The sequence below is a fragment of the Manacus vitellinus genome, unplaced genomic scaffold (genome assembly GCF_001715985.3).
Source record: "Manacus vitellinus isolate BGI_N305 unplaced genomic scaffold, ASM171598v3 scaffold_0_pilon, whole genome shotgun sequence".
Lineage (NCBI taxonomy): Eukaryota > Metazoa > Chordata > Aves > Passeriformes > Pipridae > Manacus > Manacus vitellinus.
In genome coordinates this window covers 19,194,739-19,477,852 of record NW_021938789.1, presented here as the reverse complement: position 1 = coordinate 19,477,852, position 283,114 = coordinate 19,194,739, and the positions used below count along the sequence as shown (strand labels likewise).

Sequence of the window (283,114 nt, the reverse complement as noted above, 5' to 3'; positions counted from 1 at the left end):
GGAAAAATCGCTGGAGGTTTATGAGGCCGCCCTTAAAGCCGCGGGGTCTCTTCCTGCTGGCCTGCTTTTCTGTGCTCCTCGGGGGTGTATGTGAGATCCTTTTGTGTCTGTGTAGTAGCGTTTTCTCTGCAGAGGTGAGTTTGACTTGTCACGGCTCAACTGCCCGTGGAGAGGAAGCAGCACACGGCGTTTCTTTCTTCTTTTAGTGGGACAAACAGATGTGAAACACAAATGTATTTTAATTCATATTTGTGCTTAAAACGAGACTCTCGTTTTGGGTCAGCTACGAGTAGTGTGCACTACAGGTGGTTTGGCACTTAGTTGGCCTTGGGCTTCTGGCAGCTGTGTTGTTTTCTGGCTAATGCCAAGCACATTCAGACCTGGGAAGAGAAGAATAATACATCACAGACTGGCTTAAGAGCCCCAGTCTTTCTGGTGATTACCTGACTCTGTTAAACTCTCGTGGTAAAATGAGTTTCACTTAAATGCAAGAGATGCTTGTATACATCTAGCGAGCAAGCTTCTTTTCTGGATATTCATCTTAGAAGTTGATACCATTGCGCTCAAAATAAAGCTTTCTAAACTTCTGTTTAAAGTTATGTCGAAAAGAAAAAAGGTTTACAATTCACAGGGAAAGATAATATGAGGTCACATTTCAAATATCTAATGCTTTAACTTTTTTTTGCAGATTAATAAACATACTGAAGCATTTTATGGAGCTAGAATGGCAGTGAAAGGAATTTTAATTATTTACTTCCAATTAGGTATTTTAAATAGAGAAACATGGGGCTATTTTGGGCCTTGTTTTTGAAATTTTAGGCCTTCAGTTGGTCATAAGAAACAGGAGTTAATCTCAGCGTTTGAATATTTCCTCTTTTCTAACTTGACTAAAATGTTGAAGTTCAAAATGGCTTATTCATATTTTGGTTTAACTTTTTCCTATAAGTTACTTTAAATTAGTGTGTGAATTTTAATAAATATTTTGACTGGAATCTTTCAGTTGGATTCTGTAGCTTTGCTTTTGATTGTCCAGCTTGAACTAGGACTGCAAGAATGTGTTATGCTTATGCAAGTGATCGGCATGAAAGGTTATTTTTTATCTCCACTGTTATCTAAGAGTTTTGCAACTATTCATAGGGTGCTTATTTTTAAAACTTTGACATTTTCTCCAGGTTTAAGTTTGTTTTATAATACACGTTCCTCACTGCCACAATGAGGCTAGTAATTCTTGAAGATTATGATCAGGCTAGTGAATGGGCAGCAAAATACATCTGTAATCGTATTATCCAGTTCAAGCCAAGTCAAGGAAGATATTTCACGCTTGGTCTACCAACAGGCAAGTTTTATTCAAAGTCTGTGTAAATAAGTAAACCTAGAACAATGTTTGTAGCATTGCTAGTAGATACAGTATTTAAAAGAACATAAGTATTATTTTTGGTAATAGTCCAACATAATTTTTTTAAAATATGGATTTGCTTTGTGTGAAAAGTTTTAATGTTTGAGAAGCTTAGAAATACTAAATGAGAAATAGCAGATTGCTTTTATGTTTAAAAGTATTGTAGCAAAATTTGACTACGAAGAGATTTAAATACACTGAAAATGTTGTGCAGATACATAGAATAGTAGAAAAATTTTATTTAACAGGTAGTACGCCTTTGGGATGCTACAAAAAGCTGATAGAATATCACAAAAATGGAGATCTCTCTTTCAAATATGTAAAGACTTTCAACATGGATGAGTATGTAGGTAAGATGCGCTATTATTTCAGAACAAACTGTACTGTTATTTTTTTCCTCCTTATAAAAACTATTAAATACTTCGTCAAAGAATGAGATCAGTCTAGTATGTTTGTACTCTTATGTTAAATTTCTGTCCATGGGGTCATCTTAAGCATTTTTTTCTATTTATCTACAAAAATGCAAAAATAAACAGTGCAGAAAGGACATTGTAATGTAATATTGTGACTGCATGTCTGTTGAAGACTTAATACTCTTTGTGATAAGACATATGTGAAGTGAATGCAAACCAATTACCTTGTGCATGCCAACACAAGAAAACTTTCTTCTCAATGTTATTTCCAAACTTGCTTTATCTGACTCAGTTAGGTTTGCCTTGCATGCCCTACGTCGGTTACAAATAAACTAGAATTAAGGCTGTTTGGTTAAATCTTGTCTTATGTTAATTTCACTCTAAATGATTTCAGGGCTCCCTAGAAATCATCCAGAGAGTTATCATTCCTATATGTGGAATAACTTCTTTAAGCATATTGACATAGATCCAAATAATGCTCATATCCTTGATGGGAACGCTCCAGACTTACAGGCGGAATGTGATGCATTTGAAAAGAAAATTGAAGAAGCGGGAGGGATTGATCTGTTTGTTGGAGGTATGAGGAAATGCTTTATGGTTAGTTTCTATTCAAGCATGTACACTGATTCTTTAATCATTATTTTCATGACTTGGCTAAACCTAGACTTTTCAGTTATGGTGCAAGAAAGTTCTGTAACTAACAAAAAATCAGTATGAATACCAAAACAGAATGGTTGGTGTCCAAGTTTCTAATGACTTAATTAAATTAAGTTTAGAATGTTTTTTTATTGAAAATGGGGAAAAGAAAGAATGAGTCCTAAAAACTGTTTATTCATTTAAGATGTTTGAGGATATTTGTTGACTCAGGTCTGGAATGATTTACTTTTTTTAACTTTGAAAAGGCATTGGTCCAGATGGCCACATTGCATTCAATGAACCCGGATCAAGTTTGTCTTCAAGAACAAGATTAAAGACTTTAGCAATGGACACCATTTTGGCAAATGCTAAATACTTTGATGGAGACTTATCTAAAGTACCAACTATGGCGCTAACAGTTGGTGTGGGTACAGTGATGGATGCTAGAGAAGTAAGAACTCATTTAGTTCTAGTTGCATGTGTGTTTTCAAGACTAGTTGGTATTGATACTGGGATTGAAAGTAAAGAGACCTTTGTTTTGCAGGTGATGATTCTTATAACAGGTGCACATAAGGCTTTTGCATTGTACAAAGCAATTGAAGAAGGAGTCAATCATATGTGGACAGTTTCTGCTTTCCAGCAACACCCTCGCACTATCTTTGTGTGTGATGAAGATGCTACTTTAGAACTAAGAGTCAAAACTGTGAAGTACTTTAAAGGTGAGCACTGAATCGGAGGTTACATGTGTTCAAAAAATGCAAACTCAACAGATTTAAAATTATATTGATTTAAGTCTGAGCCTTCAACACTTTACAGTATCTAATGTATAATGTTATATGTTCAAAATACTAACTGTTAACTTATTTCTCGTGTATGGAAAATTGCTAGGAGGCATAACTTGTGCTGCTTATATTCCTGACAAATCTACTTGGGAGAAACATTTCCTTTGCTTCTAGTTTGAAACAATAATTTAGTAATCTTCCACGTCAAACAGCAGCAGTGTTCCAGAATACAGCTCATAACTATAATGGAAAGTTTCACTTAAAAAAACCACATTTATTAATCCTGATATATTTTCATACTGCCTTTGCTGTGTGCTGTAACATGCTGTCTAGTAAACTGGAAATGTATGATACAGACTTTGAAGCCACACGAGGACATTTTTCATTCAATGCAATTAGCATAACAATCTATACTGACTTTGAACACATTGCACACTTGTACTGTGCTTTTCATATTTGTAGTAGGTATATTGGGGCAAAATTGAAGTCAGGATATTTGATAGTCATTGAGACTTCCTAATTTGAATTGTTTCATTGAGACTGTAGAAGCTAAGAAAAGTAGTTTTCTCCTGACTGTATTAGCACAGCACATGGAATTGTGTGAAATGATTGTCTTTCTCACTAGCATGGGTACCTGTAGTAATTGAGGTATCAGAGATCAAGATTGTAATTTATTAAATTCTTTTTTAAAGCATTGTATCAGCAGTGCTCATATATGTATTAGACTGCAATTCGGACATTACTGTGATTTTTATTCTGATAACACTTGTGGCCAATTTGTTAATTTTGGATTTTTTCAGTATGCTGTCCTCTGCTGTGTGTTTGCAGGGTAGGGGGGAGGGTTAGTCTTTAGCTGTATCACACTGCTAGATATTGTTGTTTTCAAAGATAAGCTTCTTTAACTGCTTGGATAAATTTTAAACATTATCCTGTATTTCATATAAACAGAGGCTATACTTGGGAAAGATAAACATAATGTAGAATTACTAGGTATGAATGACACTGAACATTGCTTTAAAAACATCAAGGGCTACAATTTATGAATGTGTGCTGTTGTGTCACACTGTATTGAATAACCCCGCAATATACAGCAATAGAATGCTTAAAAAGACTGTTTAGTGTAAACTTGCTTAATTTTACCTACTCTCAAATCAGTGAGACTTTCCCTTTTAAAGATGAAGGAAAGATCAATGTGGGTCAAATTTGGAATTATTTCTGAATCTTGATCTTTAGGTTAGTTTTCTTAAGGAAGCTAGATAGTTCTTAATACTGCTATTTACGGTAGTGATTTACTGGGATTTTTCACTACTTAAAAATTCTCAAGGTAATATATGAAACTGCAATTTTATTTTTTTTTATAATCAAGTACCATGCTGGCTGGTAAATAGAATAACTTACTCCATTTTTTTCTAACTTTCTGAAAACCTATTATAGGCTAAAAGTATGAAGTGTACTTAAATGTTCTTATGGTAAAAGGGAAAATAACTTTCTTGAAGAATGAAACAAAATGAATTTTGAATTTACTAATTTTTCTGCAGATAAGTTAGTTTAGGATAGTTTTTTGCATACTTGTGCATGCTCCTTTTAAAACTGTATGCAGAAATCTGTTTATCCAAAACATACTTGAATATACAGTGGGACGCATACCTTAAAAAAACCCTTTTGTTTCTTACTGATTTTCCTGTAACAATTTTGCTAATAGGATTTAAATATTCTTCATTAAGTATGGCAGAGGCAATACTTAGTAAGCATTTTTCATGCATCTAGGAAGTGAGTAATTATCTCCTTTTCATTTCCTCTTTTTAGAAGAGGAAAACACTGGTAGGAAGCTCAAAACATGTTTCTAGTTTGAGCAGTGTGTGCAGCTGTTACTCTTTCAGTACAAATGACTTTATATCAAATGTATACTTAATTTTTCTCACTGTTAAACTGAAAAATATTATACTTGATCTAATATCTTCATTTTATATTAAATGATGACACAATGATTAGTAATAGATGCTGCATAAAATGCCTTCTGTTGTGGTCACTACAGTAATGACCTTAAAATTGTATAGTTATTGCATGTTGCTGCAGTGACACTAAGGTTGCCACCAGGTGCATCATCTAGCAAAGGTATTTATGTACTACTTGCATATTTATTTCATGGTATTTAAGAAAATGACTCGTAATGTTGCGTATTTTAATTTTAGAAGTTAGTCTTTAGTTTGATGCTAAAATGGACTTTTACTTTGCAGATTGTGAATGTTGATCAGTTACTGCTATTAGTCCTTAAGGTGAAATGAAGTTTAAAAACCTGCCAGTGACCCAGTGTCATACATAGGTAGATATAGGTAACATTTTTACTAAGTAATAACAAAGTAAAGAGGGAAGCATCTTTTTTTGTTAAATGCTCTTCAGGTTTTTCCAGAATTGAAGTAGTTGAGTAGGAAAAAAAATAACACCCCCAGTCATAGCTATGGATGACTTGTATGAGGAAAAAAAAAAAAGCCCAGTTAGAACAGTTTGAATTTCAGTTGAACTACTGAAATTCTGAATCTGCATTAACAGTCTGGATAGTTTTAGTTTGCTTTTGCCTGTCTAGGACCAGACAGTGATACCACAATGCTAGAACATTGCAATTGAAGAATTCAAGCTGCAAAAGTATCACTATGTATATATCTGATTTTTTATGACAAATTATGGTGTGAGGGAATTATGTTGCTGTTATGCAGTTTTTAATACAGAACAAAAGATGTATTCAATGAATTTGGAAGCATTCCAGATCTGCTTTTTGGGTCTGTTAACAGAGAAATGTCTGATCCCTGCTCAGTTTATACTGCAGATATCATTAGTACGTAAGTGATACAGGAATATATATATATATATATGCTGTCTCCCATTTTAAATTGCTTTAAACAGACATTATTGTTCTCTTCAGTGAACTATTTAAAATGTATACTTTGAAGCAAACTCCAAATAAAAATGTGGATAGAAGGACATGTTGAAAAATTATAAGTAACGTAAAGCTGGCATTGTTGCTTTCCCCCCAAGGTTTAATGCATGTGCACAATAAGCTTGTGGACCCACTGTACAGTATGAAAGAAAACTGAAAGAAGAATTGAAGAGGAACTCCATGTGGGTCAACAGCAACCGTTTTAGGTAGCAGATGAGTTCACTGCTATGCAATATGCTGAAAACCGTTTAAAAGGGGGAATCCTACGTACTGTATTTTTTAAAAGGTCCAATATCTGTACATTCACATTCCATCTGTTTGCTGTGTTGTGCATTTTGCTTTAACATTTGGAGCTTTGCTGTTGGGTTGTACATCACTAAATGGAACAGAATAAACCTGTGAGAGACTGCATGTTATGTAGAGAGGGGAAAAGCAGAGCACTTACTCTAGCACAGCAGTGTAATGCATCTGCCTTGTGTTAAAGATGATACTTTATTTCCTGGAATTTGTAATTTTTGGCTTGATTAGTGTAACTACATTTTGCATTTGTGTCTCTAGGCAGAATGGTTTTGGCCTTTGTCAATACTATGGACTTGTAATAGTTGTACAATTTCTACTATGAAACGTTCTGTTTACATGTATCTAATATACACTGAGCTTTTGCACTTGGTTGCCTTAAATTTATCTTAAACAGTTTTTGGGCATCTCAAGACCTGCTGTATAGTTCAGACAAATGAAAATACAAGAACAGTGCCTAAAAATGCACCAAATTTTTGCAAGTTATAACTTACTCCACGGATAAAAATATTAAACTTCTGCCATAGCACTTTTTCCTCTCATGTATTTCAAGTTACTTTAGGATTTTTATATTTTTGGTAATCAAGCTTTATACATAAGGAAAAATCTAAATGTTCTTTTCTGGAGGTACCTGTTCAATTATATAATTGATGTTACTATTAAATACCTGAAAAGATGTTAAGTTACAGGAACATAATGTCTGCAAATTTAATGGTCATTTAAAGCCAACTGTTAATCACTTTCTCATTGTATCATTATAAACATTGAGCTGTTACAAGGAATGTTATTTCCTACTTTGAATATAAGTAAAACTTAAATATAAATCTCTAATTTCAAAATTGTTTCATTTCTAATATAAACTGTCATGCATAAATACTTCAGGGCTTCAGGGAGTGATCAGGCACCAAAGGAGGAAGATGAGAGTTCACTGATTTAGACTTTTTGGGGGGGAGCAGTGGGATCATGTCCTTGTGTAAAATACTCACTGAGAGAAAGTGCAACAAAGCAGAACTTGAGGAATTTAACTCTTCACCTAGATGACAGGCAGGTAGCCTTAATTACAAATCACATTTTCTCCTTAGGACGTGGTAGAGTCTCATCTAGGCTCACCTTTCGCATAAAGGGTGAGACCAGATGGTCTTTTAACATCCCTTCAAACCTGGACTGTTCTGTGGTTCTGTGAAATTACAAAAGCATGGAAGAGTCTGTCTTAAAAGCTTTTGGAGGTGGGCAAGCAGTTGTAAACACAGTATATAGCAGGGTCATTAACTTGCATTTATGATTGCCTTGTGTACACTGTATGTTAAGCACACTGCACTGTAGTTTTCAACTGAGGACTCACTAACAATAGAAATAAAACTTCAACTACACAAAGACATGTTCTAACCAAACCTTCATGCCAAGGGAATTCTTTAAGGCTTGAATTGGTCTTTTGGTGGAGCAGTTACATATCCTGTGGTTTAATATACTAAAACTTATGATTTCTCTGGAGCTGAGTATAGCTAGGCTGTACTAATGGCAAACTTATACACTTCAACAAGTTTAAAATACACAGGATGGTACATTAAAAAAGTTTTGATTTTTTTTCTCCCCCAATATGATTTCCCAGCATCATGATGATTTCCTGACAACAGCAACTTTAGAAGTAGTAAAACAGGAAGCAGCTTGATATTGTTATGGCAACAGCTAAAACTTTACAAGAAAAAAAACAAACCAACACAGCATTGTTTGTCTATACACACCTTTCAATTATTTTTATAACCTTTTCACCATGTGGTTCCTGTTCTTTCATATGTAGACTTGCAATGCAAAAATAAAACATTTTTTAAGTATTAAAAATATGAAAACAGTGAAATACAATGAAAACTGTACAATGAAAATTCAGTCAAGTGAACTTTAATTTCATAATAATCTACAAGTATCTGTACATTTTAAGTACACAGTCCTTTCAGTTCATCTTCTCAGATATACTTAATTTACACCATTAAAAGTCAAGTACATTCCCTCTCACAGTGATAAATCATGTATTAGCTCACTATGTTCCTGTCTGCAAAAAGTTGAGAGAATGATCATGTCACTGATCTCTACTTGTCGGTTTCTCTCTTTAGAACACGTATAAAGGCATCTCTTGGTACTTCCACATTGCCAATTTTTCTCATCAACCTCTTGCCTTCTGCCTGCCTCTTTAAAAGCTTCATTCTTCTTGTAATGTCTCCACCATACTGTGAAAAGGAAAAATATTTTAGTAAGCTTAAAGGTCAAATGCAGCTACAGTACATTTCAGCAACACTAAATTCAAGGACTTAAAAAAAGCCAGGAAGGTTGGTTATATTAAGACAAAAGATTATTTTATACTCCAAATAGTTATGCCTAAAGAACACTCATTAAAAACAAGGGAGCAAGGTAAGCATGTTCATTTGGAACCTTCACCTGAAGGTTGAATTCTGTTACCTAAATATACACGTTCACATAAGCCTGGTTGACACTAGACAATACATCAGATCCATATCCCCTTGGAACAGCATCAGAATGCCAGCTCAGGCACACTGAGGCATCTTGATTAGCACTAGGTGCTTTTATCTAGAAAAATAAACTAAACCCTTGTACAACACTGAACAAACACCATCCCACCACACATGTACATAGCAGAAGATTTCTGTTACAGTTGTGAGAAAGGGACACTTGGTCAATAATTTCCAACATTTGCTTCAGAGAACTAAATATAAGCTAAGAGGTATCACATTTTTCCTATAGCTTTGTTGAGTCTTGTCAATAGCCAACTATTCAATAGCTTTATTACAAAGCACATTTATACTTTATCATCTGAAAAACAATTTAGGAAATGTGAAGTTATACAATGCTTGTGTACACACATACATTTACTCTGTCTTCAACTATTAGAACATGTTCACTCAAGCATGTAACTTTGAAAAAGCCATTACTTTTTCTGATCCCTTCTTACTGCAAGTTGCAGCTAGACGTTGTAAGTGTTGAATTTTAAAATAAAAGCTTAAAAGTATCTGTTAGAATTCCACTGATACTTAGGAGTGCAAGCAGAACATGTCTTTGCTGGGTTTCTACGAAAATATGGGCCTATCATCTTAGCAGGTTTACAAATGTCAGAAACATTTAAAAAAAAAAAAGGAAGAAAAAAAATACCTACACATTTTGCCACAACGTTTTTCCTGTAAGCTTTCAGCCTGTAAAATAAAATAACATATATACCTTTAGCGCATTAGAACATCTATATATGAAGCTAAATACTGAGTTGTCAAAATGCTAATTGTTTTTCTGCTAGTTTTGTAAGATGCATCGGCATCATAACACTGTCATATTTTGTATACAAGAGATGAAGTTTTAAGCAGAAGATGCAATTCACAGTTCTTAATTCTAGAAATACCCCATAGGGTGTATAATGTGTACATAAAAAATTACAATCTTGCCTTTTTATCTAGGACTTCTGCTATAGCTCATAGGAAGTGTTACATCCATGTGTGTATAGATATAAACACAAATTCTTACAGCGCCTTGGCTTAAATTCCTACCTATAATCATTTTACCACAATTTAAATCCTATTTAAACAGCAACAGAAAAATGTGACGAGAAACACAGCATCAAGGAAACTGTTTGTTCTAAAGTGCATGCTGTTTAAGAAAAAGTTGTTGTTCAGCTTGCAACATATTTCCTTTGGAACAGCACAAATCACTTCTTTTTTTGCTGACTCTCCCAGAGATTTAACTATTCCAAAACTAGCTAATTTTTTTCAGTAGGAAGAAACTTTTTCCACTGCCAAAGAGGAAATGCACACAGGTGTTGGACATTATGCTTTATCCACTAAGTGCAATGCTGACCACAAGCAATTGAAAATAAAAAATACATTTTCTTTGTATAATTGTAATTCAAAGTCTTTAATCACAGTCACAGCCCAAATTTGGTTTAGTTTTCTTTTTCTTTTTTTCAAGATGTCTGGTAGCATAGACAAGAAAAATACAACTTTGAACTAAAATCAAAGTACTGTAATGTATAAAACTTGGTGAGACATTAAAAATCTGTACTTTACATAGCTTAAATTATGGAGGGGAAAAAAGGGAACAGATGGTCTTCACTTACGTTTCTCTTGCAATGATTTTCTTGCCAATAGCAGCCTGGATGGCTATTTCAAACAACTGTCTAGGTATAGCCTCTTTTAAACGTTCACACAGGAGTTTACCAGTGGCATATGCCTTATCACTGAAAAAGGAAGTCAAACCAGCGTTTTCAGAAAGAGTGATGCAACATCAAAAATATGTCCATAGACGAAACTGTTTGATAAAAGGATTTCAGTATAAGTTTTCCCCTTTTTAGCTCAAAAGATAAGGTAATCAGATCATAATTTTGCATCTAATGAGTGATCTCTGTATGTCACCTGTTTCATACTAACAGCTGATAAGACTGCATTAACAGCAGGCCTTAAAATATTTATAATAAACATCCTGATTATCCATCACACTGAAGCCATTTTGAATACTGTTACAGCTTCAAATGAAATTTTAAACTAGGTCAAGGAGAATTTTCATTGATTGTAGGCCCAAAAGGTCAAAATATCTACATATTACAGAAATACTTTAAAAGATCTGGCTTTATATAACAACAAAAATAATCATGTACTCCTGTCATGTGCTAATAAAAATTATCCAACTATATTCAGCATCTGCATGTGCTACAGATTCTGGAAAGAGAAAAAAACAAAAAGATCTAAAGAAGCTACTAACATACTTTCATAAGCCATTGGAAAGAAATGGGTCTCTGTTCCCTCTAAAATATCCTTATTTAGCAGACATTTTTTACCAACATACAGCTGAAATCAGTTTTACATATTTTCAGGTAGCAACAATGTGACTCCTTACTACCTGTACAGAGCAAACGATTTAAGCATGAAGTACTTAAGAATGTTCATTAACCATTACACTTTTAGGAGATACAGATATTTATTTTTATAATTAGAACAAATAATTGCTAGCTTAATACTAGCTTATAGTAATCTCTGTAAATGTAATTCAGCATAATGCTTTATATATAGATAGATGCAATTTTTACTAGGTATAGCCTCTTTTAAACGTTCACACAGGAGTTTACCAGTGGCATATGCCTTATCACTGAAAAAGGAAGTCAAACCAGCGTTTTCAGAAAGAGTGATGCAACATCAAAAATATGTCCATAGACGAAACTGTTTGATAAAAGGATTTCAGTATAAGTTTTCCCCTTTTTAGCTCAAAAGATAAGGTAATCAGATCATAATTTTGCATCTAATGAGTGATCTCTGTATGTCACCTGTTTCATACTAACAGCTGATAAGACTGCATTAACAGCAGGCCTTAAAATATTTATAATAAACATCCTGATTATCCATCACACTGAAGCCATTTTGAATACTGTTACAGCTTCAAATGAAATTTTAAACTAGGTCAAGGAGAATTTTCATTGATTGTAGGCCCAAAAGGTCAAAATATCTACATATTACAGAAATACTTTAAAAGATCTGGCTTTATATAACAACAAAAATAATCATGTACTCCTGTCATGTGCTAATAAAAATTATCCAACTATATTCAGCATCTGCATGTGCTACAGATTCTGGAAAGAGAAAAAAACAAAAAGATCTAAAGAAGCTACTAACATACTTTCATAAGCCATTGGAAAGAAATGGGTCTCTGTTCCCTCTAAAATATCCTTATTTAGCAGACATTTTTTACCAACATACAGCTGAAATCAGTTTTACATATTTTCAGGTAGCAACAATGTGACTCCTTACTACCTGTACAGAGCAAACGATTTAAGCATGAAGTACTTAAGAATGTTCATTAACCATTACACTTTTAGGAGATACAGATATTTATTTTTATAATTAGAACAAATAATTGCTAGCTTAATACTAGCTTATAGTAATCTCTGTAAATGTAATTCAGCATAATGCTTTATATATAGATAGATGCAATTTTTACAGTGGGCAGACTAAGAATACCTGCAGCAGGAGCAGAATGAATGCTGACTACAAGTTAAAAAAACAGTCATTAGCAATCTAAAGCTAAAAGAAAGACTATCAGTTTTAGTGAGTGAAACAGTTCAGAGGTGCAAGTTACATTGATCAAGAAATACAAGTTAAATAACTAATTAACTTTTGCAAGGTGAGCTGCTCCACTTTGCATCTTTTCAGAGTAAGAGATGCAGGTAGATTGTTAAACACTGCATATTTATGAAAAACACATTAAGTAGCAATCTTATGCAACAGAGTTATATCACTCCAGCCCCATAACCCATCTGAACAAGGCAAGGGTTTCCTTTTCCTATGTTAACCTTCTGGAGTTACGGAATTCCAAAGATTTCAATATTGCACTTATGTAAAAAAATATGAAAATATGCCAATATTTAGCAACTATAAATTAGTATTTTGAGAATGCAAAAACAAACAACCCACAAAAAGCTGATCTCGGGATTACTGAAAAGGGATTGATCTTGGGATTACTGCAAAGGGATGCTGAAGTTACAGAAGGGAACCTTGTAAAAACTGTCAGAAGAGGCTGGAAATGGGAAAGGCATTATCCTCACCCGTAATTCGTGAGACAGTCGTGGAAATTGAATCATTTTATCAAAAAAAATTTCTGAGGTAATTGCATCCAGTAAATATTTATATTTTCCTGGTACTAAGGCTAGAGACAAGATAACAACAAACTTCTATAGAACAGGAATTATTGGGAGAATAAAACCAACTTTCTTTCAGTATGAAGTACCATAAATTATTCATCTGGCATCTCCTTGACTGGTCTGCACTTAAAATTTTTCCAGCCCCTTAGAAGACTGGCATTATGCATTTTCCTTCACCTCTGTGCCCTACATTTGCCACAAAAAATATGATATCCAGCACTTAAACTGAGAAAGAGAAGTAGAAATTGCTTTTAATTATGGTATGTATTCCCTAATTTTCATATTACAAAATGCCTCTCTTTTTCAGTGGTGATGAAAGTGGTGATGTGGCGAATCCTCGATGCTCATACATATTTGTCATATATAAGAGGAATACCTACACCTGGAATCACTTGGAATCATACATTTGTTTAGGTCAGGAAAGTCCCTTACGATCATCAAGTCCTATTAATAGACAATGTTTTCATTGAAGTTAATAGGAAGTCTTATTTCTTTGGCATAAAGAATCTAGTCAACCTACTTGTGTATGATAGTAGACAGTTCTTCAACTGGATTTCCATTCAGAAGAATATCCATTTTGATTAGGTCTGCTGTTTGGTATCCTGCATCTTCATAATCAAAACTAAAAAAAAGACAGTGCAGAAGTTAGTGATGATATTGTAAAATTATATTCTGTGTTCTTTGTTCCATAAATTTTAAATTATAGACACAATTCTTAATAAAACATTTGAACTTTTTAGTAAAATTGGAGTACAGTTTTTAATAGTCTCTCAGTACATCTCCCCAGTGCAAAACCAGACTAGAAACATACTGCACATAATGTCCCCTCCAATGCAGCAGAAGATGTCATCCTGACTTCCAGGATATCCTTCCAATCTACTAAGCAAGATAAATCAAGCAGAAATCAACATGTTTAATACAGTTTTTTAAAGGGTTTATTCAAACACTTATTTTCTATCAGTTGGAGGCTCCTTCAAGCTCCAGGAAACAGAACCCTTCCATCACAGCTTCTGAACAGTAAATGTCCTGAATAACAAAGGAATCATACACTAATCCTGGACTGCTTTCTTTTCATCCTCTCATTTATATGACCCCTATTATCATTCTGACAACTAAGTTTTCCACTTAATTGCCAAACTCTCCTTTGGTAGGTATGGGTCTTGCTGTCTGTGTGGCAGTTTGCAAAAATTCTTAAAATGCAAGTGTTACAGAGGTAATGTATGCAAGATATAGATAGATCAACAGACAGATCGATCTTGTGTGTAAGTATAAATGTGGAGGATCACCAATACCAATATAATTGGTCAAATCTGAAATATCAGAACAGAAAGGGGAAAAATCTTTTGAGATTATTTCAAAGTTCTTCTGTCGTAGTTGTCTTAATAAATCATAGTCATGTGAACATATTTATATAACAGAAGAATGATAAACAAGCTATATTAAGGAGTCGATTAGGAAATAAAAATAAATAAGATAATGCGACATTGTTTGCAATCACACCTGAATCAAAGGAAAATCAGCATAATTCTGCTAATGAGATAGCTTCTGATAAACAGGTTGGGTTTTATGTAGTTGGGGAGCTACATCTGGAGAGAAATTCAAAATCTTCAACCCCTTGTTTCTTCTACCTTGCCACTCCACTTTTGCTAATGCTTCTACTGCAAATATTACAAACCTGGGCAAAACATGTCTTACTTACATTTAAAAGGCATATTTAAGAAAATACACACTCAAAGCAAATTCAGTCCTTCAATAAAATTCATTTTTATGTTTAGAAAATGAAGAATGTAATTAGGCATACCAGTTCCTACTGTGTAATATATCTTACTAATATCTTGACATACCAGGTTTGTGAGAGCTATTGCACTTCCTGGGGCACAAGGCTGTGTGCCATGCAACATTTTCCCTTCCATTAAACTCACAAAGGCTCTTCACAAACATCTGAGTGTTGTACTGGCCTCTGAATTCATAGAAGTCACACACAACAGAAAATTTTGTCTCAAAATATAGATTATTTACTTTTTTCCCCATAATAAAGCACATATGTAAATTAAGTATTGTTTAAGTATCTCATGTTGTTTTTACTAGCTTTAAATACCCAATTTGGTTATTTTCTCTTTTCCACCAAGAGACAGTTAATACAACAAGTAGTACAGTTTCAGTGATTCCTCTCACAGAAAATGCCCTGTGTCACTTCAGACAAGTAAGCACCACCTAACTCATATAGATGAGCCAGTGCCACGCAGGAGGTGCACTTGAAAAATACACACATGACCAAAGACAATGATTATTAGGTAGTGATGCACTTTTGATGTTTTCCATACTTATTTCCATCCATTTTCACAATGAACCTAATCCACTAAAGGTGAAGAGAGACTAGATTTGCATCACAGATTTTCCACTGTAAAGGAATATTCTTCACTCATGCCCTTCCGTATCTGTTCCTCAGATCTTTTTTCACCACACCCCCTTTGAGGGAGGAAGGGGGAATAGGGGAGGTAGTTACCTTGCATAGCCAGAAGACAGAGACTTAAGAGCATCATAAAAGTCCAACACAATTTCATTCAGAGGAAAGAGGTATTTTAGCATAACCCTGTTTTCATCAATGTACAACATATCCTTCTGGACTGCCCTGCGATCCTAGACAAAGAAAAATTGTTTCAGTTCCCCTTGACAGAAGTTTTCTACAAAAAAATATAAAGCAAATTAAAATTAACAGCTATCCAGCTACAAAAGAGATTTCCTGTATGGTAAGCCCCAAAGTAACCTTCTTATTGGTAGTTCACTGAAGTCCCAGGACAAATGGCAGCATTGTAATAAATGATGTGGTAGTAATTTATCTGGACATATGATTCAAGCCTATCCCCTCTAAATGCTGAACTGCTGAAATCCTTAACAACTTCTGCTTCCTGCTGCCTTTTAAATGTCTAATTATTTGTCCATAAAGTCTCACTGAAATTGGATTTTCACACAAACTGGAGTATTACACAGTTGGGCTTGCAGGCTCATCTTTTTTCTCCCAGGAGGGTGTTCTTAAAAGTTATTTTAGGAATTCTTTTTAATAGATTTTATTCTTCACTGTACAAGTACTGTACTGTTTTGTATTACGTATTCTGCAATGTTAAAAGCTAAGAAAAATATTGTGAAAAAATAATATAAAGACAATATGCATGGTAGTTAAAACATTTTCAATTAAAAATATTCCAAATATACTTGGAGAAATGTGTTTGGCCATCACTATTGTAAATTTACTTCAGTGAAGTACTGAAAAAAATACATGAGTGCACAGTAAAGTGTTGACAGAAGTTGTATTTTCTTCCATATACTTCTAAAAAAACAGTACATCTTATTCCCCTGCTGCAGATTCCATTCTTTCAGGAAACAGAACAAGATATGAGTTAGTCTAGTACAGACCAAGCACTGTATTGTCTGAGCTTCATCACTAATTTTCAATATATGCAATCTGTAGTTCAGAATGTTACAAACAATAGGTTAAAAACAATTTTTTCCTTCAAAAGTAATTAATAACTACTGTCAAAGATACTATTTAAGTACTAATATCTATTATCATACTATCTAGTATCTTCACTTTAAGTATGAGGTAAAGAGCTTAAAAATGCAAAAGACAAAACTAAAACTATATACCAACCTGACACAAAGTAATAATTTTCCCAATATATTCATGAGGTGTTACAATAGTACCAAGAATAGTTGGCTCCAAATACTCTGATACTGAAAGTTTATCAGGAAACTGAGCAGGGTTGATAATAGTAATCTCATCTCTTCCATACTCCTAAAAAGAAACAAGTAAACCAGATAGCATAATTTTACAAGTAGCAAAGGAGACAAATACAGCATTGAAAAAATGCTAAAAAATGTTTCAATTGCTTGAAAACATTTGTGCATTCTGCAACCCAAGTTTAAAACTAGAACAATTTCAGAAGAGATTTCTACATCACATATAGAAATCCCTTATCAGCATATCTTTAAATATTATTATACAGAAATATTACAGCATTTACTTTTTACTTGGGAAATGAGAGAAATACAAAAAGCCTTTCTATCCATCTTTCCACATCCCTCTCTCACCTGTAAAGTGAGGATCTTCCTTCTTACTTCATCCTTATCCTCTAAGTTACTAAGAGCCTGCCAGCCTACAGTAGCATTACAAGTTGTTCCTAAAAACATTCATGTTTTTTGCCTGATAAAGCCTGGAACATTATTTCATCTGCTTTTAATACAGTCCACTCAGTATGTACTTAAAAGAATACAGCAAGACGTGACCTATATTCCCATTTTCAGGGACAAGTGTAAGACATAAAAAGAGTGCTTGAAGTGGATGGAGGAGGAATAGTTAACATCCTTAAAAAAAAATTTAAAAAAGTTGTAAGTTAAATACTGGTGTTTCTAATATTTCCTATGAAATACAGTGCTAGCTTACATTTAAACACAGACTGCAGGTGTTTATTATAGGAGGCTTCTCATCTGCTATTTATATAAATTTGTAATGAATTTAACATACCTTTATCAACTTTGCTGAGGAAAGAACAGCTTTATATGGAACTGTTGGTGCAGTCAAAATAACAGACATATTATACTCTTGTTCCAAACGTTGATTAAAAACCTCCATGTGTAGAAGACCAAGGAAACCCAATCTGGAAAATGAATAACCTGTTGGTAAAAGTATTTGTATATCTCCTAGAATTTCAGTGGATTTTTTCACCCTCCAACATATTTACACTGATAGCGTGACAATATCAAGCATCGCAAACAACCTCCCAAAGGACCAAAATAATCCTAAAGTTGAATACTGTGTGTCTTGGAGAAAAAAAAAAAAAATCAATCACAAAAAATTTCACTCTGTGCAAACAGAGAATGTAAGAAAATTAAATGCTTTTGATCTTTAACTATCATTAATTTGAATCAATGCTCCTAATTTTGAATTCATTTTAATTGTCTTCAATTGACTTAAACCTGCATTCTCAATTTATGAACAGTTCCAAAAATTAAAGCAGTATAAAAGCCTCACCTCCATCCAGCTCCTAAGGCAAGACTACTGTCACGATGAACAGTTACACTGGAGTCATTCAATGTCAGCCTTTCCAACGCACTTTTGAGATTATTATATTCTGTTTGATCTACAGGATACATTCCTGTCAAAATATATTAGATAGAAGCGATGTGATAGAGAGCTTTATCTAGAGTGTACTTAGCTTCCAAATATGCCTCTGACAGTGAACACAGTAATAAAATAAGAAATAGCTTAGTTTGTGTTCCAGTTGTTTTTAAACATGAAAAAAAAATAAAAGGATTCTTTTTCCTCATAAAAATTAATCAAAACATAATAATAAAGTTTTAGATTACCTCAGAATTAACACTTAAAGCATAATGGTAGGATCACTGTACTCATCTAATCCTTCACAGTTGTGGAAGATGCACAATTGAGTATAACCACTGTTTTACAGGGCTGCAGTGTAAACATATAGCTTAAGCATGCATGAAAAAGTGGACAGATTTCACTGAGATGTTTCTTCAAAGGTAAGACTGAATGGAAAATAAAACGTGTCATTTGAAAGTTGCAAATGTTTCTATATTTTTTGAAATAAATAAAAACAGCTGTTTCTATAATTACTGCATAAAATAGGTTCTACTTTATCACTTTTCACATCACTGTATCTTCAGAAAATGTAGATTACTCTACACCAAGAAGCAACACATGTGCCCACAAAAACATTATTTAGAAGATTACACTTTTCTACATTCACTGACTGACTGCCTAATCTCAATGAGACAGTTCAAGTGAGTTTTTACACATTGCTTCACAAGTCTTGATAATGATATACAGAATTTATTTCCTTCTAAAGCCACCTTCTGTAGCATTTGTATTAGTACAATAATTATGGAAACCTGATTATCAATACGAAGAATTCCCCCCAAATTACTTTTTTTTTTATTCTTCTAGGTCTCAATCTTTCTTTTCCAGCTATTAAGAGTTTACTGGAATTAGAAACAATAATCATGGCAAAAAATACACGTTAGTCTTGTACTCATATAAAACCAGTCAGCAACTATTATTAATCCTGTCTGTTAAGTTACAGGGAAAATTACAAAAAGCTACATAAATGACACACTTCTCTGCTGAAATTCTAATCCTCACAACTCTTAATACACACGTATTCTTTTAAAAGCTCTAACAGCTCTCTTGTAATTGGGAAAAAAAAAGTAATTCCACTTTATATTGGTTTACTCCTCACCTGCAAAAACCATTGGCTTCGCTGACTTAAAGCCAGGCAAAGGCTCCACTGGCTGTTTATACAAAAAGAGTGTGTCTCCTATTTGGGCTTCTGTTACTTCTTTCATTCCAGCAATCAGGTAGCCCACCTGTCCTGCATATCTAAATAAAATTGGTGTTATATAGACATGCTTCTTGGCATTAGTAGTATTTCCAATATTTTCCTACTTGATTTAGCCCAGACAGAAATTCAAATAAGTCATCCCACTAAAAGCCCATATCCATAGTCCAGAAGCCAGATTTCAGTTGTTTCACCTCAAAGTTGTGAACTGCCTCAAGCAGTTCTATTTCTGTTACAGCTGAACAGTACATTTATGGTCCTGGATTTTGAATTCTGTATTATTCCCAGTTTAAAAGATGGAGCTAGACCCTTGAGAAGCTCCTTCTAAGACACAGAAGCCAGAACAGTTCCCAGCTGTCAACACAGCAAGTTTCATATACCAAGAGGAAGAAACGAGACAAACACCTTCCATCAGCATATAATGCTAACTGGAGGGGAACCCATGGTAGATACCAAGTAAAATACTGGTTTGGGCTAGGATGGAGGTAACTATCTTCAGAACAGCCCTGTATGATGATGTGTTTGGGATTTGTGACTAAACAGTCTTGATAACATAACAATGTTTTAGCTATTACTGAACAGTGCTTGCACAGCATGAAGGCCTTCTATGTTTCTCACTCTGCCCCTCCCCAAGCAAATGGGGTGGAAAGAGACTAGGAGGTGACAGAGCCAGGACAGCAGACCCAAACTGGTCAAAGAGATAATCCATGACATATAACCTCATGCTTCACAATAAAAAAGAAGCAAATGGGTGATTGGGTGCGTAGTTGCTGGCTGGGCTCAACCCGCCAGACACAGTAATGTAGTCTCACTGAGAATCCCCCAATAGCAATTAACACATATTTGGATGCAAACTGGTAAAACTTCTCCACTAATTCTAAATACCTGGTTTTCTTCCCACTGCTGCCATGAGAAGCCAGTTTCTGGAAGCTGTTGTATTCATGGATTTTAAGTTTTCCACCCTTAACATATGCTGCAGCAATAACTAAGATGAAGCCCCATTCCCTTCCACTCTCAAGCAAGGCAGTTCCTAGAAATAAATTGGACAGCTGAATAAGAATATCAAATGCTAGCCTTAAAAAAGTAGCTGTCCAGATGTTCTATGTACTACAGATGACAGAATGGCTTCCTCCCCCAGCAGTGCCCAAAAAGCAGTCCCCAAAACCTTCTGCCTCAGCATGCCCAAAATGAAAAAGATTGACACTGAGCATTAAATTACAAATAATAATTATAAAAAAACCACCACCAAAGAACAAAAAAACCTAAACATCTCCCAGCTTTTATCACTCAGCGCAAAAATGAAACAGAAAATGAAGCATTTTGTAGCTTACACCAACTTGTGATTTGTTCCACTGTAAGAAGATTTTACTTACAGCTTATGTGTTGGCTGTTCATTTGGAGTCAGAATTCCGACTTCGCTGACTTCGTATCTTTTCTTCGTGTGTGCAGACACAATTTTATTCCCTTTTGCAATCTCCCCACCAAAGAGCGCAACATTAGCTACGACGCCTCGGTAGTGGTCAAAGGTGGAGTCAAACACTAAGGCTTTCAATGGATCAGCAGTATTACACTGGGGTCTGTCACAAAAAACAAACAAACAAACCAAACAAACAACAATAAAAACAATTTAAAAAACCCCAATATATTATGCATTGTGTTTTCATTCAATATGGAGTGAGCAAGCACACCCACCCCCAAAACTTCCACAGAATCACAGTATACCAGGTTGTAAGGGATCTCAACGATCACCTGGTCCAACCCTTCTTGGCAAAAGCATGGTCTAGACAAGATGGCCCAGCACCCTGTCCAGATGAATCTTGAGAATGTCCAATACTGGGGAATCTTCCTCACTTTTCTGGGGAGATTATTCTAATGGTTGATTGTGAAACATTTTCCTCCTGTGTTCAACTGAAATCTCCTCAGGACTAACTTATACCCATTAACCCTCATCTTTTCCATGTTACTCCTAGTAAAAACGGAGTCTCCATCCTCTTTGTAGCTACCATTTAAATACCAGAATATGGCAATAAGGTCTCCCCTAAGCCTTCTTTTCTCAAGCCTGAACAAGCCCAGTTCTCTCAGCCTTTTCTCACAGGGTTGGCTGCCCAGTCCTTTGATCATCTTTGTGGCCCTTCTGTAGACCCTCTCTTACCATTATTACTTAATAGCAGGAAAAAACGAATGAAAAGCAATATGCTGACTGAAACTGAATTGTAATTTAGCAGCTTTATCATCAAGTTCTCACAAGTCTATTTTAAAGGTCGGGTTCAGGATATGAAACTCTAAACACAACAGATTTAAATTACCTTTATCATTTTAACAATGTAATATTCAAAAGTGATAACAGCACATACCTGCAAACACTTCATGGAAGCTATAAAAAGTCACAAAAGTATCACCTTTAGTGGTTCATCTCTCATCTTTCACTTCAGGCTGAATTAATTTTCCTATCCCACTTCTTAAGAATAAAGAATTCTTCTCTGCTGATATTCACACATTCATTTTTTTAAAGGCACCTCAAATCTGAAATGTCACTTTTTCTCATTTGAAATTTGAAATTGACTTAACCAGTTCAAGCATTAGATTACTCTCACATTTCTCTATAAAGTATTTTCTTTAAAGCAGATGCATATTAAGTATAAAACTACTACCAATACCATACAAATGCAAATCACGGTTTCCTAATAAGCCTTACAATGTTAATTAGATATACAATTAAATAGAGACTTACGGTGGGATCTTCTCAATGACCTTTTGAAGAACTTTTTCAACATTTGTTCCTTTTTTAGCAGAAATCTAAAACAAATCCAACAGTTTTGTAAGACACAACTTACACTCATTCAATATCTATTAAATAGTGTCACATTTACTAAGACAGTTTTAGTGGCCATAGATAATACTACCCATAAAAGCAGTCAGAAGGACACTTTAGAATGCTATTACTATGAAACATTTCTTTTCTCATAGATTATACTCTTAAATGTTTTCTCTTGTGAATAGCAATTATTGTTATGATAGAAATGAAAACAATTTATAGACTGACAATGAGAAAGTTTTAAATCTCTGATGCTATTCATCAAAACATACTAGAATTTTTAACTGAAAAGTATTTTCTCCACCCTTTTACAGGAGACAAACTTTAAATAAATTCATCTGTCAGAAAAAGACATGCAGATAGATGGCACCCTTTCCATTTACTACATGTACATGTTCTTTCACTAGCTACAAAGCAGATACTGTTATACCATCAGCCATGTTATAAAACTTAAAGAGATTTTACCCTTATGCATTCATCTGTAGGGATATCAAATAGCTTCTCAATTTGTTTTTCAACTCTTTCAGGGTCTGCATTCTTCAAGTCAATCTGAAAAAAACAAACTGCAAATATATAAGCAATCACTCTTTCACATGATCCAGCACTTTTTTCCAGAAGTACAACAAGAAACTTTTATGTATTTATGAGTAAATACTGTCTGTCTTCAAGAAATGACCAAGATTAATTTTAGAAAGTCTGCCTTCCTTGACTTCAGGAAGGGTCCTCCCTGTAACTAGTTTTTTTTGGCTTGTTTCTTTAGGCAAAACATGCTGTCCAAGAGTTGGTAAAAATCTTTAGTTTACAAAGTAATTTGAAATCATTAAGTGCTATCTACACTGTTTACAGGGCCAAACATTAAGTACAACATACATCTACAAAAAGCAATTAACATAAGCTGAGCAGTAACTAATCTTGTGATTCCAATAATACAGGTCTCAAAACTGTATAAAACATAACTCTTGGATTTCATTTAAAACTGCAACTCACTTTTCAAATATGGAGCTGCTGCTCATTTAGCCTCCTTAGTATCAATGGACTTTTAACTCCATCAATTCCAACAGTAAACCTGACACTGCAAAGTCCACCACTAAGCCATGTATTTAAGTGCTACGTTTTTTAAATACCTACATGTATTTTATGAAATTAAAACTTAGCATCCAAGCAATTACTGTAAAATGTTAAGCAGACAACAAATATAGAAAATTCTTATTACGTTGTAGTAGTATTGTATATATTATAAATATTATAACAGTTTTTTTCATTATATAACTGTATACTTTCATTATATACTATTTCAGGGTACATTTCTTATCAGTCTTCTAGACACTCAAACAACCCAACTATTTAAGAGGAAAGTCTAAAACCTTTGTTACCTTATTTATGACAGGAATTATTGAAAGCTGTGCTTCAAAAGCAAGATAGAAGTTTGCCACCGTCTGAGCCTGAATACCCTAGAAAATAAGCATTATAAAAGTTTAACACGGAAACTTCCCGAGTTTTGGTGAGTGTTTGTGTTTGGCCTATTATACAATTTAGGATTACTTCACTATTCTATCCACTTTTTTATTTCTGAGATGGAAAATAAGTAAAAGGTGATTGATTATACACAATTGCTGAGAAAAAAAAACAACTTTCTTAATTATAATTTTTCATAATCTGAATAGAAGTAGACAAACTAATAATATCGTATGTGCAACCACTTTCACAGAATTATTATAGATAACATAACATACATTATGCACATATTTTTGTGTATGTTATGATCTTGGCTATTCAGAAATAAATAACAGGTATCTCAAAGAACACATTTTTTTGTTCTCAACAAACTATTTACAAATGGACTCTGACAAGGAAAAAGGGATGTTTATCATTGTGATAAGACTCTAATTACTCCACGCATCAGAACATATCTTCAACTTACCTTACAGTTACTTTCATAAAAGAAAACAAATGATAGAGTTTATACCTCATATTTCTTTCATAAGGATAGCAAAACAGCTCTGATTAGAAGAAAAGGATCCCTTCCAGATCCAAGTACCAGACCAGGGAAAACAAAAAGACAGAAATGCTAATGAATGAGAATATAAAGCAATATTATCACAACTGGATCAGAGAGGGCAGAAGTGGGGATGGGGGGAAGAGAAGGAGTTAAAAATATCTACTTGTTGTCTTTCCTTTGTTCAGAACAGATCAAATGGAAGATTACTTATATAGGGATATTCATTATGGATATATGGGCCTAACTTTTTAGGCAATATAAAGAAGCAATAAAGAATGCTTATTAAAAAAATGTAATTAGTAAGTTGAGTTTGTAAGCATTCTGCCTGAAAGACAAATACAGAACACCAAATAATCACATAATATTTAAATGTGACATTAAAAAAAATAAATATAAAAACATCAACACATGTAGGGAACATATTTATTACTGAAGCTTCCTTAAAGAGTCCACTTGCCCATCAAGCTAAGAAGGAGCAAGTGTTCATAATCATTGATAGGTAGGTAGGTAGTTGGGCTTGGATTTTTTCATAAAACGTGGGAAACACTAGCATTCATTTGACCCTTGTACAATACAATCATAAATACACCACAGAGAAAATTCTTGCAAACTATTTCATTGATAATGTGCCCATATTTAAAATCACAATTCCATAATCCTCATATTCTAGTCTGTTCACTGAAGGTACTCAAATGGGTGTTAGTACAACAGCTAGAAGTTCTCCAGACTGCCATTTGCTAAGTTAATACTCTCCAAAAAACAGGATCTGTATTCTTCACTAATCCTGTGCTGTTACTGCTATGTCACAGATCTGTGGTATGTGTCTAGATTTTTTCTCAACTCCCACTGCTCTTCTTCTGCAACATAATACTTCTATGGAGATAAATGAGGGGCAAAAACAGTGGTGAAAAAACAAAAAAAAAAAAAACAAACACGACTAATCTTCTCTCTAGCTTATTTAAGGAAATATTGAAATTCTAAATAAGAAACAAGAACTAAGAACTCTACCTCATTTGCATCCACTACCAGTATGACACCCTGACAGGCAGACAGTGACCGTGATACTTCATAGCTGAAATCAACGTGGCCCTGTGGAGGAAACAAATGTTTACAATTTCAGGTATTTCTAGAGTCTTTTGCAAAGCCTTCTGTACTGTGTTTTCATTTGTATATGTTTTCATATATATGTTCACATTTTGGAAAAAAAAAAAAAGAGGAACTGAATAAACACAAAAAGTCAGAAATCTCCTGCTTTTAAATATAAAGACATTTAGCTTTGTGTGATTTCAACAGTCTTTATATTTAACTTACTGGCGTGTCAATAAGATTTAAGAGGTAGTTTATGCCTTCATGATTGTAGAAGAGAGATGCAGACTGTGCTTTAACTGTAATTCCTCTTTCACGTTCCACTTGCAGTTTATCTAGCACTTGTTTATTACGGTCAGTTTTGGAAATTGTTCCTACAAAAATGAAAGAAAAAAAGAGCTTTATTACCTTATTTACTACATTAGCTCTCAAAATAAACGCCATTAAGCAGAAAACTCAAGACTTGCAGCTGCAAATGAAGCTTTTCCATGTGATTAAGCTAAACTAAGATTTTTAATCTAAAATAAAACTATGCTTCACTCCTTACATTTGCTAAATAAATTTTATGTATTAAGTTATATAAAATACTGTGCTGAATAAGCAGGATACACAAGATCATCCAAGTCTAAATCAGAGATTAGGAAGCAAAAATTCCATTCAGTGCTAAATAATTTTTATATTTAAGTAAACTTAACCTCCCATCACTGAAGAGCAGCTCCATGGCCCACAGCTCCAATCAGCACCAATCTCAAGTGCAAGAACAGCTTTATCATAGAGACTGACAGACCTGAATTCAAACTCCATTCTATCACAAGCATCAGGTAAAAATAGGAGGTAATAACAAAAAAATAACTTTGATCAAAAGCTTCTCTCCCAGGTTTTGTTCACCCCTTAAATGAGAAAAGCAAGACTCTTCCAGAGTATTTCTGAGCAGCTAATTTAAGCTCTGCTCTGAAATTAGTATCCTCTTCAGAGATAGAGCAATTGCTTTACAGCCTACTTTAGAGAACCCTCTAAGGCAGCCTCTGTCTACCTCTTCCAAGGAAAGTCTAGTTTCAGAGTTACTTGTGAAGATCCCTTAGCACTTTTTTCCTCACTTTTCTTTTAAACGGGGCATTTTCCTTATCCTCAACAATAACATAGAAATAAAACCACTGAAGTCCAAGAAGCACTCTGGTGAAGTCAAAATAAATGACTCTGAAGATTAATGTAACACAAATTCACCGACACTCAGAGTGAACAAAAAAGGCAAGTCTGTGTATGAGCTGAGAATCCCTGGAATTTACATTCAGTTACTGGTAGCTTTGTACACACTGAATCTAAATCAACATCGGGCTGCATCACCATATGGTCTAGTAAACACGGCGGTAGTGGATCAAGTGTTGGACTTGATGATCTTGGAGGTCCTTTCCAACCCAGCTGATTCTATGATTTCTAAAACTTACAGTGCAGCATCATACCAGCTGCAATATCAGTGAACTCCAGCAGCACGGAAGGCAGTTAAGAATGGTTTGCTCACAACAGGACACATCATTACTTTCATCTAAGTATAAGTAGCTGAAGTCCCTCACTTTCAATGACATGTTTGAAAACTACTGTCCAGAACCTTTAGGCTGTGACAGTCCACCCCTACCACTGGCAGTAAACATCACAAACTTGCTGTGTACTGATCTAATGGATGACAGGAGTAAAATCTTAAACAAGGAAGTACACTCCTTTTCAGTCTCTTTCCAAAATACGTACTTCCTTGAGTGAATTACACACTTCCTTACGCCTGCAGGTAGGCAGATCTCAATGACAAAGTCCATCATATGTGTAACACTACACAACTGAGAGCCTAAAAGCATAAGTAACCTGGCATTAGAAGAAAGATACTAGAAATTTTAGTAACGATCAAAGATACAGAAACTTAGACATCACCTTCCATATCAAGAAAAGGTAGTATAAAATAAGAACACCTACCTGTAATTTCCAACAATCTGTCTGCTAGTGTACTTTTGCCATGATCCACGTGAGCTATAATACTGAAGTTTCTAATGCTTTCAACCGGATATATTGACATGTCTAATTTTTCCTGAAAAACAGAAATTTCTTTTATTAAATCATGATTACAGTCTCTATGTACAATATGACCTGGCCTTTAAAAAATTTCTTTTCTCTAGAGTAGGCACAGGTTGAATAGAGATACAAAAACTTGTCACCATTGTTTAAAATGCTTCAGTCATGCAAATGAATTTATCACTCTGAATAATCAGAAAGTGTGTGAAAGAACATGTGTACATGTTCTCATGTACACAGGGATCTGATTCCCTCACTTATGCTAGTTAGTCCCCAGGTGCAGTCTTTTTCTAGAGTTGGTGGATTTCATGGGTGGGTGGTCACGACTCTGTGGTCGTGATCTCCCCTTACCAGAATTATCTTTCACCCAGCACACTTGCTGAGTTGGCTTTATCAGCTTCTTCCTTATCTAGAGAGTTCTGCGAATGTCCATGTGGCCCTCAAACTCGCCCCTAGGTCTGAGACCATTGAAGCATGTCAAGCCCTAAACCTCAACAAGGCAATTCTAACAAGCAGTTTATCTGTCCAACACCTGGACATCAGCACGGCGTGCCTGGAAAGGCCGCTGCCACACGCAGGCCCTCCGCAGGACAACTTCGGGCAGGCGAAACCGCGTCCCCGACCCACCTCTCCCTCCTCCCCCCCGTCCCTGCGGACGCACCTTGCCGCGGGAGCTGTACCGCCGCCGGCCCCCGCGGGCAGCCAAGGGCCGCAAGGCAGAGCGGGGCGGCGGCGGGGCAGGGGGCCTCCGCAGGCCGCGCCCACCACGCGCTGTCCTGCGGGCGAGGGCCATCGCGCTCGGGGAACGGGCTCGCCCCCTCACAGCCCCACGGCGGGGACCCGCGCCGCGGCCACGGACAGGGCGGCCTGGGACAGAGTGTGGCCGCGAACAGCGGCGCCGGACAGCGCTGGCCGCAGCGCGTGCCGCTGCCGGGCAGCGCCCCAGCGGGAGCGAAAGCGCGTCGGAGCTCGCAACACCTCCCCCACGCACGTCCGGGACGCGGCGGGACTTCTTTAATGGCATTGCAGAGGGATTCGTTTCATTGCGCGTCTGCCACTTTGGCCGCTTGTGGCTATTCCACATCAATTGCAGGGGTAGCTAAATTGCACATCACACTAGCAGCACACGTTGTTCACGATGTGTAACAAAATGTCCGCACAAAGTTGCATAGTCACAAAAATACTCAAAAAACCATAATTCGAACCAAAAAGCATGACTAAAGGTTGTATTTGCACTCCATATCTACTCCTTAGAGAATCAAGACTTGTATTTGCACTACATGCCCACTAAGCTGGCTGAATAAAGCCAGGATCCAAGGAGCTGTGTTGGAGTAGTTACTGAATGAGCTCATGTGCTGCATCTTCATGCCAGAACTTGTTCTTGTCCTGTTGGCATGGGTTGAACATTTGCAGAGTGAGTGCTGGTCTATCCAGAGAAAGAGCAGTTCCTAATGCAAAGCTATTTGCAGCTGCATGTATTTTAGAGTTCTGAAATAAATGAAGAAAAGCAGGAATGGAACTGCATTTCCAGAATGACTCCTAGTTATATGAACAAAAGTATTGCATGTACTGTTAACTTGAAGTTCAGATTGGTGGTCCATCCTAAGCCAGGATAGAGCACAAAAATTGCGTTCATCTGTCTTTAGCTTCACTTTTTAGCTCGGATAATATATGAAGCGAATATTAAGATTTTTTATCAATTTGCTCTGAGTTCTGTAGAGCTGTAGAACATACTACTATTATGCAAAGATGTACAGTTCAGAAGAATAATAAATATTAAAGTATATATGGGACAGCAAGCAAGTAGAAGAAAGATGAATTTTCAAGTGATCCATTTATATGTCAAAATGCGATGCATGGATGTACACCTTTCCTGAACTTCAAAAGCCAATAGTTTTAATGAAGATAAAGTAAATGTACCTGTCTCTAGCTATATTGACTAACATTGAAGCCAGCCATATAAATGGTAAATTCAAATATTAACAGATTAATGACTAACGAGGCAAAACCAAAATATAAGCATGAATTTCTTGTCTGATTCCCAAGTGTCTTATTACAGCTACACACAAATGCAGTGTTAAATGTCCTACCAATAATTATTTAAGTTGAAGAAAAAATGTGATTGTCATAATTGCAAATCAATCAGTGTTACATGTTATTTCCTGGATTGTGTTCAAGAGAAACAAATATATTCCCTAACTGACACGGTATGATAGCCTGAATTTTAACAGTTGTATGTTTTCCCCTAAAGTGACAAAATTGCAAAACTAAGTATTTACCCGGTCAGGTATCAGAGTCATCTACTAAATTTCCGTAAGTGTGACAATCACACAGGATGAAATAGCTACTGTAATGCTGTAATGCATTGAATAATACAAAAGGTAAAGAAGCATTCTTTGATAGTAAAATATGAGCTGATAAAATGCAACTAAGATTTCTTAGTGCTATATATACACATGTATATATATATGTGCGTGCAGAAGGCCAAGCAGATCTGTAATCAGTGGTATCTATGAAACACAGCGGAGAATGCACCACTTACTGCTCACTCAGCAGTCCACCTCCTTTGGAAGCAATCTTTGTACCATGAGACTATGGAAATGTAGAAATAAAAACAGAACAATATTCCCTGGTAGTAGTGAAGGGGGTAAAAAAACAACAACAACAAAAAGAGAAAGAGTACTTTATTTCAATGGTGAGGGTTTCTGTAGCTGAAGCTGGCTAAATGAAATCACAGATTTCTATTCTCCACAAGTAGTTACTGTGCAAATGAAATAGCCTTGACAAAAGCCTTTCTTGTCACTTCCTTGCCAGCAGGTGCTAAAAGGGAATTACTTCTTTAAAGATAACATTGGCAGAAATTTCTTCTGTCTGTAAAATATGTTCTCCTAAGCCAAATTCAGAGACTTTATATTGCACACTAATTAACTGAATTGAAAGGGCAAAGTTTACCAGAAAAAAACCACTAGACCAACACAAAAGAACTGAACAAAACACAACAAACAAGCAAACAAAACCAAAACCAACAAACAAACAAAAACAAAAACCCAAGGCTAATGAATTTCAGCCTTGGAAGTTCTAAACTAAACAATTACCAGACAGGTCACTAACACTTGTCTTTTAAATACATGTCTGTGTGTCAGAGTGAGGTACCTGGACAGACACTTGAATTAACTAACCTGGTAAACCAGTTTTTTAACCAGATTAGTCACCCAGTTTTCCTTAGGGTATTTATTTCAGTTTGACAGGCCCTTGTTGTTTTGGGAGGACAAAAACTAGCAAATCCTTTTCCTTCCTCTCTTCTTTTGTCATCAAAAAATGTCATGTGCAATGTCCATACTTGTCATTGTATCTGCTCTAGACCTTTGTTAACAAAAGTTATGATGGACAAAGGGACAGCAGTGACTGAATTTAATATTTTGCCTCTTGAGGCAAATTTCCATTTTGGAATCTTTCCTTGACACTGATGTAAAACCACAGGCCTTGAGCTCCAAACTCATTGAAGGTGTTTTACTTTAAAAATATACAAGGCTCCAAAAATTCCCCCACCAAATTTATTAAAAGGGCCTTCAGTTCTTTTAATACCTTGAGAGAGCGTAAAGGAGAAGACACTGCACACGTTTCCCAGAAGTTCAAAAATAACACACTTTTACTTGCAAACTTTAGAAAATAAGGGAGCTTGGCACATGCTAACCCATACAACTTAGCAAAATCCAAACTATCTGGCTGCAAGTTACCCAAAAATTTAAGAAATTAGATTAGAAGGAGAAGAAGTAAAGAAAGAAAGATAAAAAGTGAGAATTCTAGCTACCACACAGAGTCCTGTGAAAATCCAGTTTCCAAATGTCCAGTTGGCAGGGTCCAAACACATGGAGACCACGTTGCTGCTTTTATTTCCTTTGCCCCCCCCGTGGCTACATCACCCTGCTCCCAGGCTCATCTGGGGCTGAGTTAGGGACTCTGTTGTGGTGTGGGGTAGTGCTCCCAGTGTCCAGTCACTGACAACTGCTCCAGAGTGGCCCAAGGAGGCTCTAAGGGGCTGGAGTATGGAATTGTGAAATTTGACCTGTCCCTTCCCCCACACATACATTTGAGTTGGTCCGAGCCAAGAATTAATATAATAATCCAGTGTCCCTGAAAGGAAACATCTGATATTACTGAAGTCTTTTTAATAAAGAGAAAAAATGAATTTTTCCTTTTTCCTATAAATAATACCAAACTGCATGTTTCTAGGCCATAGCCTATACAGGAAACGAAGTATGTAGTGAAATACATAACTTAACAGCATAATTACTATTTTTCTTTATAATGGAAACCTTTTTCAGTTAAGATATTCATCTTTTATATTTTACTTACCAGAAAGACAATATGTAGAACTATATTCTGTTTACTTCCTTGTGCTCCTAATTCCAACATATTTTAATAAGCAGTGATTAAAAATGTTCTTCCCCTTCCTATCCCCTATATTATGTTCGTAATATACAGAGTGAGGTGCTTTGCATGAATTTACCAGTCTAATGGAAAATTACCTATTTTAAGATTTTCTTGAGAAGGCTTAATGAATATTAGATGGGTTCCTATTAGCTTGATTTGTGTTTACAAAATAGTTTGAACATATTTAATAAGTTCATCCCTGGTGTCTCTACAAGATAGGAGATGAACAGTTTGAGATCAGGTCTGCCAAGAAGGATTTGAGGGTGCTGGCAGATGAGAGGCTGGACATGATCTACCAACATGCACTTGCAGCCCAGGAAGCCAGTCATGTCCTGGGCTGCATCAAAAGCAGCGTAGACAGCAGGGAAAAGGAGGTGATCCTGCCCCTCTACTCCACCCTGGTGAGAGTCCACCTGCAGTGCTGCATTCAGCTCTGGGGTCCCCAGCACAGGAAGGATATAGACCTGTTGGAGCAGATCCAGAGAAAGGCCACAAAGATGATCACAGGGTTGGAGTGCTTCTCCGATGAGGAAAGGCTGGGAAAGCTGGGGCTGTTCTGCCTGGAGAAGAGAAGGCTCCAGGGAGACCTCACTGCAGCCTTTCAGTACTTGAAGGGGATCTATAACAAAGATAGGGACTTTTAGCAGGGTAATGGTATTAAACTGAAGGAGGGTCAATTTAGATTAGACATAAAGAAGAGGTTTTTTACAATGAGGATGGTGAAACACTGGAACAAGTTGCCCAGAGAGGTGGTAGATGCCTCATCCTTAGGAACATTCAAGGTCAATTTGGACAGGACTCTGAGCAACTCAAACTAGTTGAACATGCCCCTGCTTATTGCAGGAGGTTTGGAGTAGATGACTTTTAAAAATTCCCTTGCAACTCAAAGTATTCTACAATTCCATTATTTTGATAAACTGGGTCTTGAGAAAGATGCTTTTTATATCTAAAGAAATTGCTTCTTCATAGAAATGCAGCATTTAAAAATGTATCTTCACCCTTGTATCATCCAGTTAGCTTTATAGGGTGTCTCAGTTTAATGAGACAGAAGTGTTTGCTAAGGAGGGCGAGTTATGAGGAAGACCAAGCTTCCCCCTCTAAGGAATTGTGAATCCAATATTAAGAGGCTCCAGTCGAGGAAATGTGAAGAAAGAAGGAAAAAAAAAAAAAAACAACAGCCCTTTATAAAGGATATATGTGTACAGATAGCACAACAAAAGAACAAAAACCAAACAACAATCCTGCACCCAAAGTCCCCCCCAAAACCAGTTCTTTTCGCCTTTCGGCGCAGTTCTAACCAGGGCCGGCAGGGGCGCTGCTGGTCTGCAGTTGCCCTGCGGTGGCCGGCAGGGACGCTGCAGGACGCCAGACCCGCGCGTGGGGGACGGCGCTTCGAGCCGCTGCGCGGGATGGCGTCTGTCGGGTTGGCGGTCCTGTCCGGGATGGCGGTCGTCCGGATGCGTCGTTGTCCGGATGCGTGTCTGTCCGGATGCCGTCTGTCCGGGATGTCGTCTGTCGGGTGGGTCTGTCCGGGATGCCAGTCTGTCTGTCTGTCCAGCCAAGAGGGGCAACCCGGGAGGAAAGGGAAAAAGCTCACAAGATGCTGGCAGTTTCCGTGACAGCAGAGGTGGGGGGCGGCTCCGCAGGGACTCTTACTGGAGAGCGAACCGGAGCTCCCCGGTCCTTGGCAGCTCCGAGGGGGGCACACAGGCCTCGGGCAAAGCAGGACGCGAGGGGTCGGAGGCGAAACTGGGACCTCCCTCAGGGCCCGAAGAAGTGGCAGCCCCGCCGAGGAGAAAAAAACCCTGAACCCGGAGCTTGCTTCTCCACCCTGCACGCTCCCTGAGTCCTGGTAAAAGTGAAGTTAAAAGGTTGCGGTTTCCCCAGGAGAAAAACTCTCCTCCCCCCAAAGTCTTCTGAGCCAATTAGCTTGGGATGTGGGGCTGTCAGCTAGCGCTTTTGTGTGTGTGAATCACTCCAGCCACTCCCTTCCCCTCCCTCGTTCAACACCTTTCTTTCACATTGGTACAGGGAAAAAATTCCCAGCTGGTTTTGTTTGTTTGTTTGTTGTTTTTTTGTTTATTTTTCATTACAACAGGCAAACCTGTGACATAGGGAATCTTCTTAATCTCAGAGGATACTTTGTAAGGAATATATTATAGTGTTGCGAATAGATAAAGTATGAATTTAATGGCGTAAATTGAACTAATCTAAAGTTCAGTCTAGGCATTTCAAAATACTCAAAAAGTATCATATGCATCTGGATAGAAGACCAAAAAAAATCCTTTATGTTTCACCTGTACATATTAAAATTTTTAACATTTTCTGGATTTAATTCTTCTTTGCACTAGAAAACAGTTATTAATAAAAACCAAGGAGTCTTGATTTAGAAGGCTGTCAGTGATGCAGAATCCTCTGTCACATGGGATGCTTAGTCTAACAGCTGCCTAATTTTAAATATTTTAAAAAGTGGAATTATATCTATTCTGCATTACTCTATTATCAATTGCCTGTTGCCAGGACTGAAAAGACCATCAGGAAAGTTTCTCTCCTCCATAAGTTCTTACCTGATCAATAATTCCCTGTTAAACTCTTCTTTGTAAGTTAGATTCTAAGTTCCCTAAGGTTTTGATTGAAGGAATTACGTTTTTTTATTGTTTTCCTTTATTTCCCAGTTAGTTGATTTTCCTATCATATTTGCATCGCTCTCTACTAATAAGTTTTTCATGAGAAAAGGCCAGTAGCATGGCCTTCCCTTTTTCATTATTGACCTACTTATGTGTTCAAGGGTAATTATGTTGCCACAAAATTTCTGAAGCTGATGCTGCCGCCATGTAAGCAGAAACCACTTTCTTTATTCCTAGATGGGTAACTACATTTGGCCCCATCACAAATACCAGGTTTGATTATGCCCAACTTACAATACAATTCAGATTACTTTGCATCAGTAACTTGTCCTTCTTATTATCTAAATAATCCTCAATCTTTGTGTTATTTTAAATTCTGTTAGAAATTACTTTCCCAGAGATGATAAACAGAATTTTTAAAATGTGTACAAGCATTCTGCTAGACTTCCTCTAGAAACATAAGTTCTTGATGATCATTTCCTCTCACTATACCTTAGAGACATAACAAGTACACCAGTGCATTTGATGTGCAATGTAAAAGTTGTTTTGCTGCAATTTTATATTAAAACCAGCATGTTATTTAAGTCATATGCCATATAGAAATCTACATGTTTTATTTTGAGAGTGTTATCTACCACCTTTGTCAACTTACCTTGTTACCTTATTCTAAATAAGAAATCAAATTACTTTGGTGCATTTTTCACAAATCTAGGTTGACTGGCATTAATTATGTTATCCTCCTGTAATTCTTAATTATAGTCCTGTAGCATCCATTCCACTATTTTGAGTATGATTGACATCCAGATGACAGGTCTATAATTGCCGTCTTTAAAAGCTGAAACACGTTTCCTCTCTGTCACTGTTCTGGAACTGACAGTGTTTTAAGAGTTGCTGGAAAACCATGTTAATGGTGCACAGAGCTTGTCAGGCAGCACTATAAAAAGTTTTGTATGCAAATTATCTGGATACAGTTATTTTAAAAGTGAACGTTGGAACATTTTCAGGTATTGCTTTTATAATGTAAAGAATTTAACCCTCGTTATTTTGTGACATACCTATATAAAGATTGCTGGATTGGATTTTGACAGAAGTTAACTGTTCTTTATAAAAAGTACTATGTTTCACCTAAAAAGTGAATCACTAAATGAATAAATATGATTGGAGTTTTTTTCTCCTGAGGAACGGATTTCGTTCCCTGAAAACATTAAAGAATCAGCACTGACCCATCTTTAAATTTGCTAAAGAACTCACCCAGTATCTGTAGTTCCCATCTCCTTATTTAGAGTAATTATTATTACCTTACTCCTTCTTTCATTTCTGGATTTTTTTTCTTATACTTTTTTTTCATTTCTAAGACTAATGGTTTGTTGAACTAGTGTGGCCTCTCTCTTTGTTGACTGCCCTGGTGGCTCTTTGGACACTAACTATTGCCAGTGTTCTAGATTGCAGTTGGAGCTCTGTATCCTAGGCTCGTACTTTTGTCCTTTAAATTTTAAAACAAAGCAACTTGTAAAGAACTATGCCTCTAACTCCTCTTAAAAATAAAAGAGTAGTCTTATTCTCTCAAAACCAAATCAAGTTTATGAAATTGCCATATCAAGGCAGCCCAGCTTTAGCCACTTTCCGAAGAATCCCAGCTGTAGGATGCTACCCTGTATTTATTCACTTCCCCATCCTTTCTAATAAAGGTATAAAAGACTATTTGTTTTCCAAAAAATATTGGTGTTCCAAGGCTCTCCCCTCCTCTCCCAGCAAGCACAGACCTCTCCGATGAAAAGAAGAAAAACAACCAGTAGATCCCGGCTGGAGTCACGAGGCAGTGGCAGCGCAGGGCTCACCAGGATGAAAGAATTAGAAAAACTGCCTCCCAGGCTTTTCCTCCAGAAATGCCCGGATACAGTCCCTGTCTCCGTCCCGGCAAGAGAACTCTGCGGTCTGACCTGTCCTCTGCCCGGGCAGCCAGCTCTCCAAAACCTCCAAAACCTTCCCCTCCTCACTCCAACCTCTGAATGGCCATTAGCATGGAATGCAGTCTGGCCAATTAGCCTTTTGTAAGGCTAATTGGTTCCCTTCTCCCCTCCCCACTCGAACTCTGTTTCTCTTACAGGGAAGCAGGGAAAGAAAAATTCCTCTCTCAGATTTATAACCTATAACATTAAGTTACTGCAGTTAGAAAGAAAGAAAACTAGTTAAAAAGTCTAGCAGGCAGATGAGTAATTTTGGGATTGTTATGGTTTAGGAGGCCTTGAATATGTAAATTGCAAAACAATAAATTGAATACTATTTTCCTTGTATTTTCCACCTTTTATATTATATTGACCAAAATATTGTAGCTTATTTAGTATAGAACCATTTCTGCTCTTTCTCTTTCTTAAATCTGTTCTCTTTCAGTGGATGTTTGCTCCTTCTATAATTCAGCAGTAATTTATCTGGGTTATTTAAAATGAATACTGCAAGAGAAAATCTGTAATTAGGTATCAGTAAACAGATTTAGGAAAGGCAACAGATTGGCTTGTTACTATAGAACATTGATTTTCTGTGCTTGGATAACTAACTTGGAGAACAAAAAAGTGTGCTTTGGTCTGCCACAACTGTTTCTTTTAACCATTTAATAAATATATTTCTTAAACTTTTTAAAAAATAATAACAACCTCTTTTAAGAATGGGACCCCATAAACATGCTATCTTTTTCATACTTCACATATTTTGCTTGCCTTCCAGCAAGGTGGAGAAAGTATATGACTTTTTTAGACTACTTATAATTTGACCTGACTTTTTCCAAATTACTGGCTCTGATTCTGCTTTTTCATAGGGGCATTCAAACAACATAAGTCAGTGTAAACTGACTTTTGGACAAAATTCAGTTCTTTGTAGGAAACCTATTTTACATCTATATCATCACAATTGTTGCCTGGAAATCAAGTGATTCAATGATTAATAGAAAGCAGCAAAAGAGAGAATTGTTTAAGCAAACAAACAAAACAATGCTCTATGTATGAAAAGATAAGTAAAGAATTTTGTTAAAAAATACTGCCTCAGTCAGATGGAGTGGATAATCACTGAAACAGGAGTATCTTTCAGCTACCAGCAGTATGTGAGAATAACCTGTTACTTATAGATGTTTTGAATAGTACAGCATCTGCAACATCAAAGTGATAATTATTTCCATGTTTTTGTTTTATTTCATGTTAAAACTGGAGGGTGGGTGTGTGTGGGGTGGTGCATGTGTCCCAAGTTTGCCTTTAATATAAAATTGTAAGTGCCTCTGTACATGCGGTAATTTTAATTACTTCTGTTTTAGTGAAAATAAACATTGCTGCTAAACTGTATTATGCTGTATGCCATGTCTGTAATGTGCAAGGCCTGGAGATGCATTTTTAGGATGCCAGAGGTCTACTCATTGATCAATCCCTTTTACCTATTCCTGTAGCTCCTTTTCCATGGCACTAAAATAATGAGGTTATGAAGGGTGAGTCTGCAGAGAAGATAGTTCATTTGCACTATTGTTTGTCTTTGAGATATCATGGAAGACAGACAACCTCCTTAGAGAAGGATAGACCTAACAGAGAGAAGGCAGCATAATAATTGTTAATTTTGATAGTTAGAAAACATTAGTGCTACCTATTTCATTTATAATGTCTATAAAATTAAGAAAAAACAGAGGGATTAATGGTGAAAATTATGTCAAGTCAGAAAGTTATTTTTTCACAGGCTACTTGACCTGATAAATATAGGAGAAAGAAATCAAAGGATGCAGTTCACTTTCAACTTCATCAAGGTTTTTGACAATCCCAGCTTCTTATAAGAAGCTTCAGCTGCATTATCAAAAGTAGTGATTCCCAAGCTCAAGTTTGAAAGCAGGTGGGGAGCTTACTCCCCTAGTTTCCCTGAGCTTGTGTATTTATAGTTAAGATCAACAGCCATTCTGTGAAGTGCTCCTAATCCAACTCTACCTTCAAAAGACAGCTTCTGAACAACTCCAGCCTGTTGAGCATTTGGTATCTTTTAATTTTCTCTGAGACATCGGCCTTTTGGCCCTATTTGCATTTGAAGTCTAAGCAAATCCTGTCTAAGCTCCTCGGGGAAATAGGTATTTTCTTTGTTGTCATTGTAAATAAGTCAGTCACTCTCTGCTGCAGCTGCTAGTCCATTGGACTTCCTTCCAAGACACATGTCTGCTATCTGTCCCCATTTCAGGGGTTCCTTGACTGTGTGCTGTAACAACATCATCTTTGTCATATTGTCACATTCCCATTTCTCCCCCGTCTAAGGTCTTTCCTCTTCTGTGGTTGGATCCATTCCATTCTCCTGCTCATCCACTACCTGAGGTTAACCATTTCTTTGCTTTTGGTAGTTACAAAACCAGAGTCGCAATTGCATTAACCAGGAATATTTGTGGGAATGAGATACTGCAGTCATTCTGCTTCCCTTAGTATGGATATCTCAGGGGCTCATGACTCCCATGACAGGCTTAGCAAAGAAACATAACATTTTCTTAAAACTAGTGTTTGATTTGATGCAGCCATCTTAAAAAAGTTTCTGACTAAATGTAAGAACTCCAGAGTATAGGAACCACAAAACTAAGAGATTTAGAAAATAAGTTTTCCAAAATATGAAAAGAAAGTTTTCTAGTTTTAGTTTTCTAGCCAGCCTCTGACTGCATGGCCTGTGCACTTAGCAATGCAGTTGCCCATGCAGATCCCATATCTCCTGGGCTTGGTTACTGCAAATCTGTTTCATCAACAACATCCCACCATCTCAGCTGCCTTCACAACCATATGACATTTCTCAACACTTTAGTGAACTGGGAGCTGCTAGGCTTTTCTCTCAAAAAAGCATTGGTTGCGTCTTGCAGACCAATGCATACTTTGCAATACAATGTACAGCGGTAGCAGAAGCTGGAGATTGATGGGAACACTAGTGTTTCTAAAAGTTGAGAAAATCATAAGGATATATACAACTTAATATGGCTAATTTAATTATTATAAAGAAATAGCCTCACTTCCACGTGCATTTAATAGAACAAAACCTTACAATACTCAATAGACCTGACTCACCTCTATCTTTCCATTGATTAAATGTATAATTTAGGATAACTTACAAGTATAGCTGAAAGCAGTAAGAACATAAGAAACACCTTATTGGGTGAGATGAATGGTTTGCCCAGAAGAGTATTTTTCTTTCAGCAGCAGTAGCAGGAGTGCTACTTACTGGGAGCATACAGACTTGTCCAAGGCTTGCAGTGCATTCCCTTGCCCTCAGTCATGTCTCCCCTTTCCTTTTCCTCTCTCTAACATGAGAAATTCCAGCCTCCACCCCTTTCATAATTTTTCTTGACATTGGTTATATCCTCTTTAACTCCACTGGCTCACCATCTCATCTTAGGGTCTTAGCTTTGGGAGCAGAAAAGACAATTTAGCACTTTATTGTTTGAACATGATTGCAACAAACGTGGGTAGAGCCCTTCCCAAATCTTCGTTTACAAAGCCTAGCCGTGATGATGATGGTAGGAACATGAGGTCCCAATATATGGGACAGTCCTGAGGATGACAAAAGTATTCCTCTGGGCATGTGAACCATGTCTGGAGGAGCAGAATCCACGTTCCTTTTTATTATTCAGTTCCCTTCAGACATAGATCAGGCCAAGGTCATTAATCCCAATTTTAATTGCTTTTCTTCCTCATTAAATTGACTGTGTTAGAAAGCTAGCTCCATCCAGCTGTTGAGAAGGGACAATAAAATCTTTTTGATGGTTATTGCCTAAAAAGAATTGCAAGTATAGGAAACGTTTCTGAGCAGAAGAGAAAGGATTGTTCACACTGGACATATGTATTAAAGGTATTTCAAAAGGATAGCTTTGACGATTTGATTTTGAAAACATAGTATCATGTGAATAATAGTTGTGTCCCTGCTTTTTATTTTCAATTATAATAATATTATTTCAATAATACACAACTTCTGTGCCATTGTGCTTAACTTTTTGGTCTATGTAAGTTTCCTATGGGCTGGCAATATCTGTGTTGTATGATTTGTCTAGCCAGATAAATTAATGTCTCTGTTTGAAAATTACATTATGTATTTCTGGGTACTTCTTCATTCTGTATCAATAAATAAGAACTGCTTAATAGTGCATTACATGACAGGTTTTTTGGTTTTTTTTTTTTTTTTGTCTTTCAGAAAGGAGTTTTAAAAGGAGTAAATTGGTATACAGCAAGCACTCTAGTAAAACATCAGAAAACTTTTACATTTTTTTCCTTTCTTAGTTATCCCAGCAAAATTGTTTTAAATTTTTTTATCTTTACTTAGCCTAATGATAAAACCTTAACAGTGAACAGTGATCATTTTAATAAGCATTTCCAAAAACAATTTGCCTATTAGAATTTTGACTCTGATATTTCTATACCTATAGTTGTAGTATTTACTTTCTTTAATTTATTCTACTGACAGTCTATTCTATGTTGAGAGGAAAAAACCAAAAAACCTTGGCTCATTGTTTCTGGGCTTTTAGCCTGTAAATTTCTTCTTGTTTCTGTATCCATCGCTTATAGTGCCTACTGTGATATAAAGTAGCAACACATAAAACCTAGCTAAGGAAATGCTAATTATGAAGCCTGAAAAGTTTGAAAACATTGGGAGTGAGATCCTTTGATTTGAATTATATTGCTCATTCATTTTCTTTCTTGATCAAATACTTTTTTTTTATAAACTGTATCTTTTTTTTCCTAAAATGATTCTCAGAAAACAGCAAGAATGTTTTTCACTGAATTTTCATAACCTTGAACATAAAAGACATTGAGAATCTCAGCCCAAATACTTAAGACTTTTCAAATTTGTAAGCAACGAGTTCTTTATATAAGGTTTTTAATCACAGCGTGGCCTGTGGCACTAATCCATTGCTTGGATTACAACCGAACGTATACTCTGTGTCACAACAAGCCTGCACCCTGAATGACCTTGGCTGGGATGAATCCTGGATTCACAGATCTGTGTTGCTCCGTTTTGGCATCTAGCGTTCCTTCAGCGTGTGGAATTTGCTTCTAGACAGATGTGGCTCATATATCTTTTTCCCATTCCAGTTAGGCTGGGCCCAGGAAGGCCTCTCCTGCAACACCAGACTTTGCTGTTCAAGGTAATAGACCTTGTGCCTCTGTCCCTTTCCTTCCTGTTAGTAACTGGTGGGATATGTCTGGCATCTGTCTGACATTTGGCAACATCAAGATTTATTCAGCTAAATAGAAATTCATTAGGAGGCCCAGTTTATTTATTAGTAAATGTTTTCTCTGGTGGTTTAGATCTACTTCCAAGATTTGGATTTATTTACTCTTCCCTTTCCTCCCGTTCTGTCAGAGTGAAATAGCAACAACCAACAAAGGCTTTTACTGTATGTTTTTCTCTTAATTTAACATTTCTCTCCCATGAGACCCCCATATATGTAAAATCATACAAGCAAAGCAGCAAATATTTCCAGAGGTCTACTTTATGTTTTACAAGTCACAAACACCACTTTTCTGCTCTTTTTCTGGCTTCAAGCCTGGTTACAATGCTCTGTACTTAGTTACTAAGGGCACAATAAGGAAGCTGAAATTTTGCTTGAGAAGCCCTTGACGGATGCCAAATTCATTTACGTGTTTTTCCAAAAAAAAGTAAAACTCGCTTTCTGGAGTTAACATTCCCTTTAGGCAACTTGTGATCCATAGATTATTGACACAAAGTGCTGTAACTGCTCTTTTGAAAGCTTCATAATTTACAGAGCCTGTATGTGCTTGTTCTAAAGAAATAATTACAGTTTGTTCTTAGGAACTTTTTGACCATCACACAGAATAAAACTATATTTTCTGAAATGTTGCTGCATCTCCTATTCCCAGTTCAATTTCAGAATAATCATTATAATTACACAGGATGCAGTATTGCAGTCTTGTTACTAGAAGAGATCCATGAAAAGTAGATATTATGCAAGACATTTCTTAAATGTTCAATATCTTTATTGTGATTGTTTAAACGATGTTCCATTTTATTTAAACCTTTTCCACAGTCTTATGTAAGGCTTGCCGCAGAACCAACATTTCTATAAATATTAGAAAAAAATTATGTCCTGGGTCTCAGAAGTTTAAAATTTCATTCCCAACTGTATTTTGCCTTAGTTGAGTTTAATAAGACTGCCTAAACTCCCTTTTCAATTTTATAACAGCAATGATACCTACTTCCTGCATAAAAGACTTCACAATCTCTTGAGCAAAAACCCCACAAAACAACAAAAAACCCTATATTTTTTATACATTGACTATTGTTTCATTATTCCCAGAAATTATGTTCTCTTTATTTAATATAAAGATAAGCCAATATGATCAGAGACCTACACTTTAAATAAGTGTACCTCAAGAAACAAGTTTTATCTTCATCCTTAAACATGATTTATTTCAAATTGAGTTCTCCTGAAATGTAAACACATAATGTACTTCATATGCCTCTATATTTATTCAAGAGGAAGATTTGAAAGAAACTGCACTAGAGTGACTCAACAGAAAGAATAAAACAAAATATAATAACAAAAATAGATAAATTAAGATTGGTTTATTTACTCCTGTCTTTTCTATTATATACAAAACTTAATTTCCTAAAGATAGAATACTGCTGCACCATGCTCCTTATCTACCTGTTTTGGCATTTGCCACAACAACTTTTGAATCTGTTGGCTAATTTTGAATATGTTGGACAGAGGTAGAGCTCGTAATGCTGGTTAAGTTTCTACGAATTTCATGAGAACAGGTAACTACTAGGAGGTAAGAAATCTTGTTAGTACCTACATTGAGAAAAAATGAAAACACCACTCATGCTTATTAGGCACCAAAGAATAAACCTGAGAAGAAGTTATATTGAGAGATTCAGACATCAGAAAAACCTTCAACTAAAGTTTTTACGGGGTTTTTTGCTGCTTCCAACAGAAAAAAAATCTGCATGGGGAAGATACATATTATGAGTCAGAAGCTGAAAGGTAGCTAACTCATGACAGACAGGAGAACAAGGACTCCAATCAGAAGTAAAAGCTGAATGGAAGGAAAAGTATAATTGAAGTCATACAAAGCAACATTTTGGTAGCTGTTGGAAGTCGACAAATCCACTACACACAGAATTAAGGATGCTATAGTCTCGTGCAGTGGGTTTCTGCCCTTTTCTTAGATTTGAATATATAATCTTTTGGGTTACTTTCCTCCTTCACAAGCATAAACAATATGAATGGTCATATAAGTCAAAACAGAGTCTCTGTTAAGCAATGACAGTGATTGAATGCATGGGGAAGAGTACGAATGCTTCTCACAAATATTTTTCTAATCATCTACTAAATCTAGTTTATGGACTTCGTGAGCTGCATACTCTTCCTGTGCATTTAGTAATTCTTGTTGGATTTAACTTTAATGGACTTGTTCCAGATCCATATAAATATTTAACATGCATAACTTCCTTTGACATGGAGTTCCACGGGTCTGTCACCCACAAACCTTTGTTTCCTTGTTTTGAACCTAATGCCAACACTTTGCGGCTTTTGTTGTTCTTGCAGGAAAAAGAGTCAACAGTTTATCCCTACCCACCAGTCTATGTCACTCAATTTCATAAACCACTACTTATTGTTGCTTTTCCAGCCTGAAAACAACTCACCTGGTTGTTCTCACATGGAGCCTGTTTGACACACACCTCCCCAGCTCTTCTCTCAGAATGTCACGGTTCTGCTAAACACTTTTGGAGGTAATCAAGCTAGAACTGCTCAGAGTATTCAAGTTGCCAGTGAATCACAGATGTATACAGTGATATAATGGTGTTTTCTGTTTTACTGTCCTTTCTCTTCCTAATAACATTAGCTCAGTTGTTTAAAACTTGGTGCTAATAACTCTGAGGTTGTGGGTTCAATCCCCTGTATGGGCCATTCATTTAAGAGATGGACTTGAGGATCCTTATGCGTCCCTTCCAACTCAGAATATTCTGTGATTCTAGTAGCATCGTGTATTTGACTGCTAATGGGTACTGATAAGTGAATTCATGCAGGAACCCATAACTTCTCACTCGTTTGTTCAAGTCTAACAAACTTGTTCAGCATAAAAATAATAAAACATTAAAAGCTTGGGATTTCACTTTTTTTTCTCTTATCCACCCTCTGAAGACCTGTCAGAGGAAAGAACTGAGGTCTTACATTAGATGTGTCTCAGACCTGTATGGATAAAACTCATTTAGTAGCCACTTTATATAATGTAAATAACTAATTTGGTAAAAAATCCTGTTTCATAGAAGTAGTAAACGATATCTTTACAATTAAATTTTCCTCTCTTCTCTAGGAACGTATTTTAATAATGTCCCACTTATAAAATTATTAATGGGGCCTGTAAATGTAAGTAATTAAGCTTAAGGCTTACTGAATTAATCCTTAATGTGATTGATTTTTACATTTGAAAAAAACTATGGAATAATTGACTAATTATTATAATGGATTTGCCATACTCATCAGTTTCCTTTGAGTAATGTAGGGTTACATAGCTGATTCTATAGCCAGAGTTCTATAGTCTTTTCTCTCTTATCCCATTTAATCTCACTTATTGCTAGGTTTTTTTCAAAAAATGTTCACCAGAAAGTTTAAAAAAATTTAGGTATCATCCTGTTTTATAAAAAGAGCTGAAAATGAAAATGTAAGCTTATGAAAACTGATGATATTTCACTTTTCCCTGCAATTATTTTACTTTTCAGGAAATATAGAAAAAGGTAGGTTACAAAAGCCTGGGAGTTTATTTTAGGGAAAAGTTTTGAACTTCTTGTAGAAATTCTCACATTTTTTCATCAACTCTGTTCATCTTTTTTGTATTCACCAGCTTCAATTCTCATTTTAGTTTTTGAGGATTAAATCTCATCCAAACTCTTTTTCCCCTTAGATTATTAGCGTCCTGTGTACCTGTCAGTCAAAGAAAGTAAGGTTGTATTCACATTCTATTCTAAAGCCTTGAGGTGCAACAATTGCTTTTTTTTTCTTATGTTAATGCGTCTCTGACAGCCTTCTCCAGCGTCGTCTCTTAGTGACGGACTGACCATCAGGTGCCTGTAATGGGACGGAATGTTGGCGTGACAGCCTTGATGCAGTGAAGTGCTGCTCAGCGGCAGCCAAAATAGTGGTGTGCTATTGACACGTTTCTAGCTACGAATACAAAGCACAGCTGTGAGGGCTGCTATGGGGAAGATTAACCCCATCTCAGCCAGATTCAATACAACTATGTAGTTGGTTGTCCTGAATAAAGAAAGCCTATGGAGCATTATGGAATTCATTCCCTCCCTACCTGAACGAAAAATTATTATCTCAATCTAATCACCAGATGTCCTATTACAGGAAACTTGTTAGCACTGTTGGGAAATCTCTTGTGGTCAATTGTTGCAGTCACTGTGTAAATTTTTAAGCTCTTCTGCTCTGAATTTTATTTTACTATCGCCTAATAGCTTCAAGGTCTGCTGTCTGTTTTACCCTAACAGATTCTGGTCAGCCCACCTCATGACTGGGTCTGGTTGTTAGATTTTGCTACAGTGTCTGCTAGATGAGGTTTGCAAAGCCTCTATCCTGTAAGGCATCACTGGAAATCCTCCTCTCTTTTACAATTACATTCAAGACAAACCAGATAGCTCTTATTTAATCAGCAAAAAGGTTGTCCCATTAAGCAGTGGTGGTTATATATCTATTGAAGCAAAATCAAGTAACAGGCCTTGTATAAATATAGGTCATCAGAGGTTACCTTTCCTAACTACAAATTTTGTTAGGAAATAAATTAGTTTGAAATGAGCTGTTTTCCAAAAGCCCATGTTGATTGCATTCGTCAATTCAGTTATTTATTATTTGAGCCCATCATTTGCTAGCATCAGTCTCATGGGGATGGGCCAATAATTACTCAGAGCATCTTATTTAGCCTTTTTAGCATATTTATTAGTTTTGATCTTCCCAGACTTCCCTGTTGTTTTGTAACTCAACAGCATAGAAAGTTTTTAACCAGTCCTTCTAAAACTTTTAGATGCAGAATTTTAAAATGATGATTTTAGCATTTCTAATTATATGCTTCTCTGTTTTTGTCTTATTGATCCCTTTTTCATCTAATAGGAGCATGGCAGTAGTGGTATGATTCTGTCTGCTTTTAATACACCCGGGCAGTTCTTGTTTCTACCAGTCACTTTCCTATCAAGTACTTAAACTTAACTTCTTTTCATTTTTTAATTGTCTGCTTCATCATTTTCAACTAATGTTATTTTCCATTTTTGTATTTTATATGTCTATTTACATATGTATATACACAGGGATATTAATGTAATATATATGTGTAATTCATGTATATGTATCATAAGGTACATAATATATATGGTGCAATTTTAAGTTCTTTGTTCTCTTTTTCTTTTTTTTTTTACTTACAGGTGGCTTTCTTTTCAAACTGTGGTATGTTAAATGGCTATTAAAATATTTTTCAACCATGTTCCACTACTAGTCATTGTATTTTTTTCTATTTAAATTCCTTCTCTGAAGTTTTTTGTCTGATAGTTATTACCAGTTCTTAACGGGCAGCCGCTAAGCATTTATGTATATGTATATACACACACATTCATAAATATATATTTAAATATATATATTTATATATATAAAAAAATTTTTCTAACAGAAAGTAGGAAAAGTAACCAAATCATTTTTATAATTAAAATAAACAGGCATAACCCTAGCAAATTACGATTTTTCCGTTACCCCTCAAAAATTTTAATTACCTTCCTGAGGGACAGAAGTTAGTCCTGTATCCTCCCACTGATTTGGTATAAACAAGATCAAACCATAATATCTAAACTGAGATGATTAGACACTGTAGAGATTAGCAGTTTGCTAAGTGAAACTGAAAATTCACCTTGGTGTGTGTAGCAGCATGAACTGTTATTCTAGAAGTAGCAGGAGATAAGTTTAAGAGCATGAGGGAAACTTAACAATAGCTGTAATAAATACCATAGTTAGAGTACCCTTAATTTGCAGAAACAAATGTATTTTTCTGCTTCTCACCATCCTTTACTTCTGGACTCTTTCTTGGACATACATAATGAGCAAAAACTTGGTAAATGTCATTTTCGCTTATTTAAAAATGCATCTATACTATGATTCTTCCATAGCATTGTAAGTCATGTGCTAACAGGGCATGGTTATTCTGCTAATGAAATGGAATCATTTGGCCTTCAGCATCACAATAGTGAATATGCATCTGAGGCATAGATTAATTACCTCATAATACATATCATTTAATGTCCCATTCCTTAAACAGCCCAAATGCTCATTGGGAAGCTATCCAATAAATAAGTGAAAAAGGCAGCCTTTGTAATGACTAGTTAAGTATCTCATACAAAAGTATGTGTAAATAGGAAAGCCATCTTAGAAGTTTAAATGCTGTTTAAAAATCCATACTATTCTACAAGTTTCCTAATAGCCAGTACTATAGAACAGAGGTTCTGTGCCCTGATCCTGGCATGGTGGGTTCTGCACTGCAACACACTGCTTTCCAAGTAGACAAGAGCTCCTGGAGAAGGACTGGGGTAAGGGAATGTGCCTGGAGAACAGGGCCCTGACATTGGACTAGCAGGTGGACCTGGCCTGGCAGTGCCTTCACCCTCCTTCCCCCTGCCACTGTGATCCCAGGGAGCATTGCACTCTCCCCAGGAGTCACACGGTTGAAAGCTCCCTCTGCCAGACACAAGCAACATCTGTAAGTCTCTATGTGCTGGAAACACACCCTCACATAAACATATTCACCCCACTAATTTAACAGGTAGTATTACACATTGTTAAAACCTTTTAATATCTAACAGCTCAGCTCATGAGGACTCCACCAAGTTCTTCATAAATACCTACTTAAGAGAGAATCTAGATTATTGAGCTGAAATACATGGAAAAGTATTTGTTCTTTTTTTTCTTCTTTCCTTAGAGATTCCTACCCTTTTCTGCTCGTTGTTGTTAGCTCTTGTTAAATGCTGACCCTGATATTGACAGGTTGTGGGGGTTTTTTCCTTCATGTGCATCTGTTCAAAGATCAAATTTAGAGTCTTATAAATAGCACTAAGCTCATCTGTGTTGAAGCAAGAGGATATTTTAGGTCTTCTCCAACATGTAAATTCAACAGACTGGAGTTTTCAACAAATATCTTAAAAAGTAAGTAACCTTAACCCCAAATTCTTTTCAAAAATAAATTTATCTTTCCTGAACTCTGTTATACAGATTATAGCATGCCTGAGTAAGGAATTATTTCATTGCTTATAGTGACAGCAAAGAACGTTAAAAACTTACTAGAATTGAACTGTTGAGGTAGAGCTACAAACTAAAGTTTCTTAAAACATATTCCATGTGAAATCTTCATTGAACAAATGAATAATTGGTGTGCCATTCCAAATAAAGCCACAGTAAATAGCTTGGTACAATTAATTGCTATTAATTCATATTTAAAATGTGAAAATAATTTCTCTTCTAAATTTGGAAAACATGCATAATAGATCAACAGTTAAGAAAATACTGTAAGAATAATTTGTAGTTTGAACTCTAGATAAAAGAAGGAATAGGGTCCCCACAGATTAACCTGATAATGGGAAAAAAATCCAAAACTCTAATGTGCAGCATTTCAAGGTCTCTGATCAAATACTAATCTTTATAATTTTTATCTACAAAGAGATCTGCAAAGATCTTTCCCATAAGCAGTATGTGCTTGATAAATATTGAGATAACTGTGAGAATAACTGTGAGGTCAAAAGCATATTTTGCCAATGGCATTTGGAAAGCTGGAAATGAGAAGAAAAATGAAGAAAATGGGAAATGATAGGAGAGAGAAATATCTCATATGAAAATCTAAGTCAACTGGATGTGGATGTGGTTATCAATCAGGTTGTATAACTTCTCTGTATGTTTTAAGGGTTTAACTACCTGAGTGCTAGCCAATCAGTGAAACGCGTGCACATGTGCGCACGCATGTTGCACAGGCAAATCCCACTTACAGCGCTCCCTAAATCACTGAAGAACTTTAGCTGGGAGGAGAGTGGGCTCAGGGGGATCTCACCAATGAATATAACCACCTGATAAGGGGGAGTGGAAATAACAAAGCCATACTTTTCCAAACCTGATTGGACATTTTGCCAAGTAGCCTGCTCTTGGTGACCCTACTTTGGGCAGGGGCTTGGACCAGGCACTGCCCAGAGGTGCTCTCCAGCCTCAACCCCTCTGGGGCTGCTACTGTCCCTGAGACGATTCACTGCTCTGAGCGTAGGTGTAATGTCTTTGCCACTTGTGGCTCAGCATAAAGGTAACACTGAGGTGAAACAGGGTTGGTCATTAGTCTTGTGGCTTCAAACGTAGACCTGCCAATTTTGAAGCTGTTCTGTGGATTTATAGCCAGACATGTTAATAACATAAGAAGCACCTAGATCAAATATAAGAGTTAATAAAATATCTTTGCAGTTTGAAACAATAATGCCAAAAGGTACACAGTGTGTTACAGAACTAATGTGTTTAATTTTTTATGTTGCTTATATATGATCCAGACAACCAGTCCTGCCTACACACAGGATGCATGAAATAGCCCTGTGTATGCAAAATTCAAATAGTTATAAAAAGTTAGTCAGAATGCAGAAGGGAAAATGGACAAATTGTTCCTTTCTTAGTCTAATCTGTCCGTAGCTACAGAGCTGAACTATGGGTTAGTAGGAAAGAAAGATATGTTTTAATATGTTTTCTTTCCTCAAGAAATCATGCAATCATCAATCCAATTCAATCATCCAGTATGCTGTCCTTTACATGTCTCTGGCCAGTGAAAATGTTTCTCTAGTAGTACTGATGTGCCAGCTACAGTGTCCTTGAACAGAAATCACAAACCCTGTGAACATATTTCTGGTTTTCTATTGTTTTATGAGAGTCATATATAATATTACAAAAATAAATAGCTGTAAATAGTAATTTTTTTTAAAATCTAAAATACTTCTTAAAAACATTAATTTCTAAGCATTCAGATATGGTCACAATTTTTCTTAATTGAAAATAGAAAAATGAACTTGGTTTAAAACAGTACTTTATTTGATATATATATATTCTTTAAAAATTACTTACATTATTTTTGGTAACAGTAACAAGAGAGGATATCTTATATACCACTTTTCAGTTAATATATCATAATTTACAGTAGCATCAGATTAATTCCTCTGTTACAGCTAAAGAAAGTAAAGCATCTTTTTTGTCACTTCCACATTATCATGAGCTTCTACAGAAAGATTATCTTGAGTTTGTGGCTTTAAGGTTTGCTGTTTTAATTTAAGACAATTCAAAGCAAAGATTTGTTGCAAAGGCTACTATTGATATGTACAATCATTTCTCAACCAGAATGTCAAATTTTGAGCAGCTTCACTTCGACTTTTACCAGTCCAATTACACCATAGATGATCAGGAGGAAGGCTGCAACAGCTATGGGTCTAACGAAAACTTCTCTGGAAGCATAAAGTAAGTATAGGTATTGTTGCAGCTTCTGTCTTCAGCATCCGACAGTTCCAGGGCTGGCTTTGGGGCTTGCAGGAGCAGGAAAGGACTTCAAGTGATCATCTAGACTTTCCCAAGAGAAGAATACTTTTTACTGAACTTTTCCTTTTAAAGGATGGTTTTTGTACTACTTTTAGAAGAACAGATGTTACAGGTTTTTTACCTAATGGGAGTAACTGAGTTTCATGTTATTAATGTGAAATGTAGGGCACATATTGCAGGAAGTTCTTTAGGATGCTTCTCAAATTCAAGAAAAAAAAATCAAAATATATGGCTCTTTCATTAGCAGTATGGGCATATCTGAGGAGTGACCCCAGGCTGCTGGGTGGAAAAGTCAGGAGTGCCTGAATTTGTGGGTGCCCTCACAGCTCCTAAATTCCCTTTCCCCTCACCTTCAGCCTGTGGGTGCTTGCACTGTGCATTGCCTGAGCTGGGTGGGTACAGAGTTGGTGTGATGGGCTGAAGAGTGCCGGCAGGCTGGCAAGGAGCTCTGCCTGGTTGCATAGAGAGTTGTAAGGAAAGCAAAGCCATGGTCAGCAGCTCAGCTCTCACTAACCACAGCAGGTATTGTGTCTGGAAAATTTCCGTGTTCCCCAAACTGAAAATATGTGAAAAATAGATGCTACATAGTGAGTAGGTTTAAGATGTTTCTTATTGCACTTATGTGTTTTGCTTGGTTTGCTTTTTGTCCTAGGAGCCAAACAGGAGAGCAACCTCCAGCCGGAGCTTTTGCCCCATCCGACATGCTTCTGTCCTCTAAGAGTTACACAGGTCAGATTTTGCAGCCAACATACAGTCCCAATACTCTCTCTCATCTTGGTTATGCTGATGGATCTGACGAGGAACCTCCTTTGCTAGAAGGTAAAAAAGAAACCCATGGACAACATGCATGATTCCTGGAGGTGCATCTACTTTTCTTTGCTGGCTAGTGGCCATCACTAGAGAAAATGCAGCAGAGCTGCCAAGCCTGACTGTGTGAGCTTCAGCCAACAGCTCCTGGCCCCTAAACCTACATTTTCTTCTTGAATTCACCATGGATTCATTCAGCCTTATGACGTATAGGGCATATACTTTACCACCACTAGATGACAGCATAACAATAAGTTTTGCATTCACATTTCCAAATCTTTTTTCCCACTCTATGTTTATCCTGCATACATATTGGAAAATCTATAATTAATAAATACTGATAATCCTCCTTTTTGCATATCTAGTAATAAATGTAATAGTTTGAAGATGCTAAGTAGCTTGTTTCAGAGGGAAACAAATTGAGAAAGCTGCTTTCAGCTTCAATTAGTTAATCACTTAACTATACAATGTCATTCTTTATGACAATTGAACCATTCTAATGCTAGTGGTTGATTTTGTAGTTTGTAAAAGACTTGTGCAGCATTAAAAAAAAAGAATTGGAGAATTTGTCTGTGATTATTTCAGCATAATGTGAAAGGAGCATATTCAGCCTGCTGCTTTTGCATACTGGGAGGCAAGTGGAGTTTTTACTACTTAAAAGGTGCTACTACTGCCTTAAAGCCAGAAAGATCACTCTGATACAGGTAACTAGATCTCTACCTCTAAGACCTCCAAGCATTTATCTCCCCATGCAGCTCACCCTGTGAAAAAGATGCTGCAATATGACTGCTTGTGATCCCCAAGGCTTCAGAGATGTACCTATCTATGTACACACAGGTCTGACTAAAGACACACATTTTAGTACAGAATAGGTTTATTTATGTAATGTTTTGGCTGAGCTCAAGATGATGGAGAGGTGGAACAAGATAAAGACTTGGCTTTTCAAAAAGAACTAACACATTGTCAGTCTTAATGCTGCCAACTCTGGCACCAAGTCCTGAGCCTAACTTTTCCCTTACTGGAGAATCTCAAGGAAGTTGATTACTCTTGCAAGCTGAAGTGTTTTCCAGAAGTTATAAAACAAATCTTTGCCCCAGTAGAGTTCGTGGCAGAATTCCCATCAACTTTAATGGGAAAGAATTTTGTTCTGTTTTCAAGGGTCTCAGTATTACTTTTTAAATGAAAAAAAAAAAAGTTTTTTATAAGCACTGTACAATATATTATTAACTTGCCTTGAAGGGACAAATGTCATTTTTAAGTGCCTCTGGCAGTTCAGAGTTAAGACACATTTCTTGTCAGATTTACCAGAATTAAAAAATATCTCTCTGTCCTTGGTGTTCTTGAGTATCTTAAATTCTGCAGCTGCTGTTAATTAACTTATTTTTCAACATCTAAGCTGGTGTGGCATTAGATATATGTGTTTTAAATATAGGAAAACCAAATATTAACTCAAAAATGCTGAGGGCATTTTTTGGCTCATTGCCTAAAGTTTGATTTAATAAATTAATATTCCAATTGAGAATCAGAGCTGACTCTCAAACATACTGGGTATACAGCATGTTTCTACTAAGAATATGTCATCCTACAATATTATCTTCATTAAAGCAATTAATTTGTTTGCGGTTTTGTGATATCTAATGCATTTCTGTGAAAGTGTTGTTTTCTTGTGAGCAATTAACAATCCTGAAATTTCTTGTTGCAGAACTTGGGATCAATTTTGAGCATATATGGCAAAAAACATTAACAGTTCTAAATCCAATGAAGCCTGCAGATGGCAGCATTATGAACGAGACAGACCTCACCGGACCTATCATTTTCTGTTTGGCCCTTGGAGCAACATTGCTGATGGTAGGATTGGTTGAAATCTTCAGGGATTTCTTTTCCAACAAGCTAATGCCTAGGTGATAATGCATATGAAGTTGCAGAAGATGTAGTACTGGCATAAAAGGAGTCATGTGCTGCCATTTGTTCTGAGATTATGTGTTAAAAAGTCTCCTTGCTTTGAAAGTACCTGCATTAAGTTTAAATGTAATGCAGAAATAACACAGGTGAAGTGATATATTACTTCCAGTGTTACTTCCAGTGACAAAAAAAGACTATACCATTTTTGGGGTGGGATTTAATATGAACAAAGGACAGATCTGTACCATGTATAACCTGGAGAAGCTCTGAACACCCAAAGCATAGCAGTACGTGCTAGATAAAGACCTAACAAGGAGTTTTTAAAGTAGGTAATAAAAAGACATAGCAGACCAGCCCAGTTTTTCTAACATTCTTGACACTGTTTTGAAATTATCTTCTTTCTATGTTATTTTAGGGAGTGCAGAGATATAAAGAGAGTATCTTTATATAGCAAGAATAATTGGAAAACCTTCTGTTTTATGAATATAGCTCTCCTACAGGAGGGAAGTTTAACAGGGATTGTGCAGTTCTCTGAATTCATCTATTTATCATTGACAACAGGGGGTTTCCAGTGTTGCTGAAGTACAGCTCTGATTGTTGGCAGTAATTCATCAAACAGGGGTAAGGTGGGACCACCCTGGGAAGGGTGCTCTGCAACTGAGGTGAGAGAAATGGGTCTCTAATTCTCCATTTCCTCTATGATAAATAGTGTTGAATCAGAAGATTCTTGAAAATTCTTACTCCATTGTCAGGGCAGTACCTTGAATGTGCAAACCGCAATATAAATGGCAAGTATTATTATTATTATTTATGCCCATATAAAAATATTTTATGAGGGTGGAAGAGGCAGGAGGAAAGGGAATAAAAGGAAAAGAAGACAGGAAGCTAGAGAAGACAGGCTATTTTCCAAAAGGAGAAATAAAGATATGAGAGTAGTAAAAGGAGAAAGTTGAAAAGCTAACAGAAAGAAATTATGGAAAAAATGCTTCCTGTTGATTTTTCTTCCTGAATAGCCAACAATTCTAATGAATACTAGACTACTATTATTGAAGTAAAGTACTTATATTTATTCTGCGGTATTAAGCATTTGAAGTGTCATCAGAAAACTAACTTCAGTGCTCCAGATTTAGGCCAGCAGAACTCCTCTGATACAATCCAATGTTTTTCTGCCATGACTTCACAGCAGTAAGTGTATGGGTTTTCCGTGTGCCATCTTGGAAATTTGGGCTGCTTATTTTATCTCAGATGCATTTGAATACTAAAGTGGCTGTTCAGCTGGGTAAACCATCCTTCTGTATTTAAATAAGTCTCTTCTAATAGCACCAGGAACAGAATTTGGTTGAGACCTTGTTTCTGAAATAATGTATACATTTTATTTAGTTTCAGGTTTTTAACTATGGAAAATTATGCAAAGATATTCTTCAAATGGTAGCAGCTCTTTCAGAGAGAAAGAGAAAAGGGCTGTTAGCCCGGCAGCAGGACTTGATTTTCCTTATGTTAGTATAACAGGGCAGCCCAATTGTAGGAGGAGAAACAATGACAGCACAAAAGTTAGCAGAAGGCTGTCTCAGCTGCTTTGCATTTTACATAGTCATTTGTATGAAATCAGACTTCCCCATCCACTTCAGCTAAGGATAGTAGTACCCACTCCAGGCAGATGCAAACAAGCACACAAAGTCTGACTTTCTCCTAACCTTGTTCCTTCCGCAGGACAAATTTAGCTCTTTCCATTCATCAAAGCCTGTCAGACTAATCAAGCCTGATTCTGGTTTTGCTTACATCCCTGTGAACTGGGAGTATTCCTGTGTGTGTGAGTCAATATATTTACATATGTTAAGAAAGATGGCTAAAATTGGAACCAGCATGTTCAGCTGCGTATCCGCCCTCCGCCCTTGCCCCACCAACCAAACATTTCACCAGGTGGAGATTTCAGGTAGCTGCTGGTGCTAGTGCTCCCTTCATATCTGGCTCAGGAATTTCTTAATCTTAAACTAAGCTGATAAATAGTGCTGTGTAGAATAATTAAATACACTGAAACAAAGTCTAAAATATAGCTTGTAGTTTTGCACCTGTTTGAAACAGCACTTTTCTTAGCTGGTCTATAACAAAGGCTGCCCCAAACTGTTATGGTTGCTAAACTTACTACAAATCATTAATGACCAAAATTCTAATTGATAATAATCTGAGGTAGTATTGCTCTCCCAAAATATCTATAGCTATCATTAATTTTATTTGTAGAAGCAATTTTTCCTGATTATTTTATACCACTAGTATGCAAATGCCGCCAGAGGATTCTGTATCTAAATAGGAAGATTTCTTACCCTGTTAGTTCAGGAATAGATTATTCCTTATGGTGGAGGACAGTGATGGGGAAAAGCCCAACACTCAGAATGTTGCAAGGATACAGGCAGCCTGGCTGTACCTGTCTTAAACATTGAGGACTGGAACCAGATGAGAGCTCAGAAGTGAGACGGTTCAAATTGCAAACAGGATAATGTTGCTGATGTAAAGTCAGGTCGTATTGACTCAGTCTGCGTTGCACGTAAGTGTGCATTGCTGTCCAACCAGAGCTGGTGAGCTGTCACCAGCCTGCAACATTAGGAATTTCAAGTTGTGTCATCACTAGGCTAGGCCCTCTCCACTGCATTGCTTTACGTCTGTCCAGCTCAATCACTGCTGGCATCCAGTGGTCAGTTTCCACATTGTGGTGGGGGAAAACAGTTTTCCCCCTGAAGTTATAAAATGGTAAATCCCTACGGGGTGGAGACCCTTAAGGTTTGAACCAATGAGCACTTTTGCAAAATATAAACATATCACAAGCAGACCGGAAAAGAAAGGTGATGTTGTTGTAGTAGTTGTTGGAGAAGTAGCCATGTTGTAGAGCCATGAGGAGAAGCAGCAACAGCCCCACTGGGGCAGGGACTTGGAACAGTGTTAAACTGGGCCAGGTTCTGTAGCTGAGAGCTGAAGGAGTTTTCTCCACTGTGAGTAGCAGAAGCGGTGGCAAAAACAACACTAGCTGGAGAAAGTGGCAGAGAGCCAAGAGATAAGAAGTGAAGAAGCAGCAAACGAGTATGCAGCCGAACAAGAGACACAGAGTTGTCCAAGAGACGACAGCCAGCAGCAGAGAGAGAACTAAGCTCTACAGATACAGAGTTCTGGGGTAAGAACTGAACCAGAAACCCCCAAACTCCTTGGAGACTTCTAGAAGGGAGGGGTGAAGTGCAGCAGCACTGCAGAGAGGAGCTGAGAAGCTCAGGCGTCCTGGAAGCTGGACCAGGACGGCCAAAGGAATGCAGAGGAGGGCTTTCCCCCCCCACACTGCCTTGAGACAGAGCACAGAAGCTCTGTAGGGGAATTTGATTCCCCTGAAGATAGGGACTGTCACGAAGACCCCTGCGCTTCATGGTATGATGTAGTGAAGTGACCCTTGTCCTGGTGAACACAGCCTATGGTAGAGAAGACCCTCACTTGGAGACAAAGGACCATGAGGGCTTGAATACCCCCCTCCTGTGTACTGGTAGAGATCCAGCTACAACTATTGCATGAAGTGAGATAGGCTGCTGCCCTGAAGACACTGCTGCTCTGAGAGTGGGAAGGATCTTTTCCTTCTTCCCTCCTGGACTTTTATTTGGAGGGGAGAAGAGATTTGATCCATTGTAAATGTTTTTATGTCATGGTAGAGATAGTTAAGATTGTGTGTGTAATGTATTGTAATATTTATTTTGTACAGTCATTGTAATACATAATCCCTTCCCCCCATTTTCAGTCTCGTGTGGTGTCTGGAAAACCCATCTCACACTGCGATGAGATGTGGGAGGGGGTTTGAACTAGGGAATTGGATTTTGGGGCTCTCAAACCATGACACGCATGCATGGATAGAGGAAGAGAGGCCAGAGAAGAAGGGTCCTCAAAGTTGATTTCCCCCAAATTTTATTAAAATGTATGGATAAATAAGGTGATAGGTTTTCTTAATCCTCCTTAATCACCATGGAAGGTATACTAGCAAATATCACAAAACATGAAAAAATGCAATGTTTCCAACTAATCCATCAAAAGAGAATCCAACCATAAGCCACAAACTGAATAGAAAACTGAGACCATCTAATAGTTTTGATTCTCATGTGGTTTATCATATGCAATATATAATATATAGTGGGCAATATATAGATATGTTTGTGTCTGTGCACAAACACACCTGTGTTTTAAATGTGTACAGACATGTTATGTGTCAGAAAGGTGACACATAGCGACCCTTCATTTGAGAAGTTTATTCCATAGTCCTGAGTCAATAGTTGAGTTCCAGGTAAGAGCTTTGTCCTTCACAGGTGCATGCTATCATTAATATACAAAGTTCCAAGACAAAACAAACTTTATTTCTGGTTTATGAATGTTTTTGTGATGTACAGATGTGAAAATGATGGTATTGCATAGCCAGCAATCAATATTTAATTTGTTAAAAGCTTGAAGAGAGAGCAAAAAATATTCAACAGTCTTTTGTGACTGTTTTGTTTTGGGGAGTGAACAATGCACTTATGCCTGGAGGTGATCATTCAAACTGATGGCAGGAGATGAAGGAATTGGTACTGCTGTGGCCACAGTTGCCTGTTTTACTAGCTTTGTGCATAAATTAGAAAACATCAAGCTCTACCAGGCTGGTACCTTTCACAGGCACTACATTCACTCAAAGGAATAAAATCTGGAAGGAAAAAAAAGCACCTGGGATTTTTTTTGTTCGTTAGAACAAGAAAAAGGACACAAGCTGACAGTAACTACTCAGGTTTATGTTGAAATGAACATGTTGTATTGATCTAAGCACAGAAATGCGTCTTTCTCATGGTAGTCAAAGGGAAAAATTGTCACATTCATCCTGAAAAACAGCATATTTTAAGCAAAGTTTTACTAATTTTTTGCCGACCTGTTTAAAGTTGGAGGTTTGTAATAAAATATAAACCATATCAAGTAACCTGAGTCACAATTTACTTAGGACAGTTTTTCACAGCCCCATATACACCTGTTGAAAAGATGTTTCTTGAGACTAAAAAGAAATTATTAAAATGTACTTTCCATAATTTCTTCTCAGTTTGTTCCTTCAGTTTGTAACTTCCCAGTTATACCCTCCCAAGTCTCCCAACCAATTCCTGTCCCGCTCAGAGCCCAAAGAGAGTAAGACTGAGAATCAACCTTGTAATTTTAAGTTAGCAACAAGCACATTCTCTCAATTGTACCTTTAAACTATTTTTATGCAAAAATCACCCAAAAGTATCAGCTGTGGTTTATGACTGAACTAATATAGGTGAAGCGGAGAGAGAGTGTCAACAACAAGAAGTAACAAACCTAAACCTAATTCTGTCTTCTCTCACTACTTTGTGATCACTTGCTCAGTTCTGACAATTAATGCTTACTCATATTTATTCCAGGCAGGAAAAGTTCATTTTGGCTATGTGTATGGCATGAGTGCCATTGGGTGCCTTGTTATGCATGCCCTGCTGAACCTGATGAGTGACTTGGGAGTCTCACATGGCTGTGTTGCAAGTGTCTTGGGCTATTGTCTGCTGCCCATGCTGATTCTGTCGTCTTCTGCAGTTATCTTCTCACTACAGTAAGTACCAGTCTATCACAACAGGAATCCTATGGAAAATAGTAAGTTAGAAGACTGGTGTTGTGCAAAACATTTTATAAATGGTTAGGTAGGGAATTTTGACTTCTGAAACTGTAAAGCAAAACACCATTTTTTGTGTCTGTGTAGATGGAAACAGACAGAAGTGTTTGAGAGGGTTGGTATACATTCATTTTAGTGTGAGTCCTTAATCCACCGCTTCTCACTTGGACTGAGAGTGCTGATAGATTTTTGCAGTAGCCTCAGATGTGCCTTTTGTTTTACAGAGCCAACAGTGACCAAAGTCGGGTATCAATTTTAAAAGTGACTGCTGTACTTTGGGTTTATGTAGCTGGTTCTCCTGTTTCTCTATTTGTTCATAGCATCAGGCCTCTCATCTTTATGTTTCCTTGCGTATACCGACTTCTGTTGGGCAGAATGAAATAATCCTGTAACCCTTAATGATTTGGACAATTAGAACAAGTGTTTAAAATGTAGTAGAGTTGTATATTCTAAGGTATAGTTGTGATGTAATTGCAAACCTGAAAATAACCAAATACTTTGAAATACCACTTGTGCAGTGGTGTATTTACCTGTGCACATATGGAGGATTGTTCAGTTACATGTCTATGGATAGGAAACTTTTTGGCAAGCCTCTCTTTCCTTGTCATTTGGTTAGTCCTTTGAGATACAGACTGTGTTTACCTCCCTTTTCACATACAGTAAAGCACAAGAAAGTTCCAGATCTTGCATGAGCAGCACTTTTACCTGTTTTTAACATGTTATTAATGGTGGTTTCCCTTCTTAGACTTTGTTATTCTCTGACATTTTTAACTATTCAATCTGTAATGTATGGAACTTGGCAGCTGATGAATAAGAAAGTGCCCCTGTTTGTTTTCTTTGGAAAAGCAGTATATATATATATATATATATAAATATAATTTTTTTAAAGGAAATTATGTAGCAGAAGGAAGATTTTTACACAATTCTTGTTGCATGTTTCTGTGGAGCTATGATGGCTTAACATGGCCGTATTCCATGTATTAAAGTGTTTCTGAGCTGTCCTTGATAAGATGGATAGTAGTGACACTGAAGAAGTCATTTATTCTCTGTTCTCCTACACTTCCCATATTTTCTTGATTAACCTGTTTAATAATCCAGCCTAATAAAATGTGCAGACACATAATCGTAAGACAGATGGGGTGAACTCCAAACCAGCTGTTACAATTGTGCAGGGTACTGTTGTCTGTACAAGGAATCCCCCATCACACACTACATATTTGTAAAATGCTGCAAATTTGCAGACATATTTTGAGAAACTATAAATGCTATATTGTGATAGCCTTTAAAAAATTAAACTGTTATTTCTAAAATGGGTTGATAATGTTAAGTACCTATCGACAGGATTCTGCAGTCCTTTCTCATTTGCTATATGAAACTGCTTGAACACAACAAGTACCAAGGTTAACTATTGCAAACATGCTATTAAAATTAAGTGGCAACTTTTAAATCCAACATACACTTCACTATTTTTAATTTAAAAGCTTATTTAAAACGGTAAAGGAAAGACAGTGACACATTCATAGGGTTTTTTTAGTATTTATAAAAACATTATTTCTATTTCAAAATTTAAAGAACTTACCTCAATTTTTTTTTCACAGAAAATATACCTAGGATAATGCACTCATCAATTGCAAACATGTAGCAATAAAATAATTCTCAATTTTCATGATTAGCTATTTCACTGTAACCAAATAAAACAATATATGCAGCATTTTGGGTGCTAAATAGCACCAAAGAGAAAACTTGCATGGAAATATATTTGTTTGTGCCTCATCTAAGTTGTTATCGTGTGTAAGCCCAAGTTGACTAGACCATCTTTCTGGGAGAAACATCAACAGACTTTTTTTCCTGGAAAAAAACCTGAAAATTCTTTACTGTCAAAGGCCCAAACAGAAAGGTCAAGCTATTTCCTTAACTAAACAGTGAAGGAAATGAATGTAAGAATGGAGAAAGAAATTCTTAGACCCAGCCAATGCAAAGGACCCATTTGGTGACAGCATCTGCAGGATGTGAGAGAGAGAGTAGTAGAAAGGGTCTGCTCACATCTGTACCCCCATCTCAATCTCATGCCAGTACAGCCCCAGTCCTCTTGGTCACTGTGAGCGTGACATCTGCTTTTTGCCCTTCTCCCATGCTAGAGGATCTGACCTCATGGACGTACCAGACAAAAGCTCTCTGCCAATAACATGTTAAATTGATGTCTGAATTTTTTAAGTGCACACAGGTATCTCTTGGTTCCAAGATGATTTTATCTCACCTTTCCATCCTGCTCTCTGCCAGTCCTGGAACAAACCATAAGAGGCCATTGGACTTCAGTCCAAGGCAGAGCATCCACAGCTCTAAATTGTGCTGCCTTGTGATAGTCCCCTAAGGAGTCATTATACTAGTTGAAAATGGTCATTGCACAGTATGTTGCTGTTGCATCCCACCCCTCTGCCAGCATGGGTACCTGCTGAAAGAGCCATCCATACTAGCTCTGAATTTCTGACTCTCTGTTTGGGTGAGCAACTTAGCATCTTCTCTTGGAGAAGAGGCCAGAAACTTGCTTCACAAAGCTCGGTGTAATTTCCCTGAATGCCACCGCATAGGTTTAAAGAACACTTAAACTGATGGTATTACATCACACTGTCTTTCATGTTTTATTTTTAACATGTTGAAGTTGCAATGAGGTGCTGAGTCACTGTAAAATCAATTCTTTCCTTCCTCCCTCAAAGTCCCAACAGCTGACAACACCAAGTACCTCACTGGCCTGGAGACTGGACTGCTAAGGAATGAACTATTTTATGTGATATGATTGCATTAAGTAAACTAAGTCAATTGCATAAGGAGAGCTTTACTCATCATGGTTTAGTTGCAATCATAATATTAGTGGAGATGATTTCTGATAAAAGGACCAACGTAAGTATATGCAGTCTGTTTCTCCCTTCTGGTTCTGTTATGGTGATGCTTTGGAAGAGTGGGGCACCAGGAAGGCCTTTAGGAACTAACAGAGGTTCATTTTTTCTCAAAGTTCTTGAAACAGTGAAAGTGTGTAATGCAGCTGATCTCATTGTGTACTTCAGCAGTATATTACGCACATGATCTCATGCATTTTACAGAAGCAGGCTGCAAATAGACTGCAAATAAAGCATATGTGAATCATTATTTATTGGTTAGATTTTGTTCCTACAGGGTTTAATAGTGAGCCCTCTGTAATCTGCAGGAGAATTTCAGTGGGCTTTCAACCACAGTCCCATAATCATAGTACTCCAGACCACTCTGCTCCTGAGAGGTTGCAGAATGTAACTTCAGAAGGGCCCAGCTGTCACCAAGGGGCAGTGTGGAAAATCACACTGCAGAAGGATGCCAGGATGAGCAAAATATTTTTCCTCTGTGGTTCTTTTCCCATTCCTTACTTTATGCTCCATTTGTTCCCTGTTTTAAAAGGCCAGTAGAGCTTTTTCCTGGCAGACAATCACTGCCTTTCTGCCCATTCAGCTGAGATGTGAGTCTTTAAGAACCTCCTCTCAGAGTCCAAGGCACACTTAAAATTTGTGTTATGCATTACAAAAATGCGATCTCCAATCTCTCCAGGTCATCAGGATTCCTGATGGAAGAGTAGGTCTGTAGTGTCATTTTAGAACCAAACAACTTCTACAAGCTGATTTTGGCTGAAATAGGATCTTTGCTAACTTTAATATTACACTTTAGCTGCTGCATCTGCTGGAGTCCCAGAAGATTTATTTCTAAATGCACTGCCCTCTTAGAAGTACTTCTGATGATGCTTTTATCCATGCTGAAGAAATTACTTTTTTGTTTACGATTACAGTTTTAATTTCTTCTTATGCTTGACTTTCATTATGATAGTCAGTCCTTGGTTCTTCCAGTGACTGTTACCTTATCAACAGCAAGCTGATAGACATGAACTTGAGTTCATGTAAGATTTGATGCTACTTTTGATAATATGTGGACTCTGTCATGTTTCTTTTGTGTTTTGTTTTTTTTTCCTCCTAGGGGGATCCCAGGAATTTTGTTAGCTCTGTTTATTATTGGATGGTGCAGTCTGTCAGCCTCCAAAATTTTTACCTCTGCATTGGCTATGGAAGGACAGCAGCTACTGATTGCATACCCGTGTGCTTTACTTTATGGACTTTTTGCACTTCTAACGGTTTTCTGAGATGTATTTTCTGGTAGTCTTATTAAAGTCTGTTCATGGATGTAGGAGGGGAAAGGGGTTACTTATTAGATTCAAGTTATTTTTAGTTTGTCTAGAGTTGCATTAAGTTCCATTAACAAAATTAGATTCTGTGACTTACTGATTTTTTCCTAATGGCTTATAATGAAATAAAAAATCAAGTTAACAGGTAGATGGCCTTAATAATAGTATTTTAACAGTCTTACAGCTTAAGGAAAAAAAATGTATTGAGAAGGAAGTAAAAATGAAAAAATATGAAATAAATTTTAATTAAATGAAAAATTCTGAGTGTTTATAATATAATACATATGCTAGAGAGTAACTGAAATGCAATTATGTAAATATTTAATGGCCATAGTAAATCAAGCAAAAATGTGTATTTATTTGTTTCAAAAAAAGCAGCTTACCATCTTATATAATTATTAATTAATATCCAGAATTTATATGTGTGGGTTTGGGGTTTTTTTATAACAGAAGACTGGGTGGCCATGCTTTGTGATATTGAAGAGTTGCCCAAGAACAAGTTGATACAACAGAGGGAGGAAACTGGGAATGTCATGTTGTTGTTTTGTTGTTTGTTTTTTTTTAAGAGGTGTTGCTGTCCAAAACATCATTGTACTGTTTGTAATGCACAGTAATGTTATATTTTAAAATTGCCACTAAACCACTGCCTGCTGTAACTGCAGAAAAGCACCACGCAAAGTACAGACAACTCCTAAAAAGTCTCTGAAAGGCAGAACTGTATTTGAGCAAGGAAAGTACAAACCTCCATAATTTTATCTGCCCCCCAAAAATCTATTTAGTTTTGCAGAAACCAAACATTTTGATAATGGCAATGAAGCACAGAATGCACAAGAGGAAGTTTCAAAATATAATATTAGAAGTATCAAGCCATCAAGAGGAATTGGAGATTTGTGTGCAGTTACAACAAGAACAAAATCAAGTATGCAGTAGTAGAGAAAATGAAGGTAGATGTAGACAGAGATAGGAAAAACAAATAGTTGAAATAAATGGAAATGTGAAGGCAATAACTGGCAGCAGATTATTTCGTTAGTGTTTAAGGGTGTCTTTCTTCTTGATGTATATTTTTATGATCTTGATTATCCTCCAATTTATAGATTATTTTAAATGCTTTGGTGAATTGCTTTCAAAATATTTCTTTCTCTAGACAGAGGACCAGTGATTCTGAGACAGAGTGTTCTGATACTGCAAGCACTTATGCAGAAGTTTAGTATGGCAAAACTGCTCAAGAATACCTAAAATTAATTGTGTTTCTAATTCTTTTCAGGTCAGAGCTAAATTACATGATCTGTTTGTCCTCAAGCTAGTGATTCTGTTTCTGAATTGAAAGAGCCTCTGGTAAAAAATATTTCCCATTGCTGTCATATTTGGTTTTTTTAAGAACTCTAAAGCAAACCATTCTGGAATTCATTTTATCCAACTCCAATGGAATTAGTTCAGAGTACAAGTCATGAGAAGTAAACAAAAGATAATGTATACTCATCCGATTTCTTAAAAAATCACAACTTATTTATGGAAAAAATGCTGCATTTATCCATTTCTTTGCTGCAAGGCTACAAAAACAGGCACAGAGAGGCAAAGTTGGAGGTATGACCCTTAAGCAAATTGTGGCTATAACTAGGCAGGATCTAGTTGCATGTAAGTGGGAAGTGCGTGAACTTGGAAGATCAGCATTTATGAGCATGACAGATTTGGCCCTGTTGTATCAGGGAGTAAATTTGCCAGTAATGAGGCACAGATAAACATATAAAGTGACTCCAGGGTATGGATATAAAAATCAGATGGTTTGATTTACCATACACTAATGGCATTCTGATGTCTCAATGGGGAAAGATTTGTGTGGTTGCACTTGTTGTAGAGTTCAGAAAAAATGGTTCAGAAATGTTTAGATCCATTTTTGTCCTACATTTCCTATTATCATTCATACTGACTAAAACAAGTATAAAATGGCTCGATTCTGCAGCACTTCATTCTCATCCTGATCTGCATGATATGAATGGCAGGGAAAACAGTGAATTAAGCCACTAATTTGTCTTTTGACTTGTCATAGACAAGACAAATTACTTATGGGGAAAAATGAACACCTTGAAATTTTGCCACAACATTTACAAAGCAAATGGTAGCCTAATTATAGTTTTATGTTTATTCTCTCAGGATTTGTAACTTTTTTCTTTTCTTCACTGAGACATGTCTTCATCATTTTGAATGCTAACTCCTTAACTCTGGTAACTTCCCCTGCTTTACTTTGTTTAGCTGTGCCGATTTCCTTTTACCTGTTCCCAAGGGATTTCCGGTGAGTGGTACATGCTGGTGCTGTGCTCCCAGTATGGTGTCCTGCAGGGGTCTCTATGCTGACTGATAGGGTTTACCTCTCTTAGGTGTCTTTCTTCTACTTCTTTGAAATAAGATTCCTCATTTTTCCTAGCTCTTCTTTCTGAAGGTTAGCACAGCCATGGTGGTGCTTTTGGCCCTGTTATTCCTGTGTGTGCTTCCTGAATCTAAAAATATTATGGTCACTATCACAAACTGGTACTTCATCAAAAATAAATGGTTTAAACAGATCTTAGATCAAAATAATATTTGCTAATAAACTCTTGTTCTGACTCTCTGGACAAACTTTCCCAACACCATCTATCTTTCCTGTATTTTCTCTTGCCTCAGCCATCATATTTAACTTCCCCACATTTCATTCCATGAAAGTTTAAATACAAGCCTGGCAAACTGTTACTTTCAACTTGCCAAAGAGAAGATTATAAAATAGTAGCGAGTCACATACTGATTTTAAATTCATGCTTCCCACCCCAAAGAGTTAAAAAAATCACAAGGTTCCTAATTTGTCTTTGGTTTCTTGTTCTTTGTAGCATGCACATGAAAGTTCAGTTCTGAATGTGCATTCACACACAAACATGGGCACTTACTTAGGTCCTTTCTGTTAATTCAAATGGTGATATCAGTGTTGGACACAGGCAGTATGGCGGAGGTGTAGGAGACAAAGTGTTTGCCTGTCTTCCACTGCACTTCTCGTGTGCCAGGTGTATTTCAGGTGACCCTCAGAAAGAAGCTTGCAGAATTCTGGTGTAAGATAAACATTTTGCTATTCCATTGGAATTAAATACAGGAGGGTATGAAAGTGAACATATTCTGAATGAGAGGAGACCTTAGCATGTAGCTGAGTATGGAAGGACAATAAAATTGCTATATCTGACTAGCAGCTGCTTAGAAAACATCAGGTTACGTCAAGAGACCTGGTCTCCTTGGCAAGTCAAGGGCCATTTCTGTAGTACCAAGGTTCCACTATTTATCAAAAATCATCTTGTCACATCATCTCTAATAGGTTACGATACAGACCTTGAATGGTTTAACTGTCGGTAAGCTGAATTGAGGACTGAAAGCTGCTGACACATCGAATTGGACACATGCTGCATTTCCTGGTGAAAAAGCATTAGCAAAGGGTAATATTTTTCTGCTTTTCTTAGCTTAGAAGACACAGAAGGTTTATATACAAAGCAGTGACCTCATTTCATGACTACGCTGTTTATGTCATTTGCGTATGAGACATGACAGATCTGTGTCTTGACTTAGACCTTTCTTGCCACCATGTTTTTTTCAGCTCCTTGCTAAACAGCCATCTTCACATGTTGGCATTTTCTGTTCACTGAATTATCTTGAGGGAATTTTACAGTACTATTGAATTACTCATCTTTATTTCTATCAATAATAAGTATAAATGATAGAAGAATTCAAGAAATTGTACCTGTTTTAAATTTCCTTTTTACTCCCTTATTGTCAAGAGCATATTTCGTGGTCATCCTGTTTTCATGCCTGGTAGCTAAGGATATACATATATATGATAGACATATGCATATGTGAAAAAAAAAGCATATATATGACAAGTTGCAAGACACTGGAGCTCCAACAAGTTTATGTTATTTTTGAGGGCACAATAACAGCATAATATCAGCAATCTGTTGACTCAGCCTGGGAGATGATGCATATCCTTTCAAATAAATTAGCAATTGCAGCATCTGATAAGCTCTGTGGAGAATCACTGCATGGTGACACGATGCGTTTACTGGTTAATGTATTTTCTGTCAGAAAACAAAAGGCTACTGGATCAGCAAGTAATGGGTTACTGCACCATAATGGCTACAAAAATTAACTGCATAATTAACGTCAACCTGCCTAGATCATTGTAATAAGAAATTGATCTCTACCTGTGATGGCATTACTAATGGATATGTTCCTTTTTAAATTCTGCTCTGTCAAAATTTGCCTTTCACTGATTCCATGTTCAGTTAGTCTCTTGCCTGTTTATTCTAAGCAAACTGCAATGGTGCTATGAGAAGTACCAATTTTGCAGCTGTAGACCATGACTTCTCTGCTTAAACAGTCTCACCTCCTCAATGGTCCTGATGGTGCATTCTTAGAAGAGGTAAAAGCACGCACAGCATCTGTGTTTTAGTTTTTTGCCAAGTGATTTTGAAAGAATAACATCTGTGGCAATGACAATATGTTTGCTGTGATTACCAAACACATTTATTAGACTTATGGTCTCTACATCAGCTTAAAACTGCCCAGTGACCTTGGTGCTGCATCACTGAACTAGATGAATGATGCAATTCACAGAGATCTGCATACAGTTGCATAATAAAGATCTTGGCCAACACGTACCCTCTGCTAAGGTAGCATTTTAATTACTATTGCAAAAACAAAAAATCATTACCATTCTTTTGCCATGACATTAGGTGAAGTGATAATGGGTGAAAAGAGGTCACAAACACCAAACACTCATAGCTGTGAGTATAACAGACCACATGGGAAGCCACTGCTTTGCAGAGAACAGGGGGTAGATTTTCAAAAGCACAAAGGTCAGTCCTATCAAAAGTCACTGAGATCTGAGCTCAATTTTGTACTTTGGTGATTTTCCTGACAGCCTCTTGACAAGCACTCCTAAACAATCAAGTGCAAAAAGCCACCAGACTACCACAGGCAGTCTCCCAGAAGACTGGTGACCCACATATAGTTCTGGGTAGAGACAGCTGTAGCAATCAAGCGTAAGAAGCTCTCTCAATGTGTGGTTGCAAAATGTAATCCCTGGCTAGAACTTTATTCCTTTGGTTTTTTTCCAGTTAGTTTAACCCTCATCCCTGGACATTGAGTGGCCACAGTTTGTCTAGCTCAAGCACTAGCAGCTTGTTATCTGAGCTCTAAATGTATGATATGGAGTTTTACTGGGCTCTGGCTTTGCTCTTCAGCTTAGTAGATTGTTGGTTGCTCTCAATTTTAACCTTTAACACCTCTTCTCACTCTGCTGCTTAGCCAAAATTCTTCTTGCTCCTCATATTTCATTTCTTGGTTTCTGGTTCTAAATTCATGGGTTTAGTAATAATCTTACCATTTAAGAGTCTGAACCCTTGTTGCATTTTTTTGATACTCCACTTGCCTTCTGGAAAATACAGCACACGGAGAAAGAAGGAGTGCTAGTGAACAATGTGAAAATATTTTGGAAATAAAATTCTATCAGCACTTGGCCATCATTAGTCCTTTTGGTCTACACCTGACTGTGCAGTTAGGATTATATGTTATCTCATCAGTAGTTTTGAGAGAGAAACTTCTAATATGTTTTGTGAGTAAAAGGTAGTAGTTTTAATGCAAATACCTTATTGACACCTGAAATATGATCAAGGCCTTAGAGGTGATACCACTGCATATCTCAATGAAAAGACTCCAGAAAGAGAATACCCTAATGTTTAAAGAGGCATAAAGTGAGCACTAGATTTTATCTCTCCATTGTAGAACGATGTGATAGTCATGCATTACTGTTCCATTGCTCTTCTGAATTGCAAACTGAATGGAGGAAGAGCAGTGTTGATGCACTGCAGAATGTGAAACAGTTTAGGCAGTTATTCCTTGTGAAAAGTAGTAATGACACTTGGCTCTTCAGGAGAAGCAGGCGTGACAATGTGATCCACTTTAAAGTGCACTTGTGCATTTTGCTTAGTGAGTCAATTTGTTGAAGGAAGATGATACTAAGTGACACTAATAACCACAAAAAGGATGAGTGCAGCATAAATTTGCTTATATTTCAGACATTGTGCACATGGTGCATAGAGATCTGCAGAGTGTTGCAGAGTAGCAGCACTGCGATATATCTCACCTGCATAATGAGTACTGCTGAATAACTGTTGGAACTGCATAGGAAACCCTTTGACTGAGATATGAGCACACCTAATGCTTCCTGCCTTATAAAGAGGACCACTTGTCAAAAGAGAAAATCACTCTGGAGATGTGAATTTCTGAGGGCAGAGGTGACATGCTTAATGGAGCGCTTTGCAATTTGCTTCACAGCCATCCCTGCCTATATGCTTACATTCTGTGTTTCCAGCACACCAGTCTGATTATTACTTGGGTCCTGCTGCAAAGGAGGAGGCTCAGATCAGTTGCTAAGGTTAGTGGCTAAGAATACCCTGAAGTGCAGCAGGAATCTCCACATAAGTGTCCACTGGACCCACAACCTTTGTTCAGTGAATAATGTAGAGATGTTTTTGCTAAGATAAATCATGTCTCTCTCCCTGCTGCTCTTGGCCAGGAGATGTATGTTCAGCTCCTAAGCTATGACTGTGGCTTACTGAAGAGCTATGGTCCCCATGTGACCACAGTTCTTACAGGTCCTTCGTCTGGTTCCACCAGATGAAATATTGCGTGTGTTACATGATCAAGCAGAATGAAAGGCATTTTCCTATTTCAGACCAATTAAAACTTTCTAACTGTTATAGCAGCTGAATAGTCACAGATTCATGAAAAAATCACTGCAGGAAAGAACACTGGGAGGCCATTTAGTCCATCCCCTGTCTCAAAGAAGGTTTGACATAGTTTTTAACACCATGATATGACAGGGTGACTTTTTCTTTAAAACTAACTTTTCTCGCAGTAGATCTTTCAGACAACTATACTGAAGATCTACATCTTCCTTTAATGGTAGGTGGCATATACTGGACAGTGTATGTTTGTTCTTTCTGTGCATGTGTGTGTGTATATATATATGTGGGTGTGTGTGTGTATGTGTGTGTGTGTATGTACTGGCAGGGATGCTGAAGGTAGGTTCACTAATGATAGACTGCTAGTTATCTGATTTTGAGTCATTAAGTTACAAGGGAGACCATGGTGCAAAACAAACTGCTAGAGGATCTCTACAGCCTAGTTCCAGATTTTACGTCCTTACCACTCATTGCTGGAAACTCAAAGGCCATACCAGGGAAAGAGTCACTCTATACATGCCTGGTTCCTCATGTTTTTTGCTTAAAAATGCAATTCTAACCACTATCAGAAAACGAACACAGAGCTAGGTGGGGCTTTCATCTGACAAAAGACCATAATTCTTATTCTTTTAGTTATTATCGTCACCCTCATCATTGCTATGCAGTGCCTAATGGCTAATCAAGAATGATACCTGGGCAATGTACAAGCAGTGAATAATGTCTCTTTCCCAAAGCAGCTTATGCTGGTGAAATATGACTGCAGTAGCAGCACACAATTGCATTAAAAATATCATTGCATTAAAACACTGCAAAGCTTTCCCTCTGTATAGCCTAACTAGTGCACCACAGAAGGCACTTTACTCTGTTATCACTGCAGTATGGGACTAATGATCTTGTTGGGCTTTGTGTACTTTATTGCATAGTTTGTGTACTTGGGCACTTGAATGTTTTCTAGCTGTGCCAGGGATATTTGCATTCTGATTGCTTAACAAAACAATGTTGCACATTTAAGGAAAGTAGACATGCAAATACAATGCATGGCAACAGTTATAATATCCTTGGTGCCTACAAATCCCTATGCATGTAATGTCCTGCATTCAGATGTGAATGAACCAGACGATGTGAAGCTAAAAGCATCAGTTGGTGCATAAATTATTTACAAGTGTTTACCAAAATTTTTCAAGCAGCTCAAGGAGTTAAGGGGATAAGGTTTTGTCTGTTAAAAAAAGGAATTGTGGTTAATACACTGGATTGAAACTTGGTCCACATGAATTCAGCTCGGGCACTTTGCTGGATTTCCTATCAGACACATTGGGCAATAACTTGGGCTTTGAATCCTAAAGGGGCTTAGTGACATATCCCATATTGCTTTAGATGCAGGCATCTTTCAGCATCTGGCCCTGAGACTTCTCAGTGAAGATAATGATACTTTCACAATTCATAAAGATGCTGTGAGGAGAGCTTAATTCCTTAAAAACTAACAGACACTCAGATGATGGAGCCTAAAGGCAAGTCACAAAATAGTCCTTTCCCAAATTAGTAAGTTTTCTTTTAATTGGGACACAAGATCCCCCCATATGCATGTCTCCAGTCTTTAAACCCAGTGGACTTCATATCAGATGGGATGGCCCTAATGACTAATGATGGACTATGTGAATGACATAATCTAGTGGAGCCAGGCAGGCAGCCTCCAGCCAGCAAGATGCTCTACTGCTTGCCATGTTCTTCTCGTCCTCTGCCTTTTCCCTGCTTTTTCCCTGTCACTGTACACCTCACTTCTTCCCAGTGATCACAACTTCCTAGTGTAGGGAGGGGAAAAAATTAAAGATCTCAGGCAGAGTGTCTGTCTCTCTTCCTTTGATGATCCTCATTAAAACCTTCAGGGAGCAAGCTGAAGAGTGGAAAACATAGATGTCCCAAGGCCTCTATAGGTATGAACAAATGTGACCACTCCCATTCCTTGCTTAGGAGTCTTGGTTTTAAAATATGGGAGGCATAAACTACAGCAGCATTGGGAAATAATTACACAGTTTATTGACATGAGGAATGCATCTTGTGTGAGGCAGCTGAGAGCAGTAGAGGTATTTGTGCCAGATCTAAACCCACTTGTGAGCTAATTCAATGAAGGGCTTCATTTTATAAATAGTCTGTAGTGTTTTAAATAATCAAATATCTGTAACTCTGTTGTTCAGTCTATTTCTGTAGGTAGTAATCAGTCCAATGAGATCCAGAAATGTTTTTGCAGTAAACTCCATTAATATATATATCCTGCAGTCCAGTGTGACAAGACAATGTGCATGGTCAGCAGCAATTCTTTACAATAGTTAATCCATCACATGCTCTTGATATTCTGTTTATTACTATTTATGGTAAGTACTTTGTCCTTGATAGGGTGTATTCCATTTTAACAAATAGATGCACAAGTGATCTTTTTGATGGTATTTGTTCAGAACAGAGACACAAATTCCCATTCCATCTGAATGAACAGAAACAACCTAAGTGTTGGAAATTTGAGGGAAAGTTTGAACTCAACATTCATAAAACTTTTGGAGAACTAGATGATATTTTTCTGTTTTACCTCAGTATGTCCTAGGATGTGCTTAAGTGGACCAGATTTACAAATAAATCACTGGTAAATAGCAAATTTGGTGTAGGCATAGGCACAAGTAGATAAGATGTCCAGAAAGAATCAAATTACAGGAGTAGGCTGTTTCCAATTTCAGGAGTTCAAAGCTAACTTAAGCTGCTATGTCTCAGATTTCAGTTAGCTTGGATCACTGAAAAAGCATTGCATAGCTTTGTGTTAGTTAGAAGTATGGAGAAGAGGAAATTGCACTATTCTTTATACTTTTGAATACAAACACAAAGAACTGGGTCAATGCCTTCATCACAGAAATGCTTGTATTATTTTGCTTATCCCTTTTTGCATGCAGTGCGCGTTTTATAAAGTTGCATTCCATTATTAAGGAATTTGAACTGAAATCAAATAGCAAGGAAAAGGAAAAATAAGATTTTCAGTCTATCCAAATGTTTCATACTAATTAATCTGATCCTAGACAAATATTTCTATATCATCAGGGAAATTAGACTGAATGAACTATTTTCATTATTTTCTTTTAAAGTCAGCTGTTCTTTAGATTAATTTCTAATAAACATTAAACAGAGAAAATAATTTTCTACCTCATTTGGATACTGCTCCAGCCTCCATTCAAGTCAATAGAAATCCTTTCACTAGATTCACTGGTGTTAGGGTAGAGCTGTTATTGTTCACTGTGAAAACTGAGAACATATAAGTTCCTGATAGTGATGGTGGATACCATTTCAACTGTTCATAAACTGTATATCAAGTGGAATATAATAGATATCAGCACATATCCCAATATTATTAAAACTTTTGGAAAAGTGCACAAGGAACAAAGGGAGATTTGTCTCTCTTTTTATCTCTCGCTAATCAGTCTGGTTGGTGGATAGGCTGGGACCAGTCCTTAGGATTTTTCTACTTGTGATGACTTATGATGCTCTTGTAACCCTGTCATGCTGTTCAGACACAATTAGGCATGCACAAAGAGATGCTGTGATCGAAATATGTCTGCTTTCAATGTATAAAGCAGTCACTTCACTGTCTAATGGATGTAAGAGATGTCTAAGGGCTTCAGTGAGCCGCTAGGCTATGCCAAGGAGACACCCAAAGAGCTTTTGCTGGATGGTCTTTCTCAGTCTCCAGTTGCTGTCCTCCAACTCCTTGTGTTTCCCCTTAGAATGTTATGTTTCTATATTTTTCCTTATGATTCTGCTACACACTTCCTCACAGTTCTTTCTCACAACACTGAATTTCCACAACCACCTAAGCCAAAGTTTTGTACCTTGGCTGATTGGATCTAGACATTGCACGATTCAGGTGAACTAGAGTCGAAAATTACTCAATGCATAAGAAATGGAATAATTTTTTTTGCCACTCCCTCTCTTCTTCTGCAGTCCTTTATCTTCCCGCTCTGTCACTACACTGCTCCTATCCACTGTCCATCTTAGATTCACTGATTCCCTTCCCTGTATCTTAATCTCCCCCAAAAAGAAGTTCTTCACAGGGTCCTGCATTATCCTGAGGAGTGATGTGCCAGTAGTAGATCCTGAAGCAAGGAAGCATGGTGGACATCACCCATCTCTTCTCCTTCTCACCTCTGGTGAGTGGCACTGGGAAACCGTTTAGGCACCACAATACCACCTATTGTCAAATGAATGGGTTTTACAGGAGTAGAAACAGTCAGTTCAGGGAGTCCTGGAAGGACAACCATGGGCAGGCTGGGCCCCCAGATACCAGATCATTTGATATTGTTCATTATACACTTATATTTTATTGTGCAATACACATTTACAACAGAACTGTATGGTAGCAATGCCTCCCTCACCGTATGTTCTTACAACTGCATTCTCATTGTATGTAAATCAGTGTATTTGAGTAACCCTGGTCAAGCCATACCATCTATAATGTCTGTCAATCCAGCCTGTAATTTTAAATGGGGAGCATGGGGAGCATTGATCGAGTAGGCTGTCCTCCACGCTGGTGCAGAATGTACAATTTCTATGATTCTGTGATTCTATGATTTCATCCACAAGTTCCTGCAGTAAGGGGAATTACTCTTCCCTCCAAGAATGATACTAAACACCATTCTAGTGCTCAGGATGGGAAACTAGTGCAAAAAAAGATTGGATTTTACTCTGAGTTGCACTACAGCAGACTTGGATCATTGGCAAATATCAGTGGGTGGATTGTAGGAATATCAAGGCCTGAGATGTCTGTCCATATGGCTGGTCAACAGCAGGGTTTAGGTTTAAGGACAGAAAAATGGACAGTTTTCTAATTTCTATTTTTCTCCTTTTTTTTTTTTTTCACAGTTTGAAATAGCTGTGACATGCCTGAGAAAGAAAAGTTTGTGTTAGCAAAATTGCTTTCACATTTTTAATGACTAAACTTGAAAGCCGACTCCTTCTGGTTCAGACAAACATTAATCAGTAGAAACAGGTACTTGTAAATAAATTAACTCATGCCATAGCCTCCTCTACACCTTTCTCGCTTCAGAAGCTGAGAAATCACAATATACCTTAGGGAAAATTGTTTTATTTGGTGCTATAATCTAAAAAGATCCCAGGGAAGAAATAAATACAAATCAGAAGTAAAATAAATGCTTGTCTCTAATGAAAAGAAGGAGACTGCTTGATTGGTTTGTGAATCTTAGCATCTACAAAATTGAGGTCACTATTGTGAAGGGGATCAGTCAGTTTCTAATCTATGTCTTTAGTGCAGCATTACCCATTCATCAGAAATATTTAGGGAAAAGTCCAACAAAGCTCGAGGCTTGGGCAGAATTCATTATTCAGTACCCAACTTTCTCTTCATGAGATGCATATTTAGAGCAGTAGATATATTTATCCAGTGAAGAACTCTACTTGAATCCAAAAGCTTTTCCTTGCTAAAGCTCTGAAAGGTCTCTTGGAGGTGTCTTCTCTTCAGCAAGTCCATACCTATCCCTAAGGGAATCATGAAGTACGCCCTTATTTACTTTTAAAGCTATTTTCGTAAACTATCAATCCAATGTAAAGATTTACAAGCATAGCAGGTAATCTTTGCTTACTGATCCCATAAATCATGCCTGTAAAATCACTATCCCAAGCAATGTTTAATGCACAAACTACATTGCACTAATGCTACATTTTGTCCAAGGAAAAATTAATTATTTAGGCTAATGATTTTTGCTGTCTTGGTGAATTCCAACTTGATTTATTCCCATAGGTTTTATTTCATTCTTCCTACGAAACTGAAGAACACTGCACCATATGCACACCTTCTCTGTACAGCCCACAGACTGCTTGTGGCAGTGTGGACTCAGTGACTGGCCATTAAGCACTGGGCTACCCCTGGATGCATAGTTGCAGGTAGTTCCTCTATGCTAACAGTAAAATATTACATTATATGGTTGGGGGAAGTGGATGCAAGAAAGGAGGGACACTCAGAACACGTTTTCGTTGCAGTGTTCTGTCTGTCTGCAGCAGTACTTTTTATGTACAGCTTTATTGTACAAGAGTCCTTGTTGCCCTTCATCTATGCGCTTACTTTTTGCAGAAAAAATATATAGTTCTGCTAAACTATTTTAACAATTAGCATAGTTACCGATTTTTAGGAAAAAACCCACAAAACTTTTGCACAAGCATTTCCACTGACTTAAGAAGGGAGAATGACAGAATTGCATCACAGAGTCAGAGAAATGTTGTTTGGAAGGAACATCAGAGGGACGCTTGTCCAGCCACCCCATCAGAGCCTTACTATCCCCAGCACTGAGTTATGTCAGCCATGGGTTTGTCTAGCCAAGTCTTGAAAACTTCCTAGTATGTCCACATCATTCATGGGCAACCTGTTACAGTTTCTTCTGATGTCCAACCTGGCTATTGCCTCTTGTGCCATTTGCCACAGCTGAGGAGTTTGTCTCTGCAATTTTGTATCTGCTTCAGAAAGTTGTAGGCTACTATTAGATTGCTCATTAACCTTCTCTTTGTCAGAGTATGATGTCTCAACCTCTCTACATGGCACATGTGCTGTAGGTCTGCAAACACATTTTCTGTTTTCTAATGTCAAGATAAATCTCAACATTTTGTTGAGAAAAATTTTATTGGCAAAACTGCCAATAACTTGACTAAAGTAAATGTCTGAGATGAGACATAAGGGTTTAATATCAAGGCCTGTACAGTACACTGAAATATCTAAGCAGGTCTATTTTATTGAGTCTATCATTCCCACATTTAAGTGAACACTTAAAATTAGATTTTCTGCTTTTCTTATAGGAAGTGGTCATGCAGCACAAAAGATTGTTGGTTGAACAAAAAGCAAGCAAAAAGTATAGCAGGTATAGAAAATGCTCAGATCAACACAAACCCCAAGCCTCTCTCCCAGCAGGACATTATGAGAAGATTTCAGTTTTATCAGCTTGTAGACAGTAACCATGGAAGCCACTGGGAACACTATAGTAATTCTACAACTGTTTAATTCAGTAGACAATAAATGAAGTGTTATTTGGTTCCCTTTACAAGTGGAAGGGGAAAAACTTAAAATGGAGCTTGCTACAAAGTATGCTGTTTCTGTAATTTCACAGCAGGACAATCATAGACCACTTAAAACCACAAAGCTGTAGAAATTCTCAGAGCTTCTAAAGCATGCATCATTCGCTGGGGCCTTATGATACTGAAGGTAGTGTAAAACTGTAAACAGCATGTGCTAAGCTTCTGTATTGTACAGCAAATTCTGTGTTGTATGTTGTCTTCTGTTTCAGAAAACGGCTGTAAGACTTTCAGCTGTTATCAGCAAGGCATAAAATTCCTGCAGATTCCAAGAAATTATGAACCCAACCCAAAAGTTACCTGTACTCAGGACAAGATATTTGGGACCTTTGACATCACAATTGGAACTTTAGTGCATACAAAAACCACACAGGTACTTGAGTTTTGACTATGAAGTTTGCACATTCAGATTTCATATACTCCAAATTTCCATATAACCCTGGTGAGCTATCTGAGTAACTCTAAGCATAAATAGATTACTTGAAACATTAATTCTGATCCAGTAATTATATAAGTATTTTACCTAAAATATACCAGAAGAGATCAGGAGACTTCCACATGATATAATTTCTTATTGTGCTGAGGAAGATGTGGGTCTAATTCGGGTAAGGAACATAACTGAATCTGAGTCTCCTCTGGGTTTCCCCCTCCCATATAAACATTACATGGTTAAGTAAATATGTGGCATCACTACTTCCATGCTAATATGGGTAAGTGACAAGTGGTTTTGGCAGCTAACAACCATACTGAATACTGAATACTGAATTTGGCTTAGCATAAGGGACTGAGTGTTTCTCACTATTTAGAAATGGCTTTTTTAGCTTGCTGGCTATTGTGAGCTTAGATGCTCAACTGAATATGAATTCTGCTAAAAGTTCAACACCACAGCTGTTGGTACATCTCCTTCATTTATTCCCTCACCAGTTTTAGAAAAAACACCTCAAGTATCCCCACTTACCCCAGAAAAACATCAGACACACATATCATCAGATCAATAATAGATTTATTTTCCTTCTCCAAGAGGGATCAACAGAAGACTGCCCAACAGATACCCCTAAACAGCTAGTTAAATGATACACTTCTGCCTACATTCCCTTTTTCTCCCTTTTTAACTTCTCAATTTTTTCCTTTTACCACCCTCATCCACTCCCAAATAAACAGGCTGTTCCTACTTACTTTTTCCTGTTGTCCCTAATTTTGCTCCTTTATACCTCTTCAGTGTTTGTGATATGTTTGCACTGGTAATTTCTAGCTCCATCAGCAATTCCTTTAAGTTAGTGACCCCTTTTTGTTATCAATCAGTTCTCATTTCTGCTACTTCTTATGTTGCTATCTTGTTAATGTAGCCATGTCAGAATTAGATTTCTATGTATGTGTTCCCCCCTTATAGCTCTTTGTAGTATGTTATTATTTCTTGTGTTATTATTTTGCTAGTGTAACTCCATGCCAGGGCTGGCCATCTGTGTGTATACTCTAACAAGTGCTAGGCTGGTGTGTGTGGTGAATCTTGTACATTTTAGATACATTCCTTACTGCAGTAGAAGATTAATCCCTAATACATGAACAGAATTATCATCTCTCACTGTTGGTTAGCACACCAGGAATATTGCCTGATTCATAACAACTTGGAGACATGAGATGTTGCTGCACACATCATCAAGAAGTTTCTGATGGACACAAGAAGTATATATCATCCCAAGATGTTGTGATATATTGAAATTAAGTAAAAGTTATTTTAATTTGATTTTGCACATGAAGGCAGAGTACTAAATCATATACAGAAAATCATAATCAAAGATTCCCTGAATTTGTTTCTAAATCTCTTCCAGATTTGCCCAGATTGACAAAAAAGCTCTTAGATTAATTTGGAGAGTTAAAAAAAAAAAAAAAAAAGATTAACCAAGAGCTGTGTTTGGTTGCAAATAATCAGTTTCTTGTTTCTTTTAAAATATAATTAATAATAATAGAAAAATATTATTAGCAGCTGTCTCTGTCCCCATTGAACTGTCTCTGCTTGGGAAATTAACTGCTGCTGGATTTGGCTCCTCATCATTGTATGTTTGCATTCATTTAAGCCTTAACGCTCTCTCACCCTAAAACATCTTCCCTTAACGCTGGAATGCCCTTCAGAACTCAATCTTGATGCCTACCTCCATGATAGGACTGCACCTAACTTACATGGGTCACTGGTAGAATATATATATATCTATTATAATACGTGGATATTTTCCTGTAGCAGATGACTAGTGTAAATGGCCTGAATTATTCCCTACGAATACAACGAATTCAGCCCAGATGGTGAATTCTTAAGACTCTTGTCTTCAAGGACAGAGAGCTTCTGAACAGATGGTTTTTGAAAGTGGAAATTATTTCATTTTCAAAGGGTTTCTATTATTTGCCAAAGGAAATTATATCAAACATGTCACGTCAACTTTTTACTGTCCTGTCACAAAAGGGTTGCCTGAAACATCTACTCAGTCATTTCAAGCAAACTCTACCAGTGGTAAAACTCTCCTCGAGACCTCTTATACTGCCTTGTGGTTTGAGCTGTCTCTGATCTCCTGTAGAAAAGCAGTAGATAATTAGACAAATTATGTCTTAGAAGTGTTTCTGTAGAACACAATTTAAAGGGTTTAACATCTGATTAGTAGAGTGAGCAAAGGTGTGTTCAACTAGCTGAAACACAGCAGGCATCTGAATATTGTAATTTACTGGTCCACTGTCTTGTATAATTTTGTCATGGAGAAGGTACATCAAATATGTGGTTATGATAGTAGGATACATTCTTTTTTGTACCACAAAAATTTCTGTGCTTCCATTCCTTGTACAATATATCGAGTATGTTAAGATATGTGCTGCTATTTTAAATAATACTGGCTGATGAATCTGCTGGGACTGTTATGTGAAAAATTTATTAGGGTTTATTTGCCTCATAATTTAGCTTCCAAATTGTTCCCTCTGACCCTCGATACATGACTTCAAAGTGACAACTCATATGCTTAAATGTTGGCATACTTTCGTTAAACTGCAGTTTTCTGTGACCACATTATTCAGGATGAGTGTAGGAATCATAAGAATAACATCATGAACAAATAAAGTGAATGAACAGAGAAATGAATAAATGTTCAAATAAATAAAAAATCTACAGTGCCTCTCATTATGTATACATGCCCATTTCATGTGTTCTTGAAGGACAGCTACTTCTATGAATAAAAATTTAAGTACAGACTTAGCCAAAGAGAATAAACCAGTCAGGGGAGCGGGGGGCAAGGGAGAGGGGGAAACTGTGAATACTCTTTTGCTGTATCTGATTGGCTCCAATAGAAAAATCTGCTGATATTTTAATAGATTGATGGATATGATAGATCTCTTGACTGAAAAAAAAGTAAGATGAACTTTCCTCTGAAGATGGACTTGCAACCAAAGATCCTCAATCTTTAGCAGAAAAGGAGCCTAAATGCCCTGATGAACTATATCTGCTTGTTCTGAGGTGAGTTTATGCAGTGGTTTAACCCCAATCAGCTACCACGTAGCACTTGCTCACTTCTCCACCAGTGGGATAGGGGAGAGAATCAAAAGGATAAAAAAGAGAAAACTCATGGGTTGACATAAAAATAATTTAATAGTTAAAGAAAAAGCCACACATGCAAGCAAAGCAAAACAAGGAATTCATTCACCCCTTCCCCTGGGTAGGTTGGTGTTCAGCCATCCCCAAGAAAACAGGGTCCATCACATGTGACAATGACTTGGGAAGACAAATACCATAATTTCAAATATCCCCTTCTTCCTCCCCCAGCTCAATATGCTGAGCATGATGCCATATGGTATGGAGTATCCCTATGGTCAGTAGGGGTCAGCAGTCCTGGCTGTGTCCTCTCCCAACTCCTTGTGCACTCCCAGTCCCTTTGCTGTTAGTATGAGGAGCAGAAAAGGCCTTGATGCTGTACAAGTCCTGCTCAGCAATAACAATAACATCTCTACGTTATCAACCCTGTTTTCATTAAAAATCCAAATCACAGCCCCATACCAGCTACTGTAGAGAAAAGTAACTCTACACGAGTCAAAACCAGAACAGTCTAGCAGATTTACATTTATTCCTCAGGACCTGCATCATCTCGAGAAACTGGGTGACTGAAACCAGCCAACTTGCCTGAAACCTGCTGACCTATAAAAAAAAAATTAATTAAAAAAATACATTATCTTTTAATCTCAGACTTTCAAACTCTGTATGCAGTATTTATTAGAGAAAATGTTAGTTTAAAATTTTATAATTAAAATAGTTATTTAAACCAGCAATTGTTGCTATTATCTATATGACTATAGACCTTAGCTGGACCAGTCTGGACATTACTTTAGTTGCTGAACAGTGATGTTTAATAGGAAAGGGAAGGGATTCCGCTGAGTGTAGAGGGAGAATGGATGTAACATACGCTATTCAAAGTATCTGAAATTGTTATGCAGTGTATTTAAACATTAATTAACTGTATAAATACAGTTCAGTAAATAATGTATGCATAGAAGTAGAGTTTTACTGATTATTAGTTATGAATTGAAGTATCTGCATTTATGGTAGTTTCAATATTATATATTGTATCACATACTAAACCCAGAAAGGAACCGTCTAACCCTGCAACATCAAATTACTTTAATTACAGTAAATAGAACCACAGTTATATATTATGTAATTCTTTCAGGCACTCAAAAGCTCTATCCATCTGTACCTCTACACCATCACTAAAACAGGATATCGAGGGGCATAAGTCATGATGCACTCCTCTGCAATGACCTCTTTTCCATGCTGGTTCTTCCTGCAATGGGAGGGCATGGGATAATGTACTTGATCCTTCTCACTGGGATCCTCTAAATATCAGATTAATTTCCATGGGAATGATTTTACTTCTCATAGCTTTCTATCATGGGATATATACTTCTATAGTATAATAAAATCTTCTTGTACAGCATTGGGTACATAAGAGAAACATATTTTGTTGTCCAGTGCTAATTGGATTAAAACAGGTGTCTGTATGAGATGAGGGCACACATTTACCCTCTTGAAGCTCCACCTGAACCTTGGCACTGATCCTCCTTTGTTCTAGTTTCAGAGGCTGAAGCCATGTTAGCTGTACAGTTCTTTTTACTGTCCATACCCAGCTATGCCAAGGCAAGGCCCTCAAAATGCAGGAGAAATTGTTCACACACAATCTTTGTTCTCCAAAAAAAGTTCCCTGCTTTGTATGCAACCTGAACCATCAGGGATCTCAATGGCACATCAAGATTATCTGACCTGAAGGCTTAATAAACATTTCTCTTCCAGCAAGGAATTTAGATACATGAATGCCTTCTCCCTATTCTGGAAAGCCTATAGGCATCAAATAGTTGAACTGGTTTTCTGTATAAATATCCCCCAACCCTTTGTCAGATGGCACAGTGAAAGGGACAGACAGGAGTTAAAGGCAAGGAAGGTATTGTTCCATGCAGGGGGGAGGAACTAAGGAGTGTTATCTGGTTCATAGTAGAAAATTTATAAAATGATTTTGATTGGTTTGATTATAAATTGTAAAAAGATGTGATTAAATGCTTGGGTCTCTTTGTTTTCTTGACTTAAACAATTTGTTTGCTTGTTTTTAGTAGAAAATATGTGTTAAATAACCACCTATTTCTTTAGAAAAAAAATCCACTTGTCAATACTTCATTATTTTAGGGAAAAGTTGAGGAAAAAATCAAGCATGGTATTTAATAAAAATACAATATTTAATAATATTTTTTACAGAAAAACAAACCCAAACAACGCTGATCACCTCTGCTAATATGTGACACTTGGTGAGAAGATTAAGTTGTGGGTTTTTTTTTTAAATACACATACTGATAATATTTGAGCACAGCTCATTTCATAAAAGCAAACATAGAGATCAATCATTACAATTCAGTCTCTCTCACCAAAACCTATATTTGGAAAATTATAATCCACTGTAGGATAATTTTGCAGACAGTATATAATGTAAGGAATGTCATTATTGTTACAATGACTCTTTATAGAAAAAATGTAAAGACAAGTAATTCTGTCAGTGCTTAGTATGTACCTGCCAGTGGAAATTGATGAAAAGTACATTTAATGTGTATAGTTAGATTGATTTGCCATTTTAAATATTTTGACAGATTTTTTTAATTTTTGCAGTAAGTATATGAACTAAATGACAAGCTGATATAAAAAATAATGCTTAAGGCAGGACCAAATAAACAATTAAAAGCTAGTTCATAGAGAAAATTTGTTTACAAAACATAACTGTTTTTTAATTCAGAATTATTTTGCTGTCTGTTCTTTCCTCCAGCAAAGAGGTATTGGGTATTGAATCTGAGTGTTGAATTCTGCTCTGTTTCGCTGCTTTCACAATTATTTCTTAATGCAAAGCCTATGAAAGTACACACTTATCTTACAGGGGATTAACAAAAGCATAACAAAAGGGAAAAAGCAGCAATCTGTGTAGCCATTTCATTTTGCTGAGCAGAGCAGAATGGAGTTACTCCAAAATCCTATATAATTTTTTATGTGTATCACACGAGTAGTATTAGTCACCATAACTAAAAAGAGGTAATGCTTTGGTATTGTGATGTTGTAACTGTCAGCTTTTACATAACACCCAGTTTGTTGAGCATACTGCTCCAAGTCATGAATTACTGGTGCTAAAAAATTAACAAATTAATTTTTGGACATTAGCAGAGCAGAACACATAGCAAAATGCTTTTTCCCTTCTGTATTTTCTTTTTTTTTTCCCCTACTGAGGAAATGGCATAGGAGGAACCAACCTAATACTTGTACAGAACAGCATCTATTTTTAGTAAAGTGGTTTTCACTAGATATAATTTGGGCATTCAGAATCGAATATGGGAACCATTGCAAATTTAACTCCTCTGGGTTAGGAAATAAAGCCCATGTTGTATGTGATTAAGGTGATTTTCTAACTTTAGGGTATGATCTTGATTTTGGTGGGGTTTTGGAAAGTCACAAACTCTAAGTGACTCCTGTATAAGTAAACAAACAGGATATTCATTTATGTGTGTTATACAGCAAGAACATACATAGACAAACCAAGTGACCTGAATGAATACAGAGTCACATAACTTGTTTCATTAGGATAGACTGGCTCTAAATCTCTATGCATGGAGGAGGTGTCCCAGCAAAGCAAAGATATTTTCATTTGGCATTGCGCTAGTGTTCTATGTGTTCCACATTTGTTTCTCCCATCCCCAAATATAGTACAAAAGATAGTACAAAAGAAGTGATTAATGTTTGTCCATTGTTGGTTTAGCCTATTAACTTATCTGTTTATTTGCCTGTATACATAGATTTTTCATATGAAGCCAGTGAAAGTAGTATCTAAGCAACAGACTGAACATTTCAGCTTTGTCCTGAGGACTCTATTCAGCATTTAGAATGGAGCATAAATGTAGGAAAGTTGTAATGGCTATGAGGAGTTTAACCACTATGTCATCTTACCTGTGTTTGTGCTAAGGAGCTGTAAGCAGTGTGTTATTTAAATGGTTGCTATATCCTGCTTAAGGCAGCACCCTCACTGTTGTCACCACTAAAGAAATTACCCCAGAGATGCTAACCTAAAGAAATGTTAGGAGAAAGATAATACTAGAAGCAAAATAACACAGGGAAAAAAAATCGAAAAATCAATGCTATACTTTGTTATAGTCTCCACATCTGGTTGCAGGCATATGTGGGATTTAGCAGGATTTACTTTTCAGATATTCAAAGCAGGCTAACAAGTTTTGAGAGCTTAGGATGTTATTTGAATTTTTTTATATATTTCAAAGACTGCTGTATTTTTTCATCTGTAGGTCAGTGTGTTTCTTGGAAGGCTTCTCAGAATTTCTGTTCACTCATGCCCATTCCCCACCAAAACCCAAGGCAGTGTGGTCCGCAGTACCATGGCAGATTTGGTTCTCTCACCTAGAAGGTTATGTATGAAAAATAACCACTTCTAGTAAGACATCTATTGTGAGAAAGTTGATTGGAAGGTCAAATTCGAATTTTTACCAATTGTGATAAAAAATACAGGGAAAACTTTTTGTATGATGTCTTGAAAAACACTACCAGCACTGATGTGTGAGATTGAGTTTTCTGTTGTTGAATTAAGTTGCCACTGTTTTTGAAGAGAAGAAAAAACCTGCAGCAATCAAGCAAGCAGCAATAAAAAGTCCCCATTTGTAGATCTCATCTGTTAGAAAAGTCATGCTGATTGTATTGCAATTCTGATCATGCTCCCACAATTTTTGCTACAAAATGTGGGGACATCAGACGTGAAATGTTTTCAGTTTAGAGAAGGACTGGAATATCATATTCAAAACCTGTCCTTAGGCTAAAGCAAAACTGAAATTTTACAATATTAAAGGTGAGGGCATGAACTTGGGGGCTTAAAGCAAGAATTTCTTCTGCGAATAGTGGACTCTTCTGTTGGAAATGAAAGAGTAGTAGTAATACTTGCTTTTCTACTAAATAAATCATTGCATGCCACCAGATAAGATGCCAACATATTATTGCTATGAAAACAAAATGGAAGATTTATGTATGAGAGGACTCTGAAAGACTTAATATGATGTGTCTGTCTGTATTAGCAAGCAACTATAATTGATGTCCCGGGAATTCTCATCTGATAAATCCCAAGTCACTATATGGCTCTGGGTGGTTCTTTGGACTCTGTTTTAGCTTTTAAGAAACAAATTTTTAATTTCTACATATACTGTGAAGTATTTTGTAGTTGTGTGATGACAAAGCAGTACAGATTTACATATAAACTTCACGACGTAATTTTTTCAAAGTTTTCTGAGAGAAAAAGAATTACCAAAATTTTCATGGTCACAATGTCACCCTTGTGCATAGGATTACAAAAAATATATTTCTACAAAGCAGAGAGCACTTAAGGGTAGTTAAGAGAAATAAGACCTGGAAATTTAATCTTGAATATCTTGGCAAAGGTCCATATTTTTGCTGTTCCTAATAATGTCTTTGTATATATTGACAAAGTTGGATTGTAGCTATACTTTCCTGTAATAACTGATACTTTTACAGAAAAGGTTTTATTCAGAATTATTACCCATCTTTGGCTGTTTGTACATTCCCAGATTAAAAATGAAAACTCTGCTTTGGTTTCAGATATCCAAAAGTAAGCAAGCTACTAGTAATTCTTATTTCATTTGAAATACAGATTGCTATTGTTTTTGTCCTGTGCACCCTCTGAGTCCCTGTTATTATTTTCCATCTATTTGAACAGGAAAAAAAAAACACCTAAAAGAGATGTATTAAAACTGATAATCATAGCAGATAGCCAGAGACTGTGGCCATTATTTTATGAATAAATCACTGCACTGATGCATAATGAAGGTTGATGCACCACAGCAAGAAAGTAGTAGTGAGGGGATGCCCCAATAATCTAGAAAAATAGTGTTTAAGATACCTGTCTAAAAACTGAAAAATAAGGTATTCATGGGGGGAAAAAAAAAAGGAAAAAATATGACAAAGAATTTAATTGGTACCAGGCAAGAAAAGAGCAAGGAATGGAAAAAAAAATAGAAAAAAAAGGATGACTAAATTTTTTTATCTTTTTGTCTTTCTTTCTGGCAATTATGTGTTAACATAACATTATTTTAGGATTTAAAAAGAATTATTTTCCTTTTTTTCCTCCAATAACTTCCAGTTAAAATTCTTTTCTTTTTGAATGTTTGCTGTTTTCTCTGCTAATTTTCTGTTTGCTTCCTAATGTCTTATTTATTCTCCTGTGCTGTTGACATATTTCTTTCCTTTTATTCTGTTTCAATATTTTCTCCATTGTGTCTCTTCTCCATTTCTTTCCCCTATTCCAATCTTTTATTTTTTTTTTTTGGCTGTCCTCCATTGAAACTACTGCAGTATTTTTTTTTTTATACTATTATTGCCAGAAAAATACTATCCTTGACAAAGAGAAAAAATAGGCTGCTACTCTGGAAGTAGCTAGAAAACTGGCATAATACCAGTGAAAATAATCTTGGCATGGGACAGACTAGACAACCTAGAAACTTTTCCATATATTGAACTTCAAGGTTTTTCTGGAAGTAGTATTGGGAGAGATTCCAAAATACTAAAATCTCTCATGATGTTTTAATTGTGAAGGGCTTAAGGGACTATGGAGATAGTCTATTCTAAACCACACAATTCACACTGAGTGTTCATTTTGCCTTTCATCTTGTTTTAAATTGAATAACAATAAGATGCTTACTTTAACTATTTCAACTCAACCCTTCACTTCTTCTAACCAGATGAGAAGAGTTTCTGTGCCAGGGGCAGAGGCAGATACTCTTAAGTAGGTTTTCCTCTGGAAAAGAGCAGTGTGAGTCCTGGATCAGCACTATAGTGCAGTGCACAGGCATGAGCCTTCTGGCAGTACATGTAAGGTGGAGGAAAGGCAGAGCTGAAGATTAAGGCAGAGCCCAGAGAATTTAATACCTTGAGGACTGTAGTATGTCCATACATTGTCTTTTCTTTCTTGCTTTCTTGTCAAACTTAGCTGCATTTTCAAAACATTGCCTTTGAGACTGTAGACCTGTGTAGAGGGATCTGAGGCTTTTCTTCTTGCCTTTTTTATGGAACCATGATTTGTTTAGTCTTCAAGAAAAAGTACTTATGTATGTTTGGGTGCAAACATTTACTTATTTCATTTATTGTTTCCAATATTTTGATATACACACTTCTGAAAGACTGCAGAGAATTTAATAGAAAACAAAACATCCTCTCTTATCCAAGGTCATACTGTGTCAATCCCTCAGAAGACATCATTTATTAGTACAGGAGCCAGAAGAATACATGGTAGAAGCCAGCACTGACACTGGTACATTAAACAGTCTTATAGAAGTTCAACAAACCTTCAGAAACAATAATTTGACATCTTAGGTTTTTTTTCTCCTTGGTCAGCTATCCATTCGTTATGTAACTGAAATATAAGACAGTCATTTGATTAAGAACTTTTATTAATAAGTATTCAAGACTAGAAACTGTGGAAAAAAACCCCCACAACCAACGAACAAACTAACAGCACTTGAAAAAGTGAAAGATTCATTCCAGATTTGGAGCTAGTTTGCATTGTCATTTCTAACACACAGGACTGAGCCTTTTATTTTCATATCTTGGTGTAAGTCTTTGCCAGCCTGCTTCTATTTCCCAAATAGCTTCTGCTTCACTACATTTTCATCTGTATAGAAAGGGCATGGACATAAACACTGATAAAAGTGAATGAAATCTTCCCTACCTCCCAGCTAAGGCAGGATACTGGCAGGCTGTATTTTTCTTTTCAGAAAGTATTATGCTAGGGATTTAGTCTTTTATTATGATTTAAGAGGGATTTTCACCAGGAAGCTGGCAGCATCAAGCTTTTTTTGCTAGATGTGGTGGTGCTCTATGATATATAGGTGTGCATGTCTTTTGGCTGCTGTAACAACCTTCCTCAAAACAAAGTACCATTAACTATAACTTCACCTTTTAATCACTGCAGTAGATTAAAATAGATTTCAGTCTTGCTTTTTTTTTGCCTGAATTTTCCTCTGATTAAAATCAAGACGGAAGATTGTCATACATGTGCCTGCATAAGGAGGGGAATGTGAGAGCTATACTTTCCTCCATGGACCAGGGAGATATCATCCAGCTGTGAATACAAAACAGATTTCATGAGGATGTTATTTCCCACGTTAAATAAGCAAGAAACACTTGTATGGTTAGGTTTTGGTGCAATCCTGAATTCTTCTTCCCTATACCATTACTATAGTGGTAATACCTGGTAAAAATTTATCTGAGCCTGTTGAACAATTAACACAGTTATCCCACCATCCATCCACAGCAGAAATCAAGATTCCAAATTAGCACAACTTTAGGACAACAGAGGTATAAGGTGTGGTTAGGGATTTACGCTAGGTAATAACAATTTGTTTTAGAAATCAGTAGAAATAGATGAGTCACTGAAAAAAACCACTTTGCATCTGTAGTTCCATTTTCTACACAAGAAAATTTTTCATACGAGAACATTTCAATGAGGTATAAGTGTATCATGTAATCAGAATTAAGCTGTTCCAAGTGGTGAAAATACTAAGGAAAAAAAGGATTGGCCACTTTGTACGTTGAAATAAATACCATATTGTATTTAGCAAGCATTCCTGCAAACCATAGATACGTCTGTTGTTGAAAAAAGGGCACATGCATGTCCTAGAAAACTACAGTTCAATTACTTAGAACAGATAAATGTTTTTCTATAACTAAATTAATGTCATCATAACTAAGCTCAAATAATTCTCATTAATACCAATAGGAAGCTGATTCCTAGAAAGCAGATAGTAGAACCCTTACACAATTACAAGAAGCAGATTTGCAGTTGATTAATTAATAAAAAAGATTAAATTTGCTTTTATCCTCTGATCCTCTGCAACACACTTGCAAACGCATATACAGTCTGTGCCTTGCGTTCTCATAGGTCGACATTTATTCCTGAGTCCTGAACCCTCTTGTAATGTAATATAGTGGTAGAAACTAGGGAGAAGGGTAAATAATGTTTTCCTCCATTTAATTGTTTCCCTTTCACTTCCAGGCAGTTTATCAGAGCTGCTTGAGTCTGCAGGTGCTTTCCTGCATGTTCTTTGGAGTCATGTTCAGCCTCAAGGAGTCCCATGACAAGCAGTGGAGGCAGCTGTGTGAACACATGTCAGGATGCACTGGGGGTGTCTGAAAGAATAGGAGGCAAAACTGAAGTTAGTACAATGTTTGAGAAAATTATTTTCTTTGTAACTGTAATAAAGGAAAAACATACCGGGGAGCAGACTGCAATGAAGAATTGTATCCTCTAATGCTAGTTGCACAAATTAAAAAAAAAAATACCTGGACTTCGACTCTGATTTGCAATGGAAATGAAACTGTGATTGGAAAGTGACAGTTATAGTGAAGGTTTTAAATTGTCTGAAAGACAGATGCCTGAACTTCTGCTGTTGTCTGCCATGACCTTATGATATAACATGAAGGAAAAGAATGTAAGCTCTTTAGACATACAATTTTAGTGCTGTCCATTTTTCAAAACCATAGTGACTATAAATCCCTATACCAAAAATCAGTGTGGATCAAGCTATGCTTTGGATGTGATTTTAGTTATTAAGGGTATATGAATCTCATTTAAACAGAGCTCTGGTATGCAAACATTGCCTTAGTTTGTCTGAACATGATGTTCTTCTGCAGATGCTCAAAAGCAGAGTGCACAAAAAGCACATTACAGCATGTCATGTGAAAGTTTGACAGTGTGGGCAATGGCACTTGATGAATTCCTACAAGACTTCTGTCTCGTACTGGTGAACTGTCTGACCATTCAAGTTGAAGAACTCAGAACTTATCAAAATGCTTCAAGGGATAAAGAAAGGAGAAAACTCCCCACTCCTTCCGTGAAATTTTGTGCGCCTCACTGTTTGGTGAAATCATGGCTGGGCTTCGCGAACAAAGATTTGAGAAGGGCTCTACCCACGTTTGTTGCAAGTGCGTTGGTGGCTAAAAAGGCCAATACGAGACAGGCACGTCTGGTTGCAAAAGGCACAGCAGAAAGACTCCTTAGGTGGTATATTCTGCAAGGCACGATTCTTTCTGCATTGTCTTTTCTCCTCAAGGGCGATCCTGCGTGTGTTCTCAAAGGGATCAGCAGCATTATAGATGGTGTGTCTCCAGACCTCCCGATTGGAGGCCAGAGTAGACCAGTTATGTTGGTCGATATGGCCAAGGCTGAGATGTTGTTTCAGGGAGTCCTTGTATCTTTTCTTTGGGGCTCCTCTCTTGTGGCAGCCGGTGGCAAGTTCACCATAAAGCAGGAAGCAGGATCTTAGGGAGGTTTGGTGAAATACTAGGCAAAGAAATCCCCAAGAAAGACTATTAAAAAAGTATCTGTGGAGGTTTTTTGCTTCTCAGACTTCTTGCGCATATGTCATGAAACATCAGTTTGTGCTAGGAAAAGAGAAACTTATTATTTTCTTCTGGAACAACTGTCCTTTCTTCGTTCCTCCTGCTAATGCAGGTGCAAAAGGAGGTAGGGAGACAGAGGGAGGATTTGCCCCTCTTACACTAATTTATCCAATTTTTTAAGCAAGAAAAACAGCATTTTCACCTGTTGCTTCTAAAGACCATCTCCTGACACTTCCATAGAAAAGTGTGAGGTCCCTGAAACTTAAAAGAAGCAGAGGAGATAGTCAGGGGGGACAGGGGAGTGAAAGCAAACAAAGGTGCAGAATGAGAAACAGGTAAGGCAGGAACCAGAGAAAATGCAGAAAGGATCTTGTGCATTATTTCATACATCCTCCTGTTGCTTACCATCTTATACCATTCAGTCACCATTTGATTGATGAACTTGATATTTGAACTTGATTGAAAAATTGAAATTTACTTTATCCATATGTTGGGAATGCATGCAGGATCTACTTTTTGGGCAAAATATATTCAGTTCATATTATTATCTTTGAGTGCCATGTTTGGATTTTAATCGGTTTGCCCACCCTCTTTTGTGCAGTACGACAATAATCAAACTTTTCATTTTTAAGTATTTATGGAAAACAGTATCCTAAACTGGAAAAAATTGGGAAAAAAAGATAGGAAGAAATGGACAGAAAAATGAAAGATAAAAAGAAGGGATTTAATCAGCAAACTTGGAAGACAAATTTAATCTAAAATAAAAATTTAATTGCCAGATATTAAGCCCCATGGTAAAATCTTATGATGCACACAAAGCAAAAGAAACCTTTTGCAGACTTCTGGAGTAGGGACCCTCCTATTGGAACTACTGGGCCATGAATGTTGGCAACTCACTAGACACTAATTAAATTCAGATTTTACTTTTTTAAAATCTTTTTCCTGTATTGTCTTAAAATATTTCAAATGCAAGAAATTGTGGTGCAATATCAATATCTAAATACAGTGAAGATAGTTTTGCTTCCTAGTTCATCATAACATGAGTTTTTATAACAAGGAAGATGAACCCATATATAGTATTTTTCTATCTGTTTTTCTAGATCTTCATTTAATGAGATCTGCTAAATAAGTTGGACTTAAAAGGGAAATTTTTCTGTTTATGTGTTAAATTTCCACTTTTTAGAAGAGCCTGGGATTGGCTTGGTATGCTTTTCCTCCTGTTGTGGTTTTGTGTGGATTTTTTTGGTTTGGTTTGGTTTGGTTGTTGTTGTTTGTTTTGTTTTGTTTTGTTAGGGGTGGTTTTGTTTTTTGTTTGTTTGTTTGTTTTTTCCCAAATGGTATTGTAAAAGGAGATCAGGCAAATGGGGCCATTTAGGATTTTGAAGGTAAATACCCCTGGAAGCACAGTACTTTATTTTCATTTAATAGCCCTTTGGATCTGTATATAATATCTACACTGCTTAGTGACACGACGTTCTTCTAAACTGAGAGTATTCCGGACTGTGCCTAAATTAATCCTGACCCTATATTTGTAGTTTTGAAAGCCTGTCTAGTTTGGTTTTGTAGTTAGACTCTTCCAGGTAACAGGAAGCTAGAGCTTTGGCTCCTTAGTTAGCAGCTCTGCACCCAGCTGAGTGTGTTTATTATAAACGAGGACAACTCCTCAAATTTCCATTCTTGGCGGGACTATGCTTGGCTTCAGTCTCTTTTCTGGACATCACTGAAGATAAACATTAAAGGCAGTTTCAATGTTGCCTCATAAAGATTTGCTTGACATAATGTACCATAATGATATATGTTTAATCAGGCTATTTAGTTTTATCAAAGGATCTTTTAAAAAATGAATCATAGCGTGTCATTTGAATATAAATGTAACCTAACTCAGACAGCTCTCTGTATTATGAACCAATGCAGTATAGCAACTGAATATGAAATGAAATATTTGCCTAAAGCATGCAGGTGATAACAAAATTATGGGATATTTTTGACCCATGGAGAAAGCATTTCTCTGCTCATTTGAAGAAAAAAATTACTTCTATTTTGATCTCATTAAAAAAACTGGAAAATGTATTCTATGGCATTATTCACAAAAATGCACAGCACTTTATTGTCACACACCTAATTTGGAATTTTTAAGTGAGATTTAAGGAGTACAAAGGTCCAGTACAGCTTCTTAACATGAGAGGATTTCATTATTAATAGGTATAGATCAAACATAAACCTCTATTAAAAAATGTCATGAAAAAAACAGCATTTAAAATTAGTTTAGGTCTCTAGTGTATATTTTTGTAGAGCTGGAGGTTTTTGTTTCAGGTGATATGTTTATGTGTTCAAAAAATGATTCCTTTCCACTCTCCTTTCTATTTAATTCTCTAACAGGCAATCTTTCCCTCTGCACCTCCTAGCACTTTCACTGCTTTTTTGCATGATTCATTGAGCTTTTTGTCTCACATATTTCATCCAAGTGTAACAAATTCCCTCAAGCCAGCATTGGTCTAGAAAAGGCTGAGGATGGGAAAACAAGCTATTTCATATCAGGGTTAAAGACTTTAGATTATTGTTCTGCATTATAATAACAATGAATTTGTCTACTTAGATTTATTTTTTTTTTAAATCAGAGTTCTAGTTGAGATAAACTCTGATTTGTCAGGCAAAATTGTATCAGGGTAAATGAGAGTTCTGTGGTTGATTTCAGGGAAGCTAGGTTTTCACTCAATTTCTTTGCTTTTTAAGTTTCTAAGATACAAATCTCTGTTCTGTTGACCTAATTTGCTGCATTCTCCTTTTCTGTTTCTACATGGTTATTCTTACAGATCAGTGGAACACAAAGGTGCCTTCTACCAAGATTTCCATTATATTGAAAGCAATCACTTTCTTCCCTAGAAATATGCCTCCCGATGATCAGGTAGTCTCAATCAGCTCTTTAGGGAGTATTATTACCCATCAATATGAAAATGTATTTGGTGCACTGCTGTATTAGGAATACATTTGGTCTAACACATGATTTATTACCTCTCCTCACCATTAAGCTCCTCTGACCAGTGTCTGTTCTGATGTATGTCCTGAGCCCATTATCATCACTGAACTAATAGAGATAACACTAAAAATAACCATAAGAAAACTAAACTGGGAAGCTTTCAAGAAGACAAAAGGTATTTTTTTTCTACCTCTTTTCAAATAGAAATGTTTAAAGGTGTTGACCCTTTGGACATGATTATTAAAACGCAGTGGTATGATCTCCTAGGTAAAACACTCTCAACCACAGATATTATGAATATAAATTTAATACTATCAACACATTTACTTTTAATGAAGTAAAAATGCTTGGATGGCAGCCAGCCTCTCTACCTCATATAAAACTAGCCTCTATGATTATCTGTGTAGTAGAAATCTAATTATATGTTACAACAGAATGCCTAAAAGATGAATAAACTGGCTGAGAACATACTCCTTCCACACATGCAAAATTTGGCCCCACTCATTGCTTGTTTAACATTACTGATGAAGGTGTGTGTTTTCTCCCAGAGATAAGCATGGTCCCATGGGCCAAATTCTCCTCTGTTTTACATGTAGTGCAGACTCTCTGGGTTAAATAGTTAGAATACGCTCCATTGTCATATTGTGCCTTCGCAAAATTCTCTTTTTGTATTATACACCTTAAAAACATCACTTTGGAAAGGTGACAGTGCTCTTGTATGTGCCAGCAAAACCTGTCATCAGCTTGGCAGATGGAAATTAAACCAAGAAAAGCATGTAAGTATTCATGTAGGTCACAATCTGAAAAAATAATCCATAAAATTGTACTGAAGCTTTATTCTGCTTCCTTCGCCAATTCAGCTACTGCAGACAGCAGTAATTTGTTGCACAACACTAAAACACATGAGAACTAAAGTTAGTTTTAGGTTCATGTAGGCAACTGCACATTTTAAACAGCCTTTGAACTACTCTAAATTATGCTACCCTTGAAGAACTGCGTACCACATTCTTGCAAGTACAGATGGGAGCAGTGAAGAATTGTACAATAGATTCTCCCTCATAGAATTGCCACAGTTGATGCTACAGTAACTCGAGTTACCCAAGTGGTGCAAACCTCCCACAGCAAAACTGGAGCCCTCACTTGATAATTTTTCATTATAAAAATCTCTCATATAAAATTAGGCAACTGTAGTGAGGAAGATAAATGTTATATTCAGCTAAGGTGGTGGTTTCAACTTTTTTTGATTAGCATCACCTGTAAGGGGTTATGTCCTACTATGTAATAAACTTCAACCTCATAGAGGTAATTTTGCTTACCTTAGTCACAGAATCACAGAAAATAGAATGGTTGGGGTTGGAAAGGGCTTCTGGAGATCATCTAGTCCAAGCCCCGCACTATAACAGGTTCACTCACAGCAGATTACACAGGCTCGTGTCCAGGTGGGTTTTGAATATCTCCAGAGAAGGAGATTCCACAACCTCTCTATGCAACCTATTTCAGTGTTCTGTCAAAACAAAGTTTTTCCTCATATTCAGATGGAACTCACCCTTTTGGTGACCCCAGGAGCTGACAGAACACAGGCTGTCAATGACAGTTTTAAGATGCATTTGCAACATACACAGAGAATAAATAAATAAAATATTTTTTAAAAAGTAATTTGAAGATTTGAATATTTTATGGGTTTCGGAAATATGATCCCTCAATTTCCAATACCTAGCAGACGGAAGAATGAGTAACACCCGTAATGTTTCATGATTTATAATATAAAGTGCACCTCATAAAACTGGAAGCAATGTTAAAACAACATTTATTAGTCAAAGCCAAAATTAGTTGGCCATATTCTTAATTCTGTGTTAATGCTTCACTAGTGTTGGTATTTATATTACCTTTATTACCTGCTTGAAGCACTTTACTGTGTTTGGTAATTGAAATCTCTGTATTCCCTTGTACCTCAACACATTGGATTTTAATCATTAGTTCCTGAAACATGTTGGTTTGATGTTTAATAGGACATATCTCTGTTTCACTTCAATTTTTTCTTTTAATCTTATCTTTATGCTTGACATCCTCCATGCTTCCTTCTCCATATTTGTGGGATTTGTCATTCTCAGCAGTTTTTGTGCTAAAAGTATTTTGAAACTTATGATGTAGAAAATAGAGGTTATGTTTTATCTCCATATGTATACTACCAGCTTCATTTCTTCCACTTGGGTCTCTCAAATCCATGACTAGGTTAAGAAAAATCTCCCATTACTCCAACAGCTCTCTTGACCTTTCCATATGCCTTTTCATTTACTCAGTCATTTCACACTCGAGCTGTTGTTTCGGGAGAAGGCGAAATACAGCATATTTTTGTAACTAGTTTATTCTCTCAAACCAATTCAAATTCAACCCTGAATGACACTGTAGACTTAAGAATGATCAGGTCACCACTGTTCTTCACTCAAGTAACAAGCAAATCAATGCCTATATGAACACCTGCATGGGAAAACAAGAAGAATGTTCCTCTCTGCATTTTCTCATAGCATGGAGTGGACCAGTTGCAAGGAAAACCCAAACATCTCCTCACAACAATGAATTTGCTGTCTCATTTATGCTGGTATTACAACATTTTTTATCCTTCTCCAAGTTCTCTTCTCCAAAGAAAAAAGGAATGAAGTAGTCTCATTCTTAGGACTGCTGCTCATAAGGAAAGATTCTTATTTCACATTTCTGCTGGCTTCATCTAATCTATATTTGTTATTTTTAATAGCCCACCTAATGTAATCTTCAAACCAGATTTAAGTTATGTCCATAATACTCTACTTTTCTTCATAAGACTATCTACTTTGTTAGAATTCTTTCCATTTTTATATAGGCATTTTAACAGCCTTTTGTTATTGAGCTCAGGTTATGGTATATTAATGTCTACAAATTCCCCATTAATCTGTCATATAGCACATTTCCAGCACAAAAAACTCCAAACCATTGTTAACATATACTCTACCTTTTTGTTTTCATCCTCTCTATATATGTATTAGAGAGGCCGCGTTCAGGTAAGACTTCAGTTTGCTTGAATAGGTTCAGCTGACTATAAGATGTTCTTTTAACATTAGAATATCCAAAAAACTGAGTTACTGATGCACTCAGATAATTTCTAGAAGCCTTTCCTTCCCATTCAATATATTAAGGGTCAGCAGGAATTCAAAGTCTCACAGGAGACAGGGCAGTTGAATCATATAGAATCGTTTAGGTTGGAAGAGATATAAAGATCGTCTAGTTCCAATCCCCCTTCTGTGGGTAAGGATACCTTCCACTAGACCAGGTTGCTCAAAGCCCCATCCAGTCTACCCTTGAAAACTTCCAAGGATGGGGCACCCACAACTTCTCTGGGCAACCTGTTCCAGCACCTCACCATCCTCAGAGAGAAGAATTTCAGTGATAAAAGAAACACTACAGGAAATGTGGGCACCCTCCAGAGGAAAATAAGAGACCTGATTACACAGGGTATGGAGAAGGCTGACAGTACGCAACCACTTTTTCCCCCTCAGTCTTTACCAGCAAGTACTCCAGCCACACTGCCTGAGTCACATAAGGCAAGGGCATGGTCTGGGAGAATGATGAATCACCCACTGCAGAACATAAGGTTTGAAAGCATCTAAGGAAGCTGAAGGTACACAAATCCATGGGATTAAGGGAACTAGCAGAAGTGGTTAAGTCACTATCTGTCATATCTGAGAAGTGATGGCAGCCTGGTGATATCCCCAGTGAGTGGAAAAGGGGAAACATAACCCCATTTTTAAAAAAGGAAGACTCAAGTAACTACAGTACAGTCATGCTCACTTCTCATGTGGCCAGAAATGGCTACCAAGAGTACTTAGATCATGCTTTCCCTAGGGGTAGAAGCAAGGAAAACTGCCCTGGAGTTCCGCAGATCATTGTCTTGCCTTTTGAAAGATGTGGTGCAGCACTTGGTGCTCTATAGTCTTTTGTGCCTCCCCCAAGCTCCACAACCTTTCAAAGCTGTCAGAGAGCAGCCTGATATCAGCTCACTCAACACCCTCAGAGAAATCCCCTCAGGTTCAGTGGACTTCTATGACATAAGATTTCTCAGGAGACCCCTGAGCTGAATGTCCTACAATACTGGAATTTCTCTGCTCCTTGATCCCTGCTTCTGGACTAAAATGCCTGGGAACAGTGTCAGTGAAGACCGACATGAAAGAGACACCAAGTACCTCTGCTTTGCCTGCATTTGCAGTTACTGCATCACTCAATGTGTTTGGCAAGCAGGTATATACTTTCCTTGCCTGATTTACTACTTATGTAGCAGAAGCCCTTTTGCTTTTGATATCCCTTGCTATCCCTGATTTAGCTTTGGTTTTTCAATCACATCACTACACACTTCAGCAATGTTTCTATATCCTCTTTCATAATCTGTCCTAACTCCCACTACCTGTGTACATCAATTTTGTATTGTTCCACCCTATTTAGCCACGCCTGCCTCCTGTTGTTTTTTTTTTCTTTTTTTGAGCATCAACATGGATTTTTCTTGTGTTTTAGGAAAATTATCTTTAAAGGCCTGCTAGACCTTTTGAGCTTCTTTTTCCTGTGGGCGTGGCTCCCACAAGAACTGCCTCCCACCTACCTCTTCTCTGAGCAAGTCACAGCCTTCTGTTGTGAGGTCCAGGGCTACTCACCTTAATCCCCTACAGGATCTTGGGCTCCTCTGTATCAGGATCATTACAGTCATGGCTCCCATTCACTGTCCCAGCCCTGACAGTTCTTAGCCCTGACACCCCCTAGAAACCTCCCCGTTTGCCCAGGGGGGTGGAAGTCCCGCAGGAGAACCAGTGCCAGTGACCAGAAATTCGGCCATGGCAGTTCTGTGTCCACACATGGTGCTCTAGTTCAAATGTAGACACAAGGAATGTGAGAAAAGGCTAGCAGATAAAATAAATTATTTCATTACTTCCTAGAAACATCTAAAACAAACTAAGGTTGCTTTTTTGAGGCTGTTTGGTTCAGGATTTATTTTGTTTTTTGTCCTTTTTACTTTAGCAATAAAATATGATGGGTAATAAACCCCTCTTCTGAAACTGCCCATCTTCCTGTCTCCAGCATAAATGTATTTGTGATCAGTTTAAACCTATTTGACTTTGGGCCAGCATGGCCATTCAGGATTTCATACTGTAGTCATGTATAGTAATTGTACTCCTCTCAGCTTTTATTTTGTGAGATTAAATATGCCAAGCTTCTGTAGTTTTGCCTTCTTTCCTTTTAAGATAGGGATATATCTTATATCTTAAATATATATAATAAGACTGTCTATTTTGATAAAAAACCTTGTAACAGTGAAGAAGTTATGTACAGGTCATTAACAGCATTTTGTGTCCCATACTTAGTCAAAAAGAAAATATATAATTAAATATATGCCTGTAAATAAGTTTGTTCCTTAGCAAAAAAAAAAAATTAATCTGTCATTTGCAACATAGAACAGTTACAAACTACCAACATGGCATTAAGAAAAAATAATATGGTACAGCATTTCAACTAAAATACATTTTTAACTGTGTTGTGTTCATGTGTCTGTTTTTTGTCTATTTTCATGGCTTTTTTTATTGTCTTCTAAAGTGTGGAAGGCAGACATCTCTAAATCCTTTTGGGCGGCCACCACTATGAATTTTACTTCATTATTTTTCCTTTACGGTTTTTGTTAATATTATTTTGATAGTGATAATAATTTGTTTGGCTGCAAAATCAAATGCACATTGTTATTAGTACTACTGAATTTCTCATTGTCATGTGTTAATTTACTGTGTTATTCTTTGGAGCCTTGCCACTTTCATACCTTTTCTTTTAGCTATCGTTAATTTATCATTATAACAACCTCTGCAACTTTCTTTTGTGAATGCAGCCCCTTGCATGACAAAGAAATTATATCTTTGTATTTGCATTTGGTTCTACAATGGAACATCAGGAAGAAAATAAGAAGTACACAAAAAAAGAAGAAAAAAATATATGGAAATTACAAACAAATATTCATATTTCACTATGATATTTTGTCTCATGTAGAATGACATGAGTAGAGAGTAAGCTCTAAGGCATTACAAATTATTATTTTATACTTTATATGAATGTTGTTTTATACTAAAGAAACATCAGTATAACTGACACAGAAGCAAAGACATAGTATAATTTTTGATCCTGCATTGCATGTGAACACCTTCATATTAATCAGTACTCTCATCACAAGCAATGGGGCTCTTCAAAGATTGCAAAAATATTTTTTCTCCAGTGCCAAAATAGCACCTCCTGTTTAGGCACTTCACTCATACTAACTTTTGTGAATGAGGATAGGTTCTTGAATATTCTATTATAGATCTGATCCTAAGTGTTTTGCAGAATCAGAGCCATGCCTGACATTTCTTCTTCCTTTTTCACTTCGTCAACAGAAACTCTGACAAATAATATGGCAGGTTAGAATATTACTAGAATAATGACATTTCTTGGTTTTGTGCATTTAAAAACTTAAGCATAATCTTAAGCTGGAAAAGCATTGTTTATTATATTTTCTTTGAAATTTTTCCCCATAATGAAGAAGGAAAAGATCGTTGTGATCATCTATTCCAATATTAGATTACCTAGAGCAAACAGGGAAAATCTATACTGGTTTTAGAGGAGTCCTAATTTGCACTACTGTAGGGAGCTGCCAAAATAAACACTGCTGCATTAATTTCTATGTGCTAGCCTGTGCATATCCATGCAGACACTAAGTGCCTACTTATCAGAACTCCTGAACACCACAAACACAAGCTGAAGCCAAAGGGAGCTGACTGTGTAGACTCTATCAAAAATACATGAAAATCAAAATCTTTATTGACAAAACAGTTACAGTCAGACTGTAGCTGCTCCAGCACAAGCGTGTACCGCTACACCTGTGTCCTATCAGTACCTGAGGTTTCTGTAGTTCATTCAACTTAGGTTCATAAAGAAGTAGTAGCAAGAGAATATGAGATTCAGTGTTCTGATGATAGAAAAAGGTGCGTAATTGCATAAAAAGTGTTGCTGTAGCAAATGAACATATTATATGCTTCAATATTCAGGAACCTGGTATTAATGAAATATAGCCTAGCTTTACTATAAGGAAATCACATGATAGCAGATATATATGTTTGTTCCATCAAGCTGCTCGTTTTAGCAGACTCTGGGAAATTGTTGCTTTAGAGTGAGAAAGAAATGAGCAGCTGAGCAGAACATCAATAAGCAGTACTTCTATGGAAATGACTTCACATTGATCAACATTTAAAAGATGTTTTTTAGAAAAGATAAATGAATGAAGAAGGAAAAAATAGTACATTCAAATGCTAACTACAGCCTACACTGAGAAAAGTGAGAAAAATGTCATTGTCATACTTGGGATACACTTGCATAACTGTTCAGGCTATTAGGCCTAATTAACAGCAAGCTAACAGACTCTTGCTATGGGGGTGTTTATAGGCAGAATATGTTAAATGTAGAGTTTGATACATCAGAGTTAGAATTTAAATTTAGGTTAGTGAAAATTTACATAGAAGACACATTTCTGCCCTGAAAAGGAACTATGAAGTAAGTACTTTCAGAATGCTAATTCTGAGTGCTAAACTTAAAGATGAAAAAGAAATTGTGCATTCTTCAAGGAACAAATTCAGTGACATAAAAAATCAAATTACTCTTATGTTTGTTTGGATAAAATAATACAGTTGAAATATTGTAATGAAGCAACACTGGCTTATAATTCCTGGGGTTGTTCTTTCTTTTGGTTTTGCTTTGGTACTGTAGCATAGCCTAGGGAATACTCCAAACTGCTACAGTATGAAAACACAGGCTTTATTTTAACTTTCATAAGTGACTGACTCTGGACCCAAAGAACTTGTCAGGTAAAGCTAAAGCAGCTGTTGTCATGAATAATTCAAACAAATCATTTAAGCCACAGTATGATGGAGCTGACTTCACAGTGGTAACCTTAGTAAATACTGTCAGAAAAGGGATAAATTAACTATTAGTGACTGAAACTTCCAGTCTTTGGGAAGTAAGAGTTGCTAAATTCTTTCTTGATTAACCTGACTGACAAAACTTCTCACCAAACCCTTTTTTCCTGAAAACACATAATTTTTGAGACCTTGATAACTACTTGCTATGTTTCAAATGCAACTTAAATTAGAGCTATGAATTACAATGGACTTTAAAGAAGAAAGTTTCTACATTCCCAGAATCAAGCATGCAGTCCAATTTCTTCTGATTTCAGTCCCAGTAGTGCAATTAAATAATCTATAACACTGATGTAAATGTATAAAATGCTGTTTAGGTCCTGAACGTACAAATTCCCGCAGCATTAACTTTACACGTATGAGTGCTTCTGTTTAACTCTGAGAATTAGTTACATAAATACAAATCCTTGTAAGACAGAATTCCAATAATTTTGGAATAATGAAATGTTACATATAAATACCTCTAAGGTTTAAAATGGATGAATTTTTGGGCCAGAAGGAAAATGTGAGGAATGAGCCAATAAGGAACAAACATAACATTTATATTGAAGTGTTGACTGTTAGAAAATTGACAAGCTCAGAGTCTTTAGAAAAGCCATTTCTTTAGAATGATACTTTCTTGCCAACAAAGAATAAGATATAAAGGAACAAGTAAGATGTAAGAATTTTTAACAGGAAAATATTAAAAACTGTGAAAATGACAGAAATGACAACCAAGTAGAGAGAAGGAATTGTGAAAGCAGCCAAGACTTCTAGGCTTACTGAGTCAGAGTGCAGCAGCCTTAGAAATATGATTCTCCTGGCAGTTTCTCACACTCTCATCGACAGTTTTAATGTCAGTTTTTGGGCTGATGACTTTTTGAAAGACAACATAATCATCTTAAATTCTTACTAGGTGATTTGTGTAATTATTGTAGACCTGCTCATCGTAATAATCTGGAACTTTTTCTGCATGATGAGCTACTCTTCCTCCCTGATCCTGCAACTTTGGACAAAAGACCAAGTTCCCTTGGTTTCACTGGGAGCCTACCAGAATAATTTACTTCTTATTAAAAAAGTTAATTTATTCACTTGCTGGGATTACAGAATTTTTTATAATTCTCTCTCTAAGAACCTCCAATTAAGTGCCTAATATCAGTATTTGTTCTTCTCCTACACATTATCCTCCACTTGGTTGTTCATTTTCATAGAGAAATAAGGTTTTTTTACACTTATAATTTGAAAAGTCGTTATGTATCCTTCATTTCATGTTATCCAATCACCTTGGATTGTATTACTGAATGATTTTTTTTAATGATGCTGAATTGTGTCTTTAAAACAAGTCTCTTGTGAAGAAAACTCTCGTTTCCACCTCTCTTCTTCTCAGAAACATTAAATGTTCTATTTGCCAGATTTTACCAAATACGGTTTCACAAGAGAATACTGAAACATTTTTTTAAATGTAAAAAGTTACCTTTAGCTAGGTAAATCAGTTCAAAATCTGACTGAGCAATAAGTCAAGTAAATGTATTAATTCCTGATATTCTAATTTCCATTTCAGAACTGGACAGTCTGAGCAGCAGTAAATGTGTACTTTTACCTACATGAATTTTTTATAAGAATGACCTGGGTGATCTACATGATGTAGTCTGGATGATCTTCTTGACTTTCCTTTCTGTCATTTCCCCCTCTCTCAGCATGATCCTCTCATTTAAGCCTAGATTTATCACGTAGCCTGGTCAAACCAGCACACTGACTGACTCCAGGGCAGGAAAGACTACAGTGAAAAGAATTTTTTTATCTGAGGAACTTGTCCTGCCTGTGTCCCTCCAGGCTGCTTCCAAAAGGGGTGTTGCTGTTGTCACCTGCTGCTTGCACTGTGTGCCTGCCTAAGGGAACCTCCAAAAGACATTCTTACTAACATGAATTTGTCAGCCCTATCTCAAAACACTCCTACAGATAAGGAAACAGATCAAGACAGATTTTCACCTGTGGATGTTTTTTCCCCTCTGCTTTAAGCATGAGAAACCCTGACATATCTGAAGCTTAAGGATATTTAGTTATGTACCTAAAGATTTACTTGTTTTCATTGTACTAGCCTTAGACTTCACTCAAATAGCACTCCAGGATGCTGCTGCACTACACATAATGTAAGCCTGTAAGTAGATGCTTCTTACTACACAGAACACACATATGTTCTCTGTGCCCATTCTCAAGAAAAATTACCTTTAGAATTTTTATGGGCTATTTTCATCAACTCAAAGACAGACATTACCGGGCCTAGTATATACTTATTCACAGAGGAAACCATGAGTTGACCAAATAATAGGCAACATAAAGGAGCTTAATACAGAAGGGTCTGCAAGCATTTGGTAAAAGGATTTCTCAAGTGCCTCAGGCAATTGCTGTTGACACTAGGAAGAATGTAGCACTGATTCTCCCTTCTTTACCTGATAATCCTCAGAAAAAACTTCTTTTCCTGAGTAATACATTAATATTTATTTTATGTGTGACTTCTATGCAACCTGTCAAACTCTGGCAATTCTATGTGATTAATGATCTCATTCTGTTTTGCCAAACTATGTATCCTTAGATTACATATCCTTACAAACACAAGTCACCAAAGAGAAGGTTTAAGAGACAGTTCTTCCAAGGCCATGGGCTTCTGAAGGGGAGAAAAAAATGCAATTGTCCCCTTGGTAATGTCACCACATAGGGCATGGGAGCAGCTCAGTGCTGCTCATCAGTGTGATGCTGCAGCGTCACAGCCATGCAACACTCTGGCATGAGTTGTCTTACACATGGGCAAACTATTACCCCATATTACACAGAAGAGGGTGGGTATGAAATCTGTTCTCTTAGAAGTCAGCAGAAACCTTTCAACTGTGTCCTCAGGAGAAATAATATCTCCTACAGAAATGAACAAGACAATGAAAACCGTCTCCTCTTGTGTCTTAAGGATTTGAAGTTAAAGGAAGAAACACATGACAAAATGGTCAATAAACAATGATGCCCAGATTTCTTGTTGCTTAGCAGTTCTAGTGGTTTTTCTGACCTTTGAATGTTTTTTCCGACTTTTCTGACCTTTGAATTTTCTGCATTTCACACAAAATAAAAAAAGGAAAGAGAGAATTTTACTTAGTTTCTTACAGTTCTTTCTGTTTTCAAAACTATTAATTGGTTTCAGTAAGTGGTCAAGGAGGTGCACTGCAGAAATCCTTCCTGCACATTTGTTCTTTGTGACAAGCCCTTTTACGCCCACATAATTCTTATGTTTGAAGCACATCTAGTTGTCCAGGAGTCTTTTCTCAGTCTGGCCACATTCCTGATCCAATGGGTGGTGGATGTGCCTCCCTTAACACTAACCACGTAAAAACTAGAGGAGTTCTCTCTCAACACAGATTTAGTGTTAGTGTACAGCAAATGGAGGGAGGAAAGTAGCACCATGGACAGATTTGTCCCACCTTGAAAGACAGGTTGGATGAAGTGCTGTGGATGTGTATGTTACTGCTTTAAAGCATTTAAAGCAGAGAAGTTTACACTAGTGGTTTAAAAGGCCTGACCAAGCTTTGGATGACCATTTGTCTTGATCACAGCACGATAGCGAGGAAGTGACAGACTGCAGCTGTATCTGCCTGCAAAATGATAATTTTTACCCCCAGGCCTGAAGTGACTCTTGTTTAAATGAAGAACAAGTTGGGCTCCTGCCTCTATGTGGCACAATTAACAGTTGAACCCTTAACATTTAGAGGGTTATAAAAAAAACAAAGCTGAACTGTTCCCATGCATGAACCACCCAGCATAACTGGGTGCAGCACTGACAGAGAAGTACAGTCAGATTTAGGCCTCAGATTTTACTGGCAAGAGCAATTGTACATCTCCTACCCAACACACAAGTCTGGGCTCCAATATATTCCAGCAGTACAGCCTGAAAGTACATGCATCAGAAATCTGGATGCAGGTGAGCTGTGGCTCTGGGTAGAAACAAATAAGATTAAAAAACTCTACTACTACAAATTTAGTTGCTTCACAGCCAAGAATCCAGACACTAACGTGTTCAAAATCAGTGTCTGTTATCTGGATCCTAATGGCAGCTGACTTTTTTTCTGCTCTGAATCACCCCAATTCCATCGTCAAGCTAGTGAGCACATCAAGCTTCTCTGAAAATGAAGATCCCAGTGTGCCGTGCTACAGCAAAGCTTCAAGACATCAAATACAGCATTTGTGTCCCACCAGGGCCCATTAGATTTGTGCCACCAGCACAGCTTAACACTGGTTTCTTTTGTGCCCTCAATTAAATGCTTCCTTCACTCACAATAAAGGCATGCTGACAGACGCAAGATGGGGAAAAATGCTGTCATATGCATCCTGTTGGATGCTACTTTTGGAAGGACGACCATCATTCTAGTACTCTGCAAGTGTTGACCGGCGCAACAGTGTAGGAGAGGCATAGGCATTTGGGAGAGGCTGGGAGATTTTTAAGGGAGAGGGGGGGCGTTAAATAATTTCAAAGCGAAGCCAGCCAGCCGAGGCGAGGGGAGGAGCTGGGGTAGGGGCTTCGCTCTTCCTGCAAGTGTTGACCGGCGCAACAGTGTAGGAGAGGCATAGGCATTTGGGAGAGGCTGGGAGATTTTTAAGGGAGAGGGGGGGCGTTAAATAATTTCAAAGCGAAGCCAGCCAGCCGAGGCGAGGGGAGGAGCTGGGGTAGGGGCTTCGCTCTTCCCTGGGCGCGAGCCCAGAAGCGCGCGCGGAGACGGCTTTGCAAAGTGGCAGCCTGGCAATCTGGCGGCGGGCAAAGCTCGGGGGCCGGAGCCCGTTTCAGCGCGCGGCGGCCCGCGCGCCGGCGTTGCTCTGGGCGGTGAGTCGGAGCAGGCGTGGCAGGGGGCGCTCGGGGCGGGTCAGGTCGGGCTCGGCCTCAGCCGCCTATGCCTCTCTGCCCCAAAAGGGGTCTGTGCCGCCGCCCGCCGTGCCGGAGGGCCGCCAGAGCAGCGGCTCCGTCAGGCGCTTTCCGGCGCGCCGGGCGGCGGGGGAAGGAGGAAGAAAGAGAAGAGAAGGAGGAAAGGAATAGGAGGAGGAAGGGAGGTAGGGTGTGAGGGAGAGGGAAGAGGGGAAGGAGGGGTGGAGCGGAGGGTTGAAAATTTAATAATTTCCCCTTGGCCTTGGTTTTAGGAGGGGAGACCCTCCTTCGCAGGTTCCAGTTGCCCGTCTCGCGAGCCATGGCTTTGAAGGAGGCGGGCGGCAGCATCCTGCCCATCAGCGACATGGTACCATCCGGGGCCCCGGTCGGCAGGAGATCGCCGATTCCCGAGTGGTGGAGCTGAATCGTGGGAGGCCAGGTGTACGTGACGAGGCACTCCAGACTGCTCAGCGTCCCGGACGCACGCTGGCCTACCATTGTCTCCCGGTGCGCGGGGCGGCCGCGGCGGCGGCCGCCAGCTGCCCAGGGACAGCCGGGCACGCTTCTTCATCGACCGCGACGGCTTCCTCTTCAGGTACGTGCTGGATTACCTGCGGGACAAGCAGCTGGCGCTGCCCGAGCACTTCCCCGAGAAGGAGCGGCTCCTGCGGGAGGCCGAATACTTCCAGCTGGGCGACCTGGTGAAGCTGCTGTCGCCCAAGGTCACCAAGCAGAGCTCGCTCAACGACGAGGGCTGCCAGAGTGACCTGGAGGATAGCAATTCGCAGGGCAGCAGCGACCGGCTTCAGCGGGCGGCGCTGGACAAGCGCTCGGGCCCGCCCCCCCGAGAAGTACACCTCCCGCTTCTACCTCAAATTCACCTACCTGGAGCAAGCTTTCGACCGGCTCTCCGAGGCGGGTTTCCACATGGTGGCTTGCAACTCCACCGGCACCGCCGCCTTCATCAACCAGTACAGGGACGACAAGATCTGGAGCAGCTACACCGAGTACATCTTCTTCAGTAAGTGCTGCCCGCGCTCCCGTGCCGTCCTGCTCGTCCCCACCCCCGGGGGATGCATGACGGTGTCAAGTTAAAAGTACAGGTGCACCCCCATACAGCACCCCATGTTGCTGTCCCAAAGCAACATGAAGCTGGAGAGAAACGTGGGCTGCCCCCTTTCCCCTCTCACTCGTTTCTGTCACCGCCACAGTTCAAGTTCCATTTTGTGCGTTGTGGGGGCGGGACAGGGCTTCCTGATGCCCCGTCCGGAGCGCGGCGTGGAAGCAGCTCCCCCCACTCCGTGAAGCAGCCGGGGCTGCTGCTACCTTTTGGTGCCGAGGGGAGAGCTGACCCCTGCGTGTCGGGGTCTCCCGGGGGAAGTCGCGGTGGGTCGGGATCGGGGAGCTGCGGCGCCCGGAGGGTCCCTGCCCCGCTGGTCGGGCGCGGGTGCGGTGCGGGCACGGCTCCGGCTCTGCTCCGGCGCGGAGAGTTGCGGTGCTCCCTGCCAGCCAGGCGCCGCAGAGATCTCGGCGGCGGAGCCCCGAGCAGGGAAGGGTTTTAATATTTTATTGCTGCGTTTTCTTCGAGTGAGCGCACTGCGCCTGGGCACGGTACCCTGGAGGGAAGGAGCAGCGAGGGCACAGCCAACTTCCCGAGGAGCAAGAAAGAGTCAGGCTCTAAGGTGGTAGAAAAATGGAAAAGAGAAAATAAACCACTGCATAGCCAGTACACAGCTCCTGAGCAACTTCGCTAGTTGGCTGCGGGTAGCCTTGAAGGTTTCGGGTCACTCGCAAATCGGAAAACTAAACGATGACGAATGAGTTTCAATCTGGCAAAGTATGTAGTGCTATGTAGGGCACTGGCTGAGCAGCGGGTTCGGGTAATGAAACCGCAGCTGGATGGAGAACACAAACCCCTGGCAGAGATTTGTCTTTGAAAGAGAGAGGCAGCCTTAAACATTACAGATGTGTTTGATAGTCGAGTGAGCCGGAGGAAGAGAGAGATGATGTGCATTCACTTCTTTCTTCTGCCTCTGTGTGGTCTCATGCTCCCTAAGCATAGGAGGGACGAATTGGCAGAGCATCTGCCTGCCTCTGTGGTGAGGTGGGAGACGCAGCCTCCAACTAACTTCAGTAACAGGGCAGCTAAACATAAGCAACTTGTTTTGTCTGCAAAACTGGACTTAGGCACAGTACTTAAAAAAGGAGGGAACTGTGAATGGTTTTCTACTGGGAGGAGAAACTAATTACATTGTTTGGATTGCTATATATTATACAGGTGGTTACCACCCTTTGCTGAGCAGACTGAACTACTCAGATCAGTCTTCAAAATGGTATTAAAACAGTTTTTGAAGAGTCATTGCATAACTTATATCTGGTCATATTTCAGTAAGATATGTAAAAACTGAGCTGTAGAGGAGCATCACATTCTCCTGGGTGGACTTCTATTAAGTATTTTACTATCAAGTATTTTATATTGTTAAATCATTTTTCTGGGAAAAATGGATATAATTATTTTCTAAATAGTAGAAATTCCTTATTGTTATTATCAAGACTATGAAGTTGTCTTTCCGTTTGCTTAGAAATAGATTTGTAGGTGCATAATTATTTGTGTGCATTTGTGATGCTCATAACGTTTTAGTTATTTTTGTGTGTGTGTCTGTGTTATGATGAGGTTGCTGTATACAGTCCTCTAATTCACATCACTGTTCCAAATTAATCCCTGGTGTAATACCACTGATTTATGTGGAATAATGCCAGGGATGTATTGGATGTCGTACATCATGATTTTTGTTTTGGTTTTTAGTACTCCAGCTTCTGATGTTATGAAAAGTAAAACAGTTATTTAATTACTTAAATTGATACAGTTAACTGAAAATTTGTCTTTGCTTAATGTTTTGGGTGGGTTGGCGGTTGGTTGTTTTTTTTTTTTTTTACTTCTGAGTGCAAAAAAATGGCTGAGATAAAAGTAGGCTGAAAAGATGTCGATCGTATTTTAAATTTTGTTGTTTGTTACGCATTTAGAAACCTTTTTGTATAACAACTTTGTACATTGTTGTGTGATCAGATAGATTTTTCTGAGATACAGCAAGATGGAAACAACACAAGAAAAATCATCGAAGTGGGAAGAGAAATATGCAAAACACAATCCCTGAAGTAAATGCTTTAGGAATTTTTTTTTTAAATCTGACTAGATGCCCAATTGATGGAGGCTTGATTAAAAAAATACTTTATTATAATAATAATTATAAAATGCCCTAGATGGATTGGGTGCTTGCTTTTGCCTTGCCTGACTGATGCACAAGAGTCCAGCAAAGGGAGAGCAAACCTTGGAAGCCTTGGTGCTCTGCAACAGGGGTGGGAAGATGGGTCGGGATTACTGGCTGTAGGGTCTCTAACAACACTGACCAGGATCGTGTTCCTTCCTAGCTCACAAACAAGGCTTACTAGACAAGGAGAAGAGCAGCTGCTTTTCAGGTTTTTTTATTTGCCAAATGTCCCCATGAACCCCAGAAAGGAGGCAGTTTTGGTTGGGAAGTTGCTGATTTCAGGAACTCTCAGGGAGAATGTATAACCCTGGACTGTGTCTTACAGACAAAAAAATATCAAGACAAAAGACTTTAGGGAGCCTATTCCAGTTTTGGCCAGTGCGTGAGGCTTAATTTGGTGCTAGTGGAGAAGAAACCTCGTTTTATGTCCCGCTGGAAAAAGCTGTACCTGCATTTGCATTTGTTATTCACAGCATGAGCTTCTGCAACCAGCAGCAACTGTATTAGTTGTTGATTGGTAAGTCTATAGCAGTCATATAAACTTTTCTTTCACCATTTCTCGTGAGGGCTGTGGACAGTTCTGCTTCCTAGTTATGGTAGATAGCAAAGTGATTGGAAACATACATGAAGATGTATACATTCTACCTGTTTCCTCAGGTCAAAAGTAGGTGAATGAGTTTCTCACCAAGAGCTACTAAGGAGTATTTGAAGGCCAGAGGTTTAATCTGTGGTTTGTGAAACAGTTTTCAGGTCTGTTTCTATTATCTCTCAAACTTCGGTAGGTTTTTTGAGTTGAAATACCATCTATCACTTTTCCAATAAAATGGAAATTATTTTATATTCTTAAACATTCCAACAGATCAAATTCACCTGGGATACTGCATATATATTTAACTAATTTATGAAATGCTTAATATCTAGAGATGGATTAGTCAGACTAATTCTGATTGAAAAACTAGAGGTTGTTTGAAATTGCTTACCAGAAAATAATGCTTCAGCCTTTGGCATCATGTCCTGACAAATACAAAAACAGACTTTCCTTCTTAGTATGTATAAATCCTATTAAAAATGTTACATTCTTTGCCTCCAGTGGTGTTCAAGCTATCATGCCTGCAATGACATCTTCATTTGTCTACACAGTTAAGCACATGGCCAGAATTTACCCTGCATCTTGTATTGGTGGCTTAGTTCTGAAAAGTGCTCACATATCTGTTCCGTGTGTCCATTACAATTCCCATCTCCTAATGGTCAATAAAAGGAATAAACTTTTACATGGTAGTGGAAAGGCTCTATCAGAGTGTACCACCAACTTTTCCTTTTTTTGTTTGTTTTTACCCCCCAATAGCCTGCTTCCATGTTATTAATGCTCTCACCTCATCACACATGGGGATGACTTGGGTCAGGTTAATGTAACATGAAATTCATATGCAGTTTGGGAAAGAGGCTGAAACTCTTTTGCTGCTTAGTTTCAAACTGCCATGGAGGACAATGGATTAATTATCTGTTGGTGTGCAATAGGTGATGGCCTTCACAGAAGTTGCTTCTAACTGGGTGCAGGAGACCTTGCTTCTTCATGTGACTGTGGGCACTGTAACATACCTTTTGTTAGCTGGCCTCTTTGTGAGAAAAGGGTGCAATGTACATTGTTTGGTTGGGGGTTTTTTGATTTTTTTGGGGGTTTTTTGTTTGTTTTTCTGTGGTTCACTGTATCTCTTGGTACTGTTGTGTAGTGCAAGATTGCCTGTGCGTGCTGTTACTATTTTTTTCTTCTGTGGAATCTAATTGGTCTTAATGGATTTTACATTTAGCATCTGCTATGCAATCTGACTTATGGGTGTTGAGAGCATTGTGCTCAGCTGGAAGCTTTCTGTGCTGAACTGACATCTTTATTGTAGGAAGAATGCAATACTATTTCCTGAGAACTTTGATATGCTTTCTATGTTGACACTCCTGTTTCACGTGTGAGTTTCTGTTTCCTTGTCTCTTGTTTTTGCTTGTAACAGGTGACATTTGCATGAATTTATGGTGCTTATTTTCCACTTGAAGTCACAGCACTCTGAGATTATATTGGTTGCTGTGGAAATTGTCATAAACAAGTGATAATAACTTTAGTCAGTGGGGAATAAGCAGTTGGAAGCAATGAAGTTTTAGGAGACAATGTGGTATTTTGAAAAAAACAAAACCCAAAACTCAAACAAAATTATGCTACCAACCCCCCCAAAACCCCACCAAACAACAACAAAACCCAAGCAAAATTGTTTGTGTCATTGCAATAAAAAGGAGAAGAAAACAGAAGGTGACACTTGAAACATAGGGAACAAATGTATGTAAAATACTTTGAGGAGTTTGCTCTGTAAATGCCAAATCCAATTCAAGGTCACACTGGGATAGCAAGGCAGATAGTGAGTCAGCAGATAACCCTAAACTGCTCTTTTGAGGGCAGAGTGGTGTAAGAGCCATCCCGTGGGTGTTTTCTGTGACCATGCCAAGCTGCTCTCCAGCCATCACTGCTTATTTGATGGAGTTTTTACTATGTGGAGTATACATGTGCTTTTTTTTTTTTTTTTAATATGGAACAAATATATGTAAGATGTGCCAGGCTGGGAGAAAAGAGAACAAGACAAAGGTAAAAAAAAGGGTATTGCTTCTCCATGGCACATTGAGATAAAGTTGAACAATTTACTTTGAGCCTGAACCAGAGCCTCAAAGATTAGAGTACAAATTTGTGGTGGTACAGGATGACAGAAAGGATTAAATCAGTATCACAAGCACAGTGTAGAAAAGCTTCAGTTTTCTAACAGTGTCAAGATCTAGGAATGTTGTTTCTAAGACTACTGAGCAAAGCCCTTAAAAGAGAAATTTTGTAGGCAGCCCTGTGACTTTGGAAAACTGACATAAAACTTCAGGATATTCTGCCTTATGATTCCAGCTCAAATCTAATACATCTTAAAAATAAATAAATAATAGACTATCTTGTCATTCTTCCAAAATATATGTCCTTGAATTGCAAGGGATGAATCAAAGTCATAAATTACTAATATAAGAATATCTTATGCTACCAATTGACATAATGTGATAATCTAGACTACTGGTAACTGGTATTCTGATTTTAGTCATCATTTCAACCAAGAGACACTATTTCAGAATTATTTTAAAGATGAAATTAGGAACTCTGAACAGATATGGCTTTTTAGTAAAAAATGAAATCAACCTGCATTCAACAACTGGTATAAAGACACTGCTGCAGTGAAAACCTATGCCAGGAACCTCTTGATTTTTCTTACACTTCAGTCAAAATATGCAAAACTGGACACAATGATTTGCGATCACATTTTATTCAGTATGTTCAGTTTGTGGTCCTACTACAATAAAATCACATTTTTAAGTACTGTGGAGCCTTTTTAGTATTTAGAGCTGAATATTGGAACTATTGTGTGGTATTTTAAAAGTAAAATTAGAAATTAACTAAGAAAATCAACTATCCTGGGTAGTATATACAAGGATCAATGCTAGATAAGAAGTAAGCAAGAATTGATGCTTGCAGCTGTTTTTTCTGATGTTGGGAAATGGAAACACACTGGTTTTGATATTATCCTAGACTGGTACTTCTTGTGGATTACTTGAGAAAAAGAGTGACAGTGTTGGAGAAGCTGACTTTGCTGGATCTGTACTATTTTGCAGGAAAGCACTTCTTGGTGTCAGATCACTTCATAGATTTTCAAGGATTTATGACAGTAGTTGCAGGGAAATGTTTACTTTTCCACAGTAGGATGAGCAAATCATATTTTATTTTTTCTTTAGTGTCAACATGACATTCTAGTTATCTGCTGTTCAAGCACAGAATTTATGCATACAAAAACTTTCCTTTTAATATTGTTCCAGGCAGATGATTTAAAATTAAAACATTTCTGCTAATAAAATACATTTTACAATATGTTTGCTTTCTCAGTATGATATGACTGGTATTTCACTGCTGGTTTTCTCCTTTGCAGCAAATACTACATTTATTATACTGTGGTGAGAATTTGTGTGGCAAACTAAAATTCTCCAGGCTTTGCACCAAGAGGGATTTCATTGATTGTCACATTATCCTCTTTCTGCCATAATTTCACATTTAAACACAGGTCTCCAGAAATAAAAAACTGCTCAGGCAGCTCTATCAGAGGTCAAAAGTAATATTCTGTGGGTGTGAGGAGAGAAGTGGCCCAAAGACCCTCTTCTTGGTCAGCTGAATATCAGCATGGCCTGAACAAAGTGACCAGAGGTAACCGCTTGTGTTCCGTTGTGTTACCAGTTTAAGGGTGAGATCTTTGGTGAGCCAGGTGGGCATAGAAGGAATGTGTGTAAGGTGGTTGCATCCGTCTCACCTCTGGGCTGCTCGAGACTGGTGGGCTTGGTGTAGCTTGCAGCCAGCTTAGCATTGCCCTACGTTGTCTCAGCAGCTAGGCAGGTCCTGGGTGTCACGTGAGGAGAGGTGAATAGCACAGCCGTGCTCTGGATACTCTCTCAGATTTTTTCCTCTGAGTTTCGGTCTCCAGTTTTGGAGTACTTTACTGCTAGAGTCATGTAAGAAGTCTGTTACAGAGTTAAGCTGACCAAGGTCATGTCTCCAGGGCTTTTTCACACTACAGATTGGTTATTTGGCTTGTGGTTATTTGACTTGGTATAATTGTTGAAAAAAGCTGGAGATGCTATACCAGCTAAAATCCTAACCTAACAAACAGATGTTATTTTTATATCCAAGAACAATTTTATTTCATTTCCATTTACAAGATCTTTGTTTCTTAAAGCATGTGGAGTACTAATGCCACTCAAATCATAGCTCTTTTATAAACAGAGCCGCAGGAAGTCCAGTGGAAAATGCTTAAAAAAATTACTAGGAAAATTTCATTTTGGCTTTAGCAAATCAAATGCTTCATGATGGATTTCCTGGGGATGTTGTTTGCTCCAGCTTGATAAAACTGCATGTTCTTTTTGAGAAGAGGTCATTTATACTCTACTTAAAATTCATATATTGACTAAGCATTAAAGGAAAAAAGCACTATGTCTAAAATGAAATTGTCATTCTCAGCAGTGTTTAAGTACTTTTATTTAAATGTTTTATTATTTTTTTTTTTTTTTTTTTTTTTTTTTTTTTTTTAAGTTGCCATTGCACATTTAGCTTTTGCCTCATATAAATTCAGGAATATTCAGTGAATTAATTCCTTTTCTTTTTTTTTTCTTTGACCTAAATGGGATTAATCATATATGTAAGGACCAACAGAATCAAGTTCCATTCAAAACTGCATCTTCACTGGGTCTGAAGCAGCAAATAGTCTTGAGCTAGTCTTTCACATAGAAGTGAAATGCAAACTACAGGAGTGGTTATTTGGTTTCATAACTGTTTCTAGAAGACATAATCCTGGCAGGAGTTAAGCAGTGATGATTTGTATTTTTTTATGGCAACTTTAGAAACTAGTGCCATTCCACTTTGGTTGCATTTTATCAGATTGTGGTAGCTAAACTTGTCATGTTTGTTACATATTGACAGTTTAGCTTCAGAAGGCGTATTTAAACTAAAGACCGCATCTTGCTGCAAGGTGCAACTTCATTTATATCATCACAGCTCTAAATATTTTGGGGACTTCACCAGACACTGGTAAAAATCACAACGGTGTTAATGAGAGTCTCATGTTTCTAGCAACAAGATAAATACAATGCTTTAAAAACTTTTCTGCAAATATTATTTCTTCTTGAAAATTGATACTGTCATTCTCAAAGTTGCTCAAAAGAGAATTCAAAGGAATGGAACAGTGTGTTTACCTATTCTTTGCACTATATGGTCTGCCTGGCCATAAGCAGTGTCAGGACTGCTCTCAATTACAGCTGCTGCAATGATTCCTTCCTCAATATCTTGCAGTTGAGAGTAGTTGGGTCAAAATTTAGTTGTTTCCTTTCTCTTTTCTCCTAGTATGCCTGAACCCTATGGCAGGGGCTCTGAGCAAAAGGGGTGCAGAGACAGGGGCCACTGCCTCTGGGGACTGTCACTGCCTCTGGGTGGCTGCCACCTCCTTGGGGCTCTGTGCATATCGGGTTGGCTTTGTACTGCTCACCCCGTACCTGACCTGCTTTCTGTTCCAATGACATGCACTTAGGAAATAAGGAAAACTAGTGTGGCTTATAGAATAAAAAATAATAGTACATCCTTTTGAAGGGATTTTACAACACTTGTTTAAAAAATACTGTGAATAACTCAATCCAGAGACAAAATGCAACTGTACATGGCAACTGGTGCACTGAAGTAGGTATGCTGCACATCTCTTCAGGGTGAGAAGGCGTGGGCTGAGAAACTGGGGGGAGAAGTCAACATCATCCTTAACTTTTATTAATGAAATTAAATATTCCAAGTCTTCACTTAGCATATGTTCAGTTGTATTATATTTAATATGTACAGAGATGTTCTCTTTGCGTTGGAAGAAGGATATGATTCAGAAACAAAATCAGTCAGTATATTTTATTTTCTGTATAAGCAAACAACAATAAACTTCAGATGCATTTTTATTTTTTCTCTTTAATCCTTGCTGGGTTTCACCCTTTAGTAGTATTAACAAATATTCCTGAAGGGAGAGGAGTTGGTGCTTGGGGACTCTTGTCACATTTTGTTGTAAACAATCTTCTGCAACTTAATAGAGATTCTTGTAAGGATTGCAACTAGGTCAGTGTATTCCATGAAAGTTATTACAAGTGTACTATCATTCCAAAGGCTTTGTATTGGTGAACATTTTATATATGTCACAGGGATCTGTGAAGCTTTTTATTCAATAATAGGAGGAAAAATGGCCCAGAATTGCATAATTCCATGATTTACTTTCATAATGTCTTACTTTCATAGTGTCTTACTAACAGTTTAATTAAACAAGTTTCCTCCAAACCTCCATCTGTTACCATTAAAACCACCATACCTGCAAAACTATGACAGTAATGACAAATGTCCATTTTGTGTATACAGAAGTATTCTCTAACACTCTTAATCTAAGCTTTTTCTTTCTCATTGAAACTCATGAATACAAAATAATATGAAAATCAACTACAGAAGGGCTGGAAGGCAGATAAAATAAATCAGTAAAATTGAGTACCAACAATTTAATCAGTGTAATGTGTAGATAATACAGTGGAGAAAGATGAAAACTAAACACCACTTTTTGCTAGTTTTTCTTAGTAAACACATTTTCTTTCCCTTTCTTCTCACAGTCACTCTTTTATAGGCAGTCACTTCTCAGTATTATTCTCTTCAGACAGCTGTTCCTACTTCTGTTGTTAATGCCTGTTGTTAATGTTCTGTGGCTTTTGAGCAGATCGGAAACAAAGCGGAGGCATGGCTGTTCTTGCCTTTCCACCTATTTTTGTCTCTTTTCAGTGTTTGGTAATATAAATATCACTCATTCTGTCCTTCTAAAAATACCAATATACAGCTTCATAAAAGTGTGATCAATATTGCTGAAGTTACATTGGCTTAAGGGGGGGGGGGGGAAGAACAAAATAACTAAGCTTTTTATGATGCAAGATGGAATGGGACTAGTTCAAGTAAGGTTGTGTGTGTCCTCCTTAAATTTCAAAATTTTGGCATCAAATCCCACACCTGCCTTTCCATGTTTTCCTTTCTGCTTTTTTACCCATTTGAAGAACCCCCTCTTTGCAGCAGGAACTGTCAGCATCTGTATATGTAGTTAAGTTAAAGCATAAACCAAAACTCCATAAGGAATATAGCTAAGACCACTGTAATTAGTAATCCTGCTTGGAATTTTTACTTCCCCAGGACCCATAGATTTTCATTTTCTCTGTCAGCAATCCCTCAGAAAGCTGTATTTACCTGTTTTAGTGTTATCACAGCTTGAAAATATAGATTTCTCATCTTCATGTTGTCAGTTTTTTCCTGGGGATGCAATAAATGCATATAAGGTTTCTAAATATTGTAGACAGACAGTCAGTGTGTTTTTGCTCCCCCCGAACATATGGAGTAGCAGATAGTGATATCCTTTGACTTCAAAATAATCCTGTAATTTAGGATAGAAGGGACAAACTTTTCAGAAATGTTTCAGTTATTTAGATATATTGAAATTTTTCAAGTTGTACCTCATAACCAGCTAAGTTTATATCTTCATATGACTTTTAGCTGCGCAGTAATCCAACCTCCCATCATAACAACACTCACATTTTTATTCTTCCCCTTTCAGTATTTACTTTTTCCACCTGTAGCTGAAGTAGTTTGGTATCTAAATTGGTGGAATTATGCCCCTAAATTATTGCATCTGTGATCACATTTAATTACAGAAAGCAGAGTGGGCTTGTGGCAGAGGAGATTAGGTTAAATGCTGCCTGTCTAATCAGATCCCTGGTGACTGTCTCCTGGCAGTGCTTCCTTCCTAAATCCCGCTGCTGAGGATGCCATGAATAAAAGCTGCATGGCCTGTGTCCATGTCTGCAGAAAACAGTTTTGCTTTTTTGAGTTGAGGGGTCTGATATGGATTTAGGAGCAAGGCTGAACATTGCTCACCCCTACCAAAAACACATATGGGGCTCTTGGTGCTTTTGGGTGGGCTTGGCTTTGTGGGGCCTGTGGCTGGTCAGGGCAGGGCTGTGGGGAGCTGGAGAGGGTCCCTGCTGCCGTCTTGGGGTCTGCTGGCCTAAGAGAGCACAGCTGAAATGGGTCCTGGGCTGGACTGGGGAAACCCAGTGGGTCTGTCAGGGCCAGAACAGCTTGGTGGTGTCCCCTGGGGGCCTGGCGCTGTGGGGGCCGTGTCTGCATTCTGTGAACACCAGCAAATCAGCCAAGAGCTGCATCCTCCAAGGAGCTCTGGCCAGGCACCATAATCACAGGGCCTCAGAATACTAGAGCAATGAGTCGGGGTGGGGTATTCCACAATTTGAAAAACTTTTAATAAACAACATGAGAAATACCTTCTTAAGTTATTTTTCCGCAGGGAAAGTGAAGAGTTCTTGGTCAAAGGCACTAGTAAGGCAAGAGTTGCATCTAACTAATATTTATGCAGTCATATAAGACACTGTGTTTATGTGACCATGCTGCTGAAGCAGGTTAAATTCAATAGTAATTACCTTAAATTTAATGTAATTAATATAAATATTCTTTATGTTTGGCTGCAAAGTATGAAGAGAAAAAAAGCACCTGTTATAAGCAGTTGGTAACTTGGAAAAAAAACATATTGAAAAAAAAGATTACTTTTTAGTCTATGTAATAATGTTTTATTTATAATTAATATTAATGATGTGATGGTATGAAGCCTTTCTATGTTGTCAGACTTATGATGCATATAAAGTATGAAGGAACCTTGGGGGTTGCTTAGCTGCATTTTCTGAACCTACTAGAAATATTTGGAACTTTGAGAAGATGCACTTGGTTTTTGTAAAACATTTTAATATATGATTTTGGAGTCGGGGTTATCCTCTGTCATCAATAGTGAGGCTACTACCAAAAATAGTTATCCTTTTTAATGACCCAAGTAATGAATCACATTTGAGAATAATACAGCTCTGATCTCCAAATCAATGCTTGCAATCTGGAGTGTATTTTTGGAAAATCCAGTCAAGTTCAGTGAAAATTTCTGTCCGCACTTTGAGTACTGGGCAAGCAGCAGGGATAGACAAATTTGAATTCAGACTACTGGTTTGGAAAATTTAGTTTTTTTGTATCACCTCTGTGACTTGCACTTATTTCTTTTCTTTCTTATCATGTGGTTATATTAGTGGTTTAGCAATCCAGAAATTGACTTTTTACCATCACCTTGATTTCTAGCATTGGTTAGCTTTCAGTCACTAATTTGCTCAATTAAATCAGTTTATAACAGTGAAAGCAATACTGGTAAAAGCTCTTCGTTATCAAGCAGTCATATTACAAGAGTGTTGCAAGGCACTAGATAATTACTGCTGGTTCAGAGCGTGTTGCCATCATTTCTGTTCAAAAAGGTGTATGGTGTTAGACTGTGGATCAGGAAATTAAGACTATTAAATGTTACATGTGGATCAGGAAATTAAGACTATTAAATGTTACATGTGGTAGCCATATAACAGCGTTCAGGCTTCTTAATAGACTTATAAGTTCCTTGATAAAAGGTAAAACATTTCCTCCATTAAGGCAGTCACATGTTGGACCAGGCTGTGCAGTGATGCTATGCATGTTGTGCTTATTGGAGGCTTTCAGGATTTGACCTGATGAAGCCCTGATAACCTCATCTGACCTCATAACTGACCATGCTTTTGACCAACAGGTTGGACTATTCCTAAATTATTACATGATTCTCTTTTCTGATGTGACTGCATTGGCATTGGCTATTTGAAAACACTTCTCAGAAAAGGAAGAGTAAAATGCTGCAGGTAAATTAAGTAGATGCTACAAAACTATAAATTCTGATTATTCTGAGAATCAAAAACTTCAAAGCCTTAACTTTATGTTGTCTTTTTACTTACATTTGTGTGTCCTACTTGTAGTCAGAATTGGAACAATTACTTCAGGAGAAAGTTTCTTATAGAACTTTCTGGCCCAAATTCAAAACAATAAAATGTTAAATAGGCCACAGTTGAGAAAGTATCTGAAAAAATTATCAAAATAGATGTTGGATAGCACTGCGGTTGTTGGTCACATATTGCTTGAAGAAAGAACTCTCACAAATTTAGCATATCACCACTGTTTAAACCTCTAACCATTTTTTTTGTCATTTCTTAGAGAGATTCTGTTGCTGTCTGTCACGAAGGTGACAGACAACCTTGGATTTCTTTCGGTTACTCTCCATTTCAATGTTTTTAATCAGTGTTGAGTTCCTTTAATATGGCATATTTTTTTCTGGAATTTGTCAGCCTCTGTACTTTAGCATAGCTTGAAACAATTTATGTAGCAACTGCAAAAATGCTGAGAAGGATTATTTTGGTAGCCTGAAAAACTTAAAAAAAAATAATCATACAGCAAATATAAGCAATGCAGAAGTATTTTTTATTAGTACATTGCCGAATGGATGCATAGCATAAATACAAGATAGTTAATTATTAGGATATTTAAAAAACTTTAATTTTTTCCTTCTTGAAATTTTAATGTAAGAATAGAACATGAGGCACTAGTAACAAGGATTATACAAAAAATTGTTGGCTGTTCCTCTTGCTTTTCCCACATTACTGAAAAGATTGCTGAAGTGATATGTCTGGAGGCTCTTTGTGCTGTTAAAACTTTTCTTAGGACAATAAACTAAAACAGAAGCATTGCTTGCATTGATTGACACCTAATGGATAAATATACATACATAAAAATAGAGAAGCAGCTTAATAAAAAGATCTTAAGAAAGTTCTTATGTCAGCTGTAGGTTGTCAAAACATTTTCAATGTCAATGGAATTGTGTCAGTTATGCCTAGTAATATATTTCCTTCTCTAAAGTTATTCTCTTGGGTGGGGAATGTATTGTTACGGTACAGTACATTTCCACCAACATTTATGGTGATGGAGGGATTGGGAAGATTGGTACTGATATCCTTGTTACGAGCTCACCTACATCTTCTTAGAGAAGGTTTGGGTGTCTTGATGGCATGAGCTAGTCTTTCCCTCTGTGTCCACATTAAATATGATGCAAAACCTATGCTTACAGTATTAAAACCCTGTAGCTTGGCTGTATTTTGCTTCTGGGAGAGTGGCAGAGATGGCTTCCCTAGAGAGGGGAAGAAGGGATCCTGAGGAGCAGCAGCTACAGGGTTTCAGTGCATCCCTTCTTCCTCCTCCTAGGTTGGTGCAGTGACCTATGAGCAGTGGATTGTGGAGCTTGGCTGCTCAGTGATTTGCATAAGTGACCTCATTATTTCAAAACTTTCAGGTTCTTCTCCAGACTTCATTTGGTCTCTTAGCTTTGCTTCTGTCTGTGTCATGAGCTACAAGCTTTTCTTCAAAACCTCGAGGGCCAGATAATTGCTTTATATTTTCAGTCTGAAATTCATATATGATTATTTGAATCAGGATCCTATTGTCTGCTGTGCTACATTTCACTATCTTTTCAGTGCCCTCTTTCCACCCGTATTTGTAGACTAACATTGGAACTACATTAGTAATGTAGCAACACAGTATTGTTAAATATTTCTTAAATCTAATGTCTCATGAACTTATATCTATGCATCATATATAATTGTATTTATCTATCTGTGTTTAACAATCTAAATATTTAAAGGAAAGACATTAGCTAGATCGTGACATCCTGGCTCAGTATTATAATTGAGTCATATGGTGGCTTGGGAGGCACATAACCAAGTTCTTTATGAAAAGTATTTTGCCTTGTAATGTTATTGACAGACTTTGAATACTTGGCAAAATACTTTATTTCTTTTTCATAGCCTGCATGAAATTGAAGGTTGTACCAATATAGTTCAGAATCACAGTGGCATATCATATATAATTGTTGTGAGTTTGTACATTTTACAAAAGTTAAATGAATACCTCGTTGATCCATGGTGATTATTAGAATGTTTATAATGTTGTGTTGGTTTGTTTTGCACTATGGCATGCAATACAAAAGAATTCCTACGTTATTTTATACAAGCTCATGTTATGTGAACTTTCAGTCATTGATAGCACTTGTAGTCTAAACAGGGTTTTGTTGTGATAAGGATGATACAGAATATCTGCGTCAGCCAAGCAGTATGTAACACTGTCTTGTTATAGTTCTAGAAAGAAGTAGATTACAGTGTTACTTGAGTACTTAAAATTCTTGATCATCTCTGGTAATATGAAGACTACCAGATTTCTACAACCAGTTGTAGAAATAATGAATAATATAAAGGTGTTTATAATAAATGATCTTTATGAAAGCCCTGCAAGTTTTGTAAAAATGTCCTGTCTATGTTCATTTCATATGCACTTAACTTCATCTGTACAAAGCTGGTCCAGGTGAAACAGGTCAAATCCTTTGCATGTTCATAGAACAACTGTAGATAATTTCATAGGACACAAAACAATGGAAACTGGGGCTGCATGGACAGGAATGTTCTTGGAAGACAAGAGAAAATCTTCAGCTAGTACAGATGAAGAGGCAAAACGCAAAATTTTCTGATTTTCTGGTCCTACAGGTTGTTACGTTGCAAACTTTCCATATAACATGATGATACGGTTTGAAGCTGGCTCCCTGCCAAGTCCCCAAACCTCACCACAAGGAAGGCCTAGACTAAACTACCACACATGATTTAGACAATCAAGTCTTGAAACTGTAAATTTGCAATAAGATATGTGGTAATTAAGAAAAAGCTCTTTTTTTCCAAGAGATTCCTGATATTAAATACTTCAGAATTTTATTTTTAGTTTCACAGAGTTACACCAAATGAAGATACTGGGACTAAGGGCTCTGCTGAACCTGTCTGACATGACACAGTGCAATCTAATGGAATCCGTTGCAGCCTGTCAAGTCAGGGATTTTCCCTAAAAGGAAGGGCTTATGTGCATTTTCATAAAGTAGAATGACGAATGTTATGAATATCATGTGTAGGTGTTCAAAGTTGGTGGAAGCCAATAGAATTTCGTCTATCTTTTAGTGAATAGTCTGTATCTTTATTATTATTATTATTATTATTATTTTTCCTCTTTCTTTGTTATATTGATTTTCCACACTAGATGGCACTGCCTTAGCACTAGTGCATGATAGAGGAATTGATTAAATTTGTCCGGGGGGGGTGAAATCCTTCTGTTTCATGATTCCTTCTGTATACATAGCTCAAAGAATTGCAGATAGGAGGCTGGTTTTTGACGAGCCACATATGGATGGGAAAAGGAAGATGCAAATTGTTTCCCCTCTTCCTTTGTACAAATGAAAGTCTATTCAAGCTGATTGAACAAGACTTGCCTTGGCTGTATGTGGGATGAACTGGGACTGTCTCTCAGTCCTGTCCTTAAGGAATTGGGTTCATACAAACTTCAAGTGAATGCTGTATTGCATTAGAGCTGCGATAGCATCCAGATTCTGAGCAGATTGACTCACAGTTTTGAGCCATATGTTGTCTATACTGAGAAGTCAGTGAGAGAAAACACAGCTTCCTTGTCTTTCCAAGAAAACCAAGTGCCGGAGACGTGGAGATGGAGAGCTGAGAGATGCTGGGGTGCACCAAGATATTGCAGTTTTAGTGCTGTAATACAGCCAGGGCACATCCACCTATGAGCTGGGATGCAGTCCTATATTGCATGTTAGACAAAAGACTAGAAGTTTGCTAACTTGAAGTATTTTAACTAACTGAAAGGTCTGTGGAACTGATGGTGAGGACTGAGGGGAGACCATGATTAGAAACAAATGGGCTCAGAAAATGTAAATGTAGCAGTAACAGGTGAAGCTAAAAGCTGGAAACTTGAAGTTCAACTTGAAATTAGGATACAATGTTCAATGAGGTCCTTGAAAACACAAGGTTGTTACAGAAAGAAAGTGTCTCTAGTGTTCATATTTTCAACCTTCTTTAAAGAAAACCTTCCCCTAATCCTGTGAAAGGAGGAGACAGAGTTTGAAAAACAGCAAATACCAACTGTAGATTCTACTGTTAAGACAGAGGAAATAGACACATACCATTATCCGGAGAAAATAAATACCTTAAAAGACAAGTAATTGTAGGAAAAAGAAAAAAAGAGACCTGATATAAGAATGATTGACTGTATGAGAAACAGCTGAAAGAAAGAAGGTATGAAAGTGCCTGAAAAAAAAATAGGAAGTCAAGAATTGTCAAAGGCATATTTTCTCCTTGTGAAATTCCTGAGCAGTCTTTTCATTGTAGGGTTTGCTCAAAAATAAGATCATTGTTTCAAGTTTCAGTCCAATTTATGCTTCACAAAGGTAAGTTTGACATAATACTTTCATCTTTTTCACTAGAGTTAAACATTGAAAAATCAGGAAAGCTCTTGCCTGCGGCTGGGAAGAATACTGCCATGAATACATTTTCTTAAAGAAAATTTAACTAAACTTTGTGTCTCCTGGGGCCTCACTGCATGCAGCTTCTGCCTTATTTATTCAGTTTTATTTTTTGCTACATCCCTACTGAATGAGCTGGATAAAACCAAATTGAAATACAGGAATACAAATTTTTCTCACACTTTTTTTTTACCGAATCTGCCATAGTAGCTGAAATTTCATTAATAGTGCTGGAAGGAAGGCAGGGCAAATAAATGTTTACCTATCTTCTACTGCAGCATTCACAGAAACTGAATATTTTTGCAAAATATGCTGCTGTTATTTGCTACCATTTTTTGCATGTCACAGAAAGTGATAGTCCTGCCTATAATTTATTACATATCTCTGCCAGAGCGGAAGATGCAGATGGCTTGCTATAAAAATGCAATGCAAATTATGTTTGATAGTACCTCTTAGATGATTCCTTATTAGTTAGGGCAGGCAACAAATGGTGCTAAATTGGAATTTGTCAGGAATTCGATGCTTGGGGCAGTTATGTGGGAGGTGGAAGTTGCCAATTCTTTAAATCATAGAGAACAAATGACTGAATGTAGATTTCCCACCTCCCTGATGAGTTTTCTGATCGCCAGGTTAGCTTTTCAAGGGATGTACCTCTTCAGTTTGCAACAAGGATTTTTTTCTTTCTGAATTTGAGTATAAATATCTTGTCTTGGAGGTTTTCATAAAACAGAAACTTGCTTTCCAATTTGGCTTCTTCACATCAGAAGGAAGGATGACACAGAGTTGTTTGAGGAAAAAGGTGTGACATGTCTTGAGAAAAAAAAGAGTATATGGACAATATTATGCAGAAATTTGAACTTGAGGAGATTTCTTGTTCAGAGGGGTTGTTTTTATGTTCTGTTGTGGTTTGGTTCTCTTTCATCTTGTGGTAAGATGATAAAACTGAGATTTTCCCTTTGTACAAGGAGTTTGTCATCGGTGTTCCAGAGCACACAGTTTCACAGATTGGATGACAGAGACTATTCAGAGATATAGGGGCCCACTGGATACCTGTAGCCATTCTGTAGCTGTTTTCCTTTTTTTTTTTTTTTTTAACAGCTGTGCCCAGCACTTTGCGAAACAGCAGGAACTCTTGTGCAAGCCGAGAGCAATTCACTCTAATGGAAATTTTTATCTTGTTCTCATGGCAGTTCTGATTAAATCTGAAGAACAAATGAATGACAGGATGTTTCAAACCACCCAAATGACTTGTCTTTACTCATGTCCATTATTTAATTGAGAGTAGGAGGTTTGCCTTTAAGAAACAGGCTTTGTAAGCACAAGGATTATCCTTGTTTGTTAACACAATCCTAATTCAAACTTTATTTCCTCAAAAAGGCAATGTGATCTTCCAGATTGTTTTCTTGGGTTTACTCTGGCTATGCTTTTGAAAATCAAACCCAAAGTGCCAAGTCTGTGCAATTTTGATAATCTGGCATTCATGAAGAAAACATTCAAGTTTCTCTCTTTAACCAGTGTTACTTATGGATTTATACTGCTGCTTCCCATCCCCAGTGTTTTGTTTGCCCCCTTCTGATTCTGAAATGTCATCTCCACAACAGGAACAACAGAATTGCCACTTTTGCCAAATTAATGTTAGCACTCCTCTTTGCAGCTTTTATGCCATCCACTTGGTCAAATTTTGTGGATTGCACTTGAATTACTCCAATCATCACCTGGGAGATATCCTTCCGATTCACTGGACTTGGGAAAAGCATCTTAATCATAAATTCAATTTTGAATGGCTTTTCTTGTCATAAATACTCTTGCAAAATATTCATTAAGCACTCCTGCTGTCTTCCTGATTTTTGCCTTTTCTTTCTTACTTGGATATATACAGCTTTTTTTTCTTCTCCTGCCATCATGGAGTGATTTGGGTTGGAAGGGACCTTGAAGATCATCTGGTTCCAAACCCCTTGCCATGGACAGGGACACCTTTCACTAGACCAGTTTACCCAAAGCCCCATTCAACCTGGCCTTAAACAATTCCAGGGATGAGGTATCCACAACGTTTCCAGTGCCTCACCACCCTCTCAATAAAGAATTTCTTCCCAATATCTAGCTTAAACATACCCCTCCTTCAGTTTAAAGCCAGTGCCCCTTGTCCTATCACTGCCCCTTGTCAAAAGTTCCTCTCTGGGTTTCTTGTAGGCCCCCTTTAGGTTCTGAAAGGCAGCTCAGAGGTGTCCCTGCAGCCTTCTGTTTTCCTGGCTGAACAGCCCCAACTCTCTCAGCTGGTCCTTGTAGGAGAGGTGATCCAGCCTTTTGATCATCTTGGTGGCCTTCTGTGGACTGGCTCCAAGAGGTTGATTTCCCTCCTGTGCTGGGGACCCCAGAGCTGGATGTAGCACTCCAGGTCTCAGAAGGGCAGAGCAGAGGGACAGAATCACTTTCCTTGACCTGCTGGCCACTCTGCTTTGGATGCAGCCCAGGATGCAGTTGGCTTTCTGGCCTGTGAATGCACATTACGAGGTTGAGTTGGTCATATTACTCTTCAGAGGCTTATAAATTAATTCATTATCCTTTCCACTGGGATATGATTTTCCTTTTACTTTTCTGTTTTGGGTGGTTTTTTGTTTGTTTGCTTGGGATTTTTGGGTTTTTTTTGTGTGTGTGCATTTTGATTATTTTTGTTAGTGTTGCTATTACTGTCCACCAGTGGTTTGTCCTTGCTCTTTTTTTTTCCTGTTTATTTAATTACCTTGAAGGGTTTGTTTGTTTATTTTTAATTTAAAAATCTCTTTTTCTTTATACTTTTTTTCTGACTGGAACACATTGTTCTACCACCAGTTGCAGATGTACCCGTGTGTTTTTTTTTTTACATGTAGTCCACTGTATCACATTTCATTTCACTTGTAGGGAAGTTAAAACAGTTTGAAGACATCAGCTTTGATTGTTTCTTAATTGTCTTTGTTTTCTCTATCATGCCACGCATATGGAAAACAGCTGGCTCTGTTGTTTGCATTCCTTAACTGTTACTTCCTATGGTCACATGCTGTTCCAAATCAATGCAAGTTCTTTGGGTGGCATAATAGAGATAAGAGATTGGTATTTTCTTTATAAAATGCCATACTTCCTTCTTTTTCTTTCGATTCCTGTTTTTTAAAAGAGGGACTGAATTACATAATTTCACTGTTTATGCATTCTTAATTTACTGCATTCATGAGTAAAATTCTGCAACATACTCAAAATCATTTACTACTTTTGGTTACTGCTGTAGATTCAAATCCTCAGTCCAGCTGAAAAAAACAAGTTTTTCACTAGAAAGAAGGTTCAGATGCAAGTGGAGAAGTGAGAAACTTCTGCTATAGTCTGCTATAGTCTCTGTGAATATGTTCTGCTGGGGGATCTACAACAACAGGCAGATTAGCATTTTTCACACTATCATTTTAACTGCCCTGGGTTATTCACAGAGTCAGAATGCTTAGTCAGAGGCTCGTGCAGGTCCCTCGCTGTTCGTATGAGGACAGTTTCTCATTGGATGCAGCCTCTTTTATAAAAAAATGTGCAAAGGAGTGGATGGGCAGCAAGACCTCTTGGGATGTCCAAGCTCCCTCCAATCCAGGTCTTTGGTGAATGTTTTCCTAGTGTACAGGCAAATGCCTGCACCAGGTCCATCAAGGCAAGTGTTTGGCCCTCTGATTTCTATTCTTGCTGTGGCTACTACCGAAATCCACATTTAGGGGTCGTTTTTTTTTTTATTTAGCAAATGCCTGTTTCTTTCAGATGTAGAGCAGTTATGTCACTTTCTTTATCTGAGAACCTGAGCACTGGCAGGACATACTGCTCAAAAGCTAGAGCATATGGTAAAGTGTGGCTGCCCTTGCAGTGCACAAGTAGTAAAGATTTATGCATTTTTATTTCTTAAGACAGGCACACATACAAAAAGTAGGCATAGAGATTAAATAACAACTAATAAGATGTTGGAGTCTACATTTTTGTTCTTTTTTTTGTTTGTCGTGATTTTTAAACTTTCTACCTTGTTTCAGGTAGTAAGGTAGATTTATGTCCTTCCTGCTGTTAGAGGCAATAATTTATAAAACTGACATGTAATAATATCTGTGCTAGTATTACTACATCATTACGTAATGAATTTTCTTATCTTTAAGAAAGTTTCTGAGACATGAAAGGGAAAATGGCCAATTTCACCCAAATTGAAAATTATTTTATTAAAAAAAATTTAAAAGGCATCCTCAAAGTTAAATACCCATCAGCCATTTTTATTACCCACGCTGTATTCTGTAGACTTGATTTTCCAGTTTTAGGTGTGTAATTTTATCATTGCCTCACTGTCATTTTAACTTCATAAAATTTAATATTGAAACAAGTGTTTGTGGAAAATACTGTTCTATACAAAGATGACAAGAGAATCATGAAGCATTAAAATTAAAGATGAATTGTTTGAGGGGGAAGGGAACATCATATTCCATCGTGCTATTTCTTAAGAAGTCAACAACAAAAGACACAGGACATTTATTCGTAATGATCACAGCACTGTATATAGGCAGAAGGCAAAAACAGAACTGGCATTTTAATTTAAATACCCAAAATTGCTGGTTCTGAGCAACTTGATTACTACTATTAAAATTATTTTTTTTCTTAGTTTGGAAGCTTGTCACAGTTTGGGAAGCTGTGTGTTGTCATCGGCTGTGCAGTTCACCACTCCTCCATTTCTGACATTTGAATACAGTGGGTGGCTTGTGGCAGCGCTGCTTCTCCCAGGGCTGCTATGAGCAAAGCAAGCTGGTGTCCAAGGCAGGGATCTGAGATACTTCAAGAGACAAAAAGTCAGGGCAAACATAGGAGTCTGAAAACAAGGGCAGGGCAAGGTGAGAGAAAGCATTTTCATTTTCTAAGTGGCTAAGGATGATTTAATTGATCAAGTGCTCGTACAAACCCCAGAACACAATGGATTCACAAGTACATCCCTGTTGGACTTAGATGGACATGCCTGATGTTTTATCATTTTGGATCATAGTGCACTCAGCACCTATTTGACAATTAAAGTATCAGTGGCGTTAAGAACATCCACCCTAAAACATTCTCTTCCATTAACTTTAGTCCGTAAGTTTTTTAGTACTAATTGCTGTTTATTTACTGTATTGGAGAGACCAATTGAAAATCCTTTGAAACTGGTACAGAATTCTTGTTGGACACAATGAAGAGACAAAATCTCAATTTATTCATGTTTTTACCAAATCACATTACAGTTTTCCCTCCATTCTTAAACAACATATCATGTATTTTTCCTCCTTTTTGTTTACATTTTTGAAATAATTTCATTTGAGGGTGATGTTAATTTTCATTTGAAGTATTTGCCAAAAATCCCTAGGCAAAGGTTGCTGAATTTATACTCTGAGTATGTAATTCTCTTTTCCCTGGCTGGAGGGTGGAACTTGTTTCTGAGTATGATGCTTTTGGGGAAAATAAGTAATGAATGTTATCTTATTCCTCCTTCCAGCTTACAAAAGAGTTTGAATCTTCCTGAAGGACTTGGTGTAGTGGTGGACTTGGCAGTATCAGGCTAGCATGATCATCTTAAAGGTCTTTTCCAACCTCAGTGATTCCGTGACTTTTATGACATTAAATTTGATTTTCTAGCAAATGAAGATGTGTGAAAAAAAGAAAAGGACAAAAATAAGACAACCCGCTTATTAAGTTTCCATAGTAACGTGTATAAAATACCTTCAAAACTTTGATTTTTATTACAAGCTTCTGTTGTCTGGTATGAATAGATCAGTCTGGCATACTGAATTTTTGCTTCATGTGTTACTAGTTTTGACTTGTCACGGCAATATAGGCAGCAATCAGTGTGATGCCCAGACACTGCTGTCTGGTGTCCATATAGACAATTAAACTTCTCATTGTGACAGAATTTGTATTCATCTACTGTATTTATTTAATGGAAGAGCCTTGTGAAGAAAGCTTCATTTGGCTTCATTTTGTTACAGACCTCTTATGAAAAACATAGCATAATATGTAAGGTTTGAAATCCTGTTTCTTCTCCTTAACTATTGGTGGTTTATATCTTTGTGTTTCAAAATTGCCAATATATGTTGCCCATTTGGTGACGTAAAGATGCTCTTTATTGATGTTCTGTTCTCTGGGAGTGAAATCTCTGAAAAGTAGTACTTGTAGGGCTGTTATAATTCCTGGAAGTACAGCAGTGGGCCCCAAACCTGCACATTCATGATTGCTTAAGTAGTTCTACTGAGGAGCGAGTATGAAGGATTGAATTCAGCAAAGGTCTGACAGGGAACCAGTCACAGTCAGGTGCATTTTTACTTTAAAGCTTATGTAAATGAATGGGATACAGTAATAATTTTATTTCTGTGAGCTAAAATACAGTTGATCATACTCATTATGATGTGGTCTGGAAAGATCAGAGATTCTCAGTTCTTCTAGTGTGGCTGTGTGGGAGTAGAGTGACAGTACTTTTGTTGCTCTTATCACAGGATAGGTCTTCCTTCCTGCAGGTTAATAGTGAACCTTAATGTCGTGTATTATCGTGCATCTCCTTTTGTAGGAAGGAAAGGTAAGGTAACCTAAATATTATTCACACATTTCATTAAAGAACAAAATATAATTAACAAACAAAGAATTGGATGAGGTGGATTATTTCCTCTCTCAATCTTCATTTAGAAATACATTTTGTATCTTAAGACCAAGGGTAAAAATAAAATAACAGATTTCCTCTAGTAACCCATTGAGACATCTTTAGCTTTCTATTTAATTTTTTTCTTTGTGCAACTTCCAGCTGTACTGCTTGACTTGTAGGAAAGTAGGATGCAAGCATGGGAGTGACGATCCGCATGCTAATGAGCTAGTCTTTTGCATTAAAAAGTAAATGTAAAGCATTCTGTATCAATTTAAATGTACATCTGCATCAATTTAAAAACTATCAGTTTCTTCACTATTGCTACTTTTGTTGATTAGAAAACACTTTACAGTGTCCAGCCTTAGCTTTAGCGAGAGTCAATTTATTCTTTTTATGTGCTGATACTGCTTCAGTTTAAATAGGTCTTCTTCCATTATAAAGAAAAATCAGATCTTTTGTGTGTTTTGGTTTGGTAGGATGCACAAGATACGATTTCATCATGTGCTACTAAATGATAGTGTTACCATTCCTCTGATCTCTAGTAGCTGTATTTTCTGCATCCAATTCTGTGTAACCGTATATTTTCTGAAGAAAGAGAGAATTGTATAGATTACATTCAATGAGATTTTATCATTGTGGTGGCTTTTACACATTTTAGGATAATATTAATTATTTTCAAAAAGCCAAATCATGCAGACATTAGTTTACCTGATTAAGGTAGTTATATCTTTGCTATCCTTTGTTTTCTCCATCTGAGAAATTTCTTGTTAGCAGCTTAGCAATCAGTTCACTTGGTAGTAGTATTACATTTCAGCCCATTACTTTTCACACTACTTTGATTCTTCTTTCATGATATTCTGATCTTATTGACTTATCTGACTTATTTTTGAGAAGGTTTTCCTTGATCTCTTCTGTTTCTGAGTGTTTTTCCTTTTTTATCTATAAGCCGTTGTGTCTTTTTACCACCATGTTGCAACTGTGCTGCAGAGCTCACAACCTAGAGATGGAGGATAGTGTGACCACAGTGAATGCAAAGCTGCTCTTTTTTTTTTTTTCTAATATAAATTTCACAGAATCACTGAATCATTTAAGTTGGAAAAGACCTCCAAGATCATCGAATCCAACCTTTGACTGATGACCACTTTGTCAACTAAATCATAGCACTAAGTGCCACATCCAGTCATTTCTTGAATACCTCCAGGGATGGTGACTCCACCACCTTCCTGGGCAGCCCATTTCAATGCCTGACCTTTTCAGTGAAGAAATTCCTCCTGAACTTCCCCTGGTGCAGCTTGAGGCTATGTCCTTTCATCCTGTGTCTAGTTGCCTGCGAGAAGAGACCGACTTCCACATTGCTACAACCTTCTTTCAGGTAATTACAGAGAGCAATAAAAAAAACCTTTTCTCCAGACTAAACAACTCCAGCTCCCTCAGCTGCTCCTTGCAGACCTTTCACCAGCTTTGTTGCCCTTCTCTGGACACACTCCAGCACCTCAGTGTCTTTCTTACAGTGAGAGGCCCAGAACTGGATGCAGTACTTGAGGTGTGACCTCACCAGTGCTGAGTACAGGGAGATGATCACTTCCCTGGTCCTCCTGGCTGCACTATTGCTGATACAGTCCGGGATGGCATTGCCCTTCTTGGCCACCTGGGCACACTGCTGGCTCGTGTTCAGCCTGCTGTTGACCATCACCCCCAGGTCCTTTTCTACTGGGCAGCTTTCCAGCCACTCTTCCCCAAGCCTGTAGTTGCATGGGATTTTTGTGACCCAAGTGCAGGACCCAGCACTTCCCTTTTTATAAACTGTTTCTTTGATATGTAGCTATAGTGGCTACTTGAGTGGAGTAGTCCAGATACCTCTTCATATTGCTTTAGATCCAGTGTTGTTTGTCGTACTGTGCAGATGCTTTGGCAGACAGTCTTCATTGGGTTTTTTTGCATTATTTTTTTATAAGAATATAAACCTATATTTGTTAAAAAATACAGGGAGTGTATTGGGGAATAGAGGCTTTAACAATAACTTTTGGTCATCATATACTTATATATATATATGCCTGTATATATACATACGCATATATATATGATCTCAGCATCTGCTAAAATTAGAAAAGAAATTTTGAGAGGAAGGATTCTGTGAAAGGCAACACAAAATCTCCGACTGGGGATTTTTGGTTGTGCCGCAAAACATCAATATGTTATTACACTTTTCTGTGTTTTGTTTATTCCATCACTAGATAACACTGACAGGTGGGACAGCTGACATTCTCATTAATCTCACTTTATTTTATGTAGAATTAAAAGCAAATGTAGATAAGAGCTGCTGACTGTGGGATTTCAGAAGTTTCTTTTTGACTGTTCTGGTGCATAAACTGCTGAGCACTCTGTAGCTATAAAATCTCCTTACTCTTTGAAATTGCCAAAGTTACTGTAGAAGCAATTTAAAAGACACTGTTTTAAAAAAAAACCCAAAACTAAATACTGTAAAAGAAAATTCCTTGCAATATGGTCATTGTAAACATCAGACACAAAATCGTCATTTTTCAAATTTTGAGTGCAGTTTTGTTTTTCCTTGGGAAACACAGTTTTCTATTTTTGATTTTTTTTTTCATTAGGCTAAACCCCCGATCTTGTATCTCAAGTGTTAACAGAAGGGAAGAGGAGCCATGATAAGTGCCAAAATGAGCTGTGGGTAAAATTAGGCTGAGAATAAAGAACTGCAGGGCACTTACTGTCATTTATCACAACTTACTATTTGACAATTGTGTTAGGTATGGACTTAGGATAGGTACAGTCTATTAGTTTTTTTCAAGAGAATTCCTTAGTTATAGAATTTGGAATAATCTCATAATTGAGCAGATGGCCTGCTATGCATCTCTATTACATTTCAGTTTTAGTCAGTTACCAAATAATGTGCTTTTTGTCCAAAAGAAAGCCTCTCATCTTGATGCATACTAAAAGGTGTAGATCAGTGCTGTTCAAAGTGGAAGAAATGCCTGTGTCAGGCTTTTGCCCTTTTCTAGTCAAAACAGTGTTTCTTTTGTTTAAAGAATCTAGAAAGTCCATAAGATTGTCACTGATTTTTTTTTTTAAAAGGATGAGTTATAGAATAATAAAATAGTTTGGGTTGGAAGGGACCTTTTAAAGGTCACCTACTCCAACACCTCTTCAATAAACAGGGACATCTTCAACTAGATCAGGTTGCTCAGAGCCTCATCCAACCTGACCATGAATGTTTCCAACAGATGGGGCATCCACCACCTCTCTGGGCAACCTGTTCCAGTGTTTCACCACCCTCATTGTAATAAACCTCTTTCTTATATCTAATCTAATTTGACCCTTCTTTAGTTTAAAACAATTACCTCTTACCCTATCACTACAGACCCTGCTAAAAGTTTATCTGAGACCATAATATATAATGCAGTTCAACTTGGAATCTCATCATAACTTGAATACATAGAGAAGCATTTCCTCAAGTCTTTGTGGGGGTTTCCTGGTGGTTTTTGTTGTTTGTTTGTTTGTTTTTCCCAATTTTTATTCGGTTATTTTTCTATCACTGGTAGCTAAGAATCTTGCATCATGGAATTACACATGGCTTGAATAATTTGTTACATTTATACTTTTCATGATTTAATATTTGCTGCTTAGTGGATTATGTTTTTGTTAGCTTAATATGAACTTACTTTAATTATATCTTAAACTCTACTTGTTCCTCTTACTTGATGCTAAAGATACCCATTAGATAAGAATCCTACAATTCTTACAAAAATTAAGCAACAAATTTGATGCCTGCTGTGAGTGTTCAGAGAGAGAACTGCTCCCAGCTGTGATATTAATATTGCATTGTTTATCAGGAAGGTAACTTGCAGAGTTATTTCAAGTTAAAGGCCAGAGTTATCTCCCACTGAGATAATAGCAGCATATTTCTTTGTACAAAAGTATTGGTCTAATTACATTTTTAACTGTGCTATTAACTATGGTAGCCATACAACTGCATACATTAGAGTTAAAATTACTTTACATTGTACGTTTGGCCCTAAATTATCCTGGGTTTAAAATATATTTTTAAATTTTTACACAGTAGCTTGTTGCCTTGTTTTTGAATTTTTTGTTGCTAAAACTTAATGTAGTGATTCAAGAAAATTAGCTGCATAGAATTCTTGAACATTTGAATGTTTTAAAATCAAAGTATGCTTTTTTGGTTTGTTAAATAATGATATTAATTATATTATTTATTAAACATTAGTAATTTGAAGGGGAAGTTATAAATTTAGCATATGTTAGAGTGAAAAGAGCATTCTAGGTTGTAGCTGTCAGAATTCTGCATTTCACAGGAGTAAATAAAAAGCAATATTAAAAGAATATTTAGTCATATTGGCAGAAACTTCATCAGCAATCTTCAGTCATATTGTACGTTTCATAGCTGTTCCCAAAGTTTTTAGTTAAAATGTTTCTAAATCCTTTGACTGAAGCTAGACAGATATGTTGTCAGCAGTTTGTTCTCCGCCAGAGACAATGGCAGTATCCTATGAGAAGGTAAAAAACGGCAATTAATCTTATTTCTCTAGGTGAGTATTTGTAGTAATTTTTAAACTTTTGTAATCCCTCACAATTGAAGATTTTTAAATATATGATTTAGTGCTCATATCATGTATGGGATCACCATTTCCTTTAAATACAGTGTAACACAATCAGAGAATAAAATACAAATCTGCAAGACATTTTTAAGGGCTACAGTAAGCATGTGTGAGTAACCAGAAATTGTACTGCTTTGCGGAATCAAAATGCAGGTGAGGAATTACATGGATAAATTTAAGTGTTTGAAATAGGAAGGAAGGAAAGTAGAAGGAAAATACTTCTAGTCTTTACAGTGCAAACTAGTTCTCCATTCTGAACTTTTGTAAAAAATTGAAAACTAACAGTATGAAAATTGCAGGCTAAACAACATCCGTAATACTGGCTAAGAAGACATTATGAGATATGTTAGTCTTTCAACTGAATAAGCAGCTAATGTACAGGAGATCTGGGTATTTGAACCCCATATGGCAAGGAAAAACTTTCCTTTGCTTGTAACCACAGTTACAGGTGTCATGTTTAATAAATGGGCTCGGCTCATCCAGATATGGTTGGCTCTTGATTAGCCAAGGATGAATTATTCAAACTCAGGCTTAAGTGTGCCGATGATGTGGAGACACCGGAGCTGGCTCTGCGTGAGCTGGTTTCATTTCAGGAGGAATGCAGGCATGCCCAGGCTGAGAGCACAGTGTGTTCTTCACTGCTTGCTGGGTGCCAGCTGGGGGATTTCCCTGTTCCACAGTCATCAGCAATGCTACCTTTTTCCCATTGCACCCTTGCAGTGTGTTCTTATGGCTGAATTTTACATGTATCTCTTATTACATGTAGGTGTGAGTTATCCAGGTTATCCAACCGCTTCAGAGTCTGAGCGTGTATACTGAAGAGCCAGTTGTTGCCTGGTGTTTCCTCTTTACATTTTTTATGTACCAGTTTGCTAGGAAACTATATTAAAAGTAGGAGTGAAATAAAAAATGCTAATTTTAGAATTATAATTTATATGTGACTTCAAAATTAGGCTTACTGTTGTGTTTTAGTAATAGGATTCATTATCTCTTCTAGTGTCAAAAAGACATTCTTACTACTAACTTAGACATTTTGTTTGCCTTAGGCTTTTGGTACACGGTGAATTTAAATCGTTCCTGCAATGTAATTCTTCTGCACAAAAATGATAAGACTGTCCACTTCAGAACTTTGGAGGAGATGCACTCTGCAATACATAGGAAGTAGCGTGAGATTTAAATTTCACATGGTTTTATTTCAGATCTTTTTGACAACAAATATTAAGTCTCACTTTATGGTATTTCCACATCTACTACAGAATTTTAAAATTCTCATTGGTTGTTTTGAATGCTTCACCATAACATGCTATGTGTTTTGGAATGTTGATTGTACATATATATTGTACATATATATTGAGATGTAATTTTTGGCTGTGAAATATATTTTATGCTAACAGAAGGCATCATTGGCACTGTCAGACCCATTGATTCTCAGCCACAGAGTCCAATCTGTGTCTTGTGAGTTGACTTTTTATTTATAGACTATAATAGACACAGTCATTTGGGAATACTATAATGGAAATCTACTTTTGAGAAGTACTCATGTTGCTATTAAATGAAATTGTATATTTTACTACTAATGTGTAGGTTTCAAACTGTTTCAGGACAATATTTCAAATGCTTAGCATAGCCATTCATATTTGAGTTATACTCCAGGATGTAAGATCTAATCAACTTTATGTAAAAAGCTTTATGTTTTTTAAATAGTTCCACGATGGAAATAAAGTGCATTAAAACACTCTGCCCAGGATGACTTTAGCTACCAGGTTAAAGCTTTGAAATATTTCATATTCTTTCTTTGAAATGTCTATAATTGAATTCTTGGTCAATCAATGGCACGATGTCTGTAATCATAAGATGCCATTTGTTTCATCAATATCATCAACTGCCTCACAGAGAAATATGACAGTGTAATATTACAATCAGTGGAATCATGTGAAGTACATTTCTGAAAGGTTAAAATCTACATTTTTACCATTTCTACCAGGGAGTAGCTGAGCAAGAAAAAAAAAAGAAGAGTGAGCATTTTGAATAGTAATCTTTTCCTCTGGCCTTTAGTTCCACACAATATGCTAAAATGATAGCTGCTTTTGAAATACCACGTGCATTTTTCTTTGAAAAATTTCCAACTTTTTCATCTAATATGTAATGTCAAGCTCCCGTTGAAATGGAAATAAGCTGGTATCAGTATTTTTGCTTATTAGTCCACCTGTAATTCAACCCACCTGCATATGTCCCTCTGGACTTGGCTATAATGTGCAAGCTGGTCTTTTTGTTACAAGGCAGGGCATTTTCTTATTAATATATGTAACTGTGTTTGTGATATATTCCCAAGGGCTTTGAAAAGCCTTCCTCTGTATCTCTGAGCCAAATGGAAAATGTAAGACTTCCAGAAAATTTTCATAAGCTTTGATGTTGCTAATAACACCATAGGTGGGATTTGTTTTTGAAACATATGGCAATAAAGATAAGAGGGTATTTCATGTTTAAATCTTCAGTTTCAAGACTCCTCATTAGCAGCACACAACCATCAGTAAAGTCAGTAAAGTTTCTGCCTTTAAAATGAACTATTTGTCTTCAATTTCCTAGACACTTCCATGGTAATCTTAAGCAAATTATTATATATAAAAAGAATAATCAAGGGAAGATACAGACTTCTGTTGTGAGAGCAGTTCCTTGGTAATTGACACTCATACAGCTGCTCAGATTTTAGACTTCTGACTCTTTGCTTCACAGCAGAACACTCTCTGCTCATTTTTCCTATGCTACTTTGGGCTGCTGCAGTTGTGGTCTATTTTCACACTTGTTTCAAGCAACTTTAGTATAAACAATAAGAACACTTCAGCTGTGTGTTCGCAAAGATTGTCTCTTGCTGAGTAGGTCTCAGTTGTTGAATCATCACCCTTCCCAGCCATAACTAGCTGCCTTTCATCTATGTCCATTTGTTTAATCTGCCTTTTTTCTTCCATCCCTACTTACAGCCTGTCAGCATTAGTGACTACTCTTCCAGCCTCAGCCTTCCCATTCCCTTGCACTGTCGTTAAAAATTGTGTTACATTTTGCACTTCCCTCCCATTGAGATCAATCTGCTTTCGCTGTCCTCAACAATACCCATCGAGCATGTGTATTTGCAACTTCTTGTTGTCTGTATAAGTCTGTTGTAAGATGGAAAATTAGATGTCTAAGATGCAATTAAACACCTCACACAAAGTAAATGCCTACCTTTCATTATTATGAAGCTGCTTCAGACCAGACCAGATGGATTAGTTTCACTGTAGACAAGACGTATTTGAGAGACCTAGGCATCCATCTTGAGAAATACCACATCCTTTGAGATCACAAAATCCAGAAGCAGCTACAAGCCTGTAAAGTGTGCACAAAACACACAGAAGGCAAGGATGCAGCTCTCTGTATGAGCAGTTATGTGGTGAGGGTCAGACTGTGTTCTAACTGATCAGCTTCACCTTATGGACAATGCCCCAGCGGATTGGTGAGCTCCACATCGTGAAGTTGTCACCAGAAGTGTACAAAACACAGCCAGCTGATACGAGTAGGAGAAACAGGACAGACAAAGAGCAGGGACAAGGCAGGGTTGGAATAAGAGCTCTAAAGGACCATGGACCATTTTCCCAGTCTTTAGAAGCAGTCCAGATAAAATTAATAGAGATATAAATTTTATCAAAATCTACCATTGATAGCAAGCCTTCCAGAAAATGACTTTTGTTCCCCATTTCCTGCACTCACTCTCAGTACTCATATCTTCACCTTTAGCTGCAGCTCCTCAAGCCTAATAGAGGGTTCTGCACAGGTATCTTGATTTGCTATTAAGTCTGTTGTTTCTATCTACTTATGCCTGCAATGATTCCTTGCCTGCCAATAGCTGGTAAAAAGACATGAATTCAACTCTGCTCATCCCTCCTGGCTCTGAAACTATATGGGTCCGAAAACTGTGTATCTCTCACCAGTGCACATTTGGCAGAGGCTACTTACTGAAAGAAAAAGTGTGTGGAAATTGGAAGAGATGACATTCTCTCCTCTCTTGCACTAAGTATTCCCATGCTCAACACAAGTACAAAAGAATACAAATCATCTGGACTGCCTTCAATTCCTGTAAACAAAATCATGTGGAGAAACAACATGTTTTCTAAAATTCTTGTCCTGTGTTCTCAGATTCTTTGAATCTTGTAGTGCACATGCTGACAGGTTTTCTGCAGTACTGTGAGTGAAACCTCCCCATCTCTAGACTGTCCTGTCTTAGCCAGGACCCTGCCATTGATGACAGGAGTGTCTCTTCAGCAGATCCACAGAGCTGCTTTACTAGAGCAACTTGATAATTAAGCCACATGCAGCAAGGCTCAAACATCTACACAGAGTAATTCTGTGTGTAGCACCACTTCTAAGATGGTCAGCAATTGCACAGTTGCTCACAGCATGCAAAATTATGCATACCAAGTATGTATAAGTTCCCATTTTCCTGCTTCTACTCCCTGGTCTATCAAGGGGGTGTCTGGGACAATCTTTAAGTCCAGTTTTTACTCTTTCATATCTCCTGTGGTGGGTTGACCTTGGCTGGTTGCCAGGTGCCCATCCAACTGCTCTATCACTCCCCTTCCAAGTGGGACAGGGGAGAGAGCAAGGTGGAAAAAAACCTCAACTTGTGGGTTGGGATAAGGCAGTTTATTTAAAGCAAAAAGTAAAGCGAAGCTCACGCACAAAGAAGCAAAAGATAACACAGTTTATTCTCTGCTTCCCATGAGCAGTGATGGTCGGCCACTCCTGAGCAGCAGGGCTTCGGTACACATGACGGTTTCTCAGCAGGCATTGAAGACAATGAATCCCTGCCTTCCTGCTCCTTGCCTCAGCTTTTATATCTGAGCTGGTATGGAATATTTATATCTGGCATGGTATGGAATATCCTTTTGGTTAGTTTGGGTCAGCTGGCCGACTTGGGTCCCCTCCCAGGATCTTGCCCTCAACTAAGGAGGGAATGTTACAGTGCTGATGCTGTGCTTGGCAGGAGCCAAAACACCAGTGTGTTATCAGCACCCTTCTAGCTACCAATGCAAAGCACAGCACTGTGAGGGCTACTGTGGGGAAATGAACTCCAACTCAGCCAGACCCAATACATCTCCCTACATGCTGTGTAAGCTTTCATCCTATCCACCAAAATTGTAGTCTCCCTTGTATATATATATTCCTTTTCCCTATATGACATACCTCTGCAACATGCACATCTAGCACATATTTGCAATACACCTACCTCCCTCAACCGGGCAAGTTTCTTGGGAGACTGCAAATAGCCATGTCCCACAAGCCCAGCAGCAGTGTGTCTCTCTTGAGTAACAAGAGTAAGGAGAGTTGGACTGTGAATTGGGGCTGCTTAGTGGTACACTAAATTCCCACACATTCAGCAGAGACACAGATGAAATCTGTGTTTTAGCACTGTTGCTCAGAGATTGTCCTTGCCTAGCTGTGGATGTAACCTGCTACAAGTGAGGGATCTGACAAGCTTTGTTGGCTGGTCTCCTTTGGGAGTTCTTTGTAAGGCACTCTTAAATGTCTACATCATTTATTCAGCGTAATTGTTTGATGGTGATAGCTTAAATGAATGAGATTTTTTGCAAAGTCCTCAAATTCATCAGAAATGCAGGTCTTGCTATATATGACAGGACCTGGTAACTCATTAGTCACACCAGACAAAGAGCAGAAACTACTGCAGTAGATACTTGTGTTCTTGACTCATTTCAAGTAAGAGTCTACCACAGTCCGGGTGTTCTTTTTTTGAAAAACACAGAGGCATCAATGCAGATGCGAGACAACAGTTTCTTGGATAGCATCTCACATGTCACACAGAGTAATCTGTGTAGTGATACACTCATTTATCACTTTCTTCTGGATGTGCTTTCAAACTCAGAACTTTTTAGGTATGTTGTAACATGACTAAGATCTATCAACAACTGTCTTCAAGAATAGTGATATGATTTTTTTCTTCTGAACAATTTTTCACACAGTTTTTCCTCTTAATGTTCAAGGAGAAAATGTTCTGGTTGTGGTTATGTGGTGGTCACTTCTAGGACTTGGTTGACCGAGGAGGGAAATGAACATCCAAACTTGATACAGGTAGAATGGCACAACCTGGCAGCATGTTTTGGTGGTGCATCATGAGGATGGTGATTGAAATACTGCACAGATGAAGTGCAGACCCCACGTGTGGTTGAAGGAATGGCCAATGTTGTAGCATTCAGAGATTCATCAGACCTCAGTGGTGGTGGCAGCAGTACCCATATCAGTTTGCTGAATTTGTGAAACTGAAATATCCAGTCAATGACAGCTGATGTAGGCAGAAATATAACTGTCTATGATTTCATGTTATACCTTTTTCTTCCACACATCAGGTGTCATAAGCATCTATAATGGCAAACATGGGCAGTTGAAAGAATAGCATGTTTTGTTTTGGGAATAATCTCTCATTTCAAAATATTCTCAAATTTAGAGAATTCTGAAATCAAATCCCATGACGCAGAAGCACTTACATTGAGTTACTCAACCCATCCCATTTGTGCTGATCCAATTTGCAGGCAAGGATGTTATTTCAGTGACTGAGGCAGCCCTTTATGCTGTGAGTGCTTGCTGCTTGTTCTCAAGACCACTGCTTATGTCTCTGAGGAGCGGTACCACAGTCCTGCTGGTTCTGCTCATTCTTCTGGAGGATTACACCCTTCCTGACAGAGCTCTAGAGTTGTAGTTGTGGAGTGGGACATGTCTTGCTGAAGAAGCAGTAGCAAACAAGTGTGACTTCTTGTGGTTAGCAGTATGAACAAAATCGCCTTCACAGGGAGTAACTGTGTGTAACAGAATTTCTTTGTAGGCCAGAAACAATATTCTGCATATGGAGCAGTGGCATCTCATCTGGATATTCATACCTCAGATAATTTAAGTGGCCTTTTATGCATACATAACATTTTTTGCCTTCTACTGTCATTTCCATATCTATGTAGGAGTCTGGTGTCTTTTTCAGAGAAAAAATCAACAAGTCCAACACAACCACGATTGCTATTCCCTCTTTCTTTGCATTTGTCAATATCAAGATTTTTTTTAGCCTTTCCTTCTTTAATCCTTGCATATCTTTAGAAACCCAATCGACTGCCTGACAAGGCAAATACTGACATAGGTTCTTATAACTTTGTCCTCTTTATTGTTCAGTTATCTGGTTGCTGGCTAGCAGCCTGTCTGGTTTTGACCATATGTAATTTCTTTGCACATTTCTGGCTCTGAAAAAGCAGATTTTTGCAATAGATATATTTGCAGATTACTAATCGCCTTTTGTAATTCTTGAAACTTGACTGTATTTATGAAAAATTTCAGTGCTGTTAATATTAATGACGCTGCTTTATTTAAATGCTTAGCTATCAACACCAGTAAATCATTACTATAGCTGGGCATGTGCTCTGCATGAAAAGTAACACTATAGAATTAAACAATATACAAAATACAGCTAAGTTAGTACACTACATCACCGTAAGTATATCAACAACAGTGATCCATACAATAAAATATGTAGATGTCAAGTCTTGCCACTGGTGTTTCAAAACTGTACCCTGCTCCTAAATAACAATATTTCTGGAAGATATTACACATGCTTTGTTGAACTGTTGCTACAGAAAGCTGATTATTCCACCTGAGTATCACGTAGTTATGACTATTTGAAAATGCTCTGCAATAAACTCAGTTGCCTTTTTCTTTTAGGAAAGTAAACCTTAAGGAACTTGGCTGATTTTACTTGTTCATATACAAAATGACAGTCCTAGTTGGGAATAGGTAGTGGTTTCTATTTCCAAGAGGTCTGTAATGAATAAAAAGTTTCTTGTATGGAAAGTATGAGATACTCAGAGAAATTTGAAAAACATCAGGGCTTACCAATTTAAGTCCACTCAAGAATTAGTTTAACTTATGGTTTATAAAACTGGAATGCCAAGGACATTCAATTCTATAGTAGTTTCAGAGATGAAATAAAAGTTCTATTGACAAGTGTCACTAAAGAACAATTTACTTAATTGTTTGAACAACTGTTTCTGTTGCCTTCATGATCTGTGTTTATAAAGATCTACCTTTCATTTTGTTTACTCCAATACTGTATTGTTTTTAGTGCTGATACAGCTCTCTTTTTCACATGTGACCTTTTTTGCTATATTTTTCAATATGTAAGTGTGAAGCAGAGAATAGGGAGAGAAATGAAAAGTACAAAAGAAATTGAAAGTTCAAAGCTTTCAGAGAATGCCTTTAGGTTCTTGAAGTCTTTCAAGTAGAAAAGTATGATGAAAATTAATTACTTGCTGGTGACAAAACATAATTAAGAAATAATAATGCATAGTGCAATATACAAAATCAAAACAAAAGTCATAATATATTATTAATATCTAAAATATTTATCTAGAAGCAATTTTTCAACGCAACATCCCAATGATTTGTTTTTTAGGTACACAGATATAATTTTAATGAACTGAAATAAAGGTTTCCAAATGAAGACTGATATATTTGGAGCTATGATATTGTTACATCTAGATTACATTTTAAATAAGGCCTTCTTCACTAGTAGATTCACACCTTTGGAAGTTGGCTACCCTACTTTAATTTGTCTTTAAAAACTTTTTTTCTTGTATCTGAGCTTGTCTATTCCTCAATTTTTGCTAAATATCAGCAATTGTAACTGTAATAATGTTCAAAGATGTGCTTATGTCCTGAATATGCTTGTGGTGAACCTTCATGCTTCAAACTTTAGGCTACCTGTAAGTATCTAGTCTAGGTAAGGTTTAAAGCATCTGTGTTTAGTTTTGTATAGTAAACAAAGAGAGATACCTCCAGAGGAACCTGGAGGATTGAAGTCACACACCTTTGTCTTGATTTAACCCCACCCAGCAACCAAGCCCCACGCAGTCGCTCACTCACTCCCCCACCAGAGTGACTGGGGAGAGAACTGGAAGGGTAGAAGCTAGAAGACTCACAGGTTGAGATAAAGACAGTTTCTGCTTAGGGAAAGCAAAAGCTGCATATACAAGCAAACCGAGGAATTGATTCAGTTCTTCCCATGGGCAGGCAAGTGTTCAGCCATCTCCAGGGGAGCAGGGCTCCATCACACATAATGGGGATTTGGGAAGCCAAACACCATCACTCCAAACATCCCCCCTTTCCTCCTTCTTCCCCCCAGCTTTATATACTGATCATGATATCATATGGTATGGAATATCCCTTTAGTCAGTTTGGGTCACCTGTCCCAGCTGTGTCTCCTCCCAGTTTCCCATGCACCCCCAACTTCCTCACCAGCATGACAGTACAAAAAGCAGAGGCGGCCTTGGCTCTGTGTAAGCACTGCTCAGCAATAACAGAAACGTCTCTATATTATCAACCCTGTGTTCAGCACAAATCCAAAACACAGCCCCACACCAGCCATTGGGAAAAAAATTAACTTTACCCCACTTAAACCCAGCACAGCCTATTTTAAGATAATGAGATGACCGCCTTTAGTGTTAACTTGATTTCAGTTGAGGGTAAGTTCATGCTCTCAAACTTCATCTGAATAAAACTGTAATATTTTAATAGGTCTTCAATGTTTTTAAGAGGTGATACAAAGCTAATCATAATGTCGTAATACAAAATGAACTCTTTAACTATTTAGAAGAAACAGAGTTTGGAAGTAAATGAATAACATGTTAATGAGGAAGATATGCTGGTGAAAAGTGTCGTAGTAAAATGAAGTACACATTGCCTTCAAGCTTATGCTACAAAAGATAGAGTCATGAAAAACAGGTAAGAGCAATGTCAAATAGTAAATGCCCAGAAAGGTGTATGAATACTGAGGATCCTGTAGAGGTACTTTCTCTACTTGTGTATAAAGATAAAAAGTATTTTGCTGTTGATATTTAAAATGTAGATGCTGGTGTCCCAAAGCATGAGGCCTGAAAATAGATCTCTGGATACACTTTGGGAAATAATTTTGCAAACTATGTGTTTTCCCTAAAATTTAATAGATTTTGCCCATAAGAAACTGACCAAGAAAAGGTAGACAATTTTGTTGGCAAATAATAAACTACTCATTCTAAAGTCAACATTAAACTTTACCTATCTAAAATACTTTTGAAGTAACTATTATTCACAGATCCTTTGTAGTATCTTTATGACTTGATCATTAAATTTTAAAATATGATAATATGTTTAAAGCAAAAGAAACTTGGAGACACCAAAGCACATCACTTGGTGTCCTGAAAAAGAGATGAGAAAATAATTCATAATTTATTTGCAGGATTTTTTTTTCTTCTCTCCTACATGAATACTTCACATAGAACACTTACCCAGTATCAAAATCTAGATGTTGAGAACTAGGTTAGTTTTAAGTTAAGTTCATAATTTTGAACCAATATGCTTTTTTTGGTTAACCATTACTGAATTTAGAAACGCTTGATGTGTTTGGACTGATAAGATATTTTTGTCCCTTAGCTGCAACTCTGTACACCCCTCTTCCAGAAGAAATAAAAATAAATAACTTTTTTTTTTTTTGGTAGATGATAGCATCTAAGTCTTCAGATATCTCTGTGATTTCCTTTTTGGAGTTCTGAGTCCATGACCTGTGATACTGAAATTATTTTATTGAAGAATATTAATTAAAAATAGAATATATTATCTTTTCCCCTAAAAACGAGTAAACACTATAATATTTGTGACAGTGAAAATGACTGTTAAATGTAGATGTTTATAAACTTAGAAAAAGTTTATTGATTGATCAGTGATAACAGAAAAGTAGAAGAAGAGAAAAAAATATACTCAAAGGAAGTGCTTTTATAGAATGCAGAACAGATGTTTTCTTCCTCATGTTTTCTTAATTTTTATGAAAGAGAATCCATGGTCTAAGGTATTTATTCTTAAAGAGCAGTGGTGATGATTAAAGTCTCGTGGTTGTAGGTAAGCATTTGACCTTGAGAATGATAAACACTCTGCTAGTTCTAAATAATATTGCTATGTACTTGCAAGTTTTAAATGGCAGTAGTATGGTGAAGGATATTAACATCATCTGCATAAGAAAAAAAGTTTATAATCCTTTCTGCGTTTGATTGTAAAAATATATGTAAACTCTCTAGCCTTATATATGTTGTTATTTAAATTTTATGTATCTTTTTTTCAGGTACCTACTTTTAATTAGAAAACTAGACAGAGAGTGTTTGCTCCTGTTCAGTGTTTCCACTAGCCCTGAGTATTTCTTTCTTCACTTCAGTGCCAATCAAAGATTGATTTTTATTTGTTTTGTTCTAAATGCTCAGGGGCAAAGTGGGAAATAATTGTATCTTGCTTCAGCTAGTTGAAAATCTCTGCCTTCAGGGGCAGCCCATCTGTGCTGGAAGGCTTGCCCAGACCAATAATTTACACTTTATGCGTTAATGATTATTACAACAGCAGCTCTTGCAAGGGCTGTTCTAACATAAACTAACCTAGTGTTCTTCAACATGTATGATCTTACAACATGAAATATGCTTTATTACTGATGATCTGAAATAATAGTAACATTCAGGGTATTTGCTCCTTTGTTGAAATGCCCTTAATTAAAAACTAAACCTATTTTGAAAAATTCAGCTCTCAAATAGAAGATGCCTAATGGACAAAATGACTTGGGAAGAATGAATCAAATTAAGTATTGTTTCCACCATCATCATCTTCAGCATCACATACCTTCTTTAAAGCTTCTCTAAGGTCTCTGGGCCTCCTAGGTTGCTTTGACTGCAGTAATACCTTATGTCCTTCCAGGTACATGTCCCAAACAAGATGTACTTGCTAAAATCTTTTTCCTTGAGAAGAGTATTAAAGGAAACTTGAAGAATTTGGAGAATTTGGTACAAAGCATGAGAAAGGGAGTTTAGTAACTGCTAACTGCTATTTTAAAGTGTTAGAAACTATACAGATGTATTAAAAAATCTATATGCTACAAATCTTAAGAATCCTAAGGCATCACTCTTATCAACTTTGTGGCCCCCATGGACTTGCTCTAACAGTTCCATGCCCCAACATAAAGCCCAAGTAACATATACTTACTATTGCAGTATTTGAGAGAGCCTATTTCTGAAAGCTGTATAAATTCTTCACCAGATTAAAAACTGAGTACCATTAGAAAGGATAAATAGCTGGGATTTAACACTGATTGGTATGTTTTATTTTTTTTTAGCTAAACTCCCTGTTAAAAGAATGCTTCTGAGATAAAATGAAACATGAAAAAAAGAATTGGGCAATCTCAAATATGGAAGTGAAATTATTTTCTTTGCAGATACAGGTAAAGAAGTTAACAAGTTACTTTAGAATAGGTAGCTGAAAAACCTGGAGCAGCTTTTCCTGCTGTTAATTCTTGTCATGGTCATGCTTATGAGAATGTGATAAAGATGGTACCAGTGTTTTACCCCAGCTCTCTGGTTACAGGCAGTTCCTTTGGGATCTTGGAGTTCTCTATTGCGCTGCAGCTAGCTTGGAACTGGTACCGTGCACACTTGAGTGTGAGGGGCTGTAATTGCCTGTCAAAAACATCTCTGTCCTCTCATTCTGTACTGAGCATGGTTAGTTTCAGAGCTGGTTTAAATGAATAAAAGAAATAAAACCTCATGAATAAAGGTCACAGGTATGAAATATGCCTGCTATTACTATAACAGAGTAGTGACCAAGGTTCTGTGCCTGCATATTTGCCCAGTCATTGAAAACCTGATGTCTCTTGAGTACTTACCTCATGTGATCATATGCAAAAGCCCTATTTAATGACTTGGATTCTTTTATTCTTTGCACCACTGCAACTTTGGTTGGTTGATTTGTTTGTTTCCATATGCTGCTTAATATTAGCAGAAGAATGCATTTTTTTTACCCAAAACTTTGATGTAGGTGACAGATTATTCCATCACTAAGGAAACATTCAGGATGTAAAGAAACCCAATGCTTTATGCACCTTGCTTCTGTTTTCAGTTGTTTGTTTTTGTTATGGGTTTGCCTGCTGTAGCTAAAAACACAGTGTTGTCAGCCTAATGATTCCATACATCTCTTTCCATTTTCTCTAATTTTTAAATAAAAGCACATGAAAACTATGTTTTTCTAGGATTTCATGACACCTCATTTCACATCCTTAGAGCCAAATTCACCACTGTAAATAAGTTTATCTGCCAATAATGAATTGTCTGCCTGTCTTTCTATCTTGACTGTGTTTCCTAGCTTTATGCCATGAGTCAGCAGTAGGAAATACAAAACATGCTCCATAACAAACGGAAGCTGTTTGTGAATACAGCCTTTTTACAGTGCAGAGCCTTTACAAGTATAAGGTGATTTTTATGCTTTATTTTATAGGGCCATGCTTCCATTTTCAGAATTTAATGGCTTGTCATATGTGATAGGTCAAGACTAGGCAAGAGTTTTAACCTGTAAATAATTAGCCAGATGATCTTATATTTCAAAATTATTGAGATTTGTAAACATGAGCTGTAATTCTGAAAATTCTGATTATTTTCATGTCCAGCTTTTTCATGTGAAGTATTCTTGTGCTGTTTTGGAAATGTTGCCTTGTCAGCCCATATGGTCAGAGTTAGCTTCCCAGATAAAGTTCCTATTCCAAAAATAATGAGAGTGATACATTACTTTAAATGGTGACACACTGTTTTATAACACAAGCATTAAATGGATGACTCAGAGGTGATCCTGAAGATTTACGTGCATGATAAACTTTAAGCATTGGAGTAAATTTAAGTTTGCACATAAGTCTTCCCAGGATTAAATTATAAAATTTAGGTGCTGATTGCCAAATATTTACACTAAATACTGACAGAAGTGTTCTACTTGGTAAACTATGTTTAATGATACACCACCCATGCTTAAGGCAAAGACAGTGGCATTACCTTGAAATTATCCTTTCTGCTTTTCCCTTCTTTTTTATACTTTGCCCTTACTTAATTTTTTGGGTGTCAAATACAGAGAGTCAAAGTAATTAGAATTTTTTGGTGTGTTTTCAGTCTAATTTAAAGCCTGAAAGCTTTACATATTCAGAAAGACAACATAAACAGGTGTTTATATTTAGATCAGATCTGAAGCTTCCAGGAAATGGTTCTTATCAGGTGGTTATACTAAGCATAGAAACGAGATTTTATAAAAAAATGAATGAGAAAATTGCAAGATACTGTGCATAATAAGAAACTACATTTTGTTTAACTCAGGCAGTTTATTGTCTCTGAGTAAAATCCATAAGTATAGAGGTGCCTCTTTTGAGATACTGTTGGGTAAGAAATACTTCTGTCGGATTTTTGAGATATAAGGTCAATATGAGGGCTTTGCTGGCTGCTTCCTTTGTCAGGTGGTTTCAGTCCTTTGTGTCCCAGTTTTTCCATCTGTAAAGTAGTTGTACTGATTCTGATTACTTTCATAAAGTGCTTTGATATCTATTTATGAGATGGTGTCTTTAAGAGCCACATACAGTTAGTACAATGTAATATACATCTCTTCATTAAAAAGTCAAATTATGTGACATTTTACCTACCCAAATTCTATGATAGTTCTTTTGATTTACCAAGAATCCTCATACCCCACCCCATTTTGGTCTTCTTTCTCCAAAAATTGCAACCAAGCTCCTGGGTTCATCTGATAATTTGGAATTTAGGCTTCATTTATTATTATTATTATTATTAATTATATCTTAAAATGGTTACTGGCTTTTGTAAGTTAGAAAGAAATGATTGACAAGTGCACCTCAGTAGAATGAAATGAACACAAATCCTATTCCCTTCTTCCTCTCAAGACTTTAAAGCCAGTGATATGATTGTAGACTTATCTTTTGACTTTGGATGCTTGGAATTAGTATTATTTGTTTAAAAATTCTTTGTCTACCCAGACTAGCCATTAAGTACAGTTCACCTTTGTGGATTTATGTCCCTTTATGTTTCATAAATGAGACAGAACCTAGAAGTTCAGCTGTTGACTAAGTCCATCTGTTAAGATATACTAGAATAGCTAAATCATATAGGGACAGTGTATGGAGAATTAAAATATTCAATATTTTCATAGTCCAAAATGGTTGAAGTGCTGTGGAAGAAATTTAGAACTGTTTTTTGTTGTTTCTGAAAAAGTGTCAGGTAATTAACTTTTCTTAGTGCTACAGTTCTGTGGGTTTCAGCCTCCCCCCATCTCCCCCCAGCTCTCTTGGCAATGTGGTGAGCTGTGAGTGATATCAGCTACCTGTCACCCACTGAAAACCTTGGTGAAATTATGCTGAGTTGCTTGAATGAAACAAGTGGCAAAATTTAGCTGCAGCATCTTATTCTCCTTTATTTCTCTTCCTTCTCTTTTTGCTTCTGGCTATCCCGAGTGTGGAGGTGGGGAACCTAGTTGTGGTTTAATATTTATTCAGGAGACCAGTGTTGGAAAGTTCAAGTGGCCTTCCCCAAGCTGAAACAGTAAATGCTGCTGTGAAAATTTGTAATTCTTACTGAACGCAGAGTTACCATATTCATATGACTTAGGAAAGTCAGGGTTTCAAGAAGGCCTACATGCACATGGAAATGGAACTGGATACTTAGAGAGAGGAGAATGGTATATAGAAGAGTTCTTGAAAAGGAAATCCAAAACTGAAAAAATGGCATTCCAGAAACCATACTCAAAATCAAGACCATTACACACAATCCTATGAAAGAACACAAAGGAATGCAGATTGTCACAACCTCCTGTGATGAGCGAAATCTGCAGTAAAAATAGCAGGTTCTGATGTCAAAGTAGAACTTTTCCACATTTAATAAAAAGTATTTGGATGTTCTATTCATGTCACAGCATCGGCTCATTTCATTCTAGAGATGGATGTGAAAATAAACCGGAGTCTGAACTGGCACAATACTGATCCTCACAGTTTTACCAAGGTGGATGGAACCCAGTCTCCTTTTCTTGTCAGCTGTTTAATGCCAGATTCAGAGCTTTGTAATGAGGTTTCATAATATGTGTCTTATTACTCTGGCTGGAGTTCAGATCAAAGCATTTACATTTTGTCTTTGCATGTGTCGAAGTGCATCCATTTGCCTCTACTGGTGTTGTAGTTTGAGCCGCCCCCAGGAGGGGGGCTGGAAGTGGTTGGTCCCAGGTGAGTTTCTGATCAGGGACCAATCAGAGCTGCATTTCGCCCCTGTGAAATTAGGATATTACAACAGCCGGACTGAAGTTGTTGGCAGAGAGAGAATTGGAGCCACGAGGGGTGGCCAGGGGCCCCCGAGTTCGGGGGGTCCCTGGGCCTCCATGGCCTTGGTTCGTCCAGGGCCAGGGTGGTTTCTTCGCTGTTTTCCCCCACTGCTCTGAAGAGGCGGTGGCACGGGGCTTCAGAGGCCAGCTGGGGCTTGGAGCCAGCCTCCCCCTGGCAGGCAGGCACAGCATCAGAGCCAAGCCAGAGACGGGCCGAGGGGTGGCCCAGAGCTGCAGAAGCAGCGGAGATCGTGCAGAGCTGGCCAGGCAGAGGATGAGAAAGACTTCAAGCAGTCTCACTGCCACTTCCCCCCCCTCCACAATGGCAGAGGAGGAGGCAACCCTGAGTTGAGACTGAGCAACAGAGAGACGGGCCAAGGGGCTCAGAGGAGGCCCTACGCGAGGTTTGGGCGGGTGCAGCCGAAAACTGAAGGAAGAATGCGGGGGGAGGAATGTCTTCTGTGACATGTGGAAGTCGAGCTAAAGCTGCAGCAGCTGAAACAGAGAGAAGCCAAACCAAGCAGGCCTTTTCTGGGTAAGGACTTTTGGTGAAAACTATTTGGGATATAAAGACTGAGCAAAACCCAGAAACTCTGTACCTTAGAGAGCAAGAGACAGTGGACATCTTACTCTCTGGGAGGAACCTTCGCAAACCGGAGGGAAAGGACTCAAAAGCTGACCCCCTGTAAATCGTGATGAGGACCTGGTAAGACAAGTGTTCCCTTGTAGTCCAGGAGGAGACCTCCGCAGAGGCCAAGCAGCTGGTGGGGGTAAAGAAGACCCCTTCCTTGAAACCCCAGTGAGAGAGAGACTTTAGCTATCCTCCTAGAGGGTTCTTCTTCTGGATTGATGTGGAAGGATCCCAGGGGTGGTAGAGACTGTATTAATACTGTGTATTTATTTGCTTTTTAGTTTCTATAGTATTTATTGTGTTAGTAATAAATCTTGATATGATTTTCCTCGTGCTAGTAGATGTGTTATGTCTGAAAACCCCTCTCACATTGAGGCAAAGCGTGGGGAGCTTAGAAATTGGATTTTTGGAGGGCTCAAACCACGACAACTGGTCTTAATTGGCTCCCTTGACCTTCAGTTGCCTTCAAGTACCACAAATTCAGCTTTCTATGGTGAACATATGGAAGATTGAGGCATTAAAAGAAAAGGCTAGTTTCATCTGCTGGCAATTAATATAATGTTATTCATGCATGTAATAGATTGCTCTTTTTTACTTCTAACTAATTAAAAAGGTCCATTTCAGCGTTAAAGTTTGAGTGTCTTCATTGTGACTGACTTCCCATTCTCACAAGCAGCATTCAGAAGTGCTGAAGGAATGGTCCCAAGGCTTCCGTTAAACTTCTTGGAAGAGAATCTTCTCTAAAAAGAGAGCATACATTCAGTTCCATTTCTGTATAGGTATGTTTCTAACTTGAGAACTGGTCAGTGTACATCAGAATTGAGCGATGAATACAGGAACAAGACATATATTACTTTGGAAGTTTTCCAGCCACTGAAAAGAATAAAGTTCCATCTGCTGTCCACTGATAGCAGGCCTTTGGGAGTTATTTCAGAATAAAATACTAGCATAATGGACAACAAAAATACAGTGCATGTATCTATTGTATCATAAAGAAGCATCATTCGCTTCTTTAGAAAGATTGTAACAGGAGGAAATGGCTTTATTATCATAAAACGATATTAAAAATAACAGTAAGTGTAGTAAGAATAAATGGTATATGAGATTAGTCATTCTTTAGCATCACTAGAATGTTTGGCTTCTGTTGAGGAACTCTGCAGTAAGATTGCTGTCATTGGGACAGGATTTGGTAGGCATTACTGACTTGTACTGTTACATTTTTTTTTCAATTTCTTTTTAATGTGTAAGTATTCAACCTGGTAGTTGTTCCTAAACTTTGCTCTGCATCTTACAAACGGAACAAAACTCTGTTTCAATTGAATGATTCATGTGTGGGAAAATGTATGTTCTTTTTTACAGTCTTTCTCTATTGCATACTTGTTATTTCATCATCTGTGGAAATACTGCAAAGAACTTGTAGCAACCCTAACTGAAAAATGGTGAAGTTTGTGGCCATTTCAGCTATTCAAGGTATTCTACATGGCAAGCTAAGGATTCTCCTTAACAGAGATTTCCAATCTGACAGGAAGTTGTGGTACAGATAAAAATTAAATCTGAATTATTGTAAAAAGGAATTATCTGTAAAATCATGTGTACTTTATTCCTTGCTATTTTTTTAGATGTATTGCAAATATTTTTTTACAAGAAACTGCAAACAATCCTTTGTGTGTGTACTTTTATGCATACATATTTCATCAGATATTTCTGCATGCATGTGGAGACAATGAGGATGAACCAAGAAAAAGAATTGATTTTGCAGTTTCCTATCAATATGGCCCACAATCATTTTCTCTTTCTTCATACAGGAAATTCATTTGTCTTTTTCTGGTTCCAGTAGCTGTGTAGTATCTTGTAATCAGAATGCTTTTCCTTTACTGTACAAATTCACAATTTCAGGGGAACAGAACTATTGTAGAAAATCACCATGCTTGTGGAGGGAAGAAGGGGAAAGGTGGGAAATGCTCGGATGCTTGGAAACAGCAGATGACTGAGATGCTGTTCAGTGAAGATAGCACACAGGGAGCTGGTAATTATCATAGTATCCTCATAGTGTTGTGCTACAGTACAAAGTTTGTACATTAATTGGGATCACTAAGTCTGCAGCCCGCAGCTATGGTGGTCACAGTCTGCAGTAGATCATGTGATACATAAGGCATTTGTTACTTGAGCAGTCATGTCTAGAACAAGCACTTTTTTTCTGTCATGGGTGTCTAGATGTCTTCTTAGCATCCTGGAATCCAGAAGACAGAACTAATTGATTTAAAAGTGGATAGGTCAGTCAAAATATATGAATGATTATATTCTTTAAACCAGTTTTTGTAGGAAAATAAATAGTTGTATTTGAAATTAATGGGAACAATGATATTTGCTTTTAATATAACACATTATAAATTATGTATTACATACCTGCTCTTGAACCTTGTAGAAAAAAACTACTGATTAATGAATTAGAGGGAAGTTATAGGAGATTGGGAGCAGTATAATTGAGGTCAGAAAGTGGTCATAAGATAATGTCTTAATTTATTAGTGTATTAGATTGTTGTCTTTGTAGCAGGAACTATATCCACTTCTCTCTTTATAGGATACCCAGGACAATATGGCCTAAACTGTGGGGTTCAGAGCCATTACTTTTCAGTGCTGTAGTGGCATATTATCAGTTTAAGGCTGTTTTAGTGGTCATACAAGCATCACTTCTTCATGGCTGACAGAATACCAGTCTAACACCACATCTGTCCTTCTAACCTCAGGAGTGCTAAGGGCTTTCCTATACCTCATTAGCTGTGAATAATTTATAGTTGCTGACAGCTATCATAATTTAGAGGGATGAACCCAGTTCACACCAAAGCAAACACTGAGAGAGTTCCTGTAAACCTTTGCAGATGCTCTGTAAAATCTTAACTGGGTTTAATGTATAAGATGAGTGACAAAATTTTATATTTAGTATTAGCTGCATGTCCTTCTGTTGTAACTATGCAAATGCTCCTTTGTATCAAAACATCGTTAAACTTTGAATCATATATATATAAGGTGTTCAACAAAACAAATCATGCTAGGACTAGAAGATGTTTCATCTGTATGGAAAAAATTATCTATCGAGAAAGCTTGATTGGGCAGGAGAACATTGTACTAATAGTTACAAGTTGCTTGCATGAGTAATTTTAAAATCAGATTACTTTGTATTTTGTTCTGCATCTCCCGTGAATTCTGTATGAGAGCTCATGGGAGGCTTTTTGCTTACAGCTTTTTCCTATGGCAGATGCATAGGAAAAAAGAAGCATTTTGTACTGAGCAGTGTTGGCCTGTTGGGCAAACACAGTGATGATGTATCTGGGCATGGCCTCTCCTGAGACATGGAGGTTTGCTAGTATATTCTTCCTGGCATCTGTGGGCTCAGGGTGGATGATGAGTTTATAATGATTTTGTGAGATGGGAAAGAGGAAATAGAGAAAAGATGTAATAGGAAGAAATATAAATACGTGTGAGAACCTGCTTATTTTTCATTTCCTTGCCTTCATAGCTTCCAGTCACGGTATTTGATAACCTACTGTGACTTATAGCATAGACTGGAGAAATGTTGAGCTGCTACAAGAAAGGAGACATATGCCAAGGGACATGTAAACACCTAGGCAGAGAGGGAATTATTCAACTGGAAACTGTTGACTACAATGATTGCTTTTATTTAAAATATAAAACAAGTATTGCTTTATCCCAGAAAATAAAAAATAAACCTGACTTGTAGGGACAAACCTGTACAAAATATTTAATTTAAATGTCATTAGATAAAGTATATTAGTAGCAGAATTGCACATTAGCAGCACATTTTTAATTCCTCAGGTACAATTAAGGGAAGTTCATATACTTTGTAAGTATTTGAGGCCAAGACAGTAAGAACACTTTTCCCCATCTTCTGATCTCCAATGTATGATGGTTTTAGAGGATAAAGATAATAGAAATGAGAAAATTAAATGGCTGTTCTTAACAGGCAGAAAGGAAAAGATGACCTAGTTGGGCAGTCCCAGTTCACCACTGTATCATGACAGGCTTAGTCCATGGAAATAGGAATTTTCCTGGTTATAGCAGCAGCCACACAGCAGTTACTGAGATTTAGAGATCCTTTACTACAACTCTTTTTTTAAGAATACATTGGAGCTTTTCAGTTCATTATCTTCTACAGTTAGCAATGGTGCTATATATTTTTGGTGGTATAACATCAACCCGCAATATAACTGACAGTGGAAATCTGTCTGGCACTGCACTGTGAATACAAACATTCCAAAGCAATATGGCCAGGGACTCAGCTGAAGGAAATCACTATCTGGCTATTCTGGAAGAAGAAGTGCACAGAATATGAAAGGGCAGCATTAACCTTTTCTGTAGTTTGTAGTAAATGATAAGTGATTTAAAAATGCTGCATAGGGAGCTCTGGGATGCATAGGGCATAGTTATGTGGTTGGAGATACAAGTAAAATTTAAAACACCTCCATGAATTAAATCAAGTTGTGATTTATGTGTAAAAATATTCATTATCTGTGATTACACAGAAACTATCCAGTTGCATGTGAAAATTCCTTGGACTTAAGAATATTTTTTAGAACATTAGTTGCTTAAAATTCATATCAGTCACATCGCTTGTATCTGTTATTCACTATGCAAGGTCTGTACAGTGGAATACGCACTTAAATCTCAATTTCAGGATGCATTTTGGTATATACTTTATTCTATTCCTTTATTTCATAATTCCAGGCATTATGCCAAGTGTAAGGAGCAAAACCAGTCCAGACAGGCTGTTGATGATTTTTTCCAGCAAAAGTGTATTCAGCTACATTGTCTGAATCGTGAAAAAAATTAACACGTTTAGAAAACATACATATAGCTCTGTGGTTTCAGCCACCCAAAGTGTCAATCTGCACTGCCTGTGAGAATAAAAGCAAAAGGTACCATTTTTCCCTTGTCTCAGCCAGATGTGGCTGTGTTCATTCCCAACACAGGGTGTATGAACAGATTTAGTTTGCTCCTCATGTGATTCAATCTACTATTCTTCTGAGGGTCTACAGGAGATAATTTTATACTCAACTCATTATGCATTATTTTTTTTCTCTTCAGTACAATCTCTCATTCATTTCTTCCTTAATGTTTTGCCATAGCTGACAGATGCTCTGTGATTGTGAAATTAATTAATAAAAACATAGCCCTAAAATAGCATCCCAAAGTGCCTTACTCTCACTTTCCTTGCTGTATTACATGCTTTGCTGTATTTTCTCATTGCCTTTAAAGTCTTTCTATTCATTTTAAAAGTTCATATCACAAAATTATTTTTGACAGATGCAAGAGTCCATTCAGAAATAAATGAATGTACATTGTTGCTTTTATTAGAAAGGTTTGAACATTTGTGGGTTTTCATTGGAGTCCTATATGAGGAAAAAAGCTGCCCTATTACCAGCTTCAGTAAATTTTTGATGAATCTTGGGTAGGCAGTCCCAGAACCTCTGTCCTAAAAATGCCAAACCTGTATTTACTGGTTGCCGTGGGAGGTTTTTGTTGTCAATCTGAGCTGTCTCATGTGCCTTGAGGGTAAATACTATGCTAATATTTGTTACTTATTTAGAAGTGATGAGCTCTCCTTTCTTTCACTTAGTCATGAAACAAAAAAATTACCTCTTTCCTCATCTTCCCAACTTCCTTTCTCTGTTTTAGTGTAGCTGGAGATTTACTTTTCTTTCTGATTCCTTACAGAGGAACATGCTAAAGGGCAAGGTCAGGCTTATTTGCACTTGACTGTTACAAGAAACAGTATTTTAAGAAACCCAGCATGTCAGTTTACTTCTCTGTCTTTTGAATCCTTTGGAAAAATCCATGTCCTTTCAGTGACCTCAAAAAGGCACAGCATGCAGATAATATGCACCTCAAGGAACATCTGTTGAATGAGACCAGAAAATTTACTTCCTTCTGCCTTCCCAAGTGTTGTCCAAGCAGTCCAGAAACTTCTCTCAGGGCAAAAATGAGGAAGAACAGCTTCAGTATTGAAGCTGCTGCAGTTCTTCCCAGATGGGTACACAAGAGAAACTATGGAGGATTTATTCTCTTCTGCAGCTCTGTGCAGCTTCACAGAAGTCATACACCATCTGAACCATGACTGCTTTTTGAAAAACGTATAGGTAATGCAAATTCCTAAGAAGCTGCCACATTTTTATTTGAAATGTTCATGTATGTGTCCTGACATACATCTAAAAGCAACAGGCAATACAAGTCTGCATTAAAAGAAAAGAAAAATCTAGAAGCATTAAGATTGTTTCATTATCTATTGATAATGATCGTTACATAACGTCGCGACGGAAAGCTCTAGACACCTCAATATGAGAATCCAGGAACTTCGTTTATTGTAGATTGACAGTAGCTTAATATACACTCTATAATAGGTTCATGAATATTACAGAAATCAGGCTCATTATTGGTGCCCGGTTAGGTGGTGATATCATCTTAACTGCTTCCCATTGTTTACACAGGCGGCTCGTTAAGTGCCTTTGTTTTGGTAATGCCTAGCTCTGTTTCCCAGCTCAATTTAGGATACCCAAGGACACTGCCGCTTTCTCATGGCCCTGCTATCTCAGACTTTCTCATGGGCCTAGTCAGACTGCGTCTTATACTTTAGCAGCTCATCCATAGCCTTAGCCATGTTCATATGTCCTCGCATTTCTAACCAATCCACTACAATTTCCCCCGTTTTTATTTCGTGCCAACAATGCTTTCTTTGTCGTAGTATTTAGACGTCTAGTAATACAAGAAAAGGCAACACGAGCTATTACTAAGATTACAATAACTGTCAATATCCATTGTATAACTTAGAGCCCATTCAGAATAAGGAATCACTATGGTTCAACAGAATCACGTTACACATCTCTAAAATCTTGACACCGGCAGAAAGTATTTTTAAGTTTACACATTCACACATTCATGTAGCTTTTTTCTTTCACACAACATTCAGGTGGCCACCTCAGACACACTCCTCAATCACACACACTTTCAAGTGGTCATTGGCTGTGCACTTCTTGTCAGTTTCATAATCCAAAGGAAATTTATGGCATAGCCGCCATCAGCAATCTGCAAATCCTGCATAACTCTCCATGTAAAAGACAGATACAGCAAGAAAGAACAGAATATTATCTTGGAAATCTTCAACGCTTCTTATAGAGCAATGATATTTTATCATAAAGGCAATAAAGCTACTTTTGCAGGGGGAAGACTATATCCCCTTCTGTCTCATCGTTCCGTCTCCAAATCTTCTACCTGCACCCTGCCCCTGGGGGAAACAGCCAAATTTCATGTAAGAGAAGCAAAATGGCAAACTATAGGAAATTCTTAACAACCTTCTGCAATATGCAAAAGCTAAGCACGGATGTCGCGTTATTTCTAATCTTACTTCAAAGGATTTTTCGTCAGTCTCCCTTTCTGTTTTTGAAGAAAACATTTGAGAATGCCATGAGCACACTGCATGCTTAACACCTATTGCTGTAAAAACAATGCAATCTTATTTGATTTATAAGTTGGGATATTGTTAATTTTAAGTTGTTTTTTCTCTTTTCCCTTTTTTCCGTGTTTTACCGTCTTTGCCTCCCCCCACGCTCCTCATTGCCGAAGGACGAAGGAGGGGAAGGAGGGGCTGGGCTCACCCAGAGAGATCAGCAGAAGGAACTTAATCACAGGGTCTGCTTAAGAAAAGACAAAAACATAGGAGAGGGAGAGAACAGCTGCAAACAGGCACGTTTCAGAGAAGGGGTGATTGGTGTAACGGGGAAAAAGAGAAACAGCTTTCCCCCTCCCCCGACTGCACCCCCCAATGTTTTTGCTACCGTCATTAACTCTAGGAAGAGGAGCAGCACCAGGGAAAAACCACTCGCTGCAAAGAAGGGAAGGGGAACGCACACCCCCCGGGACCATGGCTGTCAGCAGTGCGGGGGACACAGAGCCCCCCCGCCGCCCGCCGCGCCGGGGCCGCCGGCGTGCACGCACTCGGGCGCACCGCTCCGAGCCGGGGCCGCGCCACCGCTCCGAGCGATATCACCGGCCCCCGGCTCTGCGTCACCCGGGAGCGCTCCGAGCCGGGGACACGCAGGCGGCGCGACCACCGCTACTGCCCTGCTGCCCGGCGCAAGCACCCAGCGCCATGAACACAGCCACAAATGTGCAGCGCAGTCCCGCTGCACAGTTCAGATGAAAAGCTGGAAGTGTCTTAAGGTGGAACTCAGTCATAGTGTTCGTAAAGTTCATCTCTGGTCCATCAGCAGTACTTTCACGCCGCAGCCGTCGTCTCCGATCGTCCTGGATATGCACTGCCGAGACGCCAGCACCGCGTTCATGTTGGCGGGGCCGCTCCGTTGTTTCCGGCCCCGTTCCGTGATCTCTGGTCCCGCTCCGGCTCCCTTCAACTCCGCTCGACTCCCTTTTTACACGATTTCTCCGTATGATGGTATCCAGTAGCATCCTAATGTCCTCAGACTGTGCTTTAATGCCTTTGTTCCAGATAACAATCGCCAAATTGTAAGGAGGGAAGCAGCAACTTTTTCTCCCTTACAGGCAGCAGTAAAGAGTTTATCACTAAGTTCTTTCCAAGTAGAGATAGTAAAGGCAGTTACAGTGTTCACTTCATATCCCTGGCCCTTACATGAAAGCAGCATCTGCCGCAAAGCCAGTTCGTCTTAACTCCCCGCTTTCCCAGAAAGCATTGGAGCAATGATAGTGCCGCCTGTCCCTCTATTACCTAAAAAACGTGTTACCACGCTTTGTGCAGCCCTTACCACGAGACTTTGCGGCTTTGTCGGCGGGCCTCCTTCTTCAGGAGTCGTCCCGGGCGCCGGGCCCTGGAAGCACGGAACTTAACTCTTTCGCCGTCCGAAATCCCCGAAAGGGAGGCGTCCGGCGGCGGCAAGTTGAGCTCTTTTTCGTCCAGCCCTTTCGCCTTCTTGTGCTGCACGGCAAGACCGACAAAAACTCCTACGTCCGACCACGGCTGCGAGAACCCGACTTGGCTCTCGGGAGTCCGACTTGACTCCAACCCAGGAGATCCGACTTGACCTCCTAGGGACCCCCACTTGGTCCCTGCCCACGGGCGCCAGAATAACGTCGCGACGGAAAGCTCTAGACACCTCAATATGAGAATCCAGGAACTTCGTTTATTGTAGATTGACAGTAGCTTAATATACACTCTATAATAGGTTCATGAATATTACAGAAATCAGGCTCATTATTGGTGCCCGGTTAGGTGGTGATATCATCTTAACTGCTTCCCATTGTTTACACAGGCGGCTCGTTAAGTGCCTTTGTTTTGGTAATGCCTAGCTCTGTTTCCCAGCTCAATTTAGGATACCCAAGGACACTGCCGCTTTCTCATGGCCCTGCTATCTCAGACTTTCTCATGGGCCTAGTCAGACTGCGTCTTATACTTTAGCAGCTCATCCATAGCCTTAGCCATGTTCATATGTCCTCGCATTTCTAACCAATCCACTACAGTTACACACAAATTTTCTGATTACTTGTAATGACTAGCGAGTCAGTCAGGCTGCCTTGGCCTCACGTCGTTTATAATTCTTTAAAAAAGGAGGAATCTTTCTTACCTATCTACGAAATTACTCACATGATAAATAATTTCTTCACAAGACTTTCCATTTTATCTCACCATAGGTAAGAGTCTCATTTTCTGCTTCAGAAGTAGGGAGAAGGTTGTAAAACTGAGCAGAAGACCTTGCCAGATTAAAAATGTAGAATACACCTAGTGGGTGGCTAAGGTTTTAAAAATTAATGGAATTTCAGATATTTATTATTTAAATAACTACTATTAACAGCATGACAGAGCTGTTTCTTAAGTAGACATCAGTGTGGTAGCATCACTATAGCTGCAAAGAATTTTATTCTGTCATCTTAACTTCTTGACTTTTCATGTGCCCCCAAACATCTCCAAATGCCTATTTTTCTTATCCATTCAAGAAGGGGAAAACTTTGTTACTTTACAGCATTTTGGAAGGACTGACAAAACATAAATTCATAAAAATTATAAAGATTGCTCTGAGGTGAGCTCTCCTAGGTGTTTGTGACAAGTCTTGACAGAGACAAAACATGACTGTGGATAAATAGCTTTATTCGAAGAATTAGTGTAGTTTAAAATGATTTTTTAATGTTATGCTTTGTAGACTGCTCATAGGAATAGAGAACAGTATTTTGCATAAACAGAGTAATCATAGCCTGTTTTTTCTAATACATCATTGATCTGCTAAAAACCTGTGACCATCCAGATAAGTCACAGACATTATGACCTCGAAATCTAACTTTCCAAACTTTAGGATGTTATATAATTACACATTAATTTCTAGCAGGTATGTGATATTTGTTGGCAGTTTTATTAATGAAAAGAGAATAATTTCAGAGATGCTTTTGAAAATACTTGTAAAGAGTTTTCTAAGCAGATAAGAGAAAAGGAAATTAGTAGATTGAAATCAGCTGAATTGCAAGCAAAGTCATCATTTGCAGAGGTCCACCACCCTTCATGATCATGTTCCTGCAGATTTTCTTTTTGAGTAAAGTTGATCTATCCATTTGTGACTGTTGTCTTGAATGAAGATTTCTGCAAGAGGTACAGAAGAGGTAATCCTTTGTTATTTAAATTCAAGTAGTTTTTCCTTGAATGGATTCTGAATCTTCTACATGTTCAAGTCTCCAAAGTGGCATAAAATAATAATTTTTGTAGCTCTGCTGTTCAGTTGCTTCCTGACCCATAAGACTATGTTGTGACTTGAATGCTTTTTCTATTTTTTTTTTAATCAATTATAATTGATGCTTATGTCCTGGAGACTTTGCTGTCTTCAAACTCAGGACTGGTATTTTAATATTTATGAAAACCCCAACAAACGGATTGATCAAAGTCTTAGAACTAAAGTTTAGATACAAGTACACCAAAAATACCCAAATACAAAAATACCAATAAGGTATACACATACATTTAAATGTGTGTCATAGTGATTTCAGAACAGAGTTCAAACTTCAAATTTAATTGAAGTTATATTTCTTGGGTATATATTCATTTTTTACTTAACTTTATGTGACTCTTCCTATTATTACAATGTTATTTTCTAAGCATTATTTTAATGAAAAAATGTTTAAACCTATACATTGCTTTTTAAAACTTGTAATACTTGCCCCATAATATTAGATATGAAATGAAAGAATATTCTTTTTAATTCTCATTTATGTTGCTAGATCCATAATATAGTTCAATCATGACATTTTACGTATCTCATAGGACATAAGATTTACTTTTCATGAAAGTGTTTTTCATAAGAAAATTGACTAAATCCTTTATTGACCTTCTTTTTAAATTTTATTTTTTAAGATTTCAGAAGCTTTAAAGAGTTGCAGTTCATCCTAATCTTCCAAGGTCAGATACATCTGACCTTTACTCTGTTTCAGATTACTTTTAGTTCTTTGATTCAAAGAATCCTTTGTTGTAAAATAGTGTTTTAAGTTTTACATTCTATAAGTCAAAAGTAATATCTGCAACCTATATTGATAAGAAAGCAGAGGTCATTCCACAAAATAATTTGTTCACGTTCATACTACTATTACGTTAAGATGCTCCAGTGCAATAGTTCTGTATTCTGGTTATGCAGAGTGAAGTGGGGTTTGAAATACTCTGTGTTCTGAAATAACCTGAGATGCAAGAGTTGCTTAATCTTACCTTATATTGGTAAGACAGTCTGACATTAGATCACTGATGATAATTTTCCAAATTACTACCTACGGTTAAATTCCTTGATTGTTTTACTAAGGATAATGAATTCTGTCAGACAGTATTTTGATGAATCTTCATTTGAAAACTGTGGTCTACTGTATAACAGTGAAGCCCATTCCAAGGTATGCCACTCCTTCTGTAGCTTTTGACATGAGAATCAAGTCATACAATTTTGTGTAAGTATTTACTCATTCAGCTTTCCTTGTTAGCAGTAAAAAAGTGGTTAATACAGAGTGAGTAAAAGGAATTGGGATCAACAAATCAGGCATTCATTTCACAGCAGTTACCACTTCTGCTGTTGTGTGTTGCAATAACCTTGAGTGAATCTGTACATAGTAGCTTACATAGCCTTTATTTTGAGCCAGTAACTCCTTGTAGTTGTTAGCATGAGTTGAGTTGTCATTCTGCATTATAATTTTATTCCACATGCAAAACAAAACTTTGGTTCCAGGTTAGAAAAAAAATATCTGTTCATACTTCTCTCCTCTGGCTGGGTGTCTATAGCCACTCTTTCAAAGAATTCTTTTAGGACAATCAGTTCACTATTGTTATTGGTCTTTTGATGAAATACAGAACCAGTACTCAGTCCTCCATGGCTTCTTGCTCTTCCTCAGGCATCCTCAAGCTGTCACAGCCATGTGTTAGTGAGTATGGGAAGGGGAAAGCCAGTCTGTTGCTGGGTGTTGAGCCTGAAATCCAGCTGATGAGACTTTTAGGGTGCAAAAATAAAAAACAAAATGTCCAATTCAGTATTTATTGTAGCAGGTATTGAGTTCAACCTGGTGCAGTTTTGTGCATGAGAACAAGCAGTGGGTCTGAACTCAGAACAGTGAGTTTAGGAATATTCAGTTCCCAGAGACAATTTCTGGGATGAATTTTTGTGTGGAAATACCTCCACTGTGCTCAGTCCCATTCTGCATGTCAATTTTCATGGGATAGGAAAATTCCAGAAGCCAGTCCAGCTCTATCATTATGCTTGTATAAGCATACATTAAAACATTCTATTTGCAAGTCAGAAACAAGTCTGAACAATTGACAGCCCACTGGAATCAGGGAAATGGCAAACAGCAGAACAGGCTTATTAGGGATTTCTGAGAATGATTACTGTGATTGTCCTCCAAGCCCTCCACATCCAGACTCTCAGATGCTCTCCAGACTATAGAGCTACAGTGTCTTCAGGTTTGTTCCCAAACATCCTGAAGGTGTACCTTGATATTGGTATTTTTTCAGGTGGGGTTGGATCCCTCCTAACTTTTTTGCAGAAGCTAACTTGCTGTGGTAAATAAAGTTTATCTTGATAGTGGCCATTTGTGGTGGTAACCCAAATGAATCTAATTGGGGGCTGCCTTCTCAACATACCCTTACTATATGTGTCTGCTTCTAGAGGATGTTGACTCTAGTATCCATTTAGCTGCATGTTAAGTCAGGAGTGGGAAAGGATTAACTGTAGAAAGCCATTTCAGTTCATGTGTAACCTTAGTGCAACAGCAGCACTTTTAGAATGTAATGCTTGCAGACACAGGTTTAAGAATTACTCAAGGGAAAGTCTTGGAACTGTTTATAAAACAAATATCTACAAATCAACTGTTTTGTTTTAAGAGCAGAGTTGCTGATTTTTTTAATTCTTTGAAATTCAGCCTGATGGTTCCTGGAATTACTTGCAAATGAATTCCACTGTGTTTTAGTATCATCAGTGGGAAGAAGAGTGTGAAGCTGAGCAAATCTCTTGCCATCTGGAATGTAACCCAAGCACCTGATAGTTCCTTTTCCGAGTCCCCTCAGGAAGCCTACAATTATATAAAATGTTTAATCAAAGCTGTTATGCCAAGTATAACTGCAAAGCTGACAGCAACATAGGAAAAGAAAAGTTAAATGGCTCCATATGAGCTGTTCTTTTCACTAGAATTTTTGAAAGACAGGAAGAAAAGATAATGCCAACTTTGCTTCCTTTATCTGTGAGTTACCAAAATCACCCTTTTAGTAAACAGTGTCCTTCTACTACTCTACGTTGTTATTGTCGCTTATGTTAATTACGGAATTAATGCTCATAGATATATGGCTTTGTTTCATGAAGACTGAATGTTTATTCAATTGCTTACAGACATGGTAATTTCTCTGTTGTAACAGTTAATCAGATGAAGTTGACTTAAACCCAACTGGCTTAATGTGCTTTTTTTTTATTTTTTTTATTTCAGTTCTTAACAGAAACATCTGACACATTAGAAGAGTGATTAAAAAATGAACACATCTGATGAGCAATCTTCATGTGATCTGTATTTTAATAGAAAAGTGATACTTGTGTATTAGAATTATTTTATCAGATTTGGAGGGTAAGAGAAAAATCCCACTTGTTAAAAATCTTCTATGTAAAACCTACATTAAAAGTATTTCTTGAAATATATTTTTTTTTAATTTATGTCTATGTAAGGTGAATTTGTATTTATAAAACTGTTGGAATACAGGCCTGTCATATTTGGGAACAACATTTTTTTCATAACAACCTGGAAAAGCAAGTGATATTTTGAACAGATTTAGATGGAAAATTATTTCCATAAACAGTCTTTCACTAAAGCTCAGTTTAAAATTTGTTTACTCAAAAGAATCAACTTAAAAATATTTTTGAACATCACTTTTTTTTTGAAAAAAAAAAAAGTAACTTTAGATTTCCAAAGCAAAACATAAATTAGTGAAGAAGAATATTAGCATAAGGGAAGTGATCTTACGGATTATTGTTCTTTTTGGAATGGAATTCTATGAAGCTTTTAAGTTCACAGCATATTAGTGACTTCAGGATATTTAAAAATTACTACCACATAACTGAAAATGCTTCAAGAAAAATCTGAATCTTTTAAATACTTGCTAAAAAAATTCTAAAATATAATATATTTTTTATGCATTTTCCTTATTTTTATGTTTGCAGTATATGCCACAGAATCTTTTGCTAAAGGTTTGGTCCTCCAGAGGAAGAGACTGAAAATGCTGAAAAGCTTCTATGTTCAGTAATACAGATAAATTTCAGCTTGGCTACTCAAAGAATTTATTATTTATATAGCTGTTTAAATAATTGTCTTTATGCAAATTTAAAATAGTGATAAATTTTCCGTAAAATGGTGATGTTATGTTATCATCTGAAGGTTTAGCTGCTATGTTATATCTAGTAATTTTTAAAATATGAGTATGTGAAATTCCAATTCAGGAAAATAAAGCTTTTCTGGTACCTTTTTGTAACACATTCTGGCATGGACAATGATTTTAAAAACATGAGAAAGGAATATAGAGCTCATGTTCTCGAAATCACTAAGGAAACTACAGATTCCTTAAAGCTAAAGCTTTATTATGCTAACAAAGTTAATAGACCATTTTGACTGTTTGAACATTATCAGGACATACTTAAAGGACCTCGTTAGAAATAAATCCAGAATCCCAAAGGTCCAACAGGAAAGGAGCAGATTCAAATGCCTCTGTACCATCTGACAGTTCTACAAATATGGGTCCACTTGTTGCCTTAAGGCATCCAACTTGGCCTCTCTAAGTGTACAGTGCTCACTGAATAAGTATGAGTTGGAAGGAACCTCCCAAAGTCATCGAGCTCAGTGTGCTCCCTGAAGCAGGACAGTCGCCGACCTTGTAGAAAGTCAGCCTAGCTTTGTTTAGCTGAGTCTTGAAAACTGCAAAGGAAAGGGTTTCACAGCTTCTCTGAGCTGTGTGTGCCAGTAAAAGTTTCTCCCAATGACCAGCCTGAACCTTCCAAACTGCAACGTGTTGCTACAAGAGTATATCATGTTACTACATTATCTACAGGGAAGAGTTTTGCTCCATTACATGCATACCTAACCATCAACTAGCTGTGGAGTTAGCCAATCTCTTCTCCTTTGCAGGTGCTGGAGGAGTTAGCAGGTATTGCTAAAATCCTTTCTCTCCACAACTAGCAGTGAAGGCCTAGCACTGTGACTTTTATATTTCCTTGTAGGAAGGCATGGAAGGAATCCATACCGAATTAGGAGAAGATGCAGTAGTGGCTCTGGTTTTGCGGAATGTCCTTTTTTTTTCCATCAGGAAAGCTTCTGTTGTCCCAGGCAGCAAGGAAATCTTCACTGTCATCCAGAGGCAGTTTGGTTCAGGGGGAAAGGAACATGGTTAGACCCCACCGTGTGATGGAGGAAGTGTACCATCTCAACATATTTTGAGCAGGAGATTGACCTGAAATTTTCTAAGCCCTTACAGCTATCTGGAAAATTACATGGGCCTAAATAGAGCTGTACCAGAAATTCACTTACCACCATGTCTTTCTACATACTCCCATTTCTTTTTTAATAAAGAGGCTGAAATTTTTTAAGTTAGTCTAATAACAGGCTTATCGTGCTGCTTTAAGGATTACTTGCATTTTAGTCAGTGTGAATTTGAAGACAAACTGACAACTTTGAGATCAGCTGGAGAAAGGTACATTATGTACCAGATCTCAGGAAGAGATCTGCGTTAATAGGCTTTCAAAGAAACATACATACTGAAGCTATGGCAGCACTTACCTGTTATTAAGCTGTATTTGAGTGGTACCAATATTGATAGAAGCTTTTAGCCAGCAAGAATTTGAAAAATTAAACTAGTTAATTAGAAGAAACAGAAAAAAGCAAAAACCCTCAGTAGTGGCTTGTGAAAACTTGGGCAAGAAAAGTGAAAAAATCTCAAAGAACTTGAGCGGTTCTCTTTTATTTTTTAAAATGTAAAGCACCTGATCCCCATGCCAGTAAATATCTATCAAATGATGCACAAGGTAAATGCTATCATTTCTCTCTTTCATGTCTCTGTGCCCTTTCAGAAACTCTCCAAAGACTTGGGAAGTGGCCCATTCATCTTCATGAGATACTACCAGGCAAATGAGAACATCTCAGGGACGTGGGTACAGATAGAAACCATCCCTGGAATGTCTCATGGCTTCATTTCAGTGGGTCTTCTCATTTTTTCTACTCTATTTTCCTCTCTTTTGAGCTTGCTGGTAATTAGAGCATAAAGCTTTATATTTAGATAAACAACTGTGCAACATTGTGATATTTTTCTGCTGTTGCAGTGTTCTATAAGACTGCTGTATGTGCTGTATGTGTATGTGCATGCATTGGAGACAGGAAAAGGATTCATATACCATTAAAAATTGAAATAAAACATCTGAGACAATGGTCCTCACAAAAATCCTCAAGAAATTAGTGGAAAAATCATTTAAGCTACTCCATTTTTATTCTTGCATGATATTTTTATACAGCATCTTTTTGTTGAGACTTACACAAGACCAGTGAGCTATATAAGACTCTCTTAATGTTTTCATTAGTAAGAGAACTTCAACCACTAAATGAACCTCAGCTTACAAATAAAGTGTGTTTGCAGGCTGCCTCATCTTCTTTTCTGAGTTTTTTGGTTCTTCAAGTTTAGAACTTTTCATTTTCTTTTTTATTATGCCATTAATAACTATTTTCTCCTTATTGGCAATTAGTTTTTTACTTGTAAAATACTAGAAATGTGCTAGGCAATCACTAAAGTGATTTTACATCTATCTCTAACCCCTTTCATTTCCATTGCCCTTTCTTTTAACTATGATTTTAGTCCTCTTCATTTAGCTCTACCACCTGCAATTGATTCCTTGAATTCTCTTCAATTTACTTCATAGCCTTGTCATACTCCTTGACAGTCCTTTGTATAAAACATGCTGTCATTTAAATTATGAATGCTTCTATTGCTTCTTTGTAGCACTTTTCTGAGTTTTACAGGGTACACCTTCAGGTAAAATAAGTTTGACCTTGTTTCGTGTGATCAAAGAGCAAGCAAGACTTCTAACTGGAATTAAGATCAGCTTCATCTCTAATGCTGCCAACAGCAAGGTTACACCATCTGGATTGTTCCCTACAAAATAAGGTCAAAGAAGTTAACTTCTGAGCCCAATAATGAGATGAGGTGTTCATAGCAATTAGAAGGAATTATTTATTTCAGATATATAAATAAATTTTATATATATATATATGTTTAGGAAATAATATCAAAGAAATTAAGCATCTCAGCCAGGTATTCATTTTCATCTAATTCTACCAATCAATGGTGATAGGAGTTGAATCAGCTTTTCTAGACATACTGGATTCAGTCCTGCCAAGACATACAACTGAGGTCATAGGTCAGTTTTTTAGGCACTTAAACACTGTCATCATCTGAACTGGTCATCTACTTATTTGAATTGTAATTAGCCATTTGTTTTAAGAGATTGCTGAGACTTTATAGAGCAGTTCCTGGCTGAGGAAGCAGTTGTTAACTGCTTCTCTTTTCGTTTGGTTAGTATAACAGAACTTGAAAATTGGAGTTTATTTATGAGGATTTTGCTGTCATAAACTTCAGACCCTGATAAGAATTTTAATTCATCTAAAATTCCTTAGAAGTTTTTGGAAATCCAGAGCCAAATGGTACAGATTGAAAAGCTTGAAAATATTTTGGCCATGATTTTCAAGTCATATATAGCTTTAAAAAAAATTATTTCACAGTTGTATTCCATTATATTAAGGATCAATTACCCCTCCCAAAATTATAGCAGCAAACAGTGGCCCTGTTTTATCTTTTGCCTCCATCCAGTGTGTATATTTCCCAGGGAAAGTCCTGACTTTTCAAGAATGCATCTTGCTTTGTCTTTATGAAATATTTTGCGACTTTAATATGGCATCATTAAATGGAAGAGGTTAAAAAGAAATTATGTAGGAAATCTCACCAAAAAGGAAATGCAGTTCTAACAAAGGCTATCAAAGGTGCGGCTTTTTTAATACAGTGAAGTATTATTAAACCTCATATTGCATAAAAACTGTTGTAAGTAAAATATTCTCCCACTTTAGCATGCAAATAGTTGAAAATGCATTACAGCCTACACTGAGCACTGTGTAAAGAACAACATCAGAAGTAGTTAACACATTAAAAATATAACGCTTCAGGCCAAATACTTTTAGAAACTCTATTTTTTTTTCCATTTTAAGCATTAAGAGATTTTGCACTGCATGAAAGAATTCTTATTTCAGGCCATCTGCCCCTAATGTTTTTTGGTTTTGATTTGGTGTCTAGACTAGTATGTCTGCTCTTGTAGTGAGGATTTTAAAATTGATTTGTCTTCTGGTTCCAGTAGATAAAGATAGAATTTATCTGAAAATTATACTTTTTTTTCAGAGGTGCTCCTATATCTTTTTATAAAATTAAAAAAAACATATTAAGACTTTAGTGAAATAAAACATGAAGACTTCAGGGTTAGCCTCTTGGGCTCCCTTGGCAGCTTTTGCTGCTGTTCATTTGGACTTTTTCTTAATCTTCTATGACATACTTACATAACTACTCTGACAGAAGAATCTTTACTGGTGTATATTTTGGTATTGAAAATTGCACAGGTAGAGCTGCTGATTTTCAGAAGCTAAAGGCAGGTGGTGGTGACTCTGGGGTACTTTTAGATGAGTAAAACCTTGAGGCCCCCATGAGATGCATTGAAGAGCCTCTAGTCTGCACATCCTGTTGTAGGTGGTCTCTGTACCAGGGTATTTTCCCCTCTGAGGCCAGAGGCTGCAGGTTTCAGGCTGATGCAGATGAAACCCACCCAAGTTCTGAGCAAGCTCCGATCCAAACATTACTTAGTGTTTGGCATTTTAACATGTGCCAAGCCTGGTTTAACAGAAACGTACGCTCTCTCAGCAAAGCTCATTATCTTGAATATGTGTTCCTCTCATGCCACAGTTTCCTGCCTAGTTTTGGCTCAAAACGCAGATGACAAGTGCTGTGTGTGTGTGTGCACACCTGCATATCAGTAGAAAATTTGCCAGTTAGGTGTTATTAATCTCCCTATAGGGGGGCTTCATATGGGAAAATTGGCAAATCCACATAGTGCATTGGAAATCAGTATGTGATACTGTATTTCTATAGCTAGCAAATGTATAGTGCTTTGACTTTGCTGGAGGCCTACTTACTGTATGTTGTTCAACTTTAGCCTACACTTTAATAAGGTACCAATAGATTTTTTTGCCTTCTTTGCAGGCAATAAACTCCAGAATCATCTATTTAATACTTATGAATAAAACACTGTGTAAAGTTCCACTTAGATGCCTGTTTTATTTTAATGGTTTGAGGTGTTTTGTTTGAGTTTTTGTTCTTCAGAAAATTCTTTCGTTGTGTTTATGTATATATCATTCCTGTAAAATGTTTTTGCATCTCATGCTACAACAGGGGGTGGGAAATATTCCTCATTCCACTTACAGTAAAAATTATTTTCAGACAGACTTCACAGACCCACCACTTCTAACAAAATCGTACACTATGTTAATCTTTCTCCTTAGAACAAAGTTGCTGGAAAAGCAACACAATATTATTTGGTGATACAAAAGAAGTATTATTAAGCTTTATGATAATGGTACGTTTAAAGATCAGGATTTTTAACTGTATAAATAAAAAAAAGGAAAGTCTGTCTGAAGTTTACTACCTAATGTCTGGTTTTATGTTTTCTTTAAAGAAACATAATAATAATAAAATGGGCTACAGAAGGAAATAAGATACATTTCTTGTGCAGGTAAACATAACTGCTTGATTATGTCAATATTGACTTGGAATGCAGATTTTTTTAATATATATAATTTGAGTATGTATTGACTATATTCTTAAAGTGGAAGTGACAGCAGTAGGCATTTGTGAAGACTGGTTTAGGAGAGAAATGTGTTGATGACCTACTGCTGAAAGACTGTCCTTTGGGACAGTGTTTGGGATTGAGGTACAGTGGGAATCAGGAAAATGAAGTCGAGAGAGATTCTGGAAACAGTTTCAGAGCTGTCTACCAAGTACTTGATTGTTTTGGGCTATAAATTATGCTTTGTAGTTTCTTTATTTAGAATATTATGTAGAAAAAAATGAATTTATCTTCTGCTCTTCAAGACCTGCCAGTACAAACTAGAACTAATGAAATACATTTTTGCATAAGATGGTTGATGCTACTGCCTGATCAGAGAAGATGCTTCCTTACTGCTTGAATAACAAGAGCCAGTTTCTGTAGTACTGGAGTGGACAAATAACTATTCTTCCTGAATGAACTCTCAAGGGAAAGACAGTCTGAAACACTAATGAAAGTGAATTATTCCTCTTTTATGGTTTTTATTTACTTATGATAATTTGAACTTTCTTGTCTATCAATTTTCATCCTAAAGTAAATCTGTTTTGAATTATTATGTTTTGATAAGAACATGAAACTTAACTTACCATCCCTCCAAACACTGCTCCTTGACAGTTAAATCTCTCTGACAGCTCTTTTGCTTCTGACTATAAGCATCCCTTATGTATTACATTTTCACTTTTCAAAGGTTAGGATTTTTAGGCAGGACTAACCTGTACAATTTTATTGATATAGCAAAACTTGTAGCTGTTTGACTTGGAATAGTTAAAATAGGTTTATCCACAGCAGGAAAATTCCAGCTCACATTGTTTCCACAAAATTGAGTTAATAATGAGTCAGCATGTTTATGGGTAATTAGTAAGGCAGAAATAAACACCCATTGCACCAACACAATGCTCATTTTGTGATGTTTATTCTTCAGTAGTTGTTGATAAAACTTGGATTGAAGTCCTAAAAGTCAAGAGTGTTGATACCCTAGTCCTGTGACTCCTCCACTCTGTAGGCATTCGGTAAATAGCCTTCTTCCTTCAAGAAGCAACTTTCTAAATATTTAGGAATCTAAGTATTTTGCATGTCCAGAGAAGGGCAAAGATGCTGGTGAAGGGTCTGGACCACAAGTCTTATGAGGAGCTGGGGTTTTTTAGTCTGGAGAAAAGAAGGGTCGAGGGGGCCTTATTTCTCTCTCCAACTGCCTGGATGGAAGTTGTAGCCAGATACAAATATCTTCTCCCAAGAAGAAGTGATGAGACAAGAGAAAATGGTCTCAAGATGTACCAGGGGAGGTTTAGATTTATTATTGGGAAAAATTTGTTCACTGAAAAGGTTGTCAAGCACTGAAATGGACTGCCCAGAGAAGTGGCTGAGTCACAATCCCTGGAGATATTTAAAAGATGTTTAGATGTGTCACTTAGGGATATGGTTTTTAGTGGTGGTCTTTGCAGTGCTGGGTTAATGGTTGGACACAATGATCTTAAAGGTCTTTTGCAACCTAAATTATTCTATAAAAATATTTTCTCATTAACATTGTTGCCCTTTTTTCTTGCAACTTTCTCTATAGAATTCAGTCTACTACATCTAGGAAAATATATCTTGAGTTTGTGCTCTTGATTACATGTTTATTCTTTATGTTTTCTTATTTATTTAAAAGACGTGAGAAATGAAGACATTTTGTGAACAGATTAAATGAAAATGTCCCCAAACTACAGGGGACAACAAAGAATATACCTATCAAACTTTTTTGCTCATATATGTTTGTGTGACTCAAAATAGTTAAAAAATTGAAAGCAGAAAAAGCAAATCTCAAAGATTTCAAAATATTACTCTATACCTTGTACATAGAACTCTGATGTCATAGTCAACAGCCCGCTTCATGTCATCCAACCTAAAAAGCCTCTTTTAGGCTTCCTATACCCTACAATTTTTTATTAAAAATTTCTTTAAGCTTTAAAATCTTCTGAAGCTGAGAAACTACTAACCTTCAGAATTCTTCAGCTTCTTATAGAAGAATCACTACAGGGAAATTGATGCCTCATGTCTATAATATTCTGTCACAAATGAAGAACTTTATACCTTGCATGGATAGTATCAATTTCTCATCATGGAAATTGTCTGGGTGCTGACACTAGTTAGGTAGAAAAAATGAATATGTGCCCCAAAGGAAAAGCATTTTCCTTCTGAACATTTATAGATGTTAAATGTAACTTTATTAGAACATACTCATTCATACTATCTGGATGAACAGTCAATGAATAAAAGAAATGAACTGTTGTGTGTAACATTCAAAATACTTCCAATAGGCACTGAATTCAGAGTCACTTATTTTCCATTTTCTAAATAGGTGTTTATTGCCTATGTTTCTCTGTTAATTCATAAAGCACTTCTCTTTGCCCTTTAGTAGTAATGCCATATAGGCAGTGATGCAGTGACACATAGGTATGATAGATAGCAAAAAAAGATAGCAAAGCCAGGGATACTTAGAACTCTTTTCTGAAACACATATTTCTGATGGACACAGAAATATAGAATTAGGGAAATACATAATCTCTTGAAAGAAATAATGAATAATGCTTGGTATCAAGGCCGTCTGCATGCACACACTCTTCCTCGTCTTTGTATTTATCAGGTATGGTTATTAAAAATGGTTTAATATTTTGACAGAAATGACAATTTGACAGAAGTTTTTCTTCATTATAACTATTAGTTATTAGAAGTATTAATGCATCTTTATCTGAAGGAAGGTTTAAGGAAAGAACAGGTGATGGGGAGTATACTAATAGAAGTACATACAACTTTGAAGCAAACACAATAACTGTGGCAATATATATTAATTTCTAAAGTTCTTAGGGTAAAAAATGTAATAACCCATTAGGACACTTCTGTATCTTCTTCCCTTTCCCATGTTCTGTACTAGAAATGAAGACTAAAATAATCTGCTCCTTCCTGCTCTCCCCAAAAGTAACATATATGGTTTGTAAATTTTGATGAATTTCCAGCAGCCTGACAAATGGTAAGAAGCAGCTGCTTTGGTGGCCACTTCTGTTATGAATCTCCTTGAGAAAGTAGTAAAGCTCTTGCTTCTTTACCCCATCCAAACTCTTACATTAGTGCCAGATTTGGGTGTATCTTCTGCACTGGAAACACAAAGGATCTGGATCTCTGTGCATGCCCTCTGCTAAGGGTGGTCCCAATGCTGACTGGAAGTCAGTATGTGTCACTGGTTTTCATTACAAACCTGTAGCAAGGCTACAAGCCAAGGCAGTAATATCCACGTGATTCAAATGATCAGGCTGGATGAAGGGGGAGTGTGCACCCTCCTCTCACAACAAAGCTCTTTTGTAAGAGTGTGCACCCTCCTCTCACAACAAAGCTCTTTTGTAAAAAGAAGTCCCATTCTAATCCAGGAGGTGATGAGAAAGCATTAACTGGGATTGTGGGGTTCAGGTGTTACCTGGGTGGCTATGACAGCTCTTCCTTGAGTCCCTTCTGGTTCTCCACATGGTTCTCTCTATAAGGATCTTATGCAAAACTCTCAATAGAGAAATTGTACTTATAAGTTATTATCAATTATGAGAAGTTGCTTGTATGATACTTTTAGATTATTCCCATTCTATGTAAGGAAAGTAGTGCACCACTCGTACCTTTATTGCTTAGTTCAGAGGATCTAAAATTTTACTGCCAGTGTGATACAGAATTTTGGTAACATGGGTAAAAACAGCATAATATGCTTTTCAGTCATTTAGTTTGACATTAGTTAAATCAAACCACATAAAACCAATAAAAGAGCAGGAAATATAATAAAATCTATTAATGATTGCATCTTCATACTTCCTTTTTAAGCATTGTTTCACCGTCTCCAATGAATCACCTATTATCACCTCTAATATCACGAGATTAAAAAATGTTCTCAAGTAGCAAGCTTCTTTTATTCATGAATGCCCAGGATACATACTGAGCAAATTATGTATTTCACAAAATGTGACCGTATTAGTAGGTTTTAATAAAACATTTATGAAAACACATCAACCAACCTAGGCTACTGTACCTAATTTTAAATTGAGCAAATATCAAGCACTCTATCACAGCAAGGTCAAATCAGAAAATTATTCTCTACTGAACTGGAATTAGATAATCAAACAAATTAAATCCTCAAGTTAATACTAAAAATATCCTCTCTCTATATGTATTCTATGTGAGTCTAAGGATGTGGCTGCATGTGTGGGTTGCAGATCCTAACTAAGTAATTTTGAGAGTTGTTTCACTAAATAATTTGAATAGTAAGTGTTCTAATGCTGCCAAAAGGGTATGCTCTAACATCTAAATTACCTCTGAAAGGTAGTAATAAAAAGATTCAACAAATAAACTTACACGGAGATTTAAACCATTACCATATATTTATCGAAGAGATAAAACCCACCAATTTTACAGGTATTGGACTGAAAAACAGAAGTTTATCAGACCTTATTTATCAGAAAGTGCCAAGTTACAAGCTCTAGTCTTCTAAAAACTGCACAATACTGAAGAAATCATTGAGCAAATTTCCCCACTCTGTGTGAACTCACTGGGTGCTGTCATAGTGGTCATCAATGTATGTATGGCCAGTCTTCACGAACGAAGATTTGGGAAAGGTCTTTTACCTTTCAAGCCTGTGCAGTGGATTTTTTTAGGTGAGACACAGTGTGCACTGAACTGAGCCCACCCTTTAATCCTGAGGTTCAACTGCCGGGGCCAAGTGAGCTCGGACGGTGGCAGTGAGGTCCTCAGGATGTAGGTTTGTTTAGAGTGACCTTCTCTTAGATGGATGGCCTTACAGGGCTGACGAGCTCCATCTGCCCGGGGGAGTATCCCTGACTGGGAATCGAACCTGGGCCATGGCGGTGAGAGCGCCGCATCCTAACCACTAGACCACCAGGGGTCCCTCATAGTAGTAGTGCATTTAAACATACTAACCATGCACAGGTTGCATGGATACACTACCATTTCTAAAAATTGAAAATATAAAGGACATCTCCAAATTAATAAAAACAAAATTCAGAAGAATGAGCTGCTGAAGGCATAGTGGAGCTTGGACACTCTTTCCCTCACATAGGACAGGTCTACACAGGGCAGTGGAGCACATCTCCAGCTAGTGCTGCTGAAGCTTGTCTGATGCCAGAAGTGATACACTTGATGCATGTTAGTACTGCCCTGGTGCTCAGGTGTAGCACTGAAAATACGCTGTAGATGACTCTTGGTGTAATATATTAGCTGTCAGTAACTTGATAGTCTCAAACTGAAGCATAGCACAGAGCCAGTGGTTTTTAAAATGGTGAAAGTGTTTTGTACCTAAGTTAAAATAAATCCCTACTCCTGGCTGCCTAGCTCCCTGAACTAATTTCACGGAATATTAATGTACAGTTAAAAGTGACAAACACAAGGTAATAGTTAAATCTAAAAACACTTGTAGAACTTTTCCTATCACTTTTTTCTCCACTCTGTAGTTTCACAGAGGGCAGATTAGGACCAGAAATTTAAAGGAATATCAAATTCTTCCTGAAAGCCAAAAATCTCAGGAACTTTTCTTCAGCCATCTCACCAGTCCCATTCTATTTGTACATGCAGACTAAATGCCTGTCTCAGGGCTTAATGCAAACTGTCATAGCATCACTTTTGAATAAATGAAGACTATTTATTGCTGTTTACACATGACTAGATAAGGTCTACTCTGTGGGAAATGGCACTCTTATGTCAGTTCTATTCCACTTTCATCATATCCATTTTAAATAGAGTAGAAATAGCAACTATTGTGATTAGTTTGCAAAAGTAAAACATTAAAAATTTAGTTGTTACTTTCTGATCAGGTCTGAAAATGTTTTCTTGCATTCTCTTATTCCTGTCATGCCATGGAAACAGTAACCCAAAACCTCCTCTTCTTTTCCTTCATGTCCTCTGTGTTTCATGTGGTTTTAAGTTTTTTTTTAAAATGTCACATGCTCTTTTTCAGACATCTTTTTAATGAAGAATTGAGAAGAACCATGGAAATACAAAATCCCATAATTAATCTCAACCCAAAAGCATAGTTTTTATTCAGGTAACTTTGTTAAAGTCTACTGTATTTTCACTCTTCCATAGAAGTACTGCTTTTATGTTCTGTCATATCCCTTTTGTCTTTTCGGTTTTGTGTGTTCAGCCTGTATGTTTTGCACTTGCTGCTCTTCCACCCTGATTCCACAGATGCAGCTGCCAATTCATTTGCATTTCATTTTCGATTCATGGCCTGTGAACTACAGGCTTTAATTCAGTTGATAGTGTGTACAGGGGCAGCTTCATAAAGCCCTGCTGAACACAGGGTGAAGCTTCAGCGTCCATGTGCTGCACGCTAATTGTTATCCGTTTTCAGAATAGGGCTGTGCATAAGCAGCCCAGTTTTCCACTCGAGTGCTTCCCTTCATTTGAATCTTTCTTAATACTTTTTTATATCAATAAATGAGATCATAATTAAAACCGGAGTAGATCAACAGTGCCTTTGTGTAATCTCTTAATCCTGTACTAATATTAGACATTGGGGATTTTTTTCAAACCCTCTGCTTAATATGTCTGTGCTAGTTCCTAATTTACTCAAAGATTAGCCTTGGTAAACCAACCCATGAGTGTTTCCCAGCAGTCAGATGATTTCTTTTTCAATTCTTCTTTTGCATGATTTATTACTTACTGAGGGAGCCTAATTAAATCTAATGGACTGCTGGTATACATCTATTGGAATATTGACATTTTATCACCAATTAGGCTGTATTCCTTATCTTAATGTCCTGTTAGCTGGCTTTATATCACTTTGCCCTACAGGATTAGGAAATGCTTCTTGCTCTGTTTTTCAACATATTTGTTTTCAATTAAAATGTTGAGGTGCTTTATTTGGAAAGTAGAAGCTTTACATGTCAGAAGATAAGTGTACAGGGTGTAAAGATGTATGTAATTGGAAGGCATAATCATCTTAAATATGCTTCTCCTTTTCTTCATTTGTATTCTCTCTCTTTCCAAAATACATCCCACAGTTTGATAAATTAAGCTCCCATATGCAAATCTACTTTCAAGCTAGAATTGCTTTCTGTGTTCCAAACCATTTTGCAACAAGAAACTCCTAATTATTTCAACTGTAATATCTTGCTAAACTGCAGTGCATGGGTGTTTCATTTGGAGATACCTCTGCAGAAAAGACACTTTTTGTCCTGAGTATCTCATACCAGTAGGTGTCTTTAGACTTCAGAAGAGGGACTATATGGCACACTGCAGCATTGAAGGCATGGGGAGCTGTTGTATGAAGTTTAACCCAAAGCAATGGTTGTGAGTGTCAGAGCTGCTGTAGAGTTGCTTAATGCCTGTTAACTGTCTATCTTTGCAGCTGGTCATTAGAGAAAAACAGCAGCAAAGCAGATACAGGCAAATGCGCTTGTACAACACCATTTAGATTGCATGTTTTTGATCCCTCATTAACTATTTCTTATGCTCCTCAGCAAAGGAATGGAAGACAGAACTATTTCTGAGATGAAAAGTCCCTATTTATACACCAAATATCTCTTCACCCAAAACCACTGTAGCCATGCGCAACCAACCTTGTGGGAACAGACCCTGACCCATGCTCTTTCCAAAACTGTGTCCAAATATTTTCTGAAAAAGGGCTTGTTGGCACTGGATATAACTGTTTAAAGAAGACTGACAGTAGTTACACAGTGTGGCCAATCCTTCACCAGTAGATGAGTTTTCTTATATTTACTAGTATGTATTTGTTTGTAGAGGTTTTCTTTCCATGGCTCAGCCTTATGCTACAATCCAAAGATTTCACTGTATTCGCTGTATTAATTTAGGTTGTAGGGTGAAGAAAATCAACACTGAAATGTCTGTGCAGAGTAGTGAAGGTGAGACTGGGCTACATAAAATTTTGAAAAAGGAAAGTAAGGCCAAATAAGTATCGGCAACAAGCAGTTACAGCGGCACTGATATCATTGAAATCAGTAAAAACTATTTCACCCAGGCATACCCAATATTTAGTGTTCTGATACAAGCCATATTAGATAATCTTAACAATAGCTTTCCATAATATATGTTATGTTGCATTTATTTGGGTTTTTTGCACATGCTGTGATGCTAGTTAGGTGCTATACATTTTCTTTTCATTTTCAGTAAGTATTAATGATGAAATTAATAAAGAATATTAAGTCTTCATATTAAATATGTTCTGTTATGGGTAAAGTATTTGCTACATATCAGGAGACCTTCTCAACAAGAATATTATCTATGGACTACAGGATTTTTGAGCAAAACAGCCTGTAAAAAATTAGAGGATATAAATGAAAAGGCTGCAGTGTTGTTTACATTAGAAATACATGATATCTCAGTGATACAAGGAACATCTCTGATGTATGATGTAGGAAACAAACGAGAATGATATATATTAGTGCAACACTGAAATTGTGATTTGAGGCACCTGAGGTACCAGCACATTAATTTCTTTCCTATTTTAGGGCACAATAACCTCTTCTAGAGGTACACAGAGAATAAGAGAGAGTTTAAGCTTTAGATCTATTGTCCCACTTTAGCAAGGCCTAATGGAGGTGTCTGCCCTTGCTACTTTTAATATTTTCCTTGAATTCTGCCCCTGTTGATGACCTCTTTTGTTGGTGTATGCCAGGTATCTGCCTTACAAATATACTACGAAGAAGAGATAAATTGCTTTGGCTTCCAGAGGGATTGTAAGTCTAAGTTTCCCCCCTGAAATCACGGCACGGGTGTATAAATAAAAATGTAGGCTTTTCAGGATGAATATAGAAGAAACCTTAAAGGTTCCTCTCCCATGAACAGATGTTTAGGGTCCAGTGGCAGCAAATATTGTATTCAGTTGCTGCTGAGACCTTCAGAGGAGCAAAGTGTGTTACATTTTGCCCCAAAAGTGGACACAGTATACTATTTTTTTTAACAGAGTAACTGATGCTTCATGCAGATAAACTAGGGAAATACTAACATGACCCCAAAGAACTAACCTTACTGAATTACAGGAAAGATTTTCATATGTGTTTATAAATTTACTTCATAACCTGTAGCAGTAATGACTCTGGATTACAGTTATTTGCTTTTGTTCTAGACTTATAGGCAGCTCTATGCAGATTGTAGTGATGATGGAAATTAAATGTACATTAAAAATACCATTACTGAATAGTTCTAGTATAATAAATAGCCTGCTTCATAACTCATTATTATTCTCATGATGATTTAGCAACTTGTATCACAGATGCATTAGATGAAGTAGCAACAGCAGTGGAGATAGCAGCATAAACATCATGCTCCACTGCCTGCCCTGTGCTAAAGAAATTACAGTGTGGGAGGAAGGAACGTAACATTGCGAGTGCTGAGACTGACAGCCATGGAAGTGATGAAGTCTTATGAAATCAACAGCATGTAGGGTACATAATCACCAATTGTGATGACAGGGTTTCACTAAAAGGTGGACCTGCTATCATTATACGTAAACAGAGCTGTTAAGACAGTTTCCAAAAGATCAAGAGCAGCATACATAGTTTTAAATAGATAATAAAAGTTAGTTGAATCCAGCAGATCTTCTAACACAGTCTCATCATGTTTTCTACCAGTATAAAGTTTGTGAAATATTTTTTTAGTTTGGATTATTATTCTCATCTGGCTTCAAAATATTTTGTAGTCCTTTCTTGTCAGGGATGTCAGTGTCTTGGACACAGTGTCCTGGTCTCACATGCTCTACTGAGAGCTTGGCTAATACCACCATGTTTGTAGCATCATGTGTGCAATACATGTGCTACTGCCAGCTACAGAGCAAATTGTCCAGGAAGACCTGTTGGGTAGGGTTTGTTTGTTTGTTTTTCTGGGTAGAATGCAGGATTAATAAAAATTATTTCGTTTATAACTGACCAGGTTCATTGTGAGGCATGACAAAAAGCACATTGCATTTATTTTCTTGTAAGCTGTACACTGTGCTTTTACGTAGTCTGGGCACAGGGAGGAAAGATTGCTTCTACCTGGTGCCCTCACTGGGTGTACTGAGGGTGGAAGTGGTCTGCAAAGCTGCTAGGTGTGCAATTCCCAGAATAAAACTAGTTAGCCCACAGCATAAGCAATTCAAGGAAAACCTGGTTCTGATTTTTTTTTCCCTTATTTATCAAAAGTTTTTGAGAAGTACTTATAAGGAAGTTATCTAGGCAGATCAATCCCTAACTTGTTGCTGATTTGGGGTCTCAGAGATGTGGCTGGAAGATAATTCTCAGTTTACTGAATTTGTACTATCTTAAGTAACCACACATAATCCTGTGTGGATTATCAAACTGCGAATTTATCAAACTGCAAAACCTTGTTGTTCAGCTTGTTAAAAAGCTTCTGAACTCATAATTGGTTAAAGTCAACTTATTTTTGTTCAAACACTGTCGTTTCTGTTTGCATTGCTTTTTCTTCTTTTGAGCTTTCAAATAAAAAAAAATATTAAAAAATAAAAAAGGTGAAAAAGCTAGAAGCACTTTCTTTAATTTGCAATTGTCTTTTGTAAGCATGGGAGGCCATAATGAAACACTGCATTCCGGGTCAGGTCTTACCTGTACCTTGTAGAACAGTACAGTATTTCCTTCTGGGTATGCCTCACTTGTCAGGTTCTGGAATTACATACAACTTTTTCTTTAGTAGCTATATTACTTTATTTGGAGGAACTGTGATCAATTAGCGCAACCAATTCTTTGCTCTCCTTTTCTTACCACTCAGATGCTTAAAGAAGAAATTCTTGTTAATAATTACTTAGATGCATTTTGTACCATTGCATTTCATCCTGGTTTCATCATTTAAGTCTTCAGCATCACCTCGTTTCATCAGTGTGATCTTCCTTCTTAACTGATAACTTTCACCTTTGAGTCACCACATTTTAGCAGCATGCTTCTGTCAAAAGTCATTACTATGAATATTAAATGACACTCAAGTATGATTCTGAACAAAAAAGCCACTTGTGACTTTTCTCTAGTTCAACAATTCAATTTTCAATGCATTTTCACCTCTGATTTACTCAGGTGTGTAGCCACCTTTGTATTCCCATATCAGTCATCTTCTTGCCTGGCTTTTTGCAGATCATTACTGCACAGTTTCACAATACTCCTCAAATAAGTGGGACATTGTACTGGTATCTTAGCAAAATATTTATTGCTCAAAATTCATCTTTTTGTGCCACTGCAGATTCTATTCCTATGAAAGTATTTATAGCACATTCATCACCAAAGTCCAAGAAACTGGTGACAAGCAGGAAAAATATACATATTTACATATAAACTAGATAGACCATGTATAAATATATACATGGTCTATCTAGTATTATTAATCTCTATGACAAAACTCGTTAGTACCATTTTACAGCACAGAGAATAACTCTGCCACTGCTTTCTGTACAGTCCCAACTGAGAAACAGCTTTTTTCCCCTTTACTTGGTGACACTTTCATTTTGGTTATTAAAAATAGAGAAGGACAGCTGCATACTTAGATGTGCATTAACTTCATAAATTGTTAATCCTGAAAAGACATGCTTTTCACAGAGGGGGTTAGTTTAATGTTGTGGGCTGCCATTCAGTGACTATCACTGTTTCTTACATTTGAAGTCAGGCATATCAGACAATATTTGCTTCTCTGTAAATTTAGCCCATTCTCAGGGTATCCCTTGATACAAGCAAGAGTTTAATTTGTTTCTGAAAAAATGCTCAAGTAAAAACAAGAGGCTTAATTGACATGGTTGTCTAGCTAGTGTTCCTGAGCTGAAAGGAGTGGGAAGCAGTTTTGCAGCACGTCTTGAAGGTCAGCACTGATGCTTCTCCTTAGAGAGCATTAGCTCCCAGCTCTTCCCTGCGGGCTCTCTTGGGTGACCCTGTCCCGATGCCCAGGCTGGGTAAGCATTAGGGCATCCAGCCACGAGTCAAACACAAGCAGGATGTCTGGCCCCACCGGCCACATGGTCAGCACTGCAATGTACCTCTTTGCAAGAGGCAGGTGCCCATTTTCCTGTATGGATGCTTCAAAGAAATGTTGGACAGGCATCACCAAGTGATGCTAGAAACATACAGTGGCAGGCAGGGTGGAAAAGGAGCATGGCACATTCTTGGGGGTACTTATGTCCCAGTTAAAAATGATTTATGGTGGCTTTCATCCAATGTTACTTTTGTTAGCTTTATCTCTGACCAGCTACTGCATATACCATTTCCAGAGCTCTTTCACTCATTCACTTCCCAGCCATAAGCTTTTGCTCAGACTTTATCATTAAACTTAAATTCTCAAGGTGCCTAGAAAAGTCTTTATCAAAGAAACACGAGGGGGATAAACCTTGAAATTTTTCATTGCTTACATGACAGGAGAGTGGCAAATATCTCTAAGCTGTGTTCCAGTTAGGAGAAAGCTGAAAGCCACATCAAAAAGAGAAGATTTAGGCATATGTGGTCAAACTTCTACAGCTAAGTGCAGCATGTTATCCTAAGAAACTCAACTCAGCTATCACTTCATTCTGGAAACACTTACAATTTCTGTCAGAGTTTCCCACTTTCCAGGCTTTTAGCTGTCCATATGAGTGTGCCTGGACTGCCTACTGAGGTTGTTCCAGAAGGCAGAAAATAATTCATCATCTAAAAGCATCCTTTTCTAGCAACTATGTTTTAAAAAAACAGGAACTATAAAAAATTAACTACGAGGGCAACAGAATAGTTACAATACAGAATATAATCCTAACACCTAATGACCGTGAAAGCATTTCTGAGTTTTTGGAAACCAAGATATTTTAGCAGGTGATAAAAGGAAGAGGAGCTGAGAACCTCCAGGTCCAAGTGTAACATTGCTGAATATAGGAGCGTGTCTCTCTTGCACGTTTCAGGTTAATATATAAGAATAAAAGAGATGAGCTTGCTGAACCTAACTTGTGTTCTGTTGTGAGCATGATGAAAGACCAGAGCACCTTCATCAGCACTGCTAGTGTGAAGCTGGATTCACAGGAGTGTAACTGTGTTCAGAATCCAAGCCATGCTATAAAAAATGTAGCCCTATGAAAGTGCCAGAATTGAAATTCTCATTATCGAGTGCAACAATAGCAGTAGGAAGCAAGGGAGGTGATTGTGAAATAATTGCTTGCCTCCAGCTGCTGAGGAAATAAGTGACATTTTTTGTTATACGGATATATTATATAACATCTTGCTATTAGTAGAAATGTATTTCTATATCTGTATTTTTAGTACTGCATGTGCATTAACCATAGATGCTGCATAATACAGAGATACCCTTTATCTAATTATCTTACCATACACCTTAAAATTGTTGCAATTTTTTGTCTCTTTCTCCCTTTTATTCTTCATATAAAGACATTAAAATAGCTTCTGACAAATATCATAAAAGGGATCAGTGAAACTATTGGTTCAGTTGTGTCACAGACATAGGATGGTGTAAGATGTGGCAAATATAGCACTAGTTGTGTTCACAAAAAAATGCTGAAATATTTTTTCAGTGAAAAATACGGGTTTCATCAAAAACTAAAATATTTTAAGCACATGGATTTAAATTATTTTTCCTAAAAAAATAAGTAGCTTTAAGAAGAAATGTTGAAAGTTATTAAATAACTTTGATCCTTTTTTTTAACTTATGTGGATTTCCCTGCTTTCTTTACGTTATTTTATAGAAATACAGCAAGCATCTCACTTGCTGAAATGAAAAAACGTATATCTTAAAACAAACTACAGAAGTCAAAATACACCTTGAGCAAGAGAAGAAACAATTGTGTTCCAGACCCTGATATATTTTAAAAAATCCAATATCTCAACTATGATTAGATATTACAAAAAAAGTGTTTTCTTTTTTCTTATTATGAACGTCTGCTGAAGAGTGTAAATTATAAAGAGTATCATTGACAGTACGTTGAAAAGTACAATCGAAGAAGCTAGTAAGTTTTCTGTGAAGATTGTTCTTTGATTTCATTTTTGTTTTAATATAAGGAACAGTTGGTGGTATTTGTGTCAGAAAGTATTTCATGACTGGTTTAAAGAATCCAGTTTAAAGTGTTTCTCTAAAGAAACAGAACATGTAACTAAGATTGTGCCTCTTACTTGATGTTAGTATAATTAGGAAGAGCACACCCAGCTAGAATAATGAAATAGCACCATATTGCAGTCACTGTTCCCAGTTTGTGGAGCTTGGTTGTGGGGAAATAAAAGGATATACCAGAAAAGCGACTTCTCTGTACACATTTCCTTTTTTTTTGTTTTAAATGCAGACAGTCTGTTTCAAAGGAAATCTCGAAGTTTCTGTTCTGTTGCTAAAAGTCCCTGCCAGTGTGCATGTCCTGTCAGTGACCTTGTCTGGGAAAAAGGCAGCTCTAAAGCTCTGCCATTTGTGCATACTAAGGATAACACAAAAGCTAGATCTGAAGTGTGCAAGTTACAGTATCTCGTGAAAAGAATATAGGATCCTATATCTGCACTTTTTATTCTTCCTCTTTTCCACATCCATTGACATTAAGTCCAATAAAAAAACAAATAGGAAGGGATAATTTAATAAACTTTTGACTGTAGAGTGAAAATCAAAGTCAACCAGAAGCAGCAGAAGAACCAATATTGTAATCACTGGATTTTCATTCATCTTTTCCACTGAGGACTTTGACTTCTTTTGCTTTCCTAAATCTGTCAATCTAGAGTAATACTGTGACATACCACACATTAGCAGACCAGAAATAGTAGTAAGAATATACATGAGGGACCTTTTCTACGGTCACATGAGATAAACCTGTTACCTAGTTTATGAATTTGATTTTAATTTCTTTTGGCCCACCTGTTCTTTAACCGGTAACCCTGAAATAAATTTGGTATTTAATTTGTAAGAAATCAGTGGGATTTAATCTAGCATATTATTAGCATCCAGTTGTCATATAACATTTTGAGCAGCAGGTCTTGAAGCATTTAATGGAAGGGACAACTTAACATTTTACAGAAGGAGAAACTCAGGCACTGAGACAGAAAACCCTGACTTTAATATTGACTTTGAAATGCAAAAGAAAATTTCATTTGCAGATATAAAAACAATTTGTTCAGGGTAACTGCCTTGTTATATTTGAAAGCTCAATGTACAGCTGAATAGGAAAGATACACTATCATTGATAAAGTTTGGTTAAATGAAGTTATTTTACACAGGAATCAAAATAGTAGGAAAAACAAGTATGTAGGAAGCATAAGACCAGTAAATATAATAACAGGGAGGTAGTTTGATACTGGATTCCTTTCTGGGTAATACTAAAAGTGAGAAGGGTACAGAGAGCCCCTTCACTGATTAATAACTGGACAGTTTGAAGATCTGAGTCAGTGAAGTTACACCACTGGCCTCTACCAGCCCTAATGTATATACACTGGTCTTTTTTGTCACCCGTGGATGGTGACAGAAAAGAAGTACCACCTCAGCTGTAGTCAGAAGCAGATTTCAATTTGAGCTGCTCAAACTGAAACTTCCAAATACGGAACTGCAACTGTTACCGCAGACTCATGTCAGCATCTGTAAGGCAACAGATGAGTCTTGTATTCTGAAAGATTAAATATTCCCAACCCTTATGGGTGTTAGAAGAAAGATGTGTTTTCATATCAGCTGCCTTTTTTATTTTATTTTCACTTTTTCTGTGGTTTAGTTTTTTGTAAACTAAAATATTATATGTCTTATGTGAATGCAATTAAAATGCCAATTAATAAAAAATAAGATTGTATTGATTAATTTATTATTGATTATTTATTGATTATTGATTAATAATTGATTAATTATAAAATGCATCAAATTGCTCAGGTTTGTTTAGCAAGTGAAATTTGATGTGAAAATTTTCAATAGTACTGTCTGTTCACTCTCCCAGGTTGGTTTCTAAATGTATTTTTCTTTCCTGCTCTCATTCTTTTTTTTGCTATGCCAAGCTACAAAAGTCACTCAGCTCCTAATTAAAACATTCTTCAGATAATTTACTGGAATGTAAGATTGTGGCAGATTGTATATTTCTCCTCTGAAATTCTCATACTTTTTTCTTGTAGGCCTTTTTTTGTTTTCTTTGTCCATTAGGGCTAAATTAGATATTGACTAATAGTAGATTTATTTCAGTATTGCTAAGGTATGTTTTGTGAATCTCTAGAGATTCAATATATTTAGTTAAAAAAATTTTCTAAGAATAATATAAGAAATTAAATTTTCCCTAAAGAACACTGTCACTCACTCTCTTTGGATAGCCTTCAATACTTATTTGGTATTCAATTTGCCAAATATTGGAAAAGCAGTCCATGCTTTATTATTTATAATTTTCTTGTTTAAAAACTTTGAAAATATAGTTAATATTTAAATAAAGAATGAGTTTAAAAAAACACATTTCAGTCTGCAATGGTCATAATTTATTCATTGCAAAATCTAGTGACTAAATACCTCAGTTATGTGTATTGTGTTTCCTGATAAATATGTGAAACATTTGAAATAAGAGGAGGATGAAGTCCTCCTGTTCTTTCCAGTGCTGGTTATACCTGGACTAGTAAATCAGATTCTTTGTTACTTGTTCAGGGATGGAATGTAAATGCAACTATTGGATGCAACCAGTGGTCACATTAGAGAAAATATTTGAAGTATTTAAGGAATAAATAAATATTGAAGGCAACAAATCACACATCATGTTAAATTAGTAAGCAAATTTGAATCAGAAGGGTATATAGTTTCTGTAGGACCAATTTTACAAGTTTAAAGTTGCTCAGAAGAGATCTGATGCTGTTTAACCTTTGAGTTTCCCTGCAAGAAGATGGGAGTACTTTATTGGGAACAGCTATGTTGAGGCAAGAGAATGTGGAAGAAAGTATTGAGGAAAGCATGGAAAGGTCAGCCAGGAACTAATTGCTCTATAGACCGATGTAGCTGCTTAACCAAGGACAGAGGAAAGTTTTCTGGCAACTGACACTTTTAATTATATGCACATTAAATTCAGATAATACTGAAGAAGCAGGGTCTTATATTTGGATGGAAATAGCTTATGGGTGCTTTTGTTAATATTAAAAGCAGCTTAGATTTTAAGCCTTAAATAGACTTACTTAGAAATCTGAATTAAATTATATTTGTAAAAAAGGGTCTTTGTTTTCCATCTCTTCCACCCAGACGCCAGTATCTAGCAGTGGAAAACATTACTTTATCTGTTTCCAGAGCATCTGCTTTGTGTTGTTAAAAAAATAATCTTTGTAGTTCATTGTGTTGACCCTTGTTTCTCAGTTCTTACGTTGAATGTCTCATTTTTATGTCAGATGTGGGTTGCTTGTCCTCATGCTTTAGGCCTTTAGCTGCCTGTCCTCACCTTGTTTGTCCTGTCATTTAGTGCTGCAATAGGAACTTATCTCCAACCAGCCCATGGTGACTTTCTCTTTTGTTTGTATTCATGTCACCTTGGAGGCTGCTTCTTACTTGATGGAGAAGGTACCACTAACATCTGCAAAGCTATTGTGTTATTACCCTTCAAAATCCTCCTTAAAACTCTCTGGTTTTATGCTGCTCATATATATTTTGACAAAAGATTAGACAACTCTTGGTCTGAAACAACCAGTCTATCATGATGAGCAGTTTTGCCATTTTTTTGTACCTTCACATCTCTCTGTCTCTCCCTATCTGTTATTCTTGTCATGTTTTAACCTGATTTTAACATGTTCAGGGCAAAGGTTATCTATTAATTAATGATGATGCAGCCCAGCTACATTGTGCTCAATGTAGTCTACTGCTAGAACATAGTCTGCAAGTATTATCTAAGTATTAGTCTTCAAGTATTATCTAAGAAGTGTCTGAAAAAATTTTGCAATTGCTGTTGGAAAACCTGTATGTTTTCAGTTTTTAAGTGTGACCAGTGTGACTGTACCTTAAATGCTTTTGGTTTTGTCCTGTCAAAAATTTAATTTGTTCTGCAAATACTCAGGATTTCTGTTAAAAACTTAATTGTCTTTACTATACTGTAATTTTAATCTCTGTGGTTTCACTGTTTCCCAAGGAGAATTCATCTCATGAATTCAACCTTCAGGTATTTTATCTGTTTGTGAGTTTACGTCATATAGTCATAATACTTTGTAAGCATATATAACACTTTAATATGCAAATTATTTACAAATGATTTTGCTTTTTGCAGAGGACAATATGTTGTGTGCAGAGTGAATTCATTATCCTTTATATACTCAATAATTTTGTTTTTTACTTAAATGTATACCATATAAATATGATTTTGTTTTCAGCATGTGTTTTCAGATTTTCTGTAGCTATCTACTTTGAGTTAATGCTTTGAATTATTCCATAAGGGTGATCTAAGAATTTGGATCTAAAGATAGTGGGTAATTGGTATGTGTTTACATAGTTTAAAAATGCTATGCCCCATAAATTTCATATTGTTTTACTGTATTTTTCATATACCCAACCCTAATGATAAAATAGGTGAATGGCACTGCTATACCATTGAAATGTAAGTCTGAAATGTACTTCATACTGCATACACAGAAATGAGAAAGACTTTGCTGATGACCATCACTGTTACTTGTGGAAAGCTTTCAGCAAACATTCTGGTCTTTTCACAGAATTCTTGCAGATTGAGACATTTCTGTTGTCCCAGGGACCAGCAAGGAAAGGCATGAACTCTACAGATATGATCTTGAGTATATCCGGAATTGCTCCCCTCTTAATGTTCGAATCCTTAGGGTAATTCACTGTGGACCCTTACCCAGTTCATATAATTCACTGCTAGTTCTCAGTAATCAAAAGTAAAATGCAGACTTGATTAAAGTGTGCGTTTCCCAATGTTTTGCACTTGCTTATTGCCTAAAGTGCTATCAGAAGTATCATGTAAGCCTGCCAAGATGGCTAATGTCCAACATGTTTATTTAATATGAAACTTTTTCTAAGACCAAAGCCAGTGCATAGTATTTTGACAACTTTCTACTAGCATGTTTTATACACATTCTATAAAGTCACAGTAACATTAATTTATTTGGCATGTCCTTAGGAAAGTAACCTGTAAAATTGAGAGAACTGGAAGGAAGAAGTGAAGATTTCATATTTTATCTAAAGCGACTGACAATGTAATTGACAAAGTCATACGAGATGATACTAGAAAAATAGAAATAAAAGGTATTGAGGAAAAATTGTAATTTAGTATCTGAAATTGAATGGGGAAGCAAGCCACAAAGGTGACATTTGATCCTGTCCCTTTTTTATTGTTTGGGGTTTTTTTCCTGTTGCTCATGCTGTTAGAACAAAGTAACTGAAGCCACTGACAATCCCCAAAGAGGAGAGTTCTTACCAATGAGTTACAAATAATCTTCCTTCCAAGACACTGTCAAAGCAAAAATTCCTGAAAACGCTGTGTTAATCACTCTTCCTTTGCTTTAGTTCATGTTGGAGCTTCTAAGAGAGAAGCAGTGATTTTTGAAGTGACTGAATCCCTGAAGTTCCACTAAAATATGTTTCTGACTAGTAGACTGTATTTGAGATGGCATTTTTTGCATTCCACATATCCTTTTATTGAAAGTAAACTGTATTTGATGAGGACATTATTAAGTCAATATATTTAATGGTTATGTGTGTCAGAAGGTGGCAAGTAATTGCTTCACGTATGTTTCAAATTGCTGTAAACCATCACGGAGAAGTGCAGTCCTTTCCCTTGAATATGCTCTCTCATCCCTCTGTTGCCTGTTGTTCTGGCAGAAACATTTATATGGCCACATAGGGAGCCACATCTGACAGCTGAGAATTTTAAATGAATTTAGGAAAAAAGAAATGTGAGTGGTTCAAAGAAGTGTGTTGCTTATCTGAGTGAAAAGACATTCAGCTTCACATTGCCTGAAAGTCTGATTAGAGCGTAGCCAAGCACAAACCTGGTGGCTAAAAGACTATTTCACACTTGAGCAGATGCCCAACCAATATTAATATTTACAAAGCAGAAGGCAGCAGCCAGTAATGTGGTTGACAACAGACTGAAATTCCTGATTGACTTACAAATAAATATGTCCTTAGAAGAAAAGGGAAGATGAGAAAAGGGAATGGTAATAACCTCAGCAACCTCAGAGGGATCCCCAGGGAACGGGGCGCTGTATCAGGGATAAACAGGGATATAGAAGTCCATATCCTTCCCCAGGCCAACAGCTGTTTTCTTGAAATGTTATCTGAGGATACCAAAATAGGATAGGAAATAGAACTGAGCCTCTAAAGCCACAGGTTAAGGGAGATGCCTTAGGATGTGTTTCTGTATCATGAAGATGGAGTGATTGTCTTTCTGTCACTTGTGCCCTTGCTTTGGGTCTGGCTGAGCTGGAGTTCATTTCCCCACAGTAGCCCTCACAGTGCTGTGCTTTGCATTGGTAGTTAGAGGGGTGTTGATAACATACCAGTGTTTTGGCTACTGCTGAGCACAGCATCAGCACTGTAACATTCCTTCCTCAGTTGAGGGCAAGATCAAGAGGAGGGGGGGCACAATTAGGCCAGCTGACCCAAACTGACCAAAGGGATATTCCATGCCATATGATGTCAGCTCAGATATGAAAGCTAAGGAGGGCATTCATTTACAATGGTTGCCTGCTAAGAAACCTCTCCACGTGCTGAAGCCCTGCTTCCTGGGATGTGACAGGCCATCACTCACTGATGGGAAGTAGAGAATAAACCTTGTTATTTTCCGCTTCACTTTTGCACACATGCAAGCTTTCACTTTTGCTTTAGTAAACTGCCTTATCTCGACCTACAAGTCATTTACATTATATTCTCTCCCCTGTCTGGCTGGGGAGTGCTAGAGCTTCTTTTTGGGCACCTGGCATCCAGCCAAGGTCAACCTTTAATAGAGCTTTTGCAAGTGTGCTGTTAGCTGCTTTTTTTTCTTTCTTTTTGTAACTTAATCCTGCATTTAAGGTGATTACAAGAAAACTTTTAAGAAAGAACAGCTTTAAGACATTTAACATCCTTGACACTGAGATTCTCTACTAGTACCCAGTACCCTGGGTGTTGAAAGAATAAAAGGTACCTTTGCTACAAGGGCTTGAGTAGAAGATGGATGGATCTGTGACAAGGAACTCTCTTCCACTGATCTTTTCCCAGGCAGCTATCAGTAAGACAAGAGGGCATGGTCTTAAGCTCTGCCAGGGAAGGTTTAGGTTAGATATTAGGAAGAAATTCTTTACAGAGAGGGTAATCAGGCATTGGAATTGGTGGATTCTCTGTCCCTGAAGGTTTTTAAGATGAGAATGGATGTGGCACTTAGTGCCATGGTCTAGTAACTACAGCAGTAGTGGATCAAGGGTTGGACTTGATGATCTCAGAGGTCCCTTCCAACCCAGCTGATTCTATGATCAGTGTTAATGAAGTAAACTTTCTGCCAGCACCAGTTTGGGGAAAGAAGCACTGAAATCTTAAGGGGGTTTACAAGAGCAGCATGATCAAATGTTCCACCTCTGATCATTCCTGTAACTCCTTTTTGTGGTATTTTGAGAGTATCACTCTAGATAAGTCTTACTTGGCCAAGTTTATAATTTGATAGAGTTTAATATCAATTAACTATTTCTTTTAGGGAAATACTGCATCTAATAGGTATCTAATAAGTATTTTTCATGGGCAGAATGAAATATTTTAGCTCTTAACTGATAACTGCTCAAAAATAACCAGTCAAAAAAGGCAATATCAGAGCTGAGCATGAACCTACTTTATGGTTTGTAAATGAATGGCAGGAACATCTGCCAGATGTTGCCGAGATGTTACCGAAATACAAGCGATTGGGGTTATTCAGTGTAGCAAGTGAAGTTATGGAAGAAGCATGCTTTTTATGATAGCTCTATTCATTTGTCATGTATACCAGTGCATTAATTTCTGAGACTTCCTTCAAGCATTAAAATTATTTTAAGTACCTACGTTTTCAGATTTTTGGCAAGGGAAAAATATTTCTGCAGGTGGGGGAAGAACAAGTGAACCATTCCACATGTAAAATATGTTTGTGTCAAATTATTTTCATTCTAAAATAACCAAATCCCTCCAATCTGAAGATCAAGTTCAGTTGTACTGCTACTTGTATAATATTTGTATTTTATTGCTATTACTCTGCTGTTAGCAGAGAGTGATATAGCATATGATCACCACTGAAGAATGTGATGACATCTGGATCTTGCTTCAGAAAGAAAATTCTATACTGCTTCAGTGAGTCTTGTTTCGCCAAATAACTTAATATACAAAATGTGAAGCATCTGGTTGTCTCTGGAAGTTTGTGTTGCCTGCTAGGAACTTGTCAGATAACTTTACAGTGTTCCTTTAGTTGGAGTAGACTTTTTAATTTTCCTTCTGTGATTTTGCAGAAGATTGTGCAACCTGTTTGCTAAACAGTGCTCTCTTTAAGAGTAATCAGACAGATTAACATCTTTGGCTGCAAAGTACTAACATAGTGATATAATCCCCAAATGGATAAAATCTGTCATGCATAATACACGGGGGGTAGATATTGGCAATATTGGTGGTTTCCTGGCTTTGAATCTTTTGATATTGATTCAGTTTGTATCTTATCTATTCCGAACTTTTCATTTTCTTCTCATATGTCCAACAGATCCTGTAGCCATCTCTAACTTCAGAAAATAGAAATGTCATCTTTGATGTGTGACTCTGTTTGTAGTTGGATATAAAAACTACTGGCCTTTCCTGTCATCTTTATCTTACCTACCTAGAAAAGACATTTCTCAGAATGACTTCAAATTTTTAAGATTAATATATTTAATAAAAACCTGCAGACTCTTCATTGGTTTTACTGGAACGCAACAAATTGCCTGGCAGAATTTTACTCTGTCTCTCCTATTTAAGTACTCTTCGGCCTAGCATGGAACCCAGCTGGTAAAGTAACAAATGAAAGGCACGTGGGTTGGTCATTTGTTCAAAACAAGATTCAGGTGAAATATCTAATGAATTCAAGCTGGGCACAGATGGTTTATTGTGTATCTTCTGTCATTCCAAATAACAACAATAGTTGCCTTTATATATACTAATTAGTCTTTTGATGTCATGAATAATGTTAATATTTAAAATACAACTTGACTGGAAAGAAGCAAAGAAATTTTCCTCCGTAATTTATTTCATTCATTCTACTGTGTCCTTTCTAGAAGTTAGTTTAACATCAGGTGGTAGTAAATGTGACAGAAAAATATTTTTATGTTGTGTTCTTTTTTTTTTCTTACTTTTGAGACAAAGCACTTATCACTTACAGGCATGTGGTCCTAATCTGAAAGATGAATTTGTTCATTCACTTCAAGTACCACATAACCATTCACACACCATCGAGCTTAACACCATTAAAGGGTAATTTCCCCTGTGGGAGCTATGCCCAATACAGCTGCTGTCGCTACACAGTGTCTTTTTATCTTACCGTGGCAGGTAAGGAGGTTTAAATAAAAGGCTTCATCAAGAGCGCAATCACAGACATATTCTTCCTATTGAAATGTCCGTGAAATAGCAAATAAACACTCCTAAAATTCTTTCTTAATATTATGAAACATTACCAAGAAGACTTCAGCATACAGTTCACAGTTTGAAATTTTGTGATGGAATCAAAGCATGTGAGATGGGTTTGGCAGTAGACGAGAGGAAGTATTATGGGGAAATTTGCATGTTCTATTAAATTCTAAATGTAATATAACAATTCCAAATAATCAAAGAGTATACTTTGCCTTTATCTCTGACGATCTCCATGATTTTTTAAAAAAAATCTCATAATTTCTTTAGCTTATCTACAGTGACTCATTGAACACATTATTATAGGTTCTATATTCTAACAAACTTGATAATTAAGTATATGGTGAAGTTTTCTTTAGAACATAGAATTAATATGTTCTCTTTTAAATATTTGGGGGCTAAAGTATTATTTCCAGTAATTTTACTTGGCTTCATCTAAAAATAAATTGCCTAGGGATGCCAATAAAAATATGTTTTTTTAGTAAAGTATGTAAAGTTATAGAAGTCAGTCTAACTTCCTTTTTTTTTTTCTTTAAGAAAAGACAGTATTTTTTCACCCTTTCTGTTTTCAGCATTAAATTGCTTTCCTTCTAATATCATTTTTTGCATTCACGCTTGAATGAACAGGCTTTATTTTTTAATTAATTCTGTGGAACTTAAGGTCACAGAGTGTGTTGTCTTTGACTTAAATGTGGTCAACATTTAAGTCTTAACTTTTTTTTTTTTAATGAATGCAGTTTTGGACCCAGACTCAGCTCAGAATCAGCTTATTAATGAAGCCAAACCAGTTTACATGCCCTGTAGATATGAATTTGAAGTTTTGCCAGAGCATAGGGCATGGTTTACAAAACTGTTTTGATAAAATGTGAGTAACCTAAGTGTTATTCTTCATGTCAAGGAAGCCCTTCTGAGATTCACAAGCCCCTCTGCAGCAGTCTCATTTGCAAGCCAAGTTGCTTGGCTTTCTTAAATCATGTAAAATTCAGGTTCTGTTCAAAGCACCGAAGTTGATACGTCAACAGTGCTGGCCTTTTACCCAAGAGTTCAGGACTTAGCAGAGTAATAAATCAAAGCCTCACAGATACTAATTCTCTCCTGTGCCTGAGGGAAGTTAACTTGCTTCTTCCAAATGAATATTTTACCCTGAAGTAATCGAAAGTGAAAGAGACATTCTTCTCATTTTTTTTGAAGCTATTCTGCTTTGCAGTGACTAAAGCCAAGCCTCAGTTGGAGCAAAGAACATGAAAGTGTGAGCATTTGGCTATCCATAGCAATTCATCACTCATCTCAAAGGAGGAAGAAAATAGGAAAGGCTGAATTTCAGTCCTCCTTTCTGAAAAATACTTCACTATTATACACTAAGCATTCTTTGGATCAGGCCTTTAATTCAAAAAGTGGTTTGAAATTTTGTACCATATGAGACCCAAATTGGAAACTGAATATATATATTTTTTTTTTACTTGAAGCAATTTGAAGCCACACATCATAAGGACTCCCACACAAAATTTTATACCACAGAAATTTCTGTGCTGAACTCTTCAGTTTTTCCCCTAAGTGCACCGCTTGTCAAGAGCACTTAGGTATTTCTCATATTATACACTTAGTTATTAGTACTGATTGTTTAGAATGTTCGTAATGGATAAAACTCATCCATGGGCAGAGGGACAGCTGAGGACTGCATACCACTTAATTCATGTATAGTCCTCCATATTAACCTCAAAATAGACATTTCGTGGGACATGGCCTTCCATCTCCCCTCCTCCTTCCAACCCCCAGAACTAAGTTAGATGTGAATTGCAATACCTAAAATTAGTAGCAAAGTTTCTGTGACAAGCTGTAGGGAATTAAACTCACATAAACTCTCACTGCTAGATCCAAGCAGTGGATTTAGCTTAATTTTGTAGTGCATTAAATAGGACAGAGTGCAGTGGTCAGGAAGTGCCTTGTAGATTTGCCAGCCCTAAAGCTACAGTTTTAACCTACAACTCTAGTGGTAAGAGGCAAGCTGAATCCTGTGCCCATCTCAGGGATTGAATTCATGTGTTGAGCCAAGCTCTAAGAACAGGATTTTCTTCTAAAATACCATTATTATGCCACTGAAAATGTCAGGGGTTTAGAGCTATCCTTTTATAGCTTTTAAAAATAATCTTTTTAATAAATAAAGTTAAAGTGAAATTAGACGTAAAAGGTAATCATTTACTACTGAAGTGTGATATTAAGTACTCAGACTTCTGGTAATGAAAGTGTTCCCACAGTAGCCATAACTTGTCATCAGATTTCACAGGTGACTTCTCTCTAAGCATTCAGTTTCATGTAATACTTCCAGCCATGGTGGAAGGTAATAAAAAGCCTAGATATATTAGATGGATAAGTCCATCATAATGTGAGATTTGATTAGTATTTTTCTATGGTTGTAAATTTTATGTATATATAGTTAATATATATAGTTTATATAGTAATATATAGTTTATATATAGTATAGTTAATTTTACTTAGATTCTTAGGATTAAATCATGCAACACAAAAGGTTTCATTTTATATTCACTCTGTATATAATGTCATTTTGAATTAGCAGGTAGAGGAGAAGCTCATTCAGGTGTTTAACTTATTTGTGTCTCAGACTAAAGGTCCTCTGTAGCCTATAAAAATAAAGACTTTTCACTATGCAAAACAATGTGGGGGAAATTTCATTTCATGCAAAATCATGTGAAAATCACATAATGTCAATATTTTCAAGCATGCAAAAATTCTGACTCAAACAATGTTGTTGGATTAGAGATCATTTCTTCTGCAGGTACAAATAAAAATAATCCTTGTTCTTGTTGCTATTATGTTTCTAAGCCATCCAGTAAAATCAGCCAGTTTAAAATCCTGTTACCCTCCTGTTTTCATTTTTTAAGAAATCAGTTAGAAACATGGGATTTTTTTGCTGTTTCAGTATTTTACACCGTAATTTTATTAACAATTTTGCTGCAATTTTTAAAGATGTTCTTGAAAGAAGAAACATCTTTTTGAAGATGTTTGTTGAAGTTCTCATAAATATATTTACTAAAAATTTTTTACTTATGCAATAATTAGTTTTGTGTATAACTATATCAGTTCAAAGGAACTGATATAATTAATTGGATTATTTCATTAATTCAGTAGACTGTATCTAGAAAGGCTGGGGCTTGGGATTTTCAGTACATTTTAAGAAACAGGAAATTATGAAGATAAAAGACCTGCAAGAACATTGTTTTCGCTAAAATGACATTATAAAAAGACTCAAGATTTTAGGTTTTATTTAAATCAACTAACAGGCTTTATTTTATAGTGCTGGCAAGGGGATTGGTAAAACTTAAATCAGTCCACTTTTTTCATGCATATATTCTGAAACAACAGTGAAAGATAGCATCTCTAACAGATTCTATTCTTCTTGATTGAGGTATTGCATATTAAACACATTTAAAGTTTTTGTTATGAGGTTTTTTCCAAATGACTGTTTTTATATCAGCTTCAACTCTTATATACATGTCTTGCATCCAGCTATAACTGTGCCACTCCAGAGCTAAGATTTTCTATTTTTCATGTCAACACAGTAGTTACTAAAATAGCTAATTGCAGCAATCTGTGCAAGTGTTCACAACTTCTTTTACATTCTGCAGTAAAAATAAACTGAATTATAAACAAATTATTTTTGAGACACTGTAGGGCTGAGTAGCTGAGTGAGGAAGTTAGTTCATGCAGCTGACACTGTGCATACAAGAAACCAGGTATTTGACCTCGGGAGAGGAGAGAATCAGTTTGGGTTGAAAGGGACCTTTAAAGGCCATCTAGTCCAACTCCACCCTGCAATGAGCAGGGATATCTTCAAACAGATCAGGTTGCTTAGGGCCCTGTCCAGCCTCACCTTGAATGTTTCTGGGGGTGGGGTTTCCACCACCTTTCTGGGCAAACTGTTCCAGTGCTTCACCACCCTTGTTGCAAAATCTTTCTTCCTTATATCTAGTCTAAATTTACCCTCTTTTAATTTAAAATCATTATTCCTTGTTCCATCACAACAGGTGCTACTAAAAAGCTTCTCCCTATCTTTCTTGTAGGCCCTTTTTAGGTACTGAAGGGCTGCAATGAGGTGTCCCTGGAACCTTCTGTTCTCCAAGCTGTACAACCCCAACTCTCACAGCCTGTCTTCATAGGAGAGGTGGTCGAGCTCTCTGGTCATCCTTGTGGCTTCCTCTGGGCTCACTGCAACAGGTCCCTGTGTTAGGGGTGCCAAAGCTGGACCTAGTGCTCCGGGTGGGGTCTCATGAAAGCAGAGCAGAGGGGGAGAGTCACCTACCTTGAGCTGCTGGCCACACTGCTTTTGATGTTGGCTTTCTGAGCTATGAACATGTTAAGATCTGATAACTGAGAGATACCTCTGCCTGAATTAATGTGCAAACAAGTCTATAGGCTTGGACTTGTCAATAATGTGGATTTTATTTAACAGTGAATGTGAGAAAGAGAGATAGAAAAAAATAGAAAACAGAGGGGTGAAGGAGGAGGTGAGAGAGATCAAGCAGAAGATGGTCACCATCCATGGATCCAGCTACGTCCCATTGGTCCTTCTTCCCCCTAGGTTTCTTGGTGGAGGGGGTCCTGAGGTCATTCAAAACTTTCCATCATTTATACATTTTAGCAAACAAAGGAATTAATGCTCATTGGCTACACAGTTCTCTTATTCTGTTGGTTAATTGATTCTCTCACTTCTATTTCTAATTAGTCCACATGCTAGGTCTTTCTCTTCTTTTGAGTCAGTGGGTTTCTTGGGTCTGTGGACCTTGAGTTGATGGTCATGATCTCCCCCTGCCAGAATTACATTTTACCCAGTCAGAGCAGATTTCAGTAGGGCAGCTTTCCTCATGGTCTGTAAATTCTGCTTTCTTTGTGTCCATAATCAGTGATACATTCTTCACCTCGAGCTTTGTTAAGCTTTCCCTATGTCTGAGATAACACCCAGACAATAATACCACCTTTATCTTATCTCAAGTTCCCACTGTAGGGGGCTTATCTTACAGTCCAAGTTCCAGGTATCTGAAAAGGCATATTAAGGAGGGGCTTTGGTGGTCGTTGATGGTCACAGATGCCATCTGTCCCATAACTTGGGGTGACCTTTGTTTCACCACTGATATGCATACGAGCAGTTGCTCCTTTACACAGTATTCCACAGTGGGAATTTTTGTCTGGGTGATTACCCAGGATGTGCTAACCAGATCTCACCTTTACCAGGCCTGGAGTTAGCGCCATTCTGTGCTTATGTCGTGGCAAAGTCCTTCTGTGACCTTAACAGTGTTTCAGACAGGCAACTGTGCTCTCAGTCCTTACACCACCCTGTAGCTGAAACACTGTCTTCCACGGACTTTTCCTCAGTTCATGGGTTGTCCACAAGGGTGATGAGAGTAGGAGAAAAGACAGAAGCAGCAGAAGCAATAAAATGAGTAATCATACAGTGTCCAATAGCTATCCCAGTCATTAAAAATGTAAATCCAATTGCAATTAGAGCACACATTGCCATGTCATGTCCTGTGTCTCATCCACCAGCACTCCCAATGTCTCTTGATCTGTTCATCCCCCAGCCTGCATTGATGTCAGCAGTTGCCCTGACCCATGTGCAGCTTGCACTTGGCCTTGTTAAACCTCATGGGACTCCCATGGGCCCCCTTCTCAAGCTTGTCCAAGTCCCTCAGGATGGCATCTCATCCCTCAGGCATGTCAATCACACCACTCAGCTTGGTGTCATCTGCAGAGTTGCTAAGGGAACACTTGATTCATCTATGAATCTTATATTTCATCTTCGTCTTCATCTATGTCATAAAGACATTAAAGAGTATCAGTCCAATTACAGACCCTTGAGGGACAGATCTTGTCACTGATGCCCATATGGATATTGAGCAATTGACCATTGCCCCCTGGATGTGACTGTCAATCAATTCCTTATCCCCCAAAGAGTCCACCCATCAAATCCATTTATCTCCAGTTTAGAGATAAGGATGTTGTGGGAGACTATGTTAAAGGCCTTAGAAAAGTCCAGGTAGATGACATCCATGGCTCTTCCTGTGTCCCCTGATATAGTCACTCCATCATAGAAGGCCCCAAGGTTGGTCAGGCAGGATTTGCTCTTCGTGAAGCCATGTTATGGAGCATTCAGGTTAATTGGATTTGAATATAGTTTCCTTTATTTTAAGGTTGTTGTATTAATATTTAAGAAAATAAGTACGTACAAAAATTGAAATATAGATAAGCAGAAGATCATTGTTTTATTCTTTTACTGTGCCCAGTGTGGTATTTGTTTCCTGATGCAGGAGACAGAGCTAAAAAAATGTCCAGTTAGTTATTTAGACTGCACTTCATGAATATCTACAACAATTTATGTAATGTTTATTTGACTTCCAGAAGTACATGGTTACAATTTTCAACAAACAATTTTTGGCCAGTGGATGGTTTGCTGTGGTATTTGCCGTGTTCTGTTGCTCAGATAGTGTTTGTTGAGGAATTCAGAGAGGACTTCTAGTTTCTGTTTTGGCTGTCATAACTGGTAGAAGCAGATTTTCACTTCAGAGAATTAAGTTTATAAGTTTCTAGATAATTTTCCATGCATATTTTGTAGCAATTGAAAGTGATTCTTTTATCAGTCAGTTCTATCAGGAAATACTGGCTAAAATCTGTGCAGAGAGCAACACAGATTAGGAATAAATACAGCCAAAGTAAATGTAATTATGCCTTCCTGATCAGAAAAATATCTTCAAGATGTTCTTTTGAGTCTACCAGACTTGGAAGTCTAGTAGCCACCTGTGCTGGTTTTGACTGGGGTAGAGTTAATTTTCTTCCCAGTGGCTGGTGTGGAACTGTGTTTTGGATTTGTGCTGAACACAGAGTTGATAATATAGAAATGTTTTTGTTATTGCTGAGCTTAATAGAGCTTACACAGAGCCAAGGCTGCCTCTGCTTTTCGTACCGCAGTACTGGTGAGGAGATTTGGGGTGCATGGGAAGCTGGGAGGAGACACAGCCAGGAGAGGTGACCCAAACTGACCAAAGGAATATTCCGTACCATATGATATTGTTCTGAGAATATAAAGTGGGGGGAATAAGGAGGAAGTGGAGATGTTTGGAGTTATGGTGTTTGTTTTCCTAAGTAACCATTATGCATGATGGGATCCTGCTTTCCTGGGGATGGCTGAACACCTGCCTGCTCATGGGAAGCAGTGAATGAATTCTTTGGTTTCCTTCTTGCATGTGTGCTTTTGCTTTCCCTATTAAACTGTCTTTACCTCAACCAACAAATTTTCTGCCTTTTACTTTTCCAATTCTCACCCTGATCGCACTGGTGGGGGAGTGAGTGAGCAGCTGCATGGGGCTTGGTGGCTGCGTGGGGTTAAACCATGACACCATCATAGTAGAGGTGGTGAGTAAGCCCAGGAAAAGGGCCAGTTCACTTTCTGACTTTCTAAGAGACATGTATCCATTTAAGAACATTAAAGGAAAAAGAAGAACTAAGAAGATTAATGTCTACTGGAGCTGCCTGGAGAAGTGCTACCTGGGTTTTGAAGAACTGGTCAGTAGAGAGGGCAACTTTGTAGAGGAGAATGAGCTGGAGAGGAACAAGATACAGTGACTCAATTCCAACTTCTCTAAGATGAGGAACCAGCAGCAGGTCGGAGATCCCAGAAGGGGCAGGAGCAGAAGAGACAGGTTGTAAATCAGTGATTTTTTTAGTGTCATATGTGGACTTGGCAGTGTAAGGTTAATAGTTAGACTTGATCTATAAGGTCTTCTCCAACCTATGTGCACAATGAAGCGAATATGCTTTCTCTGTGTTTTTAAGAACTATTCTGCACTCCTGGAAAATTAGTAGTTTTAGGTAGACTGAACTGTCTGAATATCTCTAGTGTTCTTCCGAAATGGCTGAGGAGGTACAGAGGAGAATGTGGCAGCATAGAGGGCAATAAGAAGATGTTTTCTGAATTAGAAATGTAGCTAAATTTATCTGATAATCCCTGATGTTGAAAATTAAACAAATCTTTTGAGGATTCTTTCCTATGTATTTAAAAAATTCTTTTGAGTTTCAGTAGGCAGAAAATATTGTGAGAAAAACCTCCCCTCTAGCAGAACTGTTGCTTCTGTTAATAACACGCTACTGAGAAAGCAGTGCAGAGGCATATAAAGAATTCTTTGTGAGGGAGGATTTGTTAATTTTTAAAAGGAGAGGTGTGGGAGAAACTTGTGTTTGGATTAACGTAATTCTGAATTTAGGCAATTCAGTGAAGCATACAGAGCTCAGTGATGTAAGGTACTGAATCTCAGGGCTGTGATCCAAAAAAGCATTTAAATACCTGCCTATTGTCACACTGCTGAATAATCTTACAGCAGAAAATGGAATTTTTTTGTATTCTTGAAGGTGTGCAGTGCTTTTTTGAAATTGATCCTTAGTTGATCCATTGCAGATTTTAGCCCATGAAAAGCAAGGAATACCAATAAAGAACTAAGTATAATGAGACCAACAAGAAATAACATCTTGATGTATGAAGTTACAGCAAAAAAAAAATGGGCAGGAAAGAGAGTTGAAGACTACAAAATATTGCTAACAGAAAACTTTAGTGTCTTCGTCTTAGAGTGGGCTGTTATATTTGAAGAAGCCAAGATTGTAAACTAGATTAGATATTGATGTTAATCATGTTATGGAAAATTAGAGTGACGATACTGAAATCACTGTCTGATTAACTACTCTCTTCTATAATTGCATGCTGCAAAGCCAGAGTAGTTCCGTAATGCCAGCTGACTGTCAATTTAGCATATTCATATAATAGTTTGAGGTATGAAATGCCAGACACAACAATAGAAGGAAGTCATGTAAATCTATTTAAGAAGGTGAACATATTTCTGGAAGAGAAGGAGGAGGGAAATCGCTGAAGCCATGTGTTAAATATTTGGGTTGAATATAATGAAGTAGAAAACTGCTTGTGTTTTTCATTCTGCATAATGTATACAAGCCCTGATGGATTGTTACCTCTCATTGGCTCTTGGTTATTCATGGGTTTCTCTAGACGGACTACAGAAACATGACATGGCATCCTGGGATGCTGGCTAAAACAAAAGTAAAGCAGGTTGTTCAGTGCTGCTGTTGTTAGATTATTCTTTATTTTCCTTTGTGTTTTGCTTTGTTTTGTTTTCCCCTGTGTCTCATAAAATATTTCAATCTTCTTAGATTCCTTTGAATCATAGAACTACACTGTCAAAAAGACACTGGAGCGTTCACATTGCTTCTACATTCTTTGTAATTGTATTTCTAATTTGTAATTCAGAACAAAATACTAAGTCAATCAAAAAGCTCCTGCCAACTCTGTCCCAGTGACTCAAGGTAGAGCTGTCATACCCTGACTTTTGGTCTAGCCAAAGGCAGCTAACTGATGCTGGTAGTGTCTGGGTAAACTGTAAGATATTTAGATACCTAACCTATTTGGACACTTTTAGGATTTGTAGCATCACACAACTGCCATTGAAGCCCCACTGTACATTTTCATTTAGATGTTTAAACATCTTTGAAATGTTTCCCTTTGGTCTGATCCAACACCACTTGAAATCTGTAGATATTTCTGTCAGCTCAAGGTAGTGTCCTAATTAAGATTGTGACGTTTATGTGATGTCAGCATATCATAATTTCACTTCACATCTGGAGTGTTGAAATAAGGCTTCAAAAATGAAAATGTTCGCACAGATTTAGCGGCTACCACCCAATTTTCATATTCATTTTGCTTAAGACTACAAAGCAAAAAAGATATATGGAGAGAATAACAGCCTAGATTTAATTTTCAGGCGTGTGAAGTGCTGAGCAGTGCCTGCCAAGAGGCTGGCAGGCCGCTCTACCAGCCATGGCAGAGTGCCTCTGTACTCATAACTTCATAACTGCCTTTTCCCTGCCAGCTTGTGCGGTAAGAGGTGTATGGCTGAATTCTGAGCTTGCACCAAGGCAAGTCTGGGCTAGTAAGTGACAGTAAGAAGTGTGGTGAAATCACTGTAGGATACAAAAAAAAAACCCCGAAAGACTGTCAACAGTGAGTGATCACTCTGTTATTCAAGGTTTGATACTCCTTTTTCGGTCCAGGGCTTCTGCAGAGTTGACATCTGCAGAGAATAGTATCAGTAGACTGTTCAGGAGCTTCCAAAAAAAAAAAAAAAAAAGATGAATCTAAGCCCTTGGAATATTTTTATTCAAGTGAAGACCATGCAAATTGTACAGTAGTATTTCCCTAATATGCCAAAATCTAATTTATCATAATAAACTTCGTGCAGTATAATAGGAAACTAGCTCATTTAAACTTACCAGCAAGGATTTCCACTGCAGCTAATTCTTGAACATTATGCACACTTCATTACCTGGATTCTCAGACAGGCAGTGAAGTTATTCTTTCTGTAAACATTTTTAAGAGTGAGAATTTTGAGGACCAGACCTTCAACTTGTGTATTAGTTGGGTATAGTTCTTTTACCTACAACAAAATGCTACCAATTTATGCCAGCCAAGACCCTGAATCACATTTTTCTAAATGGTATCTGATCCGTTTTCTGTATAAACCAGTGCTTGCTTAATACTTTTTCTCTCCTGCCTTGTATTAGGGCCCCCCCAGCGAACCGTTTCCCCAAAACAAGACCATGAAGAAAGAAAACATGACAAAGTCTTGGACAAGGGCAGTGAAAGTGGGACTTCCTGTAATGAGTTGTCCACCTCAAGCTGTGACAGCCACTCGGAAGCCAGCACCCCTCAAGAAAACGCCACCAGCACTCAACCATCCACAGCCCACCAGCCAAATACTCTGACTTTGGATCGTCCATCTAAGAAGGCCCCAGTACAGTGGATGCCACCTCCAGACAAACGCAGGAACAGTGAACTCTTTCAAACTCTCATTAGCAAGTCCAGAGAAACAAATCTTTCCAAAAAGAAGGTGTGTGAGAAGCTGAGTGTTGAGGAAGAAATGAGAAAATGTATCCAAGATTTTAAAAAAATCCACATTCCAGATTACTTTCCAGAGCGCAAACGTCCCTGGCAATCCGAACTCTTACAGAAATATGGGTTATAGTGATCAACTCTTTCATGACATATCTCTGGGGCATTTGATGTTTATTACATTGCCACTAACTTACTGATGTCCTCCTTCTGGCCAACTCTGCCACCAGAGCTATTCCTGCTGCTTATATCTTTCTGTGAACAGTGGATGTTGGATAGTACATGTTTTTCTTTAAAAATATATATAAAAAGATAGAAACTTAAAAAATGCAAGAGACATCTCATCTAAACCACTTCATAATAGCAAAGAAAAAAGTGCATGGTTAAGAAAGATGGTTTTCTAACTGTAGTCAGTTGGGCTTCATTATTGTTTTGGAACTTACCAAATAAAAATCTCAATCATCAGTTAACATCTCATTTTATGTCACCAATAAAGATGACTCAGACTTACTAAGGATGAAGAGAAACAGGGTTTAAAATTCAATTGAACAGATTTTGGAACTAATTCTCAACATTCTCTCAATGTTAATGCAATAAAGCAAATACCTATTTTGCATGAGCACAATGTTACAAATAAATCACACAAGAACAAGAGGTTGTCTGTTGCTTGGAGAACTATTTGTTTGATACCAAGCCTATAAACGTAAAACGTCTAAGGGATTGAATTTACTTTGTTCTGGACCTGTGATTTTTTTGTGTGTACAGTGTTCTGTATGTAAGGATGGTGTAAATATGCCTTATATTGTTTTATTATTGCACCAATAACGTTCATCTATTAGTGCTTGTCAGGATTATTTCTGTGAAATGCGAATTTACGGCAGATTGTGAAAACTGGTTTGATGGTCTGAAAGTTTTTATGTTAATCGCTAAAAATGGAGAAAAATAAAAGAGACTTTAATGTATTTATTAAAAGAACCATCTGGTAGATTTTTTGACTATTGTTATCTCTTCTCTCTTTTAAAAGTAGAATCAAGCAAATTATTACTTTCTGTTTAATGTTTCATAACTACTGTGCTGAAAAAAAAAAACCAAAACAAAAAACATTTCAAATGAGGGAAAAAAATTTAGGGTAGTGCCATTTAATTGGAACCATCATAGATATTCTCCAAAAGGAAGAGATTTAAACTAAGAAGCAGCAGGGACTGAATTGAAAAACTGAGTGGTTTTACTGACAGAGAGGAAAGCAGTTCCAATTTGACAAGTTCACAAGAAGTCAGCTTAGAAATAGAAGATTTAAAATAGCAGTTTGGTACACTGACAAATGAAAAGTTTCTGTGAATAGTCAACTCTGTGACAAACCTGTTATCTCAGCCATGATACAGGAAAATAAATACCTTTCTCATTACAAGAACACCAAGAAGACAACTGTGGTTTGGACAGCCATAGCTGAAATGGGTAAGGACCACTGAAGTTTGCAAGAGAGCTGCTGAGTTCTTACAGACTTGAAATTATTACTGTGAGCACACAGAAGTACATGAACACATTTAGAAGGGTTCATCACCATACATGTTCTGTAGCAGGAACTGCACAGTTGTGTCAGAAGAGGTGTTTTACATGTTATGGTAATTTTAACTCATTTAGCTAAAGTAAAAAGGACATGTTGTATTATAACTTCCAGGGTTATTCCTGATACCTGTATTACTTTTCAGTCCTCTAAGAGGCCACTTTAAGAAAACTTCCAATAGTAGCTTAGCAACTTCATTCATTCTTTTCTTAACCTATCTAGTTCTAATTGTTCTCCTATTCAGTTAATCAGTTGCCTTCAATATCTTCTGACAACATTTTAATAACCTGAAAGACTGTATCTGGGGTAAGTCCAGTCTGAACTGACGCAGTCCAGTGTGAAATCAGAGCTTCTCAGCTCTGCCCTCATGTTCCTTGCTCGCTTCTCTCTAGTCCAAAAGACCCATTCTTTCTTTTGAAAGTTTATTGCTTCTTAGACAAATTTAACGTTTACTTTCTCTTTTTTAATATTTGGCTTCCTAATCTTTACCTGATGAAATTTCCAATTATTTAACCATGACTTACCTCCAGTGGGTACAATTCTGGTTTTACTTAGTCTAGAGTTAGACTATTACAGAGAGCTTTCTTTCCATCTGAGATTATACCTTTTGGATGCAGATAGCATCTTGAACCTTCCCATTAAACTTTGCTGTTGAGTCTGGAGATTTGTCTTTCCTTCCTAGTTATTCTCAATACTCCAGGCAGTAACAGCCTGATTGTTTGACCTGCCTATTGATTTTAACTTGTCAATATATAAATGTTTTTATAAGCTTTTTTTTTCTTTTTATCGTACTACCTAAAATTTCTCAGAACATTTTTAATTCATTCTTGAGAAGTATTATCTTAATACATATCTTAATATATGGGTACCATAAGATTTTTCATAACCACTTTCCATGTGTTCATGAGGCGTGTGTGTGAGTGATGTGGCAGATAAATGACGTTGCTGTTACTTAGCAACCACACCAGTATCTTAAGACAAAGTGTTTTGGTTTTGGAATTGGGCAGGTACACTTTCTTTCAGAGTGAAAAATTGGGTTGTGTTGTAGTTGGAGAGAAAAGGGAGAAAACAACAGCTTACGTGAATCCTTCAGTCATATTCTCTAATTCCCATCACACTTTCCATCCAGTTCACCCAGTTACAGCTCCAACTCTATCTATGTAGTTATTAATCTACAGTTTTCAGATAATTAGGGAGAACATAAGCTGAGACATTTGGTGGAACAGGGGAGCTTGTGAGCATTTAGGCGGCTATGGTTGGTAGGAAGTTCCCAGGTGTTATAAGCAAATTGTGTACTAGAAGCACATGGGGGGTTGATTGCTTCTCTTTGTCTTACACTCTTCTTATTTTTCTCTCATAGCTGCTTTTTGTTTTTTTCATTTCAGTCTTCTTTTTCTCTTCTTTCTAGTTATTCACTTTGTTATGCACAGGTATGATCTCCCTTGGAAACCTGTGCCTTTTATAGGACTTCAGTGGAGGTGATCAGTACACTAAAATTCCACTCCATTTGAAGCTTATGATAAAAAAACATAATGTTTTTCTAAAAAAATACCAAAATACTCACGTTTGCCAATCTTCAATTAGAATCATAAAATGGTTTGGGTTGGAAGGGACCTTTTAAAGGTCATCTCGTCCAATCCTCCTGCAATGATCTCAGACATCTTCAACTAGATCAAGTTGCTCGGAGACCTGTTCCAGTGTCTCACCACCCTCATAATAAAAAATCTCTTCCTCATATATAGTCTAAATCTACTCTCTTACTTTAAAGCCATTATCCCTTTTCATATCACAACAGACCCTACTAAAAAGTTTGTCTGTATCATTCTATAAAATCGTATAATTTTATATTTTCTTATTTTCGAATCTGTATCTGTCCAGTTTAGAGAGAAGGATGTTGTGAGGACTGTGTCAAAGGCCTTACAGAAGTACAGATAGATCTGTAGCTCTTCCCTTTTTCACTGATGTAGTTGGTCCATCATAGGAGGCCACTAGGTTGGTCAGGCAGGACTTGCCCTTGGTGAAGCCATGCTGGCTGTCTCCAGCCACCTTTCTGTCCTCCATGTGCCTTAGCATAATTTCTAGGAGGATCTGTTCCATGATATTCTCAAGCACAGAGATGAGGCTGACAGGTCTGTAGTTCTCAGGGTCCTCCTTTTTACCCTTTTTAAAGATAAGTGCAAATTTGATTTTGTGACATTAAAGACCAGATAGTTTTTAGTCATTATGATTATAATAAGTGATAATTGCTTTGATAAAATTTATTTTAAAATTAAATAAAAAATTCTAAGAAGTAATAAAACATATAAATGAAACCTATTCCTGAAAGAAATTATTATAAAGTAATTCTTATAAAAAATTAAATTCTTTTGCAGAATTTTTTTCTAAATCAATGCAATCCCTTAAATTATGGTCTTATTGGGAGTTTAACATGGAATACATTTCCCTTTTTGTTTTTCATCTGAGTTTAATTCTTAATGTATTCAGAAATATAGAATGCTATATTCTAGATTATGTTTAAAGATTTGGGACTGATGAAAATAAAACAAATTTTCCTTCACAAGTAATCTCCCAGTTAAGCTCATATGCACACCAATTTTAGTTTGCGTTTTGTTTTAACTGGACAGTTGGGGAATAGAGATACAGTTTTACCATACAATGATGTTTACACCTTTAAAATGTGAACAAAGATCAGAATCACGTGCTGAACTGGTCTATTGATGAGATATTATTTGTGAGCCCTTCTTCCACTAATAAAAAATTGTCTTAGAATAATTGAAATTGATTCTGAAATTGAATTTTAGAATTCACTTTGATTCTTTTAAATGAATAAAAAGAGCCAAATTGCATAAAAAGCATAATTTTGTGGCCTCCTTTAAAAAAAATACTTATGCAGAATCATTTGACTTGCTAATGCTGTCTTTGTTCAAGTAATGATATTCAAAAATATACTTCCTACTGGAGATGGAAAACCCAATTTAGTATACTTGGTAACAAGGGGGCAATGTTGGGCTTCATCTACAGGTGACTTGTGTCCTGAACCAATATCTTCGGAATGCTCAGAAATTATTAAACCTTCAGGTTTTTGCAGGATTGCACCACTGATATGGCTCACCATAAAAACAGCCTTCACACATTACTTCAGCTCCAATATTACAGGCCAGCAAGTAGTTTATTCTTTTGCAGGATCTGTTATGTTGAAGTGATTTTCAGCCTGCTTCATATTTTCCACTCTACCCCTCTCTTTTCCATTGTTACCATGGACATTCATACAACCACTTTTGTTTAAGAGCTTATCCATTCCTTGCTTGAAGACACATATTCAAATTCAGAAGAGACTTGACCACACTGGAAAATGATGGGGAAATCTGGATGCACTGGCAATACTGATGGTTTGAATAACTTCAGCACTGCTGACAAGAAGATGCCATAAAGCACAAGCTGGAAGGCAAAGTCACATTGCATTACAGCTCACGCTCTCTGTAGGACTGTCAGGTGTCAGATCTCTCTAGCGCTGACCAGTCACCCAGTGAAGCAAGCCACAAAGACATTATTCACTGACTGATGAACCGCTGATGCTGTCAGCATCCAGTTGGCTACCTACACCTGCTGTGTGTTGGTACTGCAGCTAAATCAGAAATCCCAGTTCAAAGATGGTGATGCTGGGCTGCGTAAGGCTGGTGCAGGTAAGGGCTGTAAGAGCTACTCCTCACACGGTATTCATGGGGATATACGACTTGTTGCATGCTTCTGTAAGTGGGTACTTGCCTTCAGAACACTCTGTATTATTATCTGAACCGGGATTGTTGTTTTATTCTGCTGGATCATGACCATTTGCACAGAAAACAGCTGTAGAGTGAGACCAAATCTCAACATTCTTATGTGTAGATTCCCAGCAGAAGGTGGTAATCTCTCCTGCTTTACTGTTTCTTCTTTGAAATTGGGCTTGTGGTAGCATGAAATGGGATACTGAGAAAACAGAGTACAAATGGTGCCCAGAAGAGAAACTCAGCACTGACTGTGTTCCCATCTGTTTGGAGCCTGGCACCCTGGCAATCCTAAGCTTCAGACATTAGGTTGTGTAAGACACATCTGGGAAAAGCACAAATTGACACAATGCAGTTAGCAATGAATATAAGAGAAAAAGGATTTGAGAATTTTTTCCTACTCAAAGGACTCCTCCTCTTCTTAGTGGGCCATCTCTTTTCCTCAGATAAGGAAAAGGAATTGTGAAAAACAATAGTAGACCAGATGGAGATAGTGGAAATATCCATTTCTCTATGTTACATTGCCTTTTAAAATTTCTCTGTTTCTTCACAAGGTTGCTTTATGTTTCTTTATATACAGTAAGAGGAAATGTAGAAATAGCTTGGTGGGATTAGTTCTGAAACTCCAGATCCTTCATGTACATATTAGATGAAGTTCTAGCATTGAGCATGTTAAGTGTTTCATTTACAATACAGTGTAATTTTTAGCAGGGAGTCTCCCCTGGACATATGAGTACCAGTAACAAGAAGTAAATGAAGTTAACATAAAAGGAAGGGAGATCATAAATAGGCAATAAATAATCTTTCCATATTCCAAAGCAACATTTAATTCTGAAATACTATCACTTTACATACTATCTGCTTAACATGCATGCAATTCATTAATTTTATACTGATAATTGATAATATGCTCCAAACTTAGATTCCTCCTGATACAATGCTGAAAGATTGTTTTCTTCATAAATGTATTCCCTACATAGTAAATGTAAAGTTTTGACAGCAGGCAACACCTGACAGAATATTCTTTATCCCTACTGGATTGCTAGTTTGGCCTAGGAGGAATTGTGAAAACCATCAATCAATGACCCTAAAAAGCTTTTTTCCCTGTTTCTCTTCCTATTTAGATGAATTGTGTGTTTCATATGGTGCCATTTTTGTGTCGAAGGTAGCATTAGATTCAATGCAACACAAAATAGTTGCTGACACTTTGGCCCTGAATTGTTCTGATTTATACCTACCCTTGATATAAATTACATTAGTAAGCTTCTGACATCAGCAGTTGAGGTGACTGCTGAGTGATTGAACACCTGTCATACAGTTGAGAAGTGAGCTTAAAGAAGATAGGTTTAAATCCATGCCAGTGTGGATTTGGAGGCATTGCAAAGGACTGAAAGCCCCAGCCCTTCCAGGACATGACATATAATGCTTCCATCTCTGGACAAGGAGGGATGGGAAGCCCTTGTGTATCCTTTGCCAAGGGAAAGCTTGGTCTCACTGTCTTGCAGAACTAAGACCACTCCTTGGAGAGAAACGGTTGCTCTTTCACAGGTTTTATCATCCTATTCCTGAATGTCCTCGTGGAAAAATGAAGCAGCACCCTCTTGGCCCCTGATGAGAAAGTAAGCTTGGCTTCTATTTTTGTCACTACAGTCACTAAATTTATGTGAATAGTTACATGGGACTTCCCTGGCAAGTTAAGGACTGTTTTTTCAAATATGTCTCGTGACTCTCCTTGAACTTCTTCCAACTGTTCAATACTGTTTGGGGAAAAATAATGCACATATTCTAGTTTTGGTCACTAATGGAAGGACAGAAGTAGGAAAAAAGTTATTCCTGCACTGCGATGAGATGTTTCCATATATATAATTCATTATTGATTTTTTTAAATTGCAAATTAGGTCACTTTTCTTGACTTTTTTCTTTTTTATTATCATGACTTTTTCCTGGTTATTTCAGCCCTCTGGAAATATACACCCCAGATTTTCAATTATTTCTAACCAGACCACTTTCTTCAAATGTTCAGTTATATTTTACCTTTCTCTATGTTTCTAATTAGTCTTCTAATTACTCGTGAGTCTTTCCTTTTTTTTTTCAGCTGAATTTCATGAACATACCACTTACTTTACGTTTTGTTTGCCAACTTCTCTAATTATCTAAGTTAAAGAGATTTTCAAAGGCACACAGAGAGATCCCCAATTTCCTGTGGCATTAACTGAGACTTGGGCACATAACTCTTTTTTCTTTACTATCTCTGAAAAACTCTTGTTATCTCTGCAGTGACCCCTATGCCCTTCCCCTCATCTGAATAAGACCTGTCTATCACCTTTAACCACAGCTTCCCACTTCCACTCTAAGTCAATTTGAATTAATTTTACAAGTAAGGTTTCTTGACATTGAAATCAGGAATTATTATGCTGGCCCTTTCTTTTCATCCACTAATTCTGTAGTGCGTATGAAAGGAATAATCAATCAAGTTTGTCTGACAAGAGCTATGTTTTAATACTCCTAGTGAGTCTGTCTAACAGCAATTGCCTGAGCCAATCTGTGATAGGATCTCAGCAGGAGGCAAGTAATGATGCTGCACTATCAGGTACAGAAATGAGAAGAACTCTTACACATACAAGCTTACAATAAATTAGCTATACATCAGTGTTTCTGAAAACCTACAGAAGTTTTCCAAAGTCTTCTGTGTCCCTCTGTAAGTCTTCACACACAGTGAAGCTGTCTTGGGGGGAATAGAGGGAAACCCGACCAAGAACAGCACAAAAAACCCTCCATGGCTTTGAAAGAGATTTGAGCGGTTTTCTCCCATCTTCAAGTACCTGGGGAGCAGTGAGATCTTTGGATATTTTAATTTCATCATCCTCACATGATTACCTTGATGATCTGCTGATGGATATCCTGTGGACTGAGGCATTGAAGAGTTCCTAGCTGGTGCTCAGGAGCTGTATACATGTATACATGTATGCTGCTTGACTTCACAGCAGCCATCAAGGGTCTCATCTCCAGAACCGCATCAGTACCCCACCTTAGAAAGCATAGCTGTAAATTCATAGATCATGCCTTAACAATGGTGCAAGTGCAATATATTACTCCCATGAATTACGTTATTGTATGTGTACCACATCCTGTTATGATCTTGATTGCAGAAAATCTCAGTAAAACTGCCATATTATGCAGGACCCATGTCCAGAATTATCATATCGTGTATTTACTGTAACCATTAATGGATTAAAGGATTCTTTTCTGCTGCTAAGTTACCAAGGTTTTAAGCTGTCACATGTTTATGCGATTATCTGGTTGATGCTTCCTCACAGGTCTGAAGATGTGTTATTTTCTGCTGGTTCCTCAGTCATCCACAGATATTCAGTCAGAATTATTATTGATGCAGCAGGTGTGTTCTGATTTACTTAATATCCCAGAATGCTTGTCATGATTCACTTTTATATTTATTTTGCATGAGATGCATGTTTAGTGCTGTACTGTTAAGCAAAAAGACTTGTCTCCTGCCCCAAGACAATTGAAAATGGCAAAACAGGAACTGGGACAATTGAAATGAATGTAACATAAATGCAAACTGATTGTAATTCCTATAAGTATTCCTTAGAATGGTTCTGTTTAAATTTTATTACAATGTGGGGTATGATCACAATCTCTTCATTTGTTTTTAAAATCAATGAAACCCCTTGTGAGTTAAATCAACTCATGTCTAGACTACGCTTTTCTGCACCAAATCTTCCTAATTACCCATCTTCCTCTTTGACAACTTCATATTTGTAAGACTTATCAAATTACTTTGCTCTATTGTTTGCTCATCAACTGTGTGATCAACTAACTTAGAAATTATATAATGGGAATGCAAAATAGAAATAAAAGAAAAAAGTACACACGTACAACCTATTCCCATACTGAACATTCTGGTTGGTGTGTGATAGCTGAGAAGTTTTATCATGTGCCACTAAGCAGGAAAGCTCCTGAGTGGATGAAGACATTTTTTCATAGGACTCTAATGTTTAAGTAAGACCTTATGGTTTGTCAAAGATCTGTTGGTATGAATGGGGTACTTGTCCCTTGGTATCCAATTGAAGGACTAATGCCTTAAAACTGAAGTCTTAAGTTTACTATCTGTTCAAGTGCTAGCACTGCAGAGCAACATTCTGATGCAGCTGATAGCCGGGGGATGTTACCTCAGGGAAGAGGGATAGATGGAAGAGTACCATGTTCCTCAGAAAGACTGGTTAAACAATTTTTAAAAAGCACATGCAAGTTCATCTACCTGTAAGAATGGAGACCAGACCTTTCCAGAGACTCAAGGCAGGGTCTCCATCTTAATGCCACATGGCTGCATTCTCCAAGTAAGCCCATCCACCAGGCAGAAGTACTGAGATAAGTTGCTAGAGGGCACTTTTTGACTGAAACAGGCATTCCACCCAAAGTTCCTCAAAGGCAAACCTGAAAAGGGGCTGCCCAGATTCTGTGGAAGGCACTTGTCTGAAACAGTTTGCTGGCCCATCCCTACCATTCATTGTTGTGACATTTAACATTTGCAAGCCTCCTTATATTACCCAAGTACAATGCTGCATCATAGAAAAGGTGTATTCTCCTCCTTGCAGAACCACCCTATCTGTACCTTCTGTGTTGTGCTGTTGTGTATGCAATCCAGGTGGGAAAACAAGCTGATTTTTTTTTTGAAATTTTTTTGAAAGAGAGAATTATTTATTTCTGGCTGTGGGAATATTTTCTGGCAGTGGCAGTGTATTCTCTGTAAGTCATCACAGCAAATTCCTTTTTTATTTCTTCTTTCTCAGGCTCTAACTCCTGCACTGCACAGCATTGCTCAAAGCATTGCTCCCACCTGGAGCAGTTTATTGGACACCACTGGAGGAGAGAGAGCAACTGCTGCTGCTTTTCCCATCACAGGAGAAAGTAGTTACAGCCTTAACCTCCTCTCAGTCTCCAATGTCTTGTAAGGCTGAACGATGCCAACTGCATTCAGCATGGAATTTGGGTTATTTGTTTACTGGTTTGTGGTTTTTCCCTCTGTAAGCTTTCTTCTAGAGACACCAGCTGCAAATCTGGGCCGGCAGCCAACTTTGTCTCTCCTTGAACAAAAATAAGACAAAGCTATTGGGAAGTGTGAAGAGGGCAGCGGAAGATCACAAAGCAACTTATGTCAACCACACAATGCACCCCCAAGATGGAGCAAGCTGCAAGGTGCTGGCCCAGAGGGAGAGCCTTAAACAACATTCATACTGACACTTGCCTGCAGATATGTGGCCCCTCACCAAACAGAGCCCAAGTGAAGATGGCAATAAGCTGATCTTGGCTCTTCCTGAACTTGCAGGGCACAGAGTTGCAGGAGGAGAGGGCTTACAGACCCCTGCACCAGCTGGATCTGGGCTCACCCTACCCACCACAAATGAGACAGTGGCTGTAGAGGGTCCCAGAGGGAGCGAAGCAGGTGCAGTATACTCAGAGAGAATGATGTTCCTAGGCTGAGGTGGGAATCATCAGCTGATTCACTGTAGGAAAACCGGAAGCATCTCTGTGCCATTTGGGAGAGGTAGTGAAAGGGGACTTCAGACTGGAGTTAAGGGCATGAAAGTAAGCAGTGACTGTGCAGTAAGGGGATGATGAGGGCAGAATGGGAAACTGTGATTTCTTCCCTTGTAAGCTGCATAGGGTAAAAACATGCCTTCCGAAGGAAATGAAGTTGAGTAGTAGGGCAACATCTATGCTGGGAGGCAGTAGAGAAATGAAGGAAGGCATTTCTGAATTCTGCCAACCTTGTTTGGCCCAGAAAACTTTCTCTCTTATTAATACACTCTTTCACTCCCAGCACAGATGTTGCCTTTCCCCCCCTTTCCCATCCAGTCATGGTGCTTTCTTCACCAGCTGCCTTTCAACCGATTGCATTGTAGCAGTGCTGCATATCAGACACGAATCTGTGGTTGGGGAATGACTGCTCATCTCTAACATCACTAACAGCCATCTCCGACAGTGTCCCTCATCTCATTAAAAAAATAAAATAAAATAAAATTAGGCTTTCAGGAAAATCCAGAGCAGCAAAGGGGTTCCAAGATGTGGCTGATGTGACTGGCCAGATGTTCTTCTGGAAGAGCTGGGGACTGTTCCTGTCTGCAAAGCCTGCAGTGTAACTATTTGGTGTGTACTCATGTTGCGACATTTGGGTAGGTAGACGATGATGGATGATGGTTTAGGCAGCAGGTAAGTTACAGTTTAACCAAAGTTTGGGACGCCTGGATTGTAAGCAAAGCTGCCAGTCTGCCTCTTTATGAATCCCTCTCCATGGGCTGATGCCCTGACTTCTGTCCATCTCCAGGGGGTTGCACACTGCCCAGGGCTGGGGCTGGCCCTGAGTCCCAGCTGCCCAGCTCCCTGGCTGGGACAGTGGGGACAGCCCTGGCTGCCCATTCCTGCCCTGCTGCTCTCCAGGGAGCCATCATGGTCCCTAACAATGTATATGCATACAAAAGCTGTTCAGCTAGATATATTCTTAGGAATTAAAATAAGATTGGAATACTAGAATAGTAAAAACAATGGAATAATCACAAAAATGCAGGAACGGCAACAATGTCTCTGTCATTACAGTTGTGGTTGATTAAAAGTAATCACTTTCCTGTAATTTTTCTCTATTTTTCAGGTGAAGGAATAGAAGCTGTGCAAATATCTACCTTGGACAGTTCTGCTCACTGCTCAAATCTCCTTCCTTGCATTTGAAACAACTCATAATAATTTCATGCAGGACAAAAAGGTTATGTGCTTCAACTAATACAGGACAGGAATGAAGCTGTAACTCTGTGTATTGGAAACAATCACCCACAAAATATAGCCCTTCTTCGAGAATACAAGATGATGAAATGTCAGCATGCTTCTGGAAATATCTGCTTGTCAGAGAAACAAAAAAAAATAACCGCATTCTCTGCCCCTCTCTCCCTTCAATTTATGTAACTGCTAAGACTGACTTTTAAAAACAATGGAGCTGGTAGAAGGAAAAATATGAGCCTTAAAAAGTCTTATCAACAGGAAGACAGTTAAGCATGTCCCTAGGGTTATGGAGAAAAAAAATTTCTTCCTATTGTAATAAATGAACAATTTATAAAAAAGAAAATAGTGTATATACATTTAATGCATTCTAAATCCTAGAGCTGGCATTTGTCATTCACTGTCTATTCACCTCTCTACTAGCAAAATCTTAAATCTTTGCTTATTTAGACACTGCCAGAACAGCTGTCCATTCTATCAGTAGAGAGGGATCCTTAAAACTGGAGACAAAGAATCTTACAGTCCTATTAGGCCTCTTTTACTGTCACTCCTTATGAAGAGCATTAGTGCAAATGAAAATCAGGCACCTTCCTCTTCATAAACACTGACATTTATTAGCAGGTTAAAGTAGGAGAAGAGGAGTCCTTTTGATGAGTAGCGTAGAAGATAATTAATTAGATTGCAATTCAGCAGAAAAGTGTTAAATTTAAACTTCAGAAGAATTATAAAACTTATTGAATTGACCTGGAATGTGCTGAAATTTCTAGCAACTTACTTATTGCCCTAAATTAAATATCCTAAAATCATGATTGGACATTAAAAAATTGAATTGGTTAACCTGACCTGTGAGCAGGCAATAAATAACAAACTGGGGGGGATTGATAATAAATGTGTATTCTGAGAGGAAGAAAATTCCTCTCTATAGAAAATACAAATAGTTAGTTTAATAATTCTTGACCAATGAAGACTACCATTTTAAATCTGTTTCTGTTCATTTCTAGGAAGACCCAAAGGCTTCAGCAGAGGGGCTTCAAATAATATTTTGAATGAAGGAGTTCACAATAAAAGCATATAAAGCAGGAGATGCCAAATGGACAGTTTTCTTTCTGATGCTCTGTTTTCCTGCCTCACTTAACTCCTGTCTCCTTTGTGCTGTGCATGCTGGCCCAACGAGCAGTCTGTCAGCTGTCACAAATGTTTGAAGACATGGACTGATGAATGTGCTCTGTATAGAGTGTTTCTGATCTTCAGATTTTAATGTGTTTCCTAGATATTTAGCAGAGTTCCCTAATCCTTACATCACATCTATAAAATTAGTGTAGCAGGGACATTTAATGTAATGGACTATGAGGCTGGTTACAGCTGAACCTGAGGGCACATGCAGAAGTCTTATGCATGGTTCTTAAAACCAAAAAGAATTTAATAAATAAAAAAAGTTTATTAAAACAGAACCATGAACAAAAATAAAAAAGAGGTTCTACAGTTCAGTTTTGAGGAGCCCAATTTCACTCTGTGTTTATATGACTGTGGGAAGATGGCTGGGGTAAACATTAGAGGAAACTGAGAAGTTATGTTCACATCCTAACACAAGTTATAACAGTATGGAAATTGTAGGGTAAAATACAGCTGCTACTCCCTGTGGTTACTAGACCATGGCACTAAGTGCCACATCCAGTCTCATAAAAACCTCCAGGGACAGTGAATCCAGCACATCCCTGGGCAACCCATTACTGTGTCTGATTACTCTCTCTGTAAAAAACTTCTTCCTAATATCCAACCTAAACCTCCCCTGGCACAGCTTAAGACCATGCCTTCTTGTCCTACTGCTGGTTGCCTGGGAGAAGAGACCAATGCCCACCTGGCTACAGCCTCCTTTCAGGTAGTTATAGAGAGCGATGAGGTCTCCCCTGCACTTCTTCTTCTCCAGGCTGAACAACCCCAGCTCCCTCAGCCTCTCCTCATAGGACTTGTGCTCGAGACCCTTCACCAGCCTCGTTGCTCTTCTCTGAACCTGCTCCAGCACCTCAATATCCTTCCTGAACTGAGGGGCCCAGAACTGGACACAGCACTCCAGGTATGGCCTCACCAGTGCTGAGTACAGGGGAAGAATCACTTCCCTGGTCCTGCTGGCCACACTGTTCCTGATACAGGCCAGGATGCCATTGGCCTTCTTGGCCCACGCCACCCCGCGATGCTGGCACCACTGCTTTGGCTCATGTATCAGCTTCCTGTCAATCCAAACTCCCAGGTCCCTTTCTACCTGGCTGCTCTCCAGCCACTCTGTCCCCAGCCTGTAGCGCTGCCTGGGGTTGTTGTGGCCAAAGTGCAAGACCCAGCACTTGGCCTTGTTAAACCTCATCCTGCTGGAATCAGACCATCTCTCCAGCTTGTCCAGGTCCCTCTGAAGAGCCCTCCTGCCTTCCAGCTGATCGACACTCCCCCCAACTTGGTGTCATCTGCAAATTTGATGCAATACCAGTCCCAGCTCAAATTACCACTGTAATGGATGTTAGCTTCCAATAATCTACCCCAATGTGAGATTCCACAAGGGAGACACAGTTTATGTGAGGTATCACTAAAGTGTCCCATAATATGCATAAAAGACCAAACTGCGCATAAAAGATGAACATCATCTGAATGTGGAGCCTCTGCTCTCTCTGCAACAGATGTTTTCTTTCATGCTGCCCAGAAAGGATATATCTTGGAGATTGTTTTAACGCAAATATATGTTATTGTCTCTATAAACATTTGTCAGTTTCATTTTTGGCCTCTACTTTCTCATTGAATTCTCCCTAATTTAGACCGGAATGTAAATACATGGAAAAATGTAGGACTCACCCTTTAGAGTGAAAAGACATGCAGGATTGTCCTCCACAGAGCTGCTGCTTCTTTTCCTGTCACACACTGTTGATCTGTGTGATTTCAGTTACCTGCACTGCAATTAAATTTCGTTCCTGTTGCCTGAAGAATCTTCTGTCTCGCTGCCATATATTGGAGTTCCATCCTGTCCAGTGCTCACATCAGTCCTTACAACAGATGTGCTCTGCTAAGTAAACACCACACACACTCAGTTTCCCATCTAATCCCTCCAAGGTTATCATTATTTATTTCGAACTTTGCATTTTTTCAAAAGATTTTTATTATAATTCTATGTTTCTATTTTTCTCTATTTACAGTTGCCATCATGCATTAAGTAAACTTTGAATAATCTTTCAAATATATCCTGAGAAATAAACCATATTTTAAAACAAAAGATAACATATCACTCTAACAGAGGTATGCGAGTCAGACTACCACTTCTTTTTATACACAATCTATTTACGCATAAATAAAATGTAGACAACTAGCCAATCTATCAGGGAAAGTTCTCAATTTAATTTTTCTTTCATCTCTTTCCCTCTGTGATCTGCATTTCACAGTCAATAATTTTTACTCCCACATCATATGTCCTGTCAGCTTTCTTCTCTATGATTTTAAATAAAAAAGGCAGACTTCTATTTTGAATCCATGCATGATTTTTCATATTTGTTGATACAAAAGCATTTTATATTTTACTTTTCAGAAAACTACTGCTCTCTCATTAAACATCCGTGCCTTTGCCATCCATCATATTAAAAAACTTGCATACTTCATAGCATTAAGTAATAGCTTTTCCATTAACAGCAGTAACCTGCAGTCAGACATTCTCTGCTTTTTGTCTCTTATTCCTATGTGAGGAAAGATTGAAAAGTTTGCTGTCAAAAAGCTTTTGGGACCATTGCCACTAATTCCCTGATAATGAAGTTCTAATCTTTGACCTAAAGTTAAACTACGGACATATGAATGAAGAAATGTAAAGAACCTACCAATGCAAATTATATGCTCCGTTTCTTAAAGGAGGTTTCAGAGTTTCCTCTGAGCCCATCCTGACACACTGAAGTTAGCAAGTGCTTTGACAATCAGTCTTCTTGATTTTTCATTACCTTGGGGACTCTGATAGATAGACAGATATCTAAGATATTTGTGTGAAAGTTATTGTTTTTCCTTTCTTTAGCAATAATATCTGAATTTTGGGATGCTCTTATTTGCCAGTTTTACCATTATCAAAATTACATGCCCTTATTTCTTTGACAGATTTCTAATAATGTGATATGAAACATTGCTATTAAGTAAAGATTTTTTGTGATTGCATTCAGGAAGCTACCTGTTTCCACCAAGTAATTAAAATGTCTTAATTTTTTTTATGTATAGGGCAAGTGGACTCTCTGACTGGAATAACAATTTGCGTTTCAGTGAACAATCAGCTAGCTTGTGCCATACGAAAATCAGAAGAAAATAAACAGAATATGAATGTAGCAGAAACACAAACCATTTATCGTACCCAAATCATGTTATCGTTTTATAGAAACTTTGATGTCAAATTGTATTAAATTAGAATTAAATTATATTTCTGATGAGATGGAACATATTTATATTAGAAAGCATTTAACTTTCAAAAGGTCATAAAGATGTCTCTGGAAGGAAACAAAATGGTTGAGGGGGTACATTTCTTTCTTCTTGCTTTGTAATTAACAGTCATTAATGACATAGAATCAATCTGATTAATGAAGCATCGTCCTTGCAAATTTGTTTTCTTCCTGTAAGGAAAAGACTGAGGAAGAACTGTGAGAAAGGTTATTAAGACAGCACAAGCTTCAATAATGAGACTAAGCAAACTGTGTGTCACCTCTGATAGAACAAATGAACAATGAACAAAACAAGAGACAAAAAAACTGTTTGTAAAGACAATTTACCAAAAAAAAAGCAGTATACTACAATTTCAAACTAAGACCTTTCGGAATGAAATCTGATCTTAAGCAATCATATAGGACTCAAAGATCCCAAGATTAATGTTCTGTCCCTTTCAATTACAAATTTAGCCAAATACCAAGTTAATTTTGTTTTGCAGCCAATTGAAATTAGTGGAGACGAGCACAGTAACTTTAGTAAGTTTTAGGTCTTTGTCTTCTAATGAGACTTTGCTGATTTAGATAACAAGTACAACAACAACAGCTTTAGATGGGAAACTCCCACCTTCTATTTTGAAAATAACTTGAAACACAAAGCTATCTGACTTTCTCCCTTTACTAATTCTCTTTGTATTAAGGTTGATAGAAACTGGCATCCTGATTTGATATGACTGTATGTGAGCTCATATTTTCTCTGCAGGACTCACATCTGCAAGTATCCTCTGAAATCAAAATAATGCAATCATTAGTACAGTGGATCTGCTTTGGTACTGGTAGCTCCAATTAGCTAGAAAATTAGCTAGGTCTTCACAGCTAAGACTGCAGCCAGAGCCCCGTTAGCTCTATTGATTTCCATTTACTCACAATTTGAAAAATCAGTTACCGAAACCAGGCATCTTCAAGAATTGAGGCCTCTTCATTTTCAGCTTTCTGAAATTCTTTGTCTTCTGTCCAAGCCTTCCCTTCCTCCTGTCCTAGGACAGATGTTATTTCATTTTACTGTCATCTGTTATTTCTGTGGGATGCACAAGAAAATATTTCTTTCACCTCAGCTGGCTCTACTGAATATTATCTAAAATTATTCACCTGCCATGATACAAAAACCCTTAATTTCAAGTGTCCTACTGCACATGATGAGAACCTGCTCTGTTATTAGCTATTTCCTACATCAGATATTTAAATACATTCAGAATTCAGAAACTGTAATTTTCTCAATCGTAAATATTTGCAAAAGCTATGAAGTGTTGTCTTCTTTGTAGATTGAAAAAGATTTAATATGAAAATAAAAAATTGTGATATAATGATTTAAAAACACAATACAATAAAATATGTTGACTAAACAGTGCAGCACAAACAAGCAGGAATTCTGTAGGCAGAAACAATTACAGACCTGGGTGTTATGTGTTTTGCCATAAGAGTTTCTTCCCCCACCTTCCATAAATCATTTGCTTAGGATGTCAGAAAGTTGCTTAGATTGCATGCCTGAACATTTAAAATTAAAGCATTTTACAAGCCGTGAAAATCCCATGTGTTCTATTTTCCTTTTTCCTTACTTATCCAGTGCCTACAATGCATTATCCAGTGCATTATGAAAAATCATTTAAAGAAACTACTGCAGGTAAAAGTTTCCCTTTCTTTAACTTTAGCGAGAGTTATGATCAGTATTACAATTTAAAAAAATGGGAAAAAAGAAATAAAACACAATAGATATATAATCCCTAATGCTTTGAATCTGCATGCTTTTGAGCCAAAACTACAAAACTACATACTGTCTATGTTCTTCTTTTTATGAAACCTATAATGGTTTCATCATGAGATGATCATGAGCCAACAGCAAAAAAGTTTCTGTTTCGAGATCTGTCAGTGGAAGAAAAAGAATCCATCTACTCAAGTTTAAAGCCACAGAAAATAATTCAAAATAACATGTTTTAAGTAATTCTTTAAAAAAGGTAAAGAAAAATAGCATGAAGACACTAAAATTAAAGCATATAAAGCAAGATGCAATTTCTTTGCTTAAATGTACAAGGCTGATATAATTCTAGATTATTTTGTCTATAATAATCTATGTTATTATTTTATTATTATTATTATTATTCTTTATTATTACTGTTGGGAGCTCTCCAGTTTCAACAGCTAGTGAACAATTCTTAAATATAAATTTCATTCAAAAATAATTTTTCTAATATGGATATTGTATTTTAGCATAACAGGATTCCGTTGTGAAATAGCTTTTGTGAATCTTTGCATAATACTGTTTTATATTTTCTAATGTTATTATTAGAAAAAGTAAGTATAAGATAAAAATAACAAAATAAAATAAAAACAAAATAGTATAAAAATATAAGTTTAAAATTCTGTTCCAGAAGGTTTTTAAGGACATACCACAGAATTCATCTATGAAAGTGGTTTTTTTGGAAGATATTTGTTAAAAGTTTAAAAGTCAGTGCAAAGTTAGGAATCTTCAGTTACATCGGGCATTTAAAAAATATACAAACATCTTTAATAGTCTCACCTGAATGCATAGTGTTTTTTCTTAAGATTGCTGTCACATTTAGGGCATTAAATAAATATTTTAAAATACTTATTTTTTTTTTAGCAAATATTCATTATGCCTGAATTTTGGAAATTTCATACAGAAAATCTTTCTTTAGATGGAAGCTTTCTTACTCCTGAGCTGAAAGTGTGGCTCCCAGAACTCTCTGTCTTTTCCCCATCTTCCCCACTCCCTCCATCATGCATGCATACATGGATTTGTTCTTCCGTAAGACAGCAGCAGAGGAACCTCTGACACTAGATTTTTTTTTATATACCTTCTGAAAAAATATTTGAAATGTAGTATATATAAACCTCTGAATGCTTTTCATTGTCTCTTGAATTCACCCTAGTTGCTATGTTTTTATTTATTATTTTTAATGTCTTCAGAAGTAATAACAGAAGCTAAATCACTTCCAAAATCCTTGAGTTCCCTGGTGTAGAATTGAATGTAGTGGTAAACTATTGTTTTAAAGCAAATGTTTTGACACATTATATTTAGGAAAACAAGCTGTAACCATCCAAAAGTAAGATCCATGAAGAACATGAGGCCATGAAATGATCCTCTAAAGAAAGAAAAGGGTTTCTGAGGTCTAAAGGTATTGAGAGACCACCACAGGCAAAGTCAACCAGATCTGTGCTAACAGGCTGCTCTCAGTTCCCAAGAGGCAAGTGGTTTTTCACAGGAGATGCTATAGTAGCCTGTAGAAAGAACTGGACAGTGTTTAATTTGTGGGTACCCAGTCAAGTGCACTCATTACTACTCATATTGAGATGCTGGACTATTTGAATCAGGAGTGCTTCCAACCGGAAGGACTGCTCAAGGCATGGGGTGCAGTGTACAGATGATACAGTGGTAGGGATGCAGATAAACTGGCAAGATGCCACTGGCCTTTGTGCTCTTCCCAGTGAGCAACAGAGAGCAAACCTTGCTGTCTCAAAAGTGTCCCAACAGAGGAAGGGACAAGAGGATGCATTCTCGCCTGTGGCATTTTCTGAATGCTCATCAGCTCTGAACTGAGGGAAAAACCTTTCTAATTATATTTGTAGAAGCTGGCATGCAGAGACGGTATGCTCTGTTATTCTTCTGCTCCTCTGCACTTAACTGAGAAATCAATACCAATGCAGAGGCTGGCAGAGATGTACAAGGGACAGCAGGATTTCAGCAGAGATGTGTTCTGTTGCAAATTGAAACACCTTTATTACTTCAGATCTTTCCTGGGAAATACAGGGACAGGTATGGTGATCTGCTTGAGTGAAGAGCTCTTGGAAGCAACTGCACGCCATTTTGAACCTACCAAACCCCAGGAGAGCATGAGATATTCTGAGGAATAAATAATCATGGCCACCCCGTACCATGAGTAAGAAACAGGTCTTCCAGAAAGAACTCTGTTGAGGCTTTCATTGAAGGGCCATTTGGGGCTTTGACCACTCAGGACATGCTATCAGGGAGTCTGGGGACACCTTTATACAACCCCTGCAGAGAGTGGAAAACCACTCTTTTGAAAGTCCTGTTTTAGATCTAGTCCAAGAAAGACACAGGAGAATAAATTTAAATTTTAATTATTTATCTATTTACTTATTTATATAAAAATATTTATTGGCTTGTTTTGGTCAGTCATATGCCTCAGTCATTGCTACTCGGGTATCAGTACCCTCAGATTTTCTCTTTTTTTGTGGAATTCTCTCCCAGAATGATCACCTTGTGCCTACCTAGGAACTTGGACCTTCTCCCTCTCATTCTCTCACCTGCTTGCTGAAAAGGAAAGGGAAAGATCTATTTTGGAGCTGGAAGAGAGATGCTGAAGGCTTACTTAACCTTTCCTTTTAGGCAACTAGAGAGTTATTACAAGCCTGTTAATTTCTGTGTGTTTATGTGTCTGCCCTACCAAAGGGCAGATTCCCTAGAAATCTGCCTGGGGATGACTCTCTGCTACACAGATTTTTGAAAAATGAAGCACATATTTTTATGAATCTAGGGATTTTTTTTTCCATTTCTGTTGCTAGTTTGAACAAATCTTGCAGTATGGGACTCAAGAGGTGAACCAACAAAAGAACACACCCTGATCGCTCTAGCTACAACATATTTGTTTAAAAAGCAACAGCCTAGCATTTGAAAAAAAATTAGATACATGGCTACTGGGAGTGCCCTTGCTTTTGGAATGTCTCTGACATTATAACGATAGTAATCTGGTGTGAACAAGGACCGCTAAAATGTCAAGAAACTAACTGTCTTTGGAGGGCTGTGAGGATAGATTTATTTTATCGGTTTTCCACACAACAAATCAGAGGAAACAAAAATTCACCAGCTCTAGGAAGACTCGTGGGATAAAAGTGGCTCAGAGTATTTGCAAAATACCTAATATTGTACAAAAAAATTTAAAGCCACTCTTCAAAGAGTCTTTTGTTCTTTTTCTTTTTTTTTTTTTTTTGGTAAATTCTGTAAATCTTTAATATCAACGCTTCATGATTTAACATTTTTAAAATTAAAATGCACAGAAATCCACACACACATATGCATATGCTTAACTTTAGTTGCCATTATTGTAGATTTCTGATACAACTAATTTAAGCTTTTTAATGTACATTTCACTGAGATAGAAAAGATTATATTTGGTCCCAAAGAAAAAATGTTATCTAAAAAATCATTGCTATTCATTTTGCTCTTTGCTCCAGTATAGTATTTATGACAGAAATATAATTTCTTCGGTGCTGGTATTCTCCTTTTAGATGTATGCTATCATGGCTTCATTTTAATTTATTCTGGCATCCTGAGTATCTTAAATCAAGATCTATCTTAGTCTCAGCTTTCCGGGATCACAACAAAACCCATCCAGTCTGATGCTCTGTATTCATAATTGATTCATAATAGGTGCCTCAGCAAACAGTGTAGGAAACAGTATCCTTATCCTCACATCCCCTCCCACAACTGAGTCTCAGCAGCTGGGGGTTTTCCTGACCTAAGTGAAGGATCATTATGTTCAATAGACACTCATACATCTATTCTCAAAGACTGCCCATTAACCAATTCATACATTTAGTTCTGAAACATCCTACAGCAACACATTTACAAACTTAGATAAGCTTATTTGTCACCTAGAAGCTGGATCCATGGCCCTGATTTAGGTACCTTGGCTTCCTTTTGCAAAATGCAAAAAAAATTCAAGGGTTGGGCCTTCTTTTGCATTTAGGTTTTCTATGCATGTCTTTGCTTTCTTTCAAATGGGAAGGTTGCAATTCCTTTCACGAGCACTGAGGACCTAGGATAACAGGAAGGTAGAGGCATCTAAACAGCTTAGGCTAGGAAATGGCCAAGATCCTTTCAGGCTTACAAAATTATGAGGGCTTTCTTGACAGTTTTGTTACAATTGACAAGTGTCTCTGAGGCTATAAAACCAAACCACTGACATCTGGAATAAGCAGAAGGAGAAAGAAGATGCTTGTGAAAAAAGGGGGCATGCTGTGACCATAAAAAAACCCCAGAAATGCCATGCACTATGGGAAGGGCCAAGCCATGGAGCAAGTCCAGAGGAGGACCACCAAGATGATTAGAGGTACGCACCAACTCTCCTATGAGGAAAAGATGAGAGATTTGGGATTGTTCAGCCTGGAGAAGAGAAGGCTTCAGGGTGATCTAATTACAGCCTTCCGGTACCTGACAGGAAAGCTGGAGAGGGATTTTTACAAGAGCATGTAGCAACAGGACAAGGGGGAATGGCTTTAAACTGAAAGTGAGTATTTTTTGGTCAGATATGAGGAAGAAATTCTCTCCTGGGAGGGTGGTGCAGCACTGGACCAGGTTTCCTAGAGAAGTTGTGGATATCCCATCCCTGGAGCTCTGAGCAATTTGATCTAGTCAAAGGTGTCCCTGCCCCCAGCAGGTGGGTTGGAATGAGATGATCTTTAAGGTCCCTTCCAACCCAAACCATTCCATGATTCTATGTGAAGCAGAGATTAGAGTATTGGAGACAGCATGCCAGTTGAGGAACAGTGTCAGCACTACGTGAACATAAGCATTTGTCTAGGCTAATTAGCAGGGCAGAAAAGAGGTTTATCGAGTCCGGGACAACATTCACACTCACCAGAGGGGCTGGAATTCTGGTACCTGATCCTTTGACAGCAGAATTGGAGTCTGCCTAAAAGCTGCCTAAAAGATGAGAAATATTGATTCACTGTCTCTTATTTCTTATAAATTCAAAGAATTGGGTACATGTCTCAGTCTGAGCAGACTGGAATATTTGCTAAAGAGGATGAGTTATGAGATAGACCGAACTCCTCTCTCTCAGCAGTTGTAAATTCAAAATTAAGGGGCTTTAATCGAGGAATTGTGGAAAAACCAGAAGAAATAACAACCCTTTATTAAAAGATATATGTATGTTGGCAAAAAACAGTAACAGAAAACAAAAAAAACTAGACAGTAATCCTAGAAAAAAAAAAAAGTCTGAATGAATACTTCTCTGTCCTTTAGCGCAGTCCTCATCGTGGCCTGCAGGGGGCGCTGTTGGATCACTGGCGGTCCCCACACGGGGAGGGGTCTGGGGGTGGTCTTGGGTCGTGGGAGAAGCCAAAAAGAAGATGGGGGACCCTTCCCCCAATGGAAGGAAGGGGTAAGGAAAGCAGTTCACCCCCCAGCAAGACTCACTGTTGTTCTCAGTTGATGGTGCCCCAAAAAGCTCTTCCTTTTCTCCCAGCGAGCACAGAGACTCTCCAATGAAAACACAGCAGTTCTGGGCTGAAGACGAAAGACAGCTCACAGGCAAGTTGAAGCCAGCAGTCAGGGCTGACCAGGACAGGAAGCCAGACAAACAGGCTTCCAGGCCTTCTCTCCATATGCCCTCAACACAGACCCTGTCTCTGTCCTCCAAAAAGAACCCAGCAGTCTGAATCTCTCCCCGGAACAGAGCCTGTCACCCCCTCTCAAAACTCCTCCCCTCTCCCCCCAGTCTCTCTGATAGCCCATTAGCCAGGAATTTGGCCAGATCTTTTGTAAAGCTAATTGGCTCCCTTCCCCCCACTCACTCCGTTTTTCTTAGAGTGGAGCAGGGGAAGAAAACTTCTCCTGAATTTCTAACCTATAACAGTACATGACGAATCTGATCATATATTCTGGTAGAAACATTGCACAGCTGATGTGGTATTGTATTCAAAATTACTGTGTGCTGTGGGGAATCTCGGCTGGTCCGAGCCCCCTAATAAAAGCTGACTGAGAATGGAGGCCTTAGTCCTGCAACATGCACCCTGAGAAGAGGAGAAAAACATCAGGAGAACAAGGACACTGTTCCTGTGAGAACAAAGATACTGTCTCCTGGGAACGAGGACTTGTTTTGAACACAGTGACTGAGAAAAATATAAACATCAAAGGAAAACAGGGACAGATGTGTAGTGATGTTGTGAGAAAGTAGAACTAAGAAGGTCCAACTAAAATCCACCTATAGGCTGTAAGAATTGTAGTTTGTGTGTTTAAATTGACCTATCTGTGTAATATACGTGTACCTAAAGAGATGTATTTAAGAGGCTGTAAACTGTAGCTCGCTGCTGCTGCTTCCTATTCTTTCCAATGAACTTTCTTGCTGAATATTATATGTTGTAGTCCATCCCAACAACGACAGTGTGCAGCTGGTTTATGTAATCTGAATAGGAGATACGTAAAGGCACAATTAGCTGAGGTAAGGTGTGCATGGAAGTCGACTAAACTCAGCATGTTAGTTAGATGTGTAGCACTGAGTTAGTGAAAAAAGGGAACAAGTCTATGCAAAGTTTGAAAAGTTAAAGTAATTTAGTAAATTCATTAGGCTACACTGATGGAAGAGGTTGCTGAGGGTTTTTTTTTGGCTGGGTTTTTTTTTTGGTCTTTCTTTTTTTCAAAAGTTGAGACATCTATTTTAGTCCATGACTTGTTTTGAATTCTGTATTTAAAGCAATCTTTTCCATTCTGGTATTTTTTCAGTTTTTTGAGCCTATAACTGTAATTGGACAGTAATGCAGTAATATAAACTGCAACACAAATTGTTGCAAAAGGTGTGAAGGAATAAACTAAAACAAACTAGACATCTAAAATACAGGGTTGCTTCAATACTTCCCTAAAGTCACTGGGGAGTACACTCTGTGATATGTCTTCCAGCATCAGTGAGAATTGTGCATGTCAACTAGAGAGTAAGAATAGATCACTTAGTGCTTATATTTCTTTTCATCAAGTTTCACATAAACAAAAAACAAAACAACAATTGAATCCATTGTAAATCTTATATAGAATCTGCACCTTTGTTATGCAAACTGCAAAGGAAAGTAATTAAATAGAGGATAAGTTAAAGGAAATTAATTAAAATGAAGATGTGGCTTCTAATTAAGATGTATAGTATATTAGTGAGTTAATTTCTTAGGTTATTAATTGCTATAAAATAAATATCTATATGACTCAACCTTTCAAGCTTCTGGCTTTAATGGCAATTCAAAGCCCTTGACATTTCTACAATGTGCTCAGTGTTGCGGATGATCAAGTTCTTAAAAGAAAAGGAAGCATTTTTTCCTTTTTACTTAAGGTCAAAGTAATAAACATCCAGCTCCTCTGAGACATGTCAAATGTACATATGGATGCATAAAACTGTAATGTGATCTTCCACTATGATTAAACCAATGATGTGGAAAAAAAGCTGTAGACTCCTACTGCTTCAGATTTAGTTTTGTATCTCTTAGTCTGTGTAGGTAATCCTGCAGAAATTAGAGTGTTTATTTTGATAACCTGAATCAGGTAATGCTCCATGTGACTGTTTTAAATCTTAGTCTTAACGTGATCTTGGTGGGCCCAATCTGGTTATATATATCAATGTAATTGGGAGCAGCTCCAGGGATGCTGACAGTTATATCTTTAAAAAGTTGGGATAAAGGATACGGGAATCTAGACAATTTATCTTTGTGCTGTATGACTTTCTATCTGAATTTTTTGTGGCCAAAACTTGCCTCTGTGAAAATTAATGTATTTTTCCAGTGACTTCGAGTCCTGCTGGAGAAGGATTGGACCATTGAAAAACTGCGTTAGTACACTCTCCACTGATGTTCATACTCCAGTAAACTCCATTAGAAAAACTAATTTTATTTTAAACACTTATAACACAGCATTTAGGTAGGAAAAAAGTACCATCAATCACTTGTTGTTATCCAACAGACAACACTACACACATCAGTGATGTGCTCAGATGGCAAGAAGACCCAGATGAATTGGTCCAGTTTGTCTGGTTTTTTTGAATTTAAAAACTAAAGTGTTGCAGAAATATAAAATGATGTGTAGCTACTGTTAAATTGAGGCATATAAAAAGACTTTTTAGGAAAACAGCAAGACTAAACAACAAAAAAATATTTACATAATTTAATAGGAAAATGTATGAGACTAACCTTAAAGAATAAAAGTTTATTATGATAGAATTATGATTAGCAGGCAGGCATTAAACTTTAATTTAAGTGTTCTGTCTATAGACTGATCTTGGTAATGAATTTTTTACTTGTATAAAGCAGAACTCTATTTACCTCATTACACAATGAGTATTTTTTGTAACAGAAACAAAGTGACTCAAGGTTCTAACATGTTAAAGGGAATATAATTGATATTGGTTTTTAATATATTGACTTTCTTGAGAAGAATAACTAGCCTTGGGTATGTAATTTTCTGGATTCGTAAGACATATCTTAATAATCAAGTGTACTCTAAGGTATCTGAAAATCATCAAAAAACAATTATTTTCTGAATTATTCTCAAATATCAGGATGGCCATTGTCTATTAAGTTACCATATGTTGAGCAAAGCAAATTGCATGAATTTCTGAGGAAAATGGAAATCATGAAAAATAGTGTATAATAATAAACCTAAAAAAAATTAATCAAAAAAAGACTCAGTGGAAAAAAAACACTTTAAAAATTACAACAAAAGATTCAATATAGTATGTTAATTGTTTTTTGTGTAGCTTTTGAAAGAATTAAAATAACATCTCTTCTATTTTCACATTATCTTGATGCGGTATGTTGACTGTGCTCTTTATGTATGTAACATCATGGAAGGTAATAGTATTAGATATTAAAGGTAAAAGAGATGAGTACATCTTTCTTTGTAACCAAAGCCATAGAATTTTACCAAGCAGTTCTTGCATTCAGATCAAGAAGTTTCAGATTATTATCTACAGAAAGACTTTTAATATCAATTTAAGACCTCAAAGTAATGATGAAGTCATGTTATTCCTTGAAACAATGTTATCAGTTTGGGTAGCAAAAGCATTTTGAATTTTTTTTTTATGAAAGAGAAGACATTCTCATTAATATGTATGCAGTTTAGGGCTATGTAAACCATTCTTACAAGTTGAGACATTTAAAGACTACAGTGGATCATTATTACTTATTGAACAGAACACAGTAATTTTCATTTTCTATAGTAATGACATCAAATCTAAATAGGCCTGCTGTCCATATTACATTGCACTACGCTGGAAATTATTCTCATTTGTACCAACTGAACTTGATGAAGTTAGATGGACAGGTTGTGATTCTGTTCATCTGGCTTTCGTGTCATAAAAGAGAATCAATCCACCAGAATCAGTTCATGTACGCTTTTCCTCCACTGCAGTAAGTCTTGATGAGGCAGGTATAAAAGGTTTTCTTTCATTTTAATCTTTTAAAATTCTTTTTTCAACATGATTTTGTTATATTCAAGCACAGCCAATGAGAATGCAGCTCTGAAAAAACAACAGAAATGACCTTATGACTCCAGCAAAATTTTTCTTTTTATGCAATAAAAATAGCATCCCACTTCCTTTCTTCTCTTCAGGCCTTGCTTATTTACGACTTAAATGTCAGTAACTGCAACATCTTAACCTTTAGTTGTGTTTTAATGGACTTGCAATTAAACAGCAAGATTTTCTTTGGCCTCTGAGAGGAATAGTGCTGGGCATTGCAAAGCAAGCTGCTGTGGAGCATGTGTAGGAGAAAGACATTCCATTTGTATGTTTGTTACAATGTACTATGGGCTGTGCATCTGCAATACATTATTGATCAAACAGTTGTTATAAATAGGAGCATCTAGTTCTGCTATCAGTGTCAGCCCTCAGATCTCTGAAAGCTAAGATGCAATTAATGTGTTTATATAGAAAACATAAACTAGGTGTGGAAAACTTTCTAGAAACAACTGTGTAAGGAAAAAATAAAAACCAAGAAAAAAACTTATTAGGAATTATAGTATTTATTAGATTAGATAGCATTTATGATCTGCACTTTTCCCTAACTTGCCATTCTTCTGTCAATGTTGAGAACCTCGTTACAATTTTGCCAAAACAAGTCAGTTCTCAGTTTGATCAGAGAAAGAAAATCATATAATTCCACTAAGCCTTCTGACAGTTCTGCTGTCAGGGTTGTCAGGCTGGGTTACGTACTTTACATTAAATAAAACAGAATGTAGTAGTACAGAAGGGGCTGTAAGGGTCTCCTCAGAACAATTATTTATTTATTTTAGCTTTAAATATGCATTTGAGCCGTAAGATGATGCAAAGTTTTTTTTTTTATTATTATTTATTGCTAGAATCATCATCTTGTCTCAGATTAGCCATGGACTATGATCCAATTGTTCTTGCTGCCACATACCTTTCTGCCACGAACTTTTAACTGAGAGTACGTTTAGAGAGCAATCAAAGGTGTGACTGCAGTATAGCAGGTCAACTTTACTCACTCCAGCATGGGTGCCAGGAGCAATGAAATCCCTGTAGTATGCGCTATGACTTCCTCAGTCCATTCCCCATATGATCGTAGCACTCTATTTCTTTATGCCCTTGGGCTGCTCCCACTGCAGTACATTAGTGATGATGGTGGTGGCCAAGCCAGGTGGCTTGATAAGGAAAAAGCGGAGATTTTGCAAAGAAGTGATTATTCTTGCAGAGTTCTTTCAAGCCTCAGGGAGGCTTCTCCTTGGTGGAGAAAACCAAGCTGTGCTTGCTAAGTGGAGGTATCAAATAGGGTCATTAAGAGGAAAAAGCTTTTGAGAAGAACAAAAGAACAAGCCAGAGAGGTGAGAAGCTAAGGATGGCTTATCCAAAGAAATGGGCCAGGAATATGAGCTTTTCAAAAACTGCAGGAGTTCTTAGCTTTACATAAGAAAGAAGAGAGCAATGACAAAAGTTACCATTGGAACCCAGACTATATCCAAGAAGGTTTTTCCTACTGAATAACTCAGATGGACAATGCCATTTTGTAGAAAATTAAATCACAGCCTCTATTTCATGAGTATGAAGGACTACAAAGAGAACAGTCTAACTGTTATCCACAAAAGAGCTAAACTTCTTTGCCTCTATTTCTACATACGCTTACAGAGATACTGGCATTTGGACAAGCCAAAAGTCTCTCAGATGCTTGCTGCAGAGCTCAGATTGAACAGTATTACAGAAAGTAAGACTCATAGGAATATCAAATATAAGCATGTGAAAAGGAGATATTAAACTTCCAATATTTGGAAAAATTCCTTCTGCCATAGGATCTATTTATACTTAGTGTATAAATGCCTATATAAACCTATCATGGTTACTGTTAATTTTTCCATCCAAGTAGTCATTACAATATTAAAAGTAAAGCCTTTTTTTTTTTTAGCTGCTCTTCCTTGTTGAGGGCTGAAGTGTTATTTATATTCCAGAAGTTTATTCAAAATCACAGAAGGCTGGATTAAAAAAAAAACAAAAGTCCTAGTTCTAAAAGGGTTTTTTGGAGGAAACTGAGCATTTTGTCCACGTATGACAAAGCAACATCCACTTTGGAAAACAAAATTAATTAAATCTGTCAAATACAGAAGAAAAACAAGTGAGAAAGGGTAACAGAACTTGAGATATAGCAGTAAGATATGTTTTATTACTATATTATACTATATATTAGGAAATTGTCCAAATTTGTTTGACAACTTGAGAAGTCTTTTGCTTCATAGGGAAACTGCTGGACCAGCTGAAAAGTGCAAGACTGAGCAGCTGAAAAACAATCTGCGTTCTGCATATCACAATGATGTGTGGAATGTAAAGGAGATGTGGATATCTGGATGTAAGGACATCTGTCTGTGAGAATACCCTGTTAATATAAAAGAAAAAACCTCACATAACAATAATAATACATAGCAACATAACAGAGAATTAATATATTAATACATAACAATAATTAGTATAATAATATATATATTATTATATATATAATAATTAGTATAATAATAACAACTAATTATATTACCCAAAATAACACCCAGATACACTAATGATCCAGAGATAAGAGATGAAAGCAAAAGCTGGATCCCTCAAATTAATGACTGACAGGGCCTTGGAAGAACTACTTAAGCACAGCTTAGAAGTTATTCAGCCAGATTTTGTAAGTGTTAAGAAAGGGAAAACAAGATTATTGCAGGTCTTATAGGAAAAAGACACTAAAATCCTTCTAAGGAGGTGTCTCCCATCTCTATTTATTTATATTTGGGCAAGATTTGAAATATACTACACTGAGATACATTCTGACTTCAAGAAAACATCATTTTGTTCATTTCCTTGGTAAGGCACAGGCTCTATACAATACAGCATTTATAACATGTAAAACTCGATAGGCAGAAACTAGAAACAATTTCATTGATCCAGCAGTGGTTATCTTTGCCAAGAACAGTATTATTTCATTATAAACCATAGTACGTAAGGCTTTTTATAATTAAAGAACATTTTTATTTCCTAGATTGGAGACGTGATAGAAAAGTTCTACTCTCTCTTAAGGAAATTATCTGCTTTAGGGAATGCCGTTAAATATATCAAAGTGGAGGGATTATTACCTTGTCTGTGGCTCATTTGCAATATAATCTCATTTTGGCTCCAACCATCACTGAAGGGTAATGGATATTGATCAGTTGTTTTAGCAGTGGAATAACAGCTTCAATTTAATGGCTGCGTAATAACATTATAATGGCTGAGACTGCGAGCAGAAAATGTTGATTATTTCACATGCCATACAAGGCAGCATTAGAGCTTTTAATGTATTTTTTGTATGATTTAATTGTGCACCAAGTTGCACTTTTATTTAGGGAACAATAATAATACACAGGGAACTACAGGTTTTTTAAAATGGAAAGTAGGTACAACTTACGCAAATAGAGTTGATCACATTTCTGTTTTTATTCCTAGAAATCTGCCTGCTTTTAAATAAACTTAAAGCATTTCATTTCCTTTCAAAGGTGGTATAAATGTAGTCTTAGCAGAAATAAACATAAGTGGCTGTGTCCTTTCAGCTGACACATGCCTGCTTCTAGCCAAAACAGGGCTAACTAATGGATTAGAAAAAACTAGATAAAACTATCAGATATGTTAAAAATCAGTCTCCAAAATTACCAGATCAGACAATATGACATAAAGGAAAAGCCTTTTTTTAGTGCACTATTGTACCAAGCTTCATTAATCACATCAAAAACTGTGCTGCAAAATATCTTCTCATAGTTTTTTTATCCCACAAAACTTCTTTAATTTCATCCTTTCCTAGTTGCACTTCCTAGAACTATATCCCTTATATTTTTTACCTCTGAAAAATGCCATCATTCTTGAAGGGTCTTCAGCTACTACCTTGACATCTAGTACATTACTACTCTGGTGAAATAGGAATATATATATAAATATATTTTTTTTTGCACATAACTTCACACTTTTACAAAGGTTTCCATTCAACATTGGAACAAAAAAGAATTAAAGTGTCACCTAATCAACTAAAACAGTGACAAATAAACAACTGTGACTTTATAATCAATATTATAGTTTCCAATAGTTATATATTTGAAAACAAAAAATTTTGTTTCATTTATAAAGTGCAAAAGCAAACCTTATCTTCCACAAATGTCAAAATACTACCATGTAGTATTATTTGGAAGAAAAAATACCTGCTGACAGAAGCTGTGGAAAATCTTTAAGTCATTCTAATTTCTCCTTTAAAACATTACCCTGAAAAAAATGTGAAAAACCTAAGACATTTTTAGGGTTGAATAAGCAAGTGCAGTTTAATCTTAGAGTTACTCAAATGTTTGAGGAAATCTGCAGTTTTTCAAGAATGAAAGATCCTCCATATGTCTTGTAAGATTTTTGAAACTCGTGATGAACTGCAGTGAGCTTCCTTACTCTGACCAGAGAAATAACTCATTTATTTTTTGTTAGATGATTTAATCACAAATCTACTTTCTTTTAGTGGTGCAACACAACTGTTCTGGTCTACAAAACTGCACGGTAGTGTTTCTGCTCACTAGTTCTACATCTCTGAAGTGTCTTCATCAGTTTCAGAAGGTGCTGAGCTTGAATGTATCTCCCAGCTTACTGGCAGATTTTATGTAGGCACAGAGGTCCACCTTCATAGAACTAATTGTGGACTTAGGACCACAATTTTAAACCTATGTGAACATTTTTTTAATTATTATGGTTTTAAATTTATCATAGTTTTAAAGCATAACTTTCCAGGAAAATATCTATCTTTAAATTTTCCCACAAATGAATTACTTAACATGTTCTGCTTGTCAAATACTCACAGAACAACTCAGAAAAAGCAAGAGCACATTTTAGAAGAATTTTGAGGATGAGAAGACCAACATTATCTTATTTTTTTTCGTCATCATGTCCACATAATACTTTGTAGCCAGTGCTGTAAAATATGCAATCAAAGCCCACCACCACTCTGTTTGAAAGTGGAGAGATACTACCAATCACACCAAAGATTAGTATGTTACATATCCCACCTCCTGCACAATTGGCTTGACAATTATCTTTCTAGATGCATTAAGTGTACCAGAACCTTCCATTACCAGGAAGGTTCTGGTACACTTTCTGATTGCCTTCCTACCAGTGCCCTGTATATGGTTTAAATCTTTCTTGGATGCTTTGAGTTTTCAGAGGAGTTCAGGGCTAATGGAGCATTTATCTTTTGTATTCTTCCATGCTACTATTTTTCTCCATTTAATTTTACTCCTAACTCTGGGTGTTCTTCACAGTCCCTTTGAGCCCAAGCTGCAAGAAATTGATTCAGTTTATTTGGGAGCATGAGACTAACCTAATAGGATATATCCACTTCTTACTTACTCCAGAATAACTTCTTTTGAAGAGATAAAGCATTTACATCACCCAGACATTAGAATTACACATGGATCAATTCATTTTGATAACTTAAGCAGAAAAATACGGTTTATTTGTAAACCATATCTATAACTTAAAACTTTAGCTTTAAATTGTACATCTTTAACAGTAGAAACTGAGTTTTTGCAATCCTGCCTTTCCTGTTTAAAGATATGATTTTATAGTAGTCATACCAGCAAAATGCAACTACCTGTTTGTATTTAGTAATTTGCCTGACCTTAGTACATTTCAGTCAATCTTCGCTTTCAGCCATTCTGATTTCAGCTCTCAGTGTAGTAGTAGCAGCTCATTTCAGCAGGTGGCACAGCCTTCCTTAAACACATTCAAGATCCCTGGTATAATTTATTCATAAATTAACTCTCTGAACCTCACTTTCACACACTGATCAGTTCATACTTTAATTTCACACATTGACGAGCACTGCATGAATAAGTGTGAGAGGCTTCTAAAAATAGGTAGGGAGATATAACAGGAAAGGAAAGCCTCTTGTTAACTGCAAGTAAAGACCAAACTCACCACAGCTTGGAATCTGGTGTCTGCCTGGTAAGAACACCATTTTAGATGCAACTAATAGCACTTCAGTGCTTCTTCTATAACTTCTCTTTGTTAATCAGTTCTAAGGAACCATGAAGAATCACATCATTGTGATAATGAATCAATGAAGATGTCTTTGGACACAGATGGAGTATTCTTTCTGACCTCCAATGCCATTGTTTATTATGACGTGTTCTCATTTTTTGAGGTCTTTGACTTGCTCTCTACTATGGTTTTGTTGCTTAGTAACCTTATATATAACTGTGCAGCAATTGGTTGTGAATGTTATTAAGATAGTTAGGAGCCAATGATCAGTGCTATGACCACCCCATAGCATTTAATATATCTATTTTTGTTAAAATAAACACAGGCTATTACTGTAAGTTAAAAGCAGGGCTACAGCCTTTGCCTCCCTGAGCATATCACTTTTTCCATTGACAACTGCACCATCTAAACTCAGAGTCATCAGTCAGTGCTGAGACACGTGAGCAGTCAAGGCCTAACCCTCATGAAACAGAACAAAAAACTCCCAAGAAACCCGAACACAACAACACAATATAATGGCTAGAAGAGAAATTTCAGGTATAAAATAAACTGGTGGTCCTAGGAGGTCACTTGCTTTGGGGAAGAATAGTTAAATCTAGCCTTTGCAAGTACAGCCTTCATGTTGATGCTATTATTTTATATTATGTTATATAGAGAAAAACATTTAGATGTATACAAAAAATAATAATGAAGACAAGGGGTGAAACTTGTCACTAGATAAGTCATAACCTTATATTTGCCGTTGTAAACTTCCTTCTCTTTTTAGTGTTATGAATTTTCTATTTTGATTTCTCATGGGAATAAATAGACAAAATGTGTTACGAATCATGCTTTTTTTTTAGACTTTATTCTAACCTGCATTCTCTGTGCATTTCAACTCCTGGGTTTAATTTCCAGAAAATAGGTATCCACCATCATGTCAGGTTCTCATTTTGCTCAAAACCCATGGTTTCAGCAAAATGATTCTGAAAAGCTATCTTAAAAATGAAGCTCAGCATTTGAGTAGATACATTTGAATCTAGAAATAAATTAATTTCATTCTCTGTATTTATTTATCACACTGTATAATAGGACCAGTATTGAATAAAAAACCAACTTTGTGTGGAGTTTTCCACCGGAGCATGTTGATATCAAGTCTGGAGTGCATTAGAAGCCACACAGGAGAAAGTATTGTTAATTGGTTTTGCTTCGTATACTTCAACTTGATTTTCACTAAATCTGTTAGAAAATCTTTTATATTATAAAGGGAACCTAAGGTTCTTTTCCACTTTAGCAGTTTTGAAAATATTATAAATTATCTCCTTTGTTATTTTTTTCCCTAATCTGGCTAGAAGCTGGACTTACTGGTTAACTAATATTTTGTCTTGAGATTTTGAGCAGAGTTTTACTTTGAAATATAAGTGTGAAAATCTTAGTCATCCCTGTCTCACAAAGTAGACCTTAATGTTTTCTCATATTTTCTTTTTTCCACATAAAATTACAGTTATCTTCTTTATTCGTCTTAACTTGGTCTCAGATATGCCTGTTTTCTCCCTGATCCAAGCTGCTGCAATCCATTTTTCCTTTCCCTTTGGCGAAAAAAAAACAACAAAAAAATCCCCCAAAACAAAACAAAACCAACCAACCAACCAACCAAAAAACCCCAAAAACCCCAAACCTTAAAAATCAGTAGGTGAGCACCAAATTTGTGAGGTTTTTTTGTATCTGTTACTATAACTACTGTAGTAAATCCCTTGGTCTCCTGGGAGCAGTAAAGCTCTGAGCTTATTGTTCCTATTGTAGCAAATCAAACTATAATTTTCAAACTGGACAGAAAATTATATAATAGGATCTTGTGTAGCCCTTGCTCATTCTGGGGAACATTTTCTCACCTAAATGATCTTAGTTAGGTGGTTCGTGTATCCTCTCCTCTCTTACTACCCTCAAAGCATGTACAAATCTCTGGGCCTTCCTGGTGGAATTGGATAGGTATTTTACACCATGAGTGTAAATGCAGAAAAGAACTGTGGCTCTTCCATTTCCAGCGGGAGCAGAATCATTGATTTGTGTAAGCTGTTCTGTGGTAGTAGTCTTTAGAAGCAAGAGAATGGGCAGAAAGTATGTTAGACTTTCTTAATATATCCCTCTGTGATTATGTTTATTGCCCTGGAATAAGGGCAATATCTGAGAATCAGCTGTGAACATTAGGACTTAGTATCTGTCTAAAATTTTTCATTGTTGTGAAAGCCGTTGTTAGAGTTGTAAGGCTGTTAAGGCATCAGCATTTCTTATACTTCCAACTGGTTATAGTGCTAGTGAAAACAAAAGAATACTGTCAAGATAACAATCAAATTCCTAATAAAAACAAGCCATCCCAGTTTTGAACTTCAGAGCTGCTGGAACAATGCCCACTGCAAGAGCTGTAGGAGGCAATAGAGAACTACATTATAAATAGATGACATTACACCCTAAGGACCACAAAGCACCAGATTTTTGTTGAAAACAAAGTCTGATCTGTGTGTCCAAGCCCTTGGTGTTTTCTTGGTTTTGTGTCACCCACTAATTGGCTGGGTTACTGAGAATAAAATAAGCAAACTTTTCTTTTTGACATGGTGAGGGCATATTATAAAAGGCCTAATTATAAAAGACCTAGAAGACATGAAAGCTCTTGTAATCACATTGCTGAATTAACTTTTCTTTTCTACCTGTGCATAGAAGAACAACTGAGATGTCAATAAGACTACGTACAATCTCAACTATTTGAAAAATGGTTTATAACAATATTACTGAAGGTCACCCAGGGTCACAATGAGATAAGACACGGGAAATTCATTAGGATTTTTTTACATATTTCCAATTAATTATGAAATATTTCTGTGTTTGTCATTTAAGAACAATTAAAAATTATGACAGACATTGAGATTGAATTCTTCTCTCAAGCATCCAAAGACACTATTACTGAAAGCTCACAAGTAGTCACCAAAACTGCCTGGTATTTTTTATGCTCCTGATAGAATATGAAGTTTTGTAACAGGAAAATAGAAAATTATGAAGACCAAATATATATTTCACTTCTGAATTTGTGAAGCTTCGAAATAGATACCTGAGTGAATGGAAATATTGCAATACATTTAAGTGTGTATTGACTGGGCCCAGTAGGATTGTGTGAATTTAAGGTTATTTGATATTTGCAGTCTGACATTTCACTATATGTAATATTATTTTTAAAGCTGTTGTGAGGGAAAATTGGACACTATGGAGAGTCTTTAAAACAATAAAATCAGAAGTGGAGAAGGTAAAAAACATCTCTTTTCAGGAAACCTCCAAAAGATTTTTTTGTGTGTGTGCAAGGAATACCAACATTATGTAAGTAATGAGATTGCATTAATGACACTTTCAGAGCCTTCCATTTTTACTATTTTTTTTTAAGAAATACATTACAGATCTATGTTTCTCATAGTACTGGCTCTGAAATTGCCTCTGCTTGTTTGGCAGCTGTGGTGTGTATCTAATCTCAGTTTAGTACATCAGCAAATTTAATCTGGGAGGATCCCTAAGCATCTCTAATGAAAGAAAAGCAAGGCTCCAAAGTCATTGAAGATGATAGTTCAACTGGTAATAAGGAATATTAGTCTGAATAAAGTGCAGATTACATTCTGTGTGGGGTGATACACTGTGAACATGTATATTACAAAAACAGATTCAAAGGCAAGGATGTGGTAAATATTAAAATTAATTTCAAAGTGCCTTGAAACATCAAAGTTTTAAACTGAAAAAGTTCCTTTCTTTCAGTAACTAGTCCAGAACTGAAACATGCCAAGGTACTCTCTTCAAAATCGTGACAAATGTGCTACTTAATATCTTTATCAATGACATAGACAACAGACCCTCATCAAGTTTGCAGCTGACACCAAGTTAAATTAATGTGGCTGACACGCCTGAAGGACAGGATGCCATCCAAGAGGACCTGAACATCTTCAAGCACTGCGTCCATGAAAATCTCGTGAGGTTTAACCAGGCTAAGCGCACAGTCTGCACCTGGATTAGGGCAACCCCTGGTATCAATGCAGGTTGGAGAATGAATGGATTGAGAGCAGCCCTTGCTAAGAAGGACTTGGGAGTGCTGGTGGATGAGAGGCTGGACATGAGCCAGCAATGTGCACTTGCATCCCAGAAAGCCAGTTGTATCCCGGGCTGCGTCAAAGGCAGCGTGGCTGGCACCCCTCTACTTTGCTCTTGTGAGACCCCACCCAAAGTACTGCATCTGTCTCTGGAGTCCCCAGCACAGGAAGGAAATCAAACTGTTAGACTGATTCCAGAGGAGGGCCACCAGGATGATCAGACCATCTCTCATGTGAGGAAAGATTGAGAGATTTGGGACTATTTGGCCTAAAGAACAGAAGGCTCTGGGGAAACCTCATTGCAACCTTTCAGTACTTAAATGAGTCTTACAAGAAAGATGTGAACAGACTTTTTAGCGGGGCCTGTTGCAATACAACATGGGGGAATGGTTTTAAACTGAAGGAGGTTCAATTTAGAAAGAAGTTTTTTACAATGGGGTTTCACAAACACTGGAACAACCTGTTCCAGATGAGGCAACCTGCCTCATCCCTGGAAATATTTAAGGTCAGGTTGAACTGGGCTCTGAGTAACCTGAGATGTCCTTGTCCATGGCAGGTGGGATGGATTTTAAAGGTCCCTTCCAACTCAAACTATTCTATGATTCTATGAAAATCCTATTATAATTGTTGTTCAGGATTTACAATCCCATTCTGCCATTTTGATGGTCTCTCCAGACCAACTCCTTATCATATTATTCATCTGTTTATCTCCTCTCAATGAAGATGGGGGACATATTATGTGATTTATGAGCTACAATTGAATTAGAAAGCATAACTCACAGCAGAAAATAGCGCTGTTTGAGTTGAACTTTTTTTGTCTTTCAAATAAAATATTCCATATTTTCATGCAAAGCTTCAAAGGTTTCTTTTCTCAGTTCCTTGATTTTCTCAGAGAATATCAACATGTCTATTAAAAGTAGATTTTTTTCCCAGAAAAATGTAGTTTTTAATTGATAAAGAAATTTAACAGAAGTCTGTTGATCAGTCTTTATTATTAACTATTATACATTCATGTCTTATGTGACTGAAGGAAAGTAATATCCTTTTCTTATGCTTCAAAAGGTCTATCTTTTTATTTTGCTTTTGGTTTTGAAGTGAATCAAAATTCCTAGAGAAATCTGTGAAATTTTACATAGAAAACTAGAGTAAAAAGCATCTCCAAATATCTACTTTAATAGTTCTCCACTTCATACTGCAGAATGAAGTTCAATTTATTAATATTTATCTACTGTGCCTGTTTAAAGTAGTGGTTTAAACATCCTTATCCATGGATTCCAAAATGTATTTTAAAATTGCTCGGATTTCTTTTCAGTGATGGAGCTCAGGTCCTAGTCTTGGGTGTCTTTATCCTTTCGCCTTCCACTCTTGTGCTTATACTCATGCTTATACTGCTTAAAGCCACCATCACTTATCTTCTGCTTTCTCAGGTGCACAAAGAGAACAGAAATTTGAATGGTGCCTGTAATTGCAACACAGTCAATTCCTCCAGAAGCAGTAAAAAAAAAAACAAAAAAAAGTGATGCAGTGAAGCCTTCCTTAATACAAAAGAAAATAATGAACTGTGTCTCCTTGGTACTGTCCTAATACCAGGTGAAGCCACAGTGGAGCAATATTTTGATCAGGAACCAGAGGGGCTCTAATAGGCACTTGGTTCAGATACCAGGTGATCATCTTGGAAAAGAGTCGAAAACCAAAGTTCTAAAACTACTCACTTTGTTCCCATGATGTACATGTGTCTATATTGAAAACAAGTACTTATACCAAACAAATAAGATATATTTTGATTCAGCAGTGTTTATTTTTCTCTAATGCAAAATTTGAGTCAGTGGTCTAAATATTGTGCTTCTCAGTCTTTTAGAAACTTTTTAGACACAGTATAATTTGCATTTTTTTACAAAAAGACAAGTGTTACAGCAAAGTAAGAAAAACAAAATATGGTTGTTGTGTATATATAAGAGCACGCAAGAGGCTCCCACAGTAGCTGTTACGTATAGGCAGTCTTTTACAGCCTTAATTATATTGTCACTGGAAAATCAGTTGCTGTGTATGTAAATTCATTTGCACACATTATGTTTTTCACCCCTGAGGAGTAATATGGCATATAACTACCTCTGAAAACTAAACTAGTGAAATTTATGTCATGCTGGTGTTTATTTTGTTGTAAAATTGACTTTCAACAAGCAATCCAATATCTAGTAAAGGGCTCTGATCAGGCAGGCTTATAATGTCATTAAGTGGTGCATTTGTTAATGGCTGCAAATATTTTCTTTCCTACTACTTAAGGGTGTTGAAAAGCTTGTTAATGGGAGTGGAAATGAGCTACAAATGAGTGCATACATATTATAGTGGAGTAATTCAGCCATTGCTCTTCCTATTTAAACTGAAAGAAAATTGTCAGCAGGCACAAAAATGACAGAGAAATCACAGAAACCCCTCAACCCTGGTGAACATCAGTTTCTGGAATAATTTTCTGAAGGAACTGATGGAAGTTGGATTTTTGAACATTTAACAACACAATATGATGAAGTACTGAAGAACATAAGAAACAGTCTTGACTTTCCATAGACAGTGATTTTGAGTCTTAGGTCTAAGATCTAGAAAGCATTCCTCAGACACTGAAGGCCTTCCCAATGTTAAGCAGATGTTACTTAGATGCCTGGTAACTTTCCATATGGAAACAACCCAGTATTAAACTACTGTGTTAAACCCAGAGTTAAACTACTGTGGAACTACATCCATTCCCTCTTGACTGACCATGATTCTCTCTCATGGCAAGAGAGTAGAGGGTATTCAGCTTCTTCAGGTGTATTACTGTTTGTTTTCTGTTTTCCTATCTGGTGCTAGTTAAGCAATTTTTTTCAGCCGCAGCACAAAAGAGGTGATTCCTTGTGGAAAGAGATCTGTTCTCAGCAATCCTTGCTGGGAGAGAAGGCAAAGATGCTTTCCTACCAAAACACCTGTTGGGACCAATGGCATGGAAATCAATGAAATGACCTTCAGACTGTGATTCGGACATAGCAGCATTTTAGAATATTCCCTATGGTACAACAGGAACAGAAGCTTGTTTTAATATCTTTTTACTTTAAACCATAACATTGTTCAAGGAAAGAGGAAAAAGGCCACATAGTCTCTTGAAAGAAAAAACTTAAATGGATGTGTAGGTGAGAGCAGTAGCTGTCAAAGGTCAGGAATTTGGTGGCTACACAGTTGTATAAGGAGTCCAGCTTGCATTTTACTGGAGGCCACCATGACTGACGTTAAGTGATGCTAGGAACTTCCATTACAGGTTTTGCACCACTGTAGAGCCAATGAAGTCCATAATCTTCCTTTACACATTTTATTTGATATGGGAATATATTCTGAGATAAATTAGAAGTAAAATCTAATTTCATCTTCTGAGCTACTACCTGTGAAATCAGTGTTAAAAGCAATAGTGGAAGGATAAAATTTTCATTGTAGAGTCCAAATTTTTTTCCTACTTCTTGATTCTTTGACCACTATTGCCTTATTGCTTCTGAATCTTAAGTATGAGATATAAGTTTCCACTGTTTATAGTTTTTTCTTCCTGCTTTTATAATTATCTATTGTTAGCTTACCCATAGACCAAATGATAGATAGCTAAGATAAACTGAGTAAAAAAATACGTATAAGACTAATGCCAAGGGAATAAATTTCAAATTTATGAAAGTGGAAACTCTGTCAGATACCCAAATAGTCATAAACAGCTTGCCATCAAAGGCAAAGGAGTCTTTACTGTGCAGTGCAGAACTCCAATATGAATTAATATTTTAATTAATGTTATTGTAGAAATAAATCAATCTTACAGATTGATCAATCTTACAGATAAGAAATAAATCAGTCTTACAGATCTTACAGACCAGAACCTGTCCATTCCAAAAGATACCAAAATTTACTGTAAGGGAAAGTTAATGAAATGATAAAAAATTGGAAAGGAAGTAATTTGCTGTTTCTCAAATGAAATAGTTGGGGCCAGTCTTATCTTGACCATAGAAAATTACAAGCATATTTCTTCAATTACTCTATTTTTGCTGGGTTTGGAAGGGATTTAAGCCTTTCTCATAGTCTAAATCTTTCTGGTTCTGTGGCCATATAAGAGTTAGTACTGGATGCAGAGACCCCAAAAGGGATGAACTGGGGTTGTCCTGTACAGCTTCTCTACCTATTTTCTGTGGATTTTTAGAGTACTTTTTTATTTTCTCCTGGAAGGAGCAGTCAGATTGCACAACCTTTTCAAGCAGGTTGGAGCAGATGGAGATTTGGATGAATGTCATGGGGCAGGAAGGGACAATACAATAAGAGCACAAGCACAAATATCAAAGCTGGTTTCGGGGAGGAAGGTGGGTTTCTGTGCATTTACTTTTGGTTGGATTTTTTCCCCTTTGTCTGTGTTTTGGTTTCATTTTCTTATTAGTTTTATTTGTTTGTTTGTTTTTAATGAAACTTGCTCAAGGTCTTTTGCCGTTGGCTTCATTATTCTCTCTCTACACCAATTATTGAATTGTTTGCCCAAGGCATCAGATACTTATCTATCTTATGAGGTGTAGAAAGTATAAGAACATATGAGGCAAAATATTAGTGGGGAAAAATGTGGTAGAAACAGATGAAAGAGAAATGGATAAGCAGGTGGAAGTAGGACAGAGACAATTTTAAATCTTGACTATGAGCTGTTAAAATCCTATGTATAGCTGTAACAAAAATGAAAATGGTCTCAAAATCCACACTAGAAGGAATTACAGTAGGAAAGTGCTAGTCTTTTCTTGTGAAAGTGTGGAAATCTCTACACTGCACTATTTATCCTCTTATTCCAAAAGGAAATATCCTTAATGGATTACTGTCTTCCCAGAGCAGGAACTTAAGCAGTGATTTGTTTAGACTTGGTTGGTTACCTAAAAATAAAAATGTAAATGAAAATGTTTGCATTTGTAAATGTTAATATGACAAGTTAAAGAAGTGATTGTCTTATCCTGATGTGTGCAGTCAAATGGAGAGGACAGAATAGACTGGGCTTTCACAATTAGAGTGAGACACTGGGGAAGTAAGCAGCAAAAGTGTAAAGAGACCATGAAGAACTTAGATGTTAAGGTGATTTTGAATTCCTTTCTGGATAAAACAGAAATGAAGCAAGTGAAAAGGTGGTGAGATAATTGTATGTTCCTGCAGATTACTTGGTAAAAGGTGCAAGAATATGTTACTGACACTAGCTCTATTTACTTTGTAACATTTATAGCAATTCTTTTATCATTAGACTGACATTATAGGAAATTTATTCTCCAAACAAATGACAAGAAATGTGGTAAAGAGAAGGCATATGGCAACAGTGATTTGCAACTTTAACCATTACTAAAATAAAAATTGCAACATATTTTAGGTCATTTCTGACTCAAGAATGGTTTTCAGAATGGTGTATGTACAAATCACAGACCAAACTAATGTTATTTCTTCCAAGGAGACTGAATTTTAGAGTCAAGATATTTATCTAGATATTAGTTTTGACCATGCTCCATTGAGCCCGGACAAACTCCCACTTCTAGGCAGATCATGGAATAATCCTACTGCAGTAAAGCACTGAGGAGACGGGAATATTATCTCCTCAGACCCCCTCTATCACTAGGAAGACGAAGAAGGAGGAGTATCTAAAGGAAAACTGCAAAGTTTAATGAGCTAAAGAGTTGTCTAGAGGTGTTGACTTTTTCCATTGACTACTAAAGGAGCCTAGAGTGCTTATAATCCTGACATAAGCACCTCTGCTAATTGCATGAAATTAGGTAAATTGCACTCAAGCCTGAATTAAAAAGCCAAATAGATTAAAAATAAATTCACCAGAACCCTGTTTGGAAAGATCAGGCTCTGATTGGAAGATCTCCTGTGTATGCCACATGTTTGTAAAATTATTTGCATCCCTGCTCAGCCTAAGTATAAATAACATTCACTGTCTTCATGTATTTTGCATTTTATCCTAAAAACTCTGAAATAATTAGTTTAAAAATTATATCTGATACCTGAGAATGAGGAAAATGTAATCAGTGTAGCTTATAGTAAGGTACTTACCAACCACATGTATTCAATAAATTTGAATTTGGACCATTACTTTTGATTACATAATAAGCATATCAACAAGTAAAGAGGACAGATATGCAGATCATAACATCACTTCGACAAGTGAAGTTCATCAGTGTTACTGGAGATGAAATTATATCTGGCAGACTAGTTTCTGTTGAGCTAACATCTTTGCTCAAAAAAATTCAAATGACCTTGAAATAAGTCAGAAGAGAATCTATTAGTTAACTGGATTCTTAGATCCTAGTTTCAATAAATATTTAACGAAAAGCTAAGAACTAAACAGGAAAAAAGGACAAACATTTATACTTTCCAAAATCTATAGAAAAATATATCCACTGAGGATATATAGCTCAGCTTCACAGAGCAATGAACGAATTCACAGATATATTTGCATATACATCACATCCAAGATTTCCATTCCTTTGTTCCTGGACACTATTTTTGGAAAAGCAGAAGATGGTCCATTATTTCATTTCTCTCATTTAAAAGGCTTCAAATATGGGAATACAATCTGAAAGAAAGATAATCTGAATCAGTAGAAGAACAGCAAAATGAAAAACTAGACAGAACACATTCCATCCCTAGAAAAAAAATATGTGATGACAAACTGATGGTCTATATTTCTGTATCTTTGTTCCCATCCGAAATGGGATAATAGTGATGTATTGAGGTTGGTAAAAATGAAAGCACTGACAAAGAATTGATTTCAAGTTTCATATTTTTTTATATAATAACAAAATAATTCTAGCCACTCTTTTTTTTTCCATTTCATACAATCAATACAGGTTTTTGTACTATTAAATCTTCCTTATAATTTTTTTTTTTTAATGCAAAGACCTCATTGAAGACTATTTAAGTTTTATAATCCAGCCTTCATTTTTTTGTTTGATTCAGGAAATCACAGAAGGTTATTTGCTGCACCTGTACAAAGAAAGTCTATTGTAATGAGTCTGATGTTTTCCAGACAATTCTAGTTTTTACAGGTACGAAAATTAATTTTGAAGTACTCTCTTACTTTGTACAGCTTTGCCCATATTTTTAGCATAGTACAGTCAGAGTCAGCCCACCTTTGTGCAGTGCAGAGATACTTGCCCTCATTGTTGTCTCTCCCTTTGGGCTGATGTGCTGTAAACTGTTTCTGGACAATTTCAGAGGTGCCTGATGTAGGGACCTGATGTAGCACACTTTTAATGTACATTTTCAGAAGACTACGGGGAAACAAATTTTCAGACTTGTCTGACATACAAGTTGTTCCCAGAATGTGTTTAATGTATGTCTTTCCACTTCACTCACCTTATGTAAGGGGATCTATTCATAGCTGCTCAGGAACTGAGCAAGTGATCACTGCCAGCTCTGCTCCAAAAGCGACAAGAGAATTCTTTACTGTCTCCCTCCCAGAGCAGGATACAGAGTTACATCAGGGGATCTTTGGTTTGAATTTCTTGGAGAATTCAGATGTCTGCACAATGGTGACACCTTGTCAGACTGACACTGTCTAAGTCTGTAGTCAGCAAACCTAGAAGAGGCTTCTTTAGTGGTTGGGACTAAAGCTTTACCTAGAAGAATAAAGCAGGATAGCACCGCTTCTGAAACCAGAGATGATATAATAAAGCTCATTCAGAATTTCCCAGTTTAAAGCTCAAGCCCAGTAGCAGCACCCTTCTAGGTTAGAGGAAGCGGAAATCTCATTCCGGATATAAAGGGGAACTGAAAAGTCAGAGCTCATAAATTTTATTCTCCATGTGTTATCTCCTGACAAAGTCAGATGTGCTTTATGGAAAATTGCAAGAGCAATTTGGGAACTCTTGCTTCTGGACTTCTTGCTGCAAACAAATATATGTTTTGAATTATTCATGGAATTTTGAACAATGGTTTCGTAGCCAGTAACAATCAAACCCAGAATTCACATGGGCAAGACAAGAGCTTTAGCTTTAGATTTAGTTTTGCCAGACAGAATTCTCTGTATAGCACAGTGGAGACCCAGTCATTGATTGACACTTTCCCATAATTAAATATTAAATCCTAAAAGGGATTAATGGTTTCTAGTAAGGTAAACATCCTGATTTCCCTTTCACTGTTTGAAATCCTGCCTCTGGTGATACCACTGGTAGGATTACTTTGCTCTGCTCCTATTAACATTCTTTAGAGCTCAGGCTACACAGTGGTTTTCTCAGAAACAATTTAACTTCCTACTCTTCACCAATTATAAAATATTTTTAGGGTTTATTTGCAGTAATAAGAGAAGTGTCAGTAGAACACCATGCCACAGGACAGCAGTTTGAAGGATTCATCCTTAAATATAGACACTGCAGAAATTAATATACAACACATAGGGAATGAGATACAGGACAAACCTCTATCTCATTTTCTGGGTGGAGATGAAGTGAAATTACTAATCAACTAGAAATTAGTTACCCTGCCCAAAGAGACTTAGAAAAATCTGTTGTCTTTCTAACCATCAGAAAATGTGTGTGATACCACTTCGACTTTTTTTACCTGCTGTGTCTTAGACAGTGGATCGGGTACAACATCTACTGCATAATTGCCTCCACTGGCTTTGTTAGAAATATGTAATCTCAAACTTCTCTAAGTGACTGTTTTCTCATCCTAATGACAATAGAGTGAGTTAAGGTGGAGGGAGGCCGCATCTGGAGCACTGTGACAAGTTGGTGGCTCCTCAGTACAACAGAGATGTGGAGTTCCTGAAGCAAGTCCAGTGGAGGGCTGCAAGGATGATTAAGGAACTGGAGCATCTCTCTTATGAGGAAAGGATGAGTGAGCTGGACCTGTTCAGCCTTGAGAAGAGAAAACTGAGAGGGGACCTCATCAATGTACAGAAGTATCTCAAGGGAGGGTGTTGAGAGGATAGAATAAGACTTATCTCTTGATTCTGCCAAGCCATAGGACTAGAGGCAATGGATAGACACTGATGCGCAGGAAATTCCACCTGAATATGAGGAAGGGCTTCTTTATTGTGTGGGTGACCAAGCACTGGAACAGATTGCTCAGAGAGGTTGTGCAGTCTCCTTCACTGAAATTATTCAAGAACCATCTGGACACAATCCTGTGCAATGTGGTCTAGAATGGCCCTCCTTGAGCAGGGGGGTTGGAGTAGACGACCTACCTTTCAACCTTACCCACTCTCTGATTCTGTGAAATAAATCACAGAAACCTGCAAAATTATCTTCCAAACAAGCAATGTTTGTGCATCAAGAGAAAGAAAAAGTTTTCAATAGCATGGAGAGGTTCTTTTCTATTCATGTAGAAGAAATTCTATAATAGGCAGACATTGTAAAATAATTCCTGTTTCTTTGTAAGTGGACATTTGAATAATTTTTCCACACTTCTCTTGACTGGAAGGAAGACTTTAAAACCCAATTCTGAGCTGTACAGGCAAAATCCTGGTGTCACTGGAATCAATAGAAACTTACCATTGACTTATATGAGATAGAAACTTGGTTCTGTGCTAGATAAAAATAAACTCAGATGACTGGTTTCTCTTTGGATGTCCTCAGAACTGAAATGCATAATGAACATATTTTTAGAGAATTTGATGCTTTCTTTGGATATGTCCTTGCTGCCTGGAAGAAGTCCAGGAGATTCTTTCAGGTTCACGTACTCATAAGAAACTGTAGCTGCTGCCTATACTACGGAAAGTTGAGAAAAAAAATGAAGTTTGTTTGTCATAAGAGATTCCTCATAAAATATTTTGGTGTCCTGGCACATTGCTTCGAATTTGATACCAGAGCAATACTGATTCAAGGGCACCAGGAATGGGTAAATTGTGCAGAAAAATTCTTGAGTGCCGATGTAAAGTAAATTTACAGGAGAATAATTTCTCCAGTGTGTTAAATTGTGGAAGGATCAAATACTGTATGTTGGAGAGAAACAAGATGTGATAAAGGAATTGAGTACTGGGATAAAATAGTTAAGGCAGAATCTTACAGATGAAATTAAAATTATAGGTGACATCTCTCAAATGGAGGTATCTCCTTTGGAGCTCAATGCCATTGCAAAGATGTAAGCACTGTCCAGATGGGCAAAGCAAGGCACAAAAGTATTAAACTCTGTGTCATCTGTCAGACAAAGGACAGGTCACTCCTGAATTTCAGTTCACAAGCCAATGTTTCAGAGGCAGAGAACTCTGCCGCTACTACATTCATTCATTTCACACACCTGGTACTTCTTCCATGTCAGTGGGTGACAAACAATATGTAAAATTTAAAATCAAATCTTTAAAGCTGTTCCCCCTTGAGAATGACAAAGCTTAGGACAGGTGTGGGTGGGGAAGTGAAGGAAAATGTAAATATCCTTGAAAGATATTATTTTCTCTCTCAAATGACAAAAAAAGCCAATCTGAAGCATTTTTTCATGTGTCCTAAGGCTGTCCCTTGTCATGAATCCTGCTTTCTTTTCTTTAAAACCTCTGTGTGAGACATGCAATGAATATGAAAATACCAGTGGCTTGTTATGATGTCATTCTAAGGAGGACCAGCTTCACTTTCTCTTTCATTGAGTCCAAGTGTGGATTATCTTGACCTTTCCCCAGGTGTGGCTGGTGTCAGAGTGAGGTATCTGTAAATTAAACCAGGTAAGGCTAAAATGATGTTGGAAAAACTAACTCAAGGAAAATCAACAATTCTTTCATTTATGACAGTGTATGGACTGCTTCTTACTTGTGAGTCTCACTGAATCCTTCAGTGTTAATGAAGTATGGAACCACCAGCCATGATGAAAAGTGTCAGGACTTAGTGTTGTGCTGGTTTAAAAGTTAACCAGCAGGGGGAATGAACTCAACTCAAAGGAGAGATTATAAGTCAGAATAACAATTTATTAAAATGATACAGTAAGTACAATAATACAAACCAACAATTGGTCTCAACCCACAAAAACCCAAATGTATAACCCAGTGCCCTGGGGCCTGAACAAAGTGGTGTTCCTTGGGCCCTGTTTGAGTCCAAAGTAAAGGGAGAGGGGAAGAACCTGCTGGTGGGAGAGCTGCTGCAGTCTGGCCAGAACTGGTGATCGCAGTCCAGGGGTGGTCTAAGTCTGGTTGAGAGCGATGAGATGCAGCCGTCCTCTGGATCCCACGAGTGGGTTAAAAAATGTTCCAAAACTCCAAGATTATATATCCTCCAGTTCAGGCAGGATTGTTCAGTGCTCCCCTCAGGGCGGGGAGTTCACAAAGGGTGTGAGGACAGAAACATCCTCCTATCTCACAGGCCTCTTAACACCTAGTTTATAGCCTGAGGAGTCAGGCTCTATGGGCAGAGGGTGCGAATAGTCTATTGACAACAATAGTCTAGTTTCTGGGAAATGACATGGAAGGCTATAGAATACAGTTTTGGGTTACACCCACCATGATGAACTGATCTCAGCTGTCCTAACTAGGACAAGTGTGCTTTAAAAGTGTACTTATGCAAATGGTCCTGTCTCCTTTAGAGCAAATGTAATTTTGCCTGTGCAACTGGGGTGCCTTACAAGTTCAAAACCATCAAAACAAATGCAGTTTGATGCATGATCAAGCACTGGAATGGGCTTCCCAAGGAAGTGGTTGAGTCACCATCCCTGGAGGTATTCAAATGCCATGTAAATATGGCACTGAAGGATATGGTTTAGTGGTGGGCTTCGGAGTGTTGGGTTAACAGTTGGACTTGATGATCTTGAAGTTCCTCTCCAAACTAAATGATTCAATAATTAAATTGCAATTGTATTCTTGATTTACACTTGATTCAGCAGTACAAATAGGATTGAATACAAATGGGGAGATTACGCACAAAATATCCCTTTTATTTTTCCCTAAAACAGTTGAAAAAATGGCCTGTGAAGCCATTCATCCTGACTATCATGGAATGATGGTATGTGGTTTTCATGAGAGTCAGTCATGCATTTATGTCAAAGTGTCTTTGAGCACAAAGGAGAACAGTGAATATGGTGGCACTTTCAAATATAGATTCGTGTTTGACAAAGTAAAAAACTCCTTATTGTGCTACTAGGGTCAAACATCTTCCGTGTGACTGATCACACAGGTAATAGTTTCTGACTCCTGCACTTCCAAACACAGACTGTTTAATGTAGCTTAAAGTGACAAAATCTATATTTAGGATGGGATATATCTCCCTTGACTTTAGCCACTAAAAAGACCATCCAGTCTAAGCTAGCCATAAATTATCTAACTAGATTCCCTCAGTCAAGGGAGAAAGGTCTTACTTTATCACCTGAACCACTTCCTGACAAATGTTCATCTTCTTCTGTTGTCTTCCAAGAGATGTAGATGATTAGCATAGATAGATCCTCACCACTCAGATAGTCAAAGTGAGACTAAGTGAATCCCAATCTCAAGAGAGACAGACAAATAGGAAGTCACTGTGGAATGTAAACCTAAGTTTGGTGAAGACAATTATATCTAATCAAGATGAGAAGGCATTCTGCAGAAATAACATTGCTTTGACAAATAGATCACTTTGCCATAGCTTTTGCCCAAGTTCAAATGCATTGGCAAGTCTTCAAGACAGAAAAGGATGAGTGTAGAATTTAAGAAGAGAATAAATACTGTGTCAGGGTATCCTGGTAGATGGTGATTTTTTTTTCCTTCCTGGTGATCTTTGTCATTCAGAGCAGAAAGAAGATGGAGAAAGCATTAAACATAACGATGTGTTTGTGTACATGTAATTAAAAGTTCACTGTTCAGTGTGTGGGTATATAGATCAACCTGATTTTGCTGTTGAATTCCGTATTTTAAAAATCTTATTTTTCTCTGAGACGGTAATAAGTGCTATAGATTCTAATAATTTATTATTTCTTTAATCTTTGTTCATAGTCTCCTAAGAAGGAAATAACTGTCTCTAAAGTTCAAAGCTTCCTGACTACTTTTGAAGTCATGACAGCACGGTTTCTGGGGAGGACTGTGATCTAGGCAACTGTCCTCCAGGAATAAAAGTAAATTAATGGGAAAAAAATCATAGAGATATATAACGGTGCTTTCATCAATAGTGCTTTTCAGTTTTGCTTTATGATATGTCATCTGGTGTGGGAGGGGAAGAAAAGTTGCCTGCACTTTGAAGTGGTAGCATGTTCTGAAGCAGTCATTAATGCAGTTCATACCTCTTCTTCGGTACCTGATTCATTGAGGTGTTCTGTGCAGTCAGGTTACCTTGCAAAACCTAGGCCTGTGCAAGCAGCCTGAAGGGAAAAAATCTGACAAAGAAAACTATTAACTGGAGAGCTTTGGTGTTGAAAATATAAAATATTTTTCAAATAAGATGTTGTAATTTTCCAGCTCTTTACAGAGACCTTACAGCTAGCCTAGCTTTCAGAAAATAATCTTACATTCAATTATTTACAATTAAGAAAAGTAGTTTTCTCTTTAGCTTCTTTTAATTTCAAGTTGAAAAGTTAGATCATAGGTTTCACTCTTTTTTCTTCATATTTAAATTATTAAGAAAAAAATCTTTTCACATTATATTACAAACACATGAGCACATTCCTATAATTTTCATCAGTTTGCACACACTTCCATAACGTGCTAATGCCTGTCACATGCAGTTATTTTTAATCTTAACAGGGAATTTTTATGTCTCCTTCCATTGCTTAAGCATCTCCTTAGTGAGTTGCAGAATAAATCCCTCACTTGCAGAATTACCTTTTAGTTTCTGTTAAAACTTTTTTATTCTTTTATTGGAGGAGACCATGATCATTTGGTCAGATTCACTCTTCATTATTTGGTCTCATGCACTATTCACTCTATTCAAATTACTTGATGAGGTACAGAATTTTTTTACCTCTCACCTTTTCCCTAATTGCTTCTTTTTGAGGATGTTTTCTGCTCTATAAATACACTTCTCATACATAAACCATTTCATAATTTGAATTAACCTTGATGTCCTTTGCCAAAAATTCTCCAATTCTACTAATTTGGTATATACCACAAAAAGCAAATATTAAACTTGGATTTCTGACTTTATTGCTGCTGTAAAACATGGAAGACTGAAGGGTAACACGAATTTGTTTTATTACTCTGTATTGGGTTTCCATGGCTAGGTTTGCTTAGTGGAGTGCTACCGGGGTGACTTCTGAGAAAAGCTGTTTGAAGCTTCCTGTGTCCAACAAGCCAAATGCCAGACAGCTCAAAGATGGACCCACCACCAGCCAAGGCTGAGTCCATTAGCAATGGTGTGATAACTGCTGTGATATGTTATCACTGCTGTGATAACATATTTAAGAAGAAAAAAATCACTGCACAACTGCAGCCAAAGAAAGGAGTCAGAATATGTGAGAGAAACAGCTTTGTAGATACCAAGGTCAGTGCAGAAGGAGGGGGTGAAGGTGCTTCAGGTGCCAGAGTAGAGGTTCCCCTGCATTCCATGGTGTAGACCATGGTGAGACAGGCTGTCCCTCTGCTGCCCATAGATGTCCATGGTGGAGGAGAAATCCACCTGCAGCACCTGAAGAACCCCATACCAGATCAGGTGGACGCCCAGAGGAGGCTGCGACACTATGGGAAGCCCACACCAGATTAAGCTCCTGGCAGGATCTGAGGCCCCACAGAGAGAGGAGCCCACTCTGGAGGAGGTTTGCTGGCAGGACTTTACTGGCTGCATGGAGAACCTATGATGGAGAAGCCTGTTTCTGAAGGACTGCACCCTGTGGGAGGCACCCACGCTGAAACATGAAGTTCATGAAGAACTGCAACTCGTGGCAAGGACTCAGGTTGAAGAAGTTTGTGGAAGAGTGTCTGTAGCAGGGTAGCACTGTAGCAGGGTAACTGTGTGAGGAGGAAGGAGCAGGAGAGAAAAGGTGTGATTTTGTGACTGCAGCCAAAGCTTAGCTGGAGTTGAAGCTGGCTAGAAATTTGGGGGACAATAAAAAGAGTTTTTTCAAATACATTAATGGCAATAGGCAGTATAGAAATATTATTGGCCCGTTACAGTATGAGGATCACCACCTCACAAACAGGAACAGAGACAAGTCAGAGGTGTTTAATACTTTCTTTGCCTCTGTCTTTAACATGGATGATGGTCCAAGGGGATCTCAGTGCCCTGAGTTGGAGGACCATGACTGAGAGAATGATCAACTCCCAGTCAACCCTGAAACTGTATGGGATCTGCTGCTCCAGCTGGACCCCTACAAATCTACAGGCCCCGATGGGATTCATCCCAGAATCCTCAAAGAGCTGGCTGATGTCATTGCAAAACATCTCTTGATGATTTTTGAGTGGTCTTGGGAATCCAGAGAGGTCCCAGCTGACTGGAAGCTGACAAATATTGTCCCGATTTTCAAGGAGGGCAAGAAGGACTACAGAAGGAGAAAAAACTGCTGGCCTTCCAGTCTCACTTCAGTACTGTAAAGTTATGGAGATTATTCTGGGAGGTATTGAAAAACACCTGAAAGACAACACAGTCACTGATCACAGCCAGCACAGCTTCATGAGAGGAAAGTCCTGCTTCTCCAACCTGATTTCCTTCAGTGACAAGGTAACCCACTTAGTGGATCAATGGAAGCCAATTGGCTTTCACTAAGCTTTCCATACTGTTTCTCACAGGATCCTTCTGGACAAACTGTCCAGCACACAGCTGGATAAACACATCATGTGGTGGGTGAGCAATTGGCTCATGGGTTGAGCATAGAGGGTTAATAGTGAATGGAGTGACATCAGGCTGGAGACTGTTACTAGTGGGGTTCCACAGGGCTCCATCTTGGGCCCTGTGCTCTTTAACATCTCCATAAATGACTTGGATGCAGGACTACCAGGGATACTAAGTAAGTTTGCAGTTGACACAAAACTGTGAGGAGCTGTTGACTCGCTGGAAGGCAGGGAGGCCCTGCAGAGAGACCTCACAAATTAGAGGACTGAGCAAACACCAACCATATGAAGTTCAACAAGGAGAAGTGCTGGATTCTGCACCCTGGGATGAGGCAACCCTGGGTGTACATACAGGCCGGGGAATGAGATGCTGGAAAGCAGTGTTGTGGAAAGGGACCTGGGGGTCCTGGTCGATGGTAAGTTGAATATGAGTCAGCAGTGCCCCGGCAGCCAGGAGGGCCAAACCTGTCCTGGGGACATCAGGCAAAACATCGCCAGCCCATCGAGGGAGGGGATTGTCCTGCTCTGCTCTGCGCTGGTGAGGCCTCACCTTGAATATTGTGTGCAGTTTTGGGCACTGCAATATAGGAAAGATATTACTCTCTTAGAGAGTGTCCAAAGAAGGGCAAAGAAGATGGTGAAGGGCCTTGAGGGGAAGCTGCGTGAGGAGTGTCTGAGAGCACTTGGTCTGTTCAGCCTGGAGAAGAGGAGACTGAGGGGAGACTTCATTGCAGTCACAACTTCCTCACGCAGGGAAGAGGAGGGGCAGGCACTGATCTCCTCTCTGTGGTGACCAATGACAGGACCTGAGGGAATGGCCTGAAGTTGTGTCAGGGGAGGTTTAGGTTGGATATTAGAAAAAGGTTCTTCACCCAGGGGGTGGCTGGGTACTGGAACAGGCTCCCCAGGGAAGTGGTCACAGCACCAAACCTGACAGAGTTGAAGAAGCATTTGGACAATGCTTTGGGGCACATGGTGTGACTCTTGGGGATGATCCTGTGCAGGGTCAGGAGCTGGACTCAGTGATCCTTGTGGGTCCCTTCCAACTCAGCATATTGTGTGATTCTGTAAATCCTCCCCTTTTGTAGCACTGTGGGAAAGGAGGTAGAGAAAACATGGAGGTAGAGAAAATCTGGAATAAACTTGAGCCCAGGAAGAAAGGCGGGGGAAGGTGTTTTTTAAGATTTGATTTTATGCCTCATACCTTAATCTGACTTGACTGGCAACAAATTAATCTAATTTTCCCCCAGTCAAGCCTGTTTTGGCCATGACAGTAATTGGTGAGTTATCTCTCCCTGTCTGTATCCTGACTCACCAGACTTTTTCTCTCCCCTGTGCAGCTGAAGAGGGCAGTGATAAAGTGGCTTTGGTGGGGACCTAGCATCCATCCAGGGTCATCTCACTGCATACAGTTACCTTCACTTTTGCTTCTAAAGACACGGATCACCCTCCATTACATGAAGGGAAAGTATTATGCTCCTGTAATTTTTGCAAATTATCCTTCCTAGGCATTCAAACTACCAAATACTGAAAAGGACAGATTACTATAGTTCACCAGTGTAATTTATGATATGTCTCATGAATGCTAAGAAAAAAATGCCCCATGAAAAAAAAAATCAAATTAAGCCAAGGGTGTTGTCCGTTGAGACTAATTTTAGAGTTTTAATTCCCTATTGCATTTATGTTCCATTTAGATGGCAAAACTACAGCTTCCATTGAAATATTTTACAAATATTGATTCATCTATATCTTAGCTAAGTAAGTATTCTTATGAGAAAGCCAGGAGTAAGGTGATCCTCCAGTCAGAGCATATACTCTTACTTATATTAAATAGTTTACTCTCAGTGATGAAGGAGCCGTAATTAGGAGAAATTAGAATCCAGAAATTAGAAAAATCTAAAGATTTCTTTCTATGATACGAATTATTATATTACATTTTTAGAACTTTCTGGTATGCAACAAGCCATAGATTTTTGTTACTTCTATATTAAAAACTTCATTGCGGTCCTGCTGAAGCTATTGTTCAAACTACTCTAAAACAAAGTCAAGTCCAAAATTATGCTTTCTGTCATTAAGTGAAGCTGCACTTTGGAAATGCAAAAAACTAGTACTTAGAGAGACCAGTAAGACTGAAGTTGCAATTTCTGATTTGAATCTATTATGTTTTATAACTCAAGTCCTGGCTACCTGAGATAACACCTCTTTCTCAGGGACATGCTTGTATGGTTGAGTGAAATTGAACAGCTTGAGACAGGGACTTTCTCATATAGACAAATATAAACTGCTCAAGTTGTAGTCTGCAAGGGACACTTCCATTCTTACCTCACTTGTCTTTATCAGCTATAAACCAGAAATGACTTTTCATGGGCCCCACTGTCTTGGTTGAAGACAGACTAAGATATTTTGCGGAAAAAAGGTGTCATGTTCAAAGGGGCAGAAAAGATGAATTTTCTGTCCAACTTGTATTGTTTTATTTTTTTCCTATCAGCATCCCCTAGGAGATCAAAGCCTTTTAATGTCCAAAACATTCTGTTAGCATCTCAACTAACGAGACCCTTCGCTTAACAGATTCACAGAGATGGACAGAACATTTGATACCTTTTTATATAAGGACTACACTTAATAGAGGTAGAAAAACCCCTCGACAGGTTTTTCCTATGAGTTATTTTGCCATGGACGAAACTGTCAGCACCTAAAAAGGGACTCACTGTAACAGGTCACGAAATAACACATTTATTAATACAAATTTGTGGCAATTTATGGTGTTCGTTGTGTCCGGAATAGGGTCTAGCTGCAAAAAACCACACTTAAACTATGTAGTTTAATAACAGTATTAAACTATGTATTAATAATAGTAATGCAAAGCATAGGCACACATGCTAAAGCAAAAGCAACTTACAAATAAGTAAGACAGCTTACAAATGACAAGTAAAGGAAAAACTTAAGCATCCGCCCTAAAGCAAAAGAACTAACAAAGAATAAGTAAAAATTTTAAAGTACTATGGAGCAAAAGTAAAATTAGTATATATGTATAAAGCAATCACTCACCCCAAGGCATCCTGAGAAGGTAAAGGGAGAAAAGGCAGCCCATCGGTTACCTCTGCAGAGTTGATGGAACTTCTCCATGATTTTCGCTTATATCCAATCTCTTTTTATACCTTTTTCTTTAGGCAGTTTGAGTGGCTATAGTCAATAAACTAATTTTGGGGTGATAAACAGATGAAATAGGCCCAAGGGTCCACTTTCTGAGTTGCCGGCAGCCAGGATGTTCGAGAAAAAAGGCTGTGTTGTCTCCATATCACTCCTTTCTTTGTTTTAATCCTTTTATCAATTTCTGGGAATGTCTCGCCAGGTGCACAGTTTTTCCAGGAAACCATCAGGAGCCTTTTTCTTCTTTTGTATGGCCTTATCTATCACCTTACAAAAGGGTAGGAGATATATTAAATTAATGCACTTCAAAATTAACTCATGTCCATGTATCTATCAAGTTAAAACTAATTACAAAAATATTTTCTATCTATGAAATTAGCTTTTCTGATACAATAGGTATGGTATGAGTGGTTTCGGGTAAGGTGTTTTTTAGAGGGAAAAATAATAAAAGGTTATCATTCCATTGGAACAGGAATGTAATGCATCATATGATACAATTTTTAATGGCTCCAGAATTCCAACTACAGCTCTTAATGAAATGTATCTGTAAATGTAATCACAGAATCAACACCAACTGGCTATTTCATACCCATGTGTACCTAGTGGAAAATGCAATTTCCATTATTACACTTGACATCTTATTAAAATTTTCTATTCTAATTTATTTTTTTCCTCAACTTCCCTGTCCTAATACTCACAAGAGAAACTTTTTCTTCCTTGTATTTATTTATCCCTGACAGGATGGAATTCAATTACAATTTCTTATATTGAACCACTGTCATTATAAACTACCTTCTTTCTATGCTCAAAACATGTATTTAGGTGAAAGCACTCATGTCCTTCAGAGATATTTTTGTGATACTTTATATTTGATTGGCAGTGTAGCACAGTAGTGGTTGAGCAATATAAATAAACAATAACAAAAATTTCAGGGAAACTGAGTCTCAGTAGTAGCAAAAATGCATTATTGAAGGTTGATAATTGACACAATTGATTCATTTTGTCATTCTGGGTTTTGGACACTTTTATATGTATTTTCAATCAAATCTAATTTAAGTTATGCTACAGAAAAATATCCTCTTGCTTATACATACTGTCAGTGCAGTAAGTCCTCTAATAGAGTACTTTTGAACACACATTTAGAAGGACAGATGCAAGTTTTAAAAGACAGAACTGTGTCTGAAATGCTGCTGTAGTGTTCCACCAGATAAGACTCTAAAGAATCCTCCAAGCCCTGGAACTAGAGTCAAAGTAATAGCACCAAGGAAGCAAAACATCTTGTAAACAGTCACGTTTTGCTGAAACTAGGAATCTCAGAACCCTTCATGTGAAACTGCCGATAAACAGTAACCTGTGGGACCCTCACAAGAGAGTAGCCGGACCACTTTGCAGGGGTCTTTCTCTTTGTTTCTCTTACTCTCTGGCAGGGTGTTTTGATGGCAGCAGGATTCATGGAAGAGAGAGATAGGTCTCCTATATAACCAGAGAGAGAAAGAGCACTGTCTCTCACTGCTAAAGGACCAAAGATCTGTCAAAATAACTAAAACAATGACACTCAAGGTAAACTCTTGTCATTGGGTCTTGGGTTGAATCTCAGGTAGTTTCTTTGCAGGGCACCTTCTAACTGCTTTACCACATATGACAGAGTGGGAAGAACCCAAAGCAAGCTCTATCTGTAAGTCAAAATACCCTCTATACCTTGTACTGATGTTAAATTATGCCATAAAGTCAGGTCCTGAATGTTGGTATTGATCCTTTAAATGGGTAGCAGCACCAACACACTTTAAACTATTCCTTCAAGGAAGAAAATACATTGGACTAAGCCAAGTTATTCTAACTGCAGTTTAGTAGTCTTTATGAAGGGATCCTGGAAGGGGACTAAGACATGAAAGTTTTCTACATTTTCCACAGTATTCTACAGAAAAATTTTGTCACCAACCTCAAAGTGACAAAATAGCAACAAAATGCTCAGTTTGTCTGTACTAACACATGACTTAACTACTGAATTTGAATTTTTTTTTGAAAGGCAACAGTTAGAAAATTCACAATTTTAGCTTTTGTTCTGAATTATTCTTCCATATGCTTAAATTCCTACACAATCTATACCAGGGAAGGAAGCTCAAATTTTTTATTTTTATAACAGTAACCAGACCTGAAACAGGAAAAATATATTTTACCGTCAATTAATTTTCTTCAAAACTAAAGTAATAATCACAGACTTACTTTAGTTTATTTTATCAAATTCTGTTTACAAAAAAAGGCAACAAAAAGTGCCCTACCTAGACTTTGGATCATGTTCTGTAGTCTCCATAATGTGGAATAGCACAGTAGGGACCACTGGCCAAATAGCTTGAATGGCTAATTTTAAAATTCCTCTTTCTTTGGGTTTTGATATATGTGTCTTGCATCTCATTTTTTTTTTTTCAGGAATAAGACCCTTTCAGATGCTTGCTTAGAGACATGTTATCAGAAAGCAGAAAAAGTACACAGAAAATTATAAGATGTTATAGTACGCTATAACAGGATAAAGTTAAGCTCTTGTGTGTTATACTTTGGATAAGTGTTACAAGAATACTTGTCCTACGCATGTAATAGTACTAGATACCACACAGGACTATTAATGTTCCCATTTTGACCTCATAAATATATTCAGGAAATTATCTGCTATTAACACGCCCACTTTCTTTCCCCCACTTCCCAAACAGATTTGGCTTAGTGTGAATGTAGGATGGGGTAATTTGACTTTTGCAATCACAGCAGACAGCTGTGAGTGATACATGACATGAAAATGAATTATCCCTGCTCTTGTTCATTGAGAGCAGATAGCACTGTGCAGTTATTGTGCTGTGTTGTAGTCTGTGCTTGACAGGTATGGAGTACACAAAGATAAAATAAGCCTTTATACCAAGTTTTATTAATTATTCTTATATACATACAGAAAAATAACTTTATAGAAACATCATATTCCTTAATTTCCTTTCTGTGTCTCCCCTCCTTCCATTCCTCCTCACTGTGAGATTATTCTACTATGCTCCCAGTCACTCAGGCTTAATAGTAGAATGCTAAACTCAACTCCCCTTTTCCTTTTCCACCCACTGCTAGAATGCTATTAAAAGTCACCAGTTCTTCCTCAGTAAGATGAAGAAGCTATATAATTTCCTTTGTATTTCAGCTGATACTGTTCTGATAATTTATCAAAACTGTCTTATCATGTCTCCCCTCACCTGATTCAGCTTTCCTCTTTTCTTCTTGGACTTCACACTGCAAGCCTTCTGTTCAACTTATCAGAGTTTTTTCTTAGCCTAACCTCATTATCCCCCTTCCTATTTTGAACTCTCATTTCACTGATTTGGAAATTCTCAGTGCTTTCTCTGTGAGCTACAACCTCCCTGCTGCAACTTGTCACTTCTGTGTATTCTACCTCAAGCTGCCAATGGTTGCTTGGAGTTCAGTTCCTTCTGCTCCCTGGCCTCTTCATCTTCTCTCTCTTTATCTTTTTCTAATTGGAAGAATCTACAATTTTGCAATTAAGCACATTCTCATTTTCCTTTCTTTCTTCTCTGAGCCCTTCAAATTTTGGCTCACTTACACCAGAAATGGGTTAATTATTTTCTAATGCATTTTATTTATTCTGAACTTACTCTGTGTCTCAGAGGTACAAATCTGAGCAATTTGGAAGGTTTGCCCTTTGTCATGAACTCAAGTTATGAATAAGACTAAGCAAGGGTGGGTTTAGGGACTTGTATGTTAGCATCTGAGTTAGTAAGCCATGCTTGGCAGCTCTAGTTTGAATAAATCACTTGAATTACAGTATGATGAGAGCATAGAAGATTTTTTTCCCCATATGCTTTTTGACAACTAGTTTTGGAAAAATCAACAGCTTGCATAATGTAGGAAATATGACAAATGGATCCCTATAGACACATTCATTTCGAAATTAGGTGGCCATTGATACGATCTCATAATCTCATGCCTGGTTTCCCTCTGAGTGCACCCCAATGATTTTATGTGACCTACCAACCACCAGAATCACCAGCCGGCCTTATCAATCTGTGCCAACATCTGTGTCTGCTCCTGAAGTCCCTGGAAAGTATCTGATTTACTCTTTGTGATACCCTACACTGAAAGAGACTTTTGCAAGTGCATGTGAGCCATGTTTCATTTTGTGTATTGCTGTCTTGTGTACGCACACAAGACTCTAGAGGGTCAGCCATATAGGAAGTGCTGTGGTTCTCTGCATGGTGTAACCCAACCCGTACAGGTCAACAGAGAGTGAGGGAGGGTAAAGGCTTTGTCTCATCTTTATTTGTTCTGTTTTGTTTCCTGGACCACAAAGATGTTGCTTCTAGCTTATTTTGTCATCTCCCAAGCTCTCTCTTTCCCTCATGTGTTTCTGCAAAGGGGAAGATCCTTCTACATATGTCCAACCACATACCCCAGTGTGGGGACTGCAGCATCTGCATAGGACATGCCATGGGTGGTTCAGGAGGAAGGTACCAGTCAAACGGAAGTAATTTTTGCTTTCTCAGAAGGAAAACAAATGACAGATCTAGCTGTGTTTGACAATTCCTGAGCACCAGAGACTCTCTCTACCTCTAGGGAACCTCAGGTTAATGAGATGGAAAATGCAGTCAGCAGAGTCCGTGCAACCAGAAACCATCAAATGTGCACAAACTGCCCCTGTACCTCTGAACTGTGCCTTATTTCTAAAGCTAAAGGACTCTTAATACCAGATTCTTAGCTCAGTCCTGATTTGATTTTTAATATTTTCACTCTGCCCTTCATACTAATAATATTTTAGAAAGGAAAAATAGAGGAGGCTGCCTCACAGATACAGAAGTCTTTAATGTAAATTTTCAGGCAAAAAATCAAATTGCCTGAGGGCTGTAGATTTTCATAGTGTACATGCATAGCAGAGGTCACCTTTAACATTAAGGGCATGAATCTCGTTTTCCCTCCATCGTTTGAGCTTTGGTATAACACCATTAATAACTTCAGCAGATTCACACTGACTGATCTGTGGGGTTACTAAGACCATTAGTTTGGCCCAGACCTTGTATTTAAAGTGTAACTAATGGCAACAAAAACTCTTAACTGTGCTTTAGAGAGAAAATAGAATAATGAGAAGCTGCTGACAGCTTCTAGGAACCATATTAGACTGCTTACTTAATTTTATACAAAATTCTCTCATTACTAGATCCCACCATTATATCTGTCTGGGAAGAAAATTAACCCATTACCCCCATTTTGCAGACAGAACTGAGGTTCTGAGAGATAAAAGGACTGTCAAAAATCACTCGGAGGGCAAAATTACATGTTTTTTCAATCCCCTTATAGTTCATCACACTCGAAATATGACAAGCTGGATCCTGCAGAGAGAAGGCAGAACAGCAGTAGTACAAGACATCGAGAGAGAGAACAGAAAGAAGTCTGGTTTTTGAGCTTGTTTTGAATTTTGATGCTGAAAAGACAATATGATTTAGCAAGCTTGCAGTGAGAGAAATCAATTTACCTTTCTAGCTACTTGGCTACTTATAGAGTTACTAAAATCCCAAAATATTAGTCCTTTTGGGTGAAGGAACTGTTATAGAGAGAGGCTGAAACACAAAACAGCCAGAACCTAAAAATTTCCAGGACAAATATGAAGATAAGGGTGCCAAATGTAGTGACTGCTAAACTCATAGACTCAAAACACGTCCTGTTTTATCTGCTGTTTTTACGCTAGGAAGCACTTGACTTTGACACTGAGGCTTTTTGTTCTGCTGAACAGCTATGAGCTGCACTGGGACACCCCATCTACAGTCATATACCCTTGGAGTTTTCCGGGAGAACTCTGAGTCGAATCTACTGCTGCTGGTAGAGGCTGTCTGTTAACACGTTTGCTTGTAAACAAAAAGAGCTATACAAAAAATAATTGCAACGAGTCATTCCAAAATCATGACCCTTTTTTCATGACACTTCTAGGGCCTAAAAGGTACAGCTGTCGTGTGCAGTTAGGTGTGCTCTACAAGAAATCAGTTTTTTTCCCAAAAGTGATTATTGACCCCATACTAAAGTTACCATCTCTGTTTAATTCAAATATATCTGTGCTGACCTTACCATAATACTCACTGTCCTGAAGTGACTGTGCCTGCATCTTCCCTTCATCTCAAAACTTCCCAATAGGGACAATCAAATTCTACTTCAGAAACAGTAGCATGTGAATTAAATTTATTTCTGATTCCTCTTTCAATGGCTACTTACTTCCATAGATGAGGGAAACCATTTCTTAGCAGCCTTCCAGTGTGCAACATCTTTCATATATCAGATACCTCCATTTGGTTGTGTCTTTTATGGAATACAGCCAGCACCCCTGTGGTTAGGCCCCATATACAATTTCTGTGTCTCCAGTTCTTGAGATTTGTTGGCTGCTGAAAAGATTTCCTGCAGTATTGAAAGGTTCTTCCTTTTCTGAACTCCTTTCATCGATGTTTTTCAAAGCTGTACAGTGACTTGTAAGGATCTATAGACCAAGGTTAAAACCACACAGTTAAATATCTTGGTGTAACACCAGGGTAACTGGGTGCCTGGAGCACAGAAAGCAAAGTATGCAAATCTGTGGCAGTTTGGTTAATGGTTTTCTATCACAAGCCATCATTCTTTTATCTAAGGCAATTTAACTGATCTAACTGATATTTATGGTTGCTGTGATATAGCAAAGCATCCATGTGGAGAATATCCACGTGTGGTTATGTGTAAGTGTATATGGAGTATAACCACATGGGGAATGTATTCATTTGGATGTGTATAAAACTTGGACTTTTGATATATGATCATGTTTCTGTTTGTGCTAGTTGCTGTGACTGGCACAACCTATTACTAACAGTTTTCTTCCTTTTCTTTAGTATTGTGGTACATCTGATTTTGAGAAATGAAATTCATCCTTTGCACTCAATAACTCACATTGCACAATGTGTTTATACAGTGGCACAGAAATGTGCTTTTATAAACAGTAAATTTTATCCAATTCTTACTGAATTTTCCAACAGTGGTGTTTCTAGTATAGACAGGCAAAACCTTCAACATGGACTTGCTTTTTTGGCAGTTCACCTTTAGATCAAAGTCTGCACATTATATCTCAGTTCATTTTTAGTGCTAGATAATTTTTCTTGGGAGAAAGTGTTTATTACTGCACTAAAACTTAGGAAAAAATTATACACAAAGTGTATGAGAACAATTAAGAACATAGCTGTGATCAGTTAAGTATTAATTGTTGCTGAGTTTTGAGCTACAGTATAGACAGATTTTTCAGAATCTATTTTTACCCGAACTGTTTAAGCAAATAGCACATGCTACTTGATAAACCTGAATTTATATCTAGCTGAATTACCCAAATACAACCAAGTTACAGTCATATAGCTTCTACTTCTAAGCTTTGCAATGATTCAGATCACTAGTTCTGAGAGTTATAATTTTATGCAAAAACAAAATATGTTCTTAATGGTCTTTTGATTGTTCAGACTGTATTTGAGTTTCCTGAACATGTGCTATGCATTTACATATTTTTAAATAGTAATGTTTTCCCAGCATTGCAGATTATTTAAAAAAAAAAAAAGGAAAAACAAAACAAAGAAACTACACAAAAAAACAAACCACCAGAAACTATTGAGTGAAACAAAAAATAGGCAGAGCTTTTATTTTCTCATACAGGTTTTAGCCTTTACTGTGTTTCACCTCCTGCCTTTTTTTCTCCAAAGTAATATCAGAATGGGGTCAGAGTTAACTAGAAATTTATTCAGTGTTTCAAGTGAATGTGTATATCTGTTAATCCTGTCAAAACACATTTTGGTTTACATACTTTTAATGACAGACATTAAAGATTTTGTCAAAGCACATTTCATTGATGTGCTCATCCATCCTAGGAAGAACATTAGGTTAAAGAGATGCAGGTGAGAATTTCCATTTTAATTTCCTATGATTTAGGCATCCGTTTTTGCTCAAAAGCAGAAATTCTAGTATATCCTACAAAATGAAATTACTAAAAGAACACTTGACCAATCATCAATGTTTGTTATTATCGAGATAAAGCAATTTTATTGACCTTTTAATCTGAAATGACAACATGAAGTTTGATACCATCAAAAAAATCCTTTTGTAGTAAGAACATGATATACTAGTGAGTACTCCCCTATTATTGCAGAGATAATATTCTGCTAAGAGCTTCCTGATACAATTGTTGGAAGGGGTATCTCATCAGGCCCTCACTCACAGAGGTGGGTCTTCTGAAAGTAGTTTTGATTATGTTGTTACCCCAACCTACCGCTAAATCCCACACAGATGCTTGCTTGCTCCCTGGCATGTCTATATGAGGGAGAGAATTGGAAGGATAAAAGTGAGAAAAGTTGTAGACTGAGATAAAGACAGTTTAATAGGTAAAGTAAAAGCTGCTCATGCAAGCAAAGCAAACCAAGGAATTAATTCACCCCTTTCCATGGGCATGCAGGTGTTCAGCCCTCCCAAGGAAAGCCAGGCTCCGGCACGTCTAACAGTTACTTTGGAAAACAAATACCATCACTTCAAACATCCCCCTTTCAATCATCTTCAAGTTCTGTATGCTGAACATGATGCATATAGTCATATTCCATATGGTATGGAACATCCCTTTGGTCATTATGGGTCAGCTGTTCCTGCTGCGTCTCCTCTTGTGTACCCCCAGGCTCCTCACTGTTGGGACAGTACAACACACAGAAAAGGCCTTGGCTCTGTGTAAGCACTGCTGTGCAATAACTAAAACATCTCTGAATTATCAACACTGTTTCCAGCACAAATCGAAATATAGCCCCATACTAGGATCACAGAATCATAGAATTATAATGTCATTTAGGCTGGAAAAGACTTCTAAGATCATTGAATCTAGCCCGGCACTGCCGAGTCCACCACAAAACCCTGGCCCAGGTGCCATGTCTTCCAAGTACCTCCAGGGATGCTGACTCAACAGCTTCCCTGGGTAGCCCATTACAATACTTGATAATACCAGTTACTGTGAGGAAAATTAACTCTACCCTAGCCAAAACCAGCACATAAGTAAAGGCTGTGCCAGTATGAAAGCTGCATAAAGAATTAATTTTCTTGCTGTCTTCATTCCAACACTGTTACTCTACTGTCTGTCTGAACCTGCCAGGAATGTTAATTTACATCTATGGTGGTATGAAAAGACCATCTACGCAGTTACTCTTCTGGGACTTTCAAGATACCCTCACTCTCTGATCTTCTCTACTTGCTTTACTGCATAACCTAAATTTTCTACTTTCTCTTTATTAATGGTAGAAGCATTTACTGCAGGATATTGATTGCTTCTGGTTGATCTTGAAGATAAACAGTACTATTAAACTTATAGTAATAAAATTAATTTTGTTTTTGCCAATAGTTAGCAGTTTATGTACTCTTCTATAGGTATACTGGTATACATTTCCTAGCTTCATTACAATGTTTGAGTAGTCTCAAATATATGGTGATGACTGAATAAAATATGTAATTTTTGCCAATTTCGCCTACCTAAAATATTTCTATGTTGCTGTTTCTTTGTAAATCCTGGCAAAAATAATCCAGAAGAACTTTTTCAACTGTAGAAAAAAAAAAAAAAAGAAAAAAATAAATAGAATACTCCCAGCAGGAACTCTCTAGTTGCCAAAATTAATCTGCTAAATTCAGACTTTTTTACAGCCTAAACAAGACTGCATAGAAAGTTAAGGAAAATAAGGGTAAACTACCACATACTATATAAATATTTTGTTTTACCTAATGTTCTTTTCTTCTGTCTGCAGAAAGAGAAGTTTCTTGTTCTTTTCATCTGTTTCTTTTCCTCTGTTGTTGCATTGCATTAAAGGATTGCCTGCAAATTCAGCCTAGAATTTGTGCTTGTGGCTACTATACATTTTCACTGACTACTGTAAATGTCTCTGAAATTAATATTGACTTGCAGAATAGAAGCAGGTTAAAAAAAACCTGGAAGGTGAATGTTCAAGTAAAAACCCAGTTTCTTTCAGCTGAGAGCATAATCAAACAGGGATTTTCATCCTGAAGTAAAATCCTGTTTCTAGTCCAGTATTTGTTTTCAAACCCTTCCTTGGGAAGCCGTACTTGATGGAAGGGCTGTTTTTATAAATCCACAGCAACACCCTCTTTTACGCAGCGGGAGAAAGGCAACTGGTGTCTGTCCCATAAAAGGCACTTCAGCACATGCTGCAAAACTGGTCCCACGTTAACTGCAGAACATCATTGCCTGGGCTACTTCTCACATATTTGTACCAGACTGCTTCTGGTCTTGAGTGACACTGCTGTGTGGTGGTCTAAAAATAAGTCTCTGGATAAAAACGAAGGTTTTGATCTTCACTGTCGTCAGTCCACACTAAATTACATGAAGAAAAGGGATTTCATCTTAGAATAATGAAATCAGACTTTGTTCGGACATAATTTAGGGATTAACAGCAGCTCAACCTGAGGCCATCATCTCCTCTCTTTAATTGCTAATCATCAGGAAGTGCCCTCACTTGATCATTATTGCTCAGTTAAAACAAAAATATGCTAAAGGCATAAACCAATAACATTCAACAACCATCTCATAAAGTTTTGTCTAAATAATAACAATGCCCAGGAATCTTTTTTTCTGTAACACTTGATGAGCTATGGAGTAAGATATGCTGTATGTTTTCCTTATTCTGTTTTTCTTTATATTTACAGTTTCTTTAAGTTCTATAAAATGTCATGTAACATAAACATACAGTGTGTGGACTTCACAGAAGAAGACATTTCTTTAAACACCTGCCTTTCCTAAACTGTCCCCATTATTGAAAGTATATATAATCTACCTGTATTGAAAGACAACTTTCTTCAGACAAGGGAAGCACTGCTCTTTCAAGAACACTTAGATCACACCTTTTTTGTTCACTATATACTTGTCTGTTTGCATACTCTTTCAATTACACCAAACAGACAAGATAAACTGATAATTTCTTTCTCAAAGATAATGTGAACCTTAGAAGAAAATCTATTTTTGTAAAACTTCGAGTATTTATATGGACTCATTTCCTGAATTCCTTTAAAATGTATGGATGGATTAGTTTCCAGATTTCAAGGGAAAATATCAGAATTTTAGCACAGCTTTCAAAAACTCAAATGTATCATTAAACAAGGGGAAAATTATTTTTTGCAGACCATAACTTCAAGAAGTTAAGTGGGACCACTTAAAGGTAAAAAACAGGTAGCAAAGACTATGATCAATCTTCTTTATAGTTCTCCTTTTCCTTGGAAAAATAATATTTCAGAGGGCATGGTTAAAGTTGACGAAATGTATTTCTGTTTCAAAACAACATAACATGAAAAAAAGTAGATCAGGGACTCAAAAAGAAACAAGTCATGTTTTTGTTTACTACCTGACTGCTGTCATAAGTTATCAAGCAAGAAACTAATATGTGACAAAAGAGAAAGGTCATTCCCCCCAATAAGTCAGCAAATGTTCAGAAAGGTTACATATTACACCAACAATTGTGAACACCATACTTATTCCATGGATGAGCGGTGAGGCAGTGAGGTTTCATTAAAACCAGGGTGATGTTACTAAACTTTTATAATTTGACTTGGATATGCACAGTAGCATTTTTTATAATCTCAAACTTGTGCAACACACAGGGAGGGAACCAATAAGGAGTGAATTACAATAATCAATATGTGAAATGACAAAAGCATTAATCAGCTTTGCAGCACTGTCCTGATCCAGGAAGAAATTATTTTTATATAGATCACATAAATACTAGATAAATTACATACAGGGCCAAATGAATGGCTCATGTAACTCAATTGCTGATATATGCAGCTGGTGACACATTTGGATCTAGTGATGAATTTGGATGATTACATTTTGACATGATAGCATACTGAGTCAGACAATTAGCATAACACCATTTTCACAAGGACTTATTTTGATGTAAAATTTATGTAGATTCAGCTGTGCTTATGCATTTTTCCTGTTTGCATGGGGCATCATGTTGCTCCACAAGAAACAAAAGAAAAAGTCACTGAGTTTTGCTGACATGGGTATCCACAGGTGGGTAAGCTTGGGTGTGTGTATTCCATTACTGCAAACAGGAAAATTTTGCTGGGTTGTTTTTGTTTTTGTTTTTTTTTAATTGAAAGGGGCATCCCTTAATACAGATCCCTAGACCAAAAGTGATCAGAAGTGATTAAATAAATCAGACGGGACCATTTCCAAGTGTTCAAAGCCTTAGTAGCACAGAAAGGGAGAATTAGTCTTAAAATCTGTGTGTTGCAATTATCCTTTCAGAAACCCTTTTTGTTTGAGTTTTTTGATAGAAGTGACACTAAGGTAGCAGAGAGGGTGTTTCTTACCTCATTATCTACAGTCTCATTCCAAGTACCTAGAGATGTGTACATGTCTATGGCAATTATTTGTATGCCATATATGAAAAGTAAGGGATATGTTGGAAAACATTCATACAGAGATGTTTTCAGGTTGGTTTTAAATGAAAGCAGTCTTTAGCATGTCTCTTCATTAAAGATAGTACAGAATAGCACCAGTGATAACTAAACATACATAGCCATTCTAATTTTTTCAACTCACCATCAGGATGGATGGTAAGACTGTTTCAATGCCAATATTCTCATTCAAGAGATAGGACCAAGTCCACTTGTTGTATCCTCCAGTGCTGAGAGAAATGACTTGACACATATAGTGATAGTGTGAACTTCTTACAGAAATGAAAGGAGGGGGTGAAAATGAATAGCAGCATGGCTGCTTTTCCTAGGTATATCTCTCTCAGCAAATATAAGCATCTTTGGAAAGGAAGCAAGAGCACAAACATAAACAGTATGCAAGAGAAGATTTTTTGGATAATAAGTATAAATAGCTGTCAAATTCAAGAGAGACTTACCTTGAATACTGCTGGTTTTACTAGCCAGAAGAGTAGTTCTGCATGGATACCCAAATGAATTTCCCAGAAACTAAAAAAGCATCTAGAAAGAAAAAGTAAAAGGCTGAATTTGAAGCATCTTTAATACACCTTTTTTAAATATGCCTCAACACTCCTGTATTCTCTATATAAAAAAAGTATGAAAAATACATAACATAGTGTCAGGCTGCAGACACTATTCTGGCTGGTAGAGTGGCAATACGTATTGATCCTGCCAATGTCTCAGAGTTCTTTTCTTGCAATGATTGCTTTTTTGACTGTTCACTCAATTCTTGTCAACAAAAAATTCAGAGTAAGATCCACTAGTCTCCCCAGATGTTAGTCACTGTCAATGGAGAGTTTCTTTTCAGTTGTACTAACTAACTTTTGTAGATGAGGATTCAAGATCACTGAATATTTCAAGAGTGACTCAAAGCCTGACCAACAGCATTAAACTGAATTTGTCCAACAACTGAGGCAGAGCTGTTATGACAGAAGTTGATTTAATATTCAAATAAGGAATTGAAGGAACAATGCTTTCCCAATAAATCTGCATACCAGAGCAAAGTCCTTTAGACTTGTTTCTGACCAGAGAACTTGTGGTTCCCACTTGACAAGGAGGAAATATAAGATGAACACTATGTTTTAAAGGAAAAAACATGTAAAAAAAAAAGTTATATTATTTTTCAGTCACAGTAGCAGAGTTTTGTTTCAAGAGAACTAGGACATATTATTTTAGTGTCTGAATACTCACCTTTTTCCACGCTTACTAACACATCAAAAGGACTTTATGTTATAAGTGATACTCATACTTCTGTGCAAAAGGGGATTGCCTTTCTTTTCATAGCTAATATTGAAATAAAATGCCATGTCTGAAAAAAAAATATGGATGATAGTTCAAAAATAGAGGACCTAGGTAGAAGATCCAGGTTGCAAGGAAAAAAGGGCAAATCTTTGAAATAGAAAACTCATAGGTCAATTAAGTCACACTGAACACTTCCAGCTTCATCTGTTTTCTGTTTCCACCGTTGTGATGACTATGAATACTGAAGAGTTAAAAAAAATGAAACAGTAACAACTGAAAACAGATTGGGACTCCTTTTGGATAAGCTATGTGGGCATATATAATAACGGACAACATTAGTCCCAAACCACCAATAATCAAAGTTGTATTACTCAGTTTCTCTAGAATTTTATGCATGATTATTGAAGAGTCATTGATTGAAAATCTCTCTTTATTCCATTATAATCAAGATACTTTGCCCAGTTTCTCTGTCACTGAAAGATACATCAGGAGTTATAAATGTCTAATGAAATGTTCCTTTCAGGTATCAAAACGGTGTTGTAGGCAAAATTCTAAAATGTTTACAAAGAAGATTGCACTTTGGGGAAGTTTTAACTACATACTCCTTGCTTTTTGCCTCAGTGAGTACTTTGTATGCTGGGCATTAGCAAGAAGCATGTCATTATAAATAACACTTCCAGATAACAAGGAAAATGAATTTTGGCCCATCTTTATTGTTAGTTACTCCACAGTTGCTTGTTGTATTTCATCAGAAAATATTATGTACCTATAATTCCTGGAAAATATAGTTGTTTTATTATCTCAGCCTAAAAGTTAAAAGTAGTAAAATATAACATGCTTTGACATTGTGATTTATGATTCAAAAGTGCAAAATGGATATGAAACTAAGCTAGCAAAATTAATGTGTACTTTGGCAGCTCTTGGTTTTTGAGAAGGTTACATGAAGCAGTTTGCTGGTCTGGAAAAATTTCCTTATTTTTCAACCCTTTAAAATTTTCACAGATAGTTTATTTGTTCAGTCCATCACCAATATGTATATCAAAAAACTCACTGTACTCCTGGAAAGTGGAAATAGTTTTTTGATGGTTTCATGCATGAATTACTGAAAAATCAACATTGTCACATAAATAACTGCTTGAGAGAGTAAACTAAATGAAATCTGAGAGGTTTTAGCTTTTGTGTTCCAGGATTTCACCTTCACTAATCCTTAAATGATGGTGAAAATTTGCATGTTACACTTATGAAGAGAACTTTAAAAAAAGTAGAAAAAAGGTAGAATTGCTAAAAATAAGAAAAAAATAAAAGTGTTCTTATTGGCTGGGGTGGTATATATCAGTTGTGGAGGACTTATTTTTCTTTTGAACTAACAATAACTCCATAACTCTGCTTTAGAATAAGCTTTTTCGTGCCATAAAAAGAGCTATGCTATTTCATTAGATTTATACAACAGGTTCAGAATGTATTTTGTTCACTCTAAGAGCTGATTAGACCACCACAAGGTGACCTTCCAGGCTTCAGATCTTCTATGAGGAGTACTACAAATCCCCATCTCCCACTGACTCGGGTAATATGTGAAAACAGGAACAATTTTTTGGAAGTTCAGTTCTGTTGTTGCGCTTAAACTTCTAAAATCTGCTATTACGGCTTTGTGTGTTCTTTGTAAGAGCATTGTTTGTTTGTGGTGGTTTTATTGTTTGTTCATCTTATCAGTCCTCAGCCTTCAAGCACTTCATAGGAGGAAGCACGACAGCTTTTATTACTAGAAGACAGAAACCAGCATTATGGTGCAGCCAGTGAATAGTACTTCTCTAAGCTTGAAGAATCCTGATCTCATTTACAAAGTGCATTACTTTGCTTCCCATTCTAAGAGGAATACATTAATGTTTTTGAAAATGACATTTCATGATTAGCTAAGCACGACACCTACACAGTCATTTCAAATAAGATTGCCTGTTCTCAAAATTGTTCTACTATGTCAAAAGAAACAATAGTCTTTCTTGCAAGTCTGTTTAAAATTGAAAAACAATTATTTAAATTCACTTTGATTCACAAGCCTGACTTTTCAGTAAAAAAATAAGCTCATATCTATATTTTCTTTTCTAATATTTTGTATTATATCTTATTTTCCAAAGACTTTCAACACTCTGTGGATTTGGGAAGCAATTTTCATTACTATAAGCATTAATGTTTCTAGAAAAGAATTATTTAAGAACATTAAAAAGTTAATTGACCAGAGATTCATGGGAAATATTTAACGTAAAAACGTTAAATATGAGTAGAATTTCAATGAATTAATACAGGATGGAAAGAGACACCTTTCCAAGGTTTCATCTGTGATCCTACAACATTTAAAACCAAAAATGACTGAAGAGAGGGATATTTTCAGTGCAGGGCAACATTTACAGTATTTAAAGAGAGTAGTCTCTAAAGCACTCTGCTGAAAATGAAAGGAGCATGCCCTGTGATGCGGTGAGAGAGAAGTTCAGCAGTGTTCAAAGTGCTGAAGCTCATTGTTTGGCCCACGTCCTCACCTGAAATAAATCATGTCTCCACCGAGTTCAGTGAACTGGGTCACAGTAGTGGGCTGTTTCCCTCAGCTCCACTAACTACTCAGCTACTCGTATTTGATCATTTGTACTGTAAGCATCAGCAGTCAGTGGAGTAGTAGCTGTGATGCCAATTAGAGGTTCTTTCTCATTCAGGCACCCAGCTCCAGGCTTTTGATGGTGACAGCACCTACCACGTGTGCTACAGCAACCCAACATGAGAATATTCTGAATAATGTTAATTAACTCCCTAGTAGGCTGGACTAACCTGTTTTGCATCACCATGTCTGAATTTTGTATAGGAATCCAAATGCAAAAATTGCAGAGAGCTACACTTTCTCAATGGCCACACATCTGGGAACATACAGCTGAAATACACCACCACAGCATAGGTTCCCAAAGACTAACATGAAATGGCAATCTTTTCTGTAGTTTTGTCCAGCCAACTTTCAAGATTACTTGCCAGAACACATACTGAGGTCAGTAAATACATCAGTTATAGACATCTGCATGTAAAATACCAGTGTAACTTTTTGTTATGTGGAAAATATACAGCAGTAGCTGGACTGAGTTCTGTGTTTTTAATACTCAATTCTGTCATATGAGATGTTTCAAAAAAGAACATGAAGGAAAAAAAGAAACAGAAATCCTATTAAGCATGCTCCAATGACTGAGTAAAGAATTTTCAAAGATAGATTATTCACTCTTCAGTGTCAGAAATTCATTTGTTTCTAAGTTTCATCCTTCAGAGACCTTTGATCTGATCCCATTTCCCATCTTGCAACTTCAATATGTATAATGTTGCTTCATTATTTTCTGACATCTTGCCTCATGGTGAGCAGGTGTGACTTGAAAATAGTATATAAAAGCAATCTCTGGTGCTGTTTCTGATCCCTGAAAAGCAATCTATGCCTGAACCACTCATTTGGAAAAAAAAGCATTTCGTAGGTCCTTGAAGCTTGGAACAACTTTCTCTCCTGCTTTGGGATTTTGTGTGTGAAGCTGTTTGGCTCACATTAGATTTGGTGTACCTATGCTATTTTGATGCAAATGGCTACATGCATATTCTTAGGACAATTCCCACACTGGATTAAGGACAGTACAATGAAGGAAAAGGAGCCAAGGAAGGAAGCTTGGTCAGATTGTTACAGAACACAGCTGTACATAACATGTACAGAATTTACTGTATTTTTACCCTGTCCGTGTAGCTGTGACTCCGGTTACTCTGGTAGCACCAGCATTCTGGTGCTCTCAGACCAAGGCTGAAGCACCTGTACTGGCCAACATGTTCCCTTCTTTTGGCAATGGTGTGATTCTTATCCTTAAGCTATCTCAAGGCAGAGAATAAAGTAAAGCAAAATAAAGCAGGCAAGGCAAGGCAAGGCAAGGAAAAGCAAGGCAAAAGGGAAAGGAAAGGAAATTTCAGGAAATTTCAGGAAATTTCAGGAAAGGAAATTTCAGGAAATTTCAGAAAAGGAAATTTCAGGAGAGGAAAGGAAATTTCAGGAGAGGAAAGGAAAAGGAAAA

The 283,114-nt window shown here is 37.3% G+C and overlaps 4 protein-coding genes and 1 long non-coding RNA gene across 8 annotated transcripts; 4 read left to right on the top strand and 1 right to left on the bottom strand.

Annotated features, from left to right (window-relative positions):
- Window positions 1–613: 613 nt before the first annotated feature.
- On the top strand, window positions 614–7,290 carry GNPDA2 (glucosamine-6-phosphate deaminase 2). Of its 2 annotated transcripts, XM_018068745.2 has the most exons (6): window positions 621–1,336; window positions 1,645–1,746; window positions 2,204–2,386; window positions 2,712–2,896; window positions 2,990–3,164; window positions 6,261–7,290. In XM_018068745.2, exons 1-6 carry the CDS (start codon window positions 1,213–1,215, stop codon window positions 6,317–6,319), a joined length of 828 nt encoding a protein of 275 aa, XP_017924234.1. In that variant the 5' UTR covers window positions 621–1,212; the 3' UTR covers window positions 6,320–7,290. The 2 variants fall into 2 exon arrangements, with proteins under 2 accessions (XP_017924228.1, XP_017924234.1); XM_018068739.2 differs by having other exon boundaries at window positions 614–1,336; window positions 2,712–3,164.
- A 1,049-nt stretch (window positions 7,291–8,339) lies between these two features.
- On the bottom strand, window positions 8,340–28,170 carry GUF1 (GUF1 homolog, GTPase). Of its 2 annotated transcripts, XM_029959789.1 has the most exons (17): window positions 28,114–28,170; window positions 27,357–27,468; window positions 25,620–25,768; window positions 25,317–25,397; window positions 23,683–23,760; window positions 22,775–22,858; window positions 22,226–22,290; window positions 20,868–21,071; window positions 19,396–19,535; window positions 18,171–18,294; window positions 17,664–17,796; window positions 16,791–16,934; window positions 15,648–15,781; window positions 13,662–13,763; window positions 10,571–10,690; window positions 9,623–9,659; window positions 8,340–8,681 (listed from the first exon to the last, which is right to left on the bottom strand). In XM_029959789.1, exons 2-17 carry the CDS (start codon window positions 27,454–27,456, stop codon window positions 8,544–8,546), a joined length of 1,833 nt encoding a protein of 610 aa, XP_029815649.1. In that variant the 5' UTR covers window positions 27,457–27,468; window positions 28,114–28,170; the 3' UTR covers window positions 8,340–8,543. The 2 variants fall into 2 exon arrangements, with proteins under 2 accessions (XP_029815649.1, XP_029815652.1); XM_029959792.1 differs by lacking the exons at window positions 20,868–21,071; window positions 22,226–22,290; window positions 22,775–22,858; ... (3 more) ...; window positions 27,357–27,468; window positions 28,114–28,170 and adding an exon at window positions 20,380–20,499.
- A 20,462-nt stretch (window positions 28,171–48,632) lies between these two features.
- YIPF7 (Yip1 domain family member 7) lies at window positions 48,633–63,689 on the top strand. 2 transcript variants are annotated; one of them, XR_001920156.1, is made up of 7 exons: window positions 48,633–48,701; window positions 50,910–51,026; window positions 51,757–51,923; window positions 53,614–53,759; window positions 59,234–59,415; window positions 62,190–62,373; window positions 63,469–63,557. XR_001920156.1 is itself a non-coding variant. In XM_018068727.1 (6 exons), the coding sequence occupies exons 2-6, from the start codon at window positions 50,911–50,913 to the stop codon at window positions 63,629–63,631; spliced, it is 774 nt and encodes a 257-aa protein (XP_017924216.1). In that variant the 5' UTR covers window positions 48,633–48,701; window position 50,910; the 3' UTR covers window positions 63,632–63,689. The 2 variants fall into 2 exon arrangements, 1 of the variants encoding a protein (XP_017924216.1); XM_018068727.1 differs by lacking the exon at window positions 62,190–62,373 and having other exon boundaries at window positions 63,469–63,689.
- Window positions 63,690–75,390: 11,701 nt separating this feature from the next.
- LOC108638926 lies at window positions 75,391–81,798 on the top strand. Its single transcript, XR_001920154.3, has 5 exons — window positions 75,391–75,448; window positions 76,217–76,359; window positions 77,748–77,908; window positions 80,884–81,025; window positions 81,638–81,798. It is a non-coding gene; the product is annotated as an uncharacterized LOC108638926 (long non-coding RNA).
- Window positions 81,799–107,670: 25,872 nt separating this feature from the next.
- On the top strand, window positions 107,671–209,509 carry KCTD8 (potassium channel tetramerization domain containing 8). The gene is given in 4 exon segments (XM_025894620.2): window positions 107,671–107,862; window positions 107,864–108,186; window positions 108,188–108,372; window positions 208,195–209,509. Coding segments are annotated over 4 exon segments (1,161 nt in total). The 3' UTR covers window positions 208,656–209,509.
- The last annotated feature ends 73,605 nt before the right edge of the window (window positions 209,510–283,114 follow it).

Excerpts from the sequence above, each read along its gene's own strand:
- GNPDA2 (XM_018068739.2), top strand. The coding sequence starts at position 1,213 with ATGAGGCTAGTAATTCTTGAAGATTATGATCAGGCTAGTGAATGGGCA. Across the intron at positions 1,337-1,644 it reads CACGCTTGGTCTACCAACAG|GTAGTACGCCTTTGGGATGC; the intron begins GCAAGTTTTATT and ends TTTATTTAACAG. Across the intron at positions 1,747-2,203 it reads CAACATGGATGAGTATGTAG|GGCTCCCTAGAAATCATCCA; the intron begins GTAAGATGCGCT and ends AAATGATTTCAG.
- GUF1 (XM_029959789.1), bottom strand. The coding sequence starts at position 27,456 with ATGTCAATATATCCGGTTGAAAGCATTAGAAACTTCAGTATTATAGCT. Across the intron at positions 25,769-27,356 it reads CAGATTGTTGGAAATTACAG|GAACAATTTCCAAAACTGAC; the intron begins GTAGGTGTTCTT and ends TCATTTTTGTAG. Across the intron at positions 25,398-25,619 it reads TAAATCTTATTGACACGCCA|GGCCACGTTGATTTCAGCTA; the intron begins GTAAGTTAAATA and ends TTTCCTCCACAG.
- YIPF7 (XM_018068727.1), top strand. The coding sequence starts at position 50,911 with ATGTCAAATTTTGAGCAGCTTCACTTCGACTTTTACCAGTCCAATTAC. Across the intron at positions 51,027-51,756 it reads AACTTCTCTGGAAGCATAAA|GAGCCAAACAGGAGAGCAAC; the intron begins GTAAGTATAGGT and ends TTTTTGTCCTAG. Across the intron at positions 59,416-63,468 it reads GCAGTTATCTTCTCACTACA|GGGGATCCCAGGAATTTTGT; the intron begins GTAAGTACCAGT and ends TTTTCCTCCTAG.